The sequence below is a fragment of the Gobius niger genome (genome assembly GCF_951799975.1).
Source record: "Gobius niger genome assembly, chromosome: 12".
Lineage (NCBI taxonomy): Eukaryota > Metazoa > Chordata > Actinopteri > Gobiiformes > Gobiidae > Gobius > Gobius niger.
The window spans coordinates 10,965,717-11,210,065 of NC_136863.1; the positions used below are offsets into that span (position 1 = coordinate 10,965,717).

Below are 244,349 nucleotides of genomic sequence, written 5' to 3' on the forward strand. Positions count from 1 at the left end.
CTCATAATATCTTATTCATGCCAACAGTCGGCAATGTCACCTAATGTAATATAAGTATGTATACTATATGTGTATAGGGTAAAATCATTTTAGATTACATGCTTTAAGCACTTTACTGTATGTTTTGTGTGAAATGAGTGATTTCTAATGCCATTTTCCCATTTATTGTTTTGTTTTATTGTGTTGTATTCATTCAAGTCCTATAATAAAGTAAATTGTGTTTATTCTAATAGAAAATTGATTGAACTTTTGGAACAAGGATTGATAATGATTCTGATATGTAAGAATTTAACTCAGAATTTAACCAAGTTATTTTTCTCCACTTCGGCTTTACCCAAATCTAAAAGCTTCTTGACTGCAGCTTATATGACGTACCAAACTCATAAAAGCTTTTTCCTATTTTTTGTTGTCAAGTTGTCGTTGTATATTTGGTCACATATTCATTGCTTTTTTTGTTAAATTCTTGACGAAAATGCAACAAAAACGAGGAAAGAGCTTCAGATCAGTTAGCTTAAGTTAGTCAATGGAAAAAACAGCTACAAAGATGGCGGATCTCCATGGTAACTGTGGAATTTCCCAAACTCTATAGGCTCTCCCGTCAAGAAGCTTTGAGATTTTGGGGCAGGAGTTTTTTTTTTTTTTTTTAACTTTTTAAGCTGTTTAACCTGAAGCTAGTTCCCCCACCTTAACTGGGCACATTTTCTCCAGTTCGGCTTTACCCAAATCTCTCGACTGGAGTTCTATTTTTATCACATTTTCATCACTTTTTGAAAACATTTTTGTCACTCTTTTGACACTTTTTTCAATAAGATTTAGATTTGGGTAAGGCCAAACTGGAGAAAATGTGCTCGGATCAGGTGGGGGTTTAGAGGTTAACTGTCGCTGGACTAACTGTGCTGTTATATGTAAATAATGCACGCCAGTTAGCATTGGGATTCTCACTGGCCGTGGTGTAATTAAATCGAAGTCATCTTTTGTAAACTGACAGCACTTTATCTTTTGTAAATGTGTATAATGAGTCTTCAGTTTAATTGCTTGTACTTTGATACATCCTTCTCGTTGCGCAAACCCCTCTGAACTTCATGTGCAAATTGTGCTCTACAAATAAACTCGCCTTTGCCCTCGAGTGCTTTGGTCCCCGACCTTCACTTCACTGTATGAAACCACATTCGGTCTGTTGTTCCGTCGTCCGTGTCTTCAGGGGGGGGTTAATCGGCCACTTTCGACGCCAGTGTGACGGCAGCCGAAGAGAGAGGTATCGAATGGGAAAAAAAAAAACAACAACACGAAAGCGCGGCAGAATACATCAGACAAAAAGGAATGTCATTGATAACCATAGATAATGAATAACCATATTGGTTCTTTTTTACGCAGGACAAATGAAGTTCTAACAGAAAAAAAAAAAAAATACATGGATTTTTTAAACATGATGAGGCTGGTGCGGGCCTATCTCAGCCCCACCTTATGATATACTGTATCTAAACTCACAAGTAGACATTTCAATTTTTATACATAAGAAATCAGTATGTACAGAATAGATCATTCATTTTAAATACCCGCATTCCCACCCGCATACAACCCAAGCCCCATATCCATCACCCCATTCTATCAATAGATCCTCTGCCCAATTCCCCACCCCATCTCCACCCCTTTATCACAATTCCAGTGCAGTTTGCAGCAATAGAATCAATAATAATAATACATAATAAAGTCAATATTTTTCAAAGTTCTTCACAAAGAAAGTACATTTAAAAAGCGAAACAAAAACATTGTACAATCCAGCAAGCAATCCGCGTCGGCGTGTTGTGTGTCGGGTCTCCTCTCCCTTCTCTCCTCCTCGAAAAAATCAGTCAATGTTTTGTCAATAGAATTGTTCTTCGTATTAGTACATCCCAGAGTTTTTTTGGAGGAAAGGAAAATTTTGTGCATACCGGTCCCAAGTTGAAGTGCTTTGCTCCAATAGAAGGGGGGTGGGGGGGGGGTAAAACTGGTTGTCGTATGGAGTGTGCGTTGAGTTGTGTTTCGGTGTTTTTTTGCCATGTCCATGATTGGAGGGGGAGGGCGGAACTAAGAGCTAAAAGGTTCAACTACTTCTAGAAATGGCTGCCAGAAGTGAAGAGTTTTATTGTGAGATCCCCTCCTTTGCTCATTTGAAGAAGAAGAAGAAGAAGAAGAAGAAGAAGAAGGGGAAAAGGGGAAATCTTCCATCATCTAAAAAAAAAATGTCTTTCTTGGCACTCTTTCGAAGGAAGGAGGGGGGGGGAAGGAAGGGGTCGCAGGCTTGGGAGCGTCTTAATACGTTTTTTGGATAATCCCTGGTGAAAATTAGGATACAGCAAGGTTAGAGCAGCATGGTACAATCAGAACAAGTGATGGTGAACGTGATGATTGAGGGGGTGTGAGATGTCCGCACAGAAAATATATCTCTAGTCATTTGTAGAAAAAAAAATAAAAGTCTCTACGCTTCGTCTTGCGTGCCGACCGATGCCACGGATAGCCTAGCCCGGGGACATTTCGTGTCATTGTTTTGGTGGTCGGGATACCGGCGGACGAGCGCGGGCGAGGGGCAGTGCTTGGAGGAGGCGAAGGAGGGCACCTGGCCGTTCTTCTCGTCTGAAAAGAGTTGTTTAATTACGTCAAAGAAGTTACTCAACGGGCTGCCTAAACGGGTGCACAGGGGAAAAGAGAGAGGAGAGAGGGAGAGAACACAGAAGAGGAGTGAAACAGAGGGGCTTTTTCACGGGACAGGGCGGGGAAGGCGGCGCACGGGAGACAGCCGCAGCAGCAGATGCCAAGACGGGATGTTATTGGTCATGCACGACTCAGACTTAATTAAATCACAGTAAAGTGATGCCACAGTTAGTACGATGAATATTTTCTTGACCTTTAAACCCCCAGCTTAACCAAGTACATTTTCTCCAGTTCAGCTTTACCCAAATCTAAAAGCTCACAGTAAATGCCTACAGACCTACAAAGCTCATCTAAACTGATCCTTTTTCCTTTTCATTGTTTTTTGTCACTTTTGTTAGCACTTTTCAGTTGCCATTTTTGTCGCTTTTTCGTCACATTTTTGTCACTTTTGCATTTCTTATTATCACATTATCATCCTATTTTTTGTCGCTTTTGCGTCGCTTTTTTATCACATTTTCATCACTTTTTCATCACATTTTTGTCACGTTTTCATCACATTTTTTATCATTTTTTTGTCACAGTTTTATCAAATTTGTATCACATTTTTGTCACGTTTGCCTCGCTTTTTTCTCACATTTTTGTCACTTTTTCATCAGTTTTGGTCACTTTACTGTTGTTCTTGTCATTTTTTTGTTGCGTTTTCATCCTCGTTTTCGTCTCATTTTTATTGCTATTTTTTTTTCAAGAAGCTTTTAGATTTGGGTAAAGCCAAACTGGAGAAATGTGCTCTGTTCAGGTTGGGGTTAAGAGGTTTACTTAGGCATATTTAGTATATTTTTCTGCTTGATTTAAAATAAAATTGGTACACCCCTTCGTCTCTCGTGAACGCGCAAAACAAAGGGAAAGGGCTAAGCATAGGGCTAAGGGGGAGATTTGAGATTGGGCCTAAGTAACTCATGCCCCTAGAGGCCATAAATGGCACTGCAGGTGTCGTAGCATGTTGCGTTTTTTTTACTCATTAATTGTCCGTGAGAGTAAATACTACGCTGACAGAAAAGACAAAGGGAGAGAGGGATATTGTACATCCAATGACACAATGGAGATCATTTTTTTCACTCAAACTTGGCTGTAAATACTGTTGAAGTGGCGCTAGCCCACAGCTAGCTTTGCCCGTTAGCTTCTTCTTCATGATTCCATTAGTTAAAGTTGCAAGTGCGGTTTTCTGGCCGGAGACACCAGGGGGAGATAAAAGACATCCCAAATCATCCCATCAACACTTATATAACCTTATACTTAAGGTGAGGGTTAGGAGGTTGAGCCTCCTACTCGAATTTGATCGACGGTGAAAGTGGTTCCTCATTATAAAACTGAAACCACTGTCCTTGGCTATTCTCCACTACTTTATTACTGCAACACTTTTCTAGAATGTTGTAGAGAAAGTGCCACAAAACACAAAGGATTTCTACTTCCTCCACCTCAAGTCCCAAGTCGGTGACTAAAGCGGATGTAGCTATACGATTGCAAACAATAATAAAGAATCCAAAACTTTGCAGAAGAAGACTCCACTTTAGTTTTCCCACTTTAGTTGAGTCTGTGTTTGCAGTGCCATTGTAGCATACTGACAGCAGCGGTCTTGGATTAGCGGTGACGATGCAGTCTGTTTGTCTGACTATCGGCTGCTTATTTGGACCGAGTCGAGCGTGTAATGTTTTGGACTGAGGCTCCGAGCCAAACGACAAAGCTTTGATCAACGCATTTCTGCACTAGAGTCTGTTCTACGCTCCAGCTGACAGTACAAGACATCTAACGCAACAGGAGGCAGCGGTATCATTTCTCCACACTGGAAGGAAAGGCAATTCATAGTTTTTTTTACATCAAATGAAGAGTTATTTTGTTGTTTGTTTTGTAGCAGACAGAACAAACAGTGGTTAGTCGTTGTAATAATTCTCTTTATCGTCTTATTTATGATGACATCTTTGAAAATGACTTCTTAACCCCCACCTAAGATCCTGAGGCACTGGATAAAGGATTGATCAAATGCAGGGGACACATTTTCGTTCGGGGACAATAAACTTTCCCTCCTTGCTCTGATAGTCTCTCCCTGCCAACGTGTCTAACAAAAGTCTATGAAGAATAGGGCTGGGTACCGCAAATGTTTTTTTCCGGTACCGGTACTTTAACGATACTTGGTTTTCCAGACTAAATTATTTATCATCTAGAACCAGAAAACAGATTAATAATGTTGATTTATCCTTTTTCCTTCCATTTAATTTCTTTTGCATTTGTATCATTTGCTTGAGGTGAAACGAGAAACTTCCTTTAAATTACAAAAGGGGCGGACAAAACACTTTCCAAGTTCTTTTTTGTTTTTTTCCCCTCCATTCTAACATTTTTTTCAGTTCCCCCCTAATTCTCCATATTTTTCTAATTTTTCCCCCCAATTTTTAAATTTAAATTTACTTTTCCCCCCACGTTTCCCCCCCCCCAAAATTTCCCCTAATTTTTTCCACTTGTTTTTCCATATTTTTTCAAACATTTTCTATGTGTTTTTTTTTTCAATTTCACCCAACATGTTCCCATATTTAAAATTTCACCCCAATTTTTTTTCCCCTTTTTAATTCTTTCTTTCTTTCTTTCTTTCTTTCTTTCTTTCTTTCTTTCTTTCTTTCTTTCTTTCTTTCTTTCTTTCTTTCTTTCTTTCTTTCTTTCTTTCTTTCTTTCTTTCTTTCTTTCTAACTTTCAACTTTCTTTCTTTTAAATTTTGATGACCAACAGCATGAAAACTTGAATATAAAGATACTTTTTTGGTACTTTTATTTTTTCTCGATGCCAGACTGATTTTGTTTAACGGTACCCAACAACAACTTCAAACTCAAAATCCAAAAGATCCACACTCACAAACTCATTTAAGTCTTTCTTGTACTCTCTCTAATAAGGTAAACTGAAAAAAACCTCAAGGAGAAACATCCCCCAATGACGACGATTGGTATTCAGAGCTCTCACGGTTCATAATTGCTTTTATGAGGTGGACACACAAGCAGTGTCTTAGGAGGTCAAAATAACAATGAGTTCGTCTTGGCATAATAAGGAGGGATAACGACAGAGCAGTCCTATTATAGACTCAGCGCAAGTGGCATATTTAATCAACGGCTCTGCTAACCTCGCCACAAACATTACGCAACAAACATGACATTTTTGCTAATCTACTTTGAAATATCATCTAATCATGAGATCTCATCTTCTCAATCATCTCGACAGTAAACAAGCCTGGGGTAAATGCAAATGAACTGAAGCATAGCTCTCTAATGATCGCTCTATTGTTTCTACATCTGTTCCGACTGCCTGTCACATCTAAATGCCGATGACATTCACTCAAACAAGAGGCATGTTTACAAAAGGTAATGACCACGACCGGGCCCATTGCAATTTCTACGGTACATCAGGCCCGGACCAACGCGGGCGCAAAAGGACGAATCGGAAACTCAATTTAAAATGTTTGTCCCACGCTTTTCTGTTGTATTTACAATCTCTCTTTGAATTATATCAATTATCGTACATGTTACACTTGATTAGCCAAAAAGAGAAGCACAACCAAGAAAGAACATATTTGAATGCTTGTAATTGGAGATATGGCCAGCAGAGGGAGCTGGTGCCAAAGCAATGAGGTGCAGCTTGTTGTAAAAAGCAAATAATTTTTATGAACGAATAATAATAAAACATTTTTTTCTGCCATTTAAAAGTAAAACGATTGAAAAACGATTACGCCAATACATGCCATGCACATTGTAGAGTAGATTTGTTGCTTTTTTGTAGATGTATATTTATTTATTTTTAACTGTTCACTCCAGCTCACGCATGCATTTTTGGTTGGCAATGCTGTATTGTGTGCTCAGGCATGAGAGCTTATGGATCTTTCCCACATATATACCCATTATGCGAAGTTTTAAAGGGATGTTTCAGGATTTTTGACATGGGGCTTCATTTCCTAGTTATCCAGAGTGTTGTTGATTTCTGGAGATTTGTTTTTGTTTTTTAATTCATGCAGTCCTTATATTTGACGAGTTTAGTGGCGCTAGGCTGGTGCTAGGCTAGTGCATGTCTATGGTAACTAGTAGCCTGCATTAAAAACCATCTGACCTAAGCACAGTGCACCTGAGGCAAATCACTTACAACACCGGACTACCGATATAAATGTCTGTGTTGACTGAATAATTTTTGAAATATAACCATTTTGCCTTTAAAAGAGCTTATATTTGAGCAGCATCAGCTTCCTGTTTGTAAGCTACGCAGCGGTGGGGTGATCTGCTAGGTTACCGGATCTACAGTAGTTTGTACCTGCGGCCGGCATTACTACACGTGGAATTCACAAAAGAGCTTTCTACAAATCAGATATGGCAACCTTTGGAGGACTGCCCAATGATTTTGAAGTTTTTTTTTTTTAATGCAGGCTACTAGTTACCATAGACACGTGCTAGCCTAGCACTAGCCTAGCACCACTAAACTCTTCAAATATAAGCGCTGCATGAATTAAACAACAAAAGTATCTCCAGAAATCAACAACCCTCTGGATAGCTAGGAAATGAGGCCCTATGTCAAATATCCTGAAATATCCCTTTAAGGTACAAGTAACAGTATCCAAAAGTAAGGTAAAGTTTAAAATACTGACAAATTATGCAGACCTTTTAGCGGTATTAAAGCAAAGGGGGAAAAAAAGCATGCATGAATAATCTCTGATGCATGATTAGAGCAAAAGCAAAAAGCAATTTAAATTTACGACTTGCGGCTCTGGTAAAAAGAGTGTGAGGTGAGGCGCCTCGACTGTCGGCGCCGTAGTAACACGTATGAAAAAAAGAAAGAAGCGGGAAAAAAGCAGAACAGAAGCAGCAGTAGTAGTAGTAGTAGTAGTAGCACGTTTGCCAGGTGTGCCGATCCGCTGGCGAGGTGCGTTGCATTATGGGAGCACGTCGAAAGGTGAGGCGGTGTTGCCATGGCGACAAGGTGGTGGTGGCGGGAGGGGTTGGTCTGGGTATAGGAGTAGCAGAATGCCAATCAGCTCAGCCTATATACTTTTGATGTCATTCGCAAAGAAACTACACCGACCCACTACATAGCACTGGGGGTTAGTCGAGCGCTCGGGGGTTCATGCTGCGGAAGCCAGAGGGAACGTCGGGGCGCATCGGGTTAGACCAGGCACGGTAAAAGAGGGACCGGTTCGGAGGAATGAGGGTGGAGGGTGGAGGGTGGAGGGCTCGGGTGAGATATGGGAGGAATGGAGTAAAAAACAAACAAAACAAAAAAACATTCACAGCAAAAAAAAAAAGAACTCTCTAAATGAGTTACTTGAATTCAGATAATGAACTTGGATTTGAAAAGTTTTACCAGGTTTTGTCGACATCGCTAACAAAAACGTATGCAGATGATGTCACAGAATGGCAGCAGAGACCAATGAAGTGACAACATTATTATGAAATTTGATTCTTTTACAGTCTAGAAGGTTATAGATACAGACGGCATCTCGTGATAAAAGGGGGCATGGCTTCACCCGAATCTTTCGGGAAACACAATTTTTCACTCTTTGTAGCCATTTTCTGGTGGAATATGAACTTATTTATCACATAAATAAAGTCAAGTGTAAATCGGCCCCATATGGATATTTTCTCGCAGCAGATTGTTCAGTAGAAGTGAAAAAACGGCAGTTGTAGCTAACCGTTAGCATTAGCCCGATGCTAACATGAAGCATCAGGTTAGCATTCTCCGTTATTTATGTATTTTTGGGCTGATGAACCACTTTGCTCCTCTCCATGTCTTTGTAACTTTATTTAGTAGAAAACTAAATTCATATTTCAGTATTTGTTAAATTTTTTAGTTTTTGAATAATTAAGGAAAGTTTAGATTTTTCTCCAAATTGTTTTCCCCCTTAACTGTTTTCAAACATGACCATACATGGGCAAATCCAGAGAGGCCGTCTGTATCTATGGGTTCTGTTTAATAGTCCGGTTCACTATGTCATTTTGCCAGATTTTTGTGGAACGTAATAAAACTTAACATTTTTGAAAACTTCAGAAAAACTTCAATCAGAAAATAGCAATAGCAATAATAACATTTATTTCCAAAATTTGGCAGAAAATTCAACTTGGTCATTCCAAACAAAAAAGTCAATGAAACCCTTGTCATTATGTTTCACAGAGTTGCCGTAGCGATGATCAGAACTCCCCATTTACTCTAATGGGGAAAATGACACAATGTTGCCAAATGACAAGGGCAAATGGAAACATTGTTTTTCTCATTGCGTATACCATAAGGCTTCCAAAAATATATCGCTTTCATACTCTCCACAAAAATCCCACAACAGTGGAAATGTAAATATAGTGAACCGGACTATTAGTGCATATCTTCTTACATAATCCTAAATCCAAAATATCGAAACGTATCTAAATAAGCGTTAACACTCTGAATTCTAGTAACTTCAATTAATGGTAATGTTCCTTTTTTACTGTGACGTGATCATTTTAGTAACTAAGTGAAAGCCAGTACTCACCGGTGAGCTGTTGGACCCCAGGCTGGTCGTGTGTGCTTAACAACTGGCTCTGAATGGACTCCACTACACGCTTGAAACGCCGACTGGGCCCTGAACGCAACACAAGGAGGAGGAAAAGCAAATATTTGTTTAGCTCAAAAAAGTAATGGTATAGCAGAAAAAGAGAGCGGGTGTTGCATTTTTCCTGCAGGGGGATACCACGGTGAGTCATCGGATTTGCATATTTTATCTTTGGGCACAAAAACTTTACACAGAATCTTTCTCTTACAGTGTCTCATCCCAACCGTATTAATGTCTGGATTTACAGCATCAGTCAAAAGTTTGTATTTTCTGTCAGTGGTTTGGTGCGGTTCAGGTTCTGATGGGGATTAGATTCACAATTTCTCTTAGTACTGTACTCAAGGTGTTTAGCTAGTTTAATCTAACTACTATTTTTAGTCCTGACTAAAAAGTTCATGCACCAAATGTTTTCCATGTTTCCCAGGGAGCTGTCCTCAGAGTCCAAACTCAACTTTCCTAAAGCATTCCTGACACCAGTATCTTCTTCCCAGGGATGAGTTTATAAGGATATTTGACATGCTTATAAACATGGCCTAGTTTTACTGTCATGTTAATGTTAACCATTTTGTGAAAGCCCAGAATCATCTGATTCTGGAAGTTCCACAGGGCTCTGCCTCGTTCATACCTGGATGGGAAACCGTGAGAGGAAACAAGGCAGCGTGGGTAAGAGGTGAGTGAGGAGTTGCTGGTGGTCGGAGGGTCTGTTGGCGCAGTTTGGTGCCCAGTCATGACCGAACCACCCAAAATAAAAAACACAAGCATCTGGCAAGCATCTGGCATGATGTCACAACCAATGTTCTCCTTTTTGAGCTAAATGGGCCGGGATGGTGGCATGGTTGGTGCTCGTGCTTCACAGATAGAAGGTCCCAGGTCTGCGTAGGTTTCCTCCGAGTACTCCGGTTTCCCCTACCACTAAAAACTCTGGGGCCAGGACTCCCCTGATAAAGAGATTCTTATTCTCAGTGGGACTTTCCTAATTAAATAAAGGTAAAAAAAAAAAGAGAGCAGTTGTCCATACGACCTGCTTAAAAATGGACTGACCTGCAGTCAGAAAGGTGACACTCAGGTTATATTGATTCATTTGGTCAGATTTGGGTGGATCCTCGAGCCCCGCCGCACCCCCGGGATCAGGGCCTATGCCCTTGGCAAGTGCTTGGGGTGTAGGCCTGTCACAATAATTACTATATCGACTCAATATTAATTTTCAGTACATTTATTTCTTGATCCTATTTTTGTAATATTTGGACAATTTCACAGAAGTACATTGTGTTTCCCAGAGTTTCATGTTTATTGCCACTCCTGTGTCATTAAAGACAAGAGAATACTGAGATTTCTCTTTTTCTAGTTTCAGTGCCATCGAGTGGATCTCAATTTATCGCAATATTTTCCTGCCTCAGTGTATCGAACTTCAAATTTTGATATCGGGATGACTATATATTTGGATGACTATGCCATGTGAACAGTGCTATACAATTAACAACTAACAACTCTTGCCCAACAAACAGCACAACAGTGTTCCTGGCTGAATGTTTAACTCTCTGGCCTCACTGCAGAAAAAATCCCGGGTCCGAACCCCGCACCGGGCAGGGCCTCTCTGTGTGGACTGTGCATGTTGCTCTGGGAGTCCCCACATCCCCCCCAGTTTGGGAAACACTGCACAGAAGTCCTTGATGAAGTAGCAGACTTGTTGTTGACCTGTTGTGGACATTTCGCAGCCAGTGGCACGGAACAATCGGCTCACTCCAAAGCCGCCAGTGTTTCTGTGAGATCGGCAGGAAGAAAAAAAAAAACGGTACTGCGCAACACTCGGCAGGCACGCATGATTGAGTAGTATGTAATCTCGCATTGCCAGACCTCATTTAGGCAGGCACTGGGAGGACGGATGTGGGAGGAAGGTGGGGGAATCTTATCAAGCATTCAAAATGGGAAAAAACTTCGTAGGCAGCACTCCTTTTGGCAAGAAAACACCCACCGCTCCAAAAACAGCTCTTCTGGTGTATTTGCTAGAATGATAAGTTCTTAGTAATTTTAATATTTTCCTTGAGTGCCCTGACATCTTGCCTATACGCCCCACAAGGCTTTCCTGGTTATAAATAGAATAAGGGAAACATTTGAAGTGAACCGTGCTGTGATGCAAGCGGCTCATTCATCTCTACTTGTATCTAAATTCAAAAAGTTTGATGACAGCTTAGCCTTTGATGATATAATTAAAATAAATGCTAGATAAGGAAACAATTACGCCTCACCACATGATGTTGTAATTTAAAATATGCCTTTTCCTCTTATCTTTGAGTTCTATTATCATATCTTTGGATGATTTTGACAACCAATTTTTACCGTTTTGGAAGTTTTGCATTGTCCATCTGATAAGAATGGAAATGTAGTGACCGCATTCTGGAAAGGACTGAAGCCAGATAAAGAGTTGAATAAGTAAACTTCTGCTTTGTTGACAGATGGAAGTCGCTTCGACAGCTCCTCTGCTCATGCAGGTAAAGATAGAGATAGAAAGATTGCGATTGTGAATAGATTTGTGATTTGTGTATGCAGAAGTTAAGGTTCAGTTCACAGAGCAGACTTTTAAACATGTCCAGAAGCATTAAAGTGCATATAACACATTAGACACAATTCTACTTAAGATTACGCAAAAAGTTTTTTCCAGCTTTCTTTAGTTCGAGAATTGTTTTTTTGATGTTTATAGATTCACTTCCTTATTGGACACTGATAGGAAGTGACATAGATAGATGCAAACAATCTGTTGCCAAAGAAATATTACATGTACTACACTTTTTTTTGTCCGAGGGGGTGTGGTTTTGCGAACAGCTGTAAACCCAACACATCTCTGGAGTACGTTTGACAAAGCAGAGCAGCTTCCCATGGAAAGATCGAAACAGTTGAGATTTTAAAATTTCTCTGAATTTTTAAATGGTCAAAATCAGTCCAAGGACGGCTGAGAAACATCCTGATAAAGTCTTCAATCCGAGAACCAGGCTGTCTTTGAAAATTGACTTGAAACGGAGATATTTAGGCATTTGCCTCTTCCTATAACATTAGTGTCCGTCCAGAGAGGAGAGAGTTGGAGAGAGGAGTTAATCAGAGTCTAATTAATAATTAGAGTTAATTAGAGTCTCCAAACGAGCCATAGCATGTGTCCATAGCTATAACATAGAATACGCTGTGGTGCTACAATTAGCATGAAAAATGATCTGGATTGTTGGCACTTTACAGCTAAATCCCCAAAACAGCGGGCACTCAATATGTTAATTTTGCTGGGAGAAATGGTGAGATATACTGTATTATTCTGATTAGGTGTAAAACAGTTTTTGGCTTTTTATCTGCAGTCATTTCAACAGGAGATCCAGAGAAAGTTGTGTTTTTTGCTGTGTTTGTTAATGGAACAGTTTGGACCCGGAAGTAACTTATTAATGTGTGTGTGATGTCACACTTAACAAACATATGGACCTTTACCTCTATCTATGTCACTTCCTATAAGTAGCTCTAAAAATTCAAATAAAAATAACTTTTCTTCCCAACATTTCTTCATTTATTTGCTCCTTCACTGAAACACTTACACTGAAGTTATCCATCTAATTAAGTAATATTTTCAGAAGCATTCACACTTGTTATATGCACTTAAATGTTTTAAAATACTCCACGAGTTTTATCATAATGGGAAAACATGGAGACATGGAGTTGTTTGCATTGATTGACCTGATAATTAATTGCGGTTGTTGTGCAGCCCACATCAATTTCTGTGAGCCATCTAGTATATACTTTACAAATTAATTATTCTAATAACCAACATAAATCAAACCTATTCAGTGACATTTCTAAGCTTATATGTTGAACACAAGAAAGCTGTATAAAAACGGCAAATAATAACAAAACAAAAGTGGCAATCTCACTATGCCACTCATTCATTTTGTTTCTTTCGATATTCTTTGTTGTTGACCTCCAGCCCTGACCTGAAAGCAGGATGAACGTGACCGAGTAGATGCCGTTCTCCTTGGTGGCCGCTGTGCTCTCCGTGTAGGTGATGTCCACTTGGAACTTCACAGGCTTCTGGAAAACCGTGGGACCTGCCGTGGACTTGTACTCCGCCCGGAAACTCGTCTGCGAGATGACGCTGTGGCTCAGGCTGGGAATCTGCCCCGAAAAAGAGAGAGAAAACCACAGTCAAACAAAATAACAGGATTATAGGCTACTATTGTTCCTTATGCGTTACAAATGACAAGGTGAACAAGCCCTCATTAGACCCCCCTCAACATAGCCGTAGCTAAAACTCTAAGAAGATTACTACCTCTGGGGGAGTAGCCATGCATGCTGGCAAGACTAAGGCAAATTTATCTCCACTACATTTCCGCCTGAAACAAATGCCAGATGAGCAGGTGAGCCTCAAAATGGTCATGTTTGATCATATAGTGGAGGTGCTTTGACATGCCATTGACGTTAACGCGCTGAGAGCTATAATCAGTTATACAGGAGAGAATATAGCAGTAAAATAACAGTACTTTAACAGTAGGAAAGAATTTGTGTTCGTATTTCATAAACAGGATGTATTTGTGTTGTCAGATAAACATAAACAAATGCAATACGGATTAATTTAAAACGTTTTTCTCAGTGTAAAAGTTGCTTATGTTAACAGTTCTTGTATTGGTTTTCAAGGCGAGAAAAACAGTTTGGAAATGAACATAAAGGAACTCTCCTACTTCCATAATCACAGCACCAGTCCTGTTTGCCGTGCCACTCCAGACTTAGCACATTTAAGTGAGTGGAGAGAGACACACTTTTTACTCCAACCAGATTGACTCCGCGGTCGGGAGAGGGGTTGTGGGAGAGTGGGGGGTGCATTTGCACAGTGGACGGCTGCAGCTCTTTCTCTCTCTCGAGACATAAACATTGTTTAGCTCACGATGGGGTAAATAAAGTTTTTAGTTTGACCTGTGAGAGCCTAAAGGCCTTTTCTTGTGGAGTATGAACAGGCCTTAAGGTTTAAGGAAGAACACAAGGCAGCGCAATGTAAACGAGGAACTGAATGTCAGTGGTGCTCCCATCAGAGCAGTCACCTCCTCTCATGACGCCTCTCACAAGTGGCACATAGCTCCGCCACTCGGAAAATAATTAGCCAAAAGCCTGCGCCCCTCCGTGCACCAGCACAAGATCTGGCCCCAGTAGTGTGGGACTGTCCTACTTTGGACTGTTTTAAAAACAAATTATGGTACATTGAGCAGAGGCCGATTTTTGATACCGTTTTTTAATGTTCAAGGATCCAGCCATCAATGCCTTCGGGCATGACATTTTTTCAAATTGACATCTCTCCTTTTTCCCCTGTACAGTCCCTCACCTTGAGCAGTCTTAAAGGGTCTAAACAAGTTCATGGTGTGAGCATCAATGTTAATCACTATTGTTGTGTTCAAAAATTAAATGAGAAGGTAAATCCTTAGTGAATCCTTAAAAACTGCATGCTGTTTTTATAAAGTAGCCTCTAAGGAAAAGGAAAAACAGCTTAACACTGACCCACCTTGGCCCTACACACTTTGTATGTGCTCTCTGCTCAATTACTTGCTGTTGACATTTGCTACCTGTGTCCAAATGTTTGCGCAAACACATTTTCGGAAGTCCAAACATACTTGTCCCCGTGCACATTTCTCGCCAGCCGTCAGAATCCAGCGCTCACTCAATTCACAGAACGCAGGGCACAGCATATATATGCTAATGATCAATGCGCAGTTGATTTCGATTGACCTCCAGAGAGGCTGCAGTTAAATAGAAGTGCTGATTGCGAGCACTTTACCGGATTGCTACATAAATCTGGGGAAAAGGCATCACAAAGAGGCTATAGGATGTGTTCGAAACTACACTGTCAAAAACATATTTAATTAAAAAATAATTAAAAGGCTTGTACCCAATTGCTTTTCTGGTAGAAGAGTGAATTAGTTTGCCCCCTTACAGTAAAAGCAGATGTTTGGTGCTCTGTGCAGGGTTCCGGACACTTTCAAATAAAAAGAGTGGCTGCCCCATCAGGCTAACAGTGCTGATGCCGAGTGACCGCCGGAAACAGGGAGAGCTAATCAAGTTAACCCGGCCCAGGCCATTTTACCGATAGAAACGCCTGCACGATGTCCGCCTTGATGGAGCTGAGAGGCTTGTCCCGGATGACGATGAAGATCTGCTCCTCTTTTTCCAAGTTGATGAAGTTACCAAACCAGGATTTTTTGGCAAGCCTGTAGGACGAAGGCAGAGAGGTCGATTCATTAATGCAGTTCACAAGAGATGGGATGAGTGTGTGGCTGAAGGCAATTTGAATGAAGTAAACATAGAAAGCCCCCAGGTACTGGAGCTAAGTCAGTGTGAAGGAAAACTTTGATGATATTTTACATAATGGCGACTGGCGATGATGATAATTATAATGCAGCAGTTTTATAAAGCCCTTTTCCTGGACACTTTACATTGCATTATTCATTCACTCAGTCCACCACATGACCATCAGCATTACAATGATGGTGTAGAGCAGGGTAGGCAAGTTTGTTTGGTGGAGGGCCGGTTGTCTTCATCGACAGTATGACAGACATCATGACAGTATATTTCCACATTTCTAGAGTACTTAAACAGGCATTTGAGCTCTGATTTGTGCTATGATTAGGGCTTGGTACTGTTTTTCTGGAACTAGAAAAATACAAATAATTTGGGGGTGGAAATGAGGGGAATTTGGGAGAAATTGTGGCAAAAATAAGGAAAACTTGTGTAAAAATGGGGGGAAATTGGGGAATAAATGGGGGGGGGGGGGGGGGGGTATGGGGGAAAAAGGATAATATTAGTAATAAAAATTTGAAAAAATTAGGGAACAAATTTGGGCAACGAAAAAAAAATTTGGGCAAAAATCAGAAAAGAATAGAAAGAAAATTAAGAAAAATTGGGCAAACATTGGGCATTTTCTTTTGTGGGAAAAAAATAAATAATACAAATAAAATAAAAAGAACATCAATTTGAGCTGCAACAACCTAGTCACTTCTTTAAATGCCAATAGCATCAAACCTTGGAACTAAAAATACAAGATTTTTTTTAGATACTTTAATTTTTTATACCAGTCTGGTGTTGTTTAACGGTACCCAGCCCTAGTAAGGATATTCTTAAAAAATCATCCAGATGGTTCTATGATGGAGGGGGTGTCAAACATACGGCTCACGGGATGATTTACTCTGGCCCCTGCCCTGTAGAGCATAAATTCCAAAGCCCATTCCTGTGCGGAGTATAGAATTTTTGAAGAATAACCATAATGCTCATTCTAGCCACTAGGGGTCTAAATTTAAAAAAAAGAAAGAGTTCCACACGTGTCCAGAAGAGGGCACTGACATAATAAGCTCAAGATATGAACAACACATTATATAGCCACGTGGTAAATGGTCAGTCTCGTAAATGGACAGTCTTACCACCACCAAGTGTGGAGTGAATGAACAACTGTGTAGTACTGTGTAGGACACGGGCTTGTAAAGTGTAACCCGTTGTTATTAATTAAACTACAAGTTGGGACTTTGACCAAATCACAGCTTATTATTATTAATTTATTGGAAAAATGTTCTCTATTATATGCAGCCAGCGACCCGCCGTGGGAGCTGAATTTCGGCCTGCGACCAAAAATGAGTTTGACACCCCTGTTCTAGACTGTGGAGATTGTATTTTTTTAATGCCAATTGATAACACTCAAAATGAAGAAGCTACCGACTCCTGCCCTTCCCATCAACAACAAGGTATTTTCCAGCTTCTGTGACTACTTCCAACAGGGTTTATTTTTTATTTTTCCCCCAGCCAGGTGGAAATGACCAACGCTAGACAGTCAGCCAAGCAAACAGGAATATCTAGGCCAAAGCTTCAGTAACCGTGCCCCTGGGAGCACGCTGCATCACACACACACACACAATCCTTTCTCCTCTCATCACCAGCTCCAACTACCTCCTGCTACAGCGTTCTGCTTCTCCAGAACCTCAGGTCATTACCGGGAACTCGGCCCGGGCCAAATCAAACATTCGCGGAGACTTTGGAGAACATCAGTGAACAAGAGGCGAGCGTGTAGGAGAGCTTACGAGCGATGCATATAGTTATGATGAGGATGAAGATTTAAAACAGAGAGCGTGTACTTACTCCGGGGAAGACTCTGGGGTGAGGCTGGACATCTCTTCTTGTGTGGGAACTGCGAACAGATTTTTTTTCCATAATGACAGTTCTTTCTTTCACACTTCCCATACTCCTCTGCACACCAGCATCCACTGACAATTCATCAAGTACTCATATTTTCTTTTTGTTCTGAACATTTTGAACAGAATCTGCAACAATTAGGCAAATTAAGTAAAGGATAGGGACACAATTCAAGTCATTTTCTTTAATTCTGTTGAAATATCAAACTGTGTTTTTGAAGCATGAGTAGCTCTCTGATGGTTTTGCTATGTAAAAGTAGCTCACGGTGTAAAAAAGGTTGGAGACTCCTGATTAGGGACGGTACTGTTAAACGATACCAGTCTGGTATCGGGGAAAAAAAAAGGTTTGGGTACTACTGGTATAGAAAAAAATAAAAGTATTGAAAGCAGGTACCGAAAAGAAGTTTTGATGCTGTTGGTCATCAAAACACAAGTTGAGAAAAAAAAATGAAAGAAGGGGAAAATTGGGAAAAACAATTGGAAAAAATGGGGGAAATTTGGGGGGGAAAAAATAGAAAAACGATGGGGAAAAACAAGGGAAATTTGGGTAAAATTTGGGTAAAAAAATGTAAATGGAAAAAAATTATTACATTTTGGGAAAATGTGGAAAATACACGTAAAAAAGAAAAGAAAAAAATGGTGGGAAACAAATAAGAAAAAGTGTTTTTTCCGCCCTTTTGTAGTTAAATTAAGTTTCTTGAAGTTTCACCTCAAACAAATGATACAAATGCAAAAGAAAAGAAATGTAAGAAAAAGGACTTAATTTATGAAGCTGTTTTATGGTTCTATATGACAAACAATTCAGTTGGGTATCAGTATCGAAAACCAAGTATCGTTAAAGTACTGGTGTCTAAAAAAAAATGTATGGTACCCCTGATATAAATCTATTCAATTCCTTATTTGAGTGCATAACATGGCAGCATTACCAGCTTCATGTTTAAATGAGGCTGAAAGCAAAAGCTGCAAGTATCAAAGTTGAGGAGAGACAATTTGAGCAAGATTGATCAATGAGAATGAACTTCAGTATAGATGACCTGCTCCTGTTTCAAAAGATAAAACATTTAGTCCTGAATTCCTAATTTCTCTGGCAACAATCCTCCCTCAACATCACAGTGAAACAATAGCGTATGTTAAAGACCGGCATCTTGTTTTATACTGTACCCTGGAGCTTTCTGCGGTGGAAGCGTGGCGACCCCAAAAAACTGTTCTTGATGGTGTTGAGGCGCGTCCTCCACGGCAGTCCCCCGATGGACGGGCTGGGGGGCGGCGTCGGGGTGGGCGTCCCGGACGGGCTGTCCTTGGGCGTGTGCACCGGGGTTCCCTTGGGTGTGGGGAGGGGGCTTCCTCGAGGGGAGGGGTGCGGGGTGACCTGTATCAGCGGGATAGATTTGGGTGCATGGTCAGTAAAGGGAGAGGCGGCGGGCGCTACAGGGTGGAAGTGGTGCAGACGGATCGCGGACAACGGAACGGCAGTGGCGGGGTTGAAGGGCACGGAGAACTGGGGATTGGCCGCAAAGTGAGGCCTCCTCGCCTGGGGGCTGTTGATGTAGGAGAAGGGGACGTGGGTCGGGGTGGGAGGGGGTATGGGTCGAGAGGGGGACGTCGGTGTCTGCGGGACTGAGGAGGACGGCTGAGGGTGATCCGGGGAGGCCGGCTCTGATGTGTCCGCGCTCTGGGACGACTCCGGGAGAGGGTTGGAGCGGGTGGCGTGCAGCGGCTTGGGCGGGAGCATGTTGGACTTAGCGGGGAGCGTCTGCGTCTTGTTGAGCGACACCGGCAGCAAGTCGCAGTCCGGGGAGAGGGAGTTTGGCGTGGAGATCCGCGGGCCGGTGCGGAGAGTGGGGACCAGCTCCGGGGAAGGGCACGGGCTGGCGTTAGGGGACTGCGTAAAATCTGGGGACTGAGGCGGCACGCAGAATTTTCTGACCGGCTGGAGGGTGGTTTTGAATCAACACAAGCACACGGGCAGAATAAGAACAAAAAAAACAATGGGAAACACCAGGGGAAACGATAAAAGTAAGTGTAACCGAACAAACCACACAGCAGGCCGAGTGTGTACATGCGCGGGAGAGGCAGAAAGCATTGCAGAGAAAAGAAAAAGGGAAAGAAACATGCAGTTAGAGCATTCAGTGGCTCAAAGCATCGACACAAGCAACACAAAACAACAACAACAAAACAATAAATTTGCTCTGTTAAATCATAAGGGGCTCGGAGCAGGCAGGGAGGCAGACGCACAAGTGCCAGACACACACCGCCAGCTGTGAAGACAATTTGTTTTTGCCAATAACAAAAGGTGGATTATAAGATCTCACACCGGCATGAAATTCCCACTTTCTGGTAGCGTTTTGCTGATGGTTCGAATGCTAATAGGGAAATTGCCTCCACAATGGGAGCAATAGAATGTTTCTTTCTCGCTGCTCCCCAACAGTGGCACAATTGGGGTGTTGAAAAATCAATTTCCCTTTCAGATCAGTCAGACAGGACGTGTGTGGGGCAGGAGAGGCTGACAACAGTTTTCCTCATTCCATTCCAGGTTAGCAAGACGGAAAAGTTTACCAAGCGGTAGGGAATTTATAGTTTTTGTTATCTGGAGCAAACTGGATTTGTGAACGACATCGAGAGAGAAAAAAGTCACGGAAGGAGGAGAAGTTTGGAGAACTGTTGTGACTTTTTCATGTTGTCATAGCGATTTGAGGAGTTTCTTTGGCTCAGATCTAATCTTTCCCTAATTAATAATTCATAGTTTTACATAAGTGTTGCATTAAGCACAACTAGGTAAAACAAAACTGCATTTGTGGATGACACAATCTTATGTTTTTGGAAAAGCTCTTGTTGTTTAACCCTTTTAAGAAAATGTGCTTGGTTAAGGCGGCAGGTAAGAGATTAAATGTATTATATAAATAGGATTGATAATGCTCCATGATCTTAAAGGAACAGGCCACCGTTTTTCCATACTGAGATATGTTCTTGCCTGAGCTGAGACGAGTTGATGTGTACCTGTCTGGCCTTTGCGCGTGCGCTCAGTCACCCAAAAAGACCAAAGATGTTGTTAGCATTAAGCCTCCCCTCTTCTCCTCTATGGCGCCAAACGGGGGTGAAGTTATACTTGGATCGTGTAACTACTCACGTAACCGTATTCAAATAGGGGAAACGTGGAAGAGCTTTGTCGCTTCTAACTTCACCCCCATTTGGCCCCATAGAGGAGAGGAGGAGAGGAGGAGAGGCTAAATGCTAACAACATCTTTGTTCTTTCTGCCTGACTGAGGGCACAGACAAAGCCCAGACAGGTACACATCAGCTCGTCTAAGCTCAGGTAAGAATATATGGCCTGTTTTTCCATATAGAGAAGATATAGAGAAGGATGCATATTTCCTTCTCCGTATCATGCTTTATATATGGAAGAATTGATAATAAAGGTAATCAAGGTGATTAAAATGAGCTGTAGTATCTCTGGACTTTAATACATGACTCCAAAACAAAACATGAAGCAAACTTAACGCTCCGACATATAGTTCCTTTAAAAGCCTTGTGCCTCTGTCACTCTACACCTGTAAAATGGCTCGGGCGGTGTGTGTGTGCACATGCTGCAGCAGAGGTTCGCACTTACCCGTGGGCTACTGAGTGGGCTCGTAGACAGACCGGAGGAGGCCCCACTAATAGACCGCGACCTGCGACACAAGAACAGCACACGGAAACGGTCAACATGCGAGCACGCTGCGTGTTCCACTTCACACGTGCGCAGCTTGGAGGTTAGGGGAAGGCGCTGAAGCATATGGAGGCTGAGTGGGAACACACAGGAACACAAGCTAAACAAGGATTATTCACATCGACTCGTGGGCACCTCTCAAACCAATTACACAACAAAATGGGTTTTCAAATGTGCCGGTTGATTGCTCCACTTGGAAATATATAGGCTACTTCGCACTTGTAATAGTTTAGTGGCTTTTGTGGATTGGGAGGAAATGTCTTGAGAGAGCACCAATAAGGAACGATTAGATTAGGGACAATTACATGAATTTAGATTCTTGACTTGAGAAATATTCAGCTCTACAGAGTGTGACATATCTCTATCGGCATAGTTCAGTCATTGTTTACAAATACAAAACTATCTGCAAAATGATAATACCCCCCTATAATGAATAATCTCCTATTAAAAAGGGGGGAAAACGGTTTTGAACAACAAACAGGTGGTGTGTCTTTGGTTGTAAAAGCCTTCTGATTATCTGAGGACATAAAAAACAAACAACTCAATTTGACCCAAAAATAACTTAGGGATTCATGCAAGGAAGCTGTTGCGATCTAATTATATATATAAATATATATATATATATAAAAAATCAGAGCTGTTTTGAAAAAGGCAAACAATCCAATAACTAAATCTAAAGCACTTGATCCCACATTAATAATTCACTGGGGGTGATTTGAAACAAACATTTCCATTTTTGCAGCGAGAAATGGCTGCGGGACCATTTGGTCGAGTTGCGTTCCTAATATTTCCCCTTCACAGATGCCGTCAATAACCTCTGCGCGCTCAGAAATGAACAATCACAGGCCAATCTGTCTCCATCAAAAAGCCGCGTGCTCAAACACGCACGCTCCCAATCGCAATCGCAGATCCCACAGCTCCCTCGCGAGCAACTTCCCCAAAACAAAGAAGACAGAGAGATACTCACAGGCAGAGTTAATAGAAGAGATCATTTTTACTTTCAATGCAGCTTCTCTTCGTACTTTGTTATTTGCAGATCGTGTTCAGACAAAATGTTTAAATGTATAAAACCTTTCAGGAGCAACTTGGAAAGGGCTGGCGAGCGATCGGTGGCCCCTGAGCTAACTGGTTGGAGCTGGAGACACCTGCCATAGATGCCCCAAACATACGTGCCCGCTCATAGACCCACATGTGCTTGCTCATGCGCACACTCAAAGTATTCACATAAAAAAACCCAGGCCTGTCAACAGTAGGAAACAGCAGCTGCTCCCTGTCACAACACCGCTCCTGTTTGTCATTCAGACCAGTGGTACCCCCCTCCTCGCGCTCCTCTCGTGCTCTCTCCATTTCATCACTCATGCATTTGGGAACATGTGGCCAGGCATAAACATGAGGAGGCAAAGAACACAAGAGATTGGGGCCAATTGTAGAGCAGCATTTTTTTGTTATCAGAGGTTGTCAGTGTCTGCGTTTTTGAACCGAGGTGTGTGAGGCCTAAACACAATGCCATTATTGCATATGTGAGAATGTACCTGCTACTGTTTGGGTGCGTATACGCTGCATAAGGCACAAAGTTATGGGACAAGAAGACAAAGAATGAATGAATGGTGAGCTTAAAGTTGACCAGTATTTTTCCCATTTTCTTTAAAATGACTTCCTGTGCTTTTAAGGAAGAATCTAGAATAGGAGTCTCCGGAGAGCCTTTAGAATAGTCTGGGCGAAGCAGCATGCGCTAACAGCCACACTGAGGGAAGAAAGAAAAATATAGCAAACACCCACACTCCAGCTATTTTTAAATGACTCCTACTGGCCCCTGCCTGTGTGGAGTGGATTCAGCACATCCACAATGGCGCACGCATGAGTTGGTGACGTTGAGACCGCGTTTGGCAAGGATTTCGCCAGTTTTCCAATGACTAGACAGCTGGAAGGCGGGATTTGTGTGCATTTACTGGGAACCGAATCCTTGGGATGTGTTTGATTCAAATAGTCGTTCAGAAGACGGGCTCATAGTTTTGATTAGCAGCTTAGTGATTGAAGTGGCAAGGTTTGTTTGAATGCTCACAGGGTCCTACTTTTTTAGGAAAGCTTGTGAACTGCCAATAAACTCAATGTGATCAAAAAGAAATAGACATGTTTTATAACTCTTTTCGCGTAAAAATGACTTCACTTTGAAAACATAAAGAGCCTGGTAAAAGAGCGACAGTGCACAGAAGGCCAGAAGGTTGGCGTTGTGTGTTTGGGCAAGAAACTTCCACCATCTTGCCTGTGTGAACGTACTTTGTGAGAGAATTTGTGTGCAAATCATGCAGTAAATTATTATACCTCGCCAGAAATTGCTCTCCTCTAATTCATGACTCTTTGGGGAATTTGAAAATTTAATGAGCAATTTTTCCTCCTGCAGTTTCTTAATATCCATTAGAATCAAGAATCCTTCTCATGTGGGTCGTTCCCTTTTAACTGGCCAAGGGTGGAGATTAGCAGTCCCGCTTCTGTCATTCAACCCCAGGGCAGCTGAGGCTATAATAGCAGCTTACCACCACCAAATATGGAGTGAATGAATAATAACTGCAGTGTAGCGCTTTGAGAAGCAGGCTTGTAAGGTGAAATACAAGTGTAAGCAAATTTAAAGCAGTGTTAAGTAACTCATGCTCCTAGAGGCCATACACGCCACTGCAGGTGTTGTAGCATATTGCGGCTTTTTACTCATTAATTGTCCGTGAGAGTAAATACTACGCTGACAGAAAAGACAAAGGGAGAGAGGGATATTGTACATCCAATTACACAGTGAGGACATTTTTTTTCACTCAAACTTGGCTGTAAATACTGTTTAAGTGGCGCTAGCCCACAGTTAGCTTTGCCCGTTAGCCAGTTAGCTTCTTCATTGTGATTCTATCAGTGTGTATTGCACCTCTGGGTCGGTGCAGGCAAATTTGCAATTGTGCTTTTCTGGCCAGAGACACCAGGGGGAGATGAAAGACCCCCCACTCATCCCATTAACACTTGTATTATAAAAAGATATATTATTACCAGGATTACTGTATGTACTTTTGGAGACAATAACAGGTTTTTCTGAATCAAAAGGTTTATGCAAAATTGTCATAAAAAAAGTGAACAATTTGGCCCCCTAAAGTCTGCTCCAGTATGACTGACTTTTCTTTTACATGAAGCTATGTTCAGTGTACATACAGTATGTGTAAAATTGATTAGCTTTTATTACAGTTGAGATGGAGCAAAGTGTAAATATTAAAGAACCAAGTGATGAATGCCACATCACTGGCTGAGACTTGCCCATACTGCAGTTGGCTTGTGCTCGCAGTCAATTGCACAAAACGCATGGCCAGATACGTTGCATCCTCGGGCCATTTTGGAGCATATTGTCGGAGGCGCCGTGCATCTGCTGGTGTTGGAAGAGCGGGTCTATATACGGCTAATGTTACAGATGGCAGTGCAATGCAGTAATGGGCTGTCAGCGGTGAGCAGTGATTTCAGAGAGATGATGAATTGCACTTGACAAGAGTGTTATTTATGGGGAAAAGGCAAATGACACACAGCAGTCATCTTGGAAACGCGCTGCAGTTTACATACTATATGCCAAATGAGAAGCTTGGAGTCAGCGGCTTCACGGGGTGGGAATCTCAAGGTTATAAGTGATAATCTGGCGAGTTTACAGCAGAGGCAAAAACGTCCAGTTTAACCCTTTATAGGGCACTCACTGAAATACTTTGGAATAAATAATTTCAATTTAGCGTTCTACCAACACAAGTTTATTTCTGTTGTAGCATTTCTTTTTCTTTTCATCATAATGCAGAAAATCAATGTGAGCAATGTTACCATATTTGGTTCCTTGCCCTAAACTGGTAAAAAAAAAAAAAGTTACCATATTTAGTTCATTGCCCTTTAGGGGGCAATGAATGGGTAACAATAATATTGATATTGATGTTTGAATAATTACACAGGCAAGAACTTTTGTAATAATAATTACACAGGCAAGAGCCCACTGCTTTACATGCAGTGGGCGTGGTCAGTCACCTCCAATATTGCTTGCCTAAAAACTTTACTAAAAATAACCTTTGGCAACATAAAAACATAGTCCAAGGGTTTATTGATTATTTTGTCAAGTTAATATTTTGTCAAATATGGACAAAACTAATTATCTTTAGGTTTAAGTGAACAGGGTGTATGATCAAATGTGGTGCCTGCTTTTTTCATGCTGTATTTTCATTTATTTCACTACGTCCTCCAAAACCAACACATATCATCATATCACAATTATTCACCAATAAAATGTGTGAGTTTCATCAACTTACCATGGTTAGTTTTGAAGTTATGTAAAGAAATGTACCATGAATTAAGCTAGACTTGTGTCTTTTACAAACTTCAGAGAGCACAGGAAGTTGCTGATTGGTCAAATGCCACAGTAGTGGGACCTGTGATGTAGGGTGAGCTCTTCTGATTGGCTGAGTGAGAACTACATGCTTCTTTATCTTACTGATGTGTAGCAGGAGGCCATATGTAAAGTGTGCGGAAATTACCAAAAATAGTCACTTGCCCTAAAGGGTTAATGACAAAGACAGACACTAAATTTACAAAGCATGAATATGGTTATTTAATATTCCAGTGGGTTTTGTTTATTGGATTTCTAATTAATATACTTGGATGCTGAAGGTCTACATTATTTGACTGTTTGTTCATCATTACAATTTTCTTTATTAGGCATTATGGCCCTGGATTAGTCTGTTCAATTCAATTTTGACAAGTAAGCCAAAAAAAGTGAGGCCAAAAAAGTTTGGTATGACAACATTCATCGCTTGTTTTGTCATATTTTGCAGAAGACTGGAAAGTGATTTTGTAAGGAGTGGAGAATTATCATTGAGAATTGGTACTTTATTTTGAAAAGAAGGTGCTCCATTGGAAAGTTACAGATTTCCACATTAGAGACAATGGGATAAAACCGCACCCTCTCCGTTTTCCCACCATCACTCCAGGAAGCATCATGTTATTTGGCTTTGGCCCTGCTGCTTGTTCTGTGTTTGACTCCCGGCACCATCGCTTTACCCTCTCTTCTTGTGTGTTTTATCCAAACCACATTTTCAACCTGTTAGATTAGATCCAACGCCTTGAACTCAACACCAGACCCCCGATGTGTCTCTCACTAAACCTCTGGCCAAGCACTGACTTAGCCTAGAAAACAATACATGATAGACCTTTCACGAGTGCTTTACGTACACCTATTGGCGGCAATGTGTGAAATGTATCTTAAAGGTGCAGTAGATATCGATTATTGTAAGCTACAAAAAATATTAGCTGCAGAAACATCATGCCCATCTCTTTTAAATATAGAAAAGACCTTAACTTTGTTGCAAAAATATTCATTTTTCTCAAGTTTTTAAATCAGCTATTTCTACAATTTGGCTGCTTCAGAGACCTTGCCCTGGAGTTTGAACTACTCAAGGATGGCCCTCTGGGGTGAAGAAGGAAGGCTGCTCACCCATTTACCAAAACTCTGACTCCAAAAACAGTTCAAATAGGGTGGATCTTTTTTTTATTTTAAGTTTTCTTTCCAAACCAAGAAACATACAAGCCCAGAAGTGTTGGGCTCGGATAAAACCGGTCTAGCCAATTCCAGATTACATTTCCTTTCACGTGTTTCGAAAAGTAAAAAAAAAAGTTTTCACTCTGATCTGGAGTTCAGAATGTGTCCGGCCCTGACGACAAAAGTTCACTGCTGTGGAGAGATAACGTTAGAGTCAGAGGATCAGAGGGAAGGCGCACAGATCTAAGGAAGAACTAGTGCAAATGTTGATATGTTGATAACACTATCTTCTTTTTGTAGCTTTCAATGTGGGACACATATTTCCAATCTAATAAACCAATGTCAATATGCCAATACATAAAAAGGCCTAGCAGGGAGACTTATGAGATTTATAAGTAAAAGTATAGTCTGACAGCTGGGTGTAAAAAGAACCTGTTATTCTTTGTATATAGGTGGTGGGCGGGGCTTGGCTGGAGGCAGGAAACTAACATTGCATCCACACCAGCTTTCATTCATTCCCTCTGCTGGCTGGCGAGCGGAAAGTGACAACGGTTGATGCTTTCCGGTCGCCGACCAGCAGAGGGATTGAATGGAAGCTGCAGCCACTCGTTTCGCTCCTGCCACTGCTGAGTGGATGCGCTGTCAATGCTACTATTCATCTTATTCCGGAAGTTTGCGTGGGTGCCGCCATGTATTGTGCCCGCCCCTTCACTCGTATTAGTTTATATTGGACTGCAGACGTCAAGAGAAAATGAGTTCTACCTGGACACAAGCCATTTTTAGGCTGCACAGAGAAACAGTGCAGTGTTGACTTTTTGGTGCAAATGAACATTGGGCATTTTAATAAAAATAACTTGGCTTACACTGGTATTGCTCTTTTCAAGCCTGTATTACCAAGTTTCTCAAAGAGCTACACTATAGTCATTATTCATTCATGCCATACTCGGTGGTGGTAAGCTACTATTAAAGCTGTCCTGGGGAAGACTTTTACACAAATCAGTCGACTGTCCATCATATTTCAGCGGGAAATATTTTCCCTCCTTCTCCACTAAATGAACAGACTTGGCGCTCTACCGGAAGTGCCAATCCAAAGCAAAAAGAGGCAAAAGTGGACGTTTCATTTCACTTTCCAGCAAAGTTGAGCCAAAAGCCACGCTCCCGCAAATCCCAGCACTCCAAATGAAGCTTTTTCAGGTGGGTTTATTAAGTTAGTGTTTTAGTTTTACAAATGCTTAGGGTTTAGTATTAAGGTTAGGGTTAGAGACAAAATTGCGTGGGAGACGAGCTGCAAATCTAACTCCTAAACCAGGGGTGGGCAATTCATTTTCATAAGGGGCCACATGAGGAGCCTGAATTGAGTCGGAGGGCCGCACCAACAATAACTCAAACTTATATCGGGATATAAGTATAATATATCGGGAGTGTATCGCTGGGGTCCATGAACAAAAGCTCCAAAATAAAAAAAAATGTTTTGATTGGGAAAATACATTGAGGACTTTTTTTCAATATCTATAAATTATTTCAATATCTATAGATTATATCTATATAATCTATAATGATGAGCCTGGCAGGACTGTAGCCTCATAAAAACGGCTTACACTTTACAAGCCTGTGTCACAAGTCTCTGCTACATTGTAGTCAATATTCATTCACTCCGCACTCCGTGGTAGTAAGCTACTATTGTAGCCACAGCTGCCCAGGGGCAGACTGTCCATTTCCCACTTGCAAGTCACACAATGTGTTGTTTATATCTTTATATCTTATTATGCCAGTGCCCTTTGCTGGACACCTGTGGAATTCTTTACTTTTATTCTTATTTAATCTGCCCCCTAGTGGCTGGAGTGAGCACTCTGGTAATAAAAATAAAAAATCACAACTCCGCACAGGAATGAGCTAGAGACTTACTTTTTTTTTTGACATGCTTATGAATTTATGCCCTACAAGTTATGGGCCGGACTGAATCATCTCGCGGGCCGGATGTGGCCCGCGGGCCGTACTTTGCCCAGGTCTGTCCTAAACCATTGTGCAATGCGAGTTAACTTTTAGTCTGTACAGTGTTGCCACACCTACAAGTGAAAAACAAGAGGCATCTCCACATTAGCATACCAATTTCGTTCAAAGACGGGGGGCCGTGAGGGACTGAAGGTCAGCTGCACATGGGGAACCACAAGATAGAGAGACACTAGTGCGTAATGATAGGGATTTCTTCTACACAATTGGAGTAGGAGGTGGACTATAAACAAACAAATTCAAAGCCGCTCTGTGGAAAGATGCAGGGGACCTTTCAGAGTAACTCTCTCCGCCACTGCTCTCACTCCTCTCATTGAGATTTATGCAAGTCACCCTAAAGGTCACATATGATAAGGGCTCTATTGTGATGTGTGCTGTTTTTGTAAGATGGTAATGGAAGAACGATAAGATGAAGATTGTAGAGCAGTGGATTTGGGGCTTTAGCTCACACAGAGGCGCTTTCCAAAAGAGATTAGACCTGTTGGACCTGAGGAGTGTGCAAAGGTGAAAGCTCTTGAAAAGCAGTGAAACAAGCCAGGGCTCCACTGAATAATACATTTAAACTTCAGGTTATGAATAGATTTACCCATGTTGCCCAAGAATCTACATTTGAGCCGCAGTAGACGAACTGCTGTTTAGATAATGCACTTTCTTCTTTGGTCCCAGGGGTATAGGCTTCAACTTTCACTTCAATAGCCACAGCTGCCTTGAGGCAAACTGACCCGAGACACGGCGACTCTGTCCCGTCAGGCTACCCAGCGATCACACACTCGCGCAGTCTTGTATTTTGCCCTGATACTCCCTATTGTTGAACTTACTGCCCTGATCCTATATAGGAAGAGGATGATTTCCAAATCCAAACAATAAAACTGAGGCTCATGGCCCATTGGTACAGTATGTAACGTTTTCCTCTTCTTTCGTCACTTCCTGTGTCCAGTTCTATTCAGAAATGAACCTGTTACCACTCGCTTTAACTGAGAGCATTTTCTCCAGTTCAGCTTTACCCGAATCGATCTATAATCTTTGGCACTTTCTTGTTGCATTTTGATAGTATTATTTCACGTTTTGTTGTGTTTTTGTGGCTTTTCATCCCTTTTTAGTCGTGTTTTCGTTGCTTTTTAAATTGTGTTATTATTGCTTTTCCGGCACAATTTTGTCGCTCTTTTGTTGGGTTTTCATCCTTGTTTTTGTCGCAATTTTTAAATTATTTTATTCCAAGACGCTTTTAGATTTGTTGCAATAAAGTTAGCAAATGCAATAAAATGTTAACTATGCTTTTTAATTGAATATGCTTAAAGGGGCTAGATGCAAGCTAGCCATTTTATACTCACTGCTGCCACCTCAGGTCATGGGTGTAACTGCACCTTCTATATTAAGCTTGTGCATGACGGCACTTTGGACCGAATTAACACCTTTTTGAGTGATAGTGCAGGATTTTAGAGGCAGTTGTGGTGAATATGTCTGAGCTAATTCTACACATTAGGACATTGTTGGAACATCTAGGGGGAGGAAAATACATAATTTGTACATTTTTAAAATCCATACAGTCCCTTTAAAGTAAAAAAAAATAATTACATTTTACATTTATTTTGCAGCGGGCCAATTCAAAGTGGGCCGCGGGCCGTAGCTTGGACACCCCGATGTAGATAGAAATATATATTCTTAGTATTATTATTTTATTGTAGCATGTGTGTACTTTTTTACCAGAGTGCCATTAATTAATTAGATTCATCTCATTGTAGCTATTTGTTTTTTCCCTTTGTTTTTTAAGAATTATATGTCTTTGTACGTGTCCTCAGTCATGCAAAACGACCAAAGATGTTGTTAGCATTTGGCCTCTCCTAATGTACTCCTATAGCTCCAAATGGGGGTGAAGTTGGAAGCGACCAAGCTCTTCCACGGGCACGCACAAAGACCAGACAGGTACGTATCAACTTGTCCAAGCTCAGGTAAGAACATATCTCAGTATGGAAAAACGGGCGCCTGTTCCTTTAAGACTTTTTGCTTTACAATTTCTAAATGATTGGCTACACTCTCGAGGCATTTTACTTTGAGTAGAAATGAAAGACAAAAAAAAATTGGGAACCACTGGTCAAACTATTTGTAACAATACACACGTTTCTTTGGTTTAGTGCATTCGATTGATTTCTCTGTTAATGGCTTGCTATAATATTCAATCGATGGAGTTAATGAGACTCCGAGGAGCTCAGTCGTGCAAAAATATTGTACAACACAAACTTACTTTGCTGGATCTAAATAGCAAATATAACTCTAATTTAACGGAAGTGAATACTATTAGGTTAGAAATAATTTCCGTTGCCAGGCGAAACCTCCTCTGCCATGCAAATTGGACTCCATAACGGCACTGTATGTTCTTGCTGCCTCTACATTCGCGTCTCGCAGATCTGAGGGCGTCTCCGGCTCCGTGCCAGCCCCGCGCCAATCGTTAGGGAGATCGGGTTATCACCTCGCCGCGATTCAATCTCCCCCGCTGTCACAAATGTCAACGCCTCGGAGATCCGAACCGCACGGCGCCGGGATGTATATTGGTTGGCGAGATGGAGAAATAGGTTTCAAAATCAGCCTCCTCCATCTTGAGCTGCGTCGTCGAGGTTTGAACATTTTGCACACAAAAAAAATAATAATGTAAAAGTGCAACGCGCGCAAGAGTAAAGTGGGGCACAGTATGTGAGAAAGTGATTATCAGTGCAGTAAATTTGTGAAAGGAAGTAATAGTGCAAGCACCGAAAAGGAGCCTAAAGAGTGATTAGAAAACACATCCAAACTGTGAGGTTTTGTGTCACATTTTTGCCATGATAAGACTGGTTTGAAAGGCTAGGTACAAGACGAAAAAAGGCCCACTGCATCTTTCCACAAACACTGGACTCTACAGCTAAGGGAGGGGGAAACCTGGTCAATACCTTTCTTCTTTGCTGTGTTTTGAATTGGCCTCGGGAATCTCCAGGCTTTTACTGTACACTGATTTACTACAGAGAGACAGAGCGGGCAGAGTGTCAGAGTGCTGATGCCAAAGGATCAGTAAATCCAGCTGAAAAAAGCACGGCTGTGAGTAAAACCAGAGCTTGGCGAAAGCAGAGGCATTTGGTCGAAGGCATTTGGACATGTCACGTAGGTGGTTAGGGATCATTTGATTCATTGAGAAATGTAACAAAGGCTGTGTAGGGGAAATAAACTAAACCTTGACCTACCATCAAGGGTATTTACAGTCAATCATTACTTTTGAGTACTTGAATAAGTGCTGGTCCCAACCATTCAATACAATCACAACTTTGTGAATCCCTAAATCCTGCATAATGATTTTTTTTCCTCACTTCAAACATGTAGCAAGAAGATTAACAATTAAAATTAACTGTATTGACCTTTTCTTGTTCCTAAGATGAATTTAAAAATGTAACATTCTACACATGTATTCAATCCACATGCAGAATAATATTTTGTGTCTAAAAGTGTTGCTGTCACACTCTCAGTCAAACACCAATGTACACAGACACTGGAGGCAAGGAGGGTGAAGTGTCTTCACATTTTGATCCTATATTTGAAAAGGGCGACGACAATCTGGGCATGACTATAATTTTGGACCCACTGATGAGCTCATCTCTTAGACCCCCACCCGAACCAAGCACATTTTCTACAGTTTGGCTTTACCCAAAAATGAAAAGCTTCTTGAAAAAAGTGTCAAAATAGAGACAAAAACAAAACAGCAACGAGGATGAAAACACAACAAAAAAGCACCAAAAAAGTTACATAAATGCAACAGAAAAGTGATGAAAAAGCGACAAAAAAGCGGCAGTAACAACAGTAACAACGCAATTCATTTTGTTGGCCGTTCAAATGAGGCATTACACTGGCCTAGAGTCTGTAGAAGCTCCAGTCGAGAGGCTTTTAGATTTGGGTAAAGCCAAACTGGAGAAAATGTGCTCGGTTAATGATCCCCTCCAGGTCCAAATGCCTTCGTCCATCCTGGTCCACAGTCACAAAGTAACCTTGTGGCGCTCACCTCTGTCCGTGCTGCGTCATATCGATGGCCCTCCTGGCAGGCACCGGCGACCCTCCATCTGTGACGCTCAACACCTCCATAGACTTCCTCTCTGGTCTTCTCTTCGCGTGGCGATTCAACATGGGACTGTCCACTCTCTTCCTCGGCGGATCTAGCACAAAAACACACACACACAAAAAAAAAACATTATGGACTCACGGTGCACCTGCCGGCTTTGCCCAACTGTGTAAAAACCTTTGCATTTGTGAGCGATGTTTAGCCCTGATGGCTCTGACATTTAACTAATACTGAATAGCTAATGCTTCCCTTTCAGACCTTGAACTAATGGCCGGCGCATTGACTGTATCGCGTTCGCTCAAGAGGGAGTCTATTCATCAAAATGTCGGTATCTGAGCGCGCACACTTGCCTCTGTCAGTAAAAAATAGGCAGAGTACAAGTGCAAGTTGAGCATCTCTCTATCCTCCAAATCCGTGGCTGGGAAATGGTGAATTTTTAGCTCAGGTTGGTTATTTTTTTTTCTCATTTTCTCAAAAACATCACTCTGTTGCCAGTTGCAGTCAGGATATTCATGGAGAAGCTTGCCTATTTTCAATAAGTAGGACACTTCAAAGATTATCTGGCGAGGCAATCCGCCAAAATGGAAATGGTGCCATATTCTTAGAAGATTTTACAAGATCTTAGATTTTCCATTAAATAAAAAGAGGCATACTTAATTATTTTCTAACTCAGTCGGTGTGTCCAAGTAGAAACCACTTTAATGTTTAGCAAAAATACAATAGTGTGTAGTGTCACATTGGTAAAAGTTACAACAAGTAGCAGTTTGGCTCCAGGTAGCGGTAACTTTCTCAGTCGCATAGGAGTTTTCCATTGTCGTCAAGGTTTTCAAGTAGTCATCTGCACTGGGTTGTTTTAAAATGACCTTTTAAAAAGACCTTCCATGCGTCATCCAAAAGGGCTTCCTAAGGTCAACTGTTTTTTGTCTATTTTCTCTCTCTGCAATCTGTGCCGCCATGGCTTAATCATCAGTCCTGGACAATGTCTAATAAAGTAGCAGATGCCAAGTCACTGTAAGCATGGGTCTGGCTGATTCACTCAGGTGTAGGGTACCGATACATTAAAGGAGCATTATGCAACTTTTTATGTGGAAAAATAAAGTTGACATTTGTGCGTAATTGATTGCGTAATTTTTATCCATGTTTTCATCTAATTTTCATTGTTATTTTGACCATTTTGACCAGTAAAGCCTGTGACCAAAAAGAAGCTGAACTGATATTTTAAAACAACCAGGTACAGATGATGACTGAGAAAGCATTTCAATAATAAAAACTCACTTCTTTGTGTGCCTATGAGCATACTAAATCATCACTGTGGTGGTGTTCTTGTTTCTTTCTTACCAACTTCATTTCGTGGAGGCAGATTCTGGTCCTCCTGACTGGGATACCTCTCTTTACGGTCCAGCAACAGGAAGTAAATCATCTTTTCTTGGTTGTCACTGTAAGAGAAAGAAAAAAATAACATTATATTCAATTCATGAAGAAAAAGTCAGGGGGCAGGAGTTCAAATGAATGTTGCAGCGATGGCTCATTAAAGATGTTAATAGTTTCAAATGCGTTTTCGGAGGGATGTCATTATACATTTCAGGACAAAACAGTTCAAGTTGAGGTTTGTATTGAGATAAAACAAAATAGAAACTTTCACCAGATCAGCACATAAACTGAATAATTCACACTTTCTAACTTTCTTGCAAAATCACCAAAAGACAAAACTTTCTCACACCATTAAACCATAATAATACAATTAAGGATTTTCTCTTCAAGTTTAGGAGAGAATCAGAACCTTACGACTTGTCCTTCTCTGTCTAAATGAGCCGCCTAATATCTTCAGCCCCTGGGCCTTTCGTTTGCATGCATAAGCCAGAGGAATGGGGCTGGCTCTAATAAAGACAGATTGTAGAGCAGCGGGAGGCAAAGAGACAAGGTCCTGCAACTTCAGCTAAAATCAAGCACGGAAAGCACATCGAAATTTCCCCCCGTCCAGCACTATTAAGGGCCCGCTCCCGGGAGAGAGGAGCAGCGGAAGACGCAGCGAGAGGGCAGAGTGAGGAAGCAAAGGCACTTAGGATTAAACAGCAGAGGATGAGGATATGTTAAACTCTGTAATAACAGATGGGAGGCAAACCAGAACTGAAGATGTGTGCAATGCATGTAGATATGTATGGGCAAAAAAAAAAAAAAAAGCTATACAAATTTACATGACCACACAGAAATATGCTTCCACTCTCCATCTAGGGCCGGGTGAACCGCCAACCTTAGTCTATTGGGTAGCCAATACACTGCCATAAATAAGGTCATACACTGTACAAGATTTTGTTTTGAGTACAGCACACATTTACTGTGGCATTGTTTCAATAAGCTTCTGCAATGCAGAAAAGATTCAGTGTTGTATTGATGATGGGAGAGTGTGACCACTTTACAAAGCCTTAACCAGCACATCCCAAAGGGGTTAAGATCTGGACTCTGTAGTGGCCAATCAATGTGTAAAAAATGGTGTCTCAGAACCACTCTTTCACAATGTCAGCCCGATGAATCCTGGCATTGTATTCTTGGAATATGCCCGCGCCATCAGGGAAAATGAAATTCATTCAGGATGTTCAGGTAGTCAGCTCATTCTTAGGGCACATACAGTCAGGTCCATAAGAATTAGGACATCGACTCAAATCTTATGTTCTTATGTGTGTATGTGCTCTATAAATCAGCACAATGGATTTCAAATGAAACAACAAAAATGTGCTTAAAGGAATAGGCCACCGTTTTTATATACTAAGATATGTTCTTACCTCACTTTAGTCGAGTTAATATATCCCCGTCTGGTCATTGTCCGCGCGCTCTGTCACGCAAACGGAGCACATACGCAGCCTCTCCCATATGTGACATAGCTCCGAAAAAGCTCACGATAGAAGCTACCAAGCTCTTCCACGTGTTCCCTATTTAAATAAAGTTACGTGAAGTGTTTTCATGCGAAGTATATTTACACAGAAATGTAACGTGTCGATTTTATAAGCAAATAAAAAGGGGGACTATATTGTGAGGCGTAATGATACGAGGAGTAAAACGTCCGCGCAGTAACTCCTAAAGGTTATTGACGGAAGTGAGCGGGGGAAGTCTTTAGGAGTTACTACACGGACGCTGTGCTCCTCGTATCATTACGCCTCACAATATAGTCCCCCTTTTTATTTGCTTATAAAATCGACACGTTACATTTCTGTGTAAATATACTTCGCATGAAAACACTTCACGTAACTTTATTTAAATAGGGAACACGTGGAAGAGCTTGGTAGCTTCTATCGTGAGCTTTTTCGGAGCTATGTCACATATGGGAGAGGCTGCGTATGTGCTCCGTTTGCGTGACAGAGCGCGCGGACAATGACCAGACGGGGATATATTAACTCGACTAAAGTGAGGTAAGAACATATCTTAGTATATAAAAACGGTGGCCTATTCCTTTAAACTGCAGACTTTCAGCTTTAATTTGAGGCTATTCACATCCAAATCGGATGAATGGTTTAGGAATTACAACCGTTTGTATGTGTGCCTCCCACTTTTTAAGGAACCAAAAGTAATGGGACAAAGTAACAATTATTAATCTATCTTCTCTCTTTTTAATACTTGGTTGCAAATCCTTTACAGCCTGAAGTCTAGAAGGCATAGACATCACCAGACACTGGGTTTCATCGCTACTGCAAATGTCTTCAGGATGTAAATAGCCTTAAATTAAAGATGAAAGTCAGCAGTTTAAGCAGTCGATGTCCCAATATTTATGGACCTGACTGTATAGTGTTACTGAACCTAGACCTGACCGGCTGCAGCAACCCCAGATCATAACAGTTGGTTAAATTCAGGTGGCGACCTGAGTTTTTTTGGTCAGGCATTGTATTATCATGTCAGCATTTATCTCAGAATCTGAATCATTTCAAGTGCCATTGTCAGTGAAAGGGTTCAATTTGCCAAATATACAAATATAGTGTACCTGTGTACCATGTATTTCTTGGTCTCCCACAAATGTTTAGCTGTGTATTTACCACATGGTCAAAGCTTTCTCTGACTTCTGAAAAAAATAACCCGTAAAAGGTCAAAAGGGACATAAACACCTTAGTCAATAGTCATGTTGGTGATTTGCATGTTAAATTTGGCATAGGTGCTCTTCCTGCAAGCGGTGGTGATGTAAGATCACTCTGGTTTAAGGGTGAGCACACGCTGCACCACAGACCCAATTAAGTTTTTCGTAAAATACTTAAAACTGCCTGTGAATATCTTAAGATGCCAGTGAAGCACCGGTATTGTCGACCCAAGTGCAATCTGAAGTGCAATCCCCCATGTGTTTGTGCACCAGGTTCAAGTGTTGCGCTCTGTAAGTGCTTTGTGATAACACTTAAGTGATGTATGGCTTGTGTCATAGGAACTGACAGGCACAGTGGGTTTCATAAGAGCCGGCCTAAAACACAGCCGACTCCACACAGCTCTCCCTCTCCCACAGTCCTTCTTATCTCCTCTCTCTTCCTCTATTTCATCACCGTACGCTTTCATCCCCCTTCACCTGTATAATTCCCTTTCCTATCTGCATTTTCTTCTCATACAACTGGCTCTTCTGGTTCCCATCACTCACTTGTCGGAGAGCAGGTCTTTGAGCAGTTTGTTTTTATCCCTGAAGCAACCCAGCGAGTGCATGGAGTCCAGGACGTCCGGGTCTATGTCGTCCGCTGACGGGAGGCTGCGGATGGTCACCTTCCTGGGCACGGGCTGCTCCGGCTCGGGCTCGTTCTTGCCCCCTCTGGGGGAAAAAAGAACAAAAAGGCCAAGTCAGCAAAGTGTTAATAATGACCTAGACAGCATGGGGAGTGGGTTATAAACGTAAATAGTGCGTGGATAAATTTGCATATGGGGACAATACATACGGCTAATTTCATACAGTGCACAAAAGACGCCAACAGTATGACCTTGGATTATAAAGTTAGCCCTGAAATGCAAAGACAGTGTTTCTTAAAGTGTGCTGAGGATGCTATTGTTGGTTTAGGTTTAGTTTAGTTATTTACTTAAGTGAAGTAAAAGTAAATGTAATTTGTACTTAATTAGGTTCCACTACTGCCTCACACTTAAAGAGAGCCTAAACGGGTGTGTCAGAGCCTTTCCCCATCCACAAACAAAAGTCAAAAATGGCAGCGAAAGGGGTGGTCTCTGAGGCTTTGGGGGAGACATAGGGGGTGAGTGTGGGTGGTGTCTGCTCTGTTGACAACCTCGGACCATGCCCCCTAGATCTGACAGAACTGACAGACAGACAGTTGGTACACTCTCATGACTTGTGATTGGTTGACGTACCAACAAACCTACAAAAAAATGTTTAGCCACAAGGCAGTCGGTCCATGCCATACCATCGTACTCATTTCATACAGAGGGTCTGGAACTTCACAATTGAGCTCCGTTATTAGGTGGGAGGGGTGAACAGCTTTCAAAACTCTTGGTCCAAGGCTTCAATTTCTGGATAGTTGGGAGCCGATCCAGAAGAGCTTCCTTTACTTTCGTATCTGCCGCCATTGCCAAACGACAACCAGCAAATGCGGAGCAAATGCTTGACGTCACCTACAACACCCAGAGTTTACGGATGGCCAAGGTCAGGCTAAGTCGGATGCCCTGCACATTTCCTGGTTGCCACATGATAGAGTGGAGTGGAGTGTGTGGGCGGGAGCATAGAGGCAGAACCATGGGTAGAACTGATGACACTCTATTCAACACCCATTAACACTGTTAAAAGTGGATTTGGTGTTTATTTGCTCTTTAAGCGAACAGTAAAGCAAAAGTCCGCAATTAACACTTAAAACAAAAATCTTCATATCTCCAAACAATGACTCATTTGTAACAGTATTGCTGACTGAGCTTTTTTTCCAACGCCGAGTGGTGATAGGTGATAAATTAATAAAAACTAGTCATCGGCATCTCGCAGTGTTACTTTTTCTCATTCATTTTGCACGTTTGCATCATAAACTAAAACGAGGTCAACCAGCAGCCAGCCTGAGTCATACTGCGTCATTTTGTAATCTCCATGTGGATTATTTTTATTCTCCATTTTTAGCTTCATCACTGGCTTGTTTTGCCCCCGATGCTCCTGTAAGGCTGTTACCTGTCCCATCTAACCTCCAGAGAGCGCGTGTCTGATTTAACAAATGACTCCAACTGAAAACTTCCATGTCTGTGCTTCTATACTCTAATCCCTAAGGTGCACATATATACTGGTGACCTACATCTCACCCCAGTAATAGAACAATTCAAGTAAAAACAGGGTGTTGTTATTTCCCTGCGGACTCTGCACATGAAACTGCAGTAGACGGAGTGCTGTAGTTCTGAATTTTCGCCAAGGATTGTCAAACTTTAGCTTCTGATGATGCCACGGGAAATGTTTCCAGGTACAACCTACTTAAAATAAACCAAGATCTTATGATGACCTTGTTGCAAACTAAGGGTTTAATGGAGCATTGGGGCAAACTAAGCTAAACTTAAGCAAGACAGGCCAAGTCTAAACTGGGTCCAAATTGTGACTAGTGTTTATGGAAGGATCAAGCCAGGTCTAAGGTATTAATTTAGTTGATATCAGTGTGGAGCACAAAAGATAAGTACTAGCCATAGAGTTGACAAAAAATGGCATCTCCATGGAAGAAATATTCAATATAAAAAGTAAAGGCGAGCAAGGAAGCATTCAGTAGCCGAACAGACAGATGTTGCAGTATTAAGAGTAGTGCTTTATGTATAACTGGCACAGATCATCTGATTTAAGCCTCATATTTGGGCTGTTCCTGGACAACATTATGTTTGTACTTTTTTGGAAACAAAGCTTTTAAAGGGTGGATTATGAACGAGATTGGATCTGACACATTTGTCTGCGCCTCTGACAATGAGCCATGCACGGGATTAGGGGCTGCACAATATATCGCAAAAAATATCAGGACATTAGGTGATGCAATATCCGTATTGCGAGAAGCCACAAAGTATCGCGAAAGTCTTCATCGTTCTGAGATCGAGACTCAGCCAAAAAAGGCACTGAATTTAAGTGTAAAAGTGCTAGAGGAAAACATTTAATCTAATTAAACATTTCCTAATTTAGTTAAATTTTAGTCTTGTGGTGTTAAGGTAGTGTTTTTTAGTCATGTACTGACACAATTTGCTGTAAAACTAGTTACTTTAAATGTGTGTTTACTTGGAATGGTTGCAATGGTTTAGTGAGATATCGCAATAATATCGTAATCGTGATATTGCTGGGTTGCAGGTTCCAGCCATGTCCTAAGATGTAGACCTATTCACCACAACTGCCTTTAAAATCCGGCACTGTCAGTCATAAAGTTGTTACTTTGGGTCCGAATTGCCATCATGTACGAGTTTAATATAGAAGGTGAAGTTACATGTATGACCTGAGGTGGCAGTAGTGAGTATAAAATTGCCAACTTGCATCAAGCCCCTTTAACAAGTCGTATCTTAAATGAATTACAAATATGATCATTAATATCAGTCACTAGGTCCATGATCTCTCTGTAAAAGGTGATGTCACCTGCAACCCAGCAAATTGCACAGCAGTATCACAAGTTACTTCTATATCGTGCAGCCCTACACTGGATCTATCATTCACCGCAGCCTGGTCATCTGCAGGACTTTGCTCTACAAAGGCACACTGTCTACAGCCCTCAGTTTGCGCAGAGCATGAAAAAGAAAGCTATAAACCAAAACTTGCACTTTGGTCAGATGCTACACCCCTACAATTTAGACATCTTCCAACAGCCACCACTGAACAGAACCACACATCCTACTAAATACCACCAGGGGGCCAACACTTCTCTATGCCTACTAGTGAGGAGCTGTCCTTTCAGCACCACGCTTTCCTAAAACTGCAGAAGCCAGAACTCACCTTCACCAATAAAAAAAAAAATCCCTCTTCAGTTCACCTCATATTGCTTGTCATTTGTTCCGATGCGAGTTTAATCATTTGGGCCGTCACCGCAGCAGACAGTCGGGGGACGGAGCTCACGCCGTATTAGTTTTCTCTCCCGGGCGCCTGTCTCCTCCGCTTTTCTTTTATCATGTCCCGCTGTCTGTTTGCATGATCTTTTACAACGCAAAAACTATAACTCAGCTCCCTCACCGGACTCCCATTCATCTCCCGTGATTCATGGGGGCGGCGCGGGCTGTTGGGACACGCGCTAAATCAGTTAGAAACACTTGAGTGACAACTAGACTGACTTCATGGGGTGGGATTTAAGTCGGTTGCCATTTGTCATACAGTATGTCCCACGGCTCAGAGAGACTGACGTGGTCTGATGGTGTTGTTTTTTTTAGTTGGAAACTTACTTGGTAAAAAAAGATCACACACCAAATGCTACAGTGCTGCCACATTGCACTATGAATAATTAAAAAGATTTACGCTAACAACAAAGCAAGGTTTCGGCGTGTTATTAGAGTTAAACGTTAGCACAGGGAGGTCATGTGGCTCCAACCTTAGCTTTCTCCTTCTCCACTGCGCCCTGTTCATGTGACCATATGCTGCACATCCTCTTTCATGCACTGGCAGTTTACCCCCACGCCCCCCCGAGTCACGGCTCAAACACACTGCTCAGCTACCGGTCATTTATCATGCAGGGAGAGGGAGGCAAGCGCAGGACTACAGAGCATGCAGGAGAGAGTAAATAGTGACAAGGGTATACTCACATGTACCACGTGTGCTTCTGGATCTGCTCTAGCTGTAAGACAAGACAGAAGAGACGGGGCAGGTTAGTTTGGGGATACAAAACCCATATGTAAGGATGAACAGGCAATTGTGTTTTACCCTTTTATATCTAACTGCCTTTCCAGTTATGTTTTTTTCCCCGAGAGGATAGTCCCACTGAGACTTATGTGTCTAAGTGGGACCATCCTCTCAGGAAAAAACATGCAAACTCTAAGCAGAAAGATCCCACCTGCCCCAAGGTCAAGTCCAGGACCTTGGCGGCACGGTAGCGCAGTGGTTAGTGCTCTCGCTTCACAGCTAGAAGGTCCGGGTTCAATTCCCACCAGGGACGGGGCCTTTCTGTGTGGAGTTTGCATGTTCTCCCCGTGTCTGCGTAGGTTTCCTCCGGGCACTCCGGTTTCCCCTACCACTAAAAACATGCACAATAGGCCAGGATGAATGATGTGTGAGTGAATGTATGGTGGTGGTCAGAGGGTCTGTTGGCGCAGACGTGTGTAGTCGCGAAAGCGCCTCTGACAGTCTCCCCCAGGGGAAACTGAAGCTACAAAACGTAGCTTTCCACCACCGAGTGTGGAGAGAATGTACAATTGTCTCATGTAAAGCGCTTTGTGACCATGTCTGTGAAAGGCGCTATATAAATAAAGATCTTCTTCTTCTTCTTCTTCTTCTTCATCCTGTGAAGGGAAAGGGGTTCAGGGACCCATAGGGAAAAATGTGTGCTTTACATGGATTTTAGTCTTCAATTTTTGCCAAGATAAAAGGAAAAAATTTACCTTTACCAGAACTAAGTAACTCATGCCCCTAGAGGCCATAAGCGCCACTGCAGGTGTTGTAGCATGTTGCCTTTTTTTACTCATTAATTGTCCGTGAGAGTAAATACTACGCTGACAGAAAAGACAAAGGGAGAGAGGGATATTGTACATTGTGCCACAACTCAATTACACAATGAAAATATTTTTTTTCACTCTAACTTGGCTGTAAACACTGCTAAAGTGGCGCTAGCCCACAGTGAGCTTTGCCCGCAGTTAGCTTTGCCTGCAGTTAGCTTGGCCCGTTAGCCTGTAAACTTCTTCTTCATGATTCCATTAGTGTGTATCGCACGCGACCTCATGTATTCCCTTCAGCATTTAAATTTAAACTTTATTCCACTGTGAGTTAACACTTCCCATGTCCTGCAACATGCCAGCAGATTTCAATACAATGGATTGCTGATGTGAACTGACACGGCATGATGGTAACTTTTCCGTCAAAATAAATCAACCGTGTGTCATAGCGGGAATGAGGTAGCGGGTGTTTGTGTGGGGGTGTGTTTTTTGATCCCATTGTTTGGAGTTATTATGCAGCTCTTCTCTGTTTACAATACAATTTTCTCCCATGGGACACAACGAAGGCAGCCATAACCATATGCTTTCCCCATTTACTGAAGGTTAATAGCTTTTCTGACTTCTGAAAGTAAAGAGCTCAAGGAAATTTGCTTCACTTCTTAAAACGTGAAGAAATCTCGTACACGCAGACAGAAGTAAAAACACAAAAACAACGGTGAGTCCGATAATAATTGTTACCTGACCTGATTACTTACTAAAAAACTTTCTTTTTGGATCACTGTCATATTCATAAATGAGGGTAAAATAAGGCAAACTGCACTCCCCGCATATGGTGGCAGTAAGTCATTTTCTAAAACCACAGCCGAGTGGCACCATTCTCTGTCTTTCTTTGTTTGGATTCTCCATTAGCAACACTATCCCCATTTTCACACTCTACTTGCTTACATTTTACTCGCATCTGTTCCCATTCAATTTCTACAACCAAAAAGAGGGGAGAGGTGAACACTGTGGACAAATGGGATTTTTGATGGAGTTTATGAAGTTTATTCAAAAGTGCCAAGACAAAGACGAGAGGAAGGAAGCAGCTGAAAGACGAACTCTACTGCATTAGTCTCATGAAGCGCTTTTCCAGAGGCTCACAGACGCTTTTCAATTATTCACTCACCACATACTTGGGAAAGAGGCCGCCAATCTGCGCCATCAGCCCCTTTGACTACCCCCAGCCACCAGTGTAGGTGCTTGTCTGTTGATACCTCGTTTCGAAGTGCTAGGACCATATAGAAGACAAAGCATAGAGCCGAACTATATGGCGTAGACTCACTCACTAAGTGCTTCATTTGAATTGGCAAGTTTTGTGTTAGTTTATAGTGTATTCCCAACCTTTTAACCTGTTAACCCCCACCTGAACAGAGCACATTTTCTTCAGTTTGGCAAAAATCGAAAAAAGTGTCAAAATAGTTACAAAAATTAGACAAAAACGAGGATGAAAATGCAACAAAAGAGCGATAAAAACGTGACCAAAAAAAAGCAAAGAACAGAACAGAAAACTGACAAAAAAGAAATGGAAAAAGTGACAAAAAAAAGCCAAAGAAAAAGAGCAACAGAGAAGTGTCAATAATGTGATGAAAAAGTGACAAAAAGAGCAACAGAGAAGTCATGAAAAAGCGACGAAAAAGTGACAAAAATGTGATGAAAACCCCCCAAAAAAGAGACAAAATGTTAAAAAAAAACATGAGGGAAAACTACCATTTAGATGAGTTTTCTAGGTCTTAGCTTTCAAATGAGGCGTTACACTGGCCTGTAGTCTGTGACCTTATGGCAAACTGTTGCAAACTATTAAGAACAAAACGAAACCTCCAAATTATGAGTAAAAAAGTACAATATGCTGTCTTTTACTTTTACCTTTTATTGCACAATATGCATTTAAACAGCCTTTTTAAGCAGCCTGTTTTTATTGGAAATAAATCCAAGTACCCCCTGGTGCATGCGAGCATACTGTACAGCACATAGTCTCTGTAGCCTTGGTTGCAAAACACGGTGCTAAAGTTGTAAGCTGACTACTACTACCTACTGTCTCCATTTAACACAAACCAACAATAAAAAACGCCCAATAAAGAAAAGTTGACTTTTTAAGAGTACACTGTATAGCTTATGACCTGGAGTAAATAATAACCCAATTAAATATTTATGGCCCCAACAGAGAATAACAGTGGACCAGAATACACAAAGCAAAGTGTTGCAGAATGCACTCTCACACCTTTACTGCAATGCCCTCTGCTCTAAGGGGAATCATCGTTTCCTCGTTTCTCTTACAAACACATAATCTCTTTGCCACTACGATCCCGGCCCTTTTAATGCACCCACTTTGTCTCCGCCGCTGTCTGCTACCAATAAAGGTGGAGCACAATGAGACACTGGCAGAGCGCAGCCGGGGCGACAGAGAAAGATGTCCGTAAAAATAAACCCGGCGTTGTAACTGCCCACAGCGGAACACCGGATCAATGAAACGGTTGGGACTTTTTAATTTGCTCCTGCTGTTGCCGCCGAGCCACGGGAGAAGCGCGAGGCAGTTGTAATTATTGTCACTTATCTGCGGGCATACATCTCCACTAAGCGTCTCTATTACAGTGCTAATGCCGCAACTGTCCCTTAGGACCGCGCTTCCCAACCTGAGCGCCGCTAATCGTGATCTACCAAAGAACATTTCGAGTTTGCGAACTTTTCACTGACAAAGGCAATAAAAAGGATTCTGATCACATTTTGAGTAAAGGCCTCTCATAGGCTATCCCACATGTCTGCTTCCACATTCCCAAAGGATGGCCCTCTGTCTCCCGTCGTCATGTGATATTATCTCTATCACAGGGACAGTCTGGCTAGCTGCTATGAGCGACTAGAGGTGACTGCTGCGCTCTCCCGTAGAGGTCAGAGTATTGACGTAGAGAACCTGCCTGTCAGATACAGGCCAGTGGGTGACCTACTCTCTCCCCCCGTTTTTTTTATTGAAAGCCGCGAGGCAAGAGGCCGATATCGCGCGGCCAGTTTCAGAGGGATGCGGCTGGAAATGCACTATAACATCAATCAGGCTTTAAACGTGACAGTAGCAATTCCAGGTGCTTTCACTCACTCTCTCCATAAAATTCTCATCGGCTGTCGAGAAGGAAGCTTCCAGGTGCACTTGGGCTCGCTCATTATGCACAATCTGTAAACCACGAACGAAGTCATTTTGAAGCACTTCATTAAAATCTTCATAGTGCATTATTATTCAGTCTGCAAGGACATGTGTTGACTGAAAATGGAAGCGCAGAAAAATCTCAGAGTTTATGCAGCAGTGCCGGCCCTATAGTCTCTGTTTAAGGTGTGTAAGCCTGTGAGTATAGCGTGGGTCATTCAGGGCTGAGCGTGGCTGGGAAAAGATAGAGTGAGTGCAGTGATACAGACTGAGGCTGGACTTATTCAGTAACAAAAAAGTCAGGGCATAAGCCTTGCTTTTCTGAGTCAGGTCTGCAAATTTGGGCGGCACGTTAGAGCCTTCTTCGCCTTCTTCTTCGCCTTCTTCTTCGCCTTCTTCTTTGCCTTCTTCCTCTTCTTCTTTGTCTTCTTCTTTGTCTTCTTCATCTAGTTCTTCTTTGTCTTCTTCTTCTTCCTCTTCTTCTTCTTTCCCTTCCTCCCTCCCTCCTTCCTTCCTTCCTTCCTTCCTTCCTCTTCCTCCTCCTGCTTCTTCTTCTTTCTCTCTCCTCCCTCCCTCCCTCCCTCCCTCCCTCCCTCCCTCCCTCCCTCCCTCCCTCCCCCTTTATCTTCTTCCTTCCTGCTCCTCCTCCTTCTTCTTCTTTCTCTCCCTCTCTCCCTCTCTCCCTCTCTCCCTCTCTTCCTTCCTTCCTTCCTTCCTTCCTCCCTCCCTTCCTTCATTCCTTCCTTCCTTCCTTCCTCCCTCCCTTCCTCCCTTCCTTCCTTCCTTCCTTCCTTCCTTCCTTGCTTCCTTCCTTCCTTGCTTCCTTCCTTCCTTTCTTCCTTCCTTCCTTCCTTCCTCCCTTCCTATTTACCACACTATCTCCATCCTGTCACGGCACAATAAAGTAAAGAGCAGCCATAAACTGAATTTTATGGCCATATTTTGGATGTGCTGTCCACTTTATCATCATCGTCAATCTGCTAATGTTCAATACCAAACTCCCAGCAAATGCGGTCGCTTTAAAAAAAATGTGTGTATATTTTGTTACTGTTCAAGTTTGTCCGCCCCATTTCCACATCACTCCCCTTAACAACATTATAACCACACGCTAACCCAGGAGCAGTTGACTATAATTGTCACAGGTGCCGTCTGTCCCACCTTTGGGTGTCCCTGTCCCGCTTGTGACAAGGCCGCCGCGACTTAACTCCTCTTACATACGCGCTAACAGGCCTATTTGACATTCCGTGAGGTTATACAAAACATCCCCAGAGCGATGTTGGGAGGAAAACGGGGGCAGACAGGTAGCATATTCTCCTCTCAGCCGCTTGGTCTGTGTGTAAAGCCTTTTGTGGACGACGGAGCTGGAGGTATTCAGACATATCTACCATCTCAGGGTGACCTCGTCTCACCACAACTGGAAAAAAAAAAAAAAAAGTGCCCACAGAAAGACGTGGCATACAAAGCAGGCGCAATCTGTCTTACGGTCCCTCACTATTTGGATGTTTAGAATCGGGACAATGTTTGTGACAGTGAATGGTGCAGCTGCAAAATGTTCAAGGTTACAACGACTGTCTCTATAGCTTCAGTTCTATTTGTCTCTTGTTTAGTTACAGCCACACTGTGAGACAAAAAACCTCCCTGAATCACGGCTGGGGATTGCGGCAATATTACTAAGAGGGCACTCGAAGCTCATCTCCCCGTTTCAAATTCACAGTGGCTCTCGTGAGATCTTGACCAATTTGCCTCCTCTGCCCTTTACTCCTCTGTTCTCTCCGTCTCCTATAGTGCACTTTGTAGGGAAGGTGATCTGATGGAAGAGAGCTAGCATTGCAATGAATACACAAGCACACAACAAACAGCATTTCTCTGCAGAATTCAGTCAAAACAGAATCTTAAATAAGGCTTCACAGACATAAATAAAGGTTTAGAAGTTTTTTTTTTCTCTGTAAACAAAATCCTTTGTGGTTTATCTTGTGTTTAAGCTGGCAGGTTACCCCAGAAAGTCCGCTAAATATGTTCCTTATTGTGAGGCTCATATTTTCAGCGCCATGTCGCAGTTATACATTCATCATAAACTTTCTGTACGTCTTGCTGTAATTCAGAGCTATAATGGCACCCCGACCTGATTCCTCTGCATTTTCTATAAACGCCTCTCCAAATAACATTTTAATGTGTTTTGCTGCGTCTCTCTCAACATCATTAGTAAAAAGTGCTGGAAATGGACTATGAATACGAAAGATGGAAGGCACATTTGACTCGGGCCTTTATGGAGTGAACTGAACGTGCATAATGAGGTGCAAAGAGCAGACTATACATTTCTCCTGTGCAGATGATGCAGCCTGGGTCGAAGGGAACTACGGAGGTACAAGACTATGAAAGTTAACCACATCTATTTCAACTGAGAGAGTGTAGCAGCAGCTTAAACTTAATTTTCATGATGTACTGAAGGACAAAAACAAATCCTAAACTTTCCACTGCTAGAAACAAATGGGTATAAAGCCTCTAACGTTTTCAGCACCATTCTGGTATGATTTATTGGTATCCAGCCCTAATATCCAGGCATGTTCTACAAAAAGAATGCAAGCTTTTGGGCCTTATTATATTCTGTATTGTTTTATCTGAAGTATTTATTCCTCTATACAAACTCCTTTGAAAGAAAAAGAAAGCAACTCTTTAATTGTCTACAAATCTAACACCAAGTTCAAATGATAACTTTTTGAAACCTTTTGTTCTTGCTCTAATAAGATAACATCGCTTTCTATTAAATTCTGCTGATTACAATAAGATGTTGTATAGGAGTCCGCTATATCTGCAACACAATTGCTCCACTGTGGTTCTGATGTTACTTATGTCTCATTTCAACTTTTTATTAAAGATAAAAAGTCTATTTGTGATAATTTGTTTTTTTTTGGTTTGGTTCTTAACCTCTAAACCCCCACCAGAACCAAAGCACTTCGGCTTTACCCAACAGCTTCTTTTAAAAAGCGACAAAATAGCAACGAAAACGAGACAAAAACAAGGATGAAAAACTTGACAAAAAAGTGACAAAATGCGGCAAACAGGCAGCAAAAACATGATCAAAAAATGATAAAAAAAGCAACAAAAAAAGAGCCAAAATAAGCTACAAAAGAGCGACAAAAACGAAACTAAAACATCAAGAAAAAGTGCCCAAAAAGCGATGAAGAAAGCAAAAAAAAGACAGAAACACGACAAAACCCCACAGAAACAAGATGAAAAAACTAGGAAAAACCGACACAAAAAGAGACCAAAACATGACAGAAATGTGACACAAACGCAGTGAGAATGCAACGAAAAAGTCACAACCAGTTTTGTAGGTCTTAGCTTTCAAATAAGGCATTACTCTGGCCTTTAAGCTGCAAGCTCTCCAGTTGAGAAGCTTTTAGATTTGGGTAAAGCTGAACTGGAGAAAATGTACTGGGTTACGGCGGAGGGTAAGAGGTTAAGATGATTGACCAATCAGAATGCAGGCACTGTACGTTGCTAGATCCTATAGTAATACATATATAAAGCACCTGCTAGTGAAGGCCTTCATTAGTTCAAGTCCGTAATGGATTTCAAATGTCCATGTACTGTCCTATGTTCCTGCACAGCTTATAAGGCAACCTAGATCCCTCCCGCGATCCCGGTGAGCACCATAAGAGGAAGACCACTGCACGCCTATGAAAAAGAAAATAAACCTACCGTTAGTCGTTTTGTGGCGTCCACCTCGATCATCCCCCGCAGCAGGTTCTGGCAGTCTGGAGGGATGAAGTGTGGCATGTGAAACACTCCTAACTTCACCTTCTCCAGTAGATTCCTCAGGTTGTCATCATCGAACGGCAACGCTCCCTGTCGAGTCACACACGAAACAGATGTGAATACGACGACGCGTCACAAATGGAAACCCCGAGTAACGAGGCCTTTTGAGAGAAGTCAGGCAACATTTGGAAACAGTGGACACATAACACATAATTGTGCCTTATAGCCTCTGCATAAACAGCTCACATGTTCAAACTTATGTGTGCGCAAGGACAATATACACTTCAGCCGCGAATAATGATGATAATGCACATTTCTTTTGTGTAGCGAAGTACAGCAGTGGGAAATACATGTTTAAACGCTAAAATCTCATATTTTGTTAATGGCATGCTAACAAATCGATGGTGCCATAATAGACGCAGTGTGGATGCATACTCATAAACAGTGACAGCTCATGGACTTTAAAAATGCAGAGGACGCTCAGAAATTGGTAAATGAAGCAAATCGCTACAGTGTTATAACACGGTGAAAAACGGAATGTTCCTTTTAACACAAATAACAAGGCCCGTCGAGAGAAAGGAGGCCACATTTGGAGTCTTAATCTAGTTGCTCAACTCCCTAATTAGAGCCCTTTGCCTTCAGCTGTGTGCAGGCAAATAAATAATAAACAGCGCTAAGCCGAAGACTGGTCCTTTTTTTTTCCTCTCTAATAATTACTCCGCTTTCTAATTTACCTCCTTCGCTTAGCATTCTCTCATCACGGCCATCCATCAGCGAGGCCTGACACCTCACAGATGTGGCTGTTTGATGAATGACAAGCTGCGCCACGAGACAAGACGGACGAGGGGAAAGTGTATCCAGACAGAGAGAGACAGAAAGAGAGAGAGAGAGAGGGGGAAAAAAACTAAAAGAGAAAAAATCAAAACAGGAAAGAGAGCAGAGAGAGAGAGAGAGAGAGAGAGAGAACAGGGGGGAGATCGGGAGGGGTACAGAGGCGAAAAAGCCTTGTGTAACAGATGATCTGAGTGGAGCCTAACTGCTGGGGAGTGCAAGTGTCTCCCCCAATCAGACAAATGGTTATCTTAGAGCAAGACAGCAGGACCAAACAGGAAGAAAAGCTAGCGGGGGAGAAAAAAAAAAAAAATTCTGTATGAGGGATGTACACTAGAAGGGAAATGGGAAGCGTATGAGAGTTAACTCAGAGTGGACGGCACGATGGCAGAAGGTGGTTCTTCCTCACAGCAAAAAGAGCGCACTTTACTTCTTCTTCGTTTGATTTTATGGCAGGTGACACGTTTAATATAATAGATCCATGGGTGGCACTCACTTCTGCCTCCCGCTGTGTTGCTAATAAAGCCCAAGATTGAGTCGACAAAACCGCTAAGATTTCAAGAACTTCTAGCGCATTCCCTAATATTAAATGTGAAATGTGGCAGTTCAATCAATCGTATTCAAAGCATTTGGACAATACAAGTAACTAAATCGACTAGCAGAGTTGTTTCACAGCTTTTTTTCTCAACTTTTTAAACATTTTGTCTTTCGCTAATGGGATTTTGTTTTAGTCATTTTGTTTTATACTCATTAGTTTGTTGTTCTTGGTGAGCTAAATTCCCCCTTTGGCTGTAAATGTGACAGTCTGGTTGTCATGACAACGGCCGTCGACAGTGTTTGGTTCTGGTGTTGTATTTGTAGTAAAGAACAAGAAATATTTCCTGAACAAACATTCGATTTATCCCAAACTCTATTCAAATTACTATTTAAAACTAAATGCTTCTTGGCTGGAGCTTACAGCCTATAGGCCAGTGTACAATAAGACTGTGAAGTAACATCGACTGTAACAAGTGAATTTCTCCTTTGTGAGATCAATAAAGGTTTATCTTATCTTATCGTAATGACTCATTTGAAAGCTAAGATCTACAAAACTGATTTTTCCTTGCGTTGTTGCCACGATGTCGTCACTTGTATTTTTGACGCCTTTTCATCACTTTTTTGTGTTGTGATGTTTTTGTCTTGTTTTGGTTGTGCTTTTTTGTTGCCTTTTTCATCCATTTTTTTGTCGCCTTTTTGTTGTTTTTTTTGGAACTTTTTTGTTGGGGTTTTTTGTGCTGTTTTTGCTGCTATTTTGACGGCGTCTTTCAAGAAACTTCTAGATTTGGGTAATGCAAAACTGGAGAAACATTTAACTATATTCTCTCAGTTCAGATTCTGCCATTTCAACTTGAACACGGCCAATCTGGAGTGAAAAAGGTCTGCAACAATAGGGTTAGGTTCTGCTTTTGTGAGCTTTGTGGAGTCTGTCTGTAATCTTCAGACACTCCCTGCTATTAACACACCAAGATCACATTGACCTGTAGGGGTGAGTGATGTAGAAGCAAAGATCTTGCCATAAGTTGAGAACCTCATGGTGCTGTGGAAATACTCACACTCCAGCAAATTCTATTATTTTATGAGCAAATACACTAGCATCGCTTCATTCAGTTTGTATCATCATATTTCACAAGAACAATACAATTATTATTTGCATTTTCATTGAGAACGACATTTGCTTTTTCCCATACTGCGGCAACAAAACTATGCATTTCAAATTTAGGCCGTGTTATATAAATGTCTATATTAATGTCTACATGACTTGAGTTGGAAAGGAATGTCTGCACAGCCTGTGGTCAGAAAACTTGAGTGTTGTTGTATTTTGGGGCCTTTTCTTTGGCTTTGAATTATTCATGGGACAGGCAGTGAGTGGGACTATGGCCCAGCTGCTGCAGAGACAAAGCTGCAGGGCAAAACCACACAGGTAATGTAGACTCCATTATGGAAACAGAGCCCGATACAGGAGGATGAATAAAAAAGGATGTGTTGTCTGATCTTTTATTGTGCAACACTGAGCAGCTCCAGGGTGCACCGTATGGGTTTTGGAGACAACAGTGGGGAATTTAAAGAAAGGGGAAGTAGTTTTAGTCAATGCAGCTCTGAAGTCATGCACAACAATGGATTTTGTGGAATGACTGATGATTATATCAGAAAACCTTATGTAATAAAGTTTTAGCTATAGCTACACTGTACGTAATCTAATTTTGAAGCCGCTTTTTCCTGAAGTTAAGTATGAAAATCGTGCCCCGTGTACAGATTTCTTACTGAAATCCGGGCCAGTATTACGTATGTCTAGAATACTTTAACCAACCTTCGCCAGACAGCAATAACTTTCCGGTTTTGATTGTTTAGGACCTGACAGAACCTTTCTCTGAGGAATCTGCCCCGTCATCCTTCTCCAAACTATCAAAAATCCAATCATCTCTTCCAAACAGCGGACACTTACCACCAAGAGGGCAAACAGAATGACCCCGCAGCTCCACACGTCCGCTTTCCTCCCGTCGTACTTCTCTCCCTACGGGCAAAACAAAAGCGGGACAGTTTAGGACATCATAAAAACAAACATTAATATTACAAAGTGAAATATGAAACTCACCCTGATGACTTCTGGGCAGGCGTAGTGCGGAGATCTGTGGAGAGAGAACCATAAATTATTAAGCGTGTTTTATAGAGTTTGAGTTAATAAGTCAAGACTCCGCTGCATAAAAGGACAATTTAGGTGGAGCGTAAAAGTGTCCGAGGAGCATAGATCAAGATGTTCTGGAGGTATGGGCTTAGTCAAGGGCGCGCTCCTCTCACTATATCTGCAGCACATGGAAGACTGACCGAGCGGACCGGTGACTCCACTGACAACCAGACTGACAACGATATCATCACACGGTTTACTGCATGGGGCTGTGACTGGGAAGCTTCATGGACCACTGGAATGGAAGAGACAAGTGATATTGGCCGAAAGAGATCAATAGTGCACTCACACAATATTTTGGGGACATCTTTTTACAGCAAAGTCTGGGGACGGGTAATTATTAACTGTCTTTCCAAAACAGAAGAGAGGGATGAACTTTTTCACGTGCCTATATGAGACAAATAATAGTCCAAATAGAAAAAAATGGTATGGCTCATATAATCTTGCACTTCTAGAGTCTGTATCTTAATATAATCAAATTTCAAAAGATTATTCCACTCTTTTTTAGACGTTTTCTGGTGGAATAAGAACTCATATCACACACAAATAAAGTCCAGGCTAAATCAGGCCCTTATGGATACTTTTTCACAGCAGATTGTTCGGTAGAAGTGGAAAAATGGCAGACGTAGCAAGTGCTAGCTAGCGTTAGCATGCAGCATGATGCTAACATGAAGCACCATGTCAGCATTCTCCGTTATTTATGTATTTATGGGCTGTTGAACCACTTTGCTCCTCTCCACGTCGCTGTATCTTTATTTAGTAGAAAACTGTATCAATAACTCTGCATCTGTTAAAGTAGTTTTTGAATAATTCGAGAAAGTTAAGATTTGTCTCTTCTTTGTTTTCCCCCTTAAAAGGAACAGGTCACTGTTTTTACATACTGAAATATGTTCTTATCTGAGCTTAGACGAGTTGATGCGTACCTCTCTGGTCTTTGTGCGTGCCCTCAGTCACGCAAAAACAAGCAAAGATGTTGCCAGGATTTGTCCTCTCCCAATGTATTCCTATAGTTCCAAACGGGGGTGAAAGTTAGAAGCAAGCTCTTCCACGGGCACGCACACAGACCAGACAGGTATGTATCAACTCATCTAAGCTCAGGTAAGAACAAATCTCTGTATGAAAAAACGGTGGCCTATTCCTTTAACTGTTTCAAACATGACCATATATGGGCGATTCCCGAGATGCCGTCTGTATCTATAGGTTTTCACTCTATAACCGGTAGAAGAGCAAGAGGACATTCATTCATTAAACTGCCAAAGCCAAGACTCATGACTCTGATTGGTTAAACCTGTCTTCAACTTTGACTCTTGGCCAAGCCTTGTCTAGACTCATACAGACTAATATTCCCCAGTAAGATCACTTCATACTGCGTTAGAAATAAAGTATGTGCACTACCGTGTGTTGTCAAATAGATAAGAGAAACTGAACCCGCTCTCTCCCAGATGAGTGGCACATTTCTGGTGACTTTGTGGACTAACAAAGCCTAATTTGTGGATATTGACGTCAGGCGACAGCAGACATGAGGCAGCTCTGTTTGACTGGGCTGAGGTCCTGCACCTGTCTCTGCCTCTAAATCTCACATAATGGCGGGATATGTGTCACTAATGAGGCTTTATCTAAGGTGTGTAAACATGCTGGCCATTAGCTCAGCCTGTCTCCTGCGCTCATGAATAGCGCTCCCTGATGCTCCCCGCTCTTCTCCGGAGCCTGTCAAAATACTTGCCTATAACAAACAGCGCCAACAGGGCAAGTTCAAGCGCGAGTCCATGCAAATCAGGCCCTCCTGATTGCATGTGTCACTGTGCATTATGCAGATGAGCGAGAACGCAGAGGAGGAGACGCCAAAGACTGCTGCTGGCTGCGCCTTCTCATCTCCACAGTTGGACCCCGCATCATTATAAACAAATTATTTGCAGATACTAAAGTCAGAGGATTGGGTGAAGGTAGAGAGCCGAGTCCTCATACATCAGGATTACAAATTAAATTAGCCAGCCTTATCTGCTCTGCGCTCAAGAATAAACTACCAGTGACACCTCGTTTATGTGTGGAATAAAGTAAGTGTACAGCGTTGCAGAAAAAGTAGACCAGTATATAAATGCGAGTGCACATAATAGGGCCCTCTAAAATGCTATCTGTTACAAAAATAAAATGTATTCAAGAAGACAATTCATAAATATTTATAACAGATTAGGACCAAAGGACACTTTTAAGTCCAATGTTTTTCAACCTTCACAGCGGTTTGTGTTGGGTTTGATAAAGGGCCATGTGGGGTCTTATATTAACCTAAAACATGAACATTAGGTTAAAGTTTTCTCCAAGAACCTGGCGCTGCACTGCGGACGCACACTGACTACAACCAAACAAAACCATCTTTCAGCATGGCGGAAAAAATGACGCGATATATGGAAAACATAACCACGCGGTTCCATCTAAAGCCAATAACTCGGAACCTCCTCAGTAGATACTGTGGTACATCCCTGGTACTTACATAGGTAATTTTACCAGGTACTTACAGTGGTACGTTTAGGTAATTACAGTGGTACTTTATAGTGAACTTCAGTAGTAATACCTAAAGCAATAGTTTCTATGTAATAATAATGTGAGTACTAGATATGTACTGGATACTGAGAATTTAAACTAGCAGATAACTAAAGTGGTAGTTAATGGGTACTTTAAGTGGTAAGTCCTACACTCAGTGATGTAAGAATTGGCATAAAAGTGGGTTATGGTAGCAGGCTCTAATATGATTGTTGCTAATGATTATGATGACTTTATAACACATGAGTCTCTTTATTTTTATTACAGTGTTTTACTTGTGCTTGACACTTGTTTTGAAATGGTAAGCTCTGTATTGCTACGGTCTTTTCTGTGCTACTTATTCCATCTTAATAATACAGAAATAGTGTTTTATAGTCATACAATCCTAACTTAATCATACATAATTTCTAGAAATGACCTCTGAATGTATCTAGATTCTAGAAGTACCACATTTACTACCTAGGAATTGCTGCTGTAGTATCCTTGAATTACCACAATAAGTACCATAGATGTACCGCATAATTACCAGTAATTACCACTGTAAGTACCACAGATTTACAGGCCTAGTATAGTATGTGCCTCAAAGTACCACTGTTATTACTAGTTATTACCTCTGTAGGCACCATGGACTTACCGTATTCTAAAGTGTTACCTTGATGGTAGGTATGAAGTCGAAAATTGAAATTGAAAATTTTAACCTGGATATTGGCATATCCAGGTTAAAATTTTCAATTTCAATTTTCGCACAAAAGCCCTTTTTTTTTTTTCTAAACCAGTAACTTTTAAGATAAGTAAATAAAAAAATCAACATGAAAACATTGTTAAATATGGGATGTGGAGTTTCTTTTGTCCCAGCATTACCATATATACAACATGTTCAGAGCAGCTCAATGTATTTTAGTTATTTTTACATCATACAATTTATTTTCAGCCCTGGATCTGTGTTCTGTTCACATTCTAATCTGCAATAACTTTGAGCTAAAAGTGTACTCCAGGCAGTCGCGCAGATATCCCACATCCTCACACGGATACTAGAGATAAATAGGATGCAATAAGAGGCACTTGCCGATGACCAGCGTGAAAAATGCACTCTTTTGAGGAACAGTTGTGCGTGGGCCGACACAACATCAGTCTTCTACCCTGCTGTTTGTGAAAGCTCATTTAGTCTCTCAACCCAGCACTCCTGATCATGGGGAGAGTAGAGTTAGAGTTCACTCAGACTGAACCGCCATATTTGCACAATGTTTTTGGACAACAACCAGCAATGAGAGAGAAATAGATTCAGACTAAAGCGGGAAAAAGAACTGTTAGAAAAGTAAAAGTGTGATGATATGGTGAGACTTAAAGAGGGCATGTTATGGTTCACTTTACGGGCAGCACTGAATATTTAAAACCCAAAAAACAAATATATAACTTTATAGATTTCAAATTGTAAGCCTCTGGATCAGATGGCAGCAGAGGGCAATCCTTTGATGTTTCAAAAATAAAAACACAGTGGGAAAGGATCGTTTTGGTTTGAAGCCACTGTACATGCAAATATGTAATACACATTACCATATATGTATGAAGCGACACATTTACAAAGTGGTTGATGTTAGAGAATAAAATTGAATCACCATTTATCATACTGGGTCATGCTGTATGCTTGTACAATATCTGTAACCTTGACTCCGTATGTTTTCACTAACGTATCAGTATGACTCTCAGTGGAGGTTACTGATCCCTCTTTATGTGTAATAACAGCATTGCCAGACTTGAAGGACTGGCACAATGTCTTCAGTTCATGTTCTCCTGCCATAAGACATCCAGACTCTGTTTGTCATCTGCATCATCTCAGACAATTCAGTTTCTTCTACTGTACGACAGAAAAAAGGAACCAAAGTAGCAAAGCAAATTAAATCCATATACAACCACCATTCTGGCAAGAGTTTGCTTGGAAATTCCAATTAAGGTTGTTCAAAACACCCCATATGATTTCACAATTTTCAAAGAACAAAGCTGTCTGAGGAAGTGTGGGGAGAAAGAAGTGGATTATTTGCATATATTCCTTACTTGCCCAAAAATACTTCTGGAACAAAGTGGCATCAAGCAAAAGATGGGTAATAAAGTCACAAACGAGGCAAAACATCTATTATTAGGCATATCACCAAGAAGAGTTGAAAAAAAGTTTGCAATATCTCTTTTGGATCTTTAGAATCTCGGCACTAAAACTAATTATAAGGAACTGGAGATCCGTTAAACCCCTGAATTGTAAGAGTTGGCTTGAAACTATAGAAAGTACACAACACATGGAGAGATTGATTTATGTAATAAATAACAAAGAAGCTGAGTTTCAAAATAAATGGTCTCTCATTAACCAAAACAGATTCATTTTAAAAAATTTATATATTTCAAGAATTATATTTCCATGGTGGAGAGTCCCATTTACTCTTCTAATAAATGTCACCCAAGGCAGTGTTGGGGTAGTATAAAACAAGGATTTTTTTTTCTCCTGTTGTTGTTTGTTAGTTTCTTCCTTTTTTAAGCGATCATCACGGCAATTAATACACATGTACGTGCTTAAACCATTGTCACAGTACATCAGGCATGTAATAGCTCCCTTTGTCGTTGATTTTGTTTGTACACAAGTGGAGGGGGAAAAAGAAGACTAAATATTACGTGTAATTGTCAGATGGAACAACAACACAGCCCTCAACACACACTAATAAATACTCCTGTTTTTGTATCTACGCTCAGAGTCGTTGGAAGTGAGACTATCAATGAAACATTTCCAGCTGAATGCGTCTCAAATCTGGCAGAAATAAATGAAGATGACTGTACTGTACGTCAACCACGTGGATAACGGGATTCCCCTAAAGGGCTACTTCTGTCAAGCTTGTTTTAAAGCCACCGGATTCAGTCGGTATTCACACTTAAGGACGATCTAAATTCATCATCATCTTGAGGCTTGGCATTTAAGTGATATGATTGATCACAGTTGGGTAAGGTAATGGGCTAATGAACACATCTCATACATCGAGTCTGTTAAGTATGATTTAGAGCTGCATAAAACATGCGGGGTGCCAGTGGGAAGTCGCTACGTCAAAAATGATCACAATAAAACTCTTTTAATAAGCGGCGCAACGTTGGAAATGTGATTGCTGATGCTTTACATTTTCTACAGGTTACTTTCTGTCTCCATGTTAATGAAAGAAAGCACTCAAATCATTATAAACATCACATTTGTTGCCTGAGGACAAATTGGACAATAACCTGAGGGCGAGTGTGCGACCCAGCTTTGCTACTGTACGGAGTGCACGAAAACACCATCAGCGCCTCTGACAACAACAAGCCATTTTCCACCCAAATTAGCGAAGCTTGTCGCCACATGTGAGCTAATTTCCTCTCATCAATCACTACAACCGAACTAATCAAACAACAGCGAGCGGTGCGCACACAGCTGGGCCGCTGTGACACAGACAGATGGAGTGGCAGGCTATGGGTGCTCATACTGTATCCGGGGTCCCATCCGCACGGAATCAAGCTCAGGACTAAAGGGAAAAATAGTTCATCAATCCCACGTATCATCCATATGAAACAATCATTTTCTAAGCTAGATCACAGAGTGGAAAGATCTCAAAATGCCACTTTTGTCACAGCTGATACCAAGTAGTTAGTTATTCACATATTATGTAGTTCCAGGACCAATTCTGTAGACTGTATGAAAGTTTGATAGATTTTGGTGCTTTTTTTTAGGTTTCATAAACATTTTTACCCATTTACATTTTGTTCTATGTGTGGTCAAGTCTTAAAACCTAAATATCTGAGAACTAATCACAACGCTTCTAAGTTCTAAGTTTTCTTTTGGAAGTAAGTTGTTTCAGAGTGTGTGGGAATAGAAATTAGCTGTTTTGGGCCAAGGGATATCGTCTCCAGTGTAAGCCAGAAGGGGAGACAGCTTTCAAAAGAGGATGACAGAAAAAGAAAATCGACCTTGTAAGGCAAAACTGAAAGTAAAGCCAATGCATTCAAAAATGGCAAATGTGCATACTTTCTATGGCCATGTCACCAGTTTTGCTTCCACTCTAAATAATAAAGTATCAAAGAGATGTCCTTAGGCTGACGTAGTTATTACCATTGGCTATAACCCAGAAAACATGGGCTCTCTTTTATCAAACTGCATGAGGATATACTTTCATAACGGTGAATTGGTTTCGATAAAAGGAAATAAAGGCCACATTTAAATGGCTATTGATAAATCCAACGTACAGGACAGTTTTAATACTACCTATGCAAGCGCAAAAAAAATAAAAAACAGAGGAAGGGAGTCAAGCAGTTTCATGTTCATTTTCATATCTTCACTTGGTCTATAAAAGTAGAAGCAGAACTTTGGCAACATCTACAGTGGGGCAAAAAAGTATTTAGTCAGCCACCAATTGTGCAAGTTCTCCCACTTAAAAGAATGACAGAGGTCTGTAATTTTCATCATAGGTACACTTCAACTGTGAGAGACAGAATGTGAAAAAATCCTAGAATTCACAATGTAGGATTTTTAAAGAATTTATTTGTAAATTATGGTGGAAAATAAGTATTTGGTCACTTCAAACAAGGACGATCACTGGCTCTCACAGACCTGTAAATTCTTCTTTATTATTCTTCTGTCATTATTTTAAGTGGGAGAACTTGCACAATTGGTGGCTGACTAAATACTTTTTTGCCCCACTGTAGCTGCGTAGTGACTTACAGCACAAGTACTTTGCTATATTTTCTGTCATATAAGGCATCATCAGCCATGTGCTCTTTGGTTAATGTTGTTTTTCATACAGGCGTCGCGGTATTTATCAGCCTATGTGTTATCAGTCTGGTGTCTGGTGGCAGCTCCCCCAAGCCCAAATAGTATCGACTGGAAAAAGGGTATTTTGAAACACTATCAGAGCATCAAATATGTGTCAGTGGTCGGTGTATGAACACACATGTGGTTCATGTAATCCACCTGAAGCGACGCTCATCTCCACTCGGCTCCATTACCCGTGGAATACATTTGCGTCAACCTTTTGCACGATAAATGAGTTTAATTAACGACTGTCATATCTGCGCTTAGAGATGGGGGCGTCCGGGGGGAGCATAAATAATCAATACCTACAGAAACACTACATGCAGAGCTACATTATGCATTTGGCGCTGGCAGTTATGAATGAAACATCCCCGGCTTGTTTCTGTTAGATCCAGAACACTGGAGCAGAACAGGGAAAACAGAGCTTAAGGAGAGCGAGGGAGTGCGTCGGCTCAGCTTACACCTGCAACAAGTGCCTTCAGCAAATGCACACAGGGGAGCTATGCACTGCACCTGGAGTACATGGCACAGAGCGGAGTGGAGGATAAAGACAGGGAAGTGGCTGTCGGGGAAATATACCACTTCATTAATGCAGAGACCTAAGTGAGAGTGTTCCTCGTTCATAAAGAAGTTGTCAGGTCAAAAACAGTTCATTTTGAATCTTTTGTCATACATTCAGCGACGTAATCTCCATATCACTGAGGTCGTCCAGCTGTCTGAGATTTACAATATATTTGCAAACACAACCTAAAAGAAAACAACATGGTGACTTTATAATGTGGAAAGTTTTTTGGCCTCGTTTTAGTCCTTGTTTCAATTTAACGGAGCATACTGAAATGATGTAGTAAAATATCACAATAATATAGCTATTGCAATATTGGTTGGATTGACAGTTGATGTTTCATCATGCAGTCTTTTTTGGGAGACAGGGAGGTTGGTTATAGTAACACTGGCACTTGCTCACAGTAAACCATTTCCACCATCTGATATTAGAAGTAGGGCCCGACCGATGTGGATTTTTGGGGTCCGATACCGATATGAAGGGGGTTGGCATGGCCGATAGCCGATATATAGTAGGCCGATATTTTAAGTAATTTAATCTAGTTTTTTTAATCTTTCAAATAGCCGATAGTTAAACACTTAGTATTATAATAAAGGTTTAAAAAATAAAAAATATATCTAAAATCGACCTATGTGGGTTTTTCTGAGGCCGATGCCGGGATGCACCACTGATATTTTTGGCAAATATTTTTTTTAAACTCTCTGTTTATGAAGCTTCTAAACGTGTCAGTGTTGAACTGTGACAGCAGGGGGCACTGTATATACATGTTTAGTAGGTACTTCAGAGGGAGCTTGTTTGAAAGACAAAAATGATTTGTCTCTGTCTCTTACGGTTCCGAGATTCATTTATTGCTATTTTTTTGGTGGGAATCGAACCCGGGACCTTTGGGCTGTGAAGCACGAGCACTCACCTCAGCGCCACCGTGCCGTTTATACACAAAAGTCTACAAAAGGGTTGATTTTAAAGCCCAGACTGAGCCCTTTCCAGTGCAGAAACGTTCGGTTCCGGAGGTATCGGCCAAAAAAAGGCAGAAAATTTCCAAATATCGGTCGGGCCCTAATTAGAACGGTCCGGTCACATCTCAAAAGCATAAGACATCTCCTCTGAAATACATGACTTTTATATAATTCCATCAGCCACCAATCTTATTTGTGTTATTCGAGCTTGCTGTAAATTTCGTGGCAAAGATCAAATGTCAAAAGAGATTGGTGTCAATTTCAAGGGGAGGGCATTGTGCAAAACATGACTCATGAGAAAACTGGCACACTGATTATGTGACTGATGCCAGTGCTCTGTGTACTGTGCTGCGGGAGCTAGAGGGACAAGCTGGCCCACTCAGGACAAAGCGGCTCCGAGGTCAGAGGAACTAAGCCATGCCGGAGAGCTGCGTACAGATGTGAAGTCGCGTGTATCCTACGGCTTCATTTTAAAAACTGCTGATTTGGAGGAGTAATCTGGAGGGAATCAGGCCAGAACAGTGGACAGATGTGAACGAGGCTCTTAGCTCTTGCTCCTGATGCGTGCATGACGGCTGCAGAGTATTCTTTGAGTTCTGAGTCCTTTCGAGTTTCATGAGGTTTTATGTACTCCTCTTCCTGCTTGAAAGCAACTTTCAGCTCGGAGCGCATTTATGTGAGACACTGTAAGATTAATGGGTTTGTGGCAGTCGTGACTTGCAGCAGATCATAAAAGCGGGCATCAGATATGAGGGGAGCGAGGACCGTTATGTTATGGCCATGGCCCGGCCTGATTTCTCACTTGGGACAAACAACAAACACTCCCCTTTCAAACACTAACATAACACCCTGGTACAGCAGTGGCTTTGAGTGCACAACACCCGTCGGCCCGGGCAGAAAACTTTGCTCAAAAAAAGGGGGGAAAAAATGATCATATTTAAAGTAAAGACAACTTCGATAAGCTTCTGCAATGTCACAAGATTTATTTTTGTCCAGGGTTGCATTAATGTTTTCCTGGGATCTTTTATTGATGATGGGAGAGTTGAACCACAGAGCAAAGTTATCTCAAAGATTTTCAAAAGGGTTAAGGACCTTGTTTTACCCAATCATCTCACAATAGAGCAACAATAATGGAAAAACCTGGTCATACAGAATATAGAGGATCTGACTACATTCTTTGGGCACATAATGTTGATTGACAAGCCATAATTATCCAACAGGTGACTTTTAACTATGTAGTATGCGTTTGTCTTCTTCTTTACAGGGGAACAAGGCGTAGTAAATCGCGCGATTACTTACCCGCAGCTGGTTTCCAAGAGACTGTCTCCAACCTGAAGGGACGCCATGCCGAAGTCTGCTATCCTGATGTTATTCTTTTCATCTAGCAACAGGTTTTCTGGTTTCAGGTCCCGGTGGCTGCAAGACAGACAGAGAATCAAAGCATTAACAACACACAGAGCACAGCCTGGCCCTGGCTTCTCTCAACCTGCCTCTCTTCATGTGCAGCTGGCATTTATATTACAAAGGCATTAGACAAAAAGTAAAGTAAAATATATTGAGGGGCTGGAGGGAAAAAGACGAGTTTACGGACTGGATGGGATGATTTCTGCCTTATGGAGGTGATTGTGATCCCCCCCCCCCATTATTTAAGTAGCTAGGTCCCAGCGTCTCATGAAAATTATGGCCCCAGGGTGGACCCGATTGTACTTGTTTTTAGAGGTAGGGGAAACAGAGGGGAGAACACACAAACTCTACAAGACTGAAGTTTTTCTTGTTTTCAAACTTTTCACATCATGTACTACGTTATAAAATTCTGGACCCAGTGCCACCAGTCCTAAATTAAGATCAAACCGGGACTACACCAGGTCTAAAAGGGGTAAAAAACGTGATTAAATTGTGGCTAAACAGGGTATAAACCATTGCTTAACCAGATAAACACCTGACTTGTGTGCAAATGTGTTAAATCTAAAATGTGTGTGTACTGCAGTTTGGGAATCCCTGCCCAAGAACTTCAGACTAAAAGTGACAGCTAAATGTTGATCAGACTTTAATATATGGCAACATGGATATTGTCAAAGTATAGTGAAATAGGGCTGCACAACATAGGAAAAAATATATAAACATGATACTGTGTCATAACATGACTTGTGGATCCAAATGAAAGAGAAGGAAGTGGCACCTTTTACAGATCACATCAATGCTGTGGACCCCAGCTCGGAAGGACACTAAGGAGAACCAACTTGCCTTTTTAGACTGTAAGGTTATCATAGGGGGAAACTTCAGACAGAGGTTTACAGGAAGGCAACTACTGACCAGTGTTGATGTTTAACCGAAAGCATCCGCTCCAGCACAAACCAGGGGTTATCAGGATGCTCAGACATAGAGCTAAAGAGGTGCCTACCAGTGCAGAAGAAGAGCAACACGTCTAAAGAGCCCTCTCAAGCTATGTCTATCCTAACTGGTCTTTCACTAAAGCGCAAAGGGCAAGAAAGACCCAAAGAACAGGACAGACAGACCACAGAGCCCAGAAGAAAAGAGTCGCGGTGCCGTATGTAGTTGGGGTCTCAGAGAAACTTCAGAGAATCTTTAGGCAACACAGGATTCCAGTCTCCCACAAAACGGTGAACACACGGAGACAGCAATGTGGTTTATTCTATTCGATGCAAAGAAGAAGAACACAAGGAACATTATATTGGAGAAACGAAACAAGTATTACAGAAGAGACTTTATTAACACCGAAGAGAAAGCACAAGCGGCCCTCAGTCGGCTGTTCAGGTAATTAGCAGTGATCAGCTATGAATAGGACAGAATAGATCGATACTCTGGGGTGAGCAGGTCGTGAGAGACGCTATACTTCAAAGGTGTTGACCCACAGGTGAGAGTAGCTGGGATTTGGTCTTTATCTAGGAGCTACGGGCGGAGCTGAACCTTAGTTCGCTGACGAAGCCTTTTGGATGAGAGGCGAAACGTTCCAGACTTGAACTACAGAGTACAGAAGATAACTCAAGTGCCTTCATTGAAGATGGACAACTCCTGTGCGACTGAGAGCTCACACAGACGTCATAACATAGCATCAGCAAAGCAGTGAGCATTTCATCACAGCAGCAGCAGAAAATTGAGTTGCAAGTCTGCTTTGTTATTAAGTGATTTAAGTGACTCAATTTCCATAGTTAAAGTTTCTATTTTCGAGAAAAAAAAAAGGAAAACAAAAGATGAGATTTCAGACCATTTTGAAACTGGATTTGCAATTTCTTTTTAGCCAAACACATTTGTCATTTGGACACTCTAGAGGCAGTCTTTGCCTCTAAATTAGTGCCCCCAAAGGCTCAAACGTTTATATTTTGCTTCTGGAAACAATGTGTAAATCAAAGTCAGATGGAAAACAACATGTTTTTTCTTACACTGTGGAGCCCTCCAGTAAAAAAAAAAAACAATATTGAATTCCTAAATCACTCAGCTGCCTGTATGAACACCTCATGAATAGTGATCCTGTGTGCACCCCTGCCACCTGTGTGCTTCCCCTTTGATCTGGCGGCGCTACCAGCCCTATTGCATGGCTGTATGAGGAGTGACAACCCCCCGCTGAATCCTTCTCCCGTGGTTTCCTACCCCCTCTCCCCGCTATAGCTGCCTCCCTCCCTCCCTCTCATCTCCCAGACATGTAGCCACCAGCAAACGGCACAGATATGGACCCGTGGAGGCGAGAGGTGGTGTTCGTTAGCTGCCACTCATTACCAGAAAACACAGCGAGGGGCGTCAGTATCCAGCCGGCTCCATGTCCAGAATTAAAAGACACCACTGAGGGGGGTGATCTTTATCCTATCATGTATGCCACTGCTGCATTTGCGTTGGCACAGGAGCTGGGGTTCAGCGTGTCTGCATGGGCGGAGAGGAGAGTCACACTGTGCCACTTTATCTAATGGTCCCCGGTGTCGCAAGGTAAAACGTTCAAATTAGATTTGCTGTATTCAGGCCTTTAATTATAGTATTATGAGTCATGTGCACTATTCAAATTGAATTAACCTAATGAATTCTAGTCATTTATTATCAAACAGAATCCATGAAAGTGGACGTATAATGCGTATTTGTATCATATGCACGTACACTTTAAGGCACCACAACATACATATTTAAAGACTTTTCTTCATTAATTAATAACTTACACAAAACATGGAATTTGATTTGATTTCTGAGTACTTAATCTTCAAGGACTGGAGATTCTATATACAGAACTACACAACAAAATCCAGGAACTACAGATCAAAGAACTTCATGAGGAAATTACCAAATTGAACAAGATGACTCAAACATGTGTGAATTTTGTGTTTGTATTTACTTATTTAAAGAGACAATGCATTTACTTAAAGTACAATATAATTTAAAAATGCAGGATTACAGCTAAAGCTAATCTCCATCCAGCTACAAACCACACTGAATGAAGCTAAATACTCCAGGTATGTTTACTAGTTTTTAGCAAGGTAAAAGCACCAAAAAAGTTAATTTTGCATGATACTCAATGACTCCTTTAAAGCAGTACTAACTAACTTTTTTACCTTAATAAATCCTTTCCGTAGTCCCTCTGGGGGTAATGCATGTGTTAATGGGATGATTGGGGGGTCTTTCATCTCCCCCTGTTGTCTCTGGCCAGAAAACCACAATTGCAACTTCCCTGCCTCCGAGTCAGAGTCACCAATACACACTAATGGAATCACGAAGAAGAAAATTCTGGCGATCATCCATCATCGCCATGCATTCCAAATCGTCAATGTAATCTTCTGCCGGGGCCCGAGCCCCAATCATGATCCATGTTCATTAAAACGTCCTAAAACATTCTGTCTCTGAGTCTTTACAGGTTAAATTTCCATCTGGCTACACACCACGCTCAATTAAGCTAAATACTACTTCAGGTAAGTTTATATGATAAAAACACCGAAAAAGTACATTTTGCATGAAACTCAAAGACCCCTTTAAAGGAGGCTGCCCGTTTACTAATTTTATTCTGATTTTAGATTTCTCAATCACTTTGAGTTTTGTAAAGGCCTCTATAAATAAATGTTGATATAAACCACAGATAAGTGTTTTCCAGAACCGCTTGATGAAAGGGACTGGCGTATTTATAATTACAACATTAAAAAACTTGCTCACCTGAGAGTCAATCCCAAAGATTCGGCTCCCATTAAAGTTAAAGCGCCATACAGTAAATCCTTATTTGCAAATTACAGCACCCACATCACGAAGCCCTCTTTAATCTTCCCTTTAGCCCAACCGTACAAAGCTGCGCCGAGTGTAGCTTTGAAGAGCGCCTCATCAGTGTGGACGTTTAACCTGGGCTGACATCAGATGGTGCGAGGTCCACGGGGATAAGCTGTCAGCTGCTTTGTTATCACACCAAGAGAGCCCCTGTGATCGCGGCCATAATTGAAATAAAACAGCGATTGCATCTAAAACAGGTCACCCCAAGGCAAAAAGCCCTTATCTGTTCACACAAGCTAACATTTGGGGTTGCTGTCAGGGGATCATGCAGTTGTTTAACCGACGGCTCTAAAGGGAGGGCGCTGATACAAGGCCGTGATAGGATCTTAGAAGGGAGGTTCAACTTGTGGATACTTTGTACAGCGTCACCATAGATCCATATGTGGGGAGAAGCACTTTGTCTTACAATGCGGCAGAGCAAATACCCTGCTTTTGAACGGTCATACAGTACATGTTTTGTGTGAACTTCTAATCAAACTGAAATCTTACATGGGGCTGCAATGCGTGAACGAAATACATTATCTATCTATCTATCTATCTATCTATCTATCTATCTATCTATCTATCTATCTATCTATCTATCTATCTATCTATCTATCTATCTATCATCCAAGGTAAATTGTGTCTCACTGTATTTCCTGTTCATTGTGGGATACTTTAAGATTCACGTCATTTTTAAGCTTTAGAGTTAGATTCTGTAATAAGGTCTTCAATAATTTCTCGTGATTGTTTCCTCAATATATCAAACTTCAGATTTTGTTATCGTGACAGGCCTAGTTTCGCAAATTCAACCTGGAAGACCTATCTGCAGCCTTCATAATCCAATGACGGCCACATCTCGAGCCGCACCTTCACGTCAGGCAATCACCGCAGCAGGATCCCCTTCTGAAGCTCCCCGGTCAATCACTTGGCCGTTTCCCAGTCATGCTGCGACCCTCCTCCGCCCCTCCTCTGCCTGGCCTAGGTAGGTTGTGTCTCATTATATTTCCTGTTCATTTAAGATTCCCGTCATTTTTAAGCTTTAGAGTTAGTTTCTGTTATAAGGTCTTCAATAATATCTTTTATCGTGATTGTTTCCTGCCTCGATACATCAAACTTCAGATTTTGTTATCGTGACAGGCTAAGTTTTGCAAATTCAACCTGGGAGACCTATCTGCAGCCTTCATTATCCAATCACAGGATCCCAGGCCAAGTTTCGTCACCACTTAAATCCTCTAATTTGCTTTTGCTGACCAACATCTTGAATGAAGTTCTGGAGAAAAGTTCCTCACTTCTTCTGACAGGTCAAGACTGAATTTCCCACGCACAGTAACAATAAAGACTATACAACTGAATCACCGCTCTTCGTGTTCAGATGCATGAGCAATGTGTACAAAGCCTTTCTACACAGATGAATCCTCTCATATTTTCCGTACACCCTGTTGTACATCCATTCACTGCCTATGACAATATTGCTGTCCTGCTGTTTGCCGAATGACTCAGCGGTGTATAGTTTATCTAGTTTATCAGCGCACGGCCTTCTTCTTTACACATGAGTCATGAGCGCGCTGACACAGAGCGGCGGGTCATCGTCTTAGAATGGCACAAGACGAGGCATGCTGACATTTACGTTATCACGCGTCGTGTTGTAACATCCTCGTATAAAAAGACATTTCGGGATTTGTGTTAGGCTTCCTTAACTCACGGCCTATTCAGTTTTTCATTCTCACAACTCCTAGCACTTAAGCAGAGATCTTCAACAAGTCCGTACACCTTTTCCAGACCTATTTGGCATTTGTGTTGGAGGGATTGATGACAGAATGGCAGCCTGAAAAGAATGTGTAAAGCGAAATCGACTTTGAAATTGCAACGTGTCGCAGTTTAAATCTTCCTGAAGGAAACTTGCGATACCGACAATATGACCGGCAAGAGACATTCCCTCAGATTAGAAATGTAAGACCCATCTAGAAATCATAAATACCCCAGCATCCATATCTGTCACCATTGCGCGCAACAAAGGCATCCCGTTATTATCTTTAAGCGCCGTAAACATGACATAAGCAGTGTGTAATCACATGTAAAATGCATAAAGGAGCAGGGGAAATCTCGGAGGATGGGTTCACAAAAGGAGGGGGAAAACGGCCGGTGTGCTGTTTATCTGCTGCAACATCAAGGGGACAAATTACACAAGGATGCTTTATTGGCTGTCAGGAAACTCCGTATCCATAATAGGACATTAAAGTGTCTCTCCCTGACACATTAGGGTACGCGGAGCTCCTGTAATCTTGCACACACAGCAGGCTTTGCCATGGGAATATCTATGTGTGTGTGTGTGTGTGTGTGTGTGTGTGTGTGTGTGTGTGTGTGTGTGTGTGTGTGTGTGTGTGCACTATATGTCACAGCGCTGCAGGCCTGTCACTAGTCAGCAGCCACAGGAAAGGGAACGGAAGGCTGTGTCAACATTCGTGCAATTTTATTTACACGAGGCTGAGGCGAAAAAAGTGCTTTTAGGTTCTGTAAAACTGACGGCACATTTTGTCAAGTCTGAAGAGCGGGTCGTCTTACAACCAGCACGTTTGCGACCTTCCCTCAGTGTCTGACATTGGTGTAGGAATAACACCTCTTAACCTCTTAAAGGAACAGGCCACCGTTTTTACATACTGAAATATGTTCTTACCTGAGCTTAGACGAGTTGATGCGTACCTGTCTGGTCTTTGTGCGTGCGCTCAGTCACGCAAAACGACCAAAGATGTTGTTAGCATTTGGCCTCTCCCAGTATATTCCTATAGCTCCAAATGGGGGTGAAGTTGGAAGCGACCACGCTCTTCCACGGGCACGCATAAAGTCCAGACAGGTACGTATCAACTCGTCTAAGCTCAGGTAAGAACATATCACAGTATGGAAGAACTGTGTGCCCAGGCAAAAAAACGGTGGCCTGTTCCTTGAACCTCTGCCTCAATCAAGTGAGATTTCTCCAGTTCAGCTTTATCCAAATCTAAAAGGTTACAGCCTATAGACCAGTGAAACACACAGATCTTTTTCCTTGCATTGTCACTTTAGACATTCTTTTCCATAGCTTTTTTGTTGCGTTTATGTCACATTTTTTCCCACAGCTTCATCGCTTTATGTCACTTTATTGTTGCATTTTTGTCCCTTTTCTATGGCTTTTTGTAGCTTTTTCATCATATGTTCATCATATTTTTGTCACCTTGTTGTTGCTCTTTTGTCGCATTTTCTTCCTTGTTTGGTCTCATCTTTGTTGCTATCTTGACGCTTCCTGTCAAGAAGCTTTTAGATTAAGATTTTTGGGTAAAGCCAAACTGGAGAAAATGTGCTCGGTTCAGGTGGGGGTTAGGAGGTTAATGTAGGTGGAAAAATGCTCTACAAACTGAGTCCATTTACCATGTATCTTATGTCATAAATGTATAATATATTCAAACAATAAATAAGTAAATAAATGAATAAACAAACTTACTCACAATTGAATCCCGGCTCGTTAATCCTTTTTGTTTATTCTGTCGTCTTGAAATGTGAGAAATAAGTCATTGCTATTGCTTGCAGCTCACCAGGACACTTAACATAAGACGTTTATTACGTATTTATGACATTTTATGTGCCCTTGTGCTTCTGCTGAGAAACAATTTTGTTGTTTTAGCCTGTGCATTTTTTTAAACTACCATTCAAAAGGACAATTAAGTTTTAATCTATCTATCTATATTGTCTATGTATCTGTTTTTTTGTGATTATGGACACAGACACAGTTTTAATCGACATAGTTCTAACAAATAACATGTCAAGCTGGTGCCCATGCTAATTATTTACCCTTTTTTTACTTGTATAAATTGATTTGCTAATGTGTACAACAATGTCTGTCCTAATAATAAATTGTTGTCAGTATCATATGAAACGTTGCCTTTAGCGTTGGAACATATTTGATTGTATTCCATGTGGCACAGGCCTGTTTGCTGTGCACTGTCCTCAGGGTGTCATTGAGTGTAATTTACAGCCTACATGTGTGTCTACGCCCAGTGGGGCTGTTAGACACGATTCTGGCAATCCAACACCACGCGCCTCTTTAATTGCCTGTGATCATTTGCATGCTCCACGCTGATACATATGTTCAACGGTAGCTCTGCAATGGGGCGGCCTGCTTAGGACACTGGTGTTAAACATGAAAAATGATGCATATCTAAGTACATTGTTCTGTCTTTACACAATCACGATTAAAGTCACTGAGGGAGATGCATTAATCCATTTTATTATTAGGCATTTAGACTAAAGTTTTACACAGACAGCAGGAAATTGATAAAATAAGACTATTAATCTCACGGCAAAGACTAAAAAAGCCATTTAAAAAGCAGATTGTTACATATTGGCCCTTCTTTAGTATAGAAGGAATTGTGTTTCATTGTTTCATACTCTCTAAACATTTCACGTATCACCGGGTTTGTCCTCAGCTCATCAGAAGTCTTTGTACAACAACAGAAAATCATCAGTCCAAGACATCTCAAGTCAACTTTCGAAGTCTCCCAAAAACACTAAAAGATGATCTATTCCAGGCAATTATGCGAGGGGGCTGACATTAGTTCTTTACCAATCAGCCACTTCAAGTCAACACTCTTTGACACTTATAAATATTGGTGTTGTTTTCTGCGAGGCTTTACCAAAAGCCTGTCAAAAAGCATCAGACACATCATGAGCGTGAAGTTTAAAATTGCCTTAAAAACAAAACAAGTCTGCCAGCTCATCGCAAAACTGATTCACAATCAATCCGTCAATTGCACATTACATCCATTGTGGGCACATGCTTGTTATAGTGCCATAAAGCATCATATCAGTGATTCACTAATTATCCAAACCTGACTTGGCTCTGAACACTTCATCGTGACGCTAATGGCCTGAGAGTGTCTTGCTGGCAAATTAATCTCTCCTGAAAAACAGCGCACCTGCTCTTCTCCCATTTTTACTCAGCACTAAAGCTCATTCTGAGCCATTATAACTCACTGGAGAAAAAGATTTTTAACACAAGCCGCTGTAATGCACCCGTTGCGCTCTTGGCGCCGCTCCACTCTACTGCCCCCCTCAATTTTATGCTTCTCTAAAAGTTTTTTAGGCCTCTATTGACCCAATTAGACACCACGCATATCTTAGGGCCAATATTCTATCTATCGCTTTAACAAAAGGCCTGCGCCATAACAGCTGAGTACAAAGTGCCAGTCGCTTTTCCCCCAAGCCATTCTGCAATACGAATGGGGAGATATTGGTATCATTATCACTACCTTTGAAATCGGAGACTTTTCCAATATTTTTTAAGTATAGCTTGGAGCGGGTCATTGGTGTGTGCGCATGTGTGCATGTGTGCATGTGTGCGCGTGTGTGCGCGTGTGTGCATGTGTGCGCGTGTGCGCATGTGTGCATGTGTGCGCGTGTGTGCATGTGCGTGTGTATTTGGACTTAGGCAGCAGTTACAGCAGAAGTTAAAGTTGAGCACTGTATTGGACAAAAATATACGAAAGTTGTGGCTCATATTAAGTGTCATATTTTTGTATTTAGAGGGTCCCTTAGTACAGGGGTTCCCAAACTTTTTCGGGCTGCAACCCCCAAAATCACCAGACCAACAACACAGGACCCCCACTGAAAAATATAACTAGTCTTGCACAAGTTTTGATATATTTGATATTTGGCTTTATTTCACTAAAATATACTACTTTCAATCAAAAATATATCAAATTCACTGTTAGGAATTAAACAAAAAAATATATTGTCTTGAAAATATCTCGCGACCCTCGCTTTGAGAACCCCTGACTTAGTATTATTTTCAGGGGGAAAAAGTGTGCTTGGACACTAGATCTTACATCTGTCTCATATGGACATGATTAGTTTCTAGCACGTTACTACAAGGCTGTGCTATATAAGAAACATTGCAGTATTTGCTAACTTTCTGAAATATTGCGATAATGATATTGCAATATTTTACTGAGGTCCCTTTTCCAGGCATATTCAGAGCTAAAAAAGCCATGAGCCAGGGTATATGTTCAGGGGACTGGTATGTACATGACTGGCTTCTTGCTGCAATGTCTAGAAAATGAATTAAAGCTGTACTGTATAAATAAAGTTTGGAGTCGTGCCTCTGTCATCTTAGGCTCGACTTCCTCGCCATTTGTAAAGCAATACTTCCTCCGCTTAATGTGGTGACTAAAGCCGAGGATTACCACAACAACAGGTTTGAAAAACATACACAAAAACTGTTGTGACAATCTATGCGAGCGTTTAGCTGTTAATCCACCCGCGTTGGACTGGGGGGGAGATGGGATGAGCAGCGGACCTTAAGGCAGAATAAACAGACAGGCTGTCAGGGAGGCAGCGGAGTGGCGGAGATGGAAAACATGCTTGGAAAGTCAAGTTATCTGGAATACACAGACCATTGGCTTTGAATTTGCGCCTAGTTCCACACACTTCTGAAAATGTGGGCCACGCTTATCTGCTTATCTGTCACTTTTGCTTACCTCCAACCTGACGCCATTACTGCCGCCTTAATATTACCGCCCATTTACTCCTATGTTACAGCCAGTCCTGCCATTTGTCTAGTGTGGATATCCCCCTTATACATCCACACTCTCCATAAAGCAGCCCACACTGCACTCATTCCTGGCTGGGCTGCCATTTCCACTGTCATTTTTCTCCGCACTTGATTTTCATCTCCACATTCCCTTTGAAATCATGGCTCTTTTGTCATCCAATGTTATAACCACCACGCCAGGGAAAAGGCGCCATCGGAAAAGCAGGAATAATGGGATAAAATTGGACATTGAGGGAATCATATGCCATCAGCCGCAATGTAAGTCATAGAATATGTTTTGTGGATAGCGCCGTGTGAATGATGGAGGTCTAATGCTTTGTTTTGAACGTGACTTTTCGAACGGATGTGAGCCAAAAGCAGAGGAGTATTATTGGTCTGGGCTTTGAGGCGAGGCACTTTTTGCCTGCATTTTAAAGAAAAGTCAGCCACGGCCAAGAAACAAAGCACAACAAAAGGAGGACGAGGGTGAAAAAAAGGCACTGATTGAGATTATCATGAACATCAACCAAAGGAAAAAGGACTAAAAATAATAACACGTTTCAGCAAATAAATAATTGTTCGTGAAATAGATCGACTGGTTCTGACTCCCTGCAACACTTGATGTGATGTACGAGGAATACTGTTTTTTTCGGTGTGTTTTTTTAAAAATGGGGGAAAAAAGTAAAATGACACCATACCGGCCTACCTTGTGTCCACACCAGTGACAAATAGCCGCAGGACTTGCATTAGAATTGCACCATCGAGGCTATAATGCGATGCTAAACTCCCTAATAGCATTGCGCGGGTGACATAGTAAGAGCCGGAAGGATGATCCGCATGAACTATGGGGGTGATGATGCGACCGTGTGGGAGTAATGTGACTTTTAGACGAGGTGTTATCCCGCTCACATGTAGGAGGTTTCCATAATGTGTTCCCTACGTGTCGCAATGAAACGATGTGTGGCCGTCCCCGTGTGGCCGTGCATGACTGAAGGAGCTTTATACTCGCTGTGAAGGATTGTGTGGATCTGACGCCCACTCGATGACATTTTGTTTGTGTTCGCACGACATCACAGTGTTCTGAAGAGCCTATAGTTGTAAATCACATATAGGAAGAGAGACGTGCGCTGGGGTTAGTTCTCTAGCCTCACAGCAGGAAGGTCCCAGGTAGGGTAAAACCAGCAGGCTAGGTAATCCTCACCAAGATCCTGGCTCAACATCTGGAGATGAGTCCCACGGGAGACTGCACTGCGGCTGTGGTTGCCCTGAGGCACTGGGTGAGGATTTGGTCGAATGCAGACGACCCATCTCTTTACCAGGAACCACAAAGTCAACAAAGTCTTGGGGAGAATTAAGAAATTAACAGTCAAAATGCTGATGTTTCAACATAGTATATGGTTAGTATTTCAGCAATCACAGGTCATTAAATGAACTGTAGGCAAGGCATGTTTATTTATACAGACCTTAAAAGTTTCTAGTGTACAGGTGTACAGGTGTAAATTTAGTGTCACTGCATTGAAAACTGTAGAGGCTATTAAAGAGTAATATCCATAAATTGCTATATTTTTTGTATTTCAAAATAAAGGCTCAGACCTGAAAAATAAAGGTTGCAGTAAGTTGTTAATATGATAAATGGTAACTAGTGTAAATTTGGTGCCACTCCATTGAAAACTGTAGAAGCTATTGAAGAGTAATATTCATAAATTGTTATATTTTGGTATGGATTTCAAAATAAAGGCTCAGACCAGAAAAATAAAGGTTGTAGTAAGTTGCTAGTACGATAATTGGTAACAAGTGTAATTACAAAGTGCCACTAGAGTAAAAAATGTAGAAGGTATTGAAGATTATCCATAGATTGTCATATTTGAAATTTATATAAACATATTTGTTTAAATAAATTTCAAAATAAAGGTCCAGACCTTAAAGCTATTGAAGCGTAATGTCCATAAATTGTTATATTTTGGTATGGATTTTAAAATAAAGGCTCAGACCTGAAAAAATGAAGGTTGTAGTAAGTTGCTGGTATAATAATAATAAAAAAAAAACATTAAATATGACTTGCTTCTGCATGTAGAAACCCTGAATCACTGGACCATATCCATGTGAAACAAAAACCGAGTTTGAGTTCAATGGCCAATACTATGTCAGCAAATATGAACTAAGGTGAAATATGTGAAATATTTACATTGAGTATTTCACAGTCCCCTGCCCTCCATTTGAAATTATGACATCAAATTATACCACGCCGTGAACGCAGCCTATTAAACATGAGATGTAAAGCAGTGGAGATGTCAGGGTTCGGGGCCGAGGGTGGGGGGGGGTGCTTATCGATTACTGCTTGCGTGATGGTGAAAGCTTCGGAGGCGTGTGAATGTATACATCAAGGCATGACAAAGATAAGTGTAATGGGGAGGTGCACCAGGCCAGGAGTAAGATGCGTTGGGTGTGTGTGTGTGTGTCGTAGGCGTCAAGACTGCTTTAAATGACCACATATTGAGACCAGAGTAAAGTGACAGTGCGGCTTTCGGAACACACAGCGGGTCAATACCCCCACTGAGGACACAAGAATAGGAGCACAGTTCACAATGGAGTCTATTCGGGAAGAATCAGATACTATTGGCAGCGCGGTTTACTTAAAAGGAGATGATTTATTTCAGCAGTGTGTTTGGATAGATCTATAGCGCTTGGTCAAGGGCAGAAACAGCATGCGTCGTGTAAAGAGCAGAAAATGTTAAATAAAGAAGAAACACATTTACAATAGTCGAGACTAATCAAGACAAGGTAAGGCTATTCTTTAACTTCTTAATTCCCACCTGAACGGATGCCATTTTCTCCAGTTTGGCTTTACCCTAATCAAGAAGCTTCTTGGAAAAAAAGCACAAAAACAGCCGCAAAAAATGAGAAGAAAAACGCAAGTAATGTAAACGCAACAAAAAAGTGACAAAAATTCAACAGAAATGTGACAAAAACTCAACCAAAAAGTGACAAAAACTCAACAAAAATGTGACAAAAAAAAAAAAAAAAAGACAAAAACTTAACAAAATAATTACAAAAACTCAACAAAAATGTGACAAAAACTCAACAAAAAACAAAACAAAAACTCAACAAAAATGTGACCAAAATTGAAAAAAACAAAAAACAAACAGACAAAAAAAAACCATAAAAATGGTGACACAACACATCAACAATGCAAGGAAAAATATCAGTTTTGTGGGTCTTAGCTTTCAAATGAGGTGTTACACAGGCCTACATAATAGCCAAAGAGGACAGAATGTATTTGGTTTAGGTGGGTGGTGAGAGGTTAAAGCCACGTATAAGTTTACTATCAAAAGTTCAATGAAAGTATCATTTTAAAGCAACAACCATTTGTGCCTCACATTTTTGGTCACGCTTGAAGTGAATCTTGGTGAACTTCCTGGGACAGGCCACTAAATCTGTGCTCATGAATCAAGCAAGAGCAAATTGACTAAAAATCTATTTTAAAAATGTGTAGGCGACAGAAAACTTGGTGTCTATGGGTGAAAATATGGATTTTCAGACACGGATCTTTCGTCAGCTTGCTTTCGTTAGTCCTCACTTTAGTTTGGAAGTTTTGGGGTGAATCAAGGTCAGACGGATCGTTCATGAGCTGCACGAATGAAGTGGACGATCCCTGGAGAGAGCCGGGGTTCACTCGAAGTAGACCAAGTGTGAACAAGCTCTCAATAAGACAAAGTACTCCTTTGTGTTGATTTTTGTGGCAGACACTGAACAGTCCCACACATGCATGCTCTTGTGTTATTCCCAATCTCTCAAATAGCCTCCTGCGTGGATCTCTGTTTAAAATGATCTCCTGCTGTCGCTCAGGCCTCCTCTGAATCACACATGTGCACAATCTCTCACAATATCAAAACAAAACGTCACACGCAGACGATTGTCGGGCTGACGTTAGATCAATAAATAAAACGAGAACACGAAGAAGACGTCGCCCTCTTCACTGACAACTTCCCTTTTTCTTGCCACCGATTTCATCCCACTGTTTCCAATGTTTGCCTCATCTCCCTTGTCACTGAGCGTTCCCTTTTCCTTTCTCTCTCCGGTCGCAAAAAAAAAAAAAAGGCAGAAAAGTTCCCCCTGAATCTCTGTGAATGCGAGAAGCACGGGCTCAAAAACAGTCATTTCCTACACGTGTTCTTCTGTTGTTGACTGAAGATAGTTCTACTGCTTCTTACAGGTTGACCACTGAAGGATTTATAGTGGACACATTTACTCACGGCAGACTATAAAGTACACCAGAACCTTACGAGGAATAAAAGTGCCTGGTCAAAAAGAGTTCAAAGACTTTACCCAAAAGTTATCATGAACCATTTTTGTGTGGTTTACTTCCAAAAGCAGACAAACAAAGCATGTCCTTCAATAAGTAAAAAATCTGAAGACATGCTTTGGTATGTCTGCATAACCGCTAGAAACTGAAAAAAGAAAGAAAAAATAGAAAGGAGTGGGTGTTGGTGAACCACGCTCGACCGAAATGGAGGAAATTATAGCGCAAGCGGCTTTTTATTGAAGGGATGCGGGGGATCTCATTAGTCTGCCAGGGAGAGGAGGTGAGGAGGGCTGTGTCTGACTGCTGGAGCACACCTAATTGAGGTTGGAAGCAGGGCGCGCAGGTTCCCAAATAATCCTTTTTCGGGCTAAACTTACAAGGTATCACTTTATATCTAACAGCTGCGGGTTAGGGATTTGGGGGACGACGGCGGTAATGAGGAAGTGGCTTAGGAACAAAGCTACGAAAGGCAGAGCAGAAATGTCCCCGTCTACCATTTCAGTTCAGCTTCCGAGCGCCAAATTGATTAATAAGCGGAAATAGAAACGACAATTGGTGATGTTTTGACTGAATGCAAAGGTCGAAATATGCCCTGTAATATTCTACTTACTGACACCATATCCATATCGCAAGAAGACACGATACATTGTAAAAATACAAAGGTCTTCCATCTGATTGAGATTTACCCATATAGGACCTCTTAACCTCTTAACAGCCTATACACCAGTGTGACGCATCATTTGAAAGCTAAGACCAACCGGATCTGAACTATTTTGTCGCAGTGTTTTCGTAGGGTTTTTTTTGTCACGTCTTCATTGAATTTTTGTCACTTTTTCGTTGTTCTTTCGTGGCTTTATGGTTGATTTTTTTTTTTTTTTTGCTTTTCATCGCTCTTTTGCCACATTTCTGTCCCATTTTGAAATTGTTTTTGTTGTGTTTTCCTCTTTTTAATCGCTTTTTGTCGTTTTTTTGTTGTCGCTTTTGTTGCTCTTTGAGTGTGTTTTTTTCCGTTGCTTTTTTCTCGTGTTTTCGTCACTTTTTCATCACATTTTTTTCACTTTTTTGTTGCATTTTCATCACGTTTTGGTAATTTTAGTTGCTTTTTCATCAGTCATTATTTGTGCGTTTTTGTCACTCTTTCGACACTTTTTTTTTCCTGCCCTGTCACACAAAAAGTTGTTACTTCGGGTCCGAAGTGCCGTCATGCACGAGCTTAATATAGAAGGTGCAGTTACGCTTAAGACCTGAGGTGGCTGTCGTGAGTATACAATGGCCAACTTGCATCAAGCCCCTTTAATCATGTGTGTTTGTCACTCTTTTGACACTTTTTTTGCTTTTAGATTTTTAGCTTGGTTCTTGTGGGGCCCAAGAGGTTAAATAACAGTTAAATCACGTTCTATATCACTCCATTGCAGCTGCTTCCATAGTAACGAGAAATAATGGAGCTGGAACTAGCTTCAAAAAGTGAGATAACTCCTGCCCAGGAACTTAAAAAAACAAGCAAACAGGCCCCAATGAACAGTTTCAGTTCGCGGGACCATGGTATGTGGGATAATACACTCCGAGGCATCCATTATCAGAATAACTGGCCTCCACGTCGTCCAGTTATTTCTGATAATGGACACCTCGTTGTGCATTATCCCTTACATAAAATGGTAAATTTCATTAGGCACTTAAAGCGCTTTACATCATCTCATTCATACACCAATGTACGCAGACACTGGAGGCAAGGAGGGTGAAGTGTCTTGCCTAAGGACACAACAACAGTGTCCAGCGAGCTTCAAACCGCTGACCTTCCGATGCTATGTTTTCTCATAAGATGCAGAACATCTACCTTATGAACTCATTCTCCTGTTGTTTACTTCATTTATATTCAATTACTACATGTTCAGCACATCAAGTACCTGTTAAATGTTGTAAAATGAAGTCAAGGATCTCCTCGTGAGATAATCAATGCGATGCGTCTAAGTTGTTCTTTTTGTGCACCCCCAGTGGCTATAATATTAAATCGGAGCGGCCCAAAATGTAATTGCCTACTCCATATTCCATACTGAGCGGGAATACAAAGTGGCTCGATCAAATCACATCATTACGACTCTTACCTAAGCATTGCATGACAAATCAGTTTAATTTGTTTCTTCTAATTGCCTCCACAGCAGTATGCAAATGCCCTCACCAAGCGTTTGGAGGCAAGCGGCACAGAGGGTTCTGGAGGATACTAAATGCATATGGTTTGTATTTGTCTTTTATCACCAGCAGGAAACCCCGACCACAGGAGTGTGCGCTGAGAAAGGAAAACAACTTCTACATGCTTTATTGTTTCATAAAACTACTGCTCGTGGTGAAGTCAACGGGAATATGCGGTTGTTGTACTTCCTAAACTTTTTGTATAATACCCCATTACAACAAAATGAAAAGCTGTGTAAGCAAAACAGTGGAAATAGAACAATGCATTTTTAATAAAGTGAATGAAGGGCAAGGTTTCTGGATTTCATTGCAAGGATCACACCTACACCTCAGCCCATCAGCGCAGAGCCACACCCTCGTCACAGCCAATCATCGCCCGTGGTCCCGGGTTTAAGCTCCAGCGTTCATGGTTCAGCTTCCCCACTGTGCTGAGACCCACCTCCACCCCTTCACGGCTTCTTCTATCCGTGGAGCACCTTGCTACATCCTTCACTGGTCTAGGCTCTGGGGGCAGGCATCCCTCGTATATCGATGTCTACTGCCGGGGTCTGATTGCCCAAATATCTATGTCAATAAATCTTTCTAATTGCTGCTTTTGTCTCTGAGTCTATCCAGGTTGAAATTCATTACGGGTAAAACTTGATGTTTGTTTTTTGGTTGCAGTATAATCAATAAATAATGAGCATTTTAGGGGTCGACCCTCATCCATCCATCAATCTTCTGCCCAGACTTCCCTATCAACGCACACTTCCTCCAGCTCTTCTGGGGGGATCCCGAGGCACAGTCCCTCCAGACTCCAGCGTGTCCTTGTTCTTCCCCGGGGCATCCTCCCTGTCTGGCCTGGCCCTTACAATAACAACGTGGACAAGGCAACCCATATACTACAGCAAAACAAAACTTTTGAGATCATCTTCAAATGAAAAACCAAATAAGCATTGAGCCAATAACCTTTTACAGGCCTCTTGTGGTTAGCATTTTAACCCTCTTTGTAATGGAACAGAATCCTGAGATTTTCGAGAGCGCTTTTTCTCTGACAAATATACCCCTTATTCCAGAGGTTTCCATGCGTGTCACCATGACATGTCTGATGTAAACCCCTATTAGTTTACATAGGACTGCAGATGTCAAGAGAAAATCAGTTACTACATGGACACATGCGCCACAGAAACCACTGGATGCTTTTGTACGTCTTTGCTGTTTTTGTGGGGATCGGAGGATTTTTTTTATTGCATGAGCTAAAGACATTTGAGACCAACACATTTCTTCTTCTGAAAGAAGAAGAAACCCTAAACTACTGGGTTGACAGGTTTAGACCGAGATGAAACATTTTGTAGAGGACTTTATTTGCCTACATGATTGCGGCCTTTGTGACTTGTTATTTCGTTAACTTATTCTTGCCTAAACAAGATTAAGCCAATTTCCCTGCAGCGATCAGCATTTGCATAAACAGGGCCTCATGGGCTCAAAGTAACATGCACCAGTACCATGTTATTTCTTGTTTATTCCACAAGTGAACACTAAATCTGTTCTCCAAATTTACCATTCAGCCCAGTGCCGCAACGAGCTGTCAGTCACTGTGTGAGTCATGCATCTGCAGAACCCCACTGTACCGCTGTATCCGCACAGGCCGCCGTTTGACAAAGCATCTATATGAAAAAAGAGACAGGAAATACAGACATCTCGACTCTCATTCACTCGGAGCTCTCTTCACTGACATGTTTCCATCTACAGTTTGATTTTCCCCTGCAGTTTCTAGTGTTTGCCTCATCTCCCCTGTCGCCTATCATTTTCCTCCTCCGCATAGGAAGAGGAGTTTGACAAAGTATGAGAGAAAACAGTGAATACATTCTGTAAGGCTGATTAAGTTCTGATAATTTCATGGTTTAAGTCCTCGTGAAGGGGTAGTATGGGAACGACACCAACTGTAGGGCTAAAAGAATTAAAAAAACAGCCACTACCTCTCTGCACTTCTTCTATGGTCACCCCCCATATTTCGTATTCCCTGACTGATTTCACACTGGCCAAACAGGCTTGTCAATCCCTTCCTCCTTTCTCAGAATAAACAACACCTCTGCACCTCTCTTACGTGTATACGATGACAAAATGTTCACTAAAGTCTCCCACTCACTCTGGAGGGCAGCGCATGACGAGTAGAACTTCGAAACACAACAATCAGTCACCCACAACAAGTGAGCTTTCTTATTAGTCCCCAGTGCCGGCGTGATTTCTGAAGGAGATGATTGCCTCCGGTCTGTGAGCTGGTAAACAGTGGAATTACCCCCCAAAGCCAAAATATCTCAGAGTTATGCATCAAATTAGTCACAGCATAGGGACCCATTTCAAAACCCCACTCAAAATAATACCCAGCAGTATAAATAAAAGAAAACACCATCAACATATTGATGGAGCTCTGCATGAATTTTTATGTGAATCAATGCTCATTTGTTGATGTATTAGTCAAAATCTACAGTTTTCGGCTTTTATATGTATCAAATGAGTGTTGGTGGCACATCAAATCTTTTCGAGGTCTGTATTAATGGATCTCTTCAATTTACAGACAATTTACTGTCCCTGCTCATAATGGCAGGGTCAGAAAATTATCCGCGTAGGTTTAGGGTGGGACTGTACAGTAATTCAAAAGTACTTTTTCTATTATTGTCGTGGGGCTTGTTAATTGTCAAGTCTTCAGTCAGTTCTGTGGCAGAAATAGCACCTGGCTTGAAGTTAGGATGTGTAAAAGAGTGTCAATTCTAAGTCATCGAGGTGATTGATTCAGTCTTGTGAAGTTCAAACTGTTACATTTTTGACATATTTCAGTGCATCCATGGTTGCCTCTATTCATGGGAACGAAATGCAAACTCCACACAGAGAACGTCAAAACAGCAGCACGATCTGGGTGAGGGGACGGGAAGAAAACTCATACCAAGCCACATTAACTTTTCTCACTTTTGTGATTTCTGTATCAAATCAGTGGTTTGAAAAGCAAAACAGCACTCCACAGCTATGAATAAACTAATTGAAATTTAGATTGTAGTTTCACTTCAGGGGGATATCTGAATCATTTTCCTATTTGGGAACTCATTATTGGCTCAATGTTGCTTGACAACTAAATCGACTTGGCTACACTTTGTGAGTTGAGTGATTTTCTTTTTCATCTTAAAAATGATAATTCCCATGAACATATCTAAAAATAGAAAGTGACTTCACTGGAGGATATGGTATATTTAGGACTTTAGAGAGAGAGCAAATCATGCATAATTGAAGCTTAAAAACATTATTTTGGTTCCTCAACATTGATATGATACAGTTTAAACTTGAAATAATCCTTGCAAGGATAAGAGTGAGGGAGACACTGAGCATGGGAATTTCAGATATTCAGATATATAGAGAATCCTCTGCAGGCAGTCATATAAAAGTGAAAACAAGCTTTGTCTTTCACCTAATGGCATTGGCTGTTGTGATGAACACTTTGAGTGCAGAACTAATCCAGTGATGGATTATAGGCACAGAAAATGTGAAAGACAGTTTCATAGTCCCTCTTTGACACAACAAAATCCAGGGAAGTAGCAGTAGCAGAAGAAAAACGTGAAATAAAGCAAATACTTTTCCAAGTATTGGAGATGGTTCTTTTAGTAAGACAGAAGGTTTGTTTACCTGCTTTATATTTTCTATAACTTCCTGTGATCTTCCTCAGAAGCCTCACCTGGCGTCACCTCAGACCACCAGGTGACGATTCTGAAGAAGCTCAGAGGAAGTGTAAACAAACCTTCTGTCTTACAAAAAGAACCATCTGCAAATGCTTCTACTAAAAAGAAAGTATAATTGTTTTTCAAAGACTTTTCCAAGTATGTTTTTCACAAGGTAACAATAGTATAACATGATTACAAGCTAAAAAAAAAGATGATTTTGCATGACATGTCTCCTTTAAGCTCAAACCAGATGCATTGTAAACGTATCAGCTTCAAAACTGATTTGGAAATTTCAACACTTACCATATGGAGTGACTGTGGCAGAAGTCGAGAGCGGACATGATCTGTCTGAAGAACTTCCGGGCTTCTTTGGGTGTCAGTCTGCCTTTCTTCACCAGGTAGTCAAAGAGCTCCCCGCCCGACACGTGTTCTAGCACCAAATACCTGGAAGAAGAAACAGATGAAGGAGGAAACCATGAACGGTTGTTGCAGTATTGTGCTGACTGTGCTCAAATCCAGCATTTTATTCTTTATTCTTTATGTTTCAATGACTTTATGTTTATTGATGTATGGAAATGATCTTTTGAAGGGGGATTGTACCTTATTTTGGAGGAAGATGCTAATAGATAAATGAATGAACCCTTGTACCTTTACCGCCAATACCACATAATGTAACTCTGCGCTTTATTTTCATAGTGGTGCTTGGGACGGCAATAAACTCAATCTTTATTTCACACTTTGGACACATCCCCTTGCATCCACCGCCATCCCAGCCCTGCGGTCCCCCGTCTTCTGGCCTCTGCTCTGTAGCTGTAGCTCAGGCGCGGGAGGGGAGAAGTCTGTCATGTTGACTCTGTGGCCATGCTCCAGGGCTCTGCGGGGACAGGCCGGAGATGAATCGGTGCTGACCCAGGCTACGGGGCACATCGTCGGGCGCGGTGCCAGCGCTGGTGTGGCCCTGCCTTGGACCTCAGCTCGTATATCCACCGCAGGCTCCCTCCATCTTCACTATAGGACAAATTGAAATTCTTTTTCCACCTCAGCCTGCTGCGTATACCGCGGTGTGCATCCGTTTGTTATTGATAGCGCTATAATGTTGCGGGCTAACAGAGCATGTGGCAACAGAGGCAAATCTTGATCCATCAAGTCCAAAAAGTGCAAGGTTAAGCTTTTGGGAACTGTAACATAATGAATCATACAAGATTTCCTAATTCATAAAAAGTTGGCTTTACCTACGGCTAAGTTGAATTACCCAGACCAACCATCAATACAGTGTGGCTTAAATCCCAAGGGGCAAAAGGAGTAGAAGCAGTTGCATTATGTTACAATGGATTATTGAGAAACACAAGGAAACGGCAAAAATAAAGTTGGTAAAGCAGGCGATGCAAGCCCCACATGTCATTATTAATTATATTAAATATCTAAATAATATAACGTACAGGCCCCAAACAATGAAAGAGGAAGTCCCTAAATTATGTTGGTGGTGGTCCAAATTCAAACTTTCCTATTATATTTGTAGCATCCAAATATGTCACAGGGACAAGTTTATAGGCACATTTCACAATTTGGAGGGTCACTTTAGTAAAAATGCTACAAAAATAGCTTGAAAGTTCATGAAATGTATAAAAATGTTTAATAATTAGACGCACAATGCTTTTCCCACACATATTTGAGTTTAGAATACACTAAAGGAGGACAAATTTTGTTCCAGTTCTAGAAATAAAATCAGGTTTATTGCCTTTATATATGAGTATATATGAGATTTTTGGCTCTTAAAGTGTATATGACACTTTAGACGTAATTTTTGCTAAAACATAGTTAACAAAATTAAATATTATTTTATTCAACAATTACACAGCTTTCTTTAGTTTGACCATTTTTGTGATGTTTATAGGTTCACTTCCTTATTGGACATTGACAGGAAGTGACATAGATAGAGGGAAACAATTTTAAACTGTTGCCGTGCCGACCATGTTATGTCAATGGGAAATGAGTGAAACTGCTCCAGAACTTTACCTCTATCTATGTAACTTCCTGTCAGCAGATTAAAAATATAAATAAAAACAACTTTTCTTCCCAACATTTCTTCATTAAAGTTGCTGCTTCACTGAAATAAACGTATAATTATTTGCACTTTAATTTCATTTTATTTTTAGCGATAATACTTGACGAACCAGATGTGTTTAAAAATGTCCTTAGGGGGCTTTTAGGTCACAATAATAATAAAAAATGTTTTTAAACTCCTGAATTCATAATAATCGACTCATACCCCCTGCTGTATTATATTGTTGGCAAGTATTGTTTTGGCAAGTCTTTAATCCGCAAAAGTGTATTATCTTGATTACATTTTTAGACTCTGATGACTGTTTAAAGAATGATCAATATCGGCTTTTGAATTAAAAAAAAAAAAAACACTAAATCCAGACGTGCCTCAGAAACTTTTTTCAACTTTTTTCTACATTAGCTTTTATTTTTTTTAACAATGACCTGTAAATATCCACCATTAAAACACTCTCTGATGAAGGGAACTGTAGCAGATGGCTCAGTGCTATGATCTGTCAATTATTCCTTTTTGTCATTGAATTATGGGTGTCAAAATCAGATAATGATGACTAAATGCTACAGTACACAGAGGAGAGGCTACTTCACTCAGTGGCGATGCAAAGACAGGCCCATCCATCTTGTGTGACGCCACTAGTGACCAACTGTCAGAAGTGATGAAGCAACAAGCACAAAATGTGATTTTAATAATCCAATTATGGCATGATCCAGAATATGCTTCTATTTCTTCGCGTCTTAAAGGATGACATGTACACTGCGGCATGTCCAATCCCATTTGGAGAGTGGGCTTATAACACGATCTAATACAGTTTAGTTGACAAACAGTGTGTAGATCAAGAAGGATATGCTAAACAAGTGATGGGGCTGTCAATTTACTGTTGAAGTCCAGTAATAGATTCATGTTCGTCTGAGAGTCTTAAGGGTCTGCAAATGCGACTGCAATGCACCACGGATTACATTTCAGTGTCATAAATCCCTTTCCAATTATTCCTTCAGTATTTACAATGAGAGGACTTGTATAACGCTGTTATTAGTGTCAATGGAGCTCTACTTTTCTAGCTTTTTGTGAAATATTCATCTTTCAGCTACTGTGTATTGTGGAGGGTCGGGGTGACTCATCAGTAGACTGTCAACTATTGTAATCCTGTGTCTGGAGTTGGTTAACACTGGTAAGGTAAAGGCAAGCAAGGTGTGCACCAACTACCCTATTGTAGATGAGTATAAAGCCTGAACCGGAAAAATGACCATTTTAAATGAGATAAATGATTCCATATGTTCTTAAAGCAGAACTAAGGAACTCATGCCCCTAGAGGCCATAAGCGCCACTGCAGGTGTCGTAGCATGTTACAGTTGTTTTTACTCATTAACTATCCATGAGAGTAAATACTACGCTGACAGAAAAGACAAAGGGAGAGAGGGATATTGTACATCCATTTGCACAATGGAGATATTTGTTTTCACTCAAGCTTGGCTGTAAATACTGTTTAAGTGGTGCTAGCCCACAGTCAGCTTTGTCCGTTAGCCTGTTAGCTTCTTCTTCATGCTTCCATTAGTGTGTATTGGGGCAGGAAAAGTTGCAATTGTGGTTTTCTGGCCAGGGAGAGATGAAAGACACCCCAATCATCAACACTTGTATTACCCCCAGAGGGACTACGAAAAGGATTTATTAAGGTAAACAAGTTACTTAGTACTGCTTTAAAATAGCTAGAATAAAGGATCTTTCTGTTGAATTTGAGTCAGTTCGAACTAAACTAAGCTAAAATGAAAATTATAATTCCAGTGGAACAAGCAGAAATTCCACTTGAAATCAGACACACACAAATTAACTTGAATGTAAAACATGAAAATATACAAAACAATCTGAATTAAGGAAAAAAAATACTTGTTCATTGGGCAATACAAGGTTTTATCTTATCTAAGACCAGAGCAATTCTAACCAAACTGTAGTTTTAATGTCTTAATTCGAACAGAGTTATGTAATTTTTCCCTAAAGATGATTGTTCTTTTACATTGTTCTTTTTGTGGACTCCAGTTGAAACTATTCTTAAATTATTGTGACCTGGAACAAGCATCAGCAACTATCCCAATGTTTACCTCAGAGCAATTTCTCTGAATGATTATCTGAAAGAAAAAAAGTAATTCACTTCATTCAACTAAAATCCACGTTCTAATCTACATGGAAAGTTCCAATAGTATTTTGCAATGGGGTACTTGAATCCTATAACAATTCAAAGTAACAGCTTGTGTACTGGGACAACATTGTATTTCTTTGCAAAGCTCAGAAGAACTGGTGATACTTACAAGTACTTTTTATTTTCGTAGACGTCATGTAGCTTTAAAACGTGTGGGTGTTCTATGAGCTTCAGAATTGCTATTTCTCGCTCCACCTGCAAAAAGACAAGAGAGACATTATCAGCAAGGCGTGTTTCTCAAAGATGAACGACGAATTTGTACCAAGTCATGTTTGGATGTAAAAGAGAGACACAAAAACCACAGAAGCAGCTGACTGGTACTTTCTTGTGAGGACAGAGATAAGCTTAGACCGCATTGTCATACAGTTGGGTAAGCACTGTTATCTGAAATGTGGTTTATTTGAAAAAAAAGCAAGTAAAACAGCTTTTTGTTCGGCTTATCTTACAAAACCTTGTGTTCTGTCCTTTGCTGAGCACTTCACAATCACATTTCATAATCCAGTGCTTTTCTTGTGAACAACATAAATCAGCTTTCAAAGATAAAGACGGAGAAAATGTGCAATTCAACAAAACAAGTTGAGTACGTGGGGTGGGTGGGGTGGCTATCTGGGTCACAATGTCCAGCACATCTTTACATTTTGCTTACAGAGCCAGTGAGAGACAGGTAGCCCACGGAGTTTGCTCGAATATGAGTGAATTTGAAGAGATTGGTTTGGATTTGTGTCAGCATCTGGAGAAGGTTAGGAGTCAGCATGTGCAGCTGGGATGTCGAAAGCAGCATGAGGCCACTTGAACCGCCTGCTGTAATCTCCAGCGTTCATACCATGTTCTCCAGTCATTTCAGACTCATCCACTGACTTCTTCTGGTGATGTAGTAAACTTAATACTTTAGAAAAAAACACATTTTAGGTGTCAGGCCTGCACTTAACAAATATGTGTTTTTTTCTTCGTGTGTCAGTTTCTATACTTTGTGAAAGATAACTCACTCTTTTTAAAATAATGTGGGCAATTTCATCCCCTGCTGCAATAGAGGAGTCTTTATTTTTCAACTTAATCCAAGTCAATTAGGATGCAACACATAGGTGTGACAGCCATTGTACTGGCATATCACTTTGAAGCTACATCTAGCCCTGATGCCTTTTTGTTCAATTCCCACAATGCACTTGGTGTGACTAAGCGTAAAATCTGGTACTCCTCTCTAATTATGATGTTCTCACGCTGAAAATTGCTCCAATTTTGATCCTTGGCAGTAAAGACAGGAAAAAAACTGCTGGATTTCAATTTGTCGGCTGAAAGACTAAAAAATACGTTTATTTTTACATTGTATTTATAAAAAGCACCAAAAATAAATGTTATTTACATGAAATACCAAGACTGTAAAAGGGAGAGGGACTAGCCAACATGTATGACAAAACTCAGGTGTAACTAAAAAAGCGTGGGCGCCCACCAAAACAAAGCTCCGCACACTGCTAACGAGGCTAAAGAGCTGAATGTGTAATTAGCCTGTAAGTACAGTGAATCAGTGGGAGCTACAGCTAAGCTAATGACCACTAATCCATGGGCTAATGAGCACTATCAGCAGCGTACATGCTGTGCCAGGATGTTACCTTCACTTCCAGGCTAAGGTATGTGGTATAAGCACCGAACCCGGGTGGCTACAGCTAACCTGCTAGCAGGTACTTGAGCTCCCTACAGCGAATAAAATGCTTTAAGACCCAGGCGGAGCTGTCAGACAGAATGTAACAAAAGACAGCCGCTGCCCTCTAAGCCTCTCCTAAGCACACCCTTGTAGTTAATTGAAAAAGGAGAAATTAGGCTTAATGCAAAAGACTTAACAGCGTTACTGTCAGCTTAAGGCTAGATTAGCCACTGATTAACAAAATCATATCTGTTCTATGGCCTTGAGCATACAGCGCATGCTCATCATGTGCTATGTCGGGAGATGAAGGGGTAATATCTGTCTATTTAAACCAATATTAACGCACATCTGGAATCATCTTAAATCAAGTTGTTTTGGGCCAGGCAATGCAAATGAAGATTGTACAATTCCAACAACTAAAGGAACTCGTAGCCACGGTGGCCAGTGAGCAAAGAGCTACTGTCAAGTATCAAGAGTCCTGTGTTCTATTGTGTTTATTTCTGTTCAACTTATTCAAAGCACACACGTGTAGGGTAACATAAACGGCAGCTGGTCGTGGTGTCTCTTGGCTCTGCTTCGGACCGTGCCTCCACTCACTCTCATTAAGTTCCACATCTGTGCTCGTGGACACTTGTCTCCAATCACCACATCTCCGCAGCACTTCATCAAGTCATCATTAGCAACCACTTGGAAACCAATCACATGTAAGCACACACAGATGGATAGGTGGTCGGAAGGACATAAATTGTTTTATTTTGGTTTATTTTGGTATGTATAGCATACTGTATTTGACAAAATTTTTCACAATGTTAGGTACAGGACTCTCTCTGTAGCTGTTTCAAGATTCACAATAAGGTGAACTTGATGAAAAATGGGCTGCATGGCCAAGTCACCAGAAGAAAGCCATTGCTTCAAATGCCAGATACAGTATCTGCTTACAATATGCCAAACAGCACAGAGACAAGCCCAAACATTTCGGAAACAATGTCATTTTGAATGATGAAACCAACCTCTATATTTGGAGGAGTCAACAAGACCTGTGATGAACGGTAAACCATTCCTCCAGTGAAACACAGAGGTGGATCACTGATGTTTTCAGGATGTGTGAGCTACAGGGAAGTTGGTCAAAATGGATTTCAGGATGAATGCACCATGTTGTTAAAGAATACTGGAGGAAAATTGTCACTCATCAGCCTGGATGCTGTGCATAGGACGCACTTGGACGTTCCACGATGACAACGATCCAAAGCACAAGACCATGTCGACCTCTCATTGGCTCCAGCAGAATAAAGAGAGGGTCCTGGAGTGTCCATCTCAGCCTCCTGACATCAATATCATTGAGCTATGTGGGGAGATCTCAAACGTGCAGTTCATGCAAGACAGCCCAGGAATTTACAGGAGATGGAGGCTTTTTGCCAAAAAATATGGTCAGCTTTACCAGCCGAGGAAAAAAGAGGCCCATTCATAACCACCACAAAAGAATCCAAGCTATCACTGATGTTACAGGGGCACTACACAGTATTAAGAACTGGGGTATGCAAACTTTTGATCAGGGTCAAAATATCAAACCTTTGAGCACAGTTGTATCTATATTTAATGGAACGCACTGTGTTGAAATGGGCCAAAAAAATATTGTTATAGTCAAGACAGTTATCAAATATCACTATCAATATTAATGTTCTTTTTGTCTAGTGTCTTGCAGCCTTAGACAACATTATTTAGTTTTAAAAGCTAACACAACAGGCTAAAACGCATGTGTCCAGTCAAGTCAAATCATTGGACATCATTATTAGCGGGGCATCATTTCAGAACAAGACACGCTGATTGACCAGCAGGCACCCATAGGATTTCTCACCACACAAACAGATCAATATTGTGCAGGAGTGGTGCACAGTTAGGAGGCTGTGAAAGGAAAACAAACCAAGGTTGGTAATAACCACGATAATGAAAGAGCCATATCAGTCAGGCTGGCACGGTCTCACACTGAAATTAAATTCTTGTGCTTCAAAATGTGCCATCTAATGTGATTTATTACTCGAAATCACAGCGTAATTAGCAGGTGCAGGTGGTACGTTTTAAGAGAGAAATGGAACAAGCCTGGCGGAGCATACAGCGAAAGTTTCTACTTGCTCAAAGATGTCAGAGGGACTTAAAACTGGTTTCTCCACTTTATTTGGAACATTTTTCTCCTGTAGAGAAAAAATACTGTTGAGTACATTCTGTAAATGAAGATTAACTCTACAAATTACACAAAGATTATCTGAGATTTGCTCACCCTGCCATGAATGCAAATGAAGCGCACTGGATAATTATGTTATTGCTGTATTTATATGCTTTACAATTTGTGTCACTTGAGCAACCAAAAATTGTATATTTTCAGTGCTTTAAAATCTGAACTGCAAGGTGGCCAGATATTCTAATTATCATCTATTCTTCTGCCCTTAATTCCCCTTAACAGTCATCACACTGTTTAGTTGACTGAATTATTTTGGTAAAGTAAATCACTGTTTGGCATTCCTTAACATCAGCGAAGGTAAGTTGTCACCAGATTTGTATTTTTGCAATATGTCACTCAATCAAAAGTAATTCACTGCGCTATTTCTTTTTACAAAGCGTGCAGACTTTTTTTGTCAGTGGAGGCGTATGAGACGGAACAGTGGTTTACCATTGTTCCCCCAGCTCTCTATCGATTGCTCAAATTACAACATTGCAAGGGGCTGCCTGGACGGATGGGCAAACAAATGAGTGGCAGCATCAATAGTTTCATCAGTGCCGCTAACGGTCCGGAGATGGAGGTCATACGGCAAGGGAGACGTCCGGGACGAAATGCAAAGAGATTGGTGTCACGGGGTGTCACCCATCAACCAAAGTCTCTCAGCTCGGCGGGAACGCACCAGATCACAAGCGCCGTCATCTCTCACTCGCCACTTATTGTATCTTACGCCCTTTACTGCCTGTCTCTGCACAAGGCAAAACATAGACATTTCTGTCACCTCACCACGGCAAACGAGTGAATGCTCCCTTGATACGCAAATCGGAGGATCAAAGTCAGCGGGGCAGCCATGTGTGTCAGACTCAAAAAGATGGGTATATTGGAGCGAGAATAGCTGGAGAAACAAAGGAGATTGAGGGGGAGGCAGAAGGGATGAAGGATAAGCCTCGCAACGCCCCACAATGGAGGAAAGAGAATTCTAAAACAAACTTGAGGCCCGCGCATTAAAGCTTTAAGAAACTTCGCAGCCAGTTAAAATAATAGAAACAACGGAAAATGGGGTCTAAACGTCCAGGAGGTGAATAATAAAAGTGGAGAAGGCTTCAAACTGCATAACATGTGGTGGTATGAAGAACACTAGTGGCTGGTGTAAGTTACTTCCAAGTATCATTGCGTGATAGGGTCAAAGACTCATTAAAGATTAGTTTCAGGAGCCTCTTATTCATTGATCTGTCCCGGTAGAGGGGAGCACATGCCAGTAGCCTCAAAACGGGGTACATAGTGCATAGTTTGGGCAAAGGTACCGTATTTTCCAGACTATAAGTCACACTTTTTTTCAGTTTGGCTGAGGTTGCGACTAAAACTCAGGATTATACATACATATATATATATATATATATATATATATATATATATATATATATATATATATATATATATATAAATGTATAATCTCATGTTTGTTATTTTCACTTACTGTACCACTGAAAATTTAAAAATGGTAAGGTTTGGAGAGAGCCAGAAACTTGTGAGGGACTGGCGAAAAGTGGAGGCAGAAAACAAAAAAAAAGCTAATCGTGGGCTAAAAGCTAGATAGCCATAGCAAGAGGTGCGAGTTCGCAAATGGGTGCTTGGACAACGTGCTGCCGGGAGAGGATTGTTAACGATGCAGTTACTTCTCCATGTCCAGATAGTTGCCAAGGCGGGTGCGACTTATACTCCGGAGCGACTTAAATATGTTTTATTCTTCATTATGCATTTTTTGGCTGGTGTGACTTGGTACGATATCAGAGATATCAAAAAATATAAAAAAAATTAAATTCAGTCCCCTTTGTAAATCAGGGGGCCAGATCTTGTGCCTGGCATTGGAGGAAAATGGCTGTTCTACATAACATCACCATTGGCTACGGGAGTCTGTCCTGCCCACTTAAGGCACTATAGGTCTAGAAGCTGCAATATCTGAAAGTTTGCTTCTACTAAGGGCAAAAAGTAACGCTATAGTCTGCGTTTAGAAAAACAAGATCAGGCCCAGGATGTAAATCAGAAACCTCAATTACAAATGGATTTTGGGATCCAACAAATGGACAGAGCGTTAGCAGCATGGACCCTGGCTGTCAAGGGCAATCATCTCATCAGCAATTCAAGGTTAGGGAACAATGTATACAGCATATGCACTAATTTGTCCTCATGCAAACCAGCAAGGAAAAATTGGTCTTTGGGGCCAGCAACATGGGGTGATCAAGCTGGTGCGTACGTATGTCTATAACCCTATGAATCAACTTCAGTTTGTTGTTTGAGAAGCAGTTTCAGACTATGAAAAGCAGGCCCAGCATCTGGAGCTATACTGAACATATTGTTAAAATCTTGTGGGAAGGTTCAAATAGTTTAGTCGACAAACTTCCCAAGGACATCCCGGTCTTTTGCATGTCGTGTGTGTACCTTTTATAATGGACCATATGTGCCTTTGCATTGTGCACAGAGGCAATGGCCGGTTATCTCCAGCTTTCAACGTCGTCGGAAAATCTGCTTATCCAAAATTGGTTGGAGGAATTGACAAACAAGCTCCGGGCGATAGACTTAACCGTATTTGGCGCGGGGAGTGTGTGCATTTTAGCGTGCCATTTCATCCCCTCGCCCGCCTTGCTCCTCTGCTCCCACAGTGAGTAACACAAAATAAGAAAAATAAAATCATTCTCACTTGATTTACTTTGTGCCAGCCGAAGTGGGGGAAAAAAAAAAAGTGCGCTTGTGTTTCGGGAGAAGGGAATCACACGGGGACGCAGCGGGTGTTTCTGATAATCGCTGCATCAGTCATCCTCAGAGAAGGAGGGAAAGGGGTAGGGGGCAGATTCCCTATACACGGGGGAGTATGATCGATTCCACAGACATGTAAATCGATGTGGACATAGTCTCAAGCGAGCGTGCCAAACCCTCGCCTTTATTCATCTCCCAGTCTCTAAAAGCGGGGTCTTTACGGCTTCTCACAGCTGATTCAGACAACTCCTCTAACAGTTCACCATTTTGTAGCTATATTCACTAACATGATGCCAAAAATACAAAGGGCGTGTACGAGAAAGGCATGTTGTAGGAGACCATGACCACAGTCCATGTCATTTCATCAAAAACTAAACTAAATAAATGTTAATATGGGTTTGTTTATCATTTTTGCTTGGATAATCAAAGCATCGCTCAGACATGGAAGTCACATCATTCAGTAGCAGACATGTCCCTGGATAACCTTGGCTTTAATAGAGTGGAAAGGAGATTCCCCCACGCCTCTAGGTCAAAGGTCCAGAGCGTAAACCTCTTCACAGGATTAAGGAAAGCAGAGCCTCTGTACGTGTTCAGTCAGTTATTTATCTGCAACAAACAGACTGCGGACCATCGTGGAGGCCATCTCGGTTAGCGCGTTGCAGTTCTGTCACTTTGAAAACCTTTACTATATGAAGGAAAACTCTTGGACAACAGGGAGCTTGCACACAAGGTGAACCTTATGAACACCAACAGAAAGATAGTGAAATGAAAAGTTATAAAGGCATTTTGCTGTATTTTAAAGTATTTGGTTTTTCATTCATTTAAAATATTTGCACACACTCTGCCTTTAAACTCTTAAGATTTGAATTTTCTATGGGAAATTTCAATGGAAGAGTGAGAGATGAGATATAAACTATACTGCAAAATACTCCATAAGCTCAAAGTTATAATTTACAACAACTGACTGGGCCTATTTTATCATTGACTATATAAAAGAATGGCACATCAAATAAGTCAATGTTTTGTTTAATGAAGTCCAAGTGCTCTGAGCCATGAAATCATTGCATTTGTTTACCTGCATTTGTATACGTGGCCTGTCCATTGACACATGAGCTTAATCGATATGTAGTCAGTCAATGCTCGGCTGCGAGTCGTCTAAGGTCATATGAGAAGTCACCTGAAAAAAGCTCATTTTACTTGGAAATTTGAAGCATATGAGACCAGAAAGTTAGTTTGATGAAGTTCTCAACTGGCATACATTAAGCAATAATGCCTCTCAACCATATGTGCAGAAATGCACACATGCAACTGGCCATATGCGCACATATGGTCTGGAGAATATTTGAAGCATGAGTTTGGTACATATTGATTTAGAGTGTTTATGGAGGGAGTTTTCATAATTAAGAGGAAATCCCAAGCGATTATGTTTGTACAAAATAAAAATACAAGCTGAACATTTTATTCACAAGTCTTGGTACACATTGGAATATGATGTTGCTTAGAAAATAAATAAATAAAACATATCTCATTTTTTTCTTATAGACCATCGCAGTTAACAGAGCATATAAATGATCAGGCTTTATTTTCAAAATAGCGAGAAAAGTAGGTGTCCTTGGCAAAATGCAGCAGGCTGAGGGAGAGTACAGCCGTGGTCTTGGTCTCTGTACGTCTCTGAACCCCAAGCAACAACTGCTCTTTCGTCTAAAAATGTACTCCCAACGCTATTGACCAATGATCCGCCACTCAATTATTCTCTGCACCCATTCACGTACAGAGCGTAGAGCGCACAGTGCCACGGTCGCTCTCTGAACAGGGCACACAGTCAGATATGGGTGCAGATATGGGTGCAGACACAGGTGCGGCTCGTGTCACTGTCCTGTTGCAGAAGCAGAGGACAGGTTCATTCCCACTCACTGGTTGGTTGACCCCCACAGGCCAACTCCTGGCTACGCGTATGTTTCATTTAACTCAGGAAAATGTCATAAGTTTCCATTTCCATTATTGTGAATGGACCTGCAACGTTCTGCAAGTCATAACCTACAACCTTGGTAACGGTGAGAAATCGATGTTTACTCTCTATTGCTGTCTGCACTAAAAGAACTGGTCCAAAAATATTCTCCAAAAGCAAGGCCCTTTTATATAAAGAAATTGTTGTTTTAAGGCTATCTCACATAGACAAACCAAAAACACAAGGACAAAATTGAAGACATCTCAAAGGAGAGAGACAGTGTAATAACTCTGACTTGCAAAACCTACAGAGCAGATAAAATATTAGCATAATATACATAATGCCGCCTTGGGTGAAATAGACTCGGCCCCAAAGAGGAAAATAAAGAATTCCCACGTCAAAACACAGAAACAACCCCATGAAAGAAACTTCGAAGGGATCTCTTTGAATTGCATAAAGTTCGATCAATGTGCCCATCAGTTGTAAAGGGAAGACACCAATTTGAAAGCAGCGACATACAGCAAAGAGATTGTGTCTTATCTATGTGACAACAAAGCTTCAGTGGCAGCTAAAATGTCGCCTGTTTTCCAAAGCTAAGAGGATTCTGGTTACTTTGAGATGCATTGTGTTGTCAGCCCACATTTATCATTATTATATACATATTTTTTTCATTTGCCTAAATTTTATACACAAAGGATAGAGGCAGCATATGACCTAAAACCTGTACAGTATGTGCTTGGCTAATTTGGTCATAACACAGTGATTTTGATTCAGCTGCAATTAAGATTATTTTAACCTTTTGTGAGTTAGCGACTAAAATACTAGGTACTGAGGTAGGGGAATCCGGAGTACCCGGAGGAAACCACACAGACACTGGACAAAATGCAAACTCTAAGGGTGTATTCAGACCTGCACTGTTTGGTCCACTTTAAACGGATCAGGGTTCGTTTTGAACGCTGGTCCGGATTTTTATTCAGGTGTGAAAACAACAAACGAATCCTGTTGCGGATCAAAGAACCGGACCGAGACCCACTTTTTCAGGTGGTCTCGGTCCGCTTCCAAACGGACTCTGGTCCAGTTTGATCCAGGTGTGAATATAAACCACTGTTGATCCGAAACAACTGCGGGATACATGCGCATTTTTGGGCTTAACAAGCCACCGTAGCAAGGCACCGTGAGAAAAGTTATCCCTGCTAACGCTAATATTGGATGGATGCTACAAACAATGAGCCGTGGACAGACCTGGCGCCTCCTGGATATTTGGGCAGATGCACTAACCCAACTGCGTTCGTGCTTAGCGAGAAAATGAAGCAGACGGGCTTCAAGCGTCTCCTGAACAGCCGCGGTCGTCGCAGCGCGGTGTCAAAGTGGAAAAAACGTCACCAAACTTAAATGAAAGTACGAGACGCATTAAAGAAGAGAGGAGGATCAAGACCAACAGTGTGTCCCGTGGACATAATGGAAACAAACAGCTCAGCAGACGATCCTTCATCCGCACAAAACACCTCTTCCTCCAGCTGCTCCGGTGAAGCTGAGGTTAATGGTCAGTGGTTTAGCCTCTCATGTTTCTTTTATTATCATAGTAAGCGTCAAATTTTCATTTTTATTTCATTTGTTGTGGTCCTTGCTGTCCATTGGGAGCCTCGATCGTCACACACGTGTATGTGTTTACAAAATATAGTTCTCTTGCAAAAAGTACAGTCTGAATACGAACTGCACCAAACGAAAAAAAAAAGTTTGCTCCTGATCCGGAACAAACAAGCGGAGCAAAGGACTTTTCTGGTCTGAATACACCCTGATCAGGTCTCACAGCTTGACAACCTTCATGATGCTACATGGTGAAAAAATTAAAGACTCCCGATGAAGCTGCCAGCTCATAAGACTGGGGTCCTTCCCACCATCATGCTTAGCAGTGAGTCTTGCCTGAATACCTCCTTGCTTGCCCCTTTTTTGTTTTGTTTTGACACCTTCACTGTGCAGCAGGTGTGGAGGACTCTTGGTGTCTTTTCAGTGTTTCCGAAGAAGAAATCTGTAAGACCTTTAGATTGTCAGCTAGCTGTTTGTTTACTTTTTAAAAAGCGGTTTCCTTGACGGCCAGCAAGGACTCTGCAGCAAAAAATCCGCTCAACCCCACACAAACGCGGCACAGACGTACAAAAGCATCCCGTAAAATGCCGCAAATTGGTGACGCAATGAACAAACCATCAAGCATTAGCACCTCTCCTAGTGCAGATCAAGTGACACACCATGGAGTGTGTTCAAACATCGTCCTAGCAGCAGGCAGCGCTAACTGTCTCCACTCCAAGCACACATGGTGTCGGCTTTGGAAAACATGTCCGTCTCCTGTCGATGCCATTTAGCACCAAACACAATGACGCACAGGTAGAAGCTCCAGCTGACGCGACGGAACAGTCCCTCACACAGGCTTGTTCCCTGTAGGTAAAATCTATTTCCCATTTCCTCCACACAACAGTCTCCCGGACACTCGATACACGCTGGCAAAAAGGGCTGGTTGTGATTGGAAACTGAATTAGAACGTGGGACTGTGAGTGACCTTCATATTGACTGATGGAAGACACCAGGAGGCTTGGAAGAAGAACGGTTTAAATTGTAAGGTTTCTATGCTAGGACTACTAATGCCACAGTTTAGCTCTGTTAGTCAAGCTGTGGGCTATGTGTTTTGCTTATTACATGCATTTCGTGCCTGAAAACGGACGCCAGTGGCTAAGACGGTAGGCTAGGTCGTCTTATGGGAAGAATAGCGGTTCTCATCTAGGCTTTCTCTGCAGCACACTGTCGGAGGGCCAATGGCAGCCTCACATCGGCCAGTCTACCCCAGGGCAGCTATGTACAACACTTCAAGCAGTGGTTTATATCATCTAAGCATATTGGAGTAAACCTCTATGCGACTTTCAAGTCCTCACTATAAAGCAGTGTAAAAGCTTTTTAACCATCCATCAGCATCATGTCGATAACAGCTGAGTTACAATTTATCTGTTTCAACATTGCTCACTCCCCAGCGTTGTCAGCAGAAACCCCTAATCTAAAGAGTTCTCGGCACAGTGAATAAAAAGTACAGCTTATAGTAGCATGGATTTTTAACATTACATGATTTGCCTGCTCTGTCATTTATTCATTTTAATTAGTTATTTTAGTCTGTTTCATTTTTGTTTTGTTTTTATTGCATTATGGTTTATGTACATTTTATGTTTCGCTTTACTGAAAAAAGTTATCATTTGTTTTGTCAAAGTTAAAAAAAAAACATCATATGGAAATAAGACTGGGCAACAGAGCAAAGATTTCAAAAAAGTCCTGGAAAATAGCATTTAACGGATTCTTTTAATTGATCTGAAGGAAATGGCAGACTTCTAAATCTTTGGTCACCAGGGGTTCGCAGAAGTGGCAGAATTTGTGCGAGGGGAGAGTTTGGAGATTTGTCTTCGGTCCCCTGCCGTCCCTCTTGTGCGCTGGAGCCTGTTCACATCAAACTCCACAAAGCCGCAGATTCTGGCTCAGCATCCTCCAAAGCTGACGGATCAACGCGCAGGAGCCCAACATATGAAAGCCATTTATTTTAGATGCTTGTCGACTTTGGCTCTCCCAGACAATCCCAAACGCATTCGGCACATTTACACACACACACGAAAAGCGCTCCTCGGAAGGCATTTCTATATCAAAGCACCGGCGGCACAAGCGAGATGGGCGCGAATGGCCAATCTATAATCATTACGAGGGAAGAGGCGAGATGGCTGAGGAAGAAAGCGCATGTGCTGTCACAGAGGTGTCGGCATAACAAGATTAGACTTTGTGTGATTCATCGGTCGCCATGGCACTGTGGACCTCACCCGCCCACCGCGTGCTCCCTCTTTCTATAGACACAGCCTTTAATGTCTTTATTTGCTGTACTGTGGAATGACTTTAATCACATACAGTACACTTGCAGCATGATAGTAAATTAGGGTGGGGTTATGTGATTCTTTTTTCTCTGTATACTAACATCGACTTTATTAGTGGTAAGATATATTGCCAAGAACTTCTCAAGCCCATTACTTGTCCAAGAGTGAGTACAGAGATTCCCATACTATTTTCCAAACTGCAGGACCTCTGTTGAGTCTCAAATTAAAGTACCTGAATTTTCCTCTTCAAAATGTGTTATATTTTACATTTCTAGGCAAGGCAAGTGTATTTACAGTATATCGTGCATTTCATTCACAGGGCAACTCAATGCGCCTGGGTCTAGCTCTCACAATCCCGAATTTCTAACTCCCACAATCCAACATCTGAATTCTTCGAGAAAATGAATTATGTGCACGTTTCACGCCGGTGTGCAGCTTTGAGCGGTGGCAACGTGAAGAATGGGGGATTATCCGCAAAAAACATTGCACAAATTTAGGTTCTACTTACATTTTCCATTGTTCAATAAAAATCTAGATATAGACAATGCAAAGATACTCTGTTGTGGCAAAAATAAATGTACTCTACAACAACAAAAATGAATTGAGAACTGTAGTTGTGCCCTTGAACCAGAGCCCTGCACTGTTCTGGAATTTGTCTGACAAGTATTGAGCTTGCATTTAGATTTAGACAAATCGATTTTAAAGCCGTACTAAGTAACTCATGCCCCTAGACGCCATAACCACTGCAGGTGTCGTAGCACGTTTTCTTTTACTCATTAATTGTAGTATTTACTCATTAAGAGTAAATACTACGCTGACAGAAAAGACAAAGGGAGAGAGGGACATTGTACATCCAATTACACAATGGAGATGTTTTTTCACTCAAACTTGGTTGTATATACTGTGGCGCTAGCCCGCTGTTAGCTTTGCCCGTTAGCCTGTTAGCTTCTTTGGTGACTCCGACCCGGTGGCAGTGAAGTTGCAATTGTGGTTTTCTGGCTTGAGACACCAGGGGGAGATGAAAGACTCCCCAATCATCCCATTAACACTTGTATCACCCCCAGGGGAACTGCGGAAAGGATTTATTAAGGTAAACAAGTTGCTTAGTACTGCTTTAAAATCAAGATAAAATGTATATGTTATATATGTTAAGAAGAAGACTGTAATAATAATAAATAACAATATTGACAAGCTTTTCAGGACACACGTGGGTAAAGAGGTTTTAGACTTTTTGTTGCTTGTAAAGGATAGTAATGTGCCGAAATACTGTAATTGCCGTTGATAGCAACCATTTAAATTCCCATTAATTGTGCAGCCCTATACATTGGGCAAGCCCCTGTAACAATCTTCCCCTAGTCAGACAGACCATTGAGAAATGCAGAATAGACATGTTTCAATCTGTTCTACCAAAAGCACATTCACAAATGCAAGTTGGACTAAGTGTCTTGAGGAAAGATTCTTGTCTAAAGAAAGTGATGACTAATTGCTGACAAAGGCAGTTATTGAGCATTTCAACTTTTTTTAGTAGCGGTTGAACTGAAAATTTTAGATAAGTGGATAAACATAACCTTTGATTAAACAAAACCAAGCATACTTTTTTAGTTTGACCAATGAAAGAATTATAGATTTGTTTTGTTCACTATCAAAGGCCATCTTAAATAACCCTCACTGTGGCATTGTCTTATTATTGCCTTATCTTGTATCTCTTTTGGCAGTGTCCTTACTCCAAAGACCGCACCGCTTCAATTATTAGCTTCGGGGGGCAATTACGCTGCCGACTTCTCCATCTCCAACCTCTATTTCAATCTCCCACACACATTTTGAACCATCAAGGGCAGAGTCAGCAAAGCACAAACGGAGCTGTGCAAATACAAAAAACCCCAAAACAAAACAGGAGAATCTTGCTGAACAATTCGAACTTCCAACACTCTTTTCTATCACCGAAACATCCTGCTGCACTATTCCAATCTTTCGCTCCACTCTCCCTCGCTCTCTCCCTGGAGCTTCGGGACGGAAGAGTGACTTTGAAGTGCAGGAGGAGAGGGAGGGACTCTGGCTAATTAGTTGTCCTTATCCCAGCTGCAGAAATATGAGCGGATCACTGGCTCGGGAGGACCGCATTGAAGCTAGCAACCACTTCATGCTAAAGATTTACTAAAAAGGAAGCTTAAAGTTCCCTCCAGCAGGGATGCGTTTCAGAAAGGGAATATATAGAGTGCACTGCTTTGTAAAGCCATTTTGAGTGTCTAAAACCTTTACTCACTTTACTTGTACTGTACTTGGGACATCTGCATTTTCCTTGAACTACAACTCTCCTGCCAGTTCTTTCCAAGTAGCAGTCTCCCTTCGTGATGAAACATTATCTTGACTACACACTGTCAAGGGTCTAGTTTGCCTAAGTCACATAGTTACTGAAGTATCTTTGAAGCGGTCGTCTTTATCTAAAATGTGGGGGAAATAATCTTGGAGAACCCTGTCCAAAAATGCACTCTCTCTTCTCTACCGTCTCTCTTTAAAGAGTACATAGTCCTTGGTCTTTACTCTCTACTACGATGCAGGGACAAACTTAAGGGTCACTCCATCCTCTCAGACACTAACTACTCCCTGAAGGAACATACGCGCTCACAGTGAAGCGCTGGCTGCCATTGCTCTTGTCCAAGTCTGCTAACACAGACACATTTCAGACATGACACCAGCTCGTATTACTATTCAGGTCCATCCAGTGTTGGATTATTCATCTTGCAAAGGAAAACAATGGGCTGTGCGTTTGATCTTTGAAGTAGTCAAAGTTCATCCCACTGCTGCGAACTGACTCGAAGTTTACAGACTAATTCATTATCCGAGGCAACCACGTGCCTCTCTGCTGCTCCGTGTCGTAGCCAGTGGGGCCGTAGACCAAAGAGATGAGCCATAGTTATAGCAAGTTCAGCTAACGCAGATTAGAGAGCAGATGTGAATGGCATCAAACAGAGCAGCTTGAAAGAGCTTGAACTTGTTAACAAAAAGGTTGATGATACAATACCCATGACTGAATACCTTGATATGCACTTAAGCAAGACACTTAAGTATATTAAAGGAACAGGCCACCATTTTTACGTACTGAGATATGCTCTTACACGAGCTTAGACGAGTTGATGCGTACCTGTCTGGTCTTTGTGTGTGCGCTCAGTCAAGCACAACGACCAAAGATGTTGGTAGCTTTTGGCCTCTCCCAGCATATTCCTATAGCTCCAAACGGAGGTGAAGTTGGAAGCGACCAAGCTCTTCCACAGGCACAAAGACCAGACAGGTACGCATCAACTCGTCTAAGCTCAGGCAAGAACATATCTCAGTATGGAAAAACGGTGGCCTATTCCTTTAACTTTGGTTATGATTGATGTATTGTGTGGTTGCAATTTTCCAAGTACTGATTTCATTAAGTTTCCCTGACTGTTTTATAAGTGAAGCGTCTTATTCTAGCTTTAACTTTGTAGTTGTTTTGTCCCAAAGTCTCATCAACCTAAACAGGCATATGACAACTCTCCAGTTATAGTTACTCCTGATGTGACAAAGATCCTGAACCTAGATCTAAAGAGGAAAACCTGTGAACCAATTGTTTACCGTTATTTCAATGGTCAGGACAGAATAGACTTTCAAACACATTTTTCAGTGCTTCTCTCCACACGTTGAGACTATTATTGCACAAATCCATACAGACCTCTGAATCCTGAGGCCATTGTGTGAAAAGACTGAGAGATGATACATGCCACGTGGGCACATCCATACACAGTAGATGTGTGTGTGTGCGTATGGGGCAGCGCGCGCACGCACACCTGTCCGGTAGAATCACCCCGTCTCCTAATGGCACAACGGGGACCCGGGACATTAGCATATTAAAAGGTGACATTTCACAGTGCAGCGCGAGCCGATCAGTCTGACAGTGTGACAGGCCGCAAAACAGACACGTGGACGGGCCGGGCCGCATAATGGGACTATTTGAGACTGCCGGGATTGAATCAGAAAACGCCTGTCCTGCACAGGTACAAGCTGTGCCACTGACGCCTAATTATGTTGTGTTGACAGTTATTTTTGGACAGCCTCTCAAAAGATAAAGTTGGAGAGGATGATGACCTTATGTTGAGTGTCACACATTCGGTAAAGATTGTTGCTGCGTTCTTATGTGTGCCATAACACAGCTTTCGGTTTCAAGAAATGACTCTTTTTTTTCAAGAAGCTTTTAGATTTGGGTAAAATGTGCTGGGTTCAGGTTGGGGTTAGGAGGTTTGAAATGCCTTGTGTTTTACTAGTATGACATCTTAACTAGAAGATCGAGAACTGACATTGTCAAAATGCGACGTGGCCATAAGCAATGGGCCGCCACAAGCCAGTTAATCCGGGTAAGTTTTAGATAATCAACCATGTCTTAATTTGCAGCCAAAAGTTAAGAATTTTCACTGTGGCTGCTGGGAAACTCCACTGCTCCCGTGTGCCCCATACCGCGAGCAGAGTGACAGCAGCTAAGTTGGGTAATTGGTTCTGAAGTGCCGTTTCAGCACAATCCTGGGTCCTGTCAGACGCCTGTCAGCGTTTGACATCTGTTCATTTTCCAAAACGCTCCGGAACACCTGGGTTAGGACATTATCCCGCGGCCCCTTCTCCGTTCTGTCACATGTTACGCCGAATCTAGCAAACGCGATGGCTCGGAGTACATCACACTTTTTGTCAGGGCTGAGTCGTCACAAATGACCCGCAATTTCCTTGTGCAAATACGCGCTGTATAAAGAATGGAGGGACTTCCTTACTCGGGCGGAGGGAGACTTGGGTGGCAGCATACCACACTTGAATAGTTTGATGTTGCTTTTAACATTGACCTCCAACATCATAATGCACATGAGCCCCAACAAAGCAAAAAGTTGATATTTGTCTTCAAGACTGGTTGTTTGAAAAACTCAAATGCTTTCTCTCCTACGTGGAAACTGTGCTGCCAGTAATACCGTTGAAAATAGATAATAAATAGGGTTTCGCATCCACCTACTGTACATATAATTGACTCCACTTTGCATGCATTACACTTACCTTCATTAGTACTGATTCGCTGAGCTTCTCTCGGTTGACGATCTTTATGGCGACTTTCTGACACGTTACACAGTGGATCCCAAGTTTGACCAACCCTGCAAAAGACAAACATTTGATCAGAAATCACAAAGCAAGGCAAAGCAAGTTTATTTGTAGAGTACAATTCATACACAAGTCAATTCAAAGTGCTTCACAGTTGCAGATAAAATACTTTCAGTTGTCATATGCACATGTAAAAAGAACTGTTTTCAGTCTTGAACATTGTCAGAGTTGAGGCCTGTCTCACATCCTCATGAAGACTGTTCCTGATTTTAGCTGCATGAAACTGAAACGCAGCCTCATCGTGTTTATTATTGACTCTGGGAACCACCAGGAGACCCCTCCCTGAAGTTCTCAGGGCCCGAGATGGTTCACACGGCTCTAAAATGTCAGAGATGCACGTTGGTGCTAAACCATGAGAAGACTTGCACACAAGCAGAGCTGATTTAGATTCTATTCTCTGAGCGACAGGAAGCCAGTGCAGAGACCGGAGCACTGGACTAATATGGTCGTATTTCCTGGTTCTGGTCTGGACTCGAGCAGCAGCGTTCTAGATGTACCGCAGCTGTCGAGACCAGTGAACAGGCCGTTACAGTAGTCTAACCTGCTGGAGACAAGGGACACTATTCTTCTGATCGTAGCAATGTTTTTCAGATGGTAAAAAGCTGCTGAAGTTATTGGTTTGATGTGGCTGTTTAAGTCCATGATTACTCCTAGATTTCTAACATGAATTTTTTTTTGGTTTTAGAGCGAGAGACTCAAAGCCTCATTTATATTTCCATACCACACACTACATGAACAGTAAAAATGATTTAACTCTGCAGCAGAATACAAAGGGTGTCTCGGGCTGCTACTGTGCATTGACCACATCATGTAAAATACTGTGACCCACTGTACAAAGCACTTGTAATGACTTGGAAAGCGTAGCCAGTTCCTTAAGCAAAGTGGCCTCAGGGGTTTATTCGAGTCATAAAAGAGGTAAGTAAGCGGACCATTCACGTTATTGATTGCCATGATGCACTAAACCCCTGTAATGCAGTTGTGTTGAGTTAGCTAAAGCGGACAATAAAGGGCAGTGTAAGAGATGGCCCCTGTAATGGTGGAACATCCATAAATAAGCGATATTACTTTTCAGACGTGCGTGGGCGTGGGGTTCTTCGCACTAACTTCTTCTTTTGTTCCGCCCTGGCATTAGCAATCAAATCATCACTCACATATTGAGAATAACAGGATTTGCGACACAGCTCTCCACAGCCGCAAATAGAACAAGCAGAAAAGCGAAGGGATAAATAATGCCAGGGACCACAGCAAAAACATCTTTTTTTTTTTTTTTTTTTTTTTAAAGTGTCACCGCGCTTACGTTCAAAGCTAGTTGTGTATCAGACAAAGTGGAGCAAATGCACTTAACATACTCCGAGATTTCCCCAAAGGCGTCACGCTGGAGCAGGCCGCATGATTTGACATTAACGTTTCAGCAGCAAGTGAAACGCAAAGCCCTCCGAAGTACACCGTAATATGGATAAGCCTGTTGATTTTTGAAGCACTGTGATTCTGGCAGAGCGGAGGAGAAGATTGTGGAGCTAAGTTTGTCGCTATTAGCAAGTGGAGTGAATATCCCAAAGCAAATTGGTTGGCAAAAATGAGAAAAACATGAGCGGAGGTTTGTAGTTTGGGTTTGGGTGCAGGATTTTAGATGGGGTAAATGATGTCAGAAAAGAGCTGGTCGGATCGTTTTGCATTTAGCTTGTGACTAGAAACAAAATCACATTTGGTAAGCTGTGGCTACAATTAGTAACTTGCCACCATTGGCTTATACAGTCCCTGAAAACAATAAAGTTGGCATAAAAAAGGCACAGACTCTAATACTTCACTGGGCCGCGTTAAGCATTCGCTTTAGCATTGTTTTAATAAGTTCTCCCCCCCTCTTAGGTAAAGCTGAACTGGAGAAAGTGTGCATGGTTAAAGGAATAGGCCACCGTTTTTACATACTGAGATATGTTCTTACCTGAGCTTAGACGAGTTCATTTGTACCTGTCTGGTCTTCACCCGTGCCCTCAGGCACGTAAACACAGCACAGATGGCGTTAGCATTTAGCCTCTCCTTTTCTCCTCTATAGCTCCAAAATTAAACAATGTGGATTTTCTAAGCAGATAAAAAGGGGAACAATATTGTAAGGCGTAATAATACTAGGAGTATTTCGACATCCGCGCAGTAATATCTTCACTTTACTGTGCGTACGGCGAAGTACTCCTGGTATTATTACACCTTACAATATAGTTCCACTCTTTATCCACGGAGAGGCTAAATGCTAACGCTGCCTTTTCTGTGTTTACGTGACTGAGGGTACGCGTGATGACCAGACAGGTACAAATGAACTTGTCTAAGCTAAGGTAAGAACAAAGCCTTTCTCCAGCACATCCTGAACATTCTCAATGGGGTTAAGATTTGAACTCTGTGGTGGCCAATCCATGTGCGAAAGTGATGTCTCATTCTCCTGACCCGCTCTTTCACAATGTGAGCCCCATGAATCCTGGCATTGTCATCTTGGAATGTACCCGTGCCACGAGGGAAGAAGAAATCCATTGATGGTATAAGATGGTCATTCAGGAAGTTCAGCTGATCTCATTATTTGGTGTTTCTGAACCTAGACCTAACTGCAGCAACCCCAGATCAAAACAGTTTGTTAAATCCAGGCATCCTCTTGCTTCCTCTTCCAAGTAACACGGAATTCGAGGTCACGAGTTTTGTCCAACCAGTGGTGGATATAAAGTGCATGTAAGTCGAAATTCAAATTGCGAGATCATCTCAATATTCAAAGACAATTAAACAGTAATGGAGCGAGGGGCTGGTTTAGGAAATCAGCGTCCACAGGGGCCCGAGCATCGGAGACAGACGGAGGAGCAGGAGGCAATAGAAAAAGGGATGAAAGAGGAATTACTATGGGTCCTATACAAACGCAACATAGTTCAGGAGGAAGTTAAAGATGGTGAGAAAATGGTGATGAAAACAGGACCAGGAGGGGGAACATTCCATTAGCCCGAAGATGATAATCATATGTTAATAGCTGCAATGGTGAAGCTCATAAGTCACCATAAAGACATTAAGGAAATATCCGCCTACAAACACATAAAAAGTTAACCGGATTATTTGGCTCACAATCCATCTTTCCCCCAAAATCGCTTCAGTGGGTGCATTAGCAGAAGTCTGCGGCACACCCGGAAACACATTAGGGTTATACAACCATTTTGAGCCGAGATGGAAAGAAACTCCTACAAGGCGCTGAAGATGAATACATGAGTCTATTTTAGACATGCATAAAAAATATCATAATAATAGCACAGTGAAATGGGCGCTCATGACCACCGCCTCACCTGGGTCATTGCTTTATTCATGCGGATGGAAACTAATCAACAAGATTAATCGAGGCAAAATCTCAGGGCACCTCTAAAATTAATTGTTTAACCAAGTAACAAAGGAGTATCTATGCAACATTCAGGTATTTAAAGGTCTTACTTTATTCCAGACTTTTGGACAATGTTAGATATTTTTGTAATGTAACTTTTGTGTTGTAACTCACCTCCAAGCTCAGACAGTTTGCAGATCATCTCCTCCCACTGTTCACTCCCTTCTATACTAAACTTTCCCGACAAACACAGCCAAAACAGCTTTATTAAAGCCAACAATACCAACAATAAAAGCTGTCATTTTTTAACAAATGGAGGAATGCAAAGTCAGTGTATCGAGACAAAATGCAGCTGCAAAGCATAATGTTCTAGGCTCTGTTACTAAATTTAAGCTGGACCCCCTGCAGACTCTCAGTGCTTCGCCTCACCGCATCATGAAGTACTTCTAGTTTCGTAATGAGCTTTTGTTTCACTTTTCTGTCACTTCAGAAGTTACGAAACTTCTGACATCTGTCCCCCACACAAGTGTAATGGCTGCCACGGTTCAGTCACCCAGTTGGCACCATCGCTCTGAACTTTGTGACAGAGCAACTTGAGGAAACCACGATCTAAATGAGAGTAGGGGGGAGTTAAGTCCGAGCTCTTAAACTATGTTATATTTTGAGAAAATTCTTTATTTTTCAGGTATATTGGCAGTGCCCGGAGTCTGCATCTATTATGAATGCTGCCAGCAGGCTTGTTGTTATTAGCAATGCTGCGTACAGCTCCCTAAAAGTTCTGAAACACGCTGAACATAGTATCCATGTGAAGAATCTGAATGTTATGGACATGCAGGGAAGTCAGGGTTGAGTTTTGACCATTACAAACTGTTTAAACTTTAAGTGTCTCCCTGTGTCTTAATCTAAAGAACAAGAGAAATCAGCATGCTATTTACATGTATTGATTTGGGGCACTTCCCAGAGAGGCCTCAGGGACCGTTTATGTTCTTGGAGTCGTTTAGCCTAACCACACAGCCCGGAAAAGCTCTCACATTCAAAACCTTGCTGTCTCTTTTGGCTACGACTGATCTTTAAGCTTTACCCGTGCTTGATTTATCACAAGGCGCAGCAGCTGGGACGAGAGGGGACGAGCAGGTATAGGCTTTCAAATCAATCCTAAATTTCACTTGTCTTTTGATCTGGGAAATCAATCCTTTAATTCTTGACCTCTTTCTGTATGTGTGTCCAACTTCCAAAACCATCACTGTCCATCTTCAGTTGTTGGATGTAGTTATAAGCAAAGGAACATGTGAAGGTTTGGGGAAAAAAACAAAAAAAAACAAGACATGCACGCACCTCGCTAACTTTTAAGTGCGATCCTTCAGAAGCCCTCGCTGACGCCGGCAGATGGTAGTAGCTTATGCTGGCTTAGCTTTCACTCCCTGAGGCGCAGACTCTGAGCTGCTCGTTGCCCTTAGGCACAGATCTACAAGCGGCTCGCCACTTGTGCTCCTCAAACTGTAAGTATTCCAAGCCAGCATCATCTCTTCAGCAACACGCTATGCATTTACCGATAGGCTTCAAGGTTTAGGAATCAATTTCACCAAGGTGGCTATGAGGGTTACTCACTTTTTTTTAAGCTTTCCACCAAGATGCAGTATTACTTCATACATAAGATCAGACTCGGAATAGGTTTTGGTGCATTCACGTAATAGCTTGCTCCTGTATTCTCTAGTACAATATAGTTTCAAAGGCCAGCTTGATAAGCCTCTATTTCTGCCTGGAACTACCTGCATCAACCAATTAAAAGCCCTGTATCCATTTTTAATGAAATGTTTTGTCTTTCAGTAATTGGTAAACGCAGAAAAATGACCATTGTGCTGTGCAATTATGTTGTGTTTCTATTCATTGTAACAGTACGTAAGGCTGAATTGAGATGTTGTGGGGAAAAAACTCAAGCTAATCGTGTTTACAAACAAACAAATATAATTTAAAAATTAAATTAAATTAAAAAAACAAAGGAAGGTTTTGAGTATCTCTCTGATTCAACCAATCAGGATGCAGAACAAAGCATTACAAAGCCAATAAAGGCCATCTTAAACTACCACAGAAACACTCTCCATTGTTTTATGACTAATTTCTTTAGTTTTGTCTCATCATAACAAAAGAATAAAAGCGGCACTCTACAGTTCCAGAAAGCTGAGTCATACAGAGCCAGAGTCAGGGCAAGTCAAAGATCAAACACTCTCACTGTGAACCTGAACCTCCATTCGTTCCTGTGCATCCTGTTTTTGCCTTTTTGCATTTTGCACTCAGCCGTGACGCTCATCAGGCAGCCCCAATTCCCTTTGCATCTCCTCTGAAGTTAAACCAGCCACGATACAGAGACATAGCCCAGACCAACAGAACGGCTTCAGAAGTGCCAAGAACACTTCCGCCCCGGAGTGCTACAGCGGAGGGAGGGAGCACGCTGACGCATGCATACTCAAAATGTTTACTCCTGCCTGCATGAATTTAGATGTGCACTCCAGAGCTCAGTCATAACACTTGAACATTGTACACAGAATAATAACACTTGGATATCCCTGGAGCGGGTGAAAGCTGCTCAAGTCTGCCAAAAGTTTTTTTTTTTTTCCTGATAAATTGCAATAATGCTAATGATTTAAACTCTCATGAAAACAAACTGCGCCCTGGTTCTTGAATGTTAGCTGGTTTGCTTCCAACCAGCATATTGATTCTGAAAAGCGCTGATGTGCAGGCATCATTTCAAAACACAAAGCCTCATTTTTACCAGGCCAATTCTTTTTTTCCTCATCTGGGTTTGATTCCCACCTGGACGGGGCCTTTCTGTGTGGAGTCTGCATGTTCTCCCCGTGTCTGTGTAGGTTTCCTCCAGGTACTTCGGTCTCCCCTACCATTAAAAACACAATAGGCCTGTATGAATGATGTGTGTGTGTGAATGATGGTGGTCAGAGTTGGCGCAGATGTGTGCAGTCGCCACAGCGCTTTTGTCAGTCTCCCCCAGGGCAAACTGAAACTTGAAAATTGTCTCATGTAAAGTGCTTTGTGACCATGTCTGTGAAAGGCACTGTATAAATAAAGTTCTTCTGCATCTTTTTTTAAGGATCTTTGGCCCGCAGGCTTTAGCAGACGGTACAGTCCAGAGTGAAAGGAGCCGAAGACTTGGGAACGACATCGGTCAAACCGTCAGAGTCAGGACTTAAACCCACGACAGTAGAATCGGAAAACACTTCTCTAACATGAGCAGCCCCACTACAAGACCACCAGCAGTGCCATACAAACTGTATCTTGCGTCTGACTTTGTAAGTTATTAAACACAGAAAAAGCTTCAAATTCAACTATACTTTTAGTATATTTGATCAAAAACACTGCACATACATCACAACAATTACAGTCAAATCAAAGTAATTCAAAGTGGTCACATCATGCAAAACTGTGGCTTATAAAGGTGTTTGTTGGGACTTGGTACTGGCATATGGAAAAGGCACCTGATGATCAAAGGATTACTCTCTTAGCACCTAATTTCTTGTTTGGTGTTCCCTCTGATTGTAGAAGGAGGAATTAAACATGATAAGAACAAAACCAGAGCCACGATTTTTAGCTAAGGACATGGTAACGAAGCAATGGCTAAATGATAAATAGAGTTTGAGTGCAGAACGGCTCTGCGATGGTTTATGGACTTTTAACTCCGGATTTCATCAATTATTTAACCTACTTGAAGAATTACAAATTACGGCACTTCAAAGCAAATCTGCATCACTTATACCAGTTCAGGTTTTGTGGAAACAATATAACATGGTTAACAAAGTTGGTTTTGCCCGATATGTTACCCTTAAAGGCCATCATACAGTGCTTTAGGATACATTTATTCAATTACAGTTGCAAAAGTATCTACAAACCAATATCATGGAGAGTGTAATGTCTATAAACCCGGGACGCTTACTGCGCGAGCTTATTGGATAAATGCAGTATTTATCCATGCGTGTTTGTTTTCAGCCGTTTGCTTTACAGGAGGGAAAACAGTGCGCGGATACAAAGTCAATTCCATACCACAGCCCCGCATTTACATAATAGGGCCCTGACAACACACGCACGGAAAATTGTGGTTTAAGTCGGGCAAACACGGCGAGGCTGCGAGGCACTAATCTATTATTCACACCCAAGAAACAAGCAAGAAAACGATTTGGAGTAGCACCCCCCGGGCCAAGAATGAGGAATCCTTCACGTTATCAAAGCAGCTCTGGGATTGGCTGATGCCGTAAACCCCGCCTATCTCTCCATCAGTATGTAAATGCATGCACAAAGGAGGGCAATAAAGGTGCTCTGAAGACGACCACCTGCTTGGGAAAAGGCGGGAGGCTGCACAGAATGGTTCCTGACAGAGAGGCAAACAGGCTCTTTGCCAGGAGGAACTAGAGCATGATTTTGCAGTGGGAGGGGGGGGGCGGGGGGTTAAGCTTGCAAAGTTTGGTTTGTCAAATGATGAGTCTGCTTAAAGTTGGAGTAAACACGAAGGGGGGGCAAGCAATTACATTCTATCCAGTGACTAGTTAAGGTCAGCTAATGGTACGAAATACACATGCCAGCAGATTCTGTATGAGCGAACTCTCCCTGGTGAGTTGAGGAAGGAGATGCTGTGGCAACTGCAATACTAAAATTGTTGTAAGGACAATCTGTTTGACCTTTTTGAACATTTCAATCAAATGCAGGACTCAAACTAAAGACTTAACAATGCTACGGCAGTGAAATAATGAATTACGTTCAGTCTAGTCATATCCACAAAACCATTATTTTATGGGCAAGAGCACTAACCCCATTGCAATAAACCCTAATATACACTATATAGGACAGATAGGCATAAGTTGCAGAGCCACACACCCAAACATGTTGAGAAAGTGTGAGCTGGGAGGCCGGGCCTGTGCACTCAGATCTATTTTTAATGCCTCTGACTAGGGATCAGCAAAAGGAATGTATAATTACAGCCTCATGAATAATGCAAGCAGGCTTCTTTTAATTAAGCATCGCAACCCAGTGCTGCAGCAGGAGCAGCTCGGGCTGCGACAAACACTTAGCCGCCATGTGTGAGCGCCTTAAAGTATTCCTATATGCAGTTGCATACATGTCCGGGCAAACAAGAGCAAAGTCCACACAAACCCGGGCACAATGACCCAAAAAAACAAAGATATCTGACAAAACTGTACTCTCGAATACCGAATAATATAACTATTTTAATCTGTGCTACTGTCACCCCACTGTTCATCAAAAACATACTTTGCCAGGCTTGTTGTGGTCATTTCTGAACCCTTTCAAAACCCCAAAAGTCCTCTTTTAAATCAGGGGTTGTCAAAGCGGGGGTTGAGAATCTCCACTGCAGGTCCCAGTAGTACATTGACATCATATCTAGTAAACATTCTAATTGAAAAACAGCATAATATTTGCGAATTGAGGTCAAATAACAAACTAAGCTGCTCGATTCAAGCTGATGTTTAATGTTTTGATGGAAATTATTACAAGCTTCAATTAGCCTTTACAGTGGGGGTCCTGGGTTGTTTGCATGGTGATTATGAGGGTCGTGACATGAAAAGTTATAGGGAACTCCTATTCATAACTAACAAATGCAGTCCTTTAAAAAGACATCTGAGTCTTGTATGCTAAACATACACTTATAAACTCTTCATTTGGCACAGGAGCCAAATGAAGAGGCAAGATGATGAGCGAAAGATTGGTGCTTGGGCGATGACACGGTGATGGGGAAACATAACATGAGGAGCCCCCAGACAGTATTCAGAGAGCTGCGAGCTGTCTGCCTGTCATGTCTTAGATAACCCTCGGTATAAAAGTATGAATTATTAAAGATCTGACGAGATATTACCAGAGTGTGCAGTAACAAGCGGGGAAGGAGAAATGGTGCTCGGATTCTTTACAGTATCCACATGAAAGATTATTTTATTATTGTCTATATATATATTTCATTTCAAATTGTAAATGGCAAAATGTCCACAACTTATATGGCGCTGTTCCACTCCCATATGGGAACTCAAATCAAGCAGATAAATCAACCTGGAATGAGAAAACATTTACTGAATCAAGCCAGAAACATCTCAAGTGAAATAATATAATCAAATGCTGAATCCTAACTTGACAAAGCAATTCAAATCTAAAATATTATGCTCAATTTAAACAAATGGACAGAATGTATTGGGGGAAGTTAGGATCACTTTACCAACCGAGATGCAGCTGATGCAACTTGAATGACAACTAGCCTGGAAAGGGAAGTGGAACAAAAGAAGCTCAAGAACAGATAAAGAATAATAAAATTGCTACATCTCTTGTGGTTTGGTAGTGGACCAATATTATCATTTCATCGGGAATTGCAAAGTGGCTGCCTGAGCACATATTGTGCCCTGTGGAAAGACATGGGAAAAAATGCTACCTTATCATCTCCTTAACTGAGCAAACTTTCTCCAGTTCAGCTTTACCCAAATCTATAAGCTTCTCTACTGGAGCTTACAGCCTATAGGCCAGGGTAACACCTCATTTGAAAGCTAAGGCCAAGCTCTTTCCTAATTTTCTTGGTCGTGTTTTTTGCACGTTAAAAGGGACAAGCTAACCATTTTATACTCACTACTGCCACCTCAGGTTTTACGCATAACCACACCTTCTATATTAAGCTCGTGCATGACGGCACTTTGTACCCAAAGAACCTTTTTGAGTGACAGTGCAGGATTTTAGAGGCAGTTGTGGTGAACAGGTCTGGGCTCATTCTACACATTAGGACATAAATGGAACATGTAGGGGGAGGAGAATACATCATTTTCACTTGAACACTTAAAATGACAAAAAAACATTTGAAATGAGACGAAAAAGTCAAAGGTAAGAAAAATCATTCTGGCAATGAAATAGTCCAAACATGCTCAAAATCAGCACACATTCCAATAATTCAACTTTTAAGTCAATTTCTGTCTGAGATAAGATGGCCTTTATTCCAGTGTGCACCCATTGCCCACTCCGGTCCCAGCAACCATGCGACTAGTCCGCTGTGGCAGCACTTCTCATGAGTAGGAAAACCATCGACCCCACTTTTTCTTTCAACAACAAAAGCAACAAAAAAAAAAAGTTTGCTGATGCCGCGTGATTTCCTAATTACCCACACCATACATGTAAAAATAACACGCGGTATCTGGCAACCGCTCCATGCGTTTTGCCAGTAGCGCCGGCTGGCAAGAAGAAGAAGAAGCAGTAAGCAGGAAATCTTAGATGCAATTAATCAAGCCTCCCTCATCTATAATTCATCTTGAGTTAATTCATTAATTAACAGTGTTTGCTTTGTCTCCATAACATCTTCATTATCAAACATGGATCAAGCCGGAACTCACTTCAATGGGACGACTTCTCATCAACTTGCCCTTTCAAACTCTCTCCACATTCATCAAGCGCAGACAGGAAGAAATCCAAAGTTGGATCGGCACATCGAGAAAGCGGGCAGGATACTATTTGGTAGTAATCTGGCAACTCTGCTCACGCTCCCATCTTCAGAGCTTTAATTTGTAAGCTAATTTGCGGCTGGCACGGACAGGCTTGAGTTTGGGAGAGGATATTGGACGTAATTTGATGTCTCACTCCATTTTCGTTTGTTGATTGGAGTTTAATTGGCAATGAGGGTGCGAGTTCTCACTTTGGGGCATGCAGCAAGAGATGACAGGCTTTTGAGAGAGCGCGAGCTAAATGAGTCCCGCAAGAAGGGTCTAGTGGGGGAAACAGAGGCACGCACTGGGAAACGAGAACTTGGCGGAATCAAAGTTACAGTAGATTCAATAGGTTTTGGGTTGACACAATACCAGCTGTAAGTGTGAAGATGGCAGTTCTGCGATAAAGCATTGTGTCGAGAAAAACCTCTGAGATTTTGGGAATCCGGGCACATTCTATCATAATGGAATGGAGAAAATGGAGAATAGTCAAGTTAGGTTCACATACACGCATTTGGACTTGCTTAGATGTATAAACCAATAGTGACCCGGCAGCCAGATGTTCCATAGTTCTTTTCCTCTACTTTTGTATTCGCATGACTTCACAACAATCCCAAGAGCCAACAGAGTTCATGGTAAAATTATCTGTTGGACTGTGGAAGGTGCATTATGCAACGTTTTATAAAAAAAAACAATGGATCCTGGAGCATCATAGAGGCCACTATGTGTTATGCACTTACGCCGGGCCACTAAAAGGTCAAATACCCACAAATATATATACTGTATATATTTTTTCCACATAAAAGGTTCCATAATGCACCTTAAAAATGCAAGTGTTTTGACCTTGTCTATTTATGTAATAGGTTGCGTTCACTTGACATCACAACATAAATTGAGGTGGAGACCAGCTGAAAATGCTATGTTATGGTAACTGGCGAATTGCAGATTTTTGGTACTAGTTTTTGGTCAATATCTCAATCATTACTGGAAGAATCCACTAGAAACAAAAACTGCTTCAAAGTTCATTGTCTCCGCTGTCAGCACATTTGAACTAATGTCCAATTATTTTCTCTGAAAGGCGTCCAAAAGTGGAGACAATTTTCAAAAACATGAGCGTGATGTTGGCCAATAGAAAGGACTTTCAGGCATAAAAACAACATGTCAGGTTTGTGAATCACTATCAAAATCATTTGTTAATTTTCGTTTTCTATTCAACTCCCATAGAGTTATATTGGCCCCTGCCCTCCACCAGACATTATGACATTGTCACATTCTAAATTATGAACACAACCTATTACCTATGAAACAAAAACTGGCACAAACTTCAATATCTTTTCCATCTCAAGTATGTTGTTTGTTTCTTTTCCTAAACTAGTGTCAATGAGTGTTAACATTAACCAAATGACTGCCAGGGTAGCATAATCTGGTACCCTGGCAGTCATTTGATTGGTTAACACATTCATCTCACAGTGCAAAGATGGCATCCAAAAATCATTCTTACTTGACACTCGGCGTGACAAGACGGATGAACCCCTGCTCTGGAGCTGACAATGAACATCTGCCAGACAATGTTACTTTTCCAAACAAAAACAAAACATACATTTTTATTCAGCCCTTGTGAGGGGTTCCTGAAAATACCATCTGAATACTATATTTGTTGATACATATGGATTTTGCTTTGCATTCAGTTCTCGAGCCGAAACACACCGTCTCATTATAGTCTTAGCTATAGCATAATACCTACTTGTTTGGCATTCTGACCTTGAACAAGCAAGCTGCATATTTTAGCGGTAGGAGCAACCAGAGTGCAAGAGACCCGCCATTACGTGGATGTGTACAAGGTTATTTTTACATGCTCCCAGAATAAATCTCTTGTTGTAGGACAAAGAGCTTGGAGCGCTGACGGGGGTGCGTGGTTGGCGGTCCACCTCCCGGGGTGTGGCATTGATGCACAAGCACAATTTCCCCCCGATGAGAAGTCAAAAGGCTCAGACAGACTGTCAAGTGCCTTCCTAACCCCTGGTTTCCTTCACTACTTCCTGCGTCCTCGTCTAGGCTCTGATTACAAACAGAGCCACTGCAAAACAAAAGGGCAAATGTCAAGGCTTTTCCTTTAAGGCCTCCAAGAAGTGTCTGAGGGCTTTGGGTGCAATAAGGCGGGGAGTCATATAGTTGCTGAAGTCTTTTACTTTTTGGTTAAGAGAAATCAGGACATGACTGTGCAGCTCTTGGCTCTTACTTTGTAATTAACTTTAATGATATGATTTGAGATGTTGATCATAATTTCAAATGTTCACAAATGGAAAATACAACGATTACGTTTTGAGAACACAGTGGTCTTGAAATCCTTATCTAAGAATGAATGTGAGAACAATCCGTTTATTTTTCCGGTGCATATTTTCTCATATTTCCTTTGGAATTGTAATCAAATATTCTTGTGTAGTTTTATTTTGGAGGGACATACTCCAAACCGAAAGAACAAGCCCATTTGCAAATGTGAAGAAGAATCTGTGTATGCTAAAGGAAACTAACTTCTTCGAGCATTTGACCATGTTATTGTTGTGGTTTAGACCTGTGCTCGCCTGGCCAGACAGATTTTATTTATTTATTTAACATCAGGAGTTATGAATTGAGTTATGATTGAGAGGCGAAAATCAGAGAAACTTCGAGAGAGGCTGGCCAGGCTAACCAATACTACAACTTTGCTACTTCTTTGCTGTCTTTGCTAACATATAGCTATAAATGTGCTGTGACATATATACCTTAGTGCTGCTAATATAAACCTGGGGTAGTAGCTGCTTTTGGGCCTCATTTTACATTTCTCTACATGGAAGCATCACATGAAGCCTAAAGTTGTCAAAGTAAACTCCAGAGCATATCACCGCAAAGCAGAAGGGTGAGGTGTAGCAGAGCATCTGAATTTTATTTTGAAAAACCTTCCTACTTTGCAATTACTGGTAGTTATCTTAATGTACTGTCTATATTTCAAGCTCGTCAATATCAGGCTCACCATTGACTCCCCGTTATGTGCCACGTGGGCAAATAGGGGCAAATAAATAAGGCATATGCCACAGCTCCCATGACAGTTCCTTAGAAACTGTTCTAATTGATTCACGTCGTTATGTTAATGAGCCGCCCATTAAAGCCTCTGTCGCTCATAAAACTTACACTGCAGGTTCATGTTTATGGCTTTATCATAATCTGCAATTCAGCATAAAAACAAAAGAACGGGTTGGTGCAAGGATATTAGAGTAAATACTATATCACAATGTAATTATTTCTGATTGCTACTTGAGAAAGTTTGGATGTTAACTGCTCATTTTTATCATTGCTTTTAAAGCAGTACTAAGTAACTTGTTTACCTTAATAAATCCTTTCCGTAGTCCTTCTGAGGGCAATACAAGTGTTAATGGGATGATTGGGGTGTGTCTCTGGCCAGAAACCCTTTGCAACTTTCACTGCTCCGGGTCGGTGCCACCAAAACACACAAATTGAATCATGAAGAAGAAGCTAACAGGCTAACGGGCAAAGCTAACTGTGGGATAGCGCCACTTACAGTTTTTATAGCTTAGTTTGAGTGAAAAAAATGATCTCCATAGTGTAATTGGATGTACAATATCCGTCTCTCCCTTTGTCTTTTCTGTCAGCGTAGTATTTACTCTCACGGAACATGCTCCAACACCTGCAGTGGCGCGTATGGCCTCTAGGGGCATGAGTTGCCTAGTGCTGAGTTGCCTAAACATTAGGTCTTAACACCTTAAGTCCTCATCCAAATGCTTTATTTTTATAACAGATTGCAAAAATTACAAATTACATTCTGTAAAGTCTGTTCCTCGTGAGTTTTGTAATAACCACTAAATGCTGCCTCTGGTCCCAGGGGGTGGAGCTAAGGAAGGAGGGAGGGAGGGAGGGAGGGAGGGAGGGTGTTGCAGAATTGAATATCGAGCTGTGGGGAGGTGTCACTTCATAATCGTTGGGGTGGCCATTCCAGAAGCTGGTGACATCTTTCTTTTGCTCCCTCTCCTCCTCTCCCTCTGGAGAAGTGGAATCATTTGAGCAACTCTTCTGGGCTAAATCAATGCGTCAGCGGCAGCTAGCTCATTACCCAAGCTACCACTGCATTGAAATGAGCCGTCTAGGGAATATCTATTAGCCCAGGGAGGACGACGCTCTTGCTGGCTTTAGTTAAATTCGGTCTTTCCTATGTAATATTCACATTGACCTAAACAAGGTCTGATTTGAAGAGCGTTTGACAGGGTAAAAATACGTCATCTAGAATGTCTTTTCTTTGAGAAAAAAAAGTAAGCCTGGCTCAATCACTAAAATGTGTCAAACTGAGTCTGACATTCATTCATAAGATTTCATTTGATTTATAATTCAGGGAAGATTTACTGTGTGTTGATTTAAGCTCGCCCTCGGTGGAACTGCAACAATAATTCACATAAATGGAAAGATGTTTAAGATTGAAATGACTAATAACTCAATTCTCATACACAAATAAATACCATCTGAGAGACGGATATATTTCCGGCATGAATAGATTATGAAAATATTGTTAATTGCAGTCTTGAGTTTATGGAACTGTTAAAGTGATCTATAGATTCGATAAAAGTATGAGTGTGCTTTTAATAGACTTGCTTTCTTCCACCATCAAAAACAAGTGTTTGATTGAATGAATGAGATGCTTTTTTTTTTTTTCTCAAGCAGTCCAGTTTAGTTCAGTTGTCTTTATGTGAATCAGGGACAGTGCAAAGATTACATTAACCTCAAGCAGGAGAGATGCATTATGCTAGATTGTAGCATAAAAGCCAATTTCCACCTGTAGTCCCTGGGCAGGCTGATGTAAACTTTTGTCAGACCCAGGACACTAAATGTATTGGCTTACTGGGACAGGCACACATACTCATACAAGCCCCAATGGAAACAGGAAGAAAATGACCAATATTGCTACATGTTTATGGCAGAAACTACAGCTCCCTGTCAACAAAGAAAACCATATTCAGCAACAGTGTCACCCCCTCTGTAATTGGGACACTGAACTAAGCTCCGGTCTGGATACATGTACACCTTTAATACTGTACAACAATATTTCCATGTTTTTCACAAAGCTTTCCCGTGCCTAAGTCCCGGTCTTTTGCCTTAAACATCTTGTGATTGTGCACTTCCCACTGCAGCCATTCTCCCAGGAGACACTTGGAACTGTGGCACTAGTTTTGCATCATGCGCTGCCAGCAAACTAATAGCAGCTTGTATGGGGTTTATTTTAGAAAATACGCCGTGCCAAAGCAAACGAGAAGTCTCTTAATACGTTTTCTGCATTCATAGATTGTAGTGTGTTGTTTATGTATGTGCGGGAGAGTATATCTAGTGGCTTTGTGGAAGTGACAGGTTTTCTGGAGTGGTGCCAGGGCCCAGATTGGCCGCCTGCTCAGAGAGAGGGTTCACATCACACGGGTTGGAATAGAGCCTTGTATAAAACTGCAGCTTTACACACTGACTGGACAGAACATGCATATCGGATGTACACAACTCATAATGTAAATTACAAATCAAGTTTATGTCAAAACCCACTAAAAGTTGACTGACTCCACATACAAAGGTCTCATTTGGTCCAGGAATCAAACGCAGGACTTTCTTACAGTGACTGCTGCAGCACGAATTCCCCAGACATTCATAAAATTGCACTGTCACTTCCGTCCTTCTTAAAGGGACTAGACAGAGTTTTAAAGCAGTACTAAGTAACTCGTGCCCCTCGAGGCCATAAGCACCACTGCAGGTGTCGTAGCATGTTTTGCGTTTTTTTACTTATTTATTGTCCGTGAGAATAAATACTACGCTGACAGAAAAGACACATTTTTTCACTCAAACTTGGCTGTAAATACTGTTTATGTGACGCTAGTTAAGCCCGTTAGCCTGTTAGCTTCTTCTTCGTGATTCCATTCGGGTGTATTGGTGACTCCGACCCAGTGGCACCAAAGTTGCAATTGTGGTTTTCCGGCCAGAGACACCAGATGGAGATGAAAGACCCCCCAATCATCCCATCACAACACTTGTGTTACTATGGGACTATGGAAAGGATTGGAACGAGTTACATAGAACTGCTTTAATGTGTAAAATGAGCCCAGACCTATTCATCACAATTGCCGCTAAAATCCTGCACTGTCAAAAAGTTGTTACTTAGAAACTGCAGTTACGTGTATGACCTGAGGTGGTAGTAGTGAGTATAAAAATGAAAACATCCATCTAGTCCAGGGGTGTCCAAACTACAGCTCACAGGCGCTTTTAATTGGCTCCTTGTAATTATTATATATATTTTTTGCTTTAATTGAAATATATACAATAAATGAAAATCCATTAATAGAAAGATGTGATTTTTTTTTACATTTTTTTTTTTACATACTCAATTGAATAGCATAGTCAACATTTTATTGAATTTGCTATCTTTAATACAACAGAGGTGAAGTTATATAGCTGACCTCTACTGAGTGCGGCCCAGTTGTTTGTGTATTTTTCGGTATGTGGCCCTCAGTGAAAAAGTGTGGACACCCCTGATCTAGTCCCTTTAATGCTCAGTAGCCCCTGTTTCCACAAAAGCTTGTCCACAAAGGTTTCCTTCATAAAAAGAGCCAAAAGGTGAAGTGAAATAACACAGTGTTGTAGAGTATGGACAGCGTAAGTGCATGCACCAGAGGACTGAACATCTGTTGGACTGACTTCAGGGCTGAGCTCCTGCTGTCTGACACAACACTTGGGCGCTCCACACTATCTATACTGAATATGGTGCCTCACATTTCAATATATTAGTATAAAAGTCAAGAGTTCTGTTGTGTCAGTCATGAAACATGTGCTAACCACTTGCTTTATTGTGCAAAGTCAACATTTATTCTTTCCCATAATGCAGTACAGGGACAGATGCTCAATGAGATGTTTTTTTTATATACACACCGCAATGTCCCTCCATTACAAACAGATTGAGGCTGTGTTACACTCACACAAAAGTTCTCCATAGTAGACAAAAACGAAGTAATTAATTCCATCCAGTACATACATTTTTCTAGAATCTTGTATTATGTTGATGTGCTATCTAATATTGTAGGAAGCACATCAAGTACTCCACAGAATTGCTTTTCTTCCCGTTTTGTTAAAGCATCATTTCTGAATAAAAACATAATACTGTTCTCCACGTAAGCGTTAAAGTTTAAAATCATAAATTCAAGAATCTTTAAGAACCTCCCCACACCTTTCTATAAATGAATTACAAATCATTTTTCAGTTAGTTTTGACTCTGTAAATGTCAGTGACCATTAGCGGACGCATGAACCTTACATCTGACAGGGCACCTCAGACACGCTCCGTTAGTCTGCGCGGCCATCACCCTGAGAAATACCACAGTCATTAAAATGATAATGATACAGTCAGTGGCGCTGACGACTTATTGATCGGGCCACAACATCGCCACTTCCGCTTTAGCGACAGATAACTGCTCGGCGCGGTGCACGGTTGAGGAAGGCTTACTGCTGCTTGCTTTTCCAGTGTGCTCTGTAAATACTATATCCCTTAAACATCCCTTAGAATTAGGGATGCAATAAAATACTATGAAGAGTTAAGAAAACTTCAAACAGGAAAGTCATAAATGGTCTAAATATTCATTGTTTGTAAGGATTAGGTGCACAAACTTGACAGTATTTCTTAACGATTCATAGTTTGTGTGTACGCTGCACTATAATTTACAATATAGTAAAATATTGTGCAAATTCAAAAAGCTTTCCACTCTCGGGTCGATATCGCTTGTAAAGTTGTGAACTTTGTGGTTAAAACATTCACGTACAGACCAAATATGAGCAACGAAAGTTCTCTTTTTGCATTATGTGTTCTGTGAATGGCAAATTTCAGCAAAAAAAAATGCGTCCAGCGCTTTGAAAAGGAAAGAGCAAAGTTTCTGCAATCATGTGAAAACCAGAAATTGTTCTCAAAGTTTCGACAAGAGAAGGTTTTAAGAAATTAATTTAGTGCCTTGGTGCGATAGAAAGAATTTAGTGCCTCTACCATTGACAAAATCTGTAATCTTTAACAGAATGTCTCCATTGATTAGACACTAAATGCTTTTGACTCGCCGTAGTTCCAATGCTGACAGAAAAGGTGTGAGCCTTTATGCCAGTCGCACAGGCCCAGAAATGATATTAACCAGGCCACAACAGCCGTAATATGACGGTTAAAAGGCAGTCGACCAAAGAACTAGCCTTGACTGTGCTCTGCTTTTAGATACACTATTTATCTGTACCCTTAGACAGTTATTATGTCCCATGAATGCCATCCACTTCACGTGCAGCGTTCACATAGACAGTAGCAGAGTAGCAATATTAGTCATGTTCGCTGGGGCAGCAGTAGCTCTTATACATCACCGTAATGCTCATGAGGCTGTCAGGGAAGCCTTGAAGACAGAGGTGGATTCCTGATATACTTATTACACACCGTAGATCACTGGAGAAGAAAGCAGGATGTGACATGACATAAAGACGGGGAATGAATATGGCATACGTGTAGATTTAGAATACTGAACAAATGGATAGATTTTTGTCTTGCTGGATTAATAATTAAATTAATATCAAAATCATCTGTTTGTTTTTCTTAAAAGGTGCATTATGCAACTTTTTATGTGGAAACAAAGTTGATATTTGTGCGTATTTGACCTTGCAGTAGACCAGCGGCTGTATGAGTGGTCAGCATGGCGCCTTTACTTTCCGTTACAGTGCTCTCTAGGACGCTCCGGGATCGATTGTTTGGAAGGTTTTCACTGCTGACAGACCCTCTACCTTGAAAAACGACAACAAAATAATTGACCCTGGAGCGTTGTAGGGGCCACCGTGATCGAGGGTGAAGGCGCCATGCTGACCACTCATACAGCCACTGGGTCACTACAAGGTCCAATGCGTACAAATATCATCTTTTTTCCCACATATAAAGTTGCATAATGCACCTTTAAGGCTGAGAGATACAGGCTCATGGTGGACGCTTAAAAGTTTCAAAGAAAAAAGGAGAATATCACTGGTTCAATTTCCGAAATGCATAACCACTGTTCAAATTAACTTTTTGGAAATGGCGACCTGAATGTAGCATGGTTCTGCAAATTGATTTTTCTGTTCTACCCAAAAAGATATTAAGCCTAGTGAGTTAGGGCTGTCTTTGTCATCATTTATAAGTCAGACGGGCCAGAATGAAGGTTCCACTCTTAAAAGAAACTGAAATTCAATGAATGCCCAATCAGAATCAAGACATTTTAAGTGTCTTCTGCCGTTTTTGGAGACCCCAAGGTAAACCTAGTGTCAGTTAAGGGACATGCTGGAGTGGTCCTTTGGTCTGGGTGTTTTCACAGAGACATCGGAGGCATCTTTAACAACTTCTCCTACAACACCGGCTCAGATCCAACCTATTCGGTCACAAGAAAGAAAGTGGCAAAGCAAAATATTACAAAGACAATTTACCAAGATGCAGGCTTGCACTTCTGCAACTCCTACAATTGAAATATCGAGAGCTCTGAAAAATAGAATATTCTCTTCATATGTGTGCCCCTTGTTGATTTGTTTTGCGAGGTTCAGCTTGATTCCTTTGCCTTTCTTTCCCATTGCCTTCCATCTCAGCCCCATTCTGTCTTGCACTCTTTGAAACACACTTTTTTCTTTTTTTTTTTTTCTTTTTGCCGGCTCTGCAATCCTGTCCAGTCACTGTGATTTAACCGCAGGGGCACTGAAAACAAACAGCGCAACCCCAAAATGCCACGAGAAAGGCAAAGAACATACAATGATGAAAGTGCATTTTTAATAGATTCTTTGTTGTAAAAATGAGACAATGTTTCTAATCGTTTAGGTAATTGACAGCAAAAAATATGGGCAGATATTGGAAGACGTGGGTTGAATAGCCTTAGAGGTCCCTCCCCCAGCTCCTCTGTGATTTCACATGCCATCACCTCACTGCAGAGTCCGCTGCGCACCATCACACTCAAACGTGCACATGCAGCGAGAGCCTGAGCCAATGACAGGGAACAACCAGGAAATGGAAAAACATGTATGCTGCTGAGGAGAATCGTCAAAGAATGCTAATGAATGCTGACAAAAGGAAGTAGTGGTGGGTACAGCTGAATTTCTTGCCTTTTTCTGCGAACTGCATTTGTGGTTTCTATGTTCCACATTGTTTTTCTGGATACTTTTGTACATCTTTGCTGTGTTTTTGTGGAGGTTTGGTGGATTTGTTTACTTTAAGAGTCCAAAATGGTCCTGAAGAAAGCAGCTTTTTAAAGGTAAACAAAAGCTAGCTTATCAGCTAAACACATTTGAGACATTGAAGAGGCACCAAGAGTCCCCACACCTGCAGCACAGTGGAGGCATCCCAAGAAGTGCTACAGAAAACAAAAAGGGACGACGAGGAGATGGTGAAAGACTGTTGTGAACAGGAGGGAGCTGCGCAGGAGGACGAGGAGGTGGAGCTGACCAGTGCAGGACACCACGCTCTGAAACAGGGACAAACCCAGGAGAAGGTGCACTGTTTCAGAGGATCAGAGGAGACAGGGGGCAACCAGCCAGGTTTCTTCAATAGTTATTGTAGTAACTTACTTGTTTGAAGATTATTTGAGCAGCATTGTCTATGTCTCCTTAAATGCTTTTTAGAGCGCTACAACAATTATTATTCGGGGGGAAAAAATTCCAGGATTGTGCAATGTAGATTTTCCCTGCAATGTAGATTTTCTCTGCTCTCATCCAGAGGTATACAGAATAAATACTAAAGTATAGATACTACAGGCTTGTAATGAACTTCTGAATAATTATGGGCTCTACCAGTTTAGAAGACCGACCAGATCAGCACTTTCAAGTTCATTACTTGATTAAAAAAAATCGACAAAAAGCGATAGGAAAACTGAACAAATAAACAAGACAATTGAAATTTGGTTTTTTGGTCAATTCGCCCAGCCCTAACAGATAATACTTCAGTATTACTGTGGAAGAAAACAGCCCATATTTATTACAGGAGGGAATGAGTCTGAACCAAGACTAAACTTAACAAAATAGGGAAAAACTATCTTCACCAACGGAAGAAGCCAATTATCCTTAATACTCATGGAAACATTTGTGAATCAAATTGGTACAAAGAATTGTTCCAAAATTTCAGAAAACATCTCCACTCCAAGCACCTGGGACCAGGCCAGGGTAAAGTCCTACACTTCATCGCCGTGCAGCTTGTGGGATTTAAGGAGTACTGTGTTTGGACAGACCTCAGCACAAAGCCATTCAGCATGCTTTATCACTGTGTTACTTCTTTAATAGAACAGCTTGTTCAAACCTAATGCACTCCTTCGCATCCGAGCACCGAGACTCTTTTAACAGTTCTGTAAAAGAGATGAGTCAGCAATAATAAAATGATCTCAACCTCCCTTCCATTGTAGCGCCCTGACATTTCGGAAATGTTTTTTCTTTTTTTTAAAGTTCTTATAATTGCACACTTTCCATCTCAATTATGGTGAGAAGCCCCTTGCTTTCCTATGCAGAATTACAGGACACTTGAACAAGACATTTGCACAAGTCACCTGAAGTTCATGAGCCACAGACGCGCATTTACTTAGCACTGGTTAATTTGATTTCATGTGCGAGAACGCTGACCTTATTGTAATGTCCTTGTAGAGTTTGCACATCTCTTTGAAGGTCGATACAGTGAAAAGAATGAATGGTACAAGCTGGAGGGATGGTTGTAATAATTTGTGTATGAATAGACTGGCCTTGTTCAGAGGATGAGGACCCAGACACGCCGGGCGTCACTGCTGGAGTAGCAGTCATATTTTTACAAAGAAGGTTCTAGAGAATGTAACCTTGGTTGATATGTTCAGCACATTAGCAAAATGAAATTGCACTTCAGTTGGCGGCCGTAGAAGATCATGCACTAAATGAGTCATCCCACGAATTTAATTGTCAAACACAAAAAGATTAATACTGTACTTTCAGCTTACTTTAGCAGTTTTCATTTTAGACACTTGTCAGGCCATTCTTCTCAGGCACTGACAATGGCAAACAACTTAGTCACTATTTGCCAGCACAAATCTGTTAATGAATCACTACTGATTCTTGTTGACATAAGTCAGTAATTTATTTAGCATTTGTCAAATCAGATAAGTCCACGCTAGGGCTAAACGATATTGAAGTAACTTGTGATTTGTGATGCGGCCGTGCAATAATGTGAGAACAATATCGTTGCAATAATTTAACCAAACCATTTAACTTCATTCAAATTCAATTTACCAAGTTTTTCAGCTAGCAGAAGTCTAGAAGGAAATGTGTCACTAAAACTGAAATTTTACACATTTTTAAGTTCTGTTCATTGTTTGTTTTTCGCTGAGTTTGCAAAAAATGTGTCAATCCGGTCAAAAGAAGACTTAAGTGATTTTGCGATGCATATCGTGGCTTCTTGCGATACAGATATTGCATCACCTAATATCCCGATACGATATTTTTTGTGATATATTCTGCGTCAGCGCATTGCGATATAGGCTGGTGGTTACATATAAACACATGCACTGCTTGGTGTCTTACCTGTTTGATGCATTGATTTCAAATCCAATAGAAGGACACACATAGAAAAAAAGAGAAAGAAAGAAAGAAGAGCATGGTTAGTTATTGACACAAAATAATAATCAGTATCAAAGGTACTAGATTTATTTGCAAAACGGTTCAAATGAATCCAAATCCAAATCATTGATGTCACATATATCAAGAACATAGTTATGAGATCAATTAAGAGTAATAATACACCAGAGTTTTCAAAAGACTTCTCAAATAGGCTCATTATCCACTCATTGTTCACTCTGCAAGGGCTTCTATTTCCCCACAGTTATTCATGCCAACACTCAAGGCAGGCGGGTATCTGTGTTGCTCAAGGACACAACAACACTATGCATAGGAGTCGTGGGGGACAATCCAACAACCTTTGTCTTTATCATGAAACAAGCCGTTGTCAACGTTGTCAACAAGCCACACTCCCTAATGTCTCCAAATGTGATTAGAGCAGTTTATAAAGGATTTAGGGAGTAAAACGTTACTGCATTCACGTTTCAAATGAAACCAAATAAAAACAGTCCACATGCTCTCTCACTCCAACCCACTTCTGTCTGTTTACCCATCCCGAGAATCCCAACCGGAATCACATTTTTGCCTTTCAAAGAGCGTTTGAAGCTCCCACACAGATGTTGTACTTTTTATTTTTATATTTCATGTGAGAGAATTCCCCCCCCCCCCCCCCCTTGCTCTGGCTCGGTGCACAGTGTGACACCCTTCACTATCCGCCCATCCGCGCCACGGCTGTCCCCATGATCACAGGGAGAAAGTTTTATGTGGGAGAAAGACGCCGGCTTTTGAAAAAGTTGCCGGGCTAGGTCTCGGAGGAGGATAGAGGAAAGGGAATAGGTTGTTGAACCTTGAGGCGTGTGTTTAGTTAGAAGGCATGTGCGTAGTGTCAATGGGTTTATGTAACACCAAGATCTACATTTGCCACGAGATAAAACACAGTCAGATGTTTGTAGGGCACTTTCTTACACTCAGATAAACGGACATCAGGCATTTACACAGCAACATACACTGAATACAAGAGGAGGTGAGCAAAGCCCCACCTGAACCAAGCACATTGTCTCCAGTTTGGCTTTACCCAAATCTAAAAAAAAAGCATCAAAATACAAAAATACAACAAAAAAGTACCAAAAAAAAGAAGAAAACATGACAAAAACATGCCGAAAACACAACAAAAAAGTGACACAAAAAAAACATGAGAAAAACGTGACAAAACCGACAATGCAGAAAACACAACAAAAAAGTACCCCCAAAAAAGAAGAAAGTGACAAAAATAAATAAAAAAACGTGACAAAACCGTGACAAAACCGTGACAAAAACACAACAAAAAAGTACAAAAAAGGAAGAAAACATGACAAAAACATGCCGAAAACACAACAAAAAAGTACCCCCAAAAAAGAAGAAAACGTGACAAAATTATGACAAAAACGTGACAAAAGCATAACAAAAAAATGACCAAAAAAAAGAAGAAAAAGTTACAAAAACGTGACAAAAATGTGACAAAAACACAACAAAACCGTGACAAAAAAAGAGACGTAAACAAGACAAAAACGCTTCAAATACAATAACGCAGCGACACGGTGACAGAAAGGTCACTACCACTTTTGTAGGTCTTAGCTTTCAAATGAGGCACCACACTGTTGCGGGGGTTAAGAGGAAAGAAATGTATAATATTTTTAGTATTATTGGTGTACTTCATTGTTGTGTGCAATCATATCTGTCAAAAGGATCTTGTTTGGGGGCCGGATTTAGCACATGGGCCTGACTTTACCAGCCCCTCCCATAGGCTAAAAAAGAACAGATAGAGTTGTCCAGTAAACTGTTTATGCATATACTGATCAAACACAAATTCACTTGTATTGAAAGAGAATATTTGCATTTCTCACCAGGCAACCCACCACCACCACCACCAGCGACATCACTTCTATAAAATGCATCTTACGTAAGCAGGTTTGACTTTATGGCCTCTTGCGGTGAGAGTGTCGGGATGTTAAGCTTTACGACCCAAACAACTGAAGGCCTCAGAACAACACTTCTACTCTCGGAGGTTAATGGCGAATCGTGACACCCTTAAATTCAATCGTTTTTTACAACCCCTTCAAGATGTCCCTCCGGGGGCGGCACAGAGAGAGGAGGAAAACCTGATCACTGGAAACACTAAGAACACAGAGGAAAGAAAATCACCTCCTGCATGGAGACAATTGTCAATGAGTGCCAAAATGGGCCAACTTTGAACACTGTTGGCATGTGGACATTATCTTTCTTCAGCTGGAACAGAGCAGTGACATGGGGGGCTGTGGCGAGAACAAAGGGCTGCATGCGGTTGAAAGCTTCCTACTGGAGCTAATTGCAATATTAGTGGTGTGAGCCAGAGGATGAAGAGGAGAACAACAACACTGCTAATTAAAAGGCAACTGGAAGAGGATGGAGGGACAAAAGGTAGGGCCCACACAATCCATTACAATTCCAGTGAATACTATATACAAACTTATAGAGTGCTTTAGGCCATAGGATAAGTCTGATTTACATGTGATCTTTCATTATAAGTTTTGTGTCATTTGTGAGCGTTAGTTGTAATTCAGAGCATAGCCGATACTGAATCATTTCAACTCCTCGGCTGTTTTCGAGCCCGAGGGAGTAGCAACAAAAGCGGATGACGGGGAGCGGGGAGGTGGGCGGAAGGCTCCGACGGCTGTGTTCTCGGTGCTCTTTGTGCATGTGTGTCAGAATGTAATCTAAATGAGTCTTGTATCTTTAGAGATTAATCCAGCATCGCGGGCAACAGACGTCACTCGCCCTAATCCATGCACGCGCCTGCCACTGCCTCCAGCCTGCAGTACGCCGAGCGATGACGCAGGATATAATGACATGGCGCATAAAGACATACATTACGGCAAGGTCGGGCATCGAGCAGAAATCAAGCATGACGGCGATGAGCGGCTGCGGTAGAGGGATAATCGTGCATGTTTTAAAAAGCGGGATTTGCAGCTATAAAAGTTGAAGCGCGAGCCGCGGTCCCAGGATAGCAGAGAAATTGTGGCACTTTTTATCTGCAGTTTATTTGACAGACAATGTAAACAAAAACAGATAAATGGTAGAAACTAGCAAGGCCATTCCAGGTTATGTTGCTATATTGCAAGAGCAGCTAAACTGTTCTAAACATGTAGCCAGGATGAATGATGTGTGCATGTGAATGAACACATCTTGTGTTGTGCTTCGGTCAGTCTACCCCAAGGGAAACTAGATACAAAAAACTTCTCGACTGCAGAGCAACAGTGTAACGCCTCATTTGAAAGGCCTACTAAACTGTCAAATTTTTCTATTTTTTTGGTCATTTTTTTGTCCTGTTTTCTCATCACTTTATTCTCGCTCACTTTTTTGTGGTATTATTGTTGCTTTTCTTCCATGTTTTTGTCGCTCTTTTTTGGCGTTTTTGTCACTTTTTCGTCACGGTGTTGTTGTGTTTTCGTCCACATTTTCGACACCATTTTGACACTTTTTTTTCAAGAAGCTTTTAGATTTGGGTAAAGCCAAACAGGAGAAAATGTGCTCGGTTCACACGGGGGTTAAGAGGTTCAAAAACATACTCCAGGCAATTTTTGAATCCAAAATGTATGTGAATAGTAACATTTTGTATAATATCAATTCATATTATACTGTTTTTAGACACTAACCACCAAAGCAAAAAGGGGCTCATCTTCCCCCACTCCCCCCAACTTTAGCTGGCTTCTTTTCTATTCCAATAAAACACCAACAAAGAAATGCTTGTATTTTATCTTATTTATTTAATGCGTCAGAATCTTGCTCTTTAACAAGCCTTGATGGTATTGCCCCAGAGTAAAAAGCCCAATAATAATGACAGTCACTCAAAAGACAACTTTCTTAAATAGGAGTAACATAAACAATGCAACTGCTCTATGTTGTAATTATACAGTTTGTCTTTTCCTCCGACTTGTGTAATTGCACAGTAAGTCATTATTTGGGCACAGCAATAATAACTCATCTAGAATACGTAGTATACAAAGCCATGTTTATTTAAACCAACAGAATGAGTAATGCAAAAATAATGCTGCCAAGTTTGAGGGCTCTGTTTAGAATGAAAATGATACAAGTGCATACACTCTGCAGTACCTCTTAATTTGTCCATACATCTTCAGGCTTTACTGCTCTTAAAGTGGCCAGGCTATACATATTATTAGGGAATGGCGAATCAAAATACTACATACTGTACGTTATAATCTCCAGGCAAATAGATTCACAATGAAACAATATAGCATAGATACACGGCTTGGTATTGTTCGATTTCATAATAGTGTGCCCCTGCATGAAGAAATCACATTTGGGCTTCTTGGGCGCCACCTGAGATGAATCACAGGCGTTTGATTGGTCCAGTGTTCGCGTGGGGCTCAGGTGCATTTAGGACCAGACGTCAGGGAGCACAGACAGGGGGAAAAAATCTGAGGTAGTTTAAAAGAGAAGGGAAGTACACAAGCGAGGCAGATAGGACCATTTACAGTTGCTTACGAAGCTTTCACTACATGTTTAATATGCCCAGTTGGTGCCATTGTTCCTGCCATTGGTTTCCCTTGCCATGAGAACAATCAAGCTGCAAAAAAAACCTCATTTGCAAAGATAATGTCTGTTTGCTTCGTTTTTGCAAGACCCGTTACAGGGTGCTCATATTTGCAAGTGCATAAAACCCAAATCAGTCCATACTGTAACGATTCGCTTTATCATCTCATGGACAGCACAACAGTTGATCCGAGGCAAAATAAAAAGAGTTCTGCTTTAAGATTCCTTTGAAGCAAACTTTGTTTCGCACATGTTGCCTCATCTCGAATCACACATGAAAGTGCACAGCATGTAAGGGGTCAAGGCTTTCCCCCCCCCATCTTTATTCCCACAAAGTGCATATTTATCGGGCTTCAGACAAACAAAACATCATCTTTTTCCCACATTTAGAACCCCTTTTTTTTTTAAGATTTGAAAGATAATTGATAAAATAACTTCATAAGATTACAAATATTTCTTCACACCTAATAAATCAACAAGAATGGACAAATAACCCCCATTACCTGCATTCTACCGTACTCTATGTAATTATCTTCCGAGTACAGCAAAGGCAGTTTCACCTATAGCACCTCCATCAGTCACTCGCGGTGTCAGTCAGTGCCGAGCTCCCGAGCCGTGCCAAGGTCATGTGGCCACAATAGCCTCTCTCACACAATACAATCACTTTGCACTAATCAGCCTTCTATTCTCCCATGCTCCAGCGCCATTGAACGGGATCATAGTCCATTTTTCAATCTTTCTGCGCCTAATGTCAGCTCATTTCCTTCAGCACGCTGACCTCGTCCGGTTTATCTTCGCTCTCTTTCTCGCCGTCCGTCTTCCCTCAAAGTAGGGTGCCAGTTTTTTTGATTGCACATTTCGCAGAACATGCAGTTGTTTAGGAAAGATGCTGAAAAGTCCACAGCAAACAAACAAAAAATACTCCATGATGTCATATTATTCACCTAACCCTGCAGTTTAGACCTTTAGATTCTTGTCACTTCAAGGTTCTGATTTCTAAACCTATATCGCACATCCAATCCATTAGATTTGTTTTCTTATATATCAAAAACATTCAGCTCAAAGGACTCTCATCAGTGTGCGCTTGTATTTTTCTGCTTCAACATAACCAGAAAACCAAAGGACAATCTCCAAAATTCATCTTTGTTCCGACTGTTCCAAGCGATTCGGACGAACAATATTATTATCTCCGCTGTTGATTCGGTGTCTGCGGCGAGTTGTTTTCCGTGAGCGGAGACAAGCTTTGCACAAATATGATTAGAGAAACTGACATCAGGGAGACGGAGCCTCGCAAACATTGGTTTTGTTTTTTGGATCCGTGGTAATTGCGTGTCTCCGCTCAAACTTGTTGCAGCGAAAAAGATCTATAAAATTTTGTTTTTTGGGATTTTGAGTGTTAGCTTTAAATTTAAACCTGATTATTTTTTAAACCTGGATCTCGGTGCCAATCTGAGCAGAATCAAGCGGTCCATGGTCAAATTAAAATACAATAGTCTACATGCCCATTTAATCATAAGCATTTACTTATTTTTTTATCAAAACAAAACGCAAAATTTGAACTACAAATTCAACGATCCAGCTTTTTTGCATCCGATACCGATACTGGGGGTTTGAGTATCTGCCAATATTCGATATTAACGATACCAAGAGTACCAAAAGTGAATGTTTCATTGAGGTTATTTTCTTGTCATGATGTTACAGATCTATTATATCTATTAATAAACTAAAGGAAACAGGACAATTTTACATTACGAGCTCACATGAAGTCATCTGATCATTACAACTTGTGCATTACAGATATCTTATATCAGTTATTCTTAAACAGCATTTCATGAACTAAAATACAAACACTGGGCGATTATATTTTATTAGGCTACTTTAGTTATTTCTATCATAGTTTCTGACTCAGCCTTGATTAGTTGCCGTTAGCATTGGCACGCTCCCGCTAGCTCAAACTAACTCTCCAGGCTTTTTCCTTTAAAATGATATACTGCATGTTCATATATTCGCTTAGATTTAGTTGGTGAAAGTCTTGTTTTTCAAGCAGTTCTAAGTCACTCATGCCCCTAGAGGCCATAATTGCCACTGTATGTGTCGATTATGGCTTGTGCTACAATTTTTTACTCATTAATTGTCCGTGAGAGTAAATACTACGCTGACAGAAAAGACAAAGGGAGAGAGGGATATTGTACATCCAATTACACAATGGAGATATTTTTTTTCACTGAAACTTGGCTGTATATACTGTTCAAGTGGTGTTAGTCCGCAGTTAGCTTTCCCCGTTAGCCTGTTAGCTTCTTCTTCAATAGTGTGTATTGGGGCCGCCGATCCGTAGGCAGCGAAGTTGCAATTGTGGTTTACTGGCCAGACATCAGGGGCAGATGAAAGACCCCCCCATCATCCCATCAACACTTGTATTACCCCCAGAGGAACTATAGAAATAATATATTAAGGTGAACAAGTTACTTAGTCCTGCTTTAAAGCAGTGAGAGCCAAAACTGGTATCGGTTCAGTATCGGATGTTTGTAGCCTATACCCGATATTGTATCTTTTCCAGCATCAGCTCAATACCAGTATCGGATCGGTGCTTACCTAATTAGAACTAAAAAAAGGAACATGACAAAAACTGAACTTTCACACTTTGTTAAGTTACCATGTGTTTTTGTTCAAGGCTGTGTTTGCAAAAAAAACCTTGCAAATCTCAGTTCGATGACAATAATTTGACAATATTTCTGTTTAAGCTCTCAAACAGGAGTTGGAGTTTTTACCCTTCTCCAAAGTTAAGTGCAAGCTGCTGTGCTATTCCACAGTATAATGCCGTTTTTGCCATGTCAACTTAAGAAACTGCACTTGACGTTTCTAAACTTTATGTCATGACAGTAAAAACAAACACTAAGCACAGTCCACCAACATGTTTGATACAATATGCTGATGCCACGTTTCTGGAGGATTTCTGCGAACATTCTCGCAGTCCATGGAAACACTGAGAATCGGAATAACTCTGCGAAGCCCGTGGCAAACGAAGAGAAAATTTCAATTACACTTTAAATATATAAATAAGAAAAAACAGGTGTAAAGAGAGCGAGAGAGAGAGTGAGAGAGCGAGCCACTCCAGCACAAATCACGCTGTTGAGCATTGTTTCCAAATGAATGTGTGCGTTTAATGAAGTGCGCTCTCCTGGGGCCTCCGGTGCTGCAGGTTGGAGCGGGGAAGGCCAACAGACGCGGTGACTTGCACTAATGTAAATTACACCGACCTGCCCGTGCCACCGCTGCCTCCCATCCCGCGCACATACCGGATAACTCACGCTTTGTCGAGCTGGAAATTTCCCATTAATTCCACGCAAAAACACACTTCTTTCGCCCCCCTTTTTCCCTGTGAGCACTACATTCAGTTTAGTTTGGAATGGGCTTCCCTCTACTTCACCCGATCGATCGACTTGTGGCTACGATGAAGTGTGCTTTCTAATTTGACTTGAGTAAGTGGGTGACAAATAGTCCGGCCAGGAATCAATGAGGGGTATTATGTATACAAGCGACAGTCGGGGGGAGAGAGGGGGCGATGCAAATGGCTGCACTCGCTGACAAGCTGTGACAAAGGCATGTACCTACGCCATAAGCCGCGCAAACACAACGCAACGCTACCAAATAAGTGTCACCGGTAAATCCCGCATGTAATCGTGTGTACCCTGCGTGAGTACAATCTAATAACACGGGGTGGACGCTTAGAACCATTTGCATTATTGATGCTGCGTATTAACCTGTCGCTGCGACGATCTGAACAAACTGCGGGCAGGGTAAAACATAGTCGCCAATATAATCACATCCATGTTTGAGGACGCCAAATGTCCGCCCGAAAACAAATTCTATCTGCATGTGCTCGGCAAGCCAGAGAATGAGATAAACATATCAATGCATGCATACAAAATGAGAAAATAACACTTTTCTATTATGCTCTATAATATTGTAGGAGATTTGAAGACAGGGTATCTTCCGTAAATGTTTAATAATCATGTTTATATCACATATTGGTTTTACTGATAACAATTATAATGTACATGATGCAAAAGTTGTTGTTTTTTACGCTTTTTTTGTTTGTTCAGGGTCTCATCCAATCCGAGAGTTGATTGCCGTGTTTTTGTGGAGTTCGGTGGATTTTTTTTACTGCCGAGAGTTCATAATGGTCCTGAAGAAAGCAGCTTTTTAAAGGTAAACAAAACGCTAGCTTATCAGCTAAACCATTTGAGACCGACAAATTTCTTCCTTCTAAGACACTGAAGAAGCACAAAGAGCCCCCCACACCTGCAGCACAGTGGAGGCGTCACAAGAGGCGCAACAGGAAGCAAAAAAGGGACAAACGAGGAGGTATCCGGGCGAGACACACAGCTAAGCCACACATGCCTTCTATTGTTCTGGCTAATGGACGTTCACTGGAGAATAAAACAGATTAACTGCTAAGCTCTTCCCAGAAGATGGTGAAAGACTGTTGTGGAGTGGAGGGAGCTGCGCAGGAGGGAGAGGAAGCAGGAGCTGACTAGTGCAGGACACCACGCTCTGAAACGGGGACAAACCCAGGAGGCGCTGCACCGCTACAGAGGATCACTGAAGACAGCCAGCCAGGTTTCCTCCGAGTGCTTCCCCAACCTCCAAAAACATGCTGGTCAGGTTGGCCCACAGTGGTAATGCGGCTCAGTTGCAGTGGCTCAGGACTAACACCTGAACACTATTTCGTTGTACGCTTGTAAAATGACAAATAAAGCACTTACTCTCCCAAAAGAGCAAGTTACAAAGCTACAAACAGTATATACATCACCCACTTGCCTGACTGGTTGTTCCTACTAAACCTCAACTTCACCAAGAGTTATTTCAAGTTGGCGAATTACATTAAAAAAAACGACAAACTTTGCCTCGAACAGTTTGCTAGTCAAGATGTCGCCGTCTTGGTGGCCTGCCGCACTTGTCTGGGGACGGGAGAAGATAGTGTGACCATTTGGCGCGGGGCAGCTCCCAGTCGGACCGGCAGCGTGAGTGCTGTCATGGCCGGCGTCCAGGGGAAAAGTGTGGTTCGTTGCGGCGGCAGAATTCGCGGAGATGCGGGCCAACATGGAGGCCAAAGAACATGCTGGAATTAATTAGACGATAGACAGGGGACAGTACGAGCTCCTGATGGTGGGATAACCTCAGGGATGATGTCTGGGCACGCTGAACATAAGCGAATGTTAATGATATTTATGTATTCCCTGTATGTTTTATTTTCTCTCGCAATTGTCAACGCAGCGAACATGAAGAAAATGAAACATGTTACTCCAGATGTCGTTCCTGATACAGTCGTCTTTACATGCTTGTTTTTGGCTACATATTCATACAGTAAAGATTTTACACTTATTCACTTGCAAGGATACAAAGGAAGAATACATAAGTGGGTGTGATTATTTGTCAATGGATAATTTTTAACACAAGAATTAAAAGTAGGGTGTTTTTTTCTTTTTTGGTAAATGTTCTTCTTCTACTGTTAGATTTAGTTGGCAGTTGGCCACCAGCTTAGGGGCATTACCGCCACTTACCGGGCAGGAGAGTGGACCATTGAGAATTGATCAGAGGGAATATACTTTTTGAAGATTACCTTTTTGTGCCGCCAGATGTAAAACATGTGGACATTGATGAGTGAGAGCAACTGCCAAAATGCTATTTTTCATCCGAACTCCATGAATAGATGAAAATAGTCTCCCTAATCGCATATACAACTAGAAAAGCATGATGTAAAACTTGTTTATGTTTGCATTTTGTGTTTCGGTTCTCAAGACAATTATCAAACCAGAAAGCAGAATGAGCCCCACGCTTAGGGTTGCCAGATCCTAAAACTAAAAAGACTTCCACAGTTTCAGACCTCTGTCCCCATTCTGGTCCTAATCAGTGCCAGTGCAGGCCTCCAGTCAAGTTCAAGGTCAAATTTATTTGTATAGCCAATTTACAACAGCCAACACTGCTCAAAGTGCTTCACTGGCACGGAATAATAGACATGCAAAGTACAATGCACTAAGAACGCAACATAATACCGGTTAAAAATATACACACATTTACAAAAGTGCAACTGCGCTTATCTACAGAAAACCAGAGCATAAAGATAGGTCTTAAGATGATTTAAAAAACATTTACAGAAGGTGCGGTTCTTATATTTAAAGACAGACTGAAACACAGCTTAGGAGCAGCTACAGAGAAAGCACTATCACTAGTTTTCATATATGCCTAGTAGTTAAAGCTCCAAGAGTGCATTCTGGCAGTTCTAAGCTTTCAAATAAGGAAAGACACATTCACATAAACTGTGCTTGTGTCCTCTTATACAGCTTCAGGCAACCCAAGTTCAATTGTAGATGTAATGACTTTTACTTTTTCAAATTTAGTTTCAGGTGTAAGCAATTTGGGAACTCCGTAAACCTTGAAACAGCAATGCTATGAGCTATTAGGAAAAAAATGGCTCGCAAGGCACAGGTATAACGGCATACACGCGAAAAGAGAAGAAATCCCATTCCTCTGCAAGATACGAATGATACTTGAATTGTCTGCGATGCATTTGCGATCGCAGCCAAAGCACTACTCCACAGGGGAGACTAATCAGTTCATCATTCTCCGGTGGCCCCCAACACCACTCCACATCCACACGCCGTGTTCACCGGCAGAGAGTACCTGCCGTCTCCGGGGGCAACGTTGGTAATAGAGATGCGCACATATCTTAGGACGCATTAACCCTCGGCTTGGGGGGTTTGCTCTCAGAGTAAGTACGCAGCACTTTGGCGTGGCACTGTGTTCTTAAAGGTAAAAAAGGAAATCACTGCAGTGGATTTCAAATAACTTCAGACTGTGGGCTGCACAATGTATCGCCAAATTATAGTTTATTACAATAGTTTATTACAAGGTGATGCAGTGTCATTATCGCAAAACCAATGAGGTCTTTTATCTGACTGAGATTTGCTGTTTTTTTTTTTTTTAGCTAAAGCAACCGAAAACAAAAATACACTGTTATTTAAAAAAGTTCAGTTTTAGTATTGATTTTCCTTTACTTCCATTTTAGCCTCTTTTTGGTCTGATTTTTTAATATGTTTGGACACAATTTGCTGGAAAAAAAACAACACATCGCCAACTTCCAATATCATGGGATCATAGATTGGTTCACAACTTGGTGAGCGGGACCCCTAAGAAGGAGTGCATAAAATTACATAAAAAAAGAAATAATAACAAATGACTACATGGAGGACTACAAGGGAAAACTACATGTCCAGAAAACATCTTTTTGATTTAATGAATTTGGAGGGGCCCGGTTTGTCAGGGGGCTTCTAGGAAAAACATATTGGGAACCACTGTTATAGATACATATCGAGTGAACAGGGTTTTTGCTGGCCCCTGAGGGAACAATACCCTTTACCCCCACAGTCCGACACCCTTGTCGAGTATCGCAATCTCTCCTCATACTGTGCAGGCCCTACTTCAAACACTACTTCAAGGTCTGGCTCTCACAAAAAAAACAAGTGTGAAGTAGTTGCAAATCTGTGATCTGTCAAAAAAAAAAAAGTGCCTTGTTTCTGTTTGGAGGCGTAAAGTAGACATGATCAACACTGCCGTCCTTGATGTCAGGGGACTTCAACACAAAGGCTGAAAAGAATGAGGAATTCATTCACGAATCCTTTATAAAGCCACAGAGAGTAGTGTTAGAAGATGACTGTTACGTACATGTGCGCACACTCACCAGTCAAAAACAAGATAGATATTGATTTTTTGCAATCCGCTCTGCACTCATACATTGGAGAGAGTAACAATGGTGCGGCGTGAAGTAGGCATGACAAGAAACCGAAGCATGTCAATGTGGGAGAAACCACTAGTAAAGCAACAACCTTCAATTTGGTGAATTTTAACTGTTTATTTTAACACTGTATCAATGCAAAAAAAATCAAAATAAATCCGGAAGCAGTTTCAACAACCAACATGTTTGTGAGTGCAGTTTTAAGTAAAGCTTCTGCACAAATTCAACCGGGAAGATCTACCAGCTGCATTCATTCATCACCTTATCACCGGCAGCTCTCTCCAATCATCCAACCACAGACCTTTCTCAAGCCGCACCTTCACGACAGCCAATCACTGCAGCTGCTCATCCCTCCTCCAGCCGCTCATCGCTCAGGATCCCCTTTTTTAAGCTCCCTGGTCCATCACTCAGACATTTCCCAGCCGTGCTACGACCCTCCTCCACCCCTTTCTCTGGCTGTCCTCTCCTCAGCCCAACCCAGGTCTCCTCTTCTACCACCACCAGGGTTCAATTTTCGTTTAATCTTCCGCAGGGGTCTGAGCCCCAATAATGATTCATGTTCGTTAAAGCAGTACTACGTAACTTGTTTTCCTTAATAAATCATTTTTGTAGTCCCTCTGGGGGTAATACAAGTGTGAATGGGATGATTGGAAGGTCTTTCATCTCCCCCTGGTGTCTGGCCAGAAAACCACAATTGCAACTTCGCTGCCACCGGGTCGGAGTCACCAATACACACTAATGGAATCATGAAGGCTAACAGGCAAAGTTGACTGCGGGCTAGCGCCACTTAAACAGTGTTTACAGCCAAGTTTGAGAGATAAAAATGATCTCCATTGTGTAATTGGATGTACAATATCCCTCTCTCCCTTTGTCTTTTACACCAGGAAATTAATGAGTAAAAAAACGCAACATCCTAGGACACCTGCAGTGGCGCTTGTAACCTCTAGGGGCACAAGTTAATTAGTACTGCTTTAATAAAAACAATCATACCGCCATTCTGTCTCTGTAAGTCTTTTCAGGTTGAATTCCTAATAATTCAAGAAACATATCTTTTCTTTATGAAAAGAAAAGTATTGCGAAAGTAGTCGCAATATTGTTTCGAAACAGCTCTAAGCGTTTCCATCAGAATTCAAAAGCTTGCGGTCTCAAATGTATCACTTCAGGGATGTAGTCATCTACTGTAAAACTGAGTTTGAACCGAGCCATACAAAGACAGTTCAGAAAGATGTAATTTTAAATTGTTGGAATTGATTTCATTAGTATTACAGTGCCTTATTTTCCACATTAAATCCCTTGGTTATTAAACTAATGGATTTTATGGCTCGTTGCATTTTAATTTCTGTATATTAAGTACAGCAATAACAGTTTACCGTCTTCTCAAACAGTTTTCATCTGCATTTGATTTTGGGGCTTGAAACACCTCTCATCTGAAAGCCTTTGGTCCTTCCTTCCATTACCCCATTCAACCGGCGAAATGTATCAAACTGCTTTTGATAGCTGGCCAGATAAAAGAGGAAGGCTTTTGGCTGAGGGGCTTTGTGTTTGACCTTCCCGGTGTATTTGTCTCGTCTGGATAATATTTAGACAACTCCCTGCTATCTTTTGCCCTGCAGTGCTTTAATTCAACAAACTCTTTATTGCCAGAAGCAGCTGGATTGAGCGAGCCTTGCCTCTCTCTCGGGGGGGCAGCGGCGTTTCTTTCCAGGGCATTGGCACAAAAGGCCAGTCCGGAACAAGCCAGAGCATCGCGGCACGGTCCCAGAATCACTTGGTGTAAAGGTCTCAATAAAAGGGGTGCATTTCAACTGTAGCCGAGGGTTGTGCAGCCCGAATAGTCTGGAGAGGAGGATATAGAGAACCAAGTGGGGACATAATGAGAATAGGAGAGCATGAAAAAAGCTTCACACTCTAAATTCAGTTTGGGGGAAAATGGTGGTTGATTTCCTCCGTTCAGGCGCTGACCGCGTTTTTAAAAAGGACTATTGGGATTCAGCTAAGTCCCTCTGTCCGGGGCCTGAAGAGAAGTGTCCAGCCATGACAGACGCCTGGCTTAACCGATCACAGTCAAATGGGACGGCACCACGGCAGGAAAATGGACCCCCTCCCCTGTAAGAGTTAGCACCCAATAATGCACAAAATGGTTTCTGAATGGTGGATTTTTTAGCGATTGAGTCAAACATTGCAATGTAAATGGTCAAGAAGTCTTATGTAAACAAGAAAATGGGGCAGGGGACAGGTTCACCATTTCTTTCATTAGAATTAGTTCAGCAGCTCCTATTTCAACTCTCAAATGATAATCCCAGAGTTTGAAATCTGCACTGTGAACTCCATCCACTCTTTTGCAAATCTAATCTCGCAATACTCGCTAACCACATCCCAATAGGACGATTGATAATGCAGCTAAATTTCCACAACCACCTCTTCCGCTTGGTCCACAGAGCACGATCTCAGGTGCAATCTTCTATACAAACACGCTTGCAGTTGTACACCGCAAAGCATTAGTCTATATTATGCACTGATGCACTCGTGCTGGAGCTGAACATTGAACTGTGCTAAAGCTAGGTCAAGCAACAGATTACAGCTCTTCTACCGCAATCTCTGGACTTCGCCGCACTGATGGAGCAAAAGCCAGGTCAGCCGCTAACAGGACGGGCTCTCGGAGGAAGGCCCGGGAAGTGGGGTCAGAGCCTTTTGGGTGACTGGAGGTTGAAGCAGAGACGGAAGAAACTAGAGAGAAGGTTAGAAGTTACTGCTCGATGGTTTAACATTACTCTGGAGACGCTTTTATGAGAGTATATTAGCTATAAGTGTTAGAGAGCGAGGCCAGGACGCTTAACAATACCAAATGCAACCATTATCACTGTGCTTTTACAGTAGATCTGCAAAGTTTGTGACTTTTCAGGGCTGCAAAATATTAGAGATGTGATGTTCATGACAAGCTGTTGCACTAAAGTTAAAGCTAAATGCACTAAATATTATTTGTCAAACAGTTGCAGCCTCTCATTATTAATTGTAGCGCAAGATTTTATTCACAAACACGTTTTTCAAAGCGTAAATATCAGTCCCATTGTTGTTTTAGATGATTTAGATTAAAAAAAAGTGTGCCTTTTATTGATCATATCTTAGAGATTGTGAGAAATTGTCGTTATTAAAATGTTATATTAACCTCTTACCCCCTGCCTTCACTGAGAGCATTTTCTCCTGTTTGGCATTACCCAAACCTTAAATGAACTATACGGAGTTTAAAAAGGTTTATATCAAGTATTTTCCTCCCCCTACATGTTCCAGCCATGTCCTAATGGGTAGAATGAGCCCAGACCTGTTCACTGCCTCTACAGTCACTCAAAAAGTTGTTACTTCGGGTCCGAAGTGCCGTCATGCACGAGCTTAATCTATAGACTGCAGTTACGCATAAGACCAGAGGTGGCAGTAGTGAGTATAAAATGACCAACCTGCATCTAGTCTCTTTAAAGCTTCTTGACTGGAGAGTGTGGAGTGAAACCTCTATTGAAAGCGTCACATTTTTGTCATGTTTTCGGCTGTTTTTTGTTGCTTTTTTGTCATGTTTTGTCAATTTTTGTTGCTTTTTCTTGCTTCTTATTAGGTTTTTTGTCGTGTTTTCACCATGTTTTCGTCACTTTTTTGTTGGTTTTTCATAGTTTTTGTTTGTTGTGTTTTCATCTTCCTTGTCATCGCAATTTTGGTGCTTTCTTTTTTCTTTTTTTTTTAAACTTCAAGATTTGGATAAAGCCAAACTGGAGAAAATGGGCTTGGTTCAGGCGGGGGCTAAGAGGCTAAACAACAGAGTCTTTTGAACGGCTCTTTGAAATGAATAGATTCCAAAGACTCGGCTCCCAGTAAAAGAGCCATGAATCCCATCACTACCAAATGAGACACAAAATTGTGATATTCGAAAACCATCTTAAATGTTCCAGCGACTTTGCTACATTTAGCTAAACAGCAAATTCCATTAAAATTTAACACAAGTGAAAAAGTGAAAACTTAAGCTTAATAAGTAAATTCATGGCTACAACAGAACATTTTTAAGTTCCTGTGTGCGTTGTGTTTTTGTTCCTCAGCCTCAGCAATTTAGCAATTTATTGTGGCTTCTTTGGACCTAGATATTGCGTCACCTGGTATTAAAATAACAATAATTAGGCCATACCTGTACATTGCGCAGCGTGTGTTTCATGTCCAGAGGTATAACATTGAAACTAATACAAGAATCACATGCATTTTAGATCAGGTTTTGTGGTGACAGATCACAGAACAGGCAGGTTTATACCCCACGGACGCAGACGGGATATTTTGTTGATCGTATATAACGTTTAATCACCTTGCTGCTTGTGTTCAATTTCGAGTACTCATGCAGGTCTACTTCACAGGTTTATTTGATTTATTAGAGCAGAGAACCTCAAAAACCTCAAACAACACGTTCATCAAAGAGAATAACAAGTTTGGAAGTCATTGAAAAGCCGCGTTTTAACGTGGTGGAAATTTTCAGAGCTTATGTGAATGCTGAGGGCGAAAGAGCGGGAATCTCTTCTAATGGGGCACCGGGAGAGTCGGAATAAAAAGCGTGACAGCAAGGTTCAGAAAAAAAAATAAAAACCTCGCCATCAATTATTCAGTGATAGAATAAAGTTTATTACAACGAGGCTGGCAAATGCAATCATCGTCCGCAGTGGGCTTAGCTAATTAGCCTGATCTCCTCCTCTGTATTATCATCCGAGGAGAGCTTTATATCTTTATGGCCTGAAGAGGGGAAATAAACAGCGGCGCAGACGAATGTGACAAAACACAGCTGGCTAATTCCAAAGTCGATTTGCTGTGACAACAACAACTGCAACATCGAGGACACCGCTGCCGACAACACGTCACACCGGGTTTTTTGTTTCTGTTCCCGTCGCCGAGGCACGACAAAATAGAGAGGGCAAAGTTATCGAGATACAAATGAATGAGGCAGTGGTTTGGTTGCATTTGGTTAAGCTGTTGACGCTCTGAGGGGAATAGGAGGGTGTGTAGCAACAGGGAAGTGGTTAGGCTTGAAACTTCTAACCACCCAGTATTTTATAGCACTGTACTGACACAGTAATAGGATAGAAATACACTGGTAACTATAGGGATAGCGAGATGCATTTAGCAAGAAAGCACTGTACATTTTCCGGACTATAAGTCACACTTTTTTTCACAGTGTGGCTAGGGGTGCGACTTATACTCAGGTGCGACTTATATATCAAAATATATAATTTCCCGTTATTTTCACACTGACAGCAGCTAGAGGGCGCTACAAGCTTGTCAACCAGTATCTGCCACTCCTGCACGGTTGTACAATGACAAATAAAGTGCTTACTTATTTGCTTACTTACTGTACGACTAATAATTTAAAAAAGGTACATTTTGGAGTGAGTGAGAAACTTGTGAGGGACTGGCGAAAAGCAGAGGTTACTCTGGCTGCAATGAAGAAAACAAAAAAAGCGAATCGTGGGCTAAAAGCTAGAGCCACAGCTAGAGGAAAGAGTTCACAAATGAGAGCTTGAACAACGTGCTGCCGGGAGAGGCTTGTCAACGGTGCAGTTACGCTTCCATGCCCAAGTCGTTGCCAAGGCTAGTGCGACTTATACTCCAGAACGAGTTATAGTCCAGAAAATACGGTACCACTTCTTAGGGTCTTCACGGGTTAGGATAAATCTAATTATGGAATACAACCAAATGATAGTTGTGTCTGTTCTTGTGAGTAATTCTCATACACAGTGGGGGGAAAAAGTATGTGAACCCTTTGGAATTTCTTACAGTACATTTCTGCCTAAATTGGTCATAAAATGTGGTCTGATCTTTGCTAAAATCACAAGAATGAGTAATCAGTGAGTGCTTAAACTAATACCACCCAAACAATTACATGTTGTCATGCTTTTATTGGCCATAACATGTACACATTTACAGGAGAAATTCCAAAGGGTTCACATACTTTGTCCTGCCACTGTAATTACCATAGTTACCATGTTATTACACTTTTAGATAGCATTGCTTAAAAGTACAACCTCCAACCGATTTGCAATGTACTTAAAAAATAAAAGTCAGCACCAACTGAGTGAACCATTAAAAAATGATGGATTGCAACTTCACAGACCTACTTTACCTGCACAGCAAGTGATTCTAGTTAAATGGCTCCAAGGCTGCATTTAATTGCACTGGATTCAAATTGAATCCAATCCAATTGGACACAAATATCAAACCACAAGGACTGAAAATATTACGGCCATGTAATATCTTTTGCAAACATCAAAATAGGCACCATGGGCTCTTATCAATTACAGATAAGACACTGTAGTTTATGTCTCTACAAACATATCTGGAAAGAAAAGTAATTCATGTAATAGTATGGCAGTTCACATTTCTGTCATCCCTTTCAAATTGGCCATTCCTTGATGTGTTTTAAATGTGCGGTGTGGACAAAAAATTGCTGCTAAAACATACACTGCAGGCCTGATTCTCAAAAATATCGCAATACGGTGTTTTTCTGCAGTCGTTCAACCCTAAATGGCTCCTCCGTGCACTTGCTCTTTCAAAAACAGCCAAGAAAAGTCATATTTCGTTTCCTCTCATCACCTCCCACCCATGTGCGTCTATCCTCCACACAAGGAGGTGCCCCAAAGTTTGTCGGCGGCTCATTGGAACACTTATAAATATGAAAAAGGTTGTGAGTCAGTCAGAGTTCAGAGTTATCCATGCGCTGGAGGAGGCGCGTTAGGCAGAATGCTCCCCGAAAGGCTCGTTGGTGCGCCTTATTACCCATCAGTCCCATAACCAGCTCTCCCGCTCGCTCCACACTACAGCCGCTTCCCCCGCGCTAACAGTCAGTCCCTCTCGTCTCTGCATGGCGATTCTCTCCCACTGTCGGCCCCCTTTTTTCTCTTTCTTTTTTTTTTTTGCTGTTCACGGCTGTGCGCACAAGGAGGGGTAATGATGGCAGAGGATGGGGAGCGGAGAGAGGGGAGAGGAGGGAAGCGTGACATGGGTAGCTCTTGCACAATGACTGCCAGTGACTGCATTAAGCTTCTGATGAGAGACATTGTTATCCAGCCTGTGTTGCTCTGCGTCATTCTCCCACGTACTCATCAGCTATAACGCACGGCTGGGGGTAAATTAAAAGAGTAGAGCTGTGGCTTGTATCGAATAGAAGTCATTTGTCAGTGAGTAGTTTCATTTCTTTATCAAACCATTATATTGAAATACAAATCAACACTATCTTAAAAAGAACATCTCGAACTTAATGTGTTAATGCCAGTCCCTTCCAGTGGAGGACAAAGTGCTTCATTTAATTACTTAAAGTTGCACAAATTTTCATGTGGAAAAAAAAGTACTTGATATTTGTGCATATTTGACATTTTAGTGACTCAGTGGCGTTATGGGTGCAGCACGGCACCTTTGCTTTCCTTCAGAGTGGCCTCCTTGGCGCTACAGGATCAGTCGTTTTTTGGGGTTCGTACTAGAAACTGGCTAGAAACCCCAAAACAATTGATTCTGGAGCATCATAGAGGCCACTGTGAGGGAAAGCAAAGGTGCCATGCTGCACGCACACTGCCACTAAAAGGTCAATTATGCACAAATCTCAAGAGTTTTGTTTCACATAAAAAGTTACATAGTGCAGAGGTTACTCTGGCTGCAATGAAGAAAACAAAAAAAGCGAATCGTGGGCTAAAAGCTAGAGCCACAGCTAGAGGAAAGAGTTCACAAATGAGAGCTTGAACAACGTGCTGCCGGGAGAGGCTTGTCAACGGTGCAGTTACGCCTCCATGCCCAAGTCGTTGTTTCACATAAAAAGTTACATAGTGCACCTTTAAAGGGCTTATGCGGAGATTTAAAATGTTAAAATTATGTATTTCCCTCCTCCTCATGTTCCAGCCATGTCCTAAGGTGTAGAATGAGCCCAGACCTTTTCACCACAACTGCCTTTAAAATCCTGCTCAAAAAAGTTACTTCAAAAAGTTTCTTCGGGTCCGAATTGCCGTCATGCACGAGTTTAATATAGAAGGTGCAGTTACACATATGACCTGAGGTGGCAGTGGTGAGTATAAAATGGCCAACTTGCATTAAGTTTAAAGCAAAAGTACAGATGCAGAGGAGTAAAAGTTGCTTGGTCAAATTTTTCCTCAAGTTAAAGTACTGAAGCATTTGTTGTAGAAAATACTTGACAAGTGTTCAAAGTAAAATGTTATGAATAATACATTTGTTAACGTATTAGTATATTATCTACTTCCGGGTCCAAAGTGTTGAGAGTTCCACTGATAAACACAGCAAAAAACACAACTTTATCTGAATCTCCTGCAGATAAAAGACCCATAACTGTTGTATACCTAATTCGAACAATATAGCTCACCAGATATTTTTCTATCTAAAATAAGCCTTCATTGTGTTTGGAAAAAATAATTTGAAAATAATGCCAGAAAAGCATAACTAATGAAAATCCAGAGTAATGTATTATTAATTTGTGATCAGATAAGATCCTTGTAGTCGGCTCTATAGCACTAGAGCAATCTTCACTTAACAAACGTAATAAGCTTGCAGCTTCAAAACCATGTAGCTTGAATAGCTGAATTCTTCTCCTGTACGGCAACATGAAGGGGACAAACCTTCTTCTTTGTTGTGAGTCCAGCACAGCACCACCTACTCTCCTGAAGTGTGCATCAAAAGGCTTTTAAATATGAGACAATCTTTGCTGCCAATTTTATACTTTTTGCTTTGGAGCAGCTTTTTTTCCCTTCAATGTAGTGGTGTTAGTTGCAGTGGAGTAAAAGTGAGTTTTCAACAAAACTACTAAAGCTACAGCCTCTCAAAAACTGTACTTACATTTACTTAACAGCTGAGTGCATCTGGTCCCTTCCTCATTAATCGTGCACATATCTGAATTGCGTTTTGCTTCATGTTCGAGTAATTGTGTAATACTCTCTGGTGCTGATCGATCTCGGTGGAATTAAAGACATATCCACTCCAGGAACCTCCAAGTAATCTTGAAGCCTGTTCGTGCAGTCTTCAAAAAGCACCATGCAGCTCTCTGTTCCCAATGCCCCCGAACAATCAGTTAGCATGGAAAAAGACTACCTTATAATGATCTGGCCTCTCACACAATCTATCTTCATGCGCCGTGAATACTGCCACTGTAGCCTAAATTGGAAAACAAAACAAAACAAAACCAAATGCACTTTGTACTTGAAAAAAACAGGCCTAAAAATGATCATATTCATTATAAAAACTAAACTCCAGTTACTAAATGTTTTCTCTCACAGCATTTCATCTCCACTTGCCATCAGTCTCCCAACAGTCATTTATGTCTCTCAATAGACAACCCATTAGAAATCAGCAGGGAATTTGAGCTCTCTAAATATCAATGGTTTTGGAGCTTTAGGAGCACTCATTGATGATTTTAGACACAGTGGGTATAAAAGTAAAATGGGGCACTTTGATGCTAAAACAAGGCACGAGGCCACCCGCTGCTTCGAGCTAAGAGAATGGGGTGGGTTATATTGACAAAAAAAAGTCATCAATATTCTCGATAGAAAGATAATTGACTGTTATTTTGCACACCATCCGAAATGTGGCGAAATGTGCATGTTTTTTTTAACAGTTTATTTATTCATTCATAAATTCTGCCAATCCACCAACCAATTTCTATCCATTCTACTCGAAATTCTATATTGCCAAACTCTAGTTAAGAGCAGAAAATATGGTGACATTTTATTCAGCAGCCACTGTGTCTTTTTCTAGTAGAGTTTTTTCGCTATCCTCAGCTTTTTTTCTTTTTTTTCTTTTGGATTATAGAGCACAAAGCATTTGCCAGTGGAGACAGCGGCAACATGAGCGTCGTCGCTGTGACCCAAATACGGCAGCGTGGTGCGGTGATTGGCTACGAGACGGAGCGGGCTGGGAGGGAGCGGCACCTTTTTTCAATTCAAACATTTATATAAGCAAGTGGTGGGGAACGGGGTTCGTCACACCATCCTGCCACCGGGCCATGTTTGCAGTGTCTTTGAGAGTTGTACATCTCAACTTTCCTCAAAACATCAGGAAGGAATTTTTTTTTAATTTTTTTTTTGAGTGTGTGGAGATTGTTGGACCCAACCCCCATTAATGTGAATTATCTCAGCTACACAGAATAGCATTTCAACTTTATTTTTAAGGGAAAGTTCATTTTAATGATGTTTTGCTGTAAAAGGTATATATTTCGATTGTGATTTGTGAAGCCCTAAAAACTGAATCTGAAACTGGAGCCCTATAAAATCATAATGTCCTCATTCCATTAGTCGGGTTGTCTATAAACCTAGCAATTTCTGACAATGTAGGTGGGGTTCCTCCTGAAAAAGCATTGTCATATGAAAGACACAGACGCAAAAACACATGTAAGAACATTTTACACTCCTTGTTTGCAAAGGAAAGGGAGTAGGCGTTCACAAGTTTGCCTTTCTTATTAGTTTGAGCTGAAAACCTGAGCAAAACGTACATTTCTCAACAAACACTATAATGAAATGAAACAAATACGAAAGATCTGGCGTAAATGTGTGTCATATGAGTAATGCAGCGTTATTGTTACTATGACAACCCTTTTCCTGGTACTCTCAGAGGAGGATAAACAACCCCTAAGGATGACCTTTTAGGGATTAGATTTTTTTTTCCCTTTGTAAGCCATTTCAGTTAAGCGACCTAATGTTGTGGTAGTGGACAATCCATTTCGTTGATTCTTTCCTCCTCCCCTATTGGAAAAAAAAAAAAAAAAAAAACATACTTCCATAAGCATTCACCTATCGTCTCTGTACCAACTCTCTGCTTCTCAATAAAGTGTAGCACGTCTTTTTTCGTGACATGCTGACATGGCGCTTGTGTCTTCTGGGGATGCGGCGAGAAAACAAGCACTTTGCCGTCATGTCATCACGAGAACTGTACATGCGCTCCCACAGGACGCACATGCATATAGAATACTAAGTGAGTCAGAGCTGCAGTAAAGGGCGAGATTATGTACAAGCACAGGCTCCCACATCCACCAGTGGTTTTTCAAAAGTTGAAGTCAGAGTGTAAAATAATAAAAGTAGCCTGACTATCCGCCTGACTCACAATAACAGTCTGATCGGGTTTCCCTGCAGACAATTCTAGCTGGACTGGGGGGTGGACTCTCAAACGGCTGAAATCTTTAAACAAAACATTCAAAAGAGGCGGTGCAAGTTAATGTTGTTATATTTTTAAACTGTGCATTTGATTTTCAAGGAGTAAAAACAGCTGCCATCGTTTTTTGGAAGCAATGAAGGGTCTGATTAGTTTACTCTGCCTGCTAGTCCCACGTTGAAAAAGCAAAAACTGATATTCTTATTTTGTTGCCTTGATTTAACCAAGAAAGTCCCACTGGATTCTTGAGTCTCTTATTCAGGGGAATAGATTCAGACGGCAACGGTCCATCTGGATGTTTCTTCACAGCAGATTGTCCAGTAGAAGAGAAAAAACTGCAATTGTAGTTAGCATTAGCATGTAGCATGAAGCTAACGTTAGCTTCAGGGTTAGCATTGTAGGTTTCTTCTGTGTTTATGGGCTGTTGAACCACTTTGCTCCTCTCCATGCCTCTGTATCTTTATTTGGTAGAAAAATATACCCATAATTCAGAATTTTTTATATTTGTTTTGGAAAAATGGGAGCAACTTTAGTTATTATGGTGCGTTCCAGGCAATTGGTAACTGTTTTTTGGTGACCAGATGTCCCAGTTTACCCGGGACAGTGCCAGTTTTGAGCTCTCTGTCCCATGTCCCAGTGGATTTCTACAAAACCATTGATTTGTCTCAGTTTTACACACGCTTTGTCCCAAGTGTCCTGTTTTCACCTCGATGCTGTTTGATCCATTTAACTAAGATTAGACTTTCATAAACTGAAGGTTTGGGTGAAAAAAGTCACAATTTGGCTATCCTCCCAAAAAAAAAACATTGTGTCCCGGTTTTAAATGTGGAAAATCTGGTCACCCTAAACTGGTATCTTTCCCACTTGAAAATGATGACTTACAACCTCAGAGCATTCCAGCTGAATAAACTCATACTTAATACAACAGTTAGCTAATAAAATACTAACGTTAGGCTGCATGAATGTTTCTCCACAATCAAAACTTGCTAAAGAACATTATATTGAAGCAGTGGTTTTGTTTAAGTTTTATCATCCTCCACTGGGGGCCGCCGTTACTGTCTTCATCTCACATTCAAACTCGTTTCAAGCGGCGTTCCAAGGCATTTTTCCAAGTGGCAGGTCGGAAATTTACCAGTTGCCTGGAACACCTTTAGTTATTTCCCTCCTTTGTTTTCCTCCTCTTAATGCCTCAAACATGACCATATATTGGCGATTCCAGAGATGCCAATGTATCTATCCTGGTCTAGACCCTATTGTACACAAATATACTGGTTGGGGTAAACCAGAGCTCTGACTGTAGGAATTTTTTTTTATAAATGATGAGCAGCATTATGCATAGTGTCCTGACAAAGCTAGGAGCAGCCCTGCCCGACTCACTGCAGAACTGAACAAGCCAGAACACCACACAGTTGCATTTGGTGGGAGGCAGTGTCACTGACGTCGCATGCAAATCCCACGTGCATGATCTCCGAGTCCCCGCAATGAGGCAGCAGGGACCTCACACGCTGTTCCCATAAAGCGCCATATAGTTTTTTCTCCTTTGCCTAAAAGCGCCGGTGCTTCCTCGGTGCAATCAAATGACAAACACTTTCAAAGCACCGCAATGTGATCACAAGGACACCCCATTTTCGGCTACCCCTCCTCCTTCCGAATGCTACCCTCCTATCTCTGCGCTTCTGCTGCTCTCCGGAGGGAATTAAACGAGGCCAAATTTTTCGCTTTTCCCCTTCTTACGCAACTTAATCAGAGCAGTGACGCTGGTAGGAGCTTGCAGAATATTAGAACACCAAAAAAAAAAAGGTATTGGTACTGAGTCACTGCATCAAACAATGTGTATATTTGGATTTGACATGTAAGGAGTCCCCACTAGCGGTTGAGTGAAGGCTTACATAATGAATATTCACCAAGTCCTCAATCTGGATGGAATCTGTCTGACATATACGGCTTTGAGGAACTGCCAAGGCTACTGTCTAACCTCCACTCAATGATGAAAGAGAAGGCGGTCAAGACATTGTCGGGCTGTAGTTCCAAATGCAGTTCACCACGCATATTGAAGAGCTAGTTTGACTATTTCGAGTGCGTCAGTGTATCATTACACTACGACCATTACTATTATCGGGAACTATAAACATGTTTATCACATATAAAGAGAGTCAAGTCAAAATTGGGGCCATCTGGATGTTTCTTCACAGCAGATTGTCTAGTAGAAGAGAAAAAAACTGCAACTGTAGCTAGCATTAGCATGTAGCATGAAGCTAATGTTAGCCTTGAGGGTTTCTTCTGTGTTTATGGGCTGCAAACCTGGCTGCCCCTCCATGCTATTGCAGAACACCTTCAAATCTTCCTACAAACACAGTGATGCACATGAGGGTAAAAGGATTGGTGACGAGGTAAGTCATCCTAAAGCTAGCAATGCTCATTCTATCACAATCCATTCATCTGCAGATCTATTTATTTATTAATGGGTGATGCACCTTATTCACAAGGCTCTTACGTAAACAAACTTCATGGTGATCTGACGCCTCTAAAGCCTGGAGTCACTCTGAACTTGCAACAGAAGGTGAAGGCATGCCTCGGGCTGATGACACATACAGTACCTACTTTCCATCAGGGCTCTCCTGAGGATAACTAGCGGACACAGTTGTAATTTCCCGAACGCGCATTCAGTATGATTAATCTTATGTGTCTTATCTATCATGCACACACGCATAACAATCATACATGGTATTTCAGTCATTATTAATACATTACAACGAGATTGGGGTCAGAGCGGAGCCGGTGTCACTTGTAAAGCAGTGTCTTTGGTTGTATTAAGCAGGGATAGGCGCGCACAAACACAACGGACTAAAAAGCCGACGCAAACAAGTCTCCCGAGCAACAGAGACGGGATGAAAAACAAAACAGCAAAACAGATACAAATTGGATGTGAAGAAGTTCTAAAACACAGGCAATTCTTTCCCTCTATGCTGGATATTTTGGAGACAATAAAGCACTCTTTTCTCCCCAAAGACGAAAAGACCAAATCAATAGCACTCCCACAGCACTCCTATTATTTTTCAAAGGCTCTCTTGAGCACAGAGGGGGAGTAGAAACAAGAGGATGTGCTTTACAATGGAAGTTTGGTAAATTGAGCCGATTGTTAAAGTAGGGATGGGCAAAACGACATTATAAAATCGAACCGCGATATGACCCTGGGATGATTCACCACAATTTATAGAGATTACGGGCGATTTCACACAAGCTTTGCAATGTATTTTGAGGTACAGTATATGAGCATGATATATAAGTTAAAATAATACAGAAAAGGAGGTACATACAAAACGACTGGACTCCAGCGTTTTATAAAATACATATAGTGAAGGCAATTTGAGCTCTGAAATTACCATAATGAGCCAGAAGAGCAGGTATAGGAACACCTACATGAACATACAACTCCAGGTATTCTTTAAATAGGGGAACGCCATGGTTAAGAGCTCGAAAGGTCAGGTTGGGACTACATTTGGGTGCGACTAAACCAGAGATTTCTATGAGATATATCTGACCTTCACACAGAGCTGATATATAAAATTCCAAACAGTGTTGGGGCTGTATTGATGTCTTGGTTGTACTGTATTTTAGGTGGACGTTTGAAGTCTCCTATGAGGCATAACCACTTTGAAGCACAGGCCGTTTGATGTGACTTAACACCTTTAGCCCGGAGTCTTCTTTGTACATGGCTGTGGGCTTTCAATGCAATGCCCTTTCCTTTAGAAAAAAAAGAGAAAGATACATACACAGCTGAGGTCCAGATGAAGTAGGAAAAAGTTTAAAATTACAAAAATGCTAAGGATTCCGGCATCATTACGGTGGCATTCCTTCATGGATATTCCAATATTCTACTGACTGACTTTCTTATTTAACCTCCCTCTATCTGGGACTCTATCAAACATAGTTGACATTTGGGACCACTTGCTCAGCTTCGTTTTGCACTCTATGATGACAAAAATCAAAAAATGAAGCCATTGTGTCAAGGCAATATTGATTCTTAGAGGGATTTTAAAGCAGTGCTAAGTAACTCATGCCCCTAGAGGCTATAAGCGCCACTGCTGATGTCGCAGCATGTTATGTTTTTTTACTCATTAATTGTCCATGAGAGTAAACACTACGCTGATAGAAAAGATTAAGGGAGAGAGGGATATTGTACATCCAATTATACAATGGAGATCATTTTTTTCACTCAAACTTGGCTGTAAATACGGTTTAAGTGGTGCTAGGCCGCAGTTAGCTTTGCCCGTTAGCCTGTTAGCTTCTTCTTCGTGATTCCATTAGTGTGCAGCGAAGGAAGACACCGGGGGAGATGAAAGACCCCCCAATAATCCCATTAACACTTGTATTTCCCCCAGAGGGACTACGGAAAGGATTTATTAAGGTACACAAGTTGCTTAGTGCTGCTTTAAAGACAAGAAAATGGACCTATCTGTTGTTTTGGCCCCATAGACATAATGTACATTGCAACAAGTTATTATGAACTAAATAAGTAACCAGGCTCAGTTCATGATAATCTTTTTTGGGAGTCTAACAAGAATAACTTCCCTTAGCGACTGCCACCCGTACCAGAACAAGAGAAACCAAGGCGATGGAAACTATTCAATAACAAGGGTAACAGCACAATCTCTTGACTCCAGGTGATCCTCAATGTCTCAGACTGAGACAAAAACACTACTCGCACATATTGGGTAGCAAATAGAAGGAGCTCTAGTCTGGGGGCGTCTTTTGTGGAGCAGAGGAAGTGTGCGCCAATGTGAGAAAGTATGCCGTTATGTAACGCGAGCCAAAGAGCCGCTCTGCCAATGAAAATTCTCTACGCGCTCTTCTGCTTAGTAACACCGAGTGCCGAGACGAGGCACCGGAGACAAAAGGAAAGGTGAGGGAAGCTTACCACAGAAAAAACATTGCAGCGGCAAACACTGGGAAAAGAGGCACGGGGAGAAATGAGAGCAATTACAAAAGCATATTCAATTTGTTTTCTAGAGTCATCGACCTCACCGCTGAGCAGAGCATGCTGTTTGATGCCGACTTGTGATCCCACAGACCGGGAACACACACCTCTGCTGTACAACCTGGTCTCCCGGGCAACGGCATGGGAATAATAGGAAGCAGATTGAAGGCCAAAAAGCAGATGTCTTGACTGAAAAGCACAAGAGCCGTCTCACAAATAGAAAGTTTCACATAACAGACAACATATTATTTCGCTACATGATTCCTCTTTCAATATTATGTGGCCCAATATCCAAGAATCCAAGACGCAACAATACACTATATACTACAAAAATATTGAGAATATTCAATCTGACTGAGATGTCTAAGCTGAGGACACAAAGTCATTTAGAAATGTTCAAAAGTTCCGTTTTTTTATGATTTTTCTGGGCACATTTTTGCTCCGTTTTCATCCTCTTTTTCGTCGCTATTTTGACGCTTCTTTTTTTTTAAGCTTTTAGATTTGGGCAAAGCTCGGTTAAGGCGGGAGGTTTAGAGGTTAAGGAGAAAATTGAGAGGCCAGCCCGGTGGCCCAAGAGCCAGTGGCCCTTCTGTGCTCTACCAGAACGGACATATGGCCAGTCCGCCCCTGGGCACAGTAAATGCTTAATCTCTGGTCCTTGGCAATATAGAATACTTTCCACAATTTATAGATGCAGATGGTGTTGATGTTTGTTGATGAAACACTAGAAAGGCAACCACTTAAACACGATTAATTACAACACAGCAGCGCAAAGTTCCACAACCCGCTTCCCATCAAAAGTAGCCTTGCAATGCTTTGAAAAGACTTTTACTAAAGATGAATGAAAGCATAATACAAACACAAAATTGCTTGTGGAGTCGTAGCTGTGGAGACTTACAGACATCTCTCCAGAGGCCAAATATCTGGTCAGCACTTTTAACTGATCCCACTTCGGTTTCTAAAGTGGCCGTTGTAATGAAGTGAACTTGCTCTTCTTCCGCTGATGTTAATTATCTGTGAACCTGCCTGTAGCTTCTGTTAGGAAAAGTCTTGTTCTTTTTTACATTTACCACAAGAGGCTACTCAAATCATTATTTCCTACACGATTGGTAGCACAAGCTTAAAGGCGGTATTACAAAAGTCTCATTTACAGTAATGAGATGGCAGCTGCAGAGGTTGCCGTTTCTTTATGTACCGAATAAAAGACATCACAGTGTATAACGATCCGCAGTATATTACTGTTTTTACAGCAGAATAGTAAAGGCATCTATATTCATTATATTTACTGGAGTTTTGTGGTTTGCAGATGTTCAGCGGTGTGAGGTGCATAAAAACATGCACATAAAACTGACAAACTTACCAATCATTTTAACACAGACCCATACCAATACTTTTCACTGTGTTTGTGCATTAAAGTCTCTCCCATTTTACTGGCAAGAACATTCTGCAATCGCAATCAAACTTGTGCAAAGCTAGTTTGAAAGTGGATTATAATGATGCAACTTTTCGGTCCTTTCTTGAACTACTAAGATCACTGCATCGACTTCAGTGTTTGGCAATACTCCACCCACCTGTGCGATATGTCTCTCCAAGTTCAGCCTGCACTCTTAACCTCAAAAAACGTCTCGCAATACAAGTCACATTTTATCATCTCGAGTTTAACAAATGGCCGTATTGGGATTGAACGCCATCCGTCACTTTGGTTGCCTCAGAAAGCGGTCACGTCTGTATCAAAAAAAGGCCTGAAATCAGCTGAACCGCTCCGACGCCGCGGCCGAGGTGATGAGTCGGGAGCGGGGACGGTGATTGGGTGAATGATTGAACGAAGAGCGCACGCGAACAGCTCAATCACGGCGTGTCCGAAGCGAGCGCGAGAGGGCGTCATGCGTTACCGGGCAACGCTCGTGCCGATTTCACACTGAGGAGAGGTGCAATGTGAGGTGTCATATACTTCAAGGCTATGACACATCCCGAAAAAAAAAAAAAAAACGCCAGCAATGTAAATGCCTGTACTCAATTCTAATCTCGGGTCCCATTACATGCTACATTGACTCGCAGCTTAACTTGACGACAATGTGTTTTGGTAGCAGCTAGCAGATACTTTTAACATCCTCGTCCTTTCAACTTCTTCAATGCTGGCAACATTTGTAAACACACAAATTAGTAGATTATTAAATTAGGTATAGACTTTAAAACACATACAGTAAATAAAGGTCAAATAAATATATTATGTATTGGCATTTTTTTATTTTCAACACTAGTTACATTGTGTGTGATTCTCACTGAAGACATTAAAGGAACAGGGCAATGTTTTTTCATACTGATATCAATTTTATACCCAAAGATTATTTGGGTACATATACAGATGGCATCTCATCATAGAAGGGGGAGTGACTTCGCCGAGGGGGAAAATAGAATCTTTTGGGAAAATGTTCCACTCTTTTCAGCTGTTTTCTGGTGGAATAAGAACTCATTTATCACACATAAATAAAGTTAAGTCTAAATCAGGTCTTTATGGATACTTTTTTCACAGCAGATTGTTCAGTAGAAGCGTAAAAATGGCAGTCGTAGCTAGTTAGCATGAAGCATCATGTTAGCATTCTCCGTTATTTATGCCTTTATGGGCTGTTGAACCACTTTGTTCCTCTCCATGTCGCTGTATCTTTATTCAGTAGAAAACTATATCAATAATTCTGCATCTGTTAAAGTAGTTTTTGAATAATTGGAGAAAGTTAAGATTTGTCACTGTTTTTTTCATACTGAGATATGTTCTTACCTGAGCTTAGACGAGTTGATGTGTACCTGTCTGGTCTTTGTGCGTGCCCCAGCCCCAGTCATGCAAAACAACCAAAGATGTTGTTAGCATTTGGCCTCTCCCAGGAAATATTCCTATATCTCCAAACGGGGGTGAAGTTGGAAGCTACCACGCTCTTCCACGGGCATGCACAAAGACCAGACAGGTACACATCAACTCGTCTAAGCTCAGGTAAGAACATATCTCAGTATGGAAAAATGGTGGCCTATTCCTTTAAACTATGAAATAACACATGGTATTACGTAGGAAACAAAAAAGGGTAAAATAACTCAAAATATGTTTTATATTTAGAATTTTTCAAAATGGCCGCCCTGTTTTTTAATCCTCAATGAGATTCATAAGGTAGTCATATGAAATGGTTTTCAGCAGTCTGTGAAGTGAAAACTATTTCTGGTTGCTGTATCATGAAGCCCATTGAGAACTTTTCAAAGCAGCAGTCAAAGAATTATTTAACCTCTTTTAACATGCGTTTGTTCATAAATGAATGCAAATTAATGTAAAAAAGTGTTTTATCAAACTTTTGACAAGTACTGTACATCATCATATGGTATATAATAAGTATTGTACATGCCCTGATCCATACACACTATAGGAACTAGCAAGAAAGAAAGCAGGAAAATAAGAAAAATAATAATCATGTCACACAATCAAATCCAGAGTCAACATTTTGCATTATAGCTGCCCAAACTTGACACATACCAATGCTTTTACCCCATCACATGCTGCTTTTCTTTAGAGGCCCATTGCCCACGTCCCTGCTCTGCCTCCTTATCATTACTGCTCTCATCTCTGACACAGGAGAGCGCTTCCAGGTCCTGATGACTATCTGCTCCATCCTCTCCTCTCTCTCTATCCCTCTAGACTCCTCCTCGATTCGTCGCTGTGGTCTCTCAGTCCATGTCAGAGCAAAAAGCTACAGACCTGATCCCAATCTCCCAGGACATTCTGTGCAATATATAACATGAGGCTGGCTCCGCGTGGCTCAGAGGGCTAAGTGTACAACTGTAGGATCAGAATGCAGTGCTGGGAGATGCAGTCCCTATGGAGTGTGTACACAAATCTGACAATGTGCTTTGAGGAGACGACATAACACAGGGGATAAGGATAAGTTCTGGTTAAGACTTGGTTTAGTCCAGTGTTGAAATTTATGGTACAAGGGATCATTCTCAAGTGGGTGGCAATTAGAGGTATCAAGCTTCAAACTATTTGCATCTGTCACAAGTCTGTAAAACGAAGCACGCTGAAAAAGTATCATGGCGGTGAACATTCAGTGCCATAGACCTGGCTTGGTTCAATTTGATCTGCAGGCTTGGTTTAGCCCTGCAAAAGTCCTTGGTCCTAATTTAGTCAATTACAAGTTGTGCATGTAAGAGCCTTGAGAATTCTTACAATGCATGTGTCTGAGCAAAACTAGTTGCTGTTTACTTGATCAACCTCTTAACCCGTACATGAACCAAGCACATTATCTTCAGTTTGCCCAAATCTCAAAGCACAAAAGAGGCAAAAGAGCGAAAAAAAAAAAAAATGTGCCGGAAAAGCAACAATAACACAATCAAAAAGTGACAAAAACACATGACGAAAGAGTGATGAAAAAGCAACAAAAACTGTGACAAAAACGCTTTCAAATGAGGCGTCACACTGGTCTATCCAGTCGAGAAGCTTTTAGATGTGGGTAAAGCTGAACTGGAGCAAGTGGGCTCGGTTAAAGGTTAAGAGTTCGAGGTTAAAGGGACTAGATGCATGTTGGTAATTTTATCCTCACTACTGCCACCTCAGGTCTTACGCGTAACTGCAGGTTCTATATTAAGCCCGTGCATGACAGTGAGTGACAGTGCAGGATTTTAAAGGCTGTCGCGGTGAACAGGTCTGGGCTCATTGTACACATTAGGACATGGCTGGACCATGTAGGGGGAGGAAAATACTTAGTTTTAACATTTTTAAACTCTGTATAGTCCCTTTAAGCAACTGCTGATGTGCTTGCTGCTCAAAATGTTGCTGCACTGTTTTCTGTTCTTTGATGCCAGACAAAGAGGTAAGAGATATGCTATTCATTTACCTATTCAGAAGACAAAACAATCAAGCTGAAATTTGTTTTATGTCCAATGAAAGAATAAATCAATCAATTTGCTCACAACCAAATCCATTTAAAGTTCTGTACGCAGAAATGTTAATGAACAGATCAGGTCAAACTATTTTGTCGTTGGCGCTTCACTTTCCCTTAAGCTCTACGTTGTTTAGTCAGAGTCAGCCGGCACTCTGACAGAGCTGGCCAGTTGCCACGGTGACACTAGACATGGCAGGGTTAGGGAACAAACAGCCCCTAATATAATTGGAAAGTGTTCGACACGACAGCGCCACATGGGCTGATGCGTTTCCCAGGAGATTCCCTCTGCATCCCACTGCAAGGAATGAAATGGGAAACAATATGTATTTAATTCAATCATTTTGGTGGTGCAAAGAAACTACTACTAATAAAGCTCCTTTCAAAAAAGGAGCAAAACTGCCATTGCTGAGAATTTAAAAAGTTTCAGAAGGAGTACTGTCCCGGAGATTAATGTCGAGCTTGCACTTACAGGAGCCAGTGATACACGACAAATGCAAAGAGTGTGCGCGCGCTGCAGCTAGCTTACACTTCTAGCCAGCCTAATCTCCAGACCTAATAAGGATCAATGTAAATTCAGAGTGATACTGTTCTTTCCAATGACGGGACCTGCCTCTGAGCCGAGAGGATCACCACACACACCCCTCCCACTACAGAGCAACAGCATCCACATCCTCCTACGATCTCTTTTGACACATCTAAAACAACATTTCTAAAGCATATACACACATTATCCTCAACATATAGCACTTGAATAGTGAGCTACAGTCAAAACTATATAATGTAATGGGGCCATTATGGATTTTGTCATTATCAGCAATGTTATTTTTGTACACACAAGACGAGAGCTGACACTGCAAGCTAATGTGGCCCAGAAAACCAGGCTAATGAAAGTGAATTAGGGTCGGTGCTGTGAAGAGATGGTATCAGAGTACATATTATCAGAGGCACACATAAAATAAACAAAGCCGCGATAGCGTGAGTAGTTCTGAATCAGTCATGGGAACAAACAATTTTCTGCTGATGGACTTGATTGGCTAATATTACACAAGGAAGATCAATAGATGCTTTACATTTTACCATTAGAAAATAAAGACATAATGCTTGTTTATGTATGCACCCATTCATAACAAAGCAACTATCTATTTTTTATAAAATTACATTGGAGAATGCTAATTTAAAAGGTGGGTGTATGCACTGCTGTTTCAGGAACAAAGTCATTGGGTTAGCCTCCACTCGTGGCTGACATATTTGACATGTAAAAGGAGTGGACAGTGGATTTTATAACAGACTGATGCCAAGAGAGTACTTAAAAAGCATTTACACAAGTGTTTTGTGGATGACACAAAAGGGTACTTGACACACTTGTTCTTAAACCTGCAAAGGTGATTACGTCTCTTGACTGCTGACTTTGAGAGCTACTCTTTCAAAAGTCAATCTCAAAGTTTCTTTGCATGGGTGATGGCAGGTGGTATAAACACTGTAGAGGAAAAAAGTATGTGACAATGTGTTGTCCCCGTACATCGGTTTGCAGTGAAAGAAACGCATTCAGCATAGACAATAGGACTTTTCCACAATAAATAGCCTCGAGAACTTCCTTCTGGGGTAGTACAAGTGTTAATGTGATGAGTAAGGGGGTTGTTTAGCTCCCCCTGGTGTCTCTGGCCAGTAAACCACATTTGCAACTTTCCCTGACACCAGGTTAGGAGTCACCAATACAAACTACTGGAATCACGAAGAAGAAGCTAACATGCTAACGGGCAATGCTGGCTGCGGGCTAGCGCCACTTAAACAGTATTTACAGCCAAGTTTGAGTGAAAAAAATTATCTCCATTGTGAAATTGGATGTACAATATCCCTCTCTCCCTTTGTCTCTTCTGTCACCGTAGTATTTAGTCTCACACAGACAATTAATGAGTAAAAAAAAACTGTAACATGCTATCGACACCTGCAGTGGCGCTTATGGCCTCTACGAGCATGAGTTACTTAGTTCTGCTTTAAGTGCTGCAACTGATGCCTACAACAGACACCAGTAAGTATTATATTATTACTTTAAGTGCCCAGTCATAATTTCTGTTCCATCTTTGATTATGCAAATACTAGTGTATTGCTGACGGCGGTATTTTACAGGTATTATTTTGACAGAATTTTACAAGTTAAAGGCTTTCATATGAGGAATGGCATGTTCATACACTCACTTTATACACTTTAAACTGGAGGAGGCTAAAAGGTATTGGTTTAGTATTCGATATTTGGAGTCAACACTAATTTTTCCCCTATCAGCACCATTGTATCAGTGCATCCCTAAAAAAGTAAAATTGTACACTAAAGTCTTGTTTCTTCTTTCAGAGCAGACAGGCACTGCATCCCGCTGGAATATGGAGATAGGGTGATCAGTGGCACGGCAGCCATGGGCCTCAAACCCCAGGGCTCTGTAACTCTGCAGCCTGTGATTCATTAATGCACTCACTTATCGCACACACCACTGAGAGCGGCGTATGAAAAGGTTGGCTGGACATCGCTGGCAAACCGAATCTATCAGCATACGCGTATCTTCATCTAAGCCCCGCAGTCTCATCTGCCAAGAGATTTTCATATCTGCAGTTCAGAGGTCTGTATTATCACGCCACAGTCAGGGAAAGATTGGTTTTCATGGCCGGGAAACCAGGAGGCTATCAGGTATCTGTGTACGGACTATAATTGGATGGATGACATCAACAGAGTGTGATTATGCATGCAGGTAGAAAGTTTATGTATTTAGAGTTTAGAGAGTAATGTGTACATGGCATTAAATGTGTATTTTATAAACTAGTTCTATAAGTAAAGTTTCTCCATGGGAAATGTAGTTTTCTGCATTTCACTATCCATATAAAAATGGTTTTGAATATTACAAATACAATACCAATGCAGTATTTTACCTTACAATTTTGGAACAATACATTCTATTGAATTTAAACATAGAGAAGCTAGACTGACCTTTTATACATGTTTAAATTACCATGCATTTTTGTTTTTAAATTTTCTAAGCAAAAAATATGTAAATCTGGCTCAAAGACTTAGTTTAATATTTTTTGCCGTTTCTATTTGTTTTATCTGCTAAATCAGAGAGAGTTTTTTTTTTTTTCAATTTAGATTCCCAATTGAAAAGTCAATTGTCATTAGACTGTATTCACATTAGAGAAAGTAAAAAGCTTCTTTTAAGTTCCATCAATCAATTTGTCCTCAAAGCACAATTTGTTTCCACTCAGACCTGAAATGCACTTGCTTTTAAGACTAAGAAAACATACTTCACTAAATTGTCCATGTGCAATGACGACAAATAACTGACTCATCCACTTCCTGCACATCTGTTTGGTTCAGTTAGTCAACAGCTCTTTGTGTTCTCAGTATTGTACTCAGTACTAAACTCACAAGTAGTAGCATTTTGTGGCATCACCTGACATTTCAAAATAACTGAAATAACGAATCGTTGAAATAATACACAGCAAAGTTCAAGTATCTCTGAACTCTCATGTTATGAGAAAATTGGTATCTCTAACCAATCACAGCCATTATTTCTAATTGCTGCTTGGTACATGGCAATCAAATCAAATATCAACCTTGAATCAAGGCTAATGCTAGATCGTCGGCTCAGGAAAGAGGTCTGCTGTGAAAACTTGAGATTTCATGATGCAAATTAGGGTTAGGAATATGGTTATGGATTAGGGTTATTGATTTTTTTCTGGTCTGAGAGGCACCACTCTAACTTCCCTCATCTCATTTTATACAGGGTGTTCCCAAGTCAACTGAACATGGTCCCTCCAGCATGTCCAAAGTTGTCTTGGCCAAAGTTGTCTCCTCCAAAGGAGGCGTACGGGAAGCTTCCAGAACAGATGCCAGAGTCACCTGAGCTGCTTCCTCTGACCGTGGAGGCGCAGTGGCTCTACGAGCTACGCCCTGCTTCAACACAGCCACTCTTCATTAGCAATCCAATTTAAACTTATTCAGGATTTGGACCTTTCCCAGGAAAGTGGATAGACTGGTAAATAGTTCATTTGTTGTGTAGAAACAATAATAATGCCCAGGTCACTAGTAAAAATATTTAACAGAATAAACTTTAGAGTCTAAAGGCCAACCCTCACAATAAACTATATACACAGCACTGTTAGGAGCAAACAATTTCGTCTTTCTCCACTAAATCTTGGTCAGTACTTGGCTTCTGTGGACTCTCCGGCCTCCTGTGTAATGCTGTATAAACAGGTGTTAACTTTATGCCCTGCTGCTGGAAAATGTGCTCTCTCCGTGACTTTGGCCCAATCCATTAAACCCAGCGGCACTTCAGCTTAACTGCCCTCGGAAGGACCCAGGCCTCAATAATGTATACGGCCATACAAGGCTCTATTACTCAGCGTTAATATTACATGCGCTGGCGGCCCCGGCTATCCCCAAATCACTGCTCTGTCTTTCTACCTGGCAAAGGTGACAGGCCGACACATCTGCTGGAAAAGGAAGTTTATTCAGACTGAAAGGACTATTTTTGTTTTGAAATGAGCACAACAGAACTGCCCTCTACGGGTCTTTACACCTTCGTCTTTTTAACAACGATAACGCCTGGGATCATTAAAGAGAAGGATCTGAAAAATTATTTGTAGAGAGGCTGACACAGTGACCTTTCTGTGATATCAATAGCAGACAATGTTCTCCTTAGTCTTACAAATGAGTGGTTGCGGGAGGTTTAGTTCCAACATGGTGCTATTCGGGGGCAGTGGGCGGGCCAACACGTGTGGATGAATGCCCATCTGAGGAGCACTGAAACAGCAGAGAAGGTCAGCCATCACTTTTTATCAGCTTTAACGTACATTAGAGAGACCGGCCCGGCCTTAATGATATTACAAAGTCCTATGTACGCTCCCACGTTCGCTGTTATCACATCTCGGTGCTCGTGTAAGTGGGTTTGTCTGAGACCCAAAGCCATATGGAGTCCAGGCAGCTGTCAGGTCAGATGCTAGTCCTGTATGACAAGCTGGACACAGGCTGCCCGTCATTTAGTGCGACATAACCCCCCATGAGAAGTCTGGCACACAAGTCAGTTCAGTGTATGGATGACACCAACATGACAACCCAAAATTGTCAAACTCGTGATTACCGTCTCCGTCATACAGTCTGTTAATCGTCTTCATAAAAAGGCAGTCGATCTTGAAGTTGGATTAGCCTCAAGGTTGGGCAGCACAACAGGCAGCTACAGGGGAGGGCCAGTCGAGAGGAACTAGTCAGCTCCGGCAGGTCCCGCTCATCGATCGGCGCCACTGTGGGGGGCACAGAATGAGTACAAAGGCAGAGGGCACAGGAAGGAGCTGAGGAGGAGCGGGCAGCAGCAGAGGTGCAGAATGGAGCGCAGTGTGATTAATAGCGACTGGAAAAAGCATGTGCGCTCAGGGCTCTGACATCACTCACTCTTTCTTTAGGGCAGCGCACACAGAGGCAGTCAGTCAAGGTGCACTCTGGGAAATGAAGTGTTCAGAGCACAATGACCTTCTGCTGCCCAGGCTGAGCTATGGAGAGTGGGAATCTGACTTCATGATGTCAGGATATCTTTATTCAAAATGACGATTTCACATACCGAGTGGAAAGTCATTCACCAAAGGCATTTGAACATATACGTCAGATTTGAAATAATTCATACAATACACTTTACATTTTTTGTAGATTTGCTATGAATATTTTACATTCCAAAAATGTATATGCTTTGACACGTTCAAACAAACAAACAAAAACAAAAAAATCAAACTTTGATCACTTTTTTGTTTTAGGAACATTGAAGCTTTTGGATATCTGCTCTTTTTACAAATGACCTCTCGGATGATAGAGACTTGTTTAAGCAGGTGTGAACTTTAGGCTCCACCAATTACCAAATTGTATTGTTTAAAAGTTTCTTTGGCGCAGCTACAAGAAGAGCATCCTGACTCTGACGGTGGCATACGATGACTCTTTGAGAATGTTATTGAAATTACCGAGGATCAGCGGCGTGAGGGAGATGTTTGCCAATTGTGGAATCCTGTGCAACATAAGGCATTGTATCTATACATTTATGTGAATCAGACTCACTCACTGTATGATACAAGCCTTGGTCTGTCCTCAGTCAGGTTTACCTCAATTTGGAAGCATTGGCGTTCCTGCCTATATGTGTTAATAATGTAGTACTTTTTTTGTTTTGTTTTTTATAATACTATGGACCCGGATTCTGTGTCCTTAACAAAGCTTGAATGAAAGAAATGAATGAAGCCCAGTGGTTGAGTGACAGCTCTTGCCTCACAGCAAGAAGGGTTTAATTCCCAAACAGTCCGATTTCCCCCTTTGTCCCAAAACAAACACAACAGGCTAAAACACCAGCGATGTAAACCTGGCCACACTGATCTAGATTTAGAGATTGGTCTACTGGCGCTGCACTGCTGTTGTCTACTGCAAAGTCAAATTTCAAAATGAATTCAAAGGGACAGTTCATTTGGATGATTGATTTGGATGTTTTTCAGTAAAATCTTTGAATTTGGGAGTAGTTCAGCTTCATTTTGAAAACAAGACTCTTCTAAATTCTGGCTAATCTGACCATATAGCTGACCATGTGGTGAAAATATTGCCAGAATTTTTCGAGGTAGGGGGTACTCGGAGTAAAAATGAAGCGACTCAAGGGGTCCCGCGAGGCAAAAAAGGTTTGGAAACCACTGGTCTAGTGCTCCAGACAGGTGGCCCAGAGGGCAGAGAAGGATGGGTCAAATACAGGGCAAAATCCTTACAACAACAGGAAAGCAGACACCAACCTTACCTATTACATTGATCAGGGAGAAATTCATCTTCCCAGTATTAGTCACTCTCAAAAGGGTAAGAGAGAAGGTCGGGGCTAAGTGGGTATGGTCAGAAATACCAGCCTCTATAGTCTCTCCCTGACACGTGTAGAGCTGACACAAGTGGACATCTCATAATGCAAATACCACAAGTTCACTGACCTTTGTACTACTGGACCCGCCTGTCTGCTACAGCTCACTAACACGAAGACGCACCGAGGAAAAAACAACCACTCGCACACTATTATACCGACAGGGATCTCTTTTAAACACGCATCTCCTGGTCTGCGGTCAATAATAGCTTCGGGAACGAGCTGTGGCGATTTGGTAGTTGGTGTGAACGCGTAATCCGGAGGTGTCGGGGGAGTCGCCGCGGTGTCTGAAACACTTTGCCGGTCTGAACACGCAAACACCGAGGTGATGATTTGAGAAAAGTCCTTCTGGGATCCTTTGGTGCTAAATATGAATGTGTGTGAGCCCAGATGTGCACAGTGTGAAGGCAGAGACAGCTGGGGGAAAAGAGGGAAACGAAGAAAAAGAAAGGAGCTGGAGTTTGCCAATTGCTTATTTTCCACCGAAGCCATACAGTTTTGCGAGCACAGTATAGAGTAAAGTCTCTTTATTACAGACTAAGTAGCATTTTACTGCCTGTTTCTTTGTGGACTATATGCTTGTTCTGCACAGGTTACTCAAAAATGAATAAACAAGCTCATAAATAAAGAGATTTTTCACCTAATTCTATGGATGCACCGATCCGATGCTGGTATCAGATAACGGAGCGAAACAGGAATAAAATACGGTATTGGGTATTGGCTACAAATATCTGATACTGAACTGATACCAATTTAGGCTTTCACCACTTTAAAAACACAATTTTCACCAACTAAACCTCAGTGAATATGAGCATGCTGTATATCATTTTGAAGCTAAGGACTTGGGGAATTCAATCGCTGAGTTTGTTTTACCTCCGCAAATGTATTTTTGATCGCAGCGCAAAATGCTACGGCTAGCAACAGCATGCTAAAGCTAGCTGCAGCATGTTAACGAGATCTAATCAAGGCTGGGTCATAAGCTATGAAAATACCTAAAGTCTAATACAATTAAATAACGACTGCTAGAGCGGCCATGTGATTGTATTTTAGTTTATGAAATGCTGTTAAAGAATAACTGAAGATATTCTTCATGCACAAGTTGTAATGATTGGATAACTTTATGTGAGTTGTTGCCTAAAAAGCCTTTCATGTAGCCAAGGATATATAAAAGTCCAGTGGTCTTTCTTGAATGTTTTCCACTAGTTTAGTAATAGATTAACTAATAATTGATCTGCAATTCCATAAGAAAACATAAGACTTATTAAAATGGAGAAAAGAAGACCATTCACTTTTTGACTCAGAGAAAGCCACGTTTACGAAAGTGTCTTGGTATCGGTTAATATCAGATATCGGCAGTTACTCAAACCCCCAGTATCTGTATCGGAAGCAAAAAAAGCTTTGCCAGGCCTTCCAGACACTCCTCCTTTCTGTTCAAAAGAAGAACCGTCTGGGCTGCTGTCTGGGAAGCCGTCACCTGTCACCACCACGCACCTCTTCCAAAACATTAAACGTGGCGGCGCGGCGACCGATACACTGTTTTCTTCTGCTCTTTCGTCTGTTTTAAATCATTTGGAAAATATAAAATCCCTAAAACCGGAGCAAGAAACAGCGTTGGAAGCGCTCCTCGTAAAAAAGGACGAAAAGGGTTCCTGCCGCTTGTTGCCGTGACGTATCTGGCGTTGCTCTAATTGGTTGATGCCGTCTGTCAATCACGCCCAGCGGGAAATCGTTGAGATCATGCCTGCTCCCAGACTGCATGTCTTTGAAATATCTATGAAGCATGTAGTTTGGCAGGCCAGGCAAAAAAAAAAAAAATCGGTGCTCTCCCTAATTCATTCATAACATTTTCACCGCTGTCCACGCAGTAAATACTGTAAACACAGAGGGCCTTAATGCTGCTTATTCGAAGACCTGACATTTACAAGCTGCAACCTTTAGGTCTGTCATCCCTCTGTATACGACGTAACCCCATTCACTCATGGTCTCAGCGGCGGGAGAGGCGGGGGCTTGCGGGGGGGTGAAGACAAAGAGACATGCTTTTATTCATGTATGTGCACCTCCTGTGGGACGTCCCGCGGCGGACTCTGGTGCAAACAGCCTTTTTCCCTGCAGGACCCCGTCTAAGCCTGACAGCCTGATTAACATCACCGCGACACTTTTTTGTCTTTTTTTCCCCTCTTCCTTCTATCTATCAGCCATCGCTCGGCCCGTCTGGGGACCATTATCACAGGTGCGCACACTTTCCGACGCGCGCCCGCAAATCACTGGAGCTTATCTGCCACCTGTTTAGCATTTTCGCCGCGCAGTATCAGCATCTAACGACACAAAGGCAAATCATTCAAAGGGACAGTCGGCACGGGCGGGTCGGCGATAATTAGCCGCGCGGCGTTATCTGACCGAGGGCACACGGAGTGAAAAATGTAAATATTATTCCGACTTCCGACAATCTTATCTACGCCGGCATCAAAGCTGCGCTAATCTGCAATTTCAAAACTCCCGCAGAAAGTCGGACACCTGGCACCCTTCCCCTCTTGTGTGCAATACACAAAAATAGTCCAAGTGGAGAAGAAGCCTGACAATTTAGTGGCAAATAAAAAAAGGAGGAGGGAAAGAAGAGAATAAAACAGATGGGATTAAGCATCCGGAGTAAGAAGCGTGTGGAGAGAACGGATCGATACGCAGGGTCTAATAAAGGGAGGATTTATTGGCATAGGGCAATAATGTGAAGCGCTGTCAATAGAGCTCACGAGGTGTCTTCAAGCAGGAGAGGATGGAGTAGGAGGGGGGTTTATGTCGTTCAGCACCACGGAGAGCTCCAGTAGTGAGTGTGCGCTGACAAACAGCACCGGGACAGTTCCTCCCAGGATTACAAAATATTTTTTTCTGAGGCGAGTTGGGCAGGAAAGGAATTTGATGCAAACATGTCAGACACAGTAACGTAGAGTGTCCCAAGTCAGCTGTTGCTTTACACAGTCCTTGCATTTCAACATACTGTAAGTGAAAGATTTTCTATAAGAACAATGGCAACAAAAGTGTCTCCTCTCTGTAACAGTTGGATTTATCTCAAAGTCTGGATACACAAGCATAATAGAGATCATTTATATCCTTTTCCCATTAATATTTCTATTTATCATGTAAACCGAGCACTCCGAATAGAATAATCTGAATTTGAGTTCACAATATCTCAGAATAGCACTGACCGTTTTCCAATTCCTGGCAAACAAACCATGCAAACAACCAGCAAGAGCAAGAACGACCGATGTTATTAAGTTGCGTAGCTTCCCAAACAAATCATCTGATTTTTACTACTTGCTTTGTATAACAAGTTCAACAGATTTCCACTTTCCCCCCCACAATCCCCCTCTTCTCCCTCCGGCTCGTTCTCAACCAGTTTCCTCCGTGTTTCCCTGTCAACTCATTAAACCTGGCTTATCTCACAGGGGCCAAGCGGAAATTAAACTCCAAACGCCACCCCTCCTTTTAGCTTCCTCCCTATTTCCTCATCCTTAACCTGCCTTAACTCTTCACCTCCTAACCTCGGGGAGTGTGCTCAACATGGATTATGTTGTATTTATTTTATGATTAATAAAAGCTTGTATTAAATTAAGGCGACTCACGGGTTAATCATAAAATAATTACATGAAGGACCACAATCATGTAGTCAGCAGAATAATAATTGTCGTATCCTGTGAGTTTGTCCGGGTGTGCCCTTAATTAAATGCACTTACAGCATAGTTGTTGGCATAACAATGATTTGTAAGTATATTCACTTTGCCTTGCATGTTAAAGCAATAAAAATGCAAGGCTATAGGAGCAAAGAGTTCAGAACTAGATACTATATTTTTGAAATGTTGGGGGGCACAAGCAAACACTGGGCCTCATTCATGAACATCTTCTTCAGAAGCTTCTTAAAATCTGTCCTTACAAAGGGCAGTGTCAGGAAACTGTGCCAGATTCATGACACGTTCTTAAGTAGGGAAAATCCTTCGCACAGGTGTTCTGAAGTTGGTGAACACCAACTTGGAAGCGTGTGAGGTCTAGTTAGCATATGTCACCGCCTATGATTCACCATATAAGGACAAAAAGTGCAGTAACAGGCAGCAGCAGGAGGATATGAATGACAAAACACAAATCCAAAACTAATAACCAACAAAACCCCAAACTGAAAGTTCTCAGCCATGGGCGCCACAAGCTCAAGGACCTTCCTAAACCTTTGAGCACACAATTTTGCTCTCATAACAAAATGCTTAAAAAGATATAACCTGTACATTGCGAAAGGACATCCTTCTTTTCTTGCAGGTCAGTCCTTTAAATAGATGTGGTGGCAGCGGCGTGACGCTCCACATGCGCGCATTTGTATTCACAAGGTTGTAAGATCGAGGCCGACGTTTGTCTTAATCAATCAACGTTAAAGCAGCAAATTTAATGCTATTTGCAATCAGCGGCATTCAGAAGTTTTACAAGTAATACATTGGTACTTTGCTTGCCATTAGTAAAAGTACAAGTAATATTACCAGCTTGTTTCTGAATAAACAAGGTATCTGTAATGTATTATAATTACATACTACATATTGTATTAGTAATATGTAGTATGTAATATGTAATATGTAATATGTAATATGTAGTATGTAGTATGTAATATGTAATATGTAATATGTAATATGTAGTATGTAGTATGTAGTATGTAGTATGTAGTATAATTACATACTACATATTACTAATACAATAAGACTGTGAAGTAACGCCGACTGTAACAAGTGAATTTCTCCTTTGTGAGATCAATAAAGGTTTATCTTATCTTATCTTATCTTAATTATATTTACATGTTTTCTGGAATTAATTAAGTACAAATATACGTGATGTGATCCTGAGGACCCCCTTGAAAACAAGATGATGCGTCTCATGGGGTTGACTCTCCAATAAAAATATGTCCATAAATAAATATGACTCAGAATGTTCCATCAGGAGCATGAGTGTGCTTAGGACTTGTTCTTACAGAGGAACGTTTTCAGCTGAGAACAAGTTTTGTGAATTCCGAAAACGCTCCAAAGAAGGTGTTAAGAACAAATGTGTGCATAAGAACGTGTCATGACTGAGGCCCATTGTTCTTACTAACATAAGCTTATAACAATGTTTGTTCACTACTTTTAAATCAAACAAACTGTAGCATTCAGATACTTCAATGTGAACTATTATTCCAGTATTTTACATTTGAAAATTGCTTTTTAGTTAATTTTTATGGAATGTGCTTGAAATCCCAGAAATCTTTGCCGTTTTTTAACATATAATTAGCACTCGCCTATAGCACTAAGCCTAATAAGTCTTAATAAAAGTGGTGCTATTTACTGCCATACTTGTGGATGGGAAAGTAGTAGTTGTAAAAGCAGTTGTTGTGATAGTACTAGATTCGTGTTTGACTGTTTTAAATATCAAGTAATGGTACTTGAAATACTATTTGGAACATACTTTTACTCATGCAGACACTTGAGTTCTTCTGCCCCTGAGCATAAGACAGAGTGGTATTCCTGAGAGCTAAGACCACGGATTCACAGAAGATTATTCATTCATTCAATCTTTATTAAGGACACAAGTGAGAACACATGATCCATATTTATGTTTAAAAGAAAAATATTAAAATATTGCAGATCATTGCAGCAACAAAACAAGGCACCAGCAATTCTCTAGCTGCCACACACATAAAGACACGAGCGCCAATGATTCCACATTTTTGACGTGAATCTCATTGAGCTGATCTCAGGACACACCAGAGTCCGTATAATGCCGTTCTGAGAGTCGCTCAGTCTACACATAAATTTAAAATAACAATGACGAAGTGCAGCAGGACAAGAGTGAGCTCCACAGTCAGCAAACATCTGACTCGCACTACAATGTCTGGGCATTTTTAACAGCAGCCTCATAGAGTCATTATATGCAACTGTGAGCCTCTGCAAGCTGGACTTTTTAAAACTTCGCCACAGCTGTGCAGTGTACAGAGGAGAACAAAAAGCTTTAAACAGAGTCACTTTGACGTCTACAGAACACATATAGAGTTTCCTGACCAGCATGTTCGATTGACCATACAGTTTACACACCTGCCTGTGCATGTCCCGGTCATCAGTAAGATCACTACAGATATAATGACCCAAATACTTCATCTCATCTGTGATGTTAAGAACACTGCCACACAGGGTGAACTCAGGGAATGTTAGAGACCTGTCATCCTTGGTTCTCACAATCATTATATAGCTTTTCACAGCGTTATATTTAATATCATTATCAAAGCCATATTGTGAACAGATATTCAGGAGATGTTGAAGTCCTGCACTGTACGGACAGAACACAACCAGGTCATCTGCATACATGAGGTGATTGATGACAGAGCCTCCTGCGACACATCCAGTCTTACAGTTATTGAGCTGTACAGAAAGATCGTCCATGTAAATATTAAACAGCAGTGGGGACAGTATCCCACCCTGCCTGACCCCATTGCTGACCCTGAAGGAGTCAGACACAGAGTCACCCCATTTCACCTGCATGGTCTGCTGAGAGTACCAGAAAATAAGAATTCTAATGAGATAAGCTGGAACACCTCTATTTGATAGTTTTGTAAATAATTTGTCATGATTGATTCTATCAAATGCTTTAGACGCATCAAGGAAACACAAAAATAAAGTAGAGCCCTGGCAATGATATTTATCTAGTAAATCCTTCAAGGCAAAAATACATGTATCAGTACCATGCTCTGGTTTAAAGCCAAACTGGTTGGCAGCTGTGTAAACATAAGGTTCAAGTCTGTTCTGGATGACCCTCTCGAGCACTTTTGAAACAGAACTGGCCAAAGCTATGGGCCGATAGTTGTCCATACTACATTAGAACGGTATTGGGGAGAATTAACATGAAATTTTGCTCTAAGCCCTGCTAATTTAACCAGGATGAAGGTTCTGGGTGAGCCGCACGCTCGCCCCATTCAAATGCAAGCAAAAGTGCCAAACTAGTTTTGAAATTTAGCATGTCCCGTCTATGAAATGATGACGCATGCACCCGTCATTTGACAGGGATTAACAGTAATAGCAGAAGCGGATGTGTAGCATTGTGGGTGTGATGTTCTGCGGCAGATGTCTGTGGTGTTGGCTGAGGAATACGGAAATGGCAGGGAAACAGAGATGGCATTTAAAAGCGCTAATCCAGTGGTTATCCAATGGGTGACGTACATATCACAATGGCATAGCGAAAGCCGTATTGACAAAGCACTCACATGTGGGATTGTCTGTGTATAGAAAAATGAAATGATATGAAAATATACCCGCGCCATCAGGGAGGGGGAAATCCAAGACGTAAAGATCTATTGGGCTCAAACTGTGAAAGAACAGTCATCATTTACACACATGGAGGTCAGACTCACCCTTCATCAATACAAGACAACTTGAAACTATGCCACAATGAATGTCTTTGGCCTGGCACAGTAGATCTTGTACTTTTTATTACATATAATTTTAACACATTTTAGTATCTAGCTACAGTGGCTTTTACAAACATATCAAAGAAAATATAGTTTGCCGACCGGATCTATGCTCGCTCGGATCAATGAAATCATTGGTCTGAGATACAAGCTCCTGACTGTGTCTGGGCAACACTTATAGATTTAACAGTCAAGCGAACAGCAGCCAACACAGTCTGGGCTCATCCTGAGATCAAACGGCCCGCGGAGTGAGAGGCTGAGGGGAGAGAGGAGAGACACTTTCCCCCCACGGTGAACAAGACGCCCCCACTGCGGAACACACACCTGCACAAACATGCAGGTTTATGGAGGTACAGCATACCCCCAGTGATATGATGAGGATGATTTAGAAATGAAGTATGGGCAAGAACAAGAGCATTGACTCTGTTCACCTCTTAACTCCCGAGCATTTCCCGAGTTTTCATCCTCGCTACCGTCACTCTTCTAATGCTTTTTTTCCACCAGAAGCTAGAAATAGATTTGGGTAAAGCCGAACTGGAGAAAATGTGCTCAGTTCAGACGGGGGTTAAGAGGTTCAGGAAGCGAGAAGGTCAGAAATCGAGGTCTAGTAGAATATCAACAAATATACTGTATTGTTGGCTGCTTTGTACGGAGGGTTAGGGTTCAAACACATTCAGATTTATATATTTGTTATACATTGAGCATGCATAAAGAAACAAACAAAAAGGGGGGAATTTTGGGAATGTTGTCCTTGTTTCCCACATGTGAATGCTGTCATTATTCCTTCATATATCTACTGTAATCACGTGAGAAAATTACAGCATTTTCCCAGACACAGCACCAGCAAAAACACACCCCATATTTATGACAGATGAAGCCGAGTGCGGACACACAAACAACAGATTCACATAATGGACACGGCAAAAACTGCCCTCGTTCTCTCCGTCTCTGGAGGAAACGCACGAAAAAAAGCCTGAAAGACATCACAACAACGTATGAGTGGATTAAAGAGCATTCACAAGGGAGTAGGAAGAAGCAAGGAAGGAAGGAAGGAAGGAAGTGTGGGGAGGGGTGAGGAAAAGCATGTGTGAATTTTATGGGAAGCATTAGCGGGTGTTGCTGCTGCTATGTACAGTATACGTATGTTGTCAGGGTAGAAAATATCAGCTCATTAAAATAGACAATATGATGCATAAATAACACAATGATTATGATGATGTAGGTTTCATATTAAACATTGGCATTGGTTTTGTCAAAGGACAAACAACATTCAAACAGGTTTTATGCAGGTAGCAGGTCAAATTGAATAGTTTTTCGTGCCAACATACTTTATTTTCAATGCCCTTGGCACAAACATCCAAAATCTGTGCATATTTTTGGAAAAAGGGTTGGCCTGTTCCTTTAACTGAGTGCATTTTCTGCAGTTTGGCTTTACCCAAAGCTGAAAGATTCTGGACTGGAACCAGTGTAACGCCTAATTTAACCTCTTAACTCCCGCCAGAACCAAGAGGATCTTTTTCCTCACGTCATCAGATTTTTTTTCCCATAATTTTTTTGTTGGGTATTCAACTCATTTTTGTTACTTTTTTGTCATTTTTTTGTCATTTTTTGTCACATTTTTGTAATTTGATTGTCACATTTTGTCACATTTTTGCCATTTTTTCATCCATTTTTTGTAATTTTTTGGTCAATTTTTTTACATTTTTTTAGTCATATTTTTATCAAATTTTTGTCATATTTCTGTAATTTCTTGTGACATTTTTGTGACATTTTTGCCACTTTTTCATAAATTTTTCGTCACTTTTTTGTCAATGTTTTCTCACTTTTTTGTCACATTTCCATCATTGTTTTCGTCTCAGTTTTGTTGCTATTTTCACAGCTTTTTTCCTGAAGCTTTGGGGACTGGGGTAAAGCCAAACTGGAGAAAATGAGCTCGGTTCAGGTGGGAGTTAAGGGGTTAAATGCTAAGACCTACTAAACTGATCTAAACTAATTTTTGTCGTATTTTTGTTGTTTTTGTAATTTTTTGCTGCATTTTCAAAACTTTTTTTTAATCGCTATTTTGGTGCTTTATTTCTTAAGAAGTTTTAGTGTTGGGTGATTCCGAATTGGAGAGAATGTGCTCAGTTCCGGTGGGGGTTAAAGGGACAAGATGCAAGTTGGTCATTTTTATACTCACTACTGCCACCTCAAGTCTAACGTGTAACTGCAGGTTCTATATTAAGCTCGTGCATGACGGCACTACGGACCTGAATTAACACCTTTTTGAGTGACAGTGCAGGATTTTAGAGGCAGTTGTGGTGAACAGGTCTGGGCTCATTCTACATATTAGGACATTGCTGGAGCAAAGGAGAAAATAATACATTTTAACCTTTTTAAACTCTGTATAGTCCCTTTAAGTGGTTAATTCCCTGTGGAAACCCTGTACACAATATGAAATTAAAGCATTTGCCGAACTGATCCTCAAAGGAGGAGAACATGCAGTAGTTGTGTTCAGGGGAAGAAGGCTCTCAAACCCCCATTGCCAACTCCATTCGCCAAAAGCAACACAAAGGGTGTCCAGTATTTTAAAAAATCTGCTGAATTACAGTATGGCTGGTTAATTGTGGCAAGCGCTGACACAAAAATGGGGGAGAAGACGAATAAAAAAAATAGTGTCTACAGCATGACAAATTCTCCGCTTATCATGTTTGGAAATGGCTTAGAGCCCGCCAGCCTGTGTCAGTCTTTGTGACAGCCCGACCCACCACACCCAGACTGCAGCAATATTAATCTCACTCAGAGTCATATCCTATACCCCAGCCCCCATTTCCTCACTCAGTTGCCCCCGTTCTTAAAAAAAAAAAAAAAAAAGCGCACAAGAGAGGGTGTCTTCAAAGCCTCTTAATCTGTCTGAGGAAAGTCAGAATGAGAGTGAGCGCGGAGAGAGCGGCTCCGGATTAGAGCCCCTCCACAATAAAACCCTCTTTTCATTTCCCCTCTGCCTCAGCCCCACGGTGACTCCAAAAATATGTGCCTCATTGTGGAGCAGGCTGCCTTCCAAACGTAGCGAGGACATGTTAGCATTTGCGCGATGGGTGCTTTGTTGTCCACATGGAGAAAATGTGTTCCTCCGCATTGACTCATCCTTCACTGGCACTGGGGCACGCTGTCAGTAGGACAGGTCAACAATATTCCCTTCTAGAGCCGGGGATCTTGCTCTGAGAATGGAGTTAGAGGATTAATTAGCTACATGTTTAAGGATATAGGTCAGTGGCTCACTCAGCGAGTGTTGGGAACCACTTTAAACCTGGCACAGACCAAAGAAACCTATTCATTTAATCTTATAATACAAACATTTTGGTATAACATCAGCACACAGCATTTCCTCATGGAGCTCTATTAAGTTAAGAATTGATCATAAAGCAAAGAAAACATGAAAATAAATTCCAGAAATCCCATTCTAATAGCCAACTCTATGCCATGCACAAAAGCTATAATTCATTTTAACACTTTTAAAGGTGCATTATGCAACTTTTATGTGGATTTTTTTATATATATTTGTGTGCATTGCGACCTTCTAGTGACCAATTGGCTGTATCTGTGGTCAGCATGTCATCTTTACTTTCCATCACAGTGGTCTTGAAAATGCACCAAGATCAATTGTTTGCAAGGTTTTCACTGCTAATAAATCCTCTCACCAGAAAACCTACAAAACAATTGATCCTGGAGCACTATAGAGACCACCGTGATCTGAAGTAAAGGCGCCATGCTGACCACTCATACAGCCGCTGGGTCACTACTAGGTCAAATAAGCACAAATATCAACTCTTTTTTTTTTTTTTACTAAAAGTTGCATAATGCACCTTTAAGTTTTTAACACTGCCTGAGCAAAAAAAAAAGGCCACACGTAATATTTCGTTGCCTTTAGCTTTGATTACAGCTGTGACATTGTTTCAATAAGCGTATAAAATGTCAGAAGATCCAGTGTTGTCTTCATTTTTCACCAAGAGCTTGTATTGATGATGGGAGAGTGTGAGCACTGCGCAAAGCCTTCTACAGCCCATCCCAAAGATTCTCAATGTGGCTAAGATCTGGACTCTGTGGTGGCCAAGCCACTCTGTGAGCCCAATGAATCCTGGAATTGTCGTCAGGGGAAGAAGATATCCATAGACAGAATAATCTGGTCATTCAGGATGTTCAGCCCGATCTCATTCATTGGGTTCATAGTGTTGCTGAACGTAGACCTGACCAACTGCAGCAACCGCAGATCACTACAATTAAATCAAAGAGGAGACCAAAATGGAAACAACAATTACACATTATTATTGCACAGTTAAGACTCCAATTCATTGTGTACTTTTGTGTACTTCCACAAAAACACCTTTCTGTGACAGGAACCTAGGCTTACTAAACAGATCATAGGCTTATTTTGAAATGTCTGAGTTCTCTTGTAGCCTTGAACAGCCTCAAACATCCCTACAAGCCAATCACAGGAGAGCCATTATGGAGCAAAGGTGTAGCTTAAAAGATTACTCAGGAAGCCTTTTTATTGGTTTCCCTTGTAGTGAGCTAAGAGTCAACCAACAGCACCAAGCTTCAAGAAGTTCCCGGCCCAGAGGAATATGCTGCAAATATTCCAAGTGCGAAATGTGTTGAAGGAGGGGGTGGAGAAAAGAGAGGCCATGAATGAGATTAAAGCACGATGTGTGGTCAGGAGCGATAGCCTTCTCCAGAAGTCAAGAGGCAGAAAAGAGGATCGGCCGTAGAGAGGAGAGGCCTGGGAGGGGGGGAGGGGGGCCGTACCAGGGGAAGCCGAGGCCAAGGAGAAGCAGCCATCCTTCTCCTGCTGAAATAGGACAGTTGTGCAATATCCAGCCCATATCTAACACCGGGCTATATGAGAATCTGTGATAGAAGCAATAAAAATGAATTTGAAATGAATTTAAAGCCATGGGGGGGTCGGCTCATAATGTGCACCACATGTACTCCGGGACCCCGCGCGATCGCAAAAAGGATGTGATTACTCCATTCTCATGCATTTTAATCCAGTAGTAATATCGTTCATTCATTATTCAAAACAAAATGGGTCTTAAAGTGACAATACCGTGTTTTATTTCGCTATTTCGATCAGTCTTGGACACTGCAATGCATGTTTTTCCACCCGTAAAACATTATTGGACAAGAATGAATGCTTCCGACAAAGCTACAGAGCCAATAAAGCCACTGTTCTAACATCAGGAGTTGGTAAACAGGAATAAATTCATTCGTCAAGAAGAGAAATAGTCTGAACAATAAAGACTGGCTTAAAATTTTAATACATGCGAATGTCACATGGCACAGGAGCAGGTATGGGGGTCGTTGGGGCGTTTTTATCTTTCAGTGTGTCAAGAAACCCTGCGATAAAGACACAGGCAGGATGTGGTAGATCTGTCCTGCTCATATAAAAGAATGTATTACAAAACAGATCCTACACAATTCATCCTTCAAATCAGGAACCACTCATTGCAAATGTAGCTGGGTCCGGGGAAACTTACTCCAGATGGGGAAAAAAAAGAAACTAAATAAACTCGACGCACCGTGCCAAAAGTTTTCAAAGAAGCTAAAAACAAAGAAGTGCTTACAGCGGGGTTTGTGTGCAAGTGAACACCGCATGAACCTGCTCAGCCAAGGGAAACATTATAAGTGCCATTTTAAAACTACGGTCAGTTGAGCAGGCAAATTGCATAGTTGCCGCCTCTTCAGGACATCAGCTAAAATTGAGCAGGTGTCAAGAACGAGTCAATGCAGACACCGCAGCAGCGCCACAGCGAACAATTACATGCTAGAGTAGATTAGCGATAAATTAGAAACTATGGCAGGCGATGTGCCGAGGACATCCATATATGCACTTACAAATCCCATATCAGGCATTGTACCTTTTCAATGTGTAAGTGCGGAAAACAGGTGAGCAACTCAAACCCTAATGTATGAGCGCATGTGCTCTACATTGTTTAACTGGATACTATGGTACGCCTTTGCCGTGTTTTTGTGGGGTTCGGTGGAATTGTTAACTGCATAGAGTCCATAATGGTCCTGAAGGAAGCAGCTATTTAAAAGTCAACACAAAAGTTAGCTAAACCTATTTGAGACCTACACATTTCTTCTTCTTAGTCACTGAAGAGGCACCAAGGCACCCCCCACACCTGCAGCACAGTGGAGGCGTCACAAGAGGAGAAACAGGAAACAAAAAAGGGGCAAACGAAGAGGTATCCAGGCAAGACTCCCAGCGAAGCCACACATGCCTTCTGTCCCTACTAGTGTTCTGGCTAATGGACGTTCGGTGGTGAATAAAAGATTATCTGCTACGCTCTTCCCAGAAGATGGTGAATGACTTTTCTGGGGCAGAGGGAGCTGTGCAGGAGGAAGAGGAAGGAGGAGGTGGAGGAGCAGTGCAGGACACCACGCTCTGACACAGGGACAAACACAGGAGGCGCTGCACCGTAAAAAAAAAGAAGAAAAAAAAGCTACGAAAACGCAAAAAAAAAAGCTCTGTGGATCTTTCAAATGAGGCGGTACACTGGCCGTAGGGTGTAAACATAGGCCGTAAACTCTCAGGTCAAGAATTGAGGTAAAGCCAAAGTGAAGAAAAAATGCTTGGTTAAGGCGGGGGTTCAGAGATTAACATTATTAATGTTGTTATATCACGTGAATGCAAGTTATGCCACGCAAAGTGCACACTTAGGCATCACAGACAGAGAATAGACACAGCAGCTGTGCTCTGTTCGCATTTGTGTATTGAGTAATATTTGATGTGTTAGATATAAGCATTCGTTTTGTGCTGCTGTTGATGTGGTTTTCTCAGAATATGTGCTTCAATCTGTTCGGCTCCTTCAAATGAACAGACGAACAAATGGATGCTGTCTTTGGTGTAAAATGTCTTTCCCACTAACAATATGTGCAGTGAGAGGGGTGGGGCTGACAAGTCGAGCCCCTCGCCGTGTGCTTTGCATACGCAAGCAGGTGGTCCCCAGCCCACATCAATACTCGCTGTCTAATTGAATTGAATTGGATAAGAATTCCTGCCTCAGCCCATCCGTCTATACTGCATCCTCCCAACCCCCTCTATTTAGCGAAAAAACATCAAAATACAACACAATGCATCACCTGCGCATTCATTAAGTGAAAACACGCAATTATAAAGCTGCAAGCGTGCACATCTCTCTGCAGACGTACAGTGCAGCCAAAGCATATTTGACGCTCGCAGCCACAAGGCCCTCAGAGCTGTCATTCCGAGGCAATTACCTGCGCTGCCGAACTGACAGGGTTACAGCGGTGCAGACCCCAGACGTTAGGAGTCGTTAACCCTGTATTTGCCCAAAACACACACACAGTCCAGGAAAAAATAATATCACTCAGGTTCACAGGGCCTTCCCATTCTTTAATTTTATTTCTGGCCATGGGGCAGTGCTAATAGAACCCAACGCTAATAAAGCACATCACAGGGAGCGGGTGCACTTTAAGTACAGCCCGATACAACTGACCTGTGAGATTCCGCTTGCCCGTGTGTGTGTCATTTTCACAATCGCAGCAACGTTCAGGCAATTCCTTTAACCTTTTAAGACTCTGGCTGGCCAGATATAAATGAGAACAACGCATTTGATTTGACATGCGTGTGTGACTTCAAATGGCAGGGCCCGTGCGCTGTAGCAGCATTTCATTGCAACTTTCGACAGAGCCAAATCTATCTTCACACCTATTGTCTAACAGCGCACTCTATATTGTCAACAAATACTTCTATATATCTATATAAATAGCCAAAGAAGGCGTATGATTTGATGGATGGAACAGAGATCCCCAGACGCATATCTTTCATCACAATATTGTAGCATCTGAGGATGACCTTTGCTCTTCACCGTGGTTACCGCATTCCAGAGATAACCAAAACCCCCACTTCAAGACCCAGACCATTTTATGGTCTTCACTTCCTGTCTTGTGAATGGCGGTTCAGGACAAAATTAAGACTGTGAAGATCTATCCTAACCCTCACAACCAGAAATGAGAACTCTGTATTGACCTTCGAATTGGACTAAAGACTGAATCTCAAACATCCGATTTGAGTAATAAGCCAATTCTTCAATTCATGGACAGTGAGAATGAACTCAACCAATCTGTTCTAATGATGAATTCTTCCCCAGGTCAACAAAGACGCAATGTACAAACATACTGTCGAAATGTTGTTTGGAAAGTTGTGAAGTTGTTAATGTGTTTATCGCAATAGAAATGTATTTCTTGAATTCTCTCCCAAAGACATTCCCACTTGGGATCGTCATATCGAGTTACGGACTGAATTCGACCGATTGGTCGAATCCACGGAGAAAAAGGGGCCGCCCCCTTGGTATAAAGGAAGGAGAAATAGCCAGAAACTCCCCTTACCCTTGCTCTTCTTTAAAAAACGCGCTTCTGAGAGGGTTGGAGAAGGAGAGACGGCAGGATGACATCCCCCGCTGAACTCTGACCTCTCCTTTGTCTCAGATGGACCACAAGAACTTTAAGTTTGAGCCCGTCAGTTGACGTGATTTTGTAACTACCAGTTACTTCTTTTAAGAACATTTGCATTTTTCCTACAAGACAACAACATTTTTGATCGCTGAGCTTTCAGCGAAACCAATTTGAGTCTAGCAAACCCCAAGGCCCCGAGGAGCTGGAGAGAGACCCAGCCTCGCCTGCATCAGCTTGAGAATTGCCACCCGAGAGACCACGACCAAACAGGCCGTGGATTGCCGGACCACAGTTGGCGTGGAAAACCTTTCTCACGGTCGTAAGCGTATCTCACAGACCTAGCTCAATAAGACTCACATAACCACCTTACTGACTTTCAGATACAATTTTAGAACATTTTATCTGATTATTCATCCTGTTAGCCTTCTAAATATTCTGTTTGCACTTTAATATTTAATGCCGTCTGTTAATTGATTTCGATCATTAAACCTCCATAAACCACAGTTTGCTTTGGTAATGTCTGTGTTTATTATTCCAGAATAAGGGTCCATGTGTACGTCCAAGACCTCATTTCCTTCAGATAAATCTGTAGTTTAGCCTCCTATTCTTACTTTTATTTTGTTCGCTTTCCGAACTGGTGCCCCGTTAAATTTTAAGGCTAATCTACAACTTATTAATTAATTAATAAACAAATTAATTGATTAATAAACCCTCATACCCTACATCTTTTGGTGCCCCGTGTGAGGCAGAAGTGATTTTAAGTGAGCTTTGATCACAACGCTCTCTTCCAAGTAAGTAAGCTTTACTTGAGTAACTTAGACAATAAAACTTAAACTATAAACACATTCAGTTGTACCTTAGTTTACTGTTGTTTTATTGAAAATAAAGCCAAAACATTGTCCTTTTCCATCTTTAACAGTTACTGTACTGTTCTTCCTTCTCAAGACTAACACTTGTCTTCGGCTTTAACTGGTCTTTTCTGATTGGGTCTAACTTAATGACTTGTTTTGTGGCCACACTACAAGCTCTTATTTGCCTTTATCTAGACCAATGCTCAGCCTTGCAATTTAAATTGCAATCTCAAATTGTAACGCATAAAATTTTACAATTTTTAAGCTAAAGGGCTCAATTCAAATTTACCCTCTCTAAGTAAAACTTAGTGAATTTTCATCCACCTCTTGAAATCAATTTTAACTGACTGACTGCTGGACAGTCACCTATCAGTTAAGCCAAATTTTGATATTGAATTTAATTAATTAATTTGATTTTAATTCAATAATCACTCCATCTTCAATGTCCATGTTCTTTCTTCTCATTCATTTTGTCCCATTCCCCTTTCATGTCTTGCTTCATTCCATCTATCAACCCTGGTTTTAGTTAAGCACAATTAAAACTGGTTTGTTTCATTGTGACCCACAGAAGGTCAAGTCAGACTTTAAAGTTGTCTGAGTTTTGATAAAGCAACATGCCTCCAGGAAACCTAGCCGCTGTCTACAGACCAGGCCAGGGAGACGTCCTTGACTGTATAGACAAAATGCAGGGAACAGATCCCTCTGAACTTGAATCCATAATTACATCTTTAGTAAGTATAACATCACTTACAGGAAAACAAGAGGAGAATCTGACATTGTTAGCTAAAATGGCAGTTGCAATGCATTTACAACTTAAACAAACACAAGAAGCATTGACAGACACAAGGAGACAAAATGATGAACTTACATCACAAAATGCCTCTCTCCAAGAAGAGAATGCAAAGCTTATGAGTGACAAGGAAACTAAACGTCTAGAAAACCAACATCAAGAGGTTGGACAAAAACTCTTCGAGCAAGAGCAAGAACTGAAATTTGCAGATTCAGAACTTGACAAAACTAGCAGAACCCTCTCGGAACGAGAAGTGGAACTAGTGACAGCCCATGCTGAGCTAGACAGGACGACTCAAAACCTTAACAGGTCTGAGGGCCTTCTCAATAAAGCCACCCTAGAGGTAAGAGATTTAAAATCGGAAATTTTGATTCTCCAAGAAAACCAAGAAAAGGACAAAACAAAACTAACTCACATTCAGAGCCAGCTTACAGCAGCTCAGATTAAAATAGATCACACGACGCTACGGCGCACGATCAGTGAGGAAGAAAAGAGCTTTAAAAGAGAGCAAGAAGATCCCCCTGAACAAGGAGTGAGATCTCAAGTGTATCCCCTGGGAACACTTCAGGAGAAAACAAATAAGTCCTTAAGGGACTTTTCTCCCCCACCTGCTTTAACATTGAACCCCAAGCCACCGCACCTGCAGCGGTTGGACAGGCTCATCTCTGAGCCACCTGATCAATCTTATGCTTCACAGGAAACAAACGATCCCGTCAAGATCTCCACTGGTGAGTTTGAGCGTGGATATCGTGTTCCAATCAAAGATCTTGACAAAATTGCACGACATGTCATTCGCTTTGAACCCAAGTCTGATGGTGCTAACGACGCAAGCACCTACTTAAATGACATTGACTTTTACCTGCGTAGATTTCCAGACTCTACGGCAGAAGATAGAATTTACTTAATCAGGTTTACTTCAAGTAGAAATGTGGGAAGTTTCATTGATAGACAGGCGCGTCACACAAAGGCAGACTATGGTCGCCTTTGCCAAGCTCTCACAAAAGAGTTCTCAAACTGCCTGACTACTGGCCTAACTGCAGCCTTAAATGTGAAGCAGACTCGACAAGAGTCTGCACAGGCTTATTACTGCAGACTGCGCGATGCCTACTTTAGTTCAAATGAACTTGAGATGGAGGAAGATCTCCACTTTAAAACACTTTTTGTTCTAAATCTTCATCCCACAACAAAGTACCACCTTGGCATCACCGCAGATCCCGCTACTCAAACGAGCTACCAGCTTCGTGAACTAGCGATGCGTGCTTTCATGAAACACAAACAATCGATGATAAAACATCCAGAACTTTCCCTAGTTCTTAATCTCGAGTTAAAGAACTCACGACAGATAAGAACACAAAACTGCAAGTCAAGCAGTTCAAACATGCGTTCTTCTCCAGAAAAGAAACGCATAAGTGAAGTAAAACCGGCTCAATGTCAACAGACAAATGAGAAGCAGAAGCAAACGCTGCTCTCCAGCCCTGAACTTGAGTGTAGGCAAAACCCCACCTATGGCAAACAGTGCCAAACAAAGCAGCATCTCCAACAGGGGGGTCACTACACTCATCACAGAAAGAACAGAGAAAATCGGGATAGCACAAAGCATCTCCGAATACACAAAAATTCTCGATTCTTCTCGTCAGGAGAACATGAAAGAAATCAGAATCATGGCTTTCAAAACCAAGTCAGTGAACTTGACAGCTCAACTGATCTGACTCACTTCAGTGATGAAAATTACACTTTTATTGAACAAACTCCAGACAATGATGGTAAAGCTGAGCTATCGTCAATAGCCCCTTTAATCCATCAGAGCTGTGATAAAATGTCAACTAAACAACCTTTCAAACGTTTTCTGTGTAATCTCACTGAAAAAGGTCCGGCTGGAAAATTTTACATGCCAACTACTATTGAGAGTGCTCTCCAAGAGGAAGCAATCCTTGACACAGGTGCTGACGTCAGCATAATGTCAACCTCTCTTTTTAGTGAAATTCAGGAAGCACTACAACATAAAAGAAGAAAAATAAATCTTCACTCTTGCTTCCTTGAAATCCAGCCATATGCAGACATTCAAACTGCATTCACAGAAATGGCGTACATTCGTTTGACAATTGGACCGATGACAGTGGTCCATCCCTTCTTTGTGTCTCCACTTGATATGATGCCTCTCCTTATCGGAAAGGATCTCCTCAATCGATTTGAGCCTCTTATTGATTTCAAAGAATCAATACTTTATGCACAGGTGCTGAAACCTTGGCCTTTCTCACATCCAGGAAACTATGGTGAGATCTTTCAGTGTGCCACTCTAACACATACACCTGTCCTAAAACATAAGGACTACAAACACAAGAAGTCAGGTTCTGACCCAACTCAGTCTCAGAACAGCCTCTGGAGACCCCAAACCAACTTCTTGTGCAGGGACACAGCTCTACCTGAGCTGAACTGTCCACAAATGCACCCAGAGAAGACTCAAGGTCACCTTTGTGACCCCAGAAAAAACAATGCACTTCAAAGTTCATTGAAGATCTTATCCAAGCAGGCAGTCATTGATGACAACGCTGTAAAGGCTAGCCTAGAACCCCAGCTCACCCAGCCAGGTTCTGTTCAGCCTTTTCCCACCCTTCCCACCCTATCTTCTATTGTGGCCCCTCACGCTGCCTCGTTGGCCACCTCAACCCCCTCCTCCACCCTTTCTGAGCTTCCCTGCTCATTCTTATCAGACCTTGCCTCACCTCGGTCTGATGCTTTCTCCAATGTCGTCCCTAACACAGACACTGCTTGTGAACGATCCTTACCTCATGTTTTCGGCCTTTGGTCCCGCCAACGGATCCAGCCTGGCCCGGACACACTCACTTCTCTTATGCTCATGGTGCACCCGAACCACAGGGGGGTAGCGCTGGCTCAAGCACATAAATCCTCTCTGTCGGCCCACAAAGGCACTCAGACAATGCGAGAAATAAGGCAAAAGGAATCCTGCTGCCCACATGCATATACAAATGCATATGATAAAGGCACGATTAACAGGTCAACCTGCAGCCAATGTCAGACATCAGGTCTGAAGAAATGGGTAAAGCCCACAAACCAAATGTTTGGAGACAAACAGAACGATCTCCAAAAGCAGAGACACTTAACACCTGCCATTACCAAACCAGTATGGCATGGTAAGTTATCAGGGAACAAGGTAAGTTATCGCAACTGCCTCCAAGCTCTGAAACAAAACATCTAGTCCACTGGACAGATGAACTTGGTGCTCCAGATGCACACTTGTAAATAAACAGGAAACACAGCTCCTGTTTGTAAATAGACACTAGCCAGTCTATTCAGTGTCAATAGCAATCACTAAAGTTTTTCAATAGTAATTCCTTCTCTAACCAAAGGGGGGAGCTACTTTAAACTTTTTACTAACCTCTGCTATCCTCTATGCATGCTGTCATAACTATTGAGGCTTTGTTTTCAGTTTGATTGCAGTTAAACTCTGAACAACAGAGTACAATTCAATCAGTAGTCAGTTGTCAATGCTCAAGTATTGCTTAAGACTCTTCAATCCATTTTGCAAAATCTTTTGTTGTAAAGGAAAGGTTGGTGAACTCGCAGCCTTAGATATCAGCAACTCTAGAGACTTTGTTTTTCAATGGACCGCCTCAGTAAATTTAGCGCTTCTACCGCTTTTTCCAAATTTAGGTGTCAAACCTGAACCCTTAGGACTTAAGTCGTGCATAGTTGCACACAATGCAACACATATAGCTTCTAGCTAACATTGTAGCCACAGCAACAAACACGTAAGACTAAACCTAGTCTGTAAACACACTTGCCTATTGCTACACACATTTAGCCTAATATTGCCACAGTTAGCAAACACCTGAGCCGACTCTGTGTCAATGAACATCGGGCATCGTCTTCAGTCAACGGCCATCCCATCACATCACGGAAATGGCGTGCCAACCTCCGCCGTAGGGTGGAGCCTGCCACGAAGGGGGGACTGTAGCATCTGAGGATGACCTTTGCTCTTCACCGTGGTTACCGCATTCCAGAGATAACCAAAACCCCCACTTCAAGACCCAGACCATTTTATGGTCTTCACTTCCTGTCTTGTGAATGGCGGTTCAGGACAAAATTAAGACTGTGAAGATCTATCCTAACCCTCACAACCAGAAATGAGAACTCTGTATTGACCTTCGAATTGGACTAAAGACTGAATCTCAAACATCCGATTTGAGTAATAAGCCAATTCTTCAATTCATGGACAGTGAGAATGAACTCAACCAATCTGTTCTAATGATGAATTCTTCCCCAGGTCAACAAAGACGCAATGTACAAACATACTGTCGAAATGTTGTTTGGAAAGTTGTGAAGTTGTTAATGTGTTTATCGCAATAGAAATGTATTTCTTGAATTCTCTCCCAAAGACATTCCCACTTGGGATCGTCATATCGAGTTACGGACTGAATTCGACCGATTGGTCGAATCCACGGAGAAAAAGGGGCCGCCCCCTTGGTATAAAGGAAGGAGAAATAGCCAGAAACTCCCCTTACCCTTGCTCTTCTTTAAAAAACGCGCTTCTGAGAGGGTTGGAGAAGGAGAGACGGCAGGATGACATCCCCCGCTGAACTCTGACCTCTCCTTTGTCTCAGATGGACCACAAGAACTTTAAGTTTGAGCCCGTCAGTTGACGTGATTTTGTAACTACCAGTTACTTCTTTTAAGAACATTTGCATTTTTCCTACAAGACAACAACATTTTTGATCGCTGAGCTTTCAGCGAAACCAATTTGAGTCTAGCAAACCCCAAGGCCCCGAGGAGCTGGAGAGAGACCCAGCCTCGCCTGCATCAGCTTGAGAATTGCCACCCGAGAGACCACGACCAAACAGGCCGTGGATTGCCGGACCACAGTTGGCGTGGAAAACCTTTCTCACGGTCGTAAGCGTATCTCACAGACCTAGCTCAATAAGACTCACATAACCACCTTACTGACTTTCAGATACAATTTTAGAACATTTTATCTGATTATTCATCCTGTTAGCCTTCTAAATATTCTGTTTGCACTTTAATATTTAATGCCGTCTGTTAATTGATTTCGATCATTAAACCTCCATAAACCACAGTTTGCTTTGGTAATGTCTGTGTTTATTATTCCAGAATAAGGGTCCATGTGTACGTCCAAGACCTCATTTCCTTCAGATAAATCTGTAGTTTAGCCTCCTATTCTTACTTTTATTTTGTTCGCTTTCCGAACTGGTGCCCCGTTAAATTTTAAGGCTAATCTACAACTTATTAATTAATTAATAAACAAATTAATTGATTAATAAACCCTCATACCCTACAATATACACATGCCTTCCTCCAAAGCCCATGTGGATACGAGACAGGAGCGTGTGTCCTGAAATAGCTGGTGGTTCCCAGGACTGAGGGGATAAATGGGGACACAGTGGAGGATGGGACCACCATGACCTTGAGAAGGACTGGGACAGCAGGGTACTTGTGTGTGGACAAGGCCATTATGGAGACTATAGGTTGACAATGGCCTAGTTTGGGAGTGAATAATGGAGAAGAGTCCAGGAGAGACTAACAATAGACAGCTGTAACACATTCAATAAAGAAATGTAGGCCAAAGCTTGTAATGCCTTGTATATATATGACGTAATGATGATAAAGATGATTACAGCGGCAGTGGCTCATGTGGTTTTATAACAATTATTTTGAAAGTTTGATCCCAGCTTGTCCTTGGATGAGACATTTTAACCAACATGCCTTCGTGAATGTGGCGTGTGAATGACGAGAGGGTGTTGGCGCAGAAATGTGGTCATGTCTCTGTCAGCTTTAGATCAAGCCACGGAGTGACGGAGTGAATGAATAATGTAATACTACTGTAAACTTAAAGAAGAACTAAGTAACTTGTTTACCTTAATAAATCCGTTTCTTAGTCCCTCTGGGGGTAATACAAGTGTTAATGGGATGATTGGGGGGGTCTTTCATCTCCCCCTGGTGTCTCTGACCAGAAAACCCCACTTGCAACTTTCCCTGCTCCGGTCGGCGGCGCAATACACACTAATAGAATCACGAAGAAGAAGCTTGCAGGCTAACAGGCAAAGCTAACCATGGGCTAGCGCCACTTTAGCACTATTTACAGCCAAGTTTGAGTGAAAAAAAATAATCTCCATTGACAATTAATGAGTTAAAAAAACATGCTACGACACCTGCAGTGGCGCTGATGGCCTCTAGGGGCATGAGTTACTTAGTTCTGCTTTAAGTGCTGTGAGAAGCTTAATAATGAAAGTTGCAATGATCAGCTGCTTTGAAATGTATAGAATTATTAACTTAAAATGGTCAGGAATGCATTTTCTCCCCGATTTCTTTAATCCTTTCATTATCAATCCAACAATGATCAATTAAACGTTACATCCATTTTTACACTTTTAACTACAAATTGTTTCGTCATTACAATCGTGAAACATCATTAAGTGGTGTGTCATACAGCATAATGATTAATAATAACCATTAGTGGGTTTTTTTTTAAACAGTAACATTGCAATATAGAGTCAATTACTTTTTAGCGTGTGTAAAAAAGGTGATCACATGTAGAACACATAAAGATGGAATCAAACTTATTACGATTGCAAAAACCACCCGCCCGCGTAAAAGTACAGCCGAATCAGACCATGATGGGTGCGCTCTGTTATTAGTCGCAGTGGAAACAATGTCATCCTAATTGAATCCCGTCACAACACACCTGCTAACGTTGTGACAGCAAACGTGCAAAGTCTCTTCTAACGCGACCGTCATCCATCATTTAAATTATATCCTTCCACTCTGTAAGCAGATTACACGTTCTTAATTTGGAATCTTTTGTCCAAAAACCTCATTCTTCAATAAGTGTAAGCTAGCGTAACAAGAACAAGAGTCACACCCAACACCCAACAAAAAAAAAAAAAAAAATGACAGATGAATGTTGACGGAGGTTTCTGAATAAGGGAATACTGAGCCGTGAACAAATGGAAAATATATCAAGACAAATTAACACTGAGGAGCGATAAAGCTTTTATACACTCCTGCAATTATAGAGCCCCTGCGTAATAGAAGACCTTATTAACCATGTAAATTGGGAATCAACTTATTTCCAAAACCTCATTTACAACCGTCAGCAGCAGTGGCTTACAAACTAAATTTTTTTACTTAATATTCTACAGGCAACAGTCTCCTCGCTATGCCCTAATAATGGCGCCCTTGATTAAATTTAGGATGATGCAGGTCATATTCAGCGAGTAGGTGCGTGGCCAGACTGTTGTCATTTGGGTGGCACAGTGGGGGTAGTTACTCATGTTAGGGCGGCACAGGTCCTGAAGGCTTGGAGAAATTGTTGTGATGAGAATTTCAGCAGGCAATCGGATTAAAGGAGTGGCCTGCGCTACACCTGACCATGGGAGGATTGCTTAATGTAATATGGAAAGGATTTATAGTCTCATAGTCAGACGTAGTGGGGCTAAGTTGTACTTGCTGTTGCTGGTGTACAATGCACTGTCCAAGCAAATGTAGTGTCCAAATAAGCATCAGCAGCAAATGCACCTATCTCTATAAATTACCCCCCTGGTCTTGATATAAACTAATATAGCCTATTTATCATTATTTGTAAAGTCCCTCCTTCCTGGATCTCAGCAGCTAATCAGAGTCTAGTATCCTCCTGCGTTGACCAATGAGACGAACTTTTCCTTTGAACCAGCCTGTCAGGTCCGATCAAGAGGAGAGGGGGCTTGATCTGCTCCTGCTCTGGTTTAAAGGGGGAGGAATTTGATTGTTTACTTTCAAATTTCACTATCTCTCCTCACTTTGCAAACTTTAAGCCAAATTAAAGTGATAGTCTTTAATTTGGCTTAAAGACTATCACTTTAAGCCAAATTCACACATGCATTAAGTCCTGCTAAAGAATTTGCTGGGGGCGCATACGTGAATTTGGCATTACAGAGATTGTTGGCCAACCACACTGGAAGTTGGTTCAGATGACTTAAATGTCTTAATTGTTCTCAAAATATTATCTGAGAAATAGTATAAAAAATAGATTGCAGATTAAGCGTAAGACAACACCTTGACGTGCTATTATCAGTTGAGATTTCTTATGATCATTACCAACAGGTGGGTTGTGAACAAATACCACTTGACAAGCAGCAATCCACTATAAAAAGAGGTGTCAGCGAATGCATTGACCAGTGCTGACCCATGTCCTATGAACAGAAATACCACCAAGATGGTAACTCTCAACAACAACTTGTTACCTTGACCTTATTCAAATCCTGGCATTTTCTCATGGATTTGAGTAAGTAAACAACACAATTTGCCTGTAGTGCAAAGTTTTATTTTTTCCCCAGTTGCCCTTTTCGATCAGTATCCAACAGCACATGCAGGAATTGACTCTTTTGGAATGATGCGTTGCCATTTCCAACATCAAGGCGGTGGCAGGTCGGTTGGAGCTCACACTTTTTTGCTTCTCATTCTGATTTTCCATGCATGCTTGCGTCTTAAAATTGCATGAGGTCGTTCAGCATACATACAAAAGACATAGGCCTGCTCTCCGGTATATGCCACCTGCGCACACCATCGTCCGATATACGCCAGGTTCATCTCCAGTCTAATCTATATGCACAAGGGAAATGCCAGCAGCAAAGGAAGACGATACGCATTCTGCTTCATTGGACGGGCAGAGGTCAGGAACGTGGTGGGTCCTTCATTATGTACGTACTTCTCATGCGTTGTTATTACCAAAGGATGGATCAAATCAAGGTCTTGTATTTGACAGCCCAACCGAAGAGGTCTTTCTGTTTGGAGTTTGCATGTTCCCGGAGTGCCGGGAGTGTCGCCTCTAGGCACTCCGGTTTCCCTGCCACTAAAACATGCACAGTAGGCTAAAAACCTCCATCTGAGTAATTCTAATAAAGAATCTGGCACAAGATCTGTAGATGGGTCCCCGTGTGCTATACTACTACATTTCTCACTGCTTCTGATAGATTGCACTGAGGCACTGCTGCGCTGATAGGATAGGTCAAATGCAGAAGGGAAGTTCTTACGGGGACAATGAAGGCTAAAATATTTTAATTAATACAAAGTTTTAAACTTACACTTCATAAGGACATCACTTGGCTTCAGATGTCATTCTCGACACACAATTATCCCGTCGGAGAACAGAAGAGAAGAGAAGAGAAGAGAAGAGAAGAGAAGAGAAGAGAAGAGAAGAGAAGAGAAGAGAAGAGAAGAGAAGAGAAGAGAAGAGAAGAGAAGAGAAGAGAAGAGAAGAGAAGAGAAGAGAAGAGAAGAGAAGAGAAGAGAAGAGAAGAGAAGAGAAGAGAAGAGAACAGAACAGAACAGAACAGAACAGAACAGAACAGAACAGAACAGAACAGAACAGAATAGAAGAGTGGAGCGGAGAACAGAACAGAAGAGAGGAGAGGAGAGGAGAGAACAGAAGAGAACAGAATAGAAGAGTGGAGAGGAGAGGGGAGAACAGAAGAGAACAGAATAAAAGAGTGGAGAGGAGAGGGGAGAACAGAAGAGAACAGAATAGAAGAGTCGAGAGGAGAGGAGAACAGAACAGAACAGAACAGAAGAGAGGAGAACAGAAGAGAGGAGAGGAGAGGAGAACAGAACAGAACAGAAGAGAGGAGAACAGAAGAGTGGAGAGGAGAGGAGAGGGGAGGGGAGAACAGAAGAGAACAGAATAGAAGAGTCGAGGAGAGGAGAACAGAACAGAACAGAAGAGAGGAGAAGAGAAGAGAAGAGAAGAGAAGAGAAGAGAAGAGAAGAGAAGAGAAGAGAAGAGAAGAGAAGAGAAGAGAAGAGAAGAGAAGAGAAGAGAAGAGAACAGAACAGAACAGAACAGAACAGAACAGAGGAGAACAGAAGAGAGGAGAGGAGAGGAGAGGAGAGGAGAGGAGAGGAGAGGAGAGGAGAGGAGATTCCCACAGCACACAGGACAAAAGATTCCTTTGTAGCCAGTGGGATCGCCTCGTAGGTTTTAGAGACTCAAACTGAGGGTTCAAAATGGCCGCCTTAAGTACAGCACTATCCCGCTTCTCCCTCCTCCCTCGTCATCACTGGTGTCACTGGCGTTGTTCACAGTTCTGCAAATGACACGATTTTGACCCTGTCAGACTCTCCCTCACCAATCTCCAAAGGGTTAAGAGCCGACACAACCCCCAGTGCCGCGTCGTTCACAGCCACGGCGATGCGGCTGATGTGGGAGTTCTCAACCAAGAAATCAATGCATTCTGACAGCTTCTGGTCTGACTGTTGAATAAACCATACCAGTGTGAGTCGGCAAGTGCGTCAGTATGAGTAGATGTGTCTCATTATAGCTGCATTTGAAGACGCATATTGAACTGTTGTTGAGCCGATTTACATTCTCCTGAAGGATTGCGAGGCTGACCGGTTGGATTGTACCTCGCTGGATGGCTCAACAACTTAGCACTTCTTAGTATTTTGCGGCCTAATTTTCATAAACTTCAAAGTGTGCGAGCCTTTGGTGTTGCCGTTTCCCCACCAGGGCACTATAGCCTTGGGTCCCAGGTATGAAGGGCCGGGAATTAATACAGAGGTGGAAGGTGTTTTTAAGTAAAAGAATATCAAAGAAATGCTTCCCTTACTAAGGATTGGCTTTCTGGAACCCTCGGTGATGATTTCTGACTTGAAAGCCAGTTTAACTCTGTGGAATGAATCTAATTTAATGTATGTGCTCATAGTGGGAAGTAAAGCTCCCTTGGATTTTTTCTATGCGAGAACATTTTCTATTCTCCACTGTTTTAATGTGTACTTCAAAAGGACTCCTTTATATCACAATATTAATAAGTTATGACATAATGTATTCACTTTGTAAATTACTATTCTACAACTAGGGTTTGATACCGGTACTTTAACAATACTTTGTTTTTGTTACCAATACCAGAACGATACTTTTTCTGATACCTATACTAAAATATTTGTCATCTATAACCAGAAAAGAGAACAATAATGTGTGATATGCTAATTTACAATATTGGGTTAATCAAAATGGGGAATTGGATAAAATAGGGACAAATAGGGAATAAAGTTTTTAGTAATAAAAATAAGCAAAGGGGAAATGAGGGGAAAACAAGAAAAATTGGGGCAAAAAAAAGGAAAACAATTGGGGAAAAATGGGCAAATCGTGCACAATCATCACAAGTTGACTTCTCATGCCCCTAGAGGCCTTAAGTGCCACTTCTTCGTGATTCTATTAGTGTGTATTGGGGCCTCTGACCCGGAGGCAGCGGAGTTGCAATTGTGGTTTTCTGGCCAGAGACACCAGGGGGAGATGAAAGACCCCCCAATCATTCCATTAACACTTGTATTACCCCCAGAGGGACTACGGAAAGGATTTATTAAGGTAAACAAGTTAATACTGCTTTAATCCTGTCCCTGGACCAACAGCATCAAAACTTGGAACTGTCTGTACCTGCTTTCGATATTTATTTATTTTTCCCGATACCGGTAGAACATAAAGTATTTTCCGATACCAGACTGGTATCGTTTAATGACACCCAGCCCAGAGTAATTATTTAGCTTTTCTTTGTTTGTCGATCATCTTTCAATATCACATCACAAATGTTTCAAAACGAGCGCGTTGCTCCCACAAACGCACAAAAGCAAACGCGTGCTTCTTCGTTCTCAATGGCAGAACACTTTCCATTCCGCTTTGATAAATTCTCCTTCTCCCCTTTGTTCTCGCGCCACAAAAAACCCAAACACACCCCGACCCTGCGACACATTCCCTTTGAAGACAGCTGCGGCGATAATCACATCTTTAACATTTAAGAGCCCGCGACATGTTTACGGCGTACAGTAAACACTCAGAGATATACAGCGGTTATAAAAAAACGCATATGCTCCAGACTCATCCCAAGTGTTTGCAGGGCCCGAATTTTTAAGCATTTCTCATCCGGCACTCCACTTCCTCTGATGCCAGTCCTGTAAGGGCCCAGCTGGGAGCGCCTGATAAGACAGCGTTTGGGTACTGCGGGTGATTCTCTGGCGAAGGGGGAAAGGCATATTCCTATTGATTTTGTGCAGGCTGCGCTACCACAGAAAAAAGCTACGTCTTACTCCAAGTGGCGACTCGGCAACAATGTGAGAAATGAAGTCGAACTAAACAAAGAAATCCAAAGAGACTACTAAAGCTACAATCGTTTTTCTACATTTTTCTCTCTCCCCTTTCCGCCCGAGCATGCAATCCCTTCTGGAGAAGTAATTTAAAGGAGGGACGCACGCGGGTCATGAATCCTTTCTCAATGTGCACAGCTAATGAAGTGGAGAAGGTGTTAAGGTAGGCAGTGTTTGAGATCGGAATCAGCGAAAGGTAAAGACAGAGAAGATGGAAATAATAAAAAAAAAGGGAGGAGGAGTTGGACCTGACGGTAATGCGCGAATAGATGTAGCGGAAAGTTTTTTTTGTTTTTTTTTAGGAGGCAGAAAGTGGGACCAAGCAGGAGTCTATGAAATGATACAGCTGTGAAATCGAAATCCGGGGGAACGTCTTGCATTTGGACCGAGAACAAGGAGGTAGAGAATTTGTGTCGGCAACCGCAAAATGACAAAATGTTGGAACAAAGTGAGTTAGGCATGCTCCCCTGGTCAGCGATAACTGCCTGTTGAAACGCGGGATCTTTTTTTTTTTGACGATGCTTGACTTGTGGTGTCGGGAAATCGATTGGCAGAAAGAGGCCAACCAAGCTTCAAATCTTTATATAAAAGACTTTAAGAATGTTGCAATTTTGAAGACCCAATAAGTCAAAAAAGTTCGCCAAAGTTCTGAGGTCAAACCTGTTTTAAAGAATGTGCGGATTGTGAAACAGAAGCGAGGTTGGGAAATGATTTCAGAGCATTTCGTAAGGGATTGACCTGCAGCTAAAGCACAGAAAGGCCCCGAGGTAATGAGTGCGTCGGCATGCGTTCCTCTGCATATATGAGCAATAGCAAAGATGTGACAGTGCGAACACCATGTCCGCCCTCTGGCTGCTGCCGTGCCTCTGGTAGCAAGGCAAAATGGGTAAAAATAAAAGCCCAAGGAACGCGAGGAGAAGGCATACCAAATTAAGTGATGAAACTAGATCAGAAAGGCCGGGGTTTAATATTAGAATAATTTGGGGACTTGGAGGAGCGCTAATAGCGGATGAAATTGAATTTGCTCGGGTGGATCTCAGATATGAGTCACACTGCAGCAGGTCTGGCAGGTACAGAGGTCAAAAGGACATGAAGTCAGTTCTGGATTGCACGATATGACAAAAGAAATGTGATATTGATCCACTTGACCCACCCACATACTGTATCCACATGCCTCTGTCATGCTTTATGAGACAGTGAAGGGTGAACTATCAGAAGCTGCAGATAGTTTTAGTGCATAGGATAATAAGGGGGTCATTTACAAAGCGTTATCTTAAGAAAAACATGCAAAAGTGAACCAGCAGCAGATGCATTTGCTCATTTTTAATTAACGCAGCATTCACTCATTTACCCATTAAAGTTGTAAAACAGGCCATTTCAAATCGTATATTTGATGCAACATAACCACATATACTGTAGCTATAAATCCTCCTGAGTACCAGCAATGCAAATTTGTCCTCTGGAGAGAACATTTCTAAAGCTGAATATCTCCCACACAATACATACTACTTAATTAACTACTTTTGGCATCTACAGAGATATTCAGAGCTTTTCAATCATACCAAATGTGAAGGGGTGGGGCTCTGGTGTATTTTACCAGAATATTTAAGTGTTTAGAAAATGTCCTCTGTAGTGGACATTGTAGTTATTTTGTTCATTTTGATGGAAGAAAGATAGAAGAAAATAACTACACATAACTCCAAATGTAGCTCTGAGACACTTTGGTACGATCCATCTTCCAGAGATGGTGGACGAAACATGCATCAAATAGTCGCAGATGCTTGAGCAAAACCTGTGCACAAAGTCCAAGGCTTTCTTCTGTGTTCCCAAGAAAAGGAATTGCTTTTTGAAGTGTCACTCCAACAAAACAAAACATAAGTGATGATGGACAGTTCTTTGGATGTTAAACTTGTTCTTATGTTGACTTTTTGGAATTTTCTTTGAGACTAATCCTGCCACCAAGGTTCAGCTTCACACGCATGGTCTTCCCATGTCAACTGTAGTGGACACATGATATCTTAAAAATAAAACACTTTTTTTTCCCAAAAAATGTTTTTCAGTCTTCTAACTACCTTGGTGGATTTGAAAAATAAAGTGATGGGACAACATTACTATCCTGGTAGTCAGGAGGATATTTTCCAGCTTGCACAGTGTAGGACATGTTTTGATGAATCATGGCCAAATCATCACTTAGGTTCAAGCATGTTGTGATGTAAACTAAAATGCAATTTGTCCATCTCAATGACATGTGCTTTTAAAACTGTCAGGACCTTCAGAAAGAAATTAATAAAACTATGTAAACAAGCACTGCTGAATTCAAACCAGCAAAATTCAGTGAATATGTTTTTCCAAAAACACTCAAACTGTCAAAGAAGCTTAAATGTATTTACCATCCTGATATTTGTCGTTGAAAACTACTTTTGCTATTTTCATTTACATTTCCCTGTAAAAAAAAAAAAAAAGTTAACCTTCTTAACCAGCCAGCTATTGCTAAAGTGTGAACAATTATGAAATTAGGCAAAAAGAAAAACATCTCTGGTAATTCCTGCTTTATTTTATTCCGTCAAGAGGGCACATTATGCTGTGGAAATAAGCTTCTTCAAGGACGCAGTGACTTTTAGACTTCAGAATCATCACACATCTACCTCCTAGGGAAATTAATCATGCTGCCTCCCTTACAAGTTAAACACATTTCTCAATACCCCAGGGGCCAAATAAGACAATTAGGGAAGATGCCATATTGGATTGATGAAATGGGAAACCCCAGTGCTTCTGATCTATACAACATTTATCGTTCATCACAACAGACGGTGCAAATCAAAGAAGTAAACAAAACGGAGAGTGCTAATGTACAAAGAAAAGGTTGCCAGGTCAGGACATAAAAAGCAGCACTTGAGCTCATCAAAGTGATTCAAATTGGTTGTGAATAGAACAGATAGCTTAGTTCATTTTAAGTGACACTTGCAGGATTGCAGGGATGTGCGTCTATTGTCGACGTGTCCTGTGTGGGGCTCACGTGATTGGTTTGCACAGCAGCAGAGGTCTTTGCGCAATGGGAAGATCAGTGTGGGGGTGCACTGAATAAACAATAGGCCGGGGTAACCTGGAATAATGCATCATTTGGACACCGGGGCACAGGCACAAAGCAGGGCAGCGAGATTATCCAGGACAATACAGAGGGTGCAGGGCTGTACGGGACATAGGCAGTCATTTTTAAACATGGGGTGATCAAACATAGCAAAGGCGGAGAAATACATGGTGAGACATTTGAACTTGTCCATGTCTTCTAGTTTAATGTGTGGAAAACACTGGCTGATTTCAGTGCTTTTTTGTATGTACATTTTGATGGCACTTTTTAATAGAAGAGGACCTGTAGGACACCACATTATGTAATAATAGCTCAAAATGTAATAGAATTTCCTCTTCTTTGTGTAATAAAAACACATTTTGTAATAAAACCGCATTATGTAATACTTTTCTAATTTTGCAATAACTTATTATATAATGCGACAAAATGTGCAGTCATTATTGTTACACATTTATAAGTAGCTAAATAGTGATTCAGTCAATGAATAAGTTGAGACTCATGTCCAATCCGTTTTCCTAAACGTAACCATTTCCGATTTGCCCCTGACCTTAAAGCCACACCGCGTAGAAATTTACCCAATAAATAAGATTGAAATATAAGCATTGATCTTATCACAGACATTTTCATTATTGAAATTTACCTCATTAATGTACAAACAAACATGTGCTAAGACATGACTCTGCTAAGACATGACTGTAACTTTACCAGGAGTGGGAACGTCTCCACCTCGTCTCCATGAAGATGTGACTAAAGTCAGTAGAATTTGAGATTTAAACAAATCCATTCTTTGATTACCCACTGCAGTAATAGTACTTTCTGTGTCGAGCTGGTCATTAGCTGCATGTTTTGTACTGATAGCAACAGAATAGTCCAAAATGTTACGCAGTGTGCCTTTAACATTGTCCTGATACTCTCTTATACTTAGTAAACAGTGTAAATGTCTTATAAAAGGATGTATGAAGCAACAATGCATTACGAACTGCTTGATAGTGTGCAGCGACCAATTTTTACCGCAAAATGTGTTAAGAGAGAGCAAATTCTTACAAAATGCGCTTTTACTACACAATAAAGGTAAAATGTTATTGCATTATTATTACATAATACATAATGTGGTGTTATGACAAAATGGGGCAGTAAAGGTTTGTCACAGCAGCTCTAAACCAATGAATACTATAGTGCATAATAGTGTCACATCTGCAGCGAGAGGCCTGGGAAACTGTCCTCTGGAAGAAAAGCTGTAGAGACAATGATCTCGGATGAATCAATCTATCACTAATTGGTCATGGGGCATAATGAGTGGTAAAGCCATCACTTTACATCAACATTTTGTCTCACCAAATGACAGCAGAGTTCCCATCTTCTTATTCTTCTTTTTATGCAGTATTGTTGACAAACTAGCAAAAGCAAATAGCATTTAAATGAAGAATAATGACCTTAGATATCAAGCAGCAGAAATAAATCGCATAGCGCACGCCAAAAAAAATGTGTTTGGACAGAAGAGTGCTTAATTAATGTTATTGTAGCTGTCAAGCGGCCCGCTGGTCCACTGTGCACTTTGTTTACGCTCATAATAGCAAGAATAGAGCTGTGTGGATGTGTCTCTTTTATAGGATTAAATTGGAAATACAGCACAAAAGGCCGCTCTTCAACACCTGCATTTTACTTTTCTGTACTCTACTTCCCTCACTATACTCTTCCCCCAAAAAACTGCACAGTTGCAAATGCATGCGTTTCTCAGGGTCAATGGAGCCATTATTATTTAAATCTTGCTGCAGTGGCTTATTTTCCCTCCACCCCCCCCCGTCCAAAAAGTCACAGTAGCGGCCCACACTTGCATGCTAAACAAATAAACACTTGCCCGCTTTCGACTTTCATCAATTCTGTCACAGTGGAGCGCTCCACCAAACTGCTCTTTTGTTGCTTGGTGTTCCCAGGCCTTTTGCTACCCCCGCCCTCTCTCAAGGCCAAGTTTCACAGCCACTCGCACCGACCCCCACCATGTAGCTTTAATGATTTGGCTTCGCTGGCACAATGGAGTCCAGCAGATCTCCGAGCGGTGCACCAGAAGATTGCCTACACCCGCGAAGATCACACTGACCTCACGAGGATCACAGCTACAGGTGCCATCCTGCTCCACTCTGTTCAAAAGCACACATCGTCTCGCCATCATTCGGCCGCTTCATTCATACGGTAGATTCCCAGGTATTTTTATATGTGCTGTTTTTTTCCTCACAGGTGGTTTGCTTGGTGGTGGGTACTACGATCACATTAATATGGCCATATGCGTGAATGTGGCAGAACATATGTACGGCATGTGCTAGCAGTTTGGGAAATTAGGACAAAAACTCCCCTGGGCGCTGCTACGATGGAGATACTCGCTTATACCTGTGGGGGAAAAAAAGGAGATGCATGGAAGAAACAAGTGCTTGGTTTTATTTCAAATGCTTTCCTTGTTCTTAGGCCTTTGTTTAAATTGTAGTTTTGTTTTGTGTAATGATGAATACACATACTACTACTGGGAATGCAGACTGCCACTGTGTACTGTGTACACTGGGCAAGACACTTGGGTTGGTGGTTAAGGGCATTAAAAAAAAAAGCACAAATTACCCTTGAATTAAATACAACTCTCCTATCACAGTTTTGAGTCTAATCAATGAAATGTCTTCTTTCTTTCTTTCTTTCTTTCTTTCTTTCTTTCTTTTTTTTTTCTTTTACACATTTTTTCATAAATTATTCCCTAATTTTCACACATTTGTCTACAATGGGGATGAACCCAAAATTATACATTTGCAGATCTACCACACACACGACAAATATTTGAGTATAGGTATCAGAAAAAGTAGCGGTACCCAGCCTTATGCACAGAGTATGAACATTTTTTCATAACTTCTTTGAGGCTCAATAGGGCAGCTGGTGTTTCCCTGGTGGTAACTATGGCAACCATCAAAATGCTTATTTTGTTTAAACTTGGTTCATGGCTAATATCTGTTATTACGAGAACAATCCACATGAAACAAACATGTTCATTAAGTGCAACCCTTTTGAACTAAGGGCAAATTATTGTCTCACAAAGGTGTCTGAAAGTGATGACCACATGCATAAATACGTGTGCGCGATGTTGGCCAAGAGAAAGGACTTTTAGCCTTGAAAATAATACATCAGGTTTGTGAATCCAATCACTTCCAAATCATGATCAAGTACAATATATTTCCTTTTTGGAGATTTATTTCAAAATCTGTTGCTCATCAATAGAGATTATGCTGAGATTATGGCATTAAATTCAAGAACGTGAACGCAACAATACATATACGAATGATCTATAAATGTTGAACTGAAGTCTAGCTTCTTGTGTTTGTGTGAGCAATACAGTTTTGAAGTAACTGACAACAACAGAAAAGTCCAGAAGGCACTATATTTTGGCAGGTGACTTGATAAAAACAGTCATTCAACTTGCTCCTCTTTCAGATGTACACGTTTTACAACATCCAACCGTTCAAATTCACAAAAACCCTCCTCTGTTTGTCTGGAAGCATGGAGAGCTAGTCTTTGGCCCTTTCTGACCTCAGCGTACAGCCAACACCCCTCGCTGGGGCCGCATCCAAACACACACACACACGCTCACATCCCACTGAGTGACACTTCCACTCGGCTCAAATAAGCGGGAAATCCTCCAGCAGTCTTTAAACGCTTGGTCAAGCCCCGTCTAAGAGTGCAGGACTTGACAGGAATCAACTTCACTGGAGCTCTGCGGTGGGAGAAGGCACTCACACACACAAACACACACACACACACACACACACACACACACACACACACACACACAAATACACCACCCCTCCCCCTGATCTGGCCGAACAAAACAAATCTGCAACAAGAGGTTTGGAGTCCGTCAAAGCGCAGTCTAACGAGTACCACGGGGGTTACACACGTTATAGGGATGATATGCCGATCAGCAGTAGCCACGAGATGGAAAAGCGCTATTGAAAAGCGAGATTTTCTTCATCTGACCTGCTTTTCAAATTGGAGATTAAACCAAATCTCTTAACCCCCACCAGGACAGGCACATTTTCTCCATATGCTATTACCTGAATCAAAAAGCTTCTTGAAGACAGTGTAAAAATAGCGGTAAACGATACGTAAACGAAGATGAAAACGCAACAAAATAGCCACTAAAGTTATGTCATGTGACTTACACAAAAATGCGACAAAACCGCAACAATACTGCCACAAAATGTCAAATAAAAAAGTGACAAAAATGTGATGGGTAAAAAATAAGTTTGAAAAAAGAGACGACATCACGGCAACCACATGAGGACAAAGATCCGTTTAGATCAGTTTTGTAGGTATTAGCTTTCAAATGAGGCGTGACACTGGCCTGCAGGCTTCAGTCCAGAATCCTTAAGATTTGGGTAAAGCTAAACTGGAGAAAATGTGCTTGAACTAAGTAACTCATACCCCTAGAGGCCATAAGAGGCACGGCAGGTGTTGTAGCATGTTACGTTTTTTTTCATCATTAATTGTCCACGAGAGTAAATACTACGCTGACAGAAAAGACAAAGGGAGAGAGGGATATTGTTCATCCAATTACACAATGGAGATAATTTTTTTCACTCAAACTTTGCTGTTAATACTGTTTAAGTCGCGCTAGCCCACAGCTAGCTTTGCCCGTTAGCCTGCTAGCTTCTTCTTCGTGATTCCATGAGTGTGTATTGCGCCTCCGACTCGGTGCAGGGAAAGTTGCAATTGTTGCTTTCAGATCCTTTCTAAGTAACTGGCTGCACCTTTGAGCTTAGCAGTACTTTGAGTGGAAATGAAAGATTCAAGGGGAAAATAAAAATTGGGAACCACTGCTTTAAATATCACACAGACTTGAGCTACAACTGCCAAAACTTTTGCTGAATACACGCTTGCTCGTTTGCAAATTAGCACTTTTGTACCTGTAATAAACGTGCTTTTAGCGTTCACACTTCATAAAACTCTCTAAATATTTGCTAAATGCACTAATTATCTTTCGCTCTCATTCTGTTTTTCAAAGAAATGAAATGATCCAAATTTCCATGAAGCCAGCTGAGTAGTTCACCCTAACTGTCCGTGTTATGCAGTGTTTTACTTTTGATTCCTCCCATTACAATCATCTCTTTACATAACCCTGTTTCATTCATAGGAGTAACAAAGGTGAGGAGTCATAGATCCACAATCCTGCATGGCGAGAGCTTGGTATTAGGGGGCTTTGACTTGCTAGTCTGAGGTGCTAAGTTGTCTTGGCCTTGTTTTGGTCTGTAACTCAGCCTGCCTAAGCATCGGGCTGATCCATGCTGCCCGGGGCCATCCTCTGCACTCCTGTCTGTCAGCCTGTTTGTGCACCTCGTACGTCAATCCCCAACGCGCCTCTTCACAAGCCCGACCGAAGAGAAAGCTACATTTGCGCCAGCGTTGTGTCAGGCTGAGAAGCACCCAGGGACCACTCAGGAAGGAGCGCCCAGGGCCTCGCACTCCGGAGCTGGGACCAAAACAACGCTGTTCCCCCCCCCCCCCCCCCCCCCCCTCCCTCCCCTTCACGCCAAGCCCTCATCCAGACCCTAAGACGTGCGCAGGTTAACACGTAGATGGGTCAGACGCCAAGGAACAAAGAAGAGCTCACTGATCAAAGCGTTTAACTCCAGCTGAACCGGGGGTAAGGCGCACTGATGATTTAAACATAAGTCTGGCCTCTCAGGGGAGCGGGGCAGGGATTCTGAAAGAGCGACTTGATGCAGGTCTCTGTCTGTTTTAACCTTTGTGTCAAGGCTTCCATTCAATACTAAAACAAGTAAAAGCTTTTCGGTCAATAGATGAACAAGTTATTCCTGGGGCAAACTGAATCAAACAAGCTTTTACCTTATTTTTTCAAGAGTACACAAACCAATTGACTGTTTGTATTAGATGTATTCTTGCTCCCATTCTACACCACCGGCGATGGTGCACAGTAGGTTAACGCTTCAGCCGGTAGCCTTCTCTTGACCAAGACCCTGGCTCAATATGGCGCCCACGAACCCATCTTTCCATTGGCTGCTGCTCTGCCCTCGATCACTGCTCAATGCCCGGAGGTACTGGGTGAAAGACAACTGGGTGAATCCCATGCAGTGACCAAGGACCTGTCTCCAGAACTTGAATCAGGATCTTGGTCAAGAACACCAACACTAGTATATAGTATATACTGTATACCTCTTCAACCTTTTTACCGCTTGTGAGCAACATTGTGAGCTCAACAAGCTCATAATGTAATGATTTGCACAAACAGAAAATGCATGTGATTTGATACACTACTTGTTTTTTTCCAGGACAATAATCAAATTGGACTTCAAGCTTATGAACCACTTGGCCTGTAGAGTAACTGGTAGTAACCAAGCAATTGTTTGGAGACCCCTGGCCTTTACTATGCATATTTTAGGTTGCTCCCAGAGGTAACCCATCCCTCTTCTAGCTTCCCCAGATTGTACAGCCTGAATACAATCTTTTCCCCCTATACCTGACACAGTGATGAGCCACCGTGACCTTTTCCCTCAATCATGTGGCTGGTGTTTAACCCAATGACACAGCTCCCCTGCTCCTCCTACACTGACTCGGTTTCCCGTACCAGCTCTGCCCGCTCGAACCCTCTCAGAGAAGGCTCTGTGACATATTAATGAGTTATCTCTGCAAAGCTGACAGCCAACTGAAGGGGGATGAGCAGGCGAGGGATGGGGAAGGGGGCAAAAGTAGCATTGGTTTTATTCAAAAAAAGCGAATCCACCTTGTCTCCCCACTGTCTTCTGGGTGACAGGCTCCAAAGAGTGGGATGGGGGGTAGTTCAAAATGAGAGGTGAGCGTGTCATGCCAGGAATCCACCAGTAGCAGCGAGGAATGAGGTAGAAAATAGCAAAACAGAGGCTATGGGCTGAAGGGGGTGGGGGCTGGATTTACATTTATGTGTGTGAGTGATCCAGAGAGGAGCAGTGATGACAGTAATGAATGCTCGCCCCAAAAAAAAAAAAAGATACTAGCCTATTATTATCATGTCTGCAGAGGACATTTGGCAGTCTGTGCACATGCATGGTATATCGGTCTATATCCTACATGTCTGTCTATTGTACAGCTTTCCAGCGATGGATTTTTTGGGGATTTTGTGTAATGCTCTCACCTGGTTTGACTTTTTAAAAACATTTTATTAACAAGTGATGAAGCTAAACAGAGGTCTATATCTCTCTCAGTTCTGCAGCAAATTGAGACATGTTTATGATAGGTGTCATACATATCGAATAAAATTGGGTGGATCTTCGTCGACAACAAAAAAGTTCTGACCGATATAGCAAGTCTGGCTGGTTTCCACAAGCAAGGTAAACAATGTATGCATTATTGAGTAAATAGGACAACCACCATAAATAAGAGTCTAAACAGCAAATAGAAGCTGGTGTCCGATAGAGCTACATCCTGAATTTGCTGTGCATAAAGCTATAGGTTCAAGACAGACTGCTGTCAACATTGTCATCATCCAGCATTTGACCAATACATCAATCATTTCTAAATAAATTATTAAGCGTGAACTGGAGGGAGAAAGCTTGCGGTCAGCACTTATATAAAGGGAGTGGTTTGTCTGTTTTTGCAGCCTCAGAAACTCAGTACCAGAGAGCAGAGTCACATAGAAAAGCATGAGCGGAAAGATAATATAACAATATAAGATGGTTAAAAATGTTTTTAAAAAAACAAGACGAGAAAGAAGTCATCATCATGTGTTAATATCTGTTGCTCATGGACGTGATGAATCAATACCAGGCAAGCTTCGCTGTTCAAAAGCCAATCTATCCGACAAAGTGTTCAAAAGAAACAGCGCATTATGATGAAAATTTGGGGGACAGCTTAAGAGCTCAACCAGCAGTCTGTGGTTTAATAAGACGGAGTTCCAAAAGACTTGAATCGATAAACTTCATTGCTTCCTTAATATGCCAAAGTTTGAACTGAACATTTGTATAGACAGGAGATATACCCCCAATTAACCAAAACAAGCCAACAGCGCTGTCTGAAACACAGTATTCCCCGATGAGCCATTAAAGAGCTCTTCTTGTAGTGCGTAAAAATCAATAGCGGGCTTCAAACTTGCGGGTCACATTCACAGCCATCTTCCTAGTTTCTTCTGACAGTAAGTCTGCCTAAGCCGTCTTTATCCCCCCATAGTATCTTGTCTGTTTTTACTAAGGGTACCGCGGAGTGTCGCAGAGTGACTCTATACTTGTAAGACTACAGCTTTTGATACAGCACTTTGTGGCATGGGCCCACACAGCCAAGATGTGCATATCATTTTTATTTCTTTTTACTTTAATGTGACTAGATGAACTACGTAATTGCTATTTTCACGCACTATATTCTTAGCCAAAAAGTAGATACTATAGCACAGATTAATAATGCATGTATGGTTATGCTTCTTGCCTATAAGAAAAGCATCAATAAGCACTTTTCAAACACTGGCACTGGACATTGTTCTCCAAAATGTGCACATTTCAGCGCATTTGTTCTTTGTTTTTGACACCTTTTTTGTGCTCGTTTTAAAAAGCTGTTTGTTCTTTCCATCATAATACATCAACCTCACCTTGAAGAGTGTGATAAAAAAAAACACTTTCACTACTTTCCAACCTGCTGAAAACAATGTCGGAGTATGCGACTAAAAAAGACCAGCCATAGCGGCTCGTTTTGGAAGGTGACGACCAGGAGCGTGACGCATTGCTGAGAGCATGTTTGCCTGCCTGGTCTCCAGTGAATTTGTGTGAAAGAACAAATGAGCGTGTTGTCATCTCGACCCAATGGGGACAAAGAGATCACCGATGTGTCTGTCTGTGCCATGAGTAATTGAAACCTGTGAATCATACAGATAATGAGTTTCCCTTCCTGTCTCTAAACTGGGGGGAAATGATGAAAGCAGTTGATAGAAATAAAAATGTGAAATGAGTGATTGGCGCTTCCTTAAAGGGATATTTCACGATTTTTGACGTAGGGCCTCATTTGCTAGGTATCCAGAGTGTTGTTGATTTCTAATGATTTTTTTTTTTTATTAATGCAGTCCTAATACTTGAAGAGTTTAGTGGCGCTAGGCTAGTGCTAGGCTAGCGCATGTCTATGGTAACCAGTAGCCTGCATTCAAAATAGTCAATACCCAAGCACAGTGCACCTGAGGCAAATCACTTACAACACAGGACTACCAATATAAATGTCTGCGTTGACCGAATAATATTTGAAATATAACCATTTTGTCTTAAAATAACTTATATTTGAGCAGCATCAGCTTCCTGGTTGTAAGCTACGCAGCGGCGGAGTGATCTGCTAGGTTACCGGATCTACATTCGTTTGTTACCTGCAGCCGGCATTACTACACGTGGGATTCACAAAGGAGCTTTCTACAAGTCAGATTTGGTAACTTTTGGAGGAATACCCAATGATTTTGAAGAGGTTTTCAATGCAGGCTACTAGTTACCATAGACATGCGCTAGCCTAGCACTAGCCTAGCAACACTAAACTCTTCAAATGTAAGAACTGCATGAATAAAAATATATATATATCTCCAGAAATCAACAACACTGGATAACTAAGAAATGAGGCCCTATGTGAAAGAGAAATATCCCTTTAAGCACTCCTGGTCTATACTGCTTGTCAACCAATATCAGAGCCTGGTAAGAAAACAATCAGCGTTAAACACTAATGATAGCGGACGATTATTACCTAAGGCTACAATCCGGCGTGGTGCGTTTACATGCATGAGTCCCCATGTGTGTTCATTAGCATGCACTGTCCCGACCAAATTAAACAAAAACAATTACCAAAGATATGCATTTTGGTGTTGCCTTAGAAAAATCAAATGGGATCTCAAAAGCTATGCTTGTAATTAAGATCTAAATCAATGTACTTTTGATTCACACCAGTTAAGATGCAGTAAGTGAAGAGGGAAAAAAAGCAGCCGTTGCCTTTCACACAGCATCTTTTGCTGTGACAAGTCCCTTCACAGCTTGGAATAAGTGCCTTATTTAGAGGTGAAAATTACTTCCAGATTTAATCAAGTCAAATATTTCTTGCTATTGTGTATTTTAATATGAATTCACCCCCATTTAAAGAGCAGATATCAGGGGAAACTAGCTCTCCAAATTGGATGTTTTCAAAGGTATAGGTTTGTGCACTGCTCTTATTGTCCCAGTTTGGCCTGTTGTGCATAAGCAGAGATGAGGTGTGCTGTTTCAATACAAACGTGCTTTTCTATTGTCCTTTTAATCTTTCAAATAGGTTTTCATGGTAGAGTTGCACAATTTTGGAAAGTATGGCAACATTGCAGAGGAGGAGTAGTATCAACCGCTAATAGAAGAAACACATTCATTTCAGATCGGTAGTGATCTAAACTTCAGAGTTATCGGCTTTTCTTAGCAATAGACACTTATATTTTCTTGGCAAAAGATATTGTGGTGCAAAAGAAGCCATTGTGACTTTGCTTTCAGCTTCCGAGAATTGGTTTTGATGGGTCAATAACAAATTGTGTCTGAGTGCTATAGTACAGGAAGATGCATAGTAACTCACAAATTGCAATGTAAAATTCAATTTGTCTCTTCCCCTTGGTCCAGCCATCTTGTTCTAGATTCTCTTGTGCCATGTTACTACATTTAATTATTATTAGTGGGTAATATGTCCAGCTGGAGACTTCCCTGTAGAGCGGTGAGCACGTCCTTGCCCTACAACTGCCTGCTGCTGTCGCACACACACTCTCTCAATGTCAGCCTGTCACTAAGTACTCCCCGGGCCTGACTCCTGAGTGCACAAAGGTCCCACCACTCACCCAGACGCTAGCGGCTTTTCAATCCCACTTCAGCTGCAGTGACATGGCCTGCTCCCCCGTTGGCATGGTGACCCCCCTTTCACCTCTCTGGGTCACCTTGGCTCTCCCTGGCACCCGACTGGGAGTGTTTGGACTTTGGAGCAGCGTGGGTGTGCGCGCATCTCTGGCGCTTCTCCAAATCTCCTGGACCAGTGCCGCCTCGCTCCCACTACTCGCCGGGCGGCTGTCTTTGGTCATTTCATCGTAATTTCAGGCTGTGCCAAGCCAAGACTATGGTGATTTAAGATGTACTTGGTCACAATTAACAAAGGGGTTTCATCATCATCTTTATTGGCAGACTCGATTAAAGGAAACCTTAAGCCACAGTGAGAAATTAAACAACTCATAGCAACTTTATACCAAGAAATACAACTAAATGGGAAAATTAACAGACGGCTTTTATCAGGTATTATGGGTCTATCCATCTATCCATCTATCCATCTATCTATCTATGTCCAGAATTAGCGAAACAGTTCCTTCCAGCTTCAGTCCAGTTTCCGTTCAGCTAACCATCCCCTTTTTAATTACTTTTCACTGGTCAAGAGCTCTTCCATTCTAACACTTAAAAGTGTGATTTGTAGGGAGTGTTTTACATGTAGAATCCTCATTTAGCTTACATAATAGCACAAAGGTTGGCCATCTGTGTAGCCCAGGCCTAGGGTTAGCAGCAGGGACTAATCCAGTACATTATTTGTTAGTGTGTGAGTGTGTGTGCGTGATGGGGGGGGGCGAGTGTGCCTAATCTGCCCGAGTTTTCATATAGCACTCCGGTGGGCTGGCTCGCTGGTAATCACATCGGGCCGGGCCACAGTGAGATTTAATCCTCAACGCTAGCCTCTATCTTGTTCCATCTCAGAAGTCATCTGTCTATTCACCGCTCCCATTTACGCAGGAAACCATCTCTTAGCCCTTTGAACCGGGCAATTTCCTACAAGTGCTAATTTTTCTTAGACATAATGGAATGCCAAACTGTATGTAATGTACGATGATATTCTTCTGCTCAGGATAAAGAACGGTAAATTGATAATAAAAAAATAAAAATAAAGAAAAAGAAGAAATTCACTGCTCCCTGCACCACTCTTTTACATTTTTCATGGCTTTGTCATCTTGGAATATAACCGCGCCATCACGGAAGAAGAAATCCATTGGTGGAATAACCTGGTCATTCAGGATGATCGCTACCATCATCTGATTGATGATGGCGCAGATGTAAATCGCTTTGTGACCATGTCTGTGAAAAGGCGCTATATAAATAAAGTTCTTCTTCTTATATTTTGGTAAGGCAGTGAATTTTTCTCAATAAAAACAGGCACTGGAGGCTTATTCTCCAGCTAGGTGTTCAAGACCGAGATTTTTTGCTAGAAATACATTGTAAGTGCAGAGGGTAAACTGCACATCAAATTATTTCAAAATTCTATCTTTGTTCATTGTAAGCTAAATTACTGTTCTTGTGGAGAATGTGAACTTACCCAACCTCTACACATGGGACATTAGCAAAAAATGATCCTCAGATGAACAGAAACTCGTGCTGCTTTTATTTTCTTTCCGTTTAACGCTTGGAGACCATAAATGCATCCAGTTGGTTCTGTATTAGTCCAGCCTCACAATGCCTTTATTCGCTGCGTATGAAAACTTAATTCACGTCCCAGCGGGTAATGGAAAGCCCCTCTGCTGTGGATTGTAAAAGTTCACGACACATTGGTTCTAGATTTGACGGAAACGTTGCCACCGACTGAGAAGCAATGGAGGACAAAAAGGTAGTCGTTTTGGAAAATAATGCACATTTTTCTTTTTTGAGGGACCCCATCACACGCACTCGTAGCTATAGATTAAATTCACGGCGTACGCTCGGAGGTCGTAACTATGGCGACACACTGTAACTATTAAGGCCACAAAACTGCAGCAGTTTGTTCGCGCTCGACAACAAAAACACAATATGGAAATAAACTAGCACATTTTGTGTGAACTGGGATCCATACAAAGCGCTGTGTTCCTTTGTCTTTTTCAACACAAAAAGGGGGGCCCAAAAGTTTAATTATTTAGACCTTGGAGATTTAGCTCATGCGTAAGGTTGCCCACACATAGCCTTTTCTTATTCCCGAGTCACCTCTTTCTGATTACAGTGCGAGCCTACCAAGCGACCGTTCCTAAGAATGTCACACGAAAACTATTGTTTGAAATCACAGCAACTTCTCCAGTCTCATAAATAGATGTCCAATATGGCAGTTCCCATGGAGACCATACAGCTCCTACGGTGTCCGCGTATGAAGAGCGACCAGGTAGTGTGAAGCAAGCAGGTGTAGGATTTATAAATAACGCTCACTCCCCCGCGCTCAAAGGACGTGAAAAAAAAAACAGCATGTCTTGACAAGGGGAAGTCACACTACGGCAGGGAGAGAGTGTCTGAGGGGGGATTGGTGGGTGCTCGTGTGGGCGGCGGGTGGATCGGCGGATGGGTCGGTAAAGCACTCGAGCGGAGGGGGGTCTGACTTCGCCACAGCGGCCTTGATTGGAGCCACTCACCGAGAGATGCTGACACTCTGTCTCACCTCAGCAGGGGAGCAGATACATGCGGTGTGCTTACATGGAAAATGTACAGAAATGCTGGGAATTAGGGCAACACACATGACAAAGTGCAATATTCAATTACCGCCGTGAATATTGCGGCGACCATGCAATATCGTATATGCATGTTTTACGAATGATTTCAATACTGGTTGTTCTATAAATTAAAAAAAATAGGGCAATCTTTTCTTCTAAATGTTTTAAATGCAAGTTACCATACATTTTTGTTGTGACTCTCAGTCAGATGGAAGACCTCAGTGATATAGCGATAGGTTGAGGCTTGCAATATGGATATTGCGTGACCTAATATTGCCACAATGATAAATTGGCAACATGCAGCCCGATTGAGATGGTAGTAACATGTAAGGGCCTATTTCACCGGAGAGAGTTGCAGAGTCTCTGCAACTTGGACTGAGCACATACAAAGGGCCTATCTCACCGGCATGGAGACTAGTTGGAGACTAGAGTCGCCGCGAGTCATGGAGATGTCTCCGTTATGTCCCCTGGCAAGTCTCCAGGTAGTGTTGGTAAAAACAGGTTTGATTTTGGGTCTCTGAGACACTGCGGGGACGTCACAGAAACATGTTCACGAAGCGCGACATTATGATTATGAAGGTGACATCTTGGCATTGAAGAATGAGGCAATATAAAACTTTCTATAGATGGAGTGGCCACAGTCACATGTATCCATTTTCAAAAGATTCTGTCTTTGTACTTAAAAGAGATGATTAAAATGCTTCAAAGAACAGCCATCAAGCACATCAAATCAAAGTTTAACTTTGTAGCAAGAAAGACTTATAAAGATATCAAAGAGGAAGAACCTTCGTGACACACCTCACATACAAAAAATTATGTTCCCAAGGCTCCATCAAAAAGAATAAGTCTGGAAAAATGAAAGGGACTTTGTTAGATCTATATCACAAGAATAGTACGATTTTCAAGTTTCCTATTCACCACACACAACTGATGAATAGCGACATTTCCTTTAACCAAATCCAGAGTCTGAGACAACAATTCTCTTTCCATTTTTGCAAGATCTGAAAATATCACTTTCAATTTGTTGCCAATCCAGGCTAAGACTCCGACCGCAGTCTGTCTCCTTTAAACGAGACTGACAAGGAGTCAAAGAGCCAAGTCCTCGGATTACCTTTCGCACTGTTCCCATTTGTAAGATGCAAATCAGAGCCCCAGAAACGCATTGTGACAGCGCAGTGAACACAGCAGCCCACCAACAAAGCCATCTGCGGGTCCCACGTGTGTGACATTTCTGACAGGTACGGTGAGGTGTCTGAGATGAAAGCAGCGATGCATTCACATACATTTTTATAATGTCTCTATCCGTATTACATCCTACGGGCAAAATATTTCAGGTCATGTTCCAGGTTAAAATTGCCTGAATGGAAAAAGGGAAAATGTGTATATTTGAAAAAGGCAGCTATTACGTGACGCAACACCCACATCAAAAGAAGCCACAAATATATCTCAAAATCACTGAGGTCGTCCATCTCACTGAGATTTACTTCTTTTTTTGCTAAAACAGCCAAAAACAAAGGCATTGTATTTTAACCTCTTACCCCTCGCCTTAAGCGAGTGCATTTTCTCCAGTCCGGCTCTACCCAAATCTAAAAGCTTCTCTTCTCAACTGGAGTTTACAGACTATCCTATAGACCAGAGTTACTCCTCATTTGAAAGCTAAGACCTACAAACCAGATCTAAACTGATATTTTTCCTTTTGTTGTTGACGTTTTCATGGCTTTTTTGTCCTGTTACTATTGCATTTTGATCCTAGTTTTCGTCAATTTAAAAAAAAAATCATCCTCGTTTTTGTCTCGTTTGTGTTGCTCTTTTTTGCATTTTCATCTCGTTTTCATCTCGTTTTTGTGGCTTTTTTGACACTTACTTCCAAAGCTTTTGGGTAAAGCCAAACAGTAGAAAATGTGCTCAGTTCAGGTGGGGTTAAGAGTGTGTAAAAGTTCAGTTTTAGTCATGATTACGCCCCATTTGACCCTTGTTTTTGTGCTGATTTAGTAAGTCTTGTTCCGACACAAACAAATGACTCAGTATTTCTGTTTATATTTAGCGGCATGCACTGTACTTTTTCTCATACTGTGCTTCCTCAATCCAAGACAGTGAGGCAGGAAGGCGGCTTCAAACTGTAACATACACCCTGATGAGAAATGGCATTTTACTGATTATACGCAGGCAAAAAGAGGATAAGCTATGCATTCAATCAAAACAACGAAAAACAACATGAAAATACAGCCATTTTGCCCAAGGGATAGCGGGGAATGGCACACGCAGGTATAGGGGCGTAGCTGAACAGTGGGGTCGTTTCGGCATTCCATTTCATTAACTTCACAGCGGTGAGTTTAAGAGTATGGCGAGAGTCGGAGGAGAGCGAGACGAGTCCACTGGTGATCCCATTAGACACAAAAAGGGGCAATATGGAGCGAAAATACCAGAATGGCGCTCAAAGGGACAGCGCAATGATCGAGGTTACAGGCCGGCAGCAATTTAGGGCGGAAGCAGAGAAGAGAAATTGAGAGCGGATGATGGCAAAACTGGCGAAGGGTTTATATACATAGCCATAGCATGAGCACTCAAAAGCATATTACTATTGGCTATATGGGAATTAGCAGAAGCCCATTAAAGCTAAGTTATTTGAATTTGATGTCATTTCTGATTTGGAAATATGCACGCAGTCAGGCAATTTAAAAGCCATTACGTGCACAAATATAATATTTTTTTCTAAGCCTAATGCGCCTTGGCTTAATTAACTTGTTTTTGCTAACTGGCTGAAGTAATCCAAACACAGGCTATTATTCGTGCAATAATCACACTCACATTTGATTTAGGGTGAAATTAGTTCAACTTTGGAATTAAAATATTGCTTTTTGCCTACGTCAATTACACATAAAGCAATTTATTTTTCCCTCTCTGCACAGCTTAAGGTAAACTTTCAAGACACGTATAGGCTAGCAACAATACGAGGAGGGAGCGCAACTGAAGGAGAGGGAAAGAGACTCTTATTTTGTAACAACACATAAATCACCCAAAGAGCATTTTTTCATTCACTCCATAAAAAGGTAAGGTGAGGATGGTGAGTAAGAAAAGGAAAAAAAAAGGTTTAGGTTCTACTGGTATCGAAAAAATAAAAACATCAAAAGCAGGAACTGGAAAGAAATATAAAATCTTTATATTCAAGTTTTGATGCTGTTGGTCATCAAAATTTAAAAGTAAAAAACGAAACATGAGTTGAAAAAAAATTGGAAAAAGGGGGAAATTTGAGAAAACTATGGGGAAGGCATTGAAAATTTGTGGGGGGAAACTAGGAACATTTAGGCTGAAATTGAGATTTTTTTTTAAAAGAACACGTAGAAAAATGTGGGAAAAATATGGAAAAATATAGAAAAAATTAGGAAAAAAGTGGGGAAAAATTAGGAAAACAACTGGAAAAAAATGGGGTAAATTGGAAAACTGGAAACATTTGGGGCAAAATTAAAAAAAAAAAAAAAAATGAAAAGAAAAGAACACCTAGAAAAAAATTGAAAAAAATAAAAAAAAATAAAAAAAATTTAGGCAAAAGTAGAAAAAATTTGGGGGGGAAATTGAAAAAAATTGGGGGGGGGGGAATTGGAAAAAAGGGGGAATTTGAGGGAAAAAACCCGTGGAAAAAAATGTTAGGGAATAAAATAGAAAATGTGTTGGGGAAAATCGTGAAAAACCTGGAAACTGTTTTTTCTGCCCTTTTGTAGTTGAAGTTTATTGGTTGTTTCACGTCAAACAAATGATACAAATGCTACAGAAACTAAATAGAAGGAAAAGGAATAAATTAACATTATTAATCTGTTTTCTGGTTCTATATGACAAATATTTTAGTGCAGGGATTGAAAAAAGTATCATTAAAGTGCTGGTATCAAAAGAAATGTAACGGCGCCCAGCTCTAGAGGTTCCCAACATTTTGGTTCACCCTTGAGCCACGGATTTTTAATCTGAGTACCCCTTACCTCGGGGATCTCGCCAATATTATTCCAAAGTGACCAACTAAACTAAGATTTTTTAGTATCTAATAGTGTGTTGTGTTCAAAATGAAGCTAAAATACTCTCAAACTCAAACAGAATTAAAACTTTCCTCTAATCAGTTTCACTTTCTGTTTTTTTAATCTGAAATAATTCAAAGAACCCCCTGCTAAGTGCTCAAGTACCCCCAGGGGGCCCCGTACGTACCTCTGGGTGAGAAACACTGAGCTAGTCTCTAAACATAAAAGAACAAAAAGTATTGCTTTCAAACGCTGCAGAGTGTCTCAAGTTAAGTTTACTTTGATTTGGCAGCTGGCATTTCCCGTTTGGTGATAAAGTGAAAGCCAAACTTGCAAATTCTCGTGGCGAGCTCCAAAAACAAAGCAGCGTTTAAATGACAAAGGGGATACAGATTAATATCGTAATGCAGAGAACAAGAGAGGTTTAAAAGGTCCAAAATTAGGCATTCCACGACTTGCTTCCTCGTGCTAATAGCGTTTACTTAGCTGTTGAAACCAAAATAATAACAGCCTGTTTAACAAGTGCCATTATGCTAGTGTTTTTGATAGATTACTCTACAAAAAGCAACCAAGAGCATGGGAAAGGGCAACCTTATAAAAATGGCAATAAATGTAGACAGCATATGAAGCCACTGAGCCATGGGTAAGACTATTAAACGGGAGACACGAGGCTATTACATGGAACATAGTGGAGATGGGAGGAGCTGGCTGTGTTGCTTGTATCTTGACTGATAAGGTGACTGGTGTCCCATAGAGAGGCAGCGCGGTGAGGAGGACGCCAAGAAGGTTAAGTACAACCGCGCGATTAGCCCTCGACAGATAAAAGGTGCAGGCAGCCAACACTGGATAAAGGGAATTAATGCATGCATGGAATTTTTTTTTTTTTAAGTTTAGCACCGATGGTTTCTTTGTGAGTGTGTCTAATGTTATGGTGATTAGTAAACAAGATCCCAGCCGAGATAGATGTGCGGCGTTTATCAGAGCTCCAGCAGCCCGTGAACTCGCTCCGACTTCACGCAAACATGTACGAGGCGGTATCGGAGAGGAGAGCATTTACATTGCCAATGCTGCCACACTAATTAGATATGCATTAGCTAAAATGCATATTAGTGTTTAATGTGCAAGCACATTCTCCGTACAGTTTTCCGGTTGAGAAATCAAGTGATGTGTTGAACGATGCCATCTTCACAACCAAAGAAAACAATGGGCAAAACAAAGAAATGGAAACTGTAATGTAGGACAAAAGGAAATAGTATAAGTAATTTAATCCTTGACAATATTAAATAGCCCAGAATCAAGCGTTTCTGAGAAGTAGCAGTTGATGATCTTAAATATGGTGACTGGGGGTCCCTCCCAAGGAATAATTCAAAGGAAATGAGGATATTGCTTTCAGTATTTTAGAATAGGAGCTGTTCAGAGGCCTTTCACAGCATCTGGCAGATCAACAGACATAGGGTTTAAGTAAGTAAGTAAGTAAGCAAGTCAGTGGTTTATTTGTCATTGTACAATCGTACAACGAAATAGTGTCCAGGTGTTAGTCCTGAGCCGCTGCGACTGAGTGCGCCGCCACTGTGAGTAAGCTTGACCAGCATGTTTTTGGAGTTCGGGAAAACTGTAGCACCCGGAAGCAACCTGGCTGGCTGCCTTCAGTCTCCTCTGATCCTCTGAAACGGTGCAGCGCCTCCTGGGTTTGTTCCTGTTTCAGAGCGTGGTGTCCTGCACTGGTCTGCTCCTCCTCATCCTCCTTCCTCTTCCTCCTGCGCAGCTCCCTCCGCTCCACAACAGTCTTTCACCATCTTCTGGGAAGAGCTTAGCAGTTAATCTGTTTTATTCTCCAGTCCATTAGGACAATGAAAGGCATGTGTGGCTTAGCTGTGAGTCTCGCCCCGGATACCTCCCCATTTGTCCCTTCCTTGTTTCCTGTAGCTCCTCTTGTGACGCCTCCACTGTGCTGCAGGTGTGTGGGGGGCTCTTGGTGTCTCAGAAGAAGACATTTTTAGGTCTCAAATGGGTTTAGTTGATAAGCTGGCTATTTACTTTTAAAAAGTTGCTTTCTTCATGACCATTATGGACTCTCTGCAGTAAAAAAAAACTACACCGAACCCCAAAAAAACACGGTAAAGACATAATTATATGATGTATATGCTCTTTTTGTTTGCCAAATTGAGTATTTTGTGTCATGTTACTTTCCAAACTCTTCAGCCGAATAATTTATAATTATTTCAACCAAAAATTCAAATCCTCTGTCCATGTCATCTCTATAAGACTAGGCCAAAACATATACATTTGCGAACTACAGTTACCAAATAAAGTGCGGTGATATACAACATAGGAAAAGCATAGTAAATGTCCCTACACAAGTTGCTAAAGTATCATGCCGCACACATCGTCGATCATATAAATAGTGTGTTGTTTTTGTGCTTCGCTGCTCCACTTGAGGACCGGATTTGGATACCCTTTACCCATTTTCAAGGAAATCTAGAAATAACTCAGCAAGTACCGCTTGCAAACGGGGGCTCCTCTCGACTACATTTGCGCTATTTATTTTTGCCCGGCCATTACACGGCGAAAGCGCCCGCGGGGATGTAGTAATCACTTGATGCAGTACTGCTTACATACAGCGAGATGCATGGAGGACACTTTTTAGTCTCTCCAGCAGCCAGTCAATCCCACCACTCGGGGAGACTTCAGAGACCCGCCGTGTGTGTGAGACGCATGCAAAAAGTCAAGAAGCGCTCCGGGCGTAAGCACAAAAAGCCGTGATTCGAGTCCTGGGACCTGCTTAATGAATTGCTCTATAGTCCGGACACACACATACTCATCTCCCACCTGTTTGCCCCCGATGCGCCGCACTCGTCTGAAGACATGACACCGAATCTGCTCGATGTGCGGGCAACAGCAGCACTTCATTAAGGGGATCTTAAAAGGGTAGTGGGGCAGAAGGCAAACAAGAAGAGGGGTGTGTGCGTTAAGCGCTTCGCTGAGACGGGCAGAAGATTTATGAGCATGCAGAGGGATCTTTTCCTCGTCCCTCGTGGTTTTGGAAAGACAATAACTATGTACAGAAAATGTAAACAAATCTCCTTCCGCTCGTGTGTTGTTGGGGAGAAAAAAGTATTATTTGTGAGACAGAGCTGCATTAAAGGGATATTTCAGGATTTTTGACATAGGGCCTCATAGTTGTCCAGAATGTTGTTGATTTCTGGAGATTTTTTCTATTCATGCAGTTTTTATATTTGAAGAGTTTAGTGGTGCTAGGCTAGTGCATGTCTATGGTAACTAGCAGTCTGCATTAAAAACAGTCTGACCCAAGCACAGTGCACCTGAGGCAAATCACTTATAACACCAGACTACCGATATAAATGTCTGTGTTGACTGAATAATTTTAGAAATATAAGCATTTCAAAGAACTTATATTTGAGCAGCATCAGCTTCCTGGTTCTAAGCTACGCAGCGGCGGTGTGATCTGCTGGTTTACCGGATCTAGTTTGTTTACCTGCGGTCGGCATTACTACACAGGGAATTTACAAAGGAGCTTTCTACAAATCAGATATGGCAACGTTTGGACGACTACCCGATGATTTTGAAGAGGTTTGTAATCTCCAGAAATCAACAACACCAATGTCAAAAATCCAGAAATATCCCTTTAAGGTTCCAATCCTAAACAAAGGTGTGGAGAACAGTTAAACCCAACTAATGAAGATGATCCAGCTCAGAATACTAATGCAATAGTACATTTGTTTTTGTGTTCCCCAGCACATGTCTTGGTATCCAAGAGCCAGTACACACTGTGTCAGCAGTGGAAAAAATGTCCTTTAATTAAAACGCCTGCTTTATTTAGTGCTTTTGGACAGCGACAGATGAATAGAAAGGGAAGAGGCGCGCTTAAGGTTAGCATCCACAGCACTCCCCGCCACCAAGCACTCAGACGGTCCTCACTAATGAGCCTGATCCCGCGTGTACTCCCCATCACTACACATCGTGGGTAAACAAAATCGTTACGGCGAGGCAGATCGTGTCTGTCCGTGCGCTGGGCAGGTGAGGCCTAACACATTCAATGTCTGTCTCAAGTCTCGTCGAACGTGTCAGGGTTAAGTGAGGAATCAAAAAGTGCTGATGCTGAAGGCTGCGTGGCACATAGAGGGGAGACGCGCACATACACGGAGGTAAAGGTCTGAATATTTCATAAAGTCTCATTAAGGAGCGAGCGGCAGAGGTTGGAGGATAACGACGCCAGGGGAAGACCGAATAAGAAGAATCCGGGTCTTACGCAGAAGTCAGAGCTGTAGAAATACAAAACATGGTGACATAGTGCTTGGCCTCACATCATAAAGGTCATCGGTTCTACTCCCAGTCTGTGTGGGGCCTTTCTCCGTCAACTTGATCTCCTCGTGTCTCTGGTTTTCCACATCAAGGATGAGCTCAACCTAAGAACTCAATTCATAGATTCAGGATTACAATTTGGGTGTTCCGGGTTTAAGATCGCTCATAATACGCTGCTGACGCCATGCAGTGGTCTCTTTTTCCCACATACTGTATATCTGCAAACATTATATAGATACTACAACAGGGCAATATGGGTTTCACTCTACTAGAAGCGTAAAAATAGGTACAACACCTTCAAAAACTAAATCCAATCCATGCACATATTAGATCATTTCAAAATATGCACTTAGAAGAACTGTGATGATGCATTGTCAATTAGAAACATACTAAGACATACAGGCATTCAGCACTTTCTTACTTTTACATTATATTACATAATTTCTCGATAAAGTGTCAATGTTAATGATTTCAAAATAAACCAAAACAATGCTAAAAACAAGCAACACACAAAGAATACCGTGTGCACTTTGTTATAGTCATCTTAATTAGTCGATCACCCACTGACTATGTAAATACCCCGAGAAAGCTGCTGGTATTTATGCAGATATCATCTGATGTTTTGACTCCTTCTCGTTGCTGCAGAGAAATATGGGAGACATTTGTAACCGATGGGGGAGGTGCGCAACAATACGGTCTACAAGGACTGTTATGGCGGCGCTATTAAAACTCAATGTGCTGCAGACAAGACGCGGGCTGCCACAATCCGCAGCACAAGTTGAAATATATATATTTCCCCTGCACATGTTGGTAAAAGTGATTACAAAAGTGTGTAATGTGTAAGTCATGGCCCCATCCAAATATGTAGATTGTCCCTACTGTACACTGCCTGCTGATATACTGTATGTAAAGACTTAATTGAATTCCTCCTGCTATTGTACACTGGTGCACAACACTGGGGCTTATCTAGCACCGAGTTGCTGCCAGAGAGATCTAATTATGCTGCATGAAATGAGCCCAACCTGAGCCGAATGGTTGCCACTGCAGGGGAATACCTCCATTAGGCAGTAAGTCAGGAGAGAAGGCAAGGAAATGGAACAGGTCAGAGGGAAAGGTGGCACAAGCGATACATGCAATAGAATGCTTGTATAGAAAAGAAAAGCACGAGACTGAAAATGATTATAGATACTTTCAAAACAGCTGTATCAAGGCAGCAAAATGAATGTAATCACAAAATAAATACGGTGTTATTTTGAGAATTGCAAAGGCTGACATTATTTCCGCAATGCAGTTTAAAAAAGTCATTAAAAAAACAGAAGTCGTAAATTGTAATAGAAAAGGAAAAAAAGCATTCAACCATATTTTAAATGAGGAGAAGTAAGGAAAGCACGTAGAAAACAAGAGTCGTCAAGTTGAAACATACTGTGTGCTCTAACAACATTCAAACAAGAGATGCCACAGAAATGTCACCCACTGATCATATAGTTTCTGTTCCTGAAATTACAATTATGTAAAAAGAAACAGCAGGGCCTCATAGAACTCAGGTATTCGGTATTTGTTGCAACATGAAATAGATAAAAAAGTAAAGAAACACATTTTGTCTATTCATTACACACTGTTGTGACCGAATTGTTGTGTCCTTGGGCAAGACACTTCACCCGCCCTGCCTCCAGTGTCTGTGTACACTGTTGTATGAATGAGAGTGTGAATGGGTGACTGGTTCCTTGGTGTAAAGCGCTTTGAGTGCCTAAAGCAGGTAGAAAGGCGCTATATAAATGAGACCATTTAACATTAAGGGGAGACACTACAGGCAAAACTCATTTTTTTCAGTTTTCAGGTTTTGGGCAAAATTGGTCTCTGAACATATAAGCTTTCACCCGGAAACAGAAAATATGCCTAATCTTCACAATAACATGTTTAAATATTGCGCTGATTCAATGTTTGCCCATAGACTTATATGGGACAATGCAATTTCAAGTGCCTTTTTCTCTCTGTTGTTTTTGAGTTTTTGAGTTTTTCCTTGCCGTGCTGGAGAGTCTAAGGACGGGGGACACCCACGCCGCTCGTCGCTACCTGCTGCCGACGCTTATTGGACATTATATTTGCCTGGATTCACCTGAACTTTAAATTGTCATATCTATTGCTCTGTTTTATTGCCTTAATGTTTGGTGCAGCCCTGTGAGGTGACTTCTGTTGTGATATTGGGCTATACAAAACCATTAAACTTAAACTTAAACTTGTGGCGACACTATGTCCATGTCACTCGGACCTAAAGACTTCAAATTTTCCAGCCTTGGACTGAACAATATTTGGAAGGGATTTTTTATTTTTTAATCCCTGGCCCCATTTATTGAGTTTTGAATGTCAAAAAAAAAGGGTCAAAATTACATTTTTACAAATTTTTCCACTAAAAAACAGCTTATTTTTAAACTAAACAAGATATCCAAAATCCCCTCTGAGAAAGTCTTGGTAACTCATTCATCAATAAAATGAAACAATAAATTTGAACGTAGCTCTATCCATTATTCAGATTTCGTCACCGAAAAGATGGGATATTTGGGGCATTTTTAGGCATAAAACACCTTGTTCTAATATGAAAAAAAAAAATGACAGAAAACTTGCAATGTTTTTCTCACATTTATACCAGTAATCTCCAGCAAAAGTTGTCAAATTGATATCTGTAAATTAAATTTGTTTCCCTATTCACCTGCAGTGTCTCGCCTTAAACACCTTTTTACCTGTTCATGAGGCTTAAATTCAACAGAATGCAGGAAATTGCATGTGTTTGGTGAAAATTTTCCTGGGGAGGACTCCCAGACCCCCCCAAAAGGAATTAACTCTCGACCCCTCAAATATTTGACCAAACGTTACGCCCTTGCTTCGTAAACATTGCCAACAACTAAAATGGACAATGACTATCCACTATCAGATGGAGTTTACCCTGGACAGAAAGTCACCAAGATATTTCAACACAAACAATTTATCTGTATTATTTTTGTTGTTCAAAGCGTTTTCAGCTCAATGGTTTTGTGCACAAAGAGAGAAAATGCATCTGTAATGGGACTTGATGCATTTGTTTTGACAAGACATTCATCAAATTCAACTCACCAAGCGTATGTAGGAATTCAGAAAACTTTTGAGGAGCTACTGAATTGTGCGTTGACTCAGCAATTAAAGCGAAGATGGATGAAACCTCCAGTGGCACAAGAACAAACAAAAGCAAATGTGCAGCGGGGTGGCCACGCTAAGATAATAGCAGCGTGGGCAATCTTCAGAACAAAAAGTTAAGAACAAAACTACTATGCTGGACCCGGCTAACCACAAACAATGACAATGCCTCCCAACAACGACAGCCGCACCAGGCATGATCTCCATAACTATACACTTGAGTGAGTCATTTGGCCCGCGCTGCCGACTCAGATGTGCAGTCAGGAGTTTTCATGACCAGCTTGTGGCAAATGGACGCACTCGCAGTGACACATACAAATGAAAGTGAACGTCCATGGTCTCATTATACAAGCCATAATACATCACTATAGCACCGCAGACAGCAAACAGAGCTGACCAGCCAAAATGCGAACTGCTCCACTGGTTTTCCCACTTTGAATGCAACAAAAAGCATAAAAGGGTGTATTGCGTGTTACTGGTGCATGGCTTTTATGGCTTTTAGCAACTGCCTGTAATATTCACATACTTTTAGAAACCCTCACATTGGGATTTCATGCTTAATAATCTTAAAATAAAGTTAATACTGTCAAAGTTCAAGGAAAGGGGGAAAGAAAAACTATTAATGAGGAAACATAACAACTCAAACAGGTCAGTTTAGTCAGTAAAAAACTTTTCGCCAACATTCACTTAATGAGTTGTTACCAGTCACTTTGAGGATGTGTTTTGTAAGATCTTTCACACTGACAGATACACTGTTGTGAGGTTATGTAGAGGACAGGCTGAAACAGAGGAGGATGATGCTTTCAAGATGTCCTATACGCTTGGGGGGTGTAGTGTGTGCATTTGAATCTGCGTCCTCGGGCCCCGCATAGAGAACATTGCTTCCTGCTGCCGTTGCATTTCCTCCCCCGTGATGACGTCAAAGGCTCTGCTGCAGTCTGAGGGGAACTGGGATTCCTGCGCAAGATTCCTCCAATCTCTCCCACCGCTGCACACGGCATTCCCACGTGCATAAGCCGACTTCCTCCCGTGTGTGCAAATGCGCCTGTGGATTTGAATGATAATAGAGGCGCTGACCTGCGGAGAAGCTACAACGCCGCCGCGACTCTCTTTTTCTCTCACTTTCTGTTTTTGAGAGGCGGTACATGGCAGCCTCGATTCATTTTCATCAACTCTATTGCAAAAGCAGCACAAAACACTACAGATACAAAGAAAAATCATTCACCGAAGAATGGCAAAGAAAGAATAAAGTAAGTCGATGGATGATGGCAACGTGATCTGGTCAGAGCTTTGTTTGAAGCACCAGCCTTTCAGTTAATTAGGACTGAGCCCAATTACTTTAAGAAACTAGGGTATAACTGCTGTTGAAAAGTATAGTACTGAAGACAGGTACTAGTGATGGCCCAGGGGGTTACGAAAGAGCACTTAAAGGAACAGACCACCGTTTTTCCATACAGAGATATGTTCTTACCTGAGATTAGACGAGTTGATGCATACCTGTCTGGTCTATGTGCGTGCCCTCAGTCACGCAAAAAGACCAAAGATGTTGTTCGGATTTGGCATCTCCCAGCATATTCCTGTAGCTCCAAACGGGGGTGAAGTTGGAAGCGACCACGCTCTTCCACAGGCACACACAAAGACCAGACAGGTACGTATCAACTCGTCTAAGCTCAGGTAAGAACATATCTCAGTATGCAAAACCGGTGGCCTGTTCCTTTGAGGAAGGTACTCGGTTGTCTCAGCTTAAATAAATAAATAAAAAATACTGGTTTTGCTCAAAGAAATAGCTTTTTTTAAATAAAAGATGATGAACAGGATCATTCTGTTTTATGGATTTGGATGATGAAAAATGTAGTGTATATATACCAGAGAAAGTATTGTGTAATCGAGTATTTAAAAAGTACAAACACGTAATGGTACCTGCCAAGTTCTAAGTTATATTTGCTCTACCACCTGAGGCAGCATGACTCATTATTCAGAGTTTTTACTTCAGTTTATATCAATAATCCAGGTCTAGTTTTGACCTGGCAGCCGACTCAAAGGCGCATCATCTGTGACAAGGTGCAGGAGATGAGACACAAAGTCTTGGCTGAAATTGCAGCAGCAAAGCACACCTGCCACCCAAGTGGTTTTCTGTAAACATCATCAGAATAGCAAACTAACCTGCACGCTTTCTCGGTAAACACTATTGATGTTTGGATAGATGATTGAATGAGTGTGCGATCAGCATTTTCATGATTTTGACTGGCAGAACCACTGCCAATTTCTGCAATTCTGCATATCAAATGTTTGGGCTATGAATGACATCTGCCTCATGACATAAATAGCTGTGGTGGCAGCAAAAATAAGAATGCATCACAATTAGCATCTGCGAGTCACTGCAGTCCATCAATACACTAGTTTTTTTTTCATACAATCTTGAACTACACACCCAAAGAGTGGTGTCAGCAAAAAGGGTGAACTTTTGAGTCACGTGCAATTATTCACCAAACAAATGAGTCAAACTATTTTTCATTCTCTACGCTCACGTCGGTTGTTTTGTTGTTGTTTTGTGGATGCTATGTAAATTAAAGGGTATATAGGAAAGAACTGATCAGATTTAATTTGACTTCCAGTGTGCGGGCAGTGTTTCACTTGGCATCTATCAAGTGTGCGGCAGCAGCACTTAGAAACTGTCCCAAAGTCAAGGTCAGGGCCTCCCATCTATTTGTTAATGGATAAAGTAGAGCAGCATAGACATGAAGGGGGATGAGTCCAGAGCTCCCCACTGATCTGAGGACAGCCTGCCAAGGCTAACAGAGCTGACAGCAGCTAAAGCCCCTGCTCCCCACATGTGCTAATCTCTCAGATTTAAATGGGAACGCAGCACTGTGCATAGAGCCGGGCAAGCCTGTCTGATCCTTGACTGCATGTCTAAACACAAGCTCCATATTGAATATATAGAAAAACATTCACTTTATATATGTGGTTTATACAATGTGGATAAAGCAGATAAGGAAAGATATGCACAAGGAGAGAGAAGGAGTGCGAGTGTTGGCTGAGTGTGACTTGAGATTGCAGCACATTCAGGGCTGAAGAGCATGAGAAAAAGAAATGAGAGCAACAGGGAGGGCGGGCGAGTGCGAGAGTCAGTCAGTGGGAGGAGAGACTTTCTTTCTTTACGAGGGCAGACTGGGAACCAGCAAGAGGCAGGGAAACCATGACAACCAGACAACCAACCCTGGCAACCAATTCAGCGTTCTCACTGTCAGAGGCAGACTGTTGGCTTGGCAAGGGTTAATCCGAACTGAGAAAAGAGACAAGGAGACAACCGCTGCGTCCGCAATCAATCTTCAGTATGATTTATATGGAGTTGAGGAAAAAGGTAACAGCAGCAGGGTCTCCATTTCCAAAGCACCATTCATAAACGCAACAGCGCCTTATAAATGTAACAACTCGAAGCGGCGGCCGAGAGAGAAATTGCATCTCGGAAACTATGAAATTCTAAATAGCGTGAAGCGATAACATATTACCCCAAAAACACAGCAGCGGAGTGGAACAGCAGAACTCTATGATGGAAAAATATGATAGGACTTGGGCTTGAGAGAAATTTGCGCGCATGTGGTATAAGTGAAGAAAATGGACCGTAGCGCTTGTGTCAGCCCAACGAGATTCTCCACACTTGCTAACAGTGTGATGGGAGATATGCCCGGGTGACAAGCAAATAGAATAAGATGACAAAATACAAGTGCACCGCGAATGGCTCACTTACCAAGCACACACTCCCCTTTAAAGCACTAGACATGTCGTTGAATTATTAAGTTATGGTTTTAGGCAACATCGGACAACAATACTTGTGCTGGGGAGAGAAGAACTGCACAAAATGTAATTAGAGAAGACAACATTTAGATAAGCGTGTCCACAAACAGACACTACACACGAGTGAAGAGGCAAAATGAAAACAAGCTCCACAAGCTCATATTTTCCTGAAGTAACACAAGCTCGATTTGAGGGGGGGAAATGGCTCAGTTGTTAAATTAAAAGCGCTTGTCCAGCAACTCATTCAAAAGTCAGTGGACAAACCCTGGCTGTGACCGGCGCTGCTTATTGTTGTGTCCTTGGGCAAGAGACAATGAACCCACCTTGCCAGTGTGTGAGACCAGAGGAAGCCAATGGTGCCAAATGGGCCTTGTTTTATCTGTCGGTCTACCTCAGGGACACCAAGCACGGAGTTAATGAATGAGTGCAGCGTCGCTCTTTGAGTAACTTGTCATCTCGTGGTTGTAAAGTACAATCACTTTTTAGTAGCGGGTCCTTTACTCATGTGCAAAGCGAGTAGCACGTGCAAAAGTGGATCACCTGCAGAGTCGTTTACGAAATGGGGCCGTAAAACTGTAATACAGGCAATTTCAAATGGTAAATTTGGTATAACAGGCCCACAAATTGTTTTGGCAATTCTCCCACTCGCACTCGCTTTGTATTTACACCTGTCTTGATGATGGTGCCTTAACCGAGGGAATTTTCTCCAGTTCGGCATTGCCCAAATCTAAAAGCTTCTGGACTGGAGCTAACAGTCTTTTCGGCCAGTGTAACGCCTCATCTGAAAGCTCAGACCTACAAAACTGATCGAAACAGATCTTTTTCCTTGCGGTGTCGCCACATTTTTCACTGATCTCATTTTTTGCCACTATTTTGTTGAGTTTTTGTCACTTTTTTGTGGCTTTTATAATGCGTTTTTGTCACATTTTTGCCACTTTTGTTGTTGAGGTTGTCATCACTTTTTTGCTGCACTCCATCGCTTTTTTTTGTCAATTTTTTTGCCACTTTTTTGTTACTCTTTTGTAGATTTTTTGGTCACTTATTGATTTTTTGTGTGTGTTTTCATCCTCATTTTCTTCTCCTTTATTGTCGCTTTTATCAATAAACTTTTGGATTTGGGCTATGTCAAATTGGAGATAATGTGCCCCGTTCAGGTGGGGGTTAAGAGGTTAAGAGCAGAGTCTTTCATCAACAAAAATGCATCTAAAACTTCCATAACATTCTGTTCAATGATAATGATTTGTCTGCCTTCTCTCTCAGAGGTCAGCGATAGAGCCACGGAAACGCTTGAGCGAGGAGGAGTACCTAATGAGACTGTGATCAATACTTTGCCATAATTAATAATCTCCTCCACGGCCCCCGAACATTCATGGACTCTTTCCAATTCCCCCTTTCGGTTTTGCTTTCGCACCTCCCCCCCTCGATCCGCACTCCTCTCCTCATCATTAATCTCTGAAAATCGTTGGCTACATGCATTCCTCCAAATCGATGCAATTCCGCAGAGGTCTTGTCTGATTTACCACATGGCTGGGTCCCGGTATGAATCCAGACCGGCCCGGGGAGAAGGGGACACGCGGGGAGGCGGAGATGGGGAGATGGGACGGATAAAAGAGAAGACGAAACTAAGTGACAGGGAACATCATTGCGGCGAAGCCTCAAAGTCACAGGTGCGAAGAGCGTATAGTCACGCCCCTTCGATTGAGAGAGACTATTGAGGTCCGAAAATCGATACAGAGAAGCTGGTACAACTTTTATGGTATGTGCAAAAGTAAAAGGGAAGTGTGCAGAAAACTGGGGAATGACATGTAGAGGGTCATATTCAGAGTCTGCCAGACAAACAGTATGTCTTGATAAAATGTAGGCCTGGACAATACATCGTCCAATTATGATATCACTATACGAGGACACACAGCCAAAAACAAAAACGCGAGCTACACTACAAAAAATAAATATCAAGCATGGATTAAATTACTTGAATTGAGAATGTTTATCTTGTTTTAGTGGTTTTCACTATTTCTTTTCCCTGATCTGACCAAGATTTCTTTGCCTGCTTGATGACATGTCAGACTGCTTCTAAAGTAATCTTCCTTAAAATAAGAATATAAAACTGCCAATGTGACAAGAGCAAATTGCTTACCCCATTGGCATTGGATAAATGCATCTGATATAAAGACAAAATGTATTGAAACAAGTCAGAAATAGCAATAAACGACCAACTACATCTGAACCAGTCAAAACAACTCAATGCTCAATTTGAGACATCTATTTTTTTTGCAGTGTATCTTAAAAAATGCCCCCATTTCCCTATTCTTGTATTGTTATTTGACTTGAGGGGGGGGGGGGGCAAATCTTTACACTTTTTGTTTCAATTTAAAAAGGGACTAGATGCAAATTGTCATTTTTATACTCGCTGCTGCCACCTCAGGTCTTACGCGTAACTGCAGTTTCTATATTAGACTCATGCCTTCGGACCGAATTAACAATTTCTTGAGTGACAGTGCAGGATTTCAGAGTCAAGGCTAGGCAACTTTATTAATCGTACACAGGGCAACTCAATGCGCTTTACAAAAGAAGATAATGCGAAATTACAACCAGGTTAAGTTAAGGCAAAGCACATAGAAACATCGAGACATGGGAAATACACGATGACCAGCTATTGACCGGGGGGTGGGGCTGAAGAAGTAGAGTCGTGGTGAACAGGTCTGGGCTCATTCTACACAAAAGGACATTGCTGGAGCATGTAGGGGGTAGAAAAGACATAATTTTAACATTTTTAAACTCCATCTAGTCCCTTTTATTGAACTCAGTACTACATTGAAATGGTTAATTAAAATAATGCAGGTATCGGATATTGCCTTAGTTTTTTCCTCATACTTTACAACCCTAATAGTTACCAAATTTAACTACGAAACACATATTTCTGTCATTTCCAAGTGGTGCGAGCAGTTGGCCCATTGATGCTTTAACCTTTTTTGCTGTTGCTGTTGTTGTCCCAGATCCATTGGCTCGTTAGACTTAATCAAAAGTGTCCCCTCCATCCTGGCTTACATGCACACACAGGCACATATTCATAACACTAACAGAGAGCATACTGCCGGCCTCAGCTGCGAGCTCCACACACACGCGCGTCAGCACCAGGCTCCCACCATTAGTATCCATTTCAGGGCTGAGGGAGCGGGACTGTGGCTCGGGCGGACAGTCGAACAGCTGAGGCCGCGCGGGCTTGGCTTGCAGCTCCAACGCTTCTGATCCAGCACACTTACACGCTCCACTCCTCTGCTGGGAGCAATGCACAGCAACCAGTGGGTCAAGAGTTCTCTGACCTGAATTTCAGCTCGCCCCCACCCCACCCCTCCCTCTGGATCTCGGCTGTATCATCTCGGTCTTTCATTTGCTTTACTCGCTTGGCAGTTTTTCCACTAGGCTGGCGACTGTTCTGGGTAATCTTGTGAACACGAGGGAGATAGACAGCTGTTTTGTAGGCCAGACGGGACATTGAGATTATTATTATTGGTGACGTGGGTCAGAGGTTGCATATATCGGAGCACCTGCATGGCTCACACGCAGAAACCTCGGGCTGAAAATGTAAGTAAATCGCTATATAAATCCAGTGCATTACAATTAATATCAATCAAGAATCACAATGTGGAGATTAGATTGTAAGATTTCAACCCTTTATAGGGCACTCATTGAAATACTTTGAAATACATCATTTCAAATTAAGACTGTTGTTGGGGGACAAAACACAAGTTCAGTTCTGTTAAAAATCAATATCATGCAGAATTTTAAGTATTTTCCTCCCCCTACATGTTGCCGCAATGTCCTATGTAGAATGAGCCCAAACCTATTCACCACAACTGCCTCTAAAATCCTGCACTGTCGCTCAAAAAGTTCTTACTTCAGGTCCGAAAAACCGTCATGCCCGAGCTTAATATACAAGGTGCAGTTACATGTATGACCTGAGGTGGCAGTAGTGAGAATAAAAATAACCGATGGCAACATAAAAACATACTCCTAGGGTTTATTGGTTCCTTTGTCAAGAAAATACTATAAATATGAAAAATAGGTGCAACGGGCATGTCCAAATATGGACAAAACTAATTAACTTTAGGTTTAAGTGAACGTATGATCAAAAATGGTGCCTGCCTTTGTCATGCTGTCATTTCACTACATCTTCAATTATTCACCAATAAAATGTGTGCGTTTCATCAACTTAGCATGGTTAGTTTTGAAGTTATGTAAAGAAATGTACCATGACTTTAGCCAGACTTAGGTCTTGCTCAGACTTCAGAGAAAACTTCAGAGAAAACAGGAAGTTGAGAGCGCGACAGGTCTCTGCTGAGCCACAGAGGTGGGATGGGGTGATCTCTTCTGATTGGCTGAGTGAGGACTACATGCTTCTTTACCTTACTGATATGTAGCAGGGAGGCCATATGTAAAGTGTGCAGAAATTACCAAAAATAGTCACTTGCCCTATAAAGTTTGTATTCTCTGTTTTTACTGTAAAGTGCTGTGGTCACCTTGAGTGTTGTAAAGGGCTTTATAAATAAATGTTGATTGATTGAATGTTGATTGATATAGGGTTAAACTGCAGTAGTGGCAGGTTATACACAAAAGATTTCCCCATTTGCAAAGGACTATGTACTACCTATTTAGCAGCATCGGTAATTTGCTAATTGTGACCATTTTAATTGGATTTCCAATTCGTTTTGCAACTTGTCATGCAGTGATACACCGTATGGACACAACAAAGGTACTTAACATGTGCCTCCTCATTGACAGAATTGACTGAACAGTTCCGCTCACTTGTCATCATCAGGAATATCATCTGCTGTGAAACCGTATGGATCTCTTCCAACAGACAGGAAATCTCTGCCAGAAAACATTGATCCCAATCTACTCTCCCAGTATCAGTCAACGTCGAATTAGTGGTTTTTACATTACCGCAAAATGGATGAGAATGCCGCGGCTGAGTTTGTGTCAATAAGAAGAGCAAACCCTTGCTTTGCTTTGATGCTGAAAGATAAATTCTAACTGTGCTTGCACACGCTGCAATAGAGAAACCCACATCGCTGTTGCATCAGTGGAGGCAGAGAAAACAGCTGGACACTGGCATCTTGTAAGCCTCGTGAAGCCACTACAAAAAGCCGGGAGACTGTGAGAGCATGTGCAGGGAAGACGAATACACAGGCAGCTTTTTTGTTAGATGAACAGTCAATACGAAAGCCCCTGAAGCACACATGATTTCACTCTCCAAACGTCAATCAAAGAATCAAGGAGCCTCAACGCATCAGCCTCCTGACTCGATATCCCACTCATGCAAGAACAACGACCTGTGCTGGATTAACTGCCACTGTTTTCTACACAATGGGCCTCTTTTGCTCTAATCGCTGGTCTTTAGGAACAAAGTTAGGGGAAAGAACAGTAAAGAATTAACAAAGGAAACAAAGAAGTAATTGATTGCGCCTTAAATCTGTGCACTGGCACAATACTAGGGCTGAACAATGTGATGAGAAATTGTAATATGTCATTGCACTGTTTTACTCATCTACACAATAGGCCCCATTTTCACTAATTGCTAATCTTAAGGAACAAACTTAGTAAAGAACAGTATTGAGTGCATGTTAAATCTACAAATGTGAATCTTTGGTCAAACATCACGAAAGTTCCGACAACCTTGCTGCACTTACGTCGCAATCCTGGAACATGGACGTAAGCGCTAATTCAAAGTCACACACACAATGGCAAAAGTAAATTCCACAGTTTCACACAACGAACAATGAAGGACCGACCATTTTCCGACCCTGTCACTCCGGTACAATAAGGCTATATGGCTTTAAAATGGCTTCTATGCCTCTGTGAGTGGAGACCAATCAGTGACCAGCCAAGCAGACACTCCGTATCTAAAGATTCCATCAGGGACAAATGGCCACCTGACAAAGATATCATAGTCGTGCAGCAGGGGAACTGAATGGGGAAAAGGTAAGGAGGGTGAGAGGCGCTGTACGAGAAAGAGAGCTAACTTTGGGAAAGCATTGGCAATATTTATGCGCACAGACAAAATTAAGTTAGCTGCTTACATTTAGTTTCAAATCTTCATCATGATATTACAATTGTTCTCACATTGCTATCAATACTGATCATTCGGGGCTGCACAATATGAAGTAAAGTGGAATCCATTGTAAGTAATAGGTTTGCATGAATAAAACAATAAAGCTTGGCTACCTCACTGCCTCAAATGCGTTCGCCTTTCTGATGTGAAATAAGCCCATTCAATAATGTCCTATCAGTGAAAGTAGGGCAGGTAAAATTGAACCATTGTTGCTGCTCAATTGTTGCTTTGTTTGCAGTAAGACCAGGTCCAGGACACGTGAATGCGTGCGTGTGCACTCGCCGCGGGGACTTTGGGCGGCGAGGGGGGATTAGATCAGGAAGCCGGAGCAGAACCTCAGTGGTGGCCATGTGTATGTGTCAGGACAGAGCCTAATCACTTAATGAACTGCACCACTCCTCCGAGCAGGACAGCCAGATCAAGCGCAGGCCTTCCGCTTTCACCCTTCTAAGAATACCAGCCAACCCCCGTCCAGGATAGCTCGCGGGGGGATTTAGCCTAGTGGACAGTCCCGGATGTCGCTCACAGCAGCCAGGACAAGCTCATTGGGCGCTCCAAGTTGCCAGACCAACCTTTTCCGCCGGGTCTGGGAAAGGGATGTGACAGATTAGCGGATGGTTAATGGCCGAATGGGATATTATGCAGCGTCATTAATCTGAATTGGTTTGGCTTGAACAGGAGAGCATGGGCGCCAATAAGCAAATGATTTTTTCAAACATAGAAGACACAAGCTCAGTTATTAATGCTCCCTTTGAGGAGTAATTGAAATGACATATGAAGACACATGTTGCGGAGGTTGATTTATGCGAGTTGCAACATGGTTTAAAAAAATCAAAATGAAAGGTCAACACAGTCTGACGCATAAAAGCTAATGAAGCTTAGGGTTGAGTTATGAACCGCGCCGGCTCGTTGCTTTGCCTTGACTCCTCGCCGATACATCACACAAAGAAAAAAAAAAATGCACCAGAAAACCAGGCGCAACACTTGACTTAAATGCATCTTGAGGAGCAGCAATGATCTCCCTGACACGTTATCATTAGGCAAACACGCATTCGTGCCCAACAGACCATAGTGCGAGCTCTATACAAGCATAAAAAGCCATGAGACAGAGCTAAAGCCAAGGAGTCTGGCTTGCCACAGTGAGAGATCCTCCACTGAACACAAATTATTAAACATGAGCGGCGGTGGTGGGAGAGGGAGGCGAGCCAAGGTAATTTTAGTACTGAATTTTGTGTTCATTTCTTATGATGAAGGAATGGGATACAGCATACTAACTTTGCATCAGATTTTACACGGGTAAGAGCGGTGGTTGCAAAGTATCACCGATATGTTTCTGTTTCTCTGCTCCTTCAGCAGTTCAAGAGTTGGGAGATGATGTTTGCCCCCCCGGCTTCAGTGAATGGACAGAGAGAGACCATTTCGAGATAGGCAAACGTTTACACAGGCACATGGTTCAAGCGCAGCGTGACCACCTGGACCTTGGCACAGAGGCAAGAAGCGGCGTCTTATGGTGGCCAAGCAGATGGGAGGGAGAATCTCTCACTGAGAGACCCCGAGAGCCGAGAAAAACTCAAAACTGTTATTGAATGCAACTGCAGTGTCATTGCTGCTGGAAAGGATGTGCTCTACTTTTTATGCATATAGACCAGGCAGCAGCACAAGCACCAAGACTCCATCCCTCCTCCTCCTCCTCCTCCTCCTCTTGCCAAGGTATTCTGTCAAGCTTGTGCTCCACATCCAAAAGGAAAACCCATGTACGTAGCCCAGTGCTGCGAGCCTATAGGAGAAACGCCTGTCTGCTTTGCTTTGCCTTGCCTTGCCTGCAGACTAAGAATAGATCAATGTATCAGGCAAACAGGGATTAACTGCGCTGAGGTCCAATCCCAGGGAAACGCTCAGCCAGCCTCACAAATACAGAGCAAATTTGAGCGAGAGGGCGCCCTGCAAAAAGTTCCACCTTCCTCCTGCCCCCCTTCAGCAGCAGCAGCGGCATGTCCCCCCGCTTCCAATGTCATCCAGTTCGGGGGGGGAGAGACGGAGGCACACACACGCACACCCTTCCCAAACGCCGACGCACATGCAACAACAATGCAAAGCCGCAACAGCTCGTCCTAAATCCCCCCATGCTGGTCATGATTATGTCAGCGTAGGGAGAGACCGCTGTGCGTTCTTGTCCTATAGGTAGATCCAAGTACCATGCACCTGTCGCCACGGGTCAAAAATGTGAACTCGCGGAGGGAAATAGTGCCGTGCATTGAAACTAACCTGTCTGTCCTTTCCCCAGCGTCTTCTCCAAACGGTAAGGTCCCACGTAATTGGCATGTTGGGCACCGCTGTTGTCTTTACCGGACGATGACATGTCGAAGGGAAAATCAGTCACTTCACGCAACGAAAACACTCCGAAGCGCAGTTTTCTTTCTTTCTTTTTTTCTTTTCTTTTTTGTTGTTGTTGTAATCTTGTTAGTCCACTGCTCTCTCTCCGCTGGCTCCTTCCTCTCTGCTGCTTCTCGATGTGCGTTTCTCTCTATCCTCACTCGCTGGCTGACAGTGAGGAGGAGGCGAGGTACTCTCTCTTTCTCTCCTCTCCTATCGCTGCAGCAGACGAGCCGCAAGTGCCTTGAATCTCATTGTGGAGCTGCTGGGGAAGCTGCGCTGACGGACAGGCGCGCGAGCCAATGAGAGCGGAGGAAAGGTGTTCTCAAGGGAGGCCTCCCTGGATCTCTGTGTTTTGGATCCTGCGTGTATTTTTATCTCCTGAATGAATCAATGCTAGTAACGGGAGTGATCGCTCGAATTATGCATGCAGAAATTCTTGAATTAGACTTGAAATGTTACATTGAGCCAAAAGTTGGTTGGAACACATATTGTCCATGAGCAAGACACTTATGAATGTGCTCGGAGGGGTCAGTGGTGTTTTCTTTTTTGTATTTATTCATTTCGTGCTGGGATGGGGCAATACTGGTCACCCTCAATATTCATCCCAGTTACTGTAATGTGTTTGGTTGTGACTGAGTGCCTGCATGAAAACCAACCGTATCACCTTGAGTGCAAAATTACAGCAGTACTAAGTAACTTTTGCCCCTAGAGGCCATAAGCGCCACTGCAGGTGTCGTAGCATGTTGCGTTTTTTTATTTTTATTAATTGTCTGTGAGAGTAAATACTAAACTGACAGAAAAGACAAAGGAAGAGAGGGATATTGTACATCCAATTGCACAATGGAGATCTTTTTTTATTTCGCCGGCGCTGGCCCGCAGTTAGCTTTGCCCGTTAGCCTGTTAGCTTCTTCTTCGGGATTCCGTTAGTGTGTGTTGCGCCTCCGACCGGGTGCAGGCAAAGTTGCAATTGTGGTTTTCTGGCCACAGGCACCGGGGGTGATGAAATACCCCCCTATCATCCCATTAACACTTGTATTACCCTCAGAGAAACTACGGAAAGGATTTATTAAGGTAAAAATGTTACTTAGTACTGCTTTAAAAGTGCCATACTTTTGTACACGTTTTTGGTGCTTATATTTATTGTGCTATGTAATTTCTGTGTTTTTGTCTTGTATTCATTTTTTTTTACCTTTAACTTGATGAGCATGTCATCTTTGCTGCACTTTTGAAATGTACTATAAGCGAATCTTAAAGTTGTTGTTTTGAGCAAAAATAAGGCAAGTCAGAAAACCACAGATAATTTAGTTTGACCAGGCAGGCTTGATGCACAATTGTTTGTACTTTTACATACAAGTAAAATAATAATACTTTAACAAAGAATTGATTATTTCTTCCGCCATTATCATCACCATGTTGGTTACAATCCTCGATGAAAAACAAAGCTGACAAGCCTGGGTTCCTCCCTCCCTATATTTGTATAGTGGGCCCCTGTGTGCCCATCATTTTGTAACAATGCTTGATGTCTTGTTTTCTCACTAAGCTCAACAAAACTAAGCTAAACTAACAAACAATTTTGCAGAGGCAGAAAGCTTTCAGTGGATTCATAAATATTTATACTGGCTTTATTTACCGAGGTGCTATCACTGCGGCGGAGGCTTGTACACATCCGGGCTGTGCCTACCCCTCTGCATTCTCATTCCCCTCTGGTTTCCACTTGTCCTCTTAACTGTCCCCTCTCTCACCTGCTCGCATGGTCGGACTGCAGTGTGTTGGCCCTGGATTCATTTCACACACCAGTGGTCTGAGCCCGGTGACTGTAGTCTTGGCCCCTGTCACTGTCTCTCGGGGCCCCGGAGTGTACAGCTGTCAGGGGACCCGGCAAAACGCAGTGCGACCTCTAAATATTTCTCGCAACACGGTGCAAGGTTAAAAGTGCTGCTGAAATATTCAACAGACGGGGATTACATCAACAGGCGGTGGGTACTTCAAAGTAAAAAGTGACCAGCGTTTTCAATGGATTCTCACGGATCCTCAAATGCAAACCATCAATGCAATATGCCCTCAGGTTTTCCGTCCTGGCCTGCATTGTAAAGACTAATTTGAAAAAGTATGAATAGAATGCCATTAACACAGCAATTTTTCAAAGTGCATGTCATCCAAAGCCCCAAAGCAACAAAATGTGATGAAAGCATTTAAGATGTTTTGATAAAATGAAGCCGGCTGAACAGGTCCTGCAGAGGGTCAGCTGCTGCGAAACCTCTTGCAAGAATTCTTTCTAGGAAGATCTGACATTGGAAGTATTCGGAGAACTTTTGCTCTACCGAGTGTATTTATTATTTCTTGTTTAACATTTGAAATCTAGAACAGAATGCTTGATTCTTGATTTCAGATTCACTCACCTCAGTGGATATTTGTCTTTGGTTCACCATTGCAGTCACAAACTCACAGCTACACAACAATTTATAGGACAATGTTCAAGTGGAGGTATTTATATATTAGAGAGAATAAAATGTCCCTGTGTTTTGTATGTGTGTGAAGTGTTTCTCAAACTTTTCACACCAAGGGGTAATTCATCAAGTGTTTGCTCATGTGCAAATTGAGTTGCACGTGCAAAAGTGGATCAGCAGCAGTGACATTTATGCATTCTGTTTACTCGCGTAGAATTGCCCTATTTACAGATTTTGTGACCCTAATTTACAGGCAACCTCAAACGGTAAGTTAACATGCCCACAAACCAGCATGTTTTATTCTTCAGCTTGTACCCGCTATTTAGCACCTGCCTTGATAAATGACCACCTAAGTCATTAACAAATATTTGACCTTACGAGTTCCTTCGGGCCTTGATCAACTTCGAATTTGGACTAAACCAGGTCTTGAATGGGTTCAAAATGGTTACATCTTAAAGAAACAGGCCACCGTTTCTCCATTCTGAGATATGTTCTCACCTGAGCATAGACGAGTTGATGTGTACCTGTCTGGTCTTTGTGCGCGCCCGTGCTTGCTCGCTTCTAACTTCACCCCGTTTGGAGCTAGAGGAATATACTGGGAGAGGCCAAATGCTAACAACATCATTGGTCTTTTTGCGTGACTGAGCACACGCACAAAGACCAGATAGCTATGCATCAACTCGTCCAAGCTCAGGTAAGAACATATCTCAGTATGTAAAAACGGTGGCCTGTTCCTTTAAAACAACGTCTAAACCTTAAACACCTACCTATTAAAATTAATAAAGCCTGTACCACAGTTTGAGAACCGCTGGTTATGAAATCAAATAAAAGCCGTGGGATGTGACCCCAGTGAGGGTCTGGCAGTGGAGCTCTGTCAGCACCAGGCCGTGTGATGGCAGGCCAGGTGGGATGTGTGTGTGAATGCGATGGCCATATTCTCCATAATGGATTAGGGCCCAGTATTAGCAGGAAGCAGCAGCCTCACTTTGAAGTCATGTGGAAACATCTGCAGCCTGAGTTTTAATCACCTCGCTGCCTGCACATCCCAGCCTGCACACCACACCTCCATTCCGCCATTTCACTTCACTTTCTTATCAACGGAAGAAGTAAAAAATGGTTAAAGCTGAAGTTATGGCGGGGCAGAAAAACTTGCTGACCTAAAAAGTGAAAATGTATTCGATATATAGTTTGATGTTTTTTTTATGGAAATGCAAAAAAAAGTTATAGAAGTTTTTATCGTTAAGAAAACCTGCATCTGTCCCAAAAGATTATTAGTTCGGTGACAAATCCTTTAGAGGTGAGAGGTGAAACGACCTCAACACTGAAACAATCCATTGAAAACGGTGAATCTGCTTCTTCTGAGACCATTTCATTGCCACTAACTCACGCATGACAGTAGAAAGCATTAAAAAAAGAGCTTCCTTAAACGGAAAGGACTGGGTATGGCGACGCAACAATCTCTCAAAAAGGCAAGATTGTCACACGGTCAGATCAAGAATAGACTTTTATTTATGGCCCAATGGTTCGGAGTGGACTGGATTACTGCGCTCGGAGAGAGTGAACAGTGCTCTCTTTTTCAGCACATTGCTGCTCCACTTTTCAAGATTTTTTTTTTTTTTTTTTTGGGACTGTTATTTCTGACACTTTGCACCACTTTGTCGATGGAAACTCCGGTTCTGCTCCAGTGGAAACTAGGTCAAACCAAACCTTTAAGCCAGTCTTCCCGATGACGTGCGCCACGCTCCGTCTTCACGGGCACATGTGAACGAGTATACCGCGGCTTCTTTTTCCGTTTCTATCAATAATGCACCGTTTTCAGAAGTGCCTCGACATGGATTCACTTACACTTACATGTCAACAGCGCTGCTCGGGACAAGCTGTGAAGTGTAAAATGATCTGGAATGGGGAAGCTCGTCTTGTCTGTCCGATTTGTGTGAGAGAGCAGATGGAACCGAATGTCTCCCGAGGGTGGACCACCGAGCTTCTGTTGTGTGCAAAAGGTTAACTGCGTGCACTGTGAGACGCAAACATCTCCGCCTCGGCAAGTGCTCTTTTTTTTTTTCAGACGGAATTTGAGCTTTGTTTGCTTGCCCACTTGGGTCCGATCATCCTGATATTCATTGACCTTGGCCTTGCAATCACGGCGCTCCCAGTTTTTTCTAAACGCTGTGGATGAGTACTAATCGTCTCGTTCGCATCCGCATGACATGGTGATTAATCAAACGCTCCACCAATCTCACAACTGCCAACTGTTTCCGAAATGCAGACTCTTATTTTGGCAATAACCCTTTTGTACAAGCCCAGGCGGTGGAACAGAGTGGAACTGGGCGAGATGTGTAACGGAAAAATTGTGTCCTTGTGGTAGACGAGTGCATACCGTATAAGGATAGGCCAAGTCTAAACATTTAGTCAAGGATATTTAATAAAGCCTTTGTTGAATTTGACTCTGCCGGGAGACATTTATTATTTAGACGGTTCCATCCAGGGGTTAGGGCAATCTTTAAAACATCAAATATGGATGTGTTGGACTTTGTCGGAACCTCTAACTCAACTTTTAAGTCCTTGCATACTACAAAGGACAGACAGAGGAGTGACATTGCCTGCTTGTAACGAAGCCTAGGCGTTAATTCAACCTGGTAGACTAATTTCAGCATCACCTACCTCCAGCCAATGATTGCT

At 41.6% G+C, this 244,349-nt stretch overlaps 2 protein-coding genes across 4 annotated transcripts; both read right to left on the reverse strand.

The window, feature by feature from the left end:
- Positions 1-2,262: 2,262 nt before the first annotated feature.
- On the reverse strand, positions 2,263-239,450 carry LOC306972062 (serine/threonine-protein kinase BRSK2). 3 transcript variants are annotated; one of them, XM_079568514.1, is made up of 19 exons: positions 239,113-239,450; positions 105,348-105,442; positions 87,953-88,038; positions 83,894-84,034; positions 62,920-63,036; positions 52,662-52,695; positions 52,512-52,580; positions 49,142-49,288; positions 41,428-41,459; positions 37,349-37,513; positions 34,081-34,178; positions 32,686-32,836; positions 21,026-21,086; positions 18,580-18,787; positions 17,366-17,414; positions 15,327-15,450; positions 13,192-13,372; positions 9,170-9,259; positions 2,263-2,315 (listed from the first exon to the last, which is right to left on the reverse strand). In XM_079568514.1, exons 1-19 carry the CDS (start codon positions 239,204-239,206, stop codon positions 2,293-2,295), a joined length of 1,965 nt encoding a protein of 654 aa, XP_079424640.1. In that variant the 5' UTR covers positions 239,207-239,450; the 3' UTR covers positions 2,263-2,292. The 3 variants fall into 3 exon arrangements, with proteins under 3 accessions (XP_079424640.1, XP_079424639.1, XP_079424638.1); XM_079568513.1 differs by lacking the exon at positions 2,263-2,315 and adding an exon at positions 2,367-2,613; XM_079568512.1 differs by lacking the exon at positions 2,263-2,315 and adding an exon at positions 2,367-2,661.
- Positions 18,794-19,363, reverse strand: LOC306971930 (uncharacterized protein; the record flags this gene model as incomplete). Its single annotated transcript, XM_079568369.1, has 1 exon — positions 18,794-19,363. A coding segment is annotated over one exon (570 nt), but the record flags the coding sequence as incomplete, so codon positions are not given.
- Positions 239,451-244,349: the final 4,899 nt, after the last annotated feature.

Bases quoted from the DNA above. Each gene is read 5' to 3' on its own strand.
- LOC306972062 (XM_079568512.1), bottom strand. From the start codon at position 239,206: ATGTCATCGTCCGGTAAAGACAACAGCGGTGCCCAACATGCCAATTAC. The intron at 84,035-87,952 runs GTAAGTATCACC...TTCTTCTTCCAG, and splicing joins TACGAAAATAAAAAGTACTT to GTATTTGGTGCTAGAACACG. The intron at 37,514-41,427 runs GTGAGTATACCC...TTTTTCCCCCAG, and splicing joins CAGAAGCACACGTGGTACAT to AGGGGGCAAGAACGAGCCCG.